At 37.2% G+C, this 288,358-nt stretch overlaps 2 protein-coding genes across 2 annotated transcripts; one reads left to right on the forward strand and one right to left on the reverse strand.

The window, feature by feature from the left end:
* The first annotated feature begins 2,380 nt into the window (after window positions 1-2,380).
* LOC118847132 (receptor tyrosine-protein kinase erbB-4-like) lies at window positions 2,381-120,977 on the forward strand. Its single transcript, XM_036755724.1, has 8 exons — window positions 2,381-2,578; window positions 58,023-58,178; window positions 60,127-60,202; window positions 68,637-68,783; window positions 70,918-71,015; window positions 72,523-72,693; window positions 108,930-109,227; window positions 112,409-120,977. The coding sequence occupies exons 1-8, from the start codon at window positions 2,381-2,383 to the stop codon at window positions 112,852-112,854; spliced, it is 1,590 nt and encodes a 529-aa protein (XP_036611619.1). The 3' UTR covers window positions 112,855-120,977.
* A 34,841-nt stretch (window positions 120,978-155,818) lies between these two features.
* Window positions 155,819-177,501, reverse strand: LOC118847133 (perilipin-3-like). The gene is made up of 3 exons (XM_036755725.1): window positions 177,443-177,501; window positions 170,390-171,143; window positions 155,819-155,839 (listed from the first exon to the last, which is right to left on the reverse strand). Exons 1-3 carry the CDS (start codon window positions 177,499-177,501, stop codon window positions 155,819-155,821), a joined length of 834 nt encoding a protein of 277 aa, XP_036611620.1.
* Between the last annotated feature and the right edge of the window lie 110,857 nt (window positions 177,502-288,358).

Genomic DNA, 288,358 nt, shown 5'->3' on the forward strand with positions numbered 1-288,358 from the left:
CAGAGAGCAGGTTGCTAGCTACTTCTAAATGTGTGATATCACTTGAGAGTAGGTACAGGACCATTCATTTTTCATTCTTTTCAGACAAAGTGGGAGCTCTGGAATAAACCTTTCCTATTACTTTTGTTTCTAATTCCAATCCTGATTGGATTAGCATGGATAGGCATACCACAGTGATCCCTTCTGAATGAGGTGCAGTTTACTGAAAAATCTGAGTTACAGAGAATATTAAAAGCAATTCAGCCTATTATTTCAGGGGAAAATATTGAGAATCCTGACAGGAAAGAGAAGTCCTGATAGATATCTTAGAAAAATCTTTTTTATTTTAATAGAAGTCTTCAGTAAATGAGACATCTCATGCATTGAATACAAATGATCTCCCTAAAAATGGTAAATATGTTGACTTCCACTTTTAAATAAGCTTCATGTTTTCAATTCTTCTGTGAGTGTATAAAGAACAAACTAATGCAAAGTCTGAATTAGGTGAGTTCAAATCAGTGATATTTTTACCAGATGTTCTTCAGTTATGTTTTAATGAAACATATTTTGCCACTCTTTAAAAGGAGGGAAATAGACAGTAATGAATAAAATGAACCATGTGACACAGTGAGAAGGAAATAGTACTCTATTTGGGGTCAGAGGACCTGTGTTCAAATCCTGACTTGGGCACATAACCTGTGTAACCTTGGACAGATGATTGAACCATCTCTTCGCCTCAATTAACTAATCTCTAAAATGACGGCATTGGACTAGATACCTTCTAAGGACCTTTCAAGTTCTGCAACTATGCTCCTATGGTCTTTTTAAAAAATACATATAAGATCATAAAAAAAATAAAAAATGCATATGAAACAGGTGGATGTATCCTTTACAGATGAGAAAATTGATGCTCTTAAGTGAATACTGAAATAGTTCAATGAATTTTTTTATCTCATTTATGTGAATACTTCTACATATCAAGTGAGATAATATTTATAAAGCATTTAGCATGGTGCCTGACCTAGTAGGCACCAAATAATTGTTTCTTCCCTCCTCCCCATTTCATCCATTGATGATATTACATCTATTTCTATTTTTTTCCAAGTCCTCCCATCCTACATAGAACACAGAGCCCACCCAACGATGGCAAGTGGTACAGAGAGATTCTTTTTTTTTCCTTTCCTTTGACATGGTGGAGGATACTAGGGAAACATGAGAAAAGAACTCAAGATCTCTAATTCCCTGGACATTTGGCCAAAATCATGCTTGTGATATGGAATATATATGAGTTTCAGACGCAATTTTTCCTTATAATCTGCCTCAGGTTTTATAGCTGCGCAGTGGCCTTGTAATCAAGTATAATACGGTACCACAGAGCTCTAATAGATGCCTAGAAATAGGACTGGAGAGAAGCTCCCACCTTTGTACTAGACTTAAATTTCTGTGCTGCTGGTGTCACTAACAACGTCCTTTATTCTTTCCAAGAATATAGCAGCAGTCTCAGAAATGACAGTGTTAATTAAGAACTTGATTTTCAAATACAGTTCCCACTACCATTTATAGAGTCAGAATAAGTGCTTCTCTCCATTTGAATGTGAACTTTCTGATTGCTGTACTAAACCAAAAAAAAAATGAATGAAGCTTTCTCTAAAGAAATCACAAAGTGCCTCTGGGAGGGGTTAATTGTTCATTGGAAATGTTTTATACTATAACTAAATGCTTAAAATGCACTTGTGCTTTGCTCCTCATGATGTCTCCAAGTAGGTGATTGCTCTTTAGCTCCTTATGTTTTTTTTAATATATATGGGACCTTTAAACTTTATTCTTTCATGTCACCCTTTCCCCCATGCAAGTCTGTATGTTCCTTGCTGAGACACTGTGAGCAACATTTCTGTTCTCCTACACTACTTCTGCTCTTTAAAGGGGCTGTCCTGCCATTGCATTTCTTTACTGAAGCTCAAACCCGTGCCACTGTTAGTATAGCCCCGTATAATTCCATGATGGAAACTGGAGATTTGTAAATATTCCAATGGAACCCTACTTAGTAACACCAAATGTCGGGTTAGAAAATTATATTTGCTAATTTTCTAATTTAACAATACCTAGGTTTCCTAAACAACCTTGCAGCTAAGATCCATGGCTAGACTGGTCAACAGCCCCATAATATGACTCTCTTTACTCTTTCAATATAAATAGAGAAGCATGGAGTTGGGATTTTTTTAAGTCTTCATTGTTTCCATTGAAGCATTTGTAGAGGGAATTTTAGTCAGCTGTGCAATGTGTATGCTCACACTCACATACTAATATACTACGGATTACATGGTGGCTGACCTCCTAGTAATTCAATGCAGCCCTCCCAAACTGCTCTCCCTGTTTGGGGAAAGCAAGGCCACTGAAAAGGATGGTGAAGCATGACGGGCAGGCTGGCTGCTTGTTTCTTCCTTTGAGAGGGCTGAGGAGAGGAGTTTACCTTCCAGCTCTGTTTGGTCTCATTACATGCGGGATCAGGTCTGTGCCGTTCCAGTCCTCTGAACAGAAGCCTCAACCCAGCGCCTCTGGAGAGCTGTCAGCTGCCTCATCTCAGCTGGCCAGCTTGACAGTGAGTGCAGCTCAGACAGGAAGCCCACAACTCACTGCTTTTGCTTTGAGATTTTGTCTTTCATATGGGGGGAAAATATGTGTATATATTACATACACACACACACACACACACATATATATATATAATATATACATACACATTACATATATATATATTATATATACACATGCCTACACATTTAGTTCCTAGGATTTATTAAATATGAGCATGTTTGATCATATTTTATATATAGAGAGAATATATAGACATATATTGCTAGAGCTGAAGAGATATAAACAGATATTGATAGATATATAGATATAGATATGTGTTGTATTCTCTATATTTAAAGTATGAATAGAGATATATAAATATAGAGAGAGACATAGAAAGATGTAGATAAATATATAGATATAAATATATATGTGATCTTTGTTTCCTATATGTCTATCTCTCTATCTCTTTCTATTCCCTATATATTCATACTTCTATATTCTAGGAACTACATATAAATGGATATTTATATCTATCTATAAATAGAAGGAGGACGGGGGTGAGAGAGAGACAGAGAGACAGAGAAACAGAAGGAGACAGAGACAGAGACACAGAGAGAAAGAGACAGAGACAGAGAGAGAGAGGGACAGAGAGAGAGACAGAGAGACAGAGGGAGAGATAGAGAGAGAGAGAGAGAGAGAGAGAGAGAGAGAGAGAGAGAGAGAGAGAATTTTTGCCTAGAAAGAGAAAAGAAGAACTTTCCAGTTTGTTTTGCATTGTTATTCAGCAGCAGGGCCCAAATTATATAGGTGATAGAAAGTGTCTGAGGATAATAAAGAGGCACCAGTGTGCTATTCTTCTATTATTTAATATTGTCTGTGTAACTTTTAATCTTTTTGGTTTTCTTTTTAATAAAATCCATTTAATAAGTTCTTTTTAATAAAAGGATTCTTTTTGTTTTTATAAGAGGAATGTATCTCCTCCTCTTAAAGATTCACAGTGCTATTATCTTTCTTTTCTGCACATGTCCCTCACTCCCCTCCCCCGCCCCCTTTACCCTCCAACCCCTTTAGCCTTTGCTGAGAACCAGCCCAGAATGATTGTTGAAGCTCAAGTGAGTGTGTTAAGTCTTTATCCTGTTTTCCAAGACACCCTCTCTACCTAGCAACCAGACTCCTCCTCTCGATGACTTCCAGGTTTTCATATGGGTCTTCCACAAAGTGCTGTTTTCTGCCAAACTACCCTTATCATTTGAATGTATTCTTGTCTCTGCCTCATGCATCATGGTCCAAAAACCCCACCTGGATGGACATGCTCCATAATCTTGCTGTGCCTTTTTTTTCCCTCTTCATAAAAGCAAGCATTTGATCTTATCTCTTTTTTATACTTGAATATTTATTTTCTAATTATATGTAAAGATAGTTTTCAATATTTATTTTTGTGAGATTTTGAGTTCCAAACTTTCCTCTCTCTTTCTCTTCCCTCCCCTTCCCCAAGACAGCAAGCAATCTGATATAGGTTATACATGTACAATCATGTGATATATATATATATATATATATATATGTGTGTGTGTGTGTGTGTGTGTGTGTGTGTGCGTGTGTGTGTGTATACGTGTATATATATATATATATATATATATATATATATATATATATATATATATACACACATATACGTCCAATTAGTTATGTTGTGAAAGTAGAATCAGAACAAAAGGGAAAAACCAAAAGAAAGAAAAAAACAATGAAAAAGTGTGAAAATGGTTTGCTTTGATCTGTTTTCAGACTCCATAGTTCTTTCTCTAGATGTGGTTAGCATTTTCTATCACAAGTCTTTTAGAATTGTCTTGGATCATCGTATTGCTCAGAAAAGCTAAGTCTATCACAGCTGATCATCATACAATGTTGCTGTTACTGTGTATAATGTTTTCCTAATTCTGTTCTCTTTACTCAGCATCAGTTCATGTAAGTCTTTCCAAGTTTTTCTGACATCCACCTGCTCATCATTTCTTTTTTAAAATAAGTTTATTTATTTATTTTTAGTTTTCAACATTCACCTCCATAAGTTTTAAATTTTCTCTTCCTCCCCCCTCCCCAAGATGACATGCAGTCTAATAAAGGCTCTACACATATACATTCCTATTAAAGATATTTTCACATTAGTCATGTTATATATAAGAATTAGAATGAATGGGAGTAACCATGAGAAAGAAAAACAGAAAACAAAACAAAACAAAACAAAACAAAAAAGAAAATAGTCTTTCTTCTTTGATCTGCATTCAGATTCCGTATTTCTTTTTCTGGATGTGGATGGCATTTTCCACATTGGCATTTTGACATTTTGGCATTTTGGCATTGTTTTAGGTCCTTACATCACTGAGAAGAGCTAAGTGTATCAAAGTCAGTTATTGCACATTGTGGCTGCTGATGTGTATAATATTTTCCTGGTTCTGCTCACTTCACTCAGCATCAGTTCATAAAAGTCTTTTCAGGTTTTTCTGAAGTCCATCTGTTCATCATTTCTCATAGTACATTAGTATTCAGTTGCATTCATATACCACAACTTGTTCAGCCGTTCTCCAATTGATGGGCATCCCTTCAATTTCTAATTCTTTACTGCCACAAAAAAAGAACTGTTATAAATATTTTTATAAATATTTTGCTGTAATTCTTTTTGTGTGTGAGTCCTTTTCCCTCTTTTACAAATTCTTTGGGATAGAGATCTAGTAGTGGTATTGCTGGATAAACACTGGCTGTAAAATTTGTTGCCCAGCGCTCATCTTTCCTTCTAATCTTGGTTCATCTGTTTTACTTGCACAAAACTTTTTAATTTAATGTTAAATTATTCCTTCTGTATTTCGTAATGTTCTCTATCTCTTGTTTGGTCATAAATTCTTCCCTTCTCCATAGATCTGACAGGTAAACCATTCCTTTTTCTAATTTGCACATGGTATCACATTTTAAATCATGTACCCATTTTGACCTTATCTTGGTATAGGGTGATCCTACCTTTTTAAGAAGAACATATCCTGGCATTATTTTTCTTGCCAACTCTTTCTTCAAAAGTGCCCTGCTTTCAGAAAGTACCCAGGCCAGGATTTGTACTTGCTCACCATGTGTGTATTCTATATTACTAGATGCTCTTGTCTCCCTCTTTCTCCTTTTCCCTTCAGAGCTTTAAAAAAAGTCTGTTTTTAGCATGCCTGTAATCCTTTACATGAGGATTACTGCTTTTATTTTTAATATAGGCTCATGTTTATATGACACTTATCTTGCAATAAGCCTGTGAGGCATATTACATAAGTACTTTTACCCATATTATACAGAAGAAACTGAGCTCCATAAGAGCTAAATGACTTGCCTAGTCATGCAGCAATGAGTATAGTAGCCTGGACTTAAACTTGGGTCTTCTGACTTCAAAGAATATTCTTGACTTCTTGCCTTCCATATGTGACTCCCATGTCGCTATAAACAAACTCCTTTCACCAAATGCTATTCCACTATCATAGGATTCAGTGCTATTGTCTTTCTTCATTATGTCTCTGTCTCAATGTTTCCTATGGCATGTGCATATGCCCTCTTTATTGAGCCTATTAAACTCAGTGATAGAGGGAAATCTATGAAATAAACCCTTTAAGATCTTCTCATTTATAATTCATTATATACCCTTGTCCAAGGAACAATCCTCATCTAATTAAATTTGGGACAGAGAGACAAAAGAAGACAGAATATAATTTATTCCATAGGCATTTCACACAGAACAGTACTGTATTTATGTTAGAGTATAGGGATTTTATACATTGGAATATTCCAGATAATAAGTCTATATTTTAGTTTTATGTGAGCTAAATTACATAAACAAATTAATACAAATATCTCAGTGTTTTACTTGGTTCTTTTTCTTCTATTAACTACTCTAATTAATGGAACTCACTTGAGGAACCAAAAATTCTGGTGAGCTACAAATACAGAATGTTCTTTAAAAAACAAAATGCCTCAGTAGTTCGTCGGGTTCCACGTTCCAGTTAATTTTTTGTTGGAGATCGATTCCAATGACCACATAACCAAGTTAATTCAGCAAATACTAAGTGTGCAAAACAGAGTTCTTTAGAAAGACTTGGAGCCTATATTTGCCCTAAATTCTGCATGGCCTTGGATGAATCACCTTCTTTTTCTGGGCCACAATGTCCTCAAAAAAAAAAGGAAAGAAAGGAGAAGGGCATTCAATTACTAGTATGTGCTAGGTACTATGCTGATTGCTTTACAAATATTATCTCATTTGTTCTTCACCGTGATCTTGTGAAGTTGGTACTATTATTATCCCCATTTTACAGTTAAGGACCCTGAGGCAGACACAGATAGAAGGAATTGCCTGGGATCTTGTAACTAGTAAGCAGCCAAGGGCAGATTTGAACTCGTCTTCCCAGGCCCATTGCTCTGTCCACTGTGGGTACTGGTACTGGGCTAGGTGGTCCTTTTCTGATACTACATTCTATGATTTAATAAGTTATAAAATCCCTCTACAATCGTGTGCAGTTTGAGGAAAATCTTGAAAAATTCATTCAGATATCATTCTATCATTGGCAGAATTGTCTCCTTTAAAAAAATATGGCAGAATAAAAAAAAGATGAATACATGTTACTTACTTGTAGTACGGAGGCACCTCTTTAATCTCTCACTGAAAGACTTCTAGCCCATAGTGCTTGGAAAGCAAGGGCTATTGTCCTCCACAACAATACCAACTCAGGAGGATAGAGAGATTTCATGTAAAGGGTTTGTCAAATCTCTTTTAAGGGCTTCAGAGTTCTTTCCATCTCAAGTACTTTCTTTTCCCAGAGAATAATAAAATATCTCAATGACCACAATGGTTTCACCCTCTACCTTCTGACCTTTTTGCCAAATGCCAGGAAATAAAGCTTTCTAACAGGATCTGACTTGTACAAAACAGGGATCACACAAAAAAGAATCTGACCTTCGATTATCTGAACCTAGGTTTAGAACTGGATAAGCAACAACTTCAAATTATAGAAACAAAGTTTGTTCACCACAGCACAGTGACCCAACAGTCAAGTCTCTGACACCTTTGAACCATTTGCTGCCTTTTACAACTGGAAATCATAATAATCCCCTTCTTAGTGGTAACAACCCAGGGAACAATAAACAAAAAAGAGAGCTCACAGAAGTAATGGGATATTTACTCTGATTAACAATTCTGATAACAGATCAAATAGAATTTTTTTTTAATTTTCATAACCACTTTTTGTGGAAGGGGGGACATGGTGATTTTCATCATATGATCATATTCTAGGCTATTCTCCCATCCAAGATCTAGCATGTCTCCCAATAACACCAATCAATCCACCAAGCATTTACTAACTATATTTTATGTACTAGGCATCAGAGATGACCAAGATAAATTGAAGAAAACTTTCTGCCTTCAAGGAGCTTTACTTCAGCTAGGGAAATTGCAAAGTTCAGTACCTATATGATTAATTGGGCAAGAGGAGATTACTAACAACTGGTGGGATCAGGAAAGGTTTCTCATAGGATGTGGTATAAGAGCTGAGCCTTGAAGGAAGTTAGGGATGCTAAAAGAAAGAGGTAAGGAGGGAGTATATTCCAAGCGTCAGGTACCAGAAATTGAACTCTTCCACAGATTTAACAAAAGTAACCCATGTTTCATCAGTCAAAGTGGCAAAGATAGGAGGAAAGAAGTAGGGCTGACGTTATAAGTGTATGGGATGGATGGACACAGAGCTTGTGATTTTAAAGGTCTATACGTCCTTCAATTATTTTCTTTGTTGGACTGTCAAAAGTGAATACTGCTATGACACTGTCTGCAGAAATTCCTCCCTAGAAATGTGAATATATTCCCTGAGACTAAAAACACTGTAATTGGTCAGCATCCAATTTAACTTTGACAGTGGGTCCTACTATAATCAGATGATCTCTTGAAAAAAGAAAGGTAAATAGTATGCATGTATATATACATATATATATATATATATTTGTGTGTGTGTGTCTGTGTGTGTGTCTGTGTGTATTAGATAGTACATGTGTATATTGTATGTATATGTATATATTAGATAGTATGTAAATATATATTAGATAGTACGTATCATATGTATATATTAAATAGTATGTATGTATATGTATATTAGATAGTTTATATGTATATGTATATATTAGTATATATGCACAAGTATATGTATATATCAAATAGATAGTATATGTGTATATTAGATAGTATTTATTATATTAGATACACAATATATATAAGTATATATGTACATGTATGTATTAGATAGTATGTATAAAACTATATATAGTGTGTATACACACACACACACACACACACGCACACACACACACACACACACATATATATATATATATATATATATGTATAAATATGGAGAGAGACAGAGAGCTTTCAAGGTACAAAAAATAATAGTGTGGCCTAGTTCTTGCATTTAGCACAGTACTTAGTAGAGAGTTAGCACTTAGTAAATGCTCTAGCTACCATTTTACCTATCATCTATCTACCTTTTTATCTCTATGGCCTCCTTTAATGAACAGCAGCAATAGCAAAATATTTTGCCCTTGCTCAAGGGTGTGGAACCTGGGGCCTCAAGGCCACATGTGGCCCTCTAGGTCCTCAAGTGAAGTCTTGGACTGAATTTAAACTTACGGAATATTCTTGAGGCTGCAGGTTCCCCACCCCTGCCCTTGCTAATGCAGGCTTTTGAGTTCCTCATGGGGTCATTTTTGTTTCAGAACAATATGTTTACCATGGATGTTTCCAGACCTCTCTTCAGTTTAACTTAACCATTTCCGGAGAAGATTGACTTGTAGGGAAATGAATAAAACCTCTGCCATTTCAAAGTTTCTTTTGAGGCAATGACACAATTTTGACTTCAAGCATTCGGCAAAAGGTCCTAAATGTGCACTTCTCCAACATAGTCACTGACATAGCTCCTCCATGGCAACTGAAGCAAAATCTTATAATAAAATTCTCCTATTACTGATACCCAGAAGAGTGAATTCTGGTACCAACCTCTAAGTATCACATTGCATTCTCAAGCATGGCTGAATAAAATACATTGAATGGAACTAGGTTTTTACATAGCCTTCCTTCACTACTTGAATGCTGTCTATCAACTCTAAAACCACCCACAGAGTTATGGGTAACAAAAACCATAAAGGCAGAGTATAATAGTTAAGATGTTTCTCTGCCTCGTTTAAATTCCCAAAGTCTCTCTGAAAGCCATCCCTGCCTTGTTGATATTTTCAGTTAACCTCAGTTCCTTCATCTGCAAAATGGGCATAACCATTCTACACTGCACTGGGGACTGTCCTCTGTCTGGTTAAATTAATCAGTTAACCAACAAGTATTTACTAAATGCCTACTATGTGCCAGGCACAGTTCTAGGTGCTGAGGATAGAGATACAAACAGTGAAACAACCCATACTTACAAAGAGATTACATTTTTAATGGAGACTAGGATAGACAGACAGACAGACGTATGTGTGTGTGTGTGTATGTATATACATATGTGTGTATGTATACACTCATGCATATTTACATACATACTAGTTTAATACAAAGTAGTTTGGGAGGGTAGTTACTAGTCGTTGGGGGATCAGGAAAGGCTTTGTGCAGAAGTTGGCTCCTGAGCTGTATCTTAAGGTCTCTGGGACACAAAGGTAGCAGGGAGTGCATCCCAGAAAAAAAGCATGAAGACAAGAGATTGAGTGTCACTGGTGAGAGGCAGATTCCTCTATCTTTTCATTGTGCTACATTATAGACTGAGGCTCCCTTTGCTTTCTAAGTCCAAAGATGTCTCTATCTTTTGCCTGTCCTGTTCTTTCCCTCTTCCCACTTTTCTCATCCTCCACTTTTTTTCCCCCATTTTCTTAACGGTCTTTGCTGAGGACAATATAGCTTCACCTACTGCAATCAGCTTGTGTGCAGCCCAGGCTCTTTTCTGTGTTCTGTACTCTATTCACTCTTGTCTGGTGACTTCTTAAGCTCCCATGGAGTCAATTATCTTTATAAAGGTGACCCTCAATTCTTCATCTACTATTGCTTCATCTCCTGAGTTCTAGTTCTGCCACCTGCCTCCCTCATCCTCAGTGGTTGGTGCCGGCCCCTCAATCACTGCGTATTTATTCTATGAATGTATGTATGTAGAGATATGTGTGTGTGTGTATGTGCTTGTGTGTGCGTATCCCACTCCTCTGTCACCCTGGATGTCAAAGGTATCTCAAATGACACGTGTCCAAAACAGAATAGATCATACCTCTCTCTAAACTGTTCCTTTCTCCCAACTTCCCCATTTTGTCAAGATACCACCATTCTTCAATTGATTTTCAATGTCTCACAACTCCTTTCTTCTCCCCATACAATCAGTTGCCAAGACTCATGGATTTCTTCTTCTCAAACTCTGTCACATCTTCTCAAACTCTGTCACATCAAGCTTCCTCTCTTTGTGTATACAACAGCAATCTAATCTAGGAACTCCTGATCTATGGCAACAGACTTCTAACTGGTCTCCTTGCTTCTAGTCTCTCCCCTTTCTAATCTATCTTTCGCAGTTCTGCCAAATATTCCTAAGTCTCAGATCTGATCTTGTCTTTCCCCTGCTCCAGAAGATTAGTGGGTCACTGTTTCTCCTTTGGATGAAATGAAAACTATTGTTTGCCATTTTTTCTCTTACTCTAGCCTATCTTGCCAGGCTGGTATCCCTTCATTTCCCCTCATATATACTGTACTCTAGCCAAACTGACCTATTAGCTATTCCCTGTACTCATCTCTTAATGCTGTACCTTTTCCCAGGCTAACTCCATGTCTGGGATGACCTTCCTCTTTACCTTTGCCTCTTGGAACCTCTAACTCTGTTCTAGGCTCACTCATTTGCCACCTACTTCAGGCAAGGTGTTTCCTGATACCCCTAGTTGTTACTGCCTAGCCCTCAATCCCTGTGTATTTATTATGCGTGTGTGTGTATGTGAGTGTTTGTAGAAAGCACAGAAGTTGAAAGTTAAATGGTCAGTCAGGAAGCATTTGTTAAAAGCATTCCTAGTCTCAGGCAATGTGCTAGACAATACAAAACTAAATGTGCTAGGACACAAATGAAAGAAAACACACGTGTGTGTGTGTGTGTGTATGTGTGTGCATGTATGCATGTATCCTATATGTACTTCTCTATGAGCATATTGTATCCGTAGTCATAGATATGCCACTTGAGGGCAAGGACTGAGTTATTTTTCATTTGTATGCTTTTGCATATTTCATTTTGTATTCTCAAGCACAATGCCTCAAACCTAGAAGGTTTTTAATAGATGCTTCATGATTGATCACTCAGCATTAACCTACTATGCTTTCCCCCCCTCCCTGTTATGGACCTTACCTTTCCTGTGACTTTCATTTACATAATAAAACTAGTCAGATAATCACTGCATCATAACATAGTGGAAAATCTAAGTACTTTGTGTGTGATAGAATTTGCAGACGTATTGCCTGGAAAGGGGATGTTTTAGACCATTCATGCTAACGGTCTTTAATCCTGGTACATTCAATAGTATCTTCAGCCTTTTTTACCATAATCTTTTTTGTCTTCTTCAGTTATTCTTTAAATTGTAGCACATTTAATACTCTAGGTAATGTACAACCAACCCAAATTAACCATCTGGCTAGCACTCAATAAGGCTCATTTTCACTTAGGCTAATGAAGACTCAAGGAGAAGTCAAATGCATATGGCTAAGGGTGATCTAACATTTAAGAAATCACCTCTCTGCTTCCCCTCTCAGCCTTGTCAGAGGATTTGGTAGATCACCTTGGAGCACACATGTGAGCTGCGCAGCAGCATTAAATTAGTCCCTTTAATCCAATGAATACCTTTGTCCCAATGTAAGTGACCCAGTCCTGCTGAGATTTGAACCAGGAGCCCTTGGATCTAAAAGCTATATCTCTACAATTTAGAGATGAAGGAGAATTACCAATTACACAGATAAGTATTAGCCTTTTTAGCTTCCTTCTTAGACTTGCAATCATTAAGAAGCAGAGGACATCCCAGCATGTTGCTAAGTAGCATATTCAGCCCGAGCACTTTATTCCACAAAAGTTCCTATGTTAAAAGAAACTAAATTAGGCTCAATTATTCCCAAGACTAGCAGTGTGGTGACAGAGCACCTCCTTGCATCCCCAAGGAGAACTGGATGATTTCAGAGCCAGCTTAAAGTGGATAGGGCCTTGGATTCATTATGTTTTGTTCTAGAGAAAGAAAGGTTAAAAAATATACACCATTGGCTTAAGTAAAGAGAAAACAAAGCTCAGAGCTTTTTGTTTTCAATTTTAAAGCAGTAACTTGAACAGGAAAAAAAGAGACTGAACTTATCCAGCATTTAAATATTACATGTCAGTCGGTCAATAAACATTTATTAAGCACCTACTGTATATCAGGAACTGTGCTACGTGCTGGGAATACAAATATGTTTGGGGACTTTACCAAATGCTTAATGGTAAGGGGAAGGAGAAAGAAAGAGTGGGCTAGAAAATATTATTTTTCACTTTTTTAATCTTCATGGAAATTAACTCTCAGAGATGGACATATCCAAATATTTGAACTGCTTGAAAATAGTTGCAGGGCTGGTTGTGTAATCCACGATGCTGAGGAGGCTAAGGCTCATTGATCATTTGCATTCAAGAGTTCTGATCTACCATCTGCACCAATATGGTGAGCACTCAGGAGTAGGGAGCCACCCGGCCACCTAAGGAGGCACAAACCCACCTGGGTCAGAAGCAGAACATGGCAAAATTTCCAGCCTGAGTGAAATGAGAAGACTAAGTTTCCAAAATAGAAAAGAAGGAGGAGGGAGTGGAGAAGGAATAATATTTGAAGAAAACAATAGAAAACATCATCTCCATCATCATCTGACCTAGCTTTAGGATTTGTAAAATGCTTTACATAAACACTACGTCATTTGAGCTTCCTCCCAGACTTCATGGGTTAGGTACTACTGTCGCTTCCATTTTACTGATGAGAAAATTGAGGCTAAGAGAAGTTGAAGTGACTTTGTTCGATGTCACATAGCTACTAAGTGTCTGAGGAAGGATCCTAGCTCAGGTCTTACTTCAGGTCAAGAGGTCTATCCACTGTACCATCCAGTTGCAGATAGTCACTTCAACTTTGGTAGACCCAAGAGGATGTGTTATAGTTTTGTTGTTTTTGTTCACTCATTTCAGTTTTGTCTAACACTTTACAACCCCATTTGTGGTTTTCTTGGCAAAGATACTGGAGTGATTTGCCATTTCTTTCTCCAGTTTACTTTACAGGTGAGGAAACTGAGGCAAACAAGTGACTTGCTCAGGGTGACACAGCTAGTAAGTGTCTGAGGCCAGATTTGGACTCACAAAGATGAGTCTTCTTGACTCCAAGCCCAGCGTTCTATCCACTGTGCCACCTAGCTGTCCCAATTTAAATAGTTAATGATCACCAATTTGTTTAGTAGCTGGTCCAGTGTTTAGAACTGAAAAGGACGTTAGAACTCATGTAGTTCTTGGTCTAGATTTTATATAAAAGGAAGAAAAGGCCTGAAAGGTCAATATGAGTGCCAAGATTCCAAACCAAGTCTTGAGCTCAAAAGCCAGGGCTGCTTCCAGTCTACTAGTTATGCTTCTTAGACACTAATCATTTTCTACCAATTTTCTTTCCTGCCTTAACCTATCTTATTACATTTGTCATCTGCTGCATTTCCTTATATTTAGGATCATTACAGGTCTCCTACCTTCTTCTAAAACTCCCCAAATGCCTACTTGCATAACTTTTTATCAGCTTAAAAATATATGCTTTGATACTTAGATTATAAATCATACACACACACACATACCCATGCATATCCTTCCTAGTTATCAATTTATCTGCTCTTTGGATTCCTAGCTTACATAAAAATATACAAGCAAATAAAAACATATAATCTCTCCTAGATCATTTCTGCCCAGTTGTTTTCGCCTTTGTTCTAGGTTCTTTGGCTCCTTACCTCTATAGATGTACCTATTGCGGCTGCCTCCATATGTCTATGATCTCAGAGCTTTGATTCCTCATAGAATAATGGAAATAGAACTTGTGGGAGTCACAGGAGCTCGGTTCACATCCCATGGGAACGAGATAACACGTTCCAGTGAAATACCATGTACGCAGTGAGATAACCCATAAGACACTGCAGAAATTAAAATGTTTCATAAATACTGGTTCTAATTATTACTACCTGTCTGATATCAGGCAAATTAGTCTAGCCAAAAAACAACGGTAATCCTCCCCCACTTCAGCTGCCTCATTTGCAAAATGAGGAGCTTGAATGAGAGGGCCTACTTTCAGCACCAGACCTATGAATTTAGTTTTGAGTCTTTTGAGAGTTTAAAAATTATGCTTATTAATATACATTTCAATAGTGTCTCAGATTATTTTTGCCATCTAAAATGAACTAACACTGGCAGTTGGGTTTAGTTACTAAGTTTCTTCCTTCATTAAAATAATAATCATAGACTGCAGGCCTAGTGACCATAGGCAAATAACAACCACCACAACTGCAGTAATAACTGGAATTTATATAGTCCCTTAAGGTTAACAAATGCTTTACATTGAGTATCCTATTTTAGCCTTACAACATTCTTGAATAGAAGTCATGAAGGAGGACACACCCAGGCCATAGCACCAGAGTGGAGGAACAACTCACAACTCTATTTTTTAGGAATCTGGGATGATGTCACTAAGCCTGGACACACTGTGTTTATTGCTCCACTGGTCACTGCTGGTCTTATGGTGGGCATAGAGCCTTAGTCTTCCCTGGAGGCATAATAAGAATAACCACAACAATAAGAAAAATATGAATAAACAACTAAATTAAATGAATGGATGGATAAATAAGTGAGAGCTAGCATTTGCATAGCACCTATTATGTACTAGACTTTATAAATATTATCTCATTTGATCCTCAGAACAACCCTGAGAGGTAGGTGCTATCATTAACTCCATTTTATAGTTGAGAAAACTAAGGTTAGAGAGCTAGAGGAAGCCAATAGGTATTGCAGAGAATAGAGTGCTGGACCTGGAGAGAGGAAGAACTGAGTTCAAATCTAGCCTGAGACACTTACTAGATGTGTGACCCTGGGCAAGTCACATAACCTCTGTTTGCCTTAATCAACTGGAGAAGGAAATGGTAAACCACTCCAGTATCATTGTCTGGAAAATCCCATGGAAAGTACATTTCATGGGATCTCGAAGAGTAGAACATGACTGAACAACTACAACATATTTGGTGGGGTGGGGCGGCTTTTGTTCAGTCATTTTTCAGTTGTGTCCAACTCTTCATAACTCCATTTGAGTTTTTCTTGACAGAAATACTGGAATGGTTTACCCTCATAGAGTTTCTATTCTAACGTAGACCACACCTAAAAAAGGAAACTGGAAAAGGGATGAATGAGGGAGACAAAAGAACCTGACTAGAGGGCATGGTAGAGGAAGTCCAGGCTAGAGTCTGGCTGGTTGTTGTCCTTCCTTCTCCAAGAGGACCAAAATGACATGACCATGTTGGAGTCAAGGTACAGTGTGTCCAGCTGTGGCTGATTAGACCAATATGAGCTTGGAATGCTCTACCACAGGGGAGGCACAAACAGTCCATATTACCATTTGGAGGGAGATGTCTCTATATTTGTGCATTTCACATTTTTTTTGAGCTACTGCAAGTCAGCTTCGATCATAGAGCACAATGCCTTCTTTGATGCAGGTAGGTGCACGATGCGGGGCAGTCCTTTGCTAGCATCTCCCATGTCACACCATTGATTCCAAAATTCTTCAGAGAGAGAGAGAGATAGAGACAGAGACAGAGAGAGAAAGAGACAGAGAGAGAAAGACAGAAAGAGAGAGACAGAGACAGAGACAGAGAAAGACAGAGAAGAGTCTGGAGAAGTATGGAACTAGAAATCTTACATTAAAGAATCTTGTAAGATGATTTCCTGCAGTCCTCTCATTTATAGAAGGAAATAGCCCAGAGGAATTTCTGGATTTTCAGTGTCCTATATCTTACACAGAACTATGACTACAATCCAGGTCTCTTGTCTCTTCATCTAGAATTCCACTGCACTTATAATTCAGGAGTCCTTAAAAATTAGTAACAATCCTACTATTACTGCTGGTATTTGTAGTCTTCTTATTTTAAAAGTAAATATGTTTTCATTGCCCATTCTGATTTTTCTATTAAATTTTCCTCAAAATAATCACCCAAGCCTTCAATTAGAAATGAATGTACACATTTCCTAATACGGGATGCATTATTCATGGTCTGTCCCCTAAATTGTAAGTATACGTTAACACATACATAAAATATACATACATGCATTAAAAAATAAAAGTATTGTAGGTTTTTTTAAATATTTTGAACATTTCATTAAGAACATGCAAAATCATAGTTATCATGTACATTGAAAGTTAAGGTGCACAATAGTTGTCTTTATCAAAATGGGATTTTCTTAGAATTTCTGCATGACTTTTTATTTGAAATGCCTACTAAATAGTGAAAATGTCACATTAGATCATTGCTTTCTTGCTCATTTAAAAAACAATTTCTAGGAAGTAAGTAGGAAAGAAGGGAAAGAAGACATAGAAACCACAGGTGTCCTTTTGAGTCCAAAAGGCTTACGTTATAGGCGCTAACAGTTTCTAGTTGCCTTGAGTTTTTGAAAGAAAGGTTTTAATTCTACAACTTGGGCTTGGTGCAGGTAATCTCTAAAGTGGTTCTAGCTCTAAAAACTACAATTTCTAAAAAATAAACTTCATGGGATGATGAAAAAAGTAAAAGGGAGTAGAGAATTCTTAAGATACAAAAGATAATGAATTAATGGCAATGTACATAGAATAAAGAGATCTTTTGAAAATGTTTAAATTTGAATTAACTTTTTATGTAATAGACTATGCACTAAAAAATCTATCCCCTAAATACATATTATAAACCTGTAAAAGAGAGCTTATTTTGTCAGATTTTCCCAGGCCATAAATCAATTCCATCAGTTATTAAACAGTCAACAAACATTTAAATTTGCTCTGTACCAGGCATTTGCCAAGCACTGGGGATACAAAAAAAAAAAGCAAAAAACAGCCCCTGACCTCAAAAAGTTCGTAATCTAATGGGGGAGCCAATAAGCAAACTAAATATTCTTAGTGCCTGCAATTACTTCCTTTGTAGTCAAGGCTAGAAATCTTTCCCCATTCTGGTCTTTGTGTTCCAAACACTCTTCCATTTATCTGTCCTTCCTAAACTATGCTACTCACCCAGAAATTAACCCAGCAAGTCAGCAATGATCTGACTAGGGCCAAGTTCAATGGGATTCTCAGACATTTATTGTCTGGAAGTGATTCAAAGGGCTGTTGAGGTGCGGCAGGGGGAATCTCATGGTAACTACCCACCATAGTATCAACCTCAACAAGTTAAGAGGGTTTCTTAACTAAGCCCTCTAGCTTTCCCTCAACAGCCCTTTATGGGTTTGGGAGCTACATTTTCCTAAACATTTATTGAACTTATTTATATTTGAGAAGGTTAGGAAGAAAAGCAGGATCAGTTCCCTTATAGGCTTAATTTTAACTTCTCAGTTACGTTTCTTATACTTTAAGTGTGCTTCCTTAGCGACCTGAATCTCCCCGTGCCAACAAATATATTGTTGGAGAAATATTGTTGACACAAAGCCCCAGTTCCCTAAGCTCATATCCACAACAATGCTCTAAGTACTGGTATGCTTGACTTCGGGTATCTGTCTTTCTAAGATGACAGTTAAAAGTCACCATGTTGCTTTGAGACAGGATCGTAGTGAGAACATGAAAAAATCTGATTATTTCCTCTCATTTCTTGCATAATACTAAAGCTAGTGTCAGATATAGTGCAGAGGATGTGTGGATAATTTTTCCAGTATATAAATTGGCAATATAATCCTTCCATGCCTCCATTCCTCCAAACGCACAGTTTAATGAGTTTCTGTGACTCCTTCTTGTTAGCCAATTGTTATCCAGTGTTCTGATAATAAGTCTCTCCAAGCTGAACAGGTCTCCTGATGAGTCACTCAGACATGTCAATCTTTTGGTCCTTAAATAAAAATAGATATTCTTTTACTATACCAGTAATAGGCAACTAGGTGTTGCAGTGGATAGAGTAGCAGGCCTGAAGTCAAGAAGACTCATGTTCCTAAGTTCAAACGTGGCCTCAGGTACTTACTGGTTGTGTGACCCTGGGCAAGTCACTTAACTCTACCTCATTTTATTAAGCCGGAAAAGGAAATGGCAAACCACTCCAGTGGGCTCATGAAGAGTTGGGCAAGACCGAAATGACTCAATAACAACATCATTCCTATAAGAGAAGCCCTTTCTACCTTGGTAAGCTCTGCCAAAGCATTCACTCAGCCAGAATGGACTTCGAGACTCTTAGAGCTCCAGTAGGATCAAAGGTTTGGAGCTGGAAGGGACTCTTGAAATCAGTCCATCTAGGTCACCCATCTGAGGCCAAGATACATGAAATCATTTGCCAAAGGTCATATAAACAGTAAGTTGCTGAGCCAGAAATCAAACACGGCCCAGAATAATAGCTGGCATTTACATAGGGCTTTTAGTTTTTACAAAATGGTATCCTCAAAATAATCCCAGCAGGTAGGCATCCTCATTTTAAAGATGAAGAAATTGAGGCCCAGAGAGCTTAACCAGTTTGCCCAGTTGATAGAGTTATCAAAGGTTGGATTTGGGATTTGAACCCAATTCTTCTGCTACCAAGACCAGAACTTTTTCTACTATACTGTACCTTAACGGTGGGAAATCCAATAGGGAAGATTATAATGTATATTCTATTTCCTTGTGCATATTCCAGGCATTTGAATGATATGTAAGGGAGAAGGACTAGATCGATAATTTCATTTGTATAGGGAACTCGTAACCAGGAAATCTCCTCTGCCAATACAGTTTTGGGTAGTTATCTAGGGCACTAAGAATTTTTTTCTAAAATCAGTCAGGTAAGGGTGGGAGTTGGGTCTCAGATTTTCCTCACTTCAAGGTTATTGTGCTATCCACTATACCAGTGTTTCTCAGACTTTTTGGTGTCAGGATTTATTTGCACTCTTAAAAATTATCGAGGACTCCAAAGAAAACCATTTTGTTTTATATGGGTTATAGAGCTCTCAAAATTTATGACATTGGCAATTAAAACTAAAATTTTGAAAATATTTTGAAAATAGTTATTAATTTATTTAAAATAACAATAATACAACCATTACTTGTTATATAAATAATATATCATTTAATGAAAAATAACTATATCTTCCCAAACAAAAAAAAAAGATATTAGTGAGAAGTGTTTCACATATTGCTCAAATCACTCTAACATCTGGCTTAATAGAAGATAACTAGTTTCTCATACCTGTGTCTGTACTCAATCCTTTGCAATATGTTGTTTCAGTTGAAGTACGTGAAGTCTTATGCAGATTTATACTTGAATAAAAAGGGTTTTTTTTTTGATGCAATTGGAGTTAAGAGACACACAGCTAGTAAGTGTCTAAGCTGGATTTGAATGCAGGTCCTCTTGACTTCAAGGCCGGTGCTCTATCCTCTGCACCACCTAGCTGCCCTCCAAAAAAAAAAAGGATTTTTAATATGCATGGAACTTAGTATTATTATTAGAATAGTTTTGATCTCACAGACCCCTTGAAAGGGCCTCCAGGATCTCAGGAGTCCTGCAAAAAATACCCTGAGAATTGTTGTACTAAACCACACTCCTTTTCTTCCTCTCCCTTCTCTTCCTTCTCAATAGCAGTTTGAGTTTCTATGATATTTACCCCAAAATAAATATAAGTATGACAACGTGCTTCCTAGTTTCATTTCACATTGTCTCAATTATTTAAATGAAATCATGTGATAAAAATCTAATTGCTTCTGTAAACAGATGACCACATTCACTCATCCATCCCACCCAGATAGCTTCACCACTGGATGAACAATAATATTGAGCTAGAAGCCAACCCCTCAAAGAAGTTCTTTCAGAACAGGAACTTTTATAATATTTCATAACATCTGAGTCGTGCACAGGCCATGTGCTGCATACAATTCAAAGCAAATGTAATTTGTAAGTTAGTGATGCTAACAATGGATCTTTATAATGTAAAACAGAAGATTCTGTTTCTGTTGACTTGAATGTGGTATAAAGGCTAGCAAACACTTAAATCATTCACCTGACAAATGGATATTCAAATTTAGAACATACATTTTCAATCAATGTCCCAGAAAAAAAAAAGTAACCTATGTGCTTTAGACTGGCTAAAGCTTTGGAGTAACCTTCAAGAGCCACTTGTATTGGGTTCCATCAATATCACTATAGGAGATGCAGGAACATTTTAAAAGGGGGTGGATTGGTAGTGATTTTTTAAAAAGTCAGTGTTATCCCTGGGGGCGAGGGAGGAGAAAATTACATTTTACCATAAGAAAAAAATATGTCCATGTTTGCTTCCTAAATAATCTATAGCTACTCAGAAACTGGAAGCGCTCCATGCTGCAACTTTTATCAAAGGTTATATCCCCTCCCTTCCCTCTCTTCCTCTCTCCTTTTTTCTTCTCTTTCCTTCCTTCCTTCCTTCCTTCCTTCCTTCCTTCCTTCCTTCCTTCCTTCCTTCCTTCCTTCCTTCTTTCCTTCCTTCCTTCCTTCCTTTCTTCCTTCTTTCCTTCCTTCCTCCCTCCCTCCCTTCCTTTTTTCCTTCCTTCCTCCCTTCCTTTCTCCCATCAGCCTGAACAAAGAAGAAAATAAAGTGTTGTACATGCTAGTTTTATGATTGTAATTCTCAGGAGATATACTCCATCCCCCACTTACTAGGAACACATGTTCACTTTATGTGCAAGCATCTGAAATGAGCAGCTTTTGTAGGCATTTTTACTCTTATGCTGGAAAAACTTGGATTTTAGTCAGTTGGCCAAAGAAAGCAGCTCAGCGGTGCTGCCACCTACTGTCCAAAGCATTTGTGAGCACTATCAGGATTTCCCTTTTTTGTTTCCCCCCTCAACCTTGGATTTAAAGATTTGAATACTTGGTTTTATGCAGTCGAAATAACAACTTGATTGGATGGGCTATAGAAATAACTTCCCTGGCCAGCTGGTGGGAAATCGTTAGTACATGGCCACTGGGGAATTACAGCCTGATTGCAGGCTATAGTGGAAGGATTGCATTACAGAATTCTGAAGTTAGTGTTTAGGTGAAAGCTTTCTTTGGGGGTGTAAGTAGGGTGGGGAATGGGAGGGAACCTCCCCATGGAATTCTGTATTGACACCAAATAGCAATTTCAGGTATGCTGAGCTGTCAAGTCTATTGGTGACAGGATAGACACAAGAATTAAACAGACAGTACATTAAGAAGAGATACTAAAAGGGGAGTTAGAAGAATGTGACTGAGAATAGAGCATATTCTTTCTGGCTATAAACAGAGAAAGATCGATGGTTTGTGCAGAAAAAAATAGCACTTAGAATTAAAGAGAGAATCTTTCCCCCCCCCCAAGGAAATTCTTTTATAACTAGCCAGCAGATACTGAAAGCATTCCCCCATTTCCCATCCTGCCTGCCAACAAGTGACTTAAACAAGTGAGGAAAGCAGAGCATCTGCCTGGCCGAATCTGACAAGCCAAATGAGTGTTGGCCACAGTATCTGTTTGCCTAATAGGAAAAGTGATTACCTTCTCTTGGTATCCCAAGAAGGATAATGGAGCCCTCATGGGCCCTCCTAGCCAGACAGGAAACAGCATCAATTTCAATGATCCCAATTAAAACAGGAGGCAGGCGAGTGATAAATTCCAAATGAAACTAATAATCCCTTGACTGACATCCTTTGCTGACTTTCTCCTGTGTTATATGCTTTTAAATTCTTCTTCCTTGTTTTGAATCACACGGAGCTCCAAAGACATATTGAATACCTTGAAGGGAAAGGGCAAATACATTGGTTCTTAGAAGAATAATGTTAAAAGTCTCTTAATCACCAGAATTGGATACCTAATTTTCCAAATACTAGTTTTTAAAAAGTGCCCTCAGAGGTATAGAACATGAAGTGTGAACATACTTAGATTTAGGCTAAAATGGATTTTCAACTTTGTCATTTAAAATGTAACTACAGGATTCCAGCCTTTGAAGCCTCCTGAGCCTCCTTTCATAAGCTCACAGATATGCCTGTACCACAGTAAATGTTGTTCCAGAAAGGGAATTAAAGAAAGCCCTTTCCCAAATGAATGTGATAATTATTTTAAAATGAAGATATAGTAATGCAAGCAGAAGAGACTGGTTGTATGCACAAAATTCAAAAGCTTCTCTGAAATATCCCATCACAGCTGAAAATGAATCCAGGTTTGGTGAAGCAGAATCCAAGAGAAGCATTGTGAAAGATAGAGGGGTAGGGGTCAGAGCATTGACACAGTGTAAATATAGCCACTGCCAACCCCATCACCACCCCCATGAACCCCAAGAGCAGAGCTGTAACTATGGATACTTTTTATGCTTGGTGCAAATTCAGTTTATCATGTTCCCCCATCCCCATAATGAGGATTGTTCATCTCAAGTATAATAAGGAACTAATAGCTAGTTCTGTAAAGATTCGAAGAGTCACCGTGGTGTTGTGTTATGACTGACCCTCGAAAATAGGACTGGGAACGGGCAGCCAAACTGTGATCCAGCAATACCACTACTAGGTCTAAATCCCAAAGAGATCATAAAAAAGGGAAAAGGACCTACATGTGTAAAAATATTTATAGCAGCCATTTTTGTGGTGTCAACATATTGGAAATTGAGGTGATGCCCATCAATTGGGGAATGACTGAACAAGCTGTGGTATATGAATGTAATAGGATACCATTGTGCAATAAGAAATGATGAACAGGCAGATTTCAGAAAATCCTGAAAGACTTGTACAAACTAATGCCAAGTGAAATGAGCAGAATGAGGAAAACACTGTACACAGTATCACCAACATTCTGTGATGATCAACTACGGAGGACTCATCTTTTCTCAGCAATACAATTATCCAAGACAAGTACAAAGGACTCACAAAGGAAAATGCTTCCCATATCCAGATAAAGAACCGATGGACTCTGAATGCAGATTGAAGAAAATTTTTTTCACTTACTTTATTCTTTCTTGTGTTTTTATTTTCCTTTTGATCTATTTCTTCTTCCACGATGGTGATGAATATGGATGAATATGTTTTACATGGTAGTATATGTATGAACTATATCAAACTGCCTACTATTTTCAGAAGAGGGCTGGGGAGGAAGGGAGGGAGAAAAATTTGGAATTCAACATCTTATAAAAATGAATGCTAAGGGGCAGCTAGGTGGCACTGTGAGTAGAGCACCAGCCTTGGAGTCAGGAGGACCTGAGTTCAAATTCAGTCACAGAGACTTGACACATTGCTAGCTGTGTGACCTTGGGCAAGTCACTTAACCCCAGTTGCCCTGTCAAAAAACATAAAAACAAAAAAAAAGAAAGCTAAAACTTTTCTTGATATGTAATTGTGGGAAAATATAAAATACTATTTAAAGCAAAAAAAAAATAGGACTGGGGAAGCATCAGAATAGGGTGGCACTATAGGAAGACAGACCCCAGGATAAGAGGTGCATCATAATGGCACTGTGGGCTTCCCTCTAGTGCCAGGAGGAGGAACAAAGGTGTCTAGTTAGAGGATTCCCTACCCTCCCCCTCCCCAGATAACAGTGCTGTAGGGAAGAGTCCCTTTCAGCTCACACTAGTGACAGTTCTGCCAAGGAGTTTAACTAGGGTCTTTGTGAAAATTTAACCAGAGTTTATTAACCTATTTCTCAATGTATAGAGACAGTGTGGTCCAGTGGCTGGATTTTGAATCAGGAGACTTGGGTTCATTTTCCATCTGAAATTTGCTACCTCTGTGACCATGGGTAGGCCACTTCTCTCTGTGCCTTACTAGATTGATAGATAGATATAAATAGCTATAACTATAGATATGGCTAGATATACATATAAAGATAGCTTTTTATACATATCTATTTGGAAATCATCTATCTCTGTAAAATGAAAGAAGGTAGACTAAATGACTTCCAAGCACCTATTTACACTCTATGATTCTGATAATACATGCAGGGAATACTTAAAATAATGTGGGCACCTAGGTGGTGCAGTAGAGTGCTGGGCCTGGAGTCAGGAAAACTCATATTCCTGAGTTCAAATGTGACCTCTTAGCTGTGTGACCCTGGGCGAGTCACTTAATCCTGTTTGCCTCACTTTCCTCATCTGTAAAATGAACTGGAGAAGGAAATGGAAAACCACTTTATTATTTCTGCCAAGAAAACCTGAATGGAGTCACAAAGAGTTGGACACAATTGAAAAATGACTGAAAAACAAAATCTAACACAATGCTCTGGATATAGTAGACAGTTAATAAACGTCTGTTTAATGGAATTCAACAATCAGCCAAAATTGATATGAGCTTTTCAAAGTTCAATAGTGTTTCTAGTCAGTTTGCTCTAAGCAATGCTATTATATTGTGTGAAATGGGATGCACAGGTACATTAAGGCAGGTAAACAACTCTCTGGAAAACAGAGAATGAACAGATGGTTTAGTTGCCATAGACACATTTTTAATGTTGGCTGATAGAGAATAAAATGTTTCTGCTGTCTTGGGAGCCATGTCCATTTCTAGCCTATATCCAAGTGAATGTTATAATGCCAGTCATTTCTCCTGGTCTTCAATGCTGTGATGTTATGTCCTGGGTGTGCTTATGGGAAAGAGTCTGGATTCCTTTTTTGTCTTCAGTTCTGGCTGCTTATTTTTTGTGCAAAATTTGAGCAGTTTCACCTGGAAATTAAAAATCCTTGTAGGGAATAAATAGAAGAAAGGTGTGGGGGTGGGGAACCTGCCTCTATTCGCTTTATTTAATCAGAAACTAGCTTTAAAAAATTCCTTTCAGGTATTCTTTGGAATCATTAGCAAGGTATTAGGAGAATAGTGCAATAAAAAAGTTTTATACTTGGAAAAATGTTTTAAGAGCTCTAAATACACAGCAAAATTTAAGAAAAATGAATTTCTGATTCTAGAGACTAGGAAGAAAAAAACAATGCCTCAGTCTCAGTCACTGACAGAGCTTAAGACTTACCTGCCACTAAAAATATGATCATTTGAGCTGCATTATGGAAGAGTGAATAAAGTGCTTGCCCCCGAGTCAGCAGCAGCCTGGGTTTGAGTCCAGCTTTATAGCTATGTGACCCTGGGTAAGGTATTTAACTCCAATGTGACTGTATTTGCTCATCTATAAAATAGAGATAAGGATACAGTGTCTCTACTACTTAATTCATGGCATTCTTGTGATATTCAAGTGGTATAATATATGTAACACACTGTTTAAACATTTCATCTTTTTATTATCATTCCTAGTGAGTAATGGAGAGCAGTAGTGATTTCATGCCCCACGCTTTATGTTGAAAAATTGTCCTCTTGTCTTGTGGCCGAGCAATACTTTTTCCCTTTCCTGTCAGCCCAGCAGGAGACAGTTGAATTGTTTCTCTATTCACTTCTGGCAACATTGCCTGGCACCTTGAATGAACAGGTATACATGCCAATTAATATCCTTATTTGACAGTTAGCCACTGGGGAGCAGGACTACAGATCTTTTCCTGACAATTCAGGGTTCAGTAAATGGAGCTAAGAGATCAGTTACATGCATTTAATGTAGCTAATTCAGTGGGTGGGTGGGATAGGGAGTACTTAAATATGCTCAAAATTTTATCCTTGAAGAGATATAAAAATAGGAAAGTCAAGCAGAGATACACTTAATCCGTCTTTTGAGATTTCACATTTTTCAATCGACTAAAATGTCATGTTGAATGCAATGAGTTGACACTCAATTCCACTCCATTCAACTAAACATTGTTAAAGGACATTGGTTTGGGAATTGAATTCTTTTTTAAAGGAAACAGTTCCTGTCCTCATAAGGCTTGCAGTGCGAAGGGGGCCACAGCAAGTACACAGTTAAATGTAATAAATAGTAGGAAATCACGTGGTCTAGGAAATGATCAGACAAAATCTAGGAAAATTGAAGAAGGCAGAAGACACAAACAACTAGGAAGAGCAGGGAAGTCTTGAAAGAGAAAGTAGCAGCTGAGCAGAGCCTCAAAGGAAGAGAAAGTATCCTCAAAGGTTGAGAAGAGGAGAAAGGGAATTTCAGATGTGGAGGACTGGATGGCTCATCCAGTACAAGAAACAGCTGCCCAGTTTGGCTACAATATATGAAAGGGAATAACGTGAGATAAGAGTGGAAATGCAGGGGCCAGATTATGGAGTACATAATAAAGTATACATTATAGAGTACACATTAAAGTATGTAATAAATGACTGATAGAAAATTTTAACTTGTTTAATTTCCTCAGCGTATATCACTGTCTACCAATGTCATCTGTGGATACTATTGCTATCTTCTGTATATTCAAAAGCTAACATGACTCCAGGCCCCCAAAGAGCTCTCTGAGTACATTTGCCTATGCAGTTTTATGACCCAGACTGTATCAATATAGATAAGATAGGAATGTATTCCTAAAGATTTGATCACAGAGTTGGGCATCTACAATCATTTTGTTTCTAAGTATTAGCCAAGTGGCACAGTAGATAAAATGGGTAGTGTGCAGCTAGGTGGCACAGAGGATGGAGTGCAGGGCCCTGGAGTCAGAAAGACTAATCTTGCCGAGTTGAAATCTAGCCTCAGACACTTATTAGGTATGTGACTCTGGGCATGTCACCCTGTTTGCCTCAGTTTCCTCATTTGTGAAATGAGTTGAAGAAGGAAATGACAAACCACCAGCTCAGCCAAGAAAACCCCAAATGGGGTCACCAAGAGTTGGACACAACTGAAAATTAAAGTTTTCCTTTGCATATGCAAATTAACTTGAATAAAGGACACCAAAGACAAGAATTCTTAGAATTCAACCTTCAGGGTCACTCTAATAACAAGTTAGTTAAAAAAATGGCAAGAAATAAAGTAAATTTAAATATTTTATTTTTATTATTTATTTATATTATATTATTTATAGAAATACATTATATATTTTTAAAAATTTGTCATGTGATGTAGCAGATTGAGAGCAGTCTGGGTAGTTGAGATGACCTGAATTCAAGAGTTTCCTCTGACAGGTATTGGCCATATGATCTGGAAAAAGTCATTTTACCACTCTTTGCCCATGTGATTTTCTAAGTCTGATAGTTACTGATCTTCATTGTCTGAGGAGTTCCTTTGCTAGGAAGCCCACTCTAATCAAATATCTGGACAAAGAAAAAAAGAACATTAATTTTCATATATAACACTAGTTTCAGTGACAAGAGAGGAATTTTACCGTAAGGTAACTGTGTTATATTATGGCTGTTCATCTTTCATTCTTGAAGAGGACCGATGACATCATGACTGTGATGGTTTTACTTGTGTTTGAATTGTATCGTCATAGAGTCTTCAGCCTTGCTCTCCTTTGGAGTCACTGGAAGTCAGTGGCAAGATAAAAGTCAACATGACTCTTGGTGGCCCAGGATGTCTGTGTTATCCTAAGCTTTTTACTTGAGTATGCTGGTAATGTTTACCAGTAAACTTTCTGGGGAAAATATTTTTTTTCACATGACACGTTTTTAAGCTTAATCTGCATTATTAACATTTTCTCAATCACTTTCCAAGTGTAAGTGATCAGGAAAACAATAATTCAAGCAAGGATTTGTAGCATTTGCCAGTTTCCAAGAAGTAATTGCTCACACTGAAAATTTAACAATGGGCTGGTGGCTCCAGCTGGTTCAGTACACTCCGTTTGATTGCCTCCCACCTGGACTATGGCAATAGTATTTTAATTGATCTCCCTGATTCCATTTCCCTCCTTCCATAATCTACATGTACACAGCTGTTACAGTAACCTACTGAAAGCAAAGTTCTGGTCATGTAAGCCCATGTCAGCCCATCTTGGACTTAGACTTGGGCCCAATATGCTCAGGCACCTTCAGTGATCATTTGTTCCCTCTAGAAATGGGATTCTAGTCTTTTGACCCCTTGGGCAAGCAGTCTGGTGAACCCCATGAATTCCTGAGAATGTTTTTAAATGCATAAAATACATATTATTTTAAGTCAGTTGTTGAAATATAGCTTATATATGTATAGATTATATATATACATATGTGTATTTATCCACACATATCTATGTATACATATATATTATACATATATTTAGATGTGCATACATATATATGTATTAAAGTTCAAGGCCTTCAAGAACACCTGCTATTGAATAAAATGCAAAATCCTCAGCCTGACATTTCAGCCTCTACAATCTGCCTCCAGCTTGCTTTTCCAGGGTTATTTCACATCATTTCCCTTCATGCATTGTCTGTTCCATCCAAACTGTACTATTAGATGTTCCCTGGATGTGGCATTCCACCTCCTCCCTCCCAGTCTTTGAATATATTCTTTTATGTGCCAGGAATGGACTTAGTCCTTAGCGGCTATAAACACTTGGCTCAGGTGGCAGCTCCTCAGAAAATAAATCTGAAACCCTGTCTTCTATCCTAAAGCTGGAAGTCACAAGACTAAGTTCTTAATTCTTTCACACTCTCTCTAGCTCCACCCCTTACTTGGGTGAGGGGAACTGAATAATCAGATGTACTGGAGTTACTTTTGGAATTTTGTAAAGGTTCTTTCCTTCTGAAGACATTAGCCCACATTTAATTTTTATCCATAACGTAAACAAAGTATATATAGATAAAACTGACTATGTAGAGAAATAATTATGGAACAAAAAAATGTGAGTATCATCTATAAAGATCTGTCTGTCCTCCTCAATCAGTATCATGTGTTTTGTTCTAATTAGTGAAAATGTTTTCAAGTATAAAGTGATTCTTTTATAGACAAGATGATGTTGGGACAGATCAGACTGTGCTGTGTAGTAGCTATGCATGGGTGAGGGAGGTAGAAAAGGAGAGTGAAATTGACACATATAAATGTATACATATCCACATGTAAGTGTGTGTGTCTGTGTGTGTAGATAGATAGATAGATAGATCTGGTTATCCCATAGGATGTACATACATGAAACTGTCCCTGCGCTGACATTGTAGTCAAGGTAACCACACCATGCACAAGTATAATACAGAGTAGGCAGGGCAGGGATTGAGGGAGAGTCAGACAAAAATCAACTGCTAAAAGCTGACAAATGGGCAATCAGGAAGGGTACACAAAGGAGACAGCTCCTAAGCTGAGCTTTGAAGAGAAAAAGTAATTCCGAAAGGTTGGGATAAGTCAGAAAACATATTCCTGTATATTCTTTGGTCAAATTTGAACTCAAGTCTTTCTGATTCCAGGGAAAGCACTTATATCCACTGCCCCATCAGATGGCTCAGCCAGAAGTCTAGTTTGTTTGAAATATGAGGTACATGAAGGGAAGACATAAGATATAAAGTTAAGATGAAGAAAAAATGTAGAAAATCAGGTTTTTTTCATATTCTTGTTCAGAAGGCTTCCTTTAAGTAGCAGCGTTTATCCGTGTCTCCGAGAAACAGATGACAAACGGAGAATGGTGTGAAGGGAGAAGAATGGTATAGCATATTGAACAGTCGACTCAGCATTAAAGGACTGGTGTTCATGTCATAGCTCCATCATTTACTAGTTTGGGGCCTTTAGCAAATTCAACTTCCTCATGTGTAAAATGAGAGTAACGCTCACCCTATATTCCTCATACGATGGCACAAAATATCCTTTATAAATTGTAAAGATCAACTATTATTATTATTATTTGAGTCCGTTAGTGTTGGTTCAGATAAATCCCTTAGATCAAACTTCCTTTCTCTTCTGTTGCTAATGAATCTATCCAATTATTCTTATTTCTACCAAAACTCATTGCCAGCCACCAATGACACAAACCCTTGACTTAATTTTTAACTTTAAACACGAGTCAAACTTGAAGATTGACAATTACATAACATTGCCTATAACTGCATTCTAAGTGTGCATTTCTAAATTATTTCTACAGATTAAATGTGTCATGACTTTCCCCTCTTTTACATTTCAAGACGATTATCCCTAGAAATGCTGTGAATGAATGCCAATTCATCAAACTTATAGATTTTAGCTTAATCATCAAACAAAAGTACACACATATGTCTACTGTCTCCTGAATATACAATATACATTCAACTCAGATGCATATTCTAACGTATGATAAATGTTATTTAAGGGTTTACTGAATGTTAAGCAAAAACTCCTTTTTAAATTATATGAGTTATTTGTTTATGAATTAAATACGGCATTCTTCTTCATGCCTGGATTTCCTGTGTCCTTCTCCTTCCACGATCCAGGCATTGAAAATCCACAGTGCTGAGTTAACTTCTGAGGATATATACGTATCCTCAACATATATGACCTATTAGGGTAGTTTGGGAGAAATGAAAGATAGATAGATAGATAGATGGACAGACAGACAGACAGAGGTGGATTTGGAATCAACAACTCTTGAGTTCAACTGCTACCCCAAACACTTATTAATTCTGTGACCCTAAGCAAATCATTAAACTTTACTTGGCTTTGGTTCTCATCTGTAAAATGGGAACAATCATATCACCCACCTCCCAGGGTTTTTTGAGTACCAAATGAGACACTATATATAAAGTGTTTTACAAACTAATTGTGTTATTCAAACACTAAATATTATTTTTGCTGTTTTTAATAACTATTTCCATTCCTACTCCCAAGTTACTGAATGTTGATGGAGGAAGTCATGACTAAGTTCAGTACAAATTCATGTTATCTAACCTCAGCTGGGTTCTTTCTCCTCATGGCTATTTTTTCTTCATTTCTAATGATATATTACCCCCCCAAAGCAGCTTTTCCAAATCTTTCTCCCTAAACCCCCAATGCCAACCCAGCCCTGATCTCAGTAGGTGACTGCCCCTCCTATTTTAGTGACAAAATTGATGTCATCCATCATGAACTCCCTCATCTCTCTTACTCCACAACTGAAGAAAAATCTCTGCTTCTTGACCTATTCTTTCCTCCTTTGCCCCATTCTCAGAGGATTAAGTGACTATTCTTACCTAGGCTAACAACTCCACATTCACCCTTGATCCCGTATCCCTTCCCATATTTCTCAGAACACATTGATCATTTCTGCTCATCTTCAATCTATCCCTACCTTTTACCTTCCCCCAATATGGTCCATCTCTCCTGTCTTTGAAGAAAACAAAAAAACAGACAAAAACCCTTCATTTGACTCTGCCATACCCTCAAGCTAGGATCCTAAGATCTCTTCTCACTTTTATCACTAAATAGAAGAGTTTTTTCTATTACTATGTCTCATCCTCATTCCTTTCCCCCACTTCCCCTTTTTTCCTCTCCTCTATCTCCCTTTCTCTCCTCTCTCTTCCCTCCTTCCATGAAATCAGTTATTCTTTGCAGATGACCTCTCAATCAATCTATCTATCTAGACCTAATCTCTCTTCTGAACTTGAATGTCTTAATTTCACGTGTCTTTTGAATATGACCACCTGGGAGCTCCAAAGGCACTTCAATCTAGAATGTCCAAAACTGAATCATATTCATCCCTCTTTCAAATGTCCCTACTTCTGTTGATAGTACCACCACTTGTATACATTCATACAAACCATCCTCCATTTCTGGGATGTGCTTCCTCATCCTCCTTAGGATGCTTTTAGGATCCTCTTATGGCTTCAAGACTTAGGTCATGGTTCACACACTTTCTATATAGCCTTTCTTCTTCCCTCATATGGGAAGTATTTTGAATCTGTCTTCTGCCTCATGTGCTTTGTCATGGATTATGCCTTTATGCCATATTCTGCCTAATAAATGTAAATTCCTTGAAAAGAAAGACTGTTTCTGTCTTTATGTTTCCAGCATCTAATAGTGCTTTGAATATCATAGGCATTTAGTATAAATTGATTTGACTCATTGTATTGATTGAACAAGTATTATCTAGGAAATTAACCATAAAGGACCCTGAAGAATGCCATAGACATTCCCCATTCTTAGGTCAGGTCTACTGTCATCTTCTCAAGTTTGAAGGCAAGAACAGGTAGAAAATGGAATGTGATGTACCTAGCATGGTGCCTTGCTCATGGTAGCAATTAGGTCAGATATGCATTGACTAAATATTCTGACTACCAAATTTCTGATCCCAATGTCATATATAAGTAACTGTTTTATGAGAAAACCCGATGATATGGTGATAAAAGGGGGAAATGCAAACTCTGAAAAGTATCAATAAGTATATTAATTAATATACTTAATATCAATAAGTTATAATTATTATTTTAAACACCAATATAAAACTTTTAAGAGAGGCATAAAAAGAGAAACTTCACACTTAGCATTTTCTCGTTGATATTCTATTTCAGCATTGAAATTGACCCCTCTACCCCAAGAATATATTAGTGTATATTATTGTCTGATCAAGAAGCAGCGGGGCATAGTGGAGAGCTTATATCAGTCAAGAAGAGAAATTGAAGTTTCTTCTCTGACACACCACAACTTTGTAATAGTGGGAAAGTTGCTTAATATGTCAGTGACCCAAACAACTTTCTAAGACAATGAATTATATAACAATTGCTTCTTCAGTGGGACTTCCCTATGCTCATTAAATCACGTCTGGTTCAAATATCACAAGGATCTAAGGGTCCTTTCTGCTTCTCATGATATACTGTCCATAATGTCTGTTTGTCTTTTCCTTCTTCATAGCCAACAATATCTTTGAATCATTTTTTCTCCATGTGTTCTAATGCCAACTATTGCATTAGTAGCTCATTGGTGCTCAAGCATTTCTACTTTTGATCTATTTTTTTTGTTCTAACTTCATATACGTACACATATACATGTGGATACATGTATGCATACATATTCAATACACATACAATTATGTGTATATTTATATATGTGTACATGCATGTATTAATATATGTAATTTATATATAGGCATATATTTATATGTAATAAAAGAGGAACTACGATAGCTAATAGAAATGTCTTCATACAATGATGTAGAACTACCACATATGAAGGAAAGATCCTGAAAGATTCCTTCATTTCTCTTATCCAATTTGATCACAGAGTTTGTTCATCTGGCATCATTCTGTAGTGCTGACATGAAGTCAGGCATCCTAGGTTCCCGTATTTGCTTTTCCACTTCCATTTTTATGAGCTTGGATCTTATGCTGTAAAATGAAGGGGTTGGATGAAGTGATATATATCCAAAGTCACATCTAACTCTAAATCTATAATCACAATTAAAGGCCTTCCCAGATCTTCCATGTATAAAAGGGCACTCTAGAAACCATCTAATCTCTGAGGTTTCCAGAAAGTTGGCTCTTCTGCCTGAATCCTTATCAAGACACTAATATGTTTGCCCACAAGGCACTGACTTTAGGTGGATTGCTGACTGACTCCTTTATACCTCTCTGGGCTCTAATCCTAATTCTTTGGTCTGCTTTCTCCACTATAACCCAGGCAGCCTTTTCACCCAGGGAGAGCACCCAGAAAGCAACTGCCTCTTATTGGTCAGTTCTTTCTAGAATCTCCATTTTAAGAAGAGTGCCTAGCTAAGCTATGCTCACAGCTTCATTCTTTTTTGGGCTCTACTCCTGACTCTCTGGTCATCTTTACCAATCACAAAGGTACCTTCCCCTTTCTCCTTTTTCAGCTTCTTTCTATATACAGTTATCTCTTCCACATCTGAATTTCCCCATTGTGGGTTTCGATTTATTGCTGGTTGGCATAGGATGGGAATGTTGGGGGAGTTTTGCAGATGCCATAGATGACACGCGAAGGCCAGCAGATGATGCAGAAAAAGTCTAGAAACTCAGAAAGGCATAAAATATATGTATAGTATTGTAAGATATCAACATATTTTATCTTTTAATGCCATGATAATTCAGACTTCTTCTTTGGTATGCAAGGAGGGCCAATTCTTTTACACAGATTTTCCAGATAGAGAGGGAGGTGCAGTGCCTCCAACCGATGTGGGAGGGATAACTATATTGTCTTCCCTCATTAGAATGGAAATTCCTTGAGAGAAGGGGCTATCTTTCTTTTTGCTTGTATTTGTATTTGCAGTGCTTAGCACAGTGTCTGGCACATAGTAAACACTTTATAAATGCTTGTCGATTTGATAGTAATCAATCCATATTGGATTAAGTAAGAGTTCTTGCTAATTACTGAGAACTTATAGAGTTTAAAAAATATTTTCCCAAATGACTTTTTTTTTCTGGGTCATGGATACAGCTCTAATTCCCACCCCTCCCAAAATCTTCTTCCACAATAGCCCAAATCTTCCTTTTAATTATCTTATTTTCCTCACCAATAAACATGAAGGCCCTTATTAATTTCAAGCATTTTCTGCTAGAAAGATATATATATTTGTGTCTTTGCAATTGCTTGATAATAAGTGTAGGAAAAAGGTGTATGTGCTTCAGCTGCTGATGTCCTTTCCTCAGATTTTGCCTAGTAAATTAATTCAACTGGAATATAGATTCTGTAAGGATGATTTCTGAAGCCCAAGGTCAACTAGTATAGAATTATGTTGATCTTTTTTTCTGGCAGGTAAACATTAACAGTGGTTCAAATTCACGGCCAACATAGAGAATAACTTTCTAATAATTAGAACTAAGAAAATAGTAATGGCTGCTTCTTAAGATAATAAATTCTCTATCACTGGAAGATTTTAAGCAGTCACTGGATATGGTTCTGTTCTTTGGCAGGCAACTTACATAGGGAATTTCTGAATTGGGTAGGTGTTTAGACTGAGTCAGTGTTTTGAAATTCTATTTTCTTGTTTGTTTTAAATTTACATAGCAAATTATTTGCCTTGCAACTCTCTCAGGCTTTGTTTCTCTTCACAAAGATTCCTACATGTGTTTGCAAATTGACTGTAGACCTTAAGGGGGTGGGAAGGAAGCCCAGAGCTGTACTGGACCCAGTTCCATATTGTTTATTTTCCATGTAAATATGGCAAGATGATTCTTAAGTTTTCATTATGAGCATTTACTTCTCAGAATTTGACAAGCACTATCAATCAGGACTTGATTTCTTTGTCTTGTTGATTGCCTAGAATTAAGAAAATGATGTAGAAAATGTCAATTATGGAGGTGAAACAAAATTATGCCATAGTTACATTTTTTTCAGAGTGCTTATTGTTAGACATTTACCAACACACCTCATACGGACATACAAGCTGCTATGTTTGAGGACTTCATAGTACATCACCTTAAAACTTTTATAATTTTAAGATTCCATGATTCTACTGTTTAGTACATCTTTTCAAGTAGCCTATTGACTCTCCAGAGAAGCTCAGGTACTTTCCCCCCAAGAAATAAAAAAGGGCTTTTTTTTCCCCATTTCTAACCTAAAGTGGCCTGTTTTAAATTAAGATGAAATAAAAAAAATGCCCATTAGCTCTCCCATTCCCTCCTTGATCAAGTGCCCCTTTTCATATACATAGCGAGTGAGGTTTCCGACATGGTGGAGACTTCCATTTAAAATAGGCTACTGATTCCTTAGGTCAAAAAAGCTGGATTTTTATCTGTATAACTTTCCCTTAGCACTTTATTTTAAAGTTTGAGTAGCCTTGAGATTTCCGACACTGAGTTTCTCATTTGCATGAGAGAATAATATACAGAAGCAAGAAATAAGTTTCAGTTGAATATGGAAAAACTGACTGTGCTATAATTCTGAATAGACACTATTGAGCTGTCTTATGAAAATCCTGGCCTTGAACATAGCCTTCATGTGTTTCCAAACACTGGAAAGTAATGTGTATTTCAAAACATTCTTTCCCTCTCTGTGACTAAATCCAAAAGAAGAACAATTATGTATTAACAGAACTAATTTTTTTTTGCCAAAAATGTTATTTCTGCCAGAATATTACTGTAGGAAAAAAAAAGTCCTCAGTTTTAATTTCATAGCTTTGCATAAGATTGTGTTTACGGTGCCATTATCCACAAAAGCCTTCCATAGGGTATTTTTTCTTGTAATTAAAACAGTGGGAATTAATGACAGACTGGGGAAGCTTGCTGTTTTTGTAATAATGAATTGAACTACTTTGAGTGGGTAAAAAAATGTTAATACAGTGATTATTTCAGACTGAGCTAAGTCTTGTCATAGAAGATAAAAGCATTAAATTTGCATCAGGGTATTTTTTTATGGAACAGAATACAGTGAAACTGGATAAAGGTAGTCCCCCTTTGCCATACATTAATATAATTGTAGAGGAATATAAAAGTTTGGGCTTGAAATAGAGTGGGATTGACAGTAAAATCACCCCACTGCTCTTTGTAATGCAAAGCCATTGGCTTCATAAAATCCTACCATTCTCTACTTTTTTTTTTTCAGTTTTCAGTCCATTCTCTTTCATTGTTTTTCAGGGTTTTATTCTTTTTTTTTTTTGTCATCGGTGAGGGCAGATAGAGCCATTCATTGAAACTTTGCTTACCAGGAAAGTAAAACACTCCTCATATGTTTCTGAATTGTTTGGTCTAGAAGAACTAAACCTAGTGGGAGGAGTGAGCTTCTTGCCAACAACAGTGTAGAGAAATTATTAGGAAACCAAACTGTTAGGAAAATCATATGCTAGTATGCATAAAGAAAAATGTTCTTTTTCATGGTATAGTACAGTGACTTGCTCAGTATGTATTCTAACAGGATTTATACCTTTTATGTCTGAAACTTTTAGACCTGAACATTAAATTTGTAATCCTATGAAAATTTTAAAGATGGCATTCAAAAGAAAATTTATTTTAGGTTTAAAGGCAACAAGTTTAAAAAAATTTATACATACATATACATATGCACATGCATATATAGACATAGATGCACATACACATATGTGTGTATGATTGTGTGCATGTGTATGTATATGTGTATACATGCACAATATTTTTGTCCATTTTGTTCACATTTGGGAGTGTTATGAACTACGTAGACTACATGTTTGACACCTCTGGTGTAGTATATGATGATCTGGCCTTTAAGGTCTCTTTCTTGAGACTATGTCTTCTTATCTTGCCTAAGCTGGAAGTTCAGTGGTCACTCACAGACTCAGCCTTACTACTAATTGCACAAAAATATTTAAACTGTTCTCTCTCTCTCTCTCTCTCTCTCTCTCTCTCTCCCTCTCTCTCTCTCTCTCTCTCTCTCTCCATATATATATATATATATATATATATATATAGGTAACTATATGTATAGAGATATATGTATATGTGTGTATAGACGTATATGTATACATATAATTTGTGGGGGAAAAAAGTAGAAAAATGGGAGTTGGAATCAGAGGAGCTAGGTTCAAATCTCAGCTCTAACACTTACTTCCAATGGCCATCAAGTGAACAAGCATATATCTATCTATCTATCTATCTATCTATCTATCTATATATATATATATATATATATATATATATATATATATATATATGTATAAAACTTCCTGTGTACCAAGACACTGGGCTTAGTGCTGGGTATAAAAATACAAGCAAAAAGAAAGACTGTTCTAGCCCTTGAGAAGCTTTCTTGCTCATGAGTGAAGATAATGCATGAAGAGTCCTCAAAATTTTGAACTGAGGAGACTTGATGAGGTTCTCCTACTCTCACATTTAGTGGCACAATGCAAATGAGTGATTATGTGTTAAATCAGCCTGTTCACTGGGGTGGGACAGTGGAAAGAGAAGGTATACCCTGACCTTAAGTGGACAAATAAGGTTAATTAAGCAATGTTCTTCTTTGCTGACAGAGGCCGTATGCTGGCAAGGAGGCTGCGAACCTCTAAGTCTGCCTGCAGATTGGGTTGCTCTCCAACTTTCCCTTTTTGTTCCGGAAAAATTTCATTGCCGATGTGTGTTAGAGATGCCCCCTCACTTTGGAAGGGTGAGAGAGAAGGGTCTAGGGTGGTGATTGGTGGGGAACCAAGATGTTATCTAATACTCTGTTCCCAGATCTTTGCTTTGAGATTTCTGAGCATTGCAATTGGTCAAAGGGGCAAAGGAAGGAGACAGGGTTGTGAGAAGAGAATTTGACTCATCCCACAACTGACTTTGAGCCTATTCTCATAGACAGCAGAGCCTAGTCTTCATAACCTTGACTGAATTCAGAGAAATTCTTCCCTGTACATATGGTCAGGTGCTCCTACAAAGATGCTAAATTTGTCAATGGTCTGCTTTTCCAATTTGACTTAGAACTTCCCCAGAAGGACTTTAAGTATGCTAGCAGGGTACAGCACATAGTTTAACATTCCCTCAGGGTCTTTTGTTGTGAATTTTAGACACTGGGGTGTTTAAAAGATGTAAGCTCTACCCCCAGAAATGACCCAGTGGAAAATTACCTGGTGCTAATATAGGTACTAAAATAGAAGAGGTCCACACTAAGTCCAGCAAAAGTATGAGCCTTATGGGGTGGAGACCAACCACCAGGATGATTAAGGCGGGGGTGGAAGGGGTGTTGAATTGCCTCATTTAATCATTATTTATTTATTTAATATTTTTAGTTTTCAGCATTAATTTTCACAAGAGTTTGAATTACAAATTTTCTCCCCATTTCTACCCTCCCCGCACTCCAAGATGGCATATATTCTGATTACCCCATTCCCCAGTCAGCCCTCCCTTCAGTCACCCAACTCCTCCCCCATCCCCTTTTCTCTTACTTTCTTGTAGAGCAAGATAGATGTTTATGCTCCTTTGTCTGTATATCTTGTTTCCTAGTTGCACGTGAAAACTTTTTTTGAACATCTTCTTTTAAAACTTTGAGTTCCAAATTCTCTCCCCTCTTCCCTCCCCACTCACCCTCCCTAAGAAAGCAAGCGATTCAACATAGGCCACATGTGTATCATTATGCAAAACCCTTCCACAATACTCATGTTGTGAAAGACTAACTATATTTGACTCCTTCCTATCCTATCCCCCTTTATCCAATTTTCTCCCTTGGCCCTGTCCCTTTTCAAAAGTGTTTGCTTTTGATAACCTCCTCCTCCTATCTGCCCTCTCTTCTATCTCCTTCCTCCTTCTTTCCTGTGGGTTAAGATACCCAATTAAGTGTGTATGTTATTCCCTCCTCAAGTCAAATCCAACGAGAACAAGATTCACTCATTCCCCCTCACCTGCTCCCTCTTCCCTCCCCAAAGAACTGCTTTTTCTTGTCACTTTTGAACTGCCTAGTTTAAAAAAAATGAGCAGGTTAAAGATTTTGTGCTGATTAGTGCTAGGATAGGGCCTGTGAGTGACCACTGAACTTCCAGCTTAGACAAGATAAGAAGGCAGTCTCAAGAAGGAGAGTTTCAAGGCTAGATCACTATACCCTACACCAGAGGAGTAAAACATGCAGCCCATGTGGTTCACAACACTCCTGAGTGTGGAGGAATTAGATTAAAATGTAGTTGGGAAATATTTTTTAATTAAAATAAGCATAGGTAATATTACATTTTTAAACTGAGTCAATATGTTGCCAGTAGGGATCTTTATGTATGGATTAGAGGCTGCTATTTCTACTTGTCTGACATCATTGGACTATACTGTAATAAAAGAAATGAAATTATACCTAAAATATGTACATTTCATTAAGTTTATAGGTGACACTTTACTTCTCATACTCATTTTAATATTGTGCACCTTTAAAATTTGCCAACTGATGGTCCATATATGACTAAAACATTAGCATGAAAATAACTGGGTATCAGAAATATTTAATCAATATTCAAATAAAATTAACTAGTAAGCATTTATTAAGTTCCTACTATATGCCAAGCACTGTGCTAAATGTTGTGGATACAGAAAATAACAAAAGACAGTCACTGCCCTCAAGGAGCTCACAGTCTAATAGAAAAGACAACAAATAAATTCACATACACACATACACATAGGAAATAATGAACAGAGAGGGAAGACACTAGAATTAAGGGTTGGGAATCCCTTTGTTAATTATTTCCTATTCATGGCATTTTAGCTAGGACTTAAAGGAAGCCAGTAGGCAGAAATGAGGGTGATGAGAGAATTCCAGCTATGGGGGACAGCCAGAGAGAATGCCTGGAAGCTGAGAGATGAAGTGTCTTGTTCATGGAACATCCAGGAGGTCAGTGTAAGACTTGAAATGTGGAAAGAGGCTAGGTTATGAAGGGCCTCGAATGCCAAACAGGATTTTGTATTTTATCCTGGAGTTTACTGAGTAGTGGTGGGGGGGGGGGGGCGAGGCGGGGCGTGGTTCATGACTAGACCTTCCCTTCCCTGCATTCCTCTCCTGACTTAGACACCAGCTTCTTATGGGGAAAGATCCCCTGAATACTGAAGGCTTGTTTACAGATAATCCAGGGCCTGCTTTCTAAGTACATAAATCTCTTCCTGAAGTTTCATTCATGTGCCACCAAATACAGAACGAGGATGGATGGGTGGAAGTGGCAGGGAGATTTATTTTGGCTCAGCACAGGGAAGAATTACCTAGCAATTAAAACTGCTCCAGAGTGGTTCAAGCTGCACTAGAAAGTGGTAAATCAAATTCACTGGAGTTTATCAAAGGTGGCATAACTACTTGCAGTCAACCAGTTGGTATAATGGATAGAGCATTGGACGTGGGGTCAAAAAGAACTGGGTTCAAATCCTTCCTCAGATAATTACTAGCTGGGCGATTCCAGGCAAGTCACTTAACCATTCTCAGCCTCAGTTTCCTTATCTATAACATGGGAACAATGATAACAACTACCTCATAGGGTTATTGTGAGGCTCAAATGACCCAACATATATAGTGTTTTGCAAATGTTAAAAAAAAAAAAAACTTCTTATAAATGGTTTCTTGCATTCAGTGACAAGTTAGAGCAGACAAGTTTTGTGGTCTCTTACAACTCTAAAATTTTCTCATTCTAGATAACTAGACTTAGATAAATGTTGTCATTAGTCCCAGAGAGCAGGATAAGTATGGGTTTTTGTTACTTGACTTTTTTTTTTTTACTTATTTACATCATTGTAAGACAGGGTATATAATGTGCTAAAAGTTAAGCAGCAAGTACAGCAGAAATAGTCGAGCTGTCGATTTGGCCGCTGTTAGAAACATACTTACCTTGTCTAGGAATAAACAATACTCGTTGGGAAGCCAGGAACGTTTTAATTATAGTTTACATTTATTCCTCCTGAATAAATGGGTACGTCCCCTGAACAGAGTACAGGAGAAAGTACAAAGGACTCAGATGGACGTCAGTCCTTTTTTTGACCCTCATCTCTAATCTCCCGCCAGGCTCTTCATTGGCCAGATGCAAACCCCTGACTGCCTACGTCATGCCCTCCTCAAATGGCTCATTTCAGCATGCGTCTAACCTTTCACCTGACCGACCAGAGGCCTGGTTTCTGCTAAAGCTGGAGGGGTGGGATGAGGGGGAGGAAGAGGGATACTTTGAACTCTGTGGAAACAAAACTCCTCCTCCCGTTTGTCACAGCCACCATGCCTTGTCAGAGCTAGTGAGGCAGGGGTCTCAATTGGATATGGCCCCCTCAGTCCCTCTTATTCATACGTAAAGATTTAAGTAAAGAAGACTGGATGCCATGTCATCAAAAACTAGTGTTCTAGGAATTCCCCCCTTTTATCTGAAGATCCTTGTAAAAAGAAAACCAATGCTGTCAGATTAAAAAAAAGAAGATATAGACAAAAGCTGATCCTTATTGTTCGTAGACCAATAGCATGCAGACAAGCACGTTAATGTTAGGAAGGTTGTGTTTCAGCTCTGCTCTATTATAATAATGGTGGCAGAAATGCGGCGCTATTCCTATAGTGTTTGAATATATTTGCACAATACCTGGGCGCAGAGAAAGGCTGAGCTTGTATCTGTTAATCTAGAGGTTGGTGTATTAATAGGCTGCACACTTCATTGATTTTTAATTAATTTCTAAAGAGACACAGAGGATAACGACCACAGCCCACAGACATCTCTGTACTTATTGCAACCCACATCTCTATTGATCGCCTGCCTAAGGAGCAGAAGTAATCCATTTTAAATACACTTCTTGGAGAGAGTGGATGCACTACACAATATACACCTCCCATTGTAATTGTATTGGCAAGAGGTCAATGGGAGAAGAAAAAAAAAGGTGGCATGTTTAGTATTCTGCTGATCCTATGAGATGAGCTTTTTACTCACATTTTATTTTATACAGAAGCAATGACTTCATGTAAGTACTGTTTAACTGAAGAATGTTTTCCCCCCCAGTAGAGGTATTTTTTTTTCCTTAATTTTTAGTGCCACCCCTTACAAACATGGCTTACACAAAGGGCTTGCCAAGTGCTTAAATTTCTGAAGCATAATGTAAATGACAGGTTTAAAGCAAATAATGAAAAACAAAAACAAAAAGCAGAAGAAAGGAAAGGAAGATGTAGATGATGCCAGTCTCAGGGGTCACCAATGCATGTCCCCAGGGATGCCTCCTTATACTCTGACAGGCTCAGGAGTGTGACTGGACAGAATTTCTGTCCATTTCTTCTTTGGCAAAGTAAAGGGATAAGTTGAAATTTGTTCTCCCTATCGTGCCTCCATATTCAAGTAGAAATTGTGATTTTTTTCTAGAAATTCTTATAAATTTTCCTCACCAAGAAATCCTTCCTGGGGCAAATATAACTCCATGGCTACATTCATAATCATTTTGCATTTGGTAATTCCATCTTCTTCTTATTACCCGCCACATAGCTTTTCGGTAAAGAAAGCATTTTTAAAACTAAAGTGCTATAAATTATGACTTATTTGTTGATGTTATTATCATGTTTTCATCTTTTTCAATGGGATTCTGTTATTGTTTTTAAATTGGTATTGTCTCATTCTTCACATCATTTTTGATGAAGAACAAATACAAATGATCCTGGACCAAGATACTATCTTGTTACTATTCCTTCATATTTCCTGTTTTGTAGAATATTTCACAAGTGGATAAAATATTGCTTTTTGTAATTGAATAAAAGCAATTGAATATAAATTCACTGATAACAGCTTAGGGACAGCTGTGGTAACAGCAGGGTGATAGGAATGGTGTGTAACTTGTCTGGTTCCCACCTGGTTCTGATTTCTTTGACTAGGTCTCTGTATTTTGATAGCTTTTCATTCTGTGTAGTTTGGAAGTTACAAGTACTTAGTATGGAAACACATTAAAATTTCATCCTCAAATTTCCATGGATGACTATTATTCCTTGGTGATTGTGGCCAAATTTTCTCTGTGACTTGTGTTTTGGTTTTAGCATGGTTTATTTGTTGAATTCTCAGTGACAGTTTGGCTTTTGTAGAATCGTGAATTGTCATGTGTTCGTATAAGGAAGATAGCAAGTTTCTGATGTATAATTCTGGCAAATGTATCGTGTCTATGTAGGTTACAGGATCCAGCGATCATGGATTTAGAAATAAACTTGACATTAGAGGTTGTTGAAACCAATTCCCTTGTTTTACAGAAAAAGAAATTTGGCCCCAAGTGATTAAGTAACTAATCTAGGACCACACAACTAATAAGTATTCATTGCACAATTCACAAACAAGTCGTTCTATGTATAAGATCAGAGTTCTATCCACTATATTATGCTGCCCTTAGGTAATTCATAGATGCTAAATTGTGGCAACATGAATTGTATTGTACTATATCTACCATTTCCTTGAATAAATTACATCAACCAAACAATTTGGATCCCTCAAGAATAAACTTTCTCTAATTTTTGTTAGCAGTGACCTATTCCTAAATTGCTATCATAAACCACTTGCTACAGTAAACAAATCTGCATAACTACATCATTTTTAATGTTTTCTTTTCAACATATTGTTCAACAAATCCTTGGGGATGTTATCCATGTAGGGCCTTTTGATTCTTCTCTTGGATCTTAGCCATTTTATAGACTCCATCTGGAGGTAAATCACTTTTGTTTACATTCAACAAATTCAGTAACGTTTATCTATCGACAGCCTTTACTATTATTCAGTGAGGGAATGCCAGTTTGTTCCTAAAATATTTTTGTAAATGCTTAACTACTTATCGAGGTCTTTTAGTACATCTATCAACTCTCTTATATTTTGAATAGGAAATATTATTAGTGCCTTGGTCGAAGGGGCTTATATATTGTTAATAACATGGATTTTTTGTTAGAATAAAGTTACAGAAAGATATATTAAAATTAGTATTGCAGTGTTGACTGTTCTAAACAGTTTTACCATGAATATTATAATTTCTTTAATTATAACAATAGCTAGCATTTATATAGTACTTTAAGAGTTGCTAAGAACTTTATAAATATTATCTCATTTGAGCCTCACAACAGTCCTAGGAAGTAGGTTGTATCATTATTCTCTTTTTACAGATGAGGAAACCGAGGGAGAAGTAAATTGACTTGCAAAGTCACATAGCATCTGTCTCATGTCTTCCTAACTCCAGTTCCAGAACTCTATCCACTGCACCACCTAGCTGCCCCTTATTTTATAATTAGTATAATTATTATTATCAATATTAGAATATCTATAATATTATTAATATTAATATTGATATATATTGATAATATTTATAATATTGTTTTTGTTCTGAGAGGCAAAATAGTTAGAGTTAGCCTTAAAGCAAGGAAAATTTGTATTCAAGTCCCATCTCTAACACATAATAAGTGTGTGACCCTAGGTAAGTCACTTAAACTCTCAATGCTCTAGGCAACTATCTTAAGAATATAAGGTGCTGACTTGGTTTTGTAGTTTCTTCACCTGGGTATTCCCTTACACTAGGGAAATCACAGCTCTTAGCTCTAGTCTCTTATTGTTATAAATAATCCTCTGTGAAACCAGGGTGAATAAATTACTCTTTGAGAGTAAAGAAATTTTCCCTCTCACCAGAGCAAATCTAATCTCCCTTTAAGAACATGATGATATCTTGCTTCAACGATCTTTCTATGCTTGAAACCTTATGGCACTTCAACCCTATACTACAAACTTTGAGTCTGATTACACATGGTCTTATATTATTCTCTAAGTGTTTAAATGATTGATAGATATCTTGCCTTACACATCATATGATGAACTTCTCTGTACAGGAAAATTATATGTTTTGGGATCCTTTATAGCACCCAGTAATATTACACTTTACTTTTCAGGGTTCTTAGTTTTTGTTTTCTTTTTTGTGTTTTGAACATGACACATGATTTTATCCTTTGGGGGAACACTTAGTGTAGAAGCTCCCCGCATTTATGAAGATTGATAGCGCATCCATAATTCATGACTCTTGGGAGTGGGTGCAAGGAGATATGAAAGAGATGTCAAAATATCACTTGTCCGTATCCATATTCACACAAACTATAACGTATATGTGCATGTATACATATATGTGCGTATATGTGTGCTTGTATGTATGTGTATATATACATATATATGCATATATGTGTACACATGTATACCCACATATATACATATTGTGTAGGTGTGTATCTATCTATCTCAGGGCATAAAAATGAATCTTTCTGACTACAGAACCTGTCCTTTACATACGATGCAATAATGACTCTCTTTAAGGTTACCAGAGATTAAATCAGGGTATACAAATACCAACAATAAAATGAATCCTCTAGAAAACTTAAAATATTAATAGGGGCAATCAGGGGAGCCCCTTTCCCACTTCTGATCTCCTGATAAGTAATACCTACCAATAGACAACCAGCACCTGGACTTCTTGAACTCATGAAGTAGCCGCTGGGGCCAGGGACAGCCTTCTCACCATTGTTTTTTGGTTACCTACGCTCAGACAAAGAAACACAAAGCAGAAGAGACAGTTAAGGAGTTGCTACCAGAAAACTTTTGCTGCCATGTGTGTTTAGCTAAGTAGCTGTGGCTACTTAGCACCATAGGATGATAGTGCCAGAGTTGAAAGAGGTCTTAGAGGCTTTCTGGTCCAACTCCCTCCTTTTGCAGGTGAATACACTAAGGTCTGGAGAAAAATGCTCTAAGGAACTCAAGAAAGGGAAAGAAATCCCCATCCCACTTACTGGTACTAGCTATCAGAGTCCCCAAATATACATTCAAAAAATGGGGAAGAAAAAGAAGAGTAGAGACTTTGTCCCCTCCATTTAAAGACTACTGAGTGAGTGGCTCCTCCTGGACCAGTGGTCAATCCTCTTCAATATAGTCCCTCCTACCCATCACCCATCATGGGTATCAAAGTACCTAGCAGGAACTTTTAGGTCAAGCATGCCTTTAAGGGACTAGAATACACGTGTCACTAGAGAAATGCCTCATCAACCCTTTTATGATATCATTTGTACCATTAAGTAATTTGAAATATAAGAATAATTTAAGAACTATGTGCTACATATATTAAAATGCACTTAAATATATCCTCAGAGAAATAATAAAGTTAGATAATCCTCAGTTTTCTGAGCTGATAACTCAACAAATCCTTCACTGGCCACAGCAGCTTATAGTATCATAAGGTAGCAAAGTCACCTCTAAAATCAACCTCATTGCCAATCTAATCGAACATACACTCAGGGGTAAGCTTACCCAAAAACCCAAAAGGGCAATCCAGCCAAATTAAAGCAAACAGGGAAATCATTACATTGTCACACATTCTCGAACCAGAGTTTTTGCCTTTATTGCATGTGTTTGTCATCTCTGCCTTTTGGTATCCTTAGTTTCTTTCAGGGGCTAGCTCATATGCTACCTCTTGAAGGAAGCCTTCTTCCGTTCCCCAGATGACGGTGTTTTCTCCATCCAAATTTTCCTAGAGTACTCCTTTGTTTCTATCCTCTCTCACATTCTTGTTTGTGTAGTTTATGAGGCTTACTGATGTAAAGATCTTATCCTCCCACCCTCCAAAACCCTAACCCCAATAGACCTTTTCTTCCTTGGAGGAAAAGTCAACATTGTTTGTATCTTTATATGCTTAGCACCTAGCATTGGGATTTGCAACAAGTTTGGCAATAATAATTAAAATGTCCTCAACTGAATTGAAGAACTATGAAATGAATGATAAAGCTGTACTAGATTGTGAATCTAAAAGAAATCTTAATGAAGGATGGGTATTTCTACTGTAAAGTCCTTGTTTGGAGAGAATTAACTCTCATCCTTTGAGAATCTACTGCTATGAGAGTGGCCTATTATTTTAATATCCCAGATGAAATTAAGGAAGACAGTTATCAGTGAATACTAGAGCTCGTAGGGGTATAGAGTTCATTTGTTCCAATGCTCTCATTTTTCAGAAGGTAGGTTAAGTGGTTTGGCCAAAGTTGTGGAGGAAGTTAACAGAGGATACAAGAATAAATCCTAGATCTCTTGACTTACATTGTTCTTTTCATTCCATTGTACTGTCTCCCATGGAGAATCCACCACAAATGTTCACATGGACTATTTGTGCCCAACCTGTGGTAGAACATTCTGATCTCATATTGGTCTGATCAGCCACAGTTGGACACACTGTAACTTGACTCTAGTTTAATGATGTCATTTTGGTCCTCTTTGAGAATAAAAGACAATGACCAACTGTCTGCCATGGGAATTCTTATAAAGTTGTCTCAATTACAGGTGTTCTTTGGTTTTTCCATCTATTTGTTATTTGGAGGAAGCACTTATCTTCAACCCTACAATAAGTATGAGAGTTGATTTTTTTCTTTTCTCTTTTCTTTGCCCAGGAGGTATGTATATTGTAGGGGGAAAGGCAGAAATATAGGAGAGAATATCATTTGAAACCAGCTTTCCTGAAGCTGCTTGTTATTAAGAAAGCTTGTGGTTATTAGGATGAAAACAGGAAAATGTCCTCCTGCCAACTTTAGAGATTAATGTCTGTGAGAGCTGACTGCTGCTTGAAATTTCCTAGCTTCACATATCTGTTTGATGATACTGTCACATGGTCTGGATGTGGGAAGCATGATTTATTATCAGAATAAGTCAGGTCTCTCTTAATGTTGCTTTAGCTTCCCAGTACTGAGTGGATCAACTGTTTTCCCTTAACTTGAAAGATATTGGTGCATTTTATATTAGAGAATGAATAATCTTCCTAAGAATAAAAGAAAAGGGTCATTGAATTGACTTCCCATAAAGATGGAGGTTATATTTTTTTCTAAATTCAGAAAGATTATTATTAAAAAATTTGCACGAAACAATTCTAACAAGAGATTAAAACTTCCATTTCAACACTAATCCTGAGGTAGATTTCAGACAAACTTCTGAAAGTCAAGGAGCCAGATTACCTCAAGATAACTTATATTGATTTGCTCTGATAAACCTTTTAAGGGATGAAAATGTTAAATAAAATAAAATAGGCAAGACTTTCACAAAAACAATAAAAGGTATAATAAGATAACTGGTCAAGTCTGAACAGTTTTGGATAAAAACTATTGTATAACTATTCAATCATGAACTAGACAAAAGCCCCCAAAACACTGTTACCCAATAACTCCCCTCTGGTACTCAGTGACAAATGACTGATACCTTGCTTACAGAAATGCTTTCTGGGTGATAAAGTAAGGAAGCAGCACACACATTTTCCAGAAAGGAAACCTCAAGAGCCAGACCTACAGTCTACTATATTCTGACTGAACCTGGGTCCAAAGTTAAGTTTGTGCAAACGATGCCTTGCTTTTATTTTGTGCCCTTTGGCTTTATTGCTGTGTGGACGTGCCCTGTCGTACATCTACTATTGCAGCAATTCTGATATTTTAGGAGTCTGTTCTGCTGCATTGCGGTGCTTCCTGAAAACTCCAAGGCCTGCCTTTACTCCAGGGTATCAGGACACAGGTTCTTCTCTTCTGAATCCCAAGGTATTTTGATTTGCTAGTATCATATGATGGCTCATTTTATTTTATGACATTTTTCTGTCAGAAAATGATCGATTATAGTCTCAGGGCATTGGAGATGCCACTTCAGATCTGAAGAGATTGCTTCAAAATAATCAATAACCCCTGCCCGAATAAATACTTCATATAATCTTGACATTTCTTTCTCTCCTAGATATTGTTTCCAAGATCCTCATGTGTAAGAGACTGCTGATAATTTACATATTTATTGAATTCTTTTTAGATTTCTAAAAGGTAGCAAATGTAGTTTTTTTTTTAATTTACATTGTCCACTGCCCCATAATGCAGTCTCTACAGATGGACTTTTAGTAAGCATGGTATTTTTGATGGTGAATACTTTAAAATGTATTTTGCTTTCTTATCTCCATGTATCAGATTTGATTATATATCCCATCATCACCATCATCATCACCATCATCATCATCCATAAATGTTCCTTTACTATCCACTATCTCTGTGTTATACAAGTAACAGAAATAGGCTAATGAGTATGGGTACTTCATAGGGTAGATAAGATGCACATTATTACCAAATGGTGCCTACATATGTGGTGAGGGAAAGACTCAGCTTCATACAAAAGGAAATAATTTTTTCCTTTAACTCCGATATATTCCAAAAGGCTCGATAACTTTAAAAAAATCTTGATGAGAAAAATATGTTGTTGTTGTTAGTTTTGTGGAGTGTAGGTTCATTCCCATGATTCCAATGGTGAGAACTCCTGGAATCGATGCTCTCTCCAATGCTACAAACAGCAGGCCATCTCTAGCTTAGAGTTGTGGAGATTTGCTTAGGGAAATCCCTATGACACAGTTAATACAATGTGTGGCCAACCTGCCACTATAAAATGGCAGTTACACAGAAGAAATTTATTGTATAGTGTTTATATGTATTGTCATAAATATTTGGTGAGAACACCATTTCTTTACAAAATAGATTTTTTTGTTCTTTTTTGACATCACTCTTAAAAGGGTACAAACCTACATCAATTTCAGTAATGAATTTGTTCATCTCCACAATAAGCTTTTGCATTTGCGGTAATTGTTACCTTGTGGTCTAACTAAAGCTGTGTAGTCATGAGGACTTCCTAGATTAATGCAATGAATCAGTATTAGAATTAGCAGCCCAGGACTGGAGTCTGTCAGAGCACAGAGCCTGTGGCCGCTGGAGCAACTAGCCCGGAGGCCTCCAACCCCAGGCAAACGCAAGGGCACCAGACCAAACCAGCTGTGAACAACAGAGAAATACAGCCAGCACACATATCTGGGAGACTGCTGGGAGAATGAAACACCAGAGCAGAAACAGGCCCAAGGTGGAAGTACCGGCTGCAACCTGCCGGGATCAAGCCCCTGGCCTCTCAGCCCAGGACTGGAGACTGTTGAAGCACAGAGCCTGCAGCTGCAGAGGCAGCTAGCCTGGAGGCCTCCAACCCACAGTCTAAATGTTTGATACTCACCTTCTTGAACTCCTGGGAACCATGATGTGCAGGTAAAATGGCTTTTATCCCTCCCTTGAATAAACCGAGAGAATAATACCTCAGGAGAAACATAGAAGCCAGAAGGGGGCTTCAGTAGCAAGAGAAGTGGGGGAGACAGTCCTTCCTGTGGAGGTGAAAGGACACTAGTGCAGGAAGAGAGATGTCCCAACAGCCCTCACCTTAGCAGAACAATGAGAGTAACTGAACCCCAGTGGGTGGAGCTAACAAACGTCAATACCAGGAACCCAGACTAGGCTTTACACAGTCAGGGGAAGTGGCAGACACCAGCACAGACAAGAGCTGAGAGGACTCATCTATTGAGTAGTCCTGGGGAAGAGGAGACCCCCCCCCAGCAGCCAGATAACCCCTCTCCCACACCTCACGAAACCAGAGGCTGTAGAACATAAAGCCAGTGAGCAGACCCACAGATTCCAACACAAGAAACTTGGGACAAAGTCCCCCTGAGCCTCAGAAACAGAGATCCACTTTAGAAGCCCAGAGGAAAAAAAAACCATGAAAAAACACAATAGGAAGTCAAAGACAATTGATTCATATTATGGAGACAGGGAAGACCAAAATACCAATTCAGAAGAGGACAGCATGGATACTACACCCACATCTGAAACCTCGAAAAGGAAAGTGAACTGGTCTCCAGATCAAAACGCATTCCTGGAAGAACTCAAGGAGGACTTTAAAAACCAAATTAGGGAGGTAAAAGAAACAATAAAAAAATGGGAAAAAAATTCAGTGAGGAAAACAAATCTTTGAAAGGTAAAATCAGGGAATTGGTTAAGGAAAATCAGAATATAAATGGAGAAAATGTTTCATTGAAAAGTAAAATCAACCAAATAGAAAAGGAGATAGAGAAGATAAAGGAAGGAAACAAAACATTAAAAATTAGAATTGGGAAGTAGAAGCTAATGACTCTATGAGACATCAAGAATCAGTCAAACAAAATCTAAAGAATGAAACAATAGAAGAAAATGTGACATAGCTGATTGGAAAAACAACTTACCTGGAAAATAGTTCCAGGAGAGACAATCTAAAAATTATTGGTCTACCTGAAAGCTATGATGAAAAAAAGAACCTGGACAGTATCTTCCACGAAATCCTTAAGGAAAATTCCCCGGAGGTCCTAGACCCAGAGGGTAAAATTATCAGCAAAAGAATCCATCAATCACCCCCTGAAAAAGATTCCAAATTGAAAACTCCAAGAAATATTATACCCAAATTCCAGAACTACCAGGTCAAGGAGAAAATGCTGCAAGCAGCTAGAAAGAAGTAATTCAAATATCATGGAACTACAGTCAGGATCACACAGGATGTTTCAGCTTCTACCTTAAATGACAGGAGAAATTGGAATATGATATTCTGAAAGGCAAAGGAGCTTAGACTACAACCAAGGATCAAATACCCAGCAAAACTGAGCACAATTTTCCAGGCAAGGAGATGGACATTCAATGAAATAAGGGAATTCCAGACCTTCCTGATGAAAAGGCCAGTGCTCAATGGAAAATTCGATCTCCAAATACAAAACTCAAGAGAGACATAAAAAAGGTAAAAGGTGGGAAAAAACCCTAGTTAATCAATAAGGCCAATTAGTTACATCCTGATATAGAATTGTTTTGTTTTATATATGTTTTATATATGTGTATATACATATATGTATATATATGTCAATCTTCAGAATTGTATACTTAATTTGACAATTGAAAGGGATATTCTTAGACTTTGGGCATCAGTATAAAATAACAGATATAATGATAAAAATATAATTAAGAGGTATAAAGGGATGGTTCTGGGAGAAGAGGTACGGAAATAGTAGAAAAGGGTAAATTACATCACATGAAGAGGCACAAAAACATATTGCAGTAGAGGGAAAGAAGAGAGTGAGAAAAGCAGTATTTGAGCTTTACTCTCTTCGAATTTGGTTCAAGAAGGGAATAACATACCCTGATAAGTGTAGAAATCTAACTTGTCCTCCAGGCAGTAGGTGGGGAAAGAGGAAAAAAAGGAAGGGGGAGGTTGGTCAGAAGGGAGGGAAAAAGTAGCAAGGGGAAAATGGTAAGATAAGGGAGGGGAATCAAAAGGGAAGGTAAACTGAGGAAGGCAGTGATCAAAAGCAAAACTCTGTTGAGGAGTGGAAGGGGAAAGGGAGAAACAAAAGCATAAATGGGGGGGATAGGATGGAGGAAAAGACACAAATAGTAATCATAAATGTGAATGGGATGAACTCTCCCATAAAACGGAAGTGGATAGCAGAATAGATTAAAAACCATTACCCTACAATATGTTGTTTACAAGAAACACATTTGAAACAGGGGGATACATACAGGGTAAAGGTAAAAGGCAGGAGTAGAATATATTGTCCTTCAGCTAAGATAAAAAAAAAGCAGGGGTAGCAATCCTAATCTCAGACAAAGCAAAAGCAAAGATTAGGAGAGAAGCAGAAAATTGGGAGAAAATCTTTACAACTAATGTCTCTATAAAATATACAGGGAACTGAGCCAAATGTGTAGGAATACAAGTCATTCCCCAATTGAGAAATGGTCAAAGGATATGAACAGGCAGTTTTCAGAGGAAGAAATTAAAGATACCTATAAGCATATGAAAAAATGCTCAAAATCACTACTGAGTAAAGAAATGCAAATCAAAACAACTCTTAGGTACCTCATCTCTCCTGTCAGATTGGTTAAAATGACAAAACAGGAAGATGATAAATGCTGGAGAGGATGTGGGAAAATTGGAACACTATCACATTGTTGGTGGAGTTGTGAACTGATCCAGCCATTCTGGAGAGCAATTTGGAACTATGCCCAAAAGGCTATAAAAACGTTCATACCCTTTCACCCAGCAATACCACTTCTAGGGTTGTATCCCAAAGAGATCACACAAGTGGTGAAAGGACCTGTATGTACAAAAATATTTATAGCAGCTCTTTTTATAGTAGCAAATACTTGGAAATCAAGAGGATGCCCATCAATTGGGGAATGGCTGAACAAGTTGTGGTATATGAATGTAATGGAATACTATTGTGCCATAAGAAATGGGCAAGATACAGACTTCATAGTAACCTGGAAAAACCTTCATGATATAATGCTGAGTGAGCAGAACAGAACTAGGAGAACATTATACACAACCAAAGATGTATGGATTCTGTGATGAGTAACCTTGATAGACTTAGCTCTTCTCAGCAATACAAGGTTCAAAGCCAACTCCAAAGGACTTATGAGGGAGAGAGATATCTATATCCAGAGAAAGAACTATGGAGACTGAATGCAGATTGAGGCAAACTGCTCTCCTTTTTTTTTTCTTTTGTTTTTTTTTTGGTTTTATTTCTTCTTTCTCATGATTCATTCCATTGGTTGTCATTCTTCTTTACACCTTGACTATTGTGTAAATAAGTTCAATGTGAAGCTATATGTAGAAGATATATCAAATTCCATGCAGTCTTGGGGAGAGGGGGAAGAAAATCTGGAACTCAGGAACATGTGGAACTGAGTGTTGTAAACTAAGAATAAAAAATTCTTAATAAAAAAAGAATTAGCATTCTTCTGTTTCTATTATGAATTCCACTTGCAAACCTGTCACCTTCCTTCATTAAACTTAAGATGACTTCTTTTTGTTCACCTGCTTTTTTGTCACCACTATTTCTAATAATCTTATAACTCCTTAATAAAATAACATCTTGACTTAGAAGGGACTTGTATATTAGTGTATATAAGTGATAAATGGAATTCAAATGGTATTTTCTAGTGGGGAAAATGAAGCAACAATCCTAATAACATTATCGTAGAGGTATTACAAAGTCAGAGTCAACCCAAGTCTCTTATTTGCACTGTCTCAGATCAAGTCAGCAGATATCAGTTAATCAAGTTCTTATTTAGCTTCTACTGGGTCCCAGACACCATATGAGGTGCTTCAGAGACAAAGACAAAAAAATGAGGGTCTCTGCCCTCAAGGAACTTAAATTCATCGTGTACAAATCTCTAACGCATAGACCAGCAGTCTAATGGTTCCTGGTAACCCAGAGGATTTTAGGTAGAAGGTGGTGATGATAGAGTTTCATTTTCCAAACTAGTTTTGCCACAGAATACTTTTGACCTTGAAATATATTGATGAAACCTATGGATGCTGATTCAATGAAGAGATTGAGGAGGAATTGGTCTGATGTTATGGAATATCTCCAAGATAAATGGAAGTTAGAGAAATTTTGAAGCAAAATACATATAATGAAAACTACATTCATACTAAGAAATTGTTGTACATAAAATCTTATGCACATTATTTTAGAAGGGAAATATTAACATAAGAATATTCTTATAGAACATCTATTCATATCACAGGTCTATAGAACATCTATTCATAACAAGGTCCCTGGAAATATACATTGGGAGACAATGAAGTTAAAGTTTTTATTACTTACTTATTTAGGCATGCATTCTTTTTTAAATAAATATTTACTGATATTTTCTATTTCTTACATCATTATAACTATTCTAATCCTCCCTTCCCCACCCTCTTCCAGACAGCCATCCCATATGACAAATAGTATTTTTTTTAGAGAGGAAAAAATAATGGGCATACTTTCATGTTTTTTGGGGGGTATGGAAAATTATGTAGAAATTGGTAACAACGTTACTTGCAGCTACTATGGCTGTGTAAGGCCAAAAACACCAGCACACAGGAGGGCTGCTAGCACAAGTTCTTTGATCTGCTTTTCTAAGGAAAGCAACTTTAAGGGGTTAATAATCTAACTTTATTTAAAGATACATGTGTCATTCACTTAGTTCGGGGGGAAATCCAGCACCTTGAACTTCAGAGCAAATACAAACAGAAATTACAAAGAGAGAGGATGACACAAATCAACAGACAGGCTTCTGTCTGACCATAGCAATACATACATAGTTACCAGAGAGAAAGAGAGAAGCACCAACATCTGGGTTTTCAAAGCCAGGGGGCTCTTTAATGGCTACCCAGAGTCTCATCTGGCCAAATCACATGAACCCTCTTCCAATGAGTGAGCCCCAAGCAAAATGCTAACCTCAGAGTATATATACACTTCTTCAGGGTCAGAGGGCATCAAAACCATGCAACTCAAACCCATGTGACCTGGGCCTTCTTGTGACTTAAGCAGGTGATCAAAGACTCTCGATTCAATCAAAGACTCTTGATGGAAACAAAGGCATGACTCAAAGGCACTTGATTGTCTTAGTACTGAGAAGCATTCCAAAATAAAAAAACAGCAAAAAGTCCCACCCTGCTTGCCATTACAAGGTTGTCACCTGGTATCCTTTAGTTCTTTTTACTGTAAAGCAAATGCATATATGAATCAATAAAAATAAATCTTGTTGTTTATTATAGTATGTCAGATGGCTGAGGCTATGTCTACAGGATAAAATGGAAAGGATGCCAGGGTTTTTCAGATCATATTCAGAATTTAGAGTTAGTAATGCTAAAGTGACTTGCCCATGGCCACACAATTAGTATATGTTGAGGGCATGCCTCTCTAATAGAAGATTTAGTCATAAAAACCCTTACACTGCTGAATAAAGATGAAAATATACATTGTAATTCTTGTCAGTATTTAAGAAGTACTTTTTCTGATGGTTCCAAACAATTAGATTTTAATATTCCTGTCACTTTAAAAAGCACATATTTGGTTTTTATCCTCAAATGTAAATTATCTAACTTTGATGAAACTTAACATCAGAATGTTGTCCACAGCCCTGATAAAAAGGTGGAATAAAAAAAAATGTGGCTTTTCTTTTTTGCTCCAAAACCAGTTTTTGAAATTTGATAATATTTTACTTAAAATCATGAAGTTTCTTTTACTTGGAAGACTTAATGTTTCTTTAGCAGGTGGAAGGAACCATATATTTTTCAGATTCTCTACCTTCTAGGAATTTACTATTTTGAGAGGCCTAGAGAAAATAAGAAAAGCAGCACATAAATCCTCAAGTCTGTGTTGATTTCAGAAATTTAAGAGTATTTGTAGATGCCACCAATTCATGGGGTGTCACAGCTGCTGACTGATTGGATCGTGTTATGCAGTATCTCTTATCAGTGTTGTTTATCAGGCATTTATACTGGGTTTGAATTATGATGTCATCTAAAGCAATCTTCTGTTTTTTCCAATGGCTGGTGTGTGGTCCATAATTGCTTGACCTATGTGATTTATGTGTCTGTTTTCTACAGCTTTTGTTTTGATGTCAGAAATTGTTAATCCTTCAAAGTCCCATAGCTCTAATGTTGACTGCCAACAGCATTGATTTGCAATTGGCATGAGGGCATACTTCACCTATTCATATCTTTATAATAATTCTGTTACATATTGAGTGATGTCTGTTGCCACTGAAATCCACTGATACAGGGACTGGATTGCCTTTAATTATTCTCTCACCATTATATCATCCTCCACCTTTTTTCATAGCTAGTTGTACTTCTTTGAATTTTCCAGCTTATATGTGCTTTTAATCATCTTATTCACCAATGGGTTTTAAAGAATGACCTTATATGTTTTCAGAAATCAGTATATTAAAAGATACCTTGAGGGTAATTATAAAACGTGTAATTTCAACTGTAGATTTTCATAATGTCTACTAATGTCATAGAAGTTTCTTTATGAAATTATAGGCCTCTAACACCCTAAGTGGCCCATTCTTTTTAGCATAATTAATAAGCTTAAACTGTGGTGGTGATCTTGGTACTGTAAAACATCATGTAAACTTTTTATTTTGTTATTAAATGCAGGAGGTTAGTCTTCCAACTGGAAAAAATGATTAGGATGCTATAAGATGGTCAACTGGGGTGTTATCGGTTAAGACACCTGGATGATACATTAGTGAGGCTTCTTGGAAGAGTCTGTATAGGCTAAGAGAAATGAACAAACATTGATCCCCATATGTAGGCATCATATACTTCCCTATATGATATTAATGGAAAAAGTCAAGAAACATCTGAGGATTTATTTTTTTCCACAGCTTACTGAGAATTTTGAAAATAGCCAGCCTTCATGCTTAATTTGGGGGAGATCAAGTCCTTTTAAGAGAAGACAAAATCAATCTGTTATAGAGGAGAAAAGAAAACACTGAATATAACTAATGATTGTTTGGGATTGGCTGTTTTTACAGGGAATGATGTACCTGGAAGAGAGGCGCCTTGTTCATCGAGACCTAGCAGCTCGTAATGTCTTGGTGAAGTCACCAAATCATGTGAAGATCACTGACTTTGGTCTGGCCCGACTCTTAGAAGGGGATGAAAAGGAATATAATGCTGATGGAGGGAAGGTGAGTATTGATGTTTAAAAGCTAGACTAATAAATATGAAGTCTTTGAGTACCTTTCATTTGGGTGTTTTTCTTAGTAACAAAATAAAAATTAATTCTCTGTGATACTCTCTTGACTCTAGAGGCTTTTAAATCCTGCCCTCTATTTAGCTACTCTTTTTTAATGTTGTCTTTCCCCTTTGGGATGTAAGCTGCTTGAAGGCAGTTTCAGCTTTTCTCTTTGTTTATATTTGTATTCCCAGAAGCTGAGCACATGTATGGCCCCCTATAAATGCTTAATAAATGCTTGTTGACTTGTGGATAGGATTTTGAATTGGAAAGCAGATTAGCAATCTCCTCTCCAACCTTCTCATTTTATATATGGGTACACCGAGATCCAGAGAGGAGTAAAATCATATCTAAGGACACATAAGTGCTAAGAGCTAGAACTTAGATTACAATTTTGATTTTCTGACTGTAAATTCAAGGCTCTTTTCCCTGCGCCAGACTCAATTTATTTTTTAAAAATCATATAGATATATACAGGTGTTTTAAGGAAAACCAGTTATATATCCAACACATGCTACGTGTATATTTTTAAATTTATGCACTTTTTAAATTATACTTTCCCAGGAATTTTGTTGTTCAAGTAGCAGGCTGTAAAATTTTAAGCAAGTGATTTTTTTTCCATTAAAACTTCCTATAAATGTCTTTATAAATGCAAGATCCCTTTAAAGGTCAAATTAATACACTTCATAAACAGTGTCAATCTTACAACATTGTTTTACTTTTACCCTCTTCTGTTCTAGGCTAATGAGAATTAGCACAAAACAAATTGAATATTTATAGTTTGGATTTCAAGAGCTTGATACTTAGGAATGTTAAATCTTAAGATCACATAGCAAGATTGCACAGAAGGCCCCAGAAGTGCATAAATCATATATCTTTACTGCTCTTGAGTATATGCAGCTGTAAAGTTTGTCTAAAGTAAGATTCATTACAGCTTTAAATACCTAGGAACCTTTAAGTCTTTATCAAGCCACTTACGATTTAAACCTGCTTCCTTAACTGAGTGTCCTCTAGTCCATAAAGTGTGCTAAGTCCTTGCCTTTGGGGAAATTACCTTCCACATGGGTGCTGTTCCCTTTCCTTGAATGCTATGATTCTGTCAGAGAGTTACCTTGATGTCACCTTGGTGATTAGCCAACCACTTATGATTTTAAAGTTCTGTTTCGTTTTTAACTTCAAACTGCATAGTACAAGTGTTTATATTTGTCCCAGCGAACTTAATTATATTTGTTATGCAATTCTTCTGAACATATATAGAGACAATGCTTCTGACCCCCAGCAGGAAGGTGTATATTCTGACATGTTTTCCAAACAATGGTGCTGAATTCATGCTAGATATTCTATTCATTTACTCTTGTCCGGCTTCTCTTCTGAACAGTCAGTATTTTCCAAGATGGTTAAATGGGATAAGGGCTAAAGATAAGGCTACTGTTCTCTAACTTAAACTGGAGAAGAGATTAGAAAATAATCTAGCACATCCAGACCAGTTGGAGGGCAAGATAAAAGGTTTAGAGGCTATTAGGATCTCCAGAAGACTCCAGTACATAGCAATAGACAAAGTTTGATTAACTTTGCAAGCGTAAAAAAAGGTATTTGGATTCAGTGTTGTGAGTTTACCATACTGGATGGATGATATTAGCCTGAGATTATATTAACTGGTGCCTAATATATTTTGACTTTGTATTTCTTACAAAGCATAGGCTCTATATTCTCCTGGATGATATTACATTTTATTTTATTAAGTACCCTTCATCTATGCATTTGTTTTCTACCCTAGAAAATAAATAGAACTATGTAGATGGGAGTAGGTATGGACTAGTTAAAACAATCAGATTTAGAGAAGGAAAACAAGATTGCCTTTTTATGTAATTACAAAACTCTCATTTCTTCATTTCTTTTAGATGCCAATTAAATGGATGGCCCTGGAGTGCATCCACTATAGGAAATTCACCCATCAGAGTGACGTTTGGAGCTATGGTTAGTAAATTTCTGATTGTGATTTAAGGCTTTAGGGTTTTCAGCTTTTCCAAAGCCAAGTCATTTTATTGTGCTAGTGGTACATATTTATTAAGCCTCTTTTCCTAAAGGAGTTAAGCGTTTTCTCTTCCTTACTTTTTTAAAAAATAAATCTAAATGACATCTTTACCTGTCTTCTGTGTTATTTCCCTGCTCACTAAAATGTAATATTGCAGCCTCCCTGCTGAGCTGTCTGCTGTTAGCTCTAGTCTGGTAGCACTTTGACTGATCATTGTGACAGAGAGGGAAAAAGAAGCCTCCTTTAGTTTAGGCACAGATTCATGGAATCATATGGCTCAAGGCCATAATTTTCAACAGCTCTTTGAAAATCCAACTCTAAAAGCAATGAATGTCAAAAAACATTTTCTAGCTTATGGAAGTTTCTGTACTACAGTCAGATAAAAGGGAATTTGTCCTAACAGAACAAACATGGAAGAGAATGGGGGAGGGAATAAGGAGGGAGTTGGAAAGTGAGGGAAAGACACTACTCACTACAGACTTGGTTTTAATTTCACAAATAACTTTGGGAGCAATCAGAAAGGTCAGATGATGTGTAATCGGAACTGAAGCTTAATGGATTTTTAAAAACAGGACATTTATTTAATTATTCTTAACTATGATGTCAGAATGAACTGCTTAGCAAGCCAAGAATTTTTGCCACTAAAGTCATTTCAGGTGTGAGCAAGGATAGGGTTCCCCCTTCCATAGTGAAATCATGCTACCCAAGGCTAACACTTTACCATCAACAGTATGTTTACCATCAACAGCATGATGTCCACTTTACATTAGAGCATGTGGTTGAAAGCCGGATCCATCTGACTATTGCTATGGCTTGATATTTCATGCCCATCCTAACCCTTTGGGGACTACTGAAAATAACTATTGATAAGTAAACTGATTTGCCTTCCTCACTCAGACAAGGAGGGGGAAAAAGGAGGAATGTGTCAATGATATAACTTTAACTTTCTTTGATGTGTATAAGCCATTAAAAGTTATATCATCTTCATGCACCCCTAATTTTGCCATCTCAGTTTGAAAATACAAACTTCTGTTCATTTGTAATTTCTAAGAGTACTCCAGGAAATGCTTGACAAAATATGTTTGCTATATGGCAGTGAGAAAAATGAGGGAGAATACAGATCTATCACATGTGTGTATACATATATATGCATATATATGTATACACACACACATATATATATATATACATACATATATACACACATACACATGTAATATTTTACCTGTATCTCCCTGTATGTGAGGTGACAGCCTGCTAAATATTTTTATAAGGCTTCAAGCAAATTTTAAATGACCTTTAAAGGAAAAAAAAGGAGACAAGATGTAGGGAAAGCAGTCACATTTTTAATATTAAAGTTTGTCTTTTGGGAGAAATTCTGTTACTTGTGCTACATTATTTATCTTCATATTGAACTGGAAAATCCCGGGGGCAGGGGGAGAGAGGGAGAGGGAGAGGGAGAGGGAGAGGGAGATGGAGAGAGAGAGAGAGAGAGAGAGAGAGAGAGAGAGAGAGAGAGAGGTTAGTGTGTACTGTTTTGAAACACAGCACAAACTATTAAACCAAATCCATAAAATGCTTGAAGAAATATCATCAGTGATTGCTGGAGACTTCCAAGACAGAGAAAGTCACATATAACCTTGTTCAGCAATGCACATTGTGGAAAATTGCTGCTGGGAGCATCTTTATTTTCGTGAAAATAAATATGTATCCACCATGATGTGTCTATATCCTTAAATGATAAAAAAACAGTAGCGGTTTTATGCTTGTTTACAAGTTACTCGGTACATGACTCCCCTTTTACATAAGCCTCCTGTGTTTAACCTCATTTAACCTCATTGAGGCATTATAGGAATTTATCACTGGACATAGGTGGGACACTTCAAAATGTTCCTGTTCAGGGCCCTCACTTTATAGAATACTGAGGCCTATAAAGATTAGATGACTCACAGAAAGTCATATTGGAAGCAAATATCAAAAAACAAAACAGAACAAACAAGAAACAAAAACAAAAAACAACCTCACTTAACCTTCTGACCCGAGGCTGGTCATTTCTTTTTCGTCGTGCCACTTTTTCAACCTCAATTACCATGGTAATTGGTAATTGCATTTCATGTTTCTGCTATTTGCTCAGCATTGTTTGTTCAGATTCTCTGTATTCTTTCCCTTGCCAACAACATCCACTCCAGTGGCTTCAATTATCACCTCAATATAGATGATCTGAAAGTCTCTTTTGACTCTCCATTTTCTCCCAGAATTCCAGTTCCATATTTAAAACTTCCTGTTGGATGTTTCTACCTCAATATTCCGCATACCTCAAACTTAGCATACTTCAAACTGAATTTCTCATATGGTCACCCTTTCTATTTCCTTCTCTATTTCTGTTGATGGTACTGTAACCCTTTCAGTGTCCCAGACTAAAAAATTTAATGTCATTTTGAATCCCTTTTTCCCTTTTCATTGTCACCACAGAGTACCTTATATCTGTCTCTTCCTTTCCATCCATACTGTTGCCACTCTTGTTCAGGGCCTTATCATCTCTTACCTGTATTATTGTAATAATAATAATAATATTAATAATAACAATAATCCTACTCAGCCTTCTTGCCTCTAGTTTCTCCTCTCCAATGCATCCTTCACCTTTCTCCCCAAGTAATTTTCCTAAAATACAGTTCTGATCACGTCTTTCTCCTTTGCAAAATGTTTCTGACTCCCCATTGCCTGATGGTAACTATTAACTCTGTACACTAAAATTTAAGAAGCACTTTTAGTAGAGTACCTATAATTTCTTAAAAATTTAGAGCTAGACTAGGCCATGTGAGGAAATGTCAAACTGTGACATTCACACATTCTGGTAAAATTAAAGCATAAAGTTTCTTATTAACAGACAACCACCATAACAAACCAAGGAGATCTCAGCTCGAACAAATAAATGATTGCTGTTGGCAATGGAAATGTAAACTTGGCTCTAATTAATAGATCTGCTAATAGACATTTCCTGTTAATAGACTAAGCATTCTTCCCCCGCAACTTCCATTTCAGAATTTACCAGTCTTAATCCATTTGAAAAATATACATATATCTTATGAAAAACATTGTTAAATGTGTCCTTGTTTATACTGCAAATTTACATTTGTGAGGTGGAAGGTTTAAGAGTCATCTTATATGCATAGTAGTATATATGTTACAAGTTAAGTCTGGTCTGTAATTAATGTCGAGATCAACTAATTTTGACAGCAACTGCAGACTAATACTCACTGTGTATCTGCCTTTCCAGATGAAATCAATGTTTTGGTAGTTGAGGGAAGTAATTTTCCATTGGTTAGAGTTAGGTTTATGATAAGGATAAAGAAGATTTTTCTCTTCATTTATTAAATAGTCATTTTTAATCACCTACAATATGCAAACCGTAATGGTAGGTGATAAGGGAAATACAACAAATATAACTAAACCATTGCCCCTGTCTTCATATAGCTTATCATATTGTATCAGGGAGGATATAACACAAATATTATATTCCTGGCACAAAGTAATCATTTAATAAATGCTTGTTGGCTTTTTGAAAAAAAATTATATACTACATAATTATTATGAAGTAGTTATACAAGATCTATAGTTCAGAGTAGTATTTAACAGGAAAGCAGAATGCTATATGTTATTGATGGAAGGAAAGCTCATTTATAATTATGCAACCAACGAAAGCTTCATGATAGAGGAGGCATTTCAACTATCCAGAATTTTCTTCTTCTTCATCTCTAGATCTAGCTTCCTTCAAGTTCCAGCTTAAATCCTACCTTCTCCAAGAAGCCTTTTCTGATCTTCCTTAATTCTAGTGCCTTCTCTTTGTTGGTTATTCCCAATTTATCCTGCATATATCTTGTATTTACATAGTTGTTTACACGTTGTCTTCCCCATTAGACTGTGAAATCCTTGAGGGCAGAGACTGACTTTTGTATTTCTTTGTATCCCCACAGCTTAGCACAGTGCTTGGCACATGGTGGGCACTTAATAAAGGTATATTGACTGACTGACTAGACTTCTTTATCATATCTCAATGCTTAACTTCCTTATTCACACTTGTTCTGTTGGAACAACACATCTATTGATATATTCCTTTATTGATTTGTCAATGACACTTTATTCCCTAACCTACTTAACATTCTAGGGTAGGAACAATTCTGTCTATCTGTCTGTCTATCTGTCTATCTATCTATCTATCTATCTATCTATCTATCTATCTATCTATCTATCTATATCTATCTTCATCATTATCATCATCATCATTATCATCACAAACATTTATATACTGCTATGTGCCATGCATTGTGCTAAGTGTTTTATAGTTGTTATTTCATTTGATCCTTGTAACAATACTGGGAGATAGGTGCTATTTTTATCCACATTTTATAGATGAGAAAAAATGAGATAAAAAGTCACACAGCTAGTAAGTATCTGAGGCTGTATTTGAACTCAAGTCTTCCTGATTCCAGTCCTAGCGCTCAATTCTCTATGCCATTAACCCCATGATGATAGGATATTTCAGACCCTGAGCCATGTGCCAGAATGGACCGAGTGAGGGACTTAGATAAAGAACTCTTCATTTCACAAAATCACAAAAGCATAGAATTTGAGAATCAATCTCCCTTCCAACTCAGTGGCCATGTCACCAACCCTTTTGTGAAAGGAATACCGATTGCAGTATACCTTCCAAGAGACTATCCAGCCTTTGCTTAAAGACTTCTAAGGCATGAGAATCTGTCCTCTCTGGAGGAGGATATTCCATTTCAGGACAGCTTTGTTTGTTTTGTAGTAGATAATGAAACCTAAATTTACTCTACCACTTCTACTCACTGCTTTCAACTCTGCCCTTTGGTGCCAAATGGAACAAATCTACGCTATCTTCCCCGTGACAGTTCTTCAGATTCATGGAGTGGATGATCATATCCCACTGAGCCTTCTCTTCCTCAGGAAAAACATAATTAATTTTTTCAATGAATCGTCCTATGCCATCACTCAAGGTTCTTGATCATCTTGCTTGCCCTCTTTTGGACCTATATGGTCTATAGATTCTAATCTTTTTCCTTTTTTTGAAAATCAGGACAATAACTACCCTTTTCCAATCCTGTATATCCTATTCTCCACAATCCTTCAAATATCACAGACAGTGGCTCAGCAATCACATCTGCCAGTTCTTGGCAGACCTGAGTAGCAGTTCATCTGGGTCAGATGACTTAAATTCCGTAAGGGCAGCCTAGGTGGTCTCTTGCTATTGCCTTACTTACTATGGATATCAACCCCTTGTTGGTCTTCTTTTTTCTGTCATGTTTAATGTAAAGGTCATTCTCCTTTGCAGAATAAAGAGAAACAAATAAAAGTACAGTTGTGACTTCCCTGAGGTATCACTTATCATCCCATCCATCACAAGCCAAGGTCCTATCTTTTCTTTGATTCTCCCTTTCCTTCAAATACAGTTTAAAAAAAACAAAAATTTCCATAGTCCTTAGCTTCCCTAACCAAGTTTAGCTCACTCTGAGCTTTATCATTGCTTATACTACTTTTAAAGGAATATGCCATATATTTATGTTCATCTCTTATCACCTGCTATCCTGTGAATGTATGTGTATTGCTGCTGTTGTTGCATTCCCAGGGCATCCATATTGATGTCTTTAGATCCCACTTTTCATCCTCATTGGAACTTTTTCTCTTTGTATTTTCAGGTTTCATTTTTGAATATTTTTTTGTAATGCTCCTCAGCTAACTTCCCCAGAAAGCATTTGTCTCCATGGAATCCTAGCTACCTTGAATTTGAACCTTTTGAAATCTGTTTTCCCCAGATTAGGCTGCATGATTCAAATCTTGGCTCTGCCTCATAATAATTATATGGATGTCATTTCACCTCCCTGAGACTCCATTTCCTCGTCAGTAAATGGAAATAATAAGACCTACAGTATCTTACTCAAAGAGATTGTATAATATCAAATGAGATATTGTATATGAAAACACTGTAAGCTTTAATGTACTGTATAAACATGAGCTGTCATTTGTCTAGCCTGTACTTTCCCTCTTACCAACAAATCTTTTCATTTCTTTCCAATCCTCTAATTTTAAACCCCTACATAGTTTGTGATTTCCATCCTTAGCCTTCAGTGACAGTTAGTGTATAAAATGTCTATTCCAATGTAACACTGTAATATATACCATTCTTCCACTAACACTCTTACTCAATGCTTTCTCATAGTGGGAAAATGACTCTGAATTCTATAACATACATATGTGTAGATATAGAGATAGATATGCATATATACAGACATGTATCCTTGTATAGATTATATATAATATTTATATATGTATATATCAGGAGTGTGCAAACTTGGGCAAGTCCCATTAATTTAATCCCATAGATTTCATGTATGATCCCAATGACAGACTGCATGACTATTGTAAAAGGACAAACCCAACTAAGTTTGGAGAAGCTCGTCACCAGAGCGTTGATAACTAGGCCAAGCAACTGATGGAAAGCATTTATTAAGTTGGGGTTGTGGTTTCACTGTCTTTGAGTGAAAGTGGTACTCTGGTAAAATCCTAAGTCTTCCAATTAATGAAGTATAAATATGCACATTGAAAGTTGAAATTAAATCTTCTAAATACATCCTGAGGTCTTTCATAAATAGCCAAACATTAAACCAGGAAACAGAGAAGCAGAGTCCTGTTTTAGAATTCTCTCTCCTAATGGAAAGGCATCTTCATAGAGGCAAAAAGATTTTCTTTTGGGGGAAAGGAGGCCATGTAGTAAGACAAGACTCACAACAATGAGAGCAAACCCTATTTAGATTGCTGTCTTCTTGTCATGCTGTCTTTATATCACCAGCACCTCGCACAGTACCACCGGAAGCACTTGGGTATTTGGTGAATGCATTAATAAACCATCCATTAAAGGAAGGAGTGAATGAATAAACAGGGGAGACCCCACTTCCACTTAGATATTTTGGCACTGAAGTTTCTATCCTACATAGAGGAGCTTGCCTACCTTCTTTTCATTTGATATGACTACATGTAAAAGGTCAGGTGTTTATTTAACATTTAAAAAAAAGTTCCTGTAGCTTAGCATTTCAGTACTTATCCTTCAGTGGTACTGATTGTTGAAGATTATATGGCGAGCTTAACCCATCATTAGATTGACCATAAGATGATGATGTTTTCAATCATAGAAACTACCAGAAATTACCAAAGAATGTGTAGAAGGTTTGGAAGGTCCCTAAATTCTTTGCTTTTAGAGACGAGCCCCTTCCTACCTTTACAGCCTACTTATACTTACTTTACTGCTTCCATATAAGGTACAATGGAGACAGTGACTTGCTTGCTATTTCATGACATTTCACCTCTTATTTCTTGACTTTACACTGACTTTCCCCATGTCTATAATGTTTTCCCCCCTCACTAATGCCTTTTAGTTTTTCTGGTCCAATTCCCACCTTCTACCAAAGGTCTTTCCCAATCCCTCTAGCTGCAAGTGCCTTCTCTTCTGAGATTCCCTTCCATCTTCACTTCTTGAATCTATACAGTTATTTTCATGTTTCTCTCCCTCTAGAATCTAAACCTTAAGAGGGCAGGACTGTATGTAGCCTTCTTTGTGTGCTAGTGCTTAGCACAGTGCCTAGTACACAGTAGTGCCAAATAACTCTTTTGTATCTATCTGTCTATCTATCTATCTATCTATCTATCTATCTATCTATCTATCTATCTATGTTATCTTCCTCAATAGAATTTAGCTTCCTTGAGGGCAGAGCCTTTCATTTTTGTCTTTGTATCTATCTTTAGCATCTAACACAGGCACTTAATAAATGTTGGTTGGTTGATGTATAGATGGCCTCATATTCCTTCCACCTTAAAGTCCATGGTCCTATGATCCACATTTTCAACTTTATCATCACAAAACACTTTACCATCTTTGTGATCTCTCATTGGAGACCTCATGATGAGACATTTGGTTAGACTTCTCTAACCCTTCTTCCACTCCAAATCCTGTAACTTTCATTTCCCCCAATCCCTAGCACACCTTCTAAAACTACTCTCCATTCTCATTAGTCACTGATTTACTGAATTTAGATAAACCAATTTACAGAAATATCAATTCTTCACATCTTCTCTCTGAAAACTGAAATTATTTAATTCACCAAATCTGCTTCACAAAGACCTTCCTTGTGAGAATCAATGGAATGGTACTTACAGTAGCACTTTGAGCTCTTAAAAGGAAACAGGATGGTAAATTCTGCTTTCACACTGAGTAAAATATTCTTATATTGACCTGCTGTATTGTTGTTCAAAGCAAAGTGATTTCTGTTTGTTTAAATAAGAATTTGATCTCTTTTATTTTAGGGGTCACGATTTGGGAACTAATGACCTTTGGTGGAAAACCCTATGACGGAATCCCAACAAGAGAAATACCAGATTTATTAGAGAAAGGGGAACGCTTGCCTCAGCCTCCTATCTGCACCATTGATGTTTATATGGTCATGGTCAAATGTAAGGTTGCTAATTTCTCTTAACATGGGTTCAATCCATTTTAGTAAAGAAATGCATTAAAAATTCTTACAATGAATATTTTTTTAGAATACTCCATACTATGTAATCAAAATGTATGAATTTTGTATTTGAATAGTATGGATTTATCCGTAAGGGTCTGATTTAGCTCTTTTCCCCCTTATTATTAGTAATGGTACCACACTTCCATAGTATAGAAGCAAAATGATATGATTTTAACTGTTCTCATCATTCTTATCATCTCTATGACAAACAAGTTGAATGTAATAAGAAAATATAATTAAACCTGATTACGTGGATAGTTTTTTTTTATAAGCAAAAAACCAAAAACCTGTGTCTAAATAAATGCCTTACATATTTGCGAGAAGAAACCTTCAACATGGTATTAAATGAAAATGAAATTAAATGAAAATAAGCTTCACAGCTTTAGTAATGAAGAGGATTTGGGTGATTGACCCTTGTGAGAACAGAAAGGTTATGAATGTTTACTTCTGTTCAAATTGATAATTTGTTTACAACTGGACTTTCCACAGCTCTGACTCGTTTCTCCCTTTCCTTGTCATCTCCCTCCTAAGTACACATTGCAAATGTGTTTTCAAAGCCCAGACTTCTAATTTAAATAGAATTAGGAGAGTCTCAGGTGTTTTTGACTTAATTTAAGTGAGATTAACATACAGTCATCTCTCCGGTACGATCTGGGTCTTTCCCCTTTTTGATTTATATGGAGCTAACAAAGAAACAAACTGGTGAAGGTGAATAAGCATCTTATTAATAAGAGACTTTGGGCCTGGTTATGCCTAGATTTATATTCATGACATGTGTGATACAGTCTGACAGGGAGGAAGAACTAAAGAATTTGTTTTCCAGTGCAGGTCAACATGCCCTTTGCTACAAAGCATATTTCTATTTACTCAATATTCAACCAGGGAGAAACTGATCCCCTGTTTTGAAGTTAACTGCTTCTAGTTCAACTAGTAAGTGGAAGTCCCAGAAAATCTTGGCAATTCTTCAGCTTTGCAATGACAATATTCAATTTTGCATATGCATATACCTGAAGCCATAAAGGCAGGATTGAAAAAAAGTGAGCCACTGAGAAATGAAGAAGCAAGCATTACGGAATCAAATATTCCATTGTTCCATCAAAGACTAGAAAAGTCTGGCAAAGGGGAAGAAGAAAACAAGAAAGGATGGCACAAATTGTGAATTGCTTTCTTAACTAGTTTTGTGGAGAAGATGCACTAGGACCTGGTGACAAAATGATGCTCGAGTAGGTTAGTTTTTTGTCTAATACATAATCCTAGCCTTGCAGTTAAGGACTCAAAAAAAGTCACCAAAAAGTGTATTTAGGGGGAGGAGTGGGAGGAAGAAAACCTTGATGCTTTTACTCTGGTCATCTCATCAGCCAAATAGAGCCTGGGGAGATAAAACCCACTTTATCTGGACTTCCAGCTAAATAATAATATATACCTTGAAAATGGCTGATTTGATCTTTGTGCTAGAAAAGCCTAGCACTAAGATAAGCTAATGGCCCTTGAAGAACATAAAGTACTGATCACTTTGCATTTGCTTTTCCTGCTGGGGGACAAAAAGAAATAGAGGCAGTATGTTTCTTGTACTTCTTACCCTTTCTACCTTCTTTAATGCTGACAAAATTCTGCCTCTCCCCCTTCACTTCCTGAACTGGAAACAGGGAATCCGTTCCCAGCTTCTTTGTATCTGTACCCAGATACAAAATTGTACAGAAATTGAGATGCCTGGTCATTCCACTGATTCCTAACTTCAGCCAGGGTTATGTATTTCAGGAAGATTCAGACAAATTTTTCAGTAATGGGACAAAGGACGAAAAGAAAAAAGCCAGAGACAAGGTTACTTTTAAGTTGTGTTATTTCGGGAGTATATTATGGTTAGCACAGGTCAAATAATGAGTTCAGATGGGTTATTTCACCCCAGTTGACTCTTTTTTTTCCTGCAGATAGCTGTTAGGTTTGTTTACTGGAAACATGAAAAGTGTTTACCCTTTAGCTGTCAGAGTCCCCAGGATGCTGAAGTTTCCTTTTATTAGGAAATCATTTATCCATTGACTGCTTTCTCATCTCTCTTCTCTGTGCACTTCTAGGTTGGATGATTGATGCTGACAGCAGACCTAAATTCAAAGAACTGGCTGCTGAATTTTCCAGAATGGCTCGTGACCCTCAACGATACCTAGTCATTCAGGTGAGCAGATTTAAGAGAAGACCTTTTGGTTTGAATGCAAGAATACTTTATGCAGTTACCTCAACAAACCTCAAATTAAATATGAAATATGAAGAAAATCTCCATCACAGAAACATTTCGCTCCTGCCAAGATTTCATCCAGTTTTAACTAGAGAAATGGATGCTTATAGAAAAGAACTACTGTACAGAATGATTAGCATCACTTACAAGAATGTTACCTTAATTTTTAACTGCTTCTGGGATTGAACAACCAGATGATTTATCATATTCACAAATTATCTTTGCCCTTAGCCAAGCCTTCCTAGTATTCTCCTTATCTATAAGCCACGTACTATCTTTTATTTTATAAACTTTGGAAGCCCAGAAAAGAGACGGTTTTCTTTTTTCTTTTCCTTGAAAGTGATAACTCAAAATATTCACTATATTGAAGTACGATTTCCAGGAAAAAAAATTTCTTAGATTTCTACCCCCCACCTTTGGTTTTCTTTTCCGTTCCTTGTCAAGGAGATAACTTAAATAAAGTTAAATGAAATAGAATTAAATAAAAAAAATAAGGTGGAAAAGAACCTCAAGTATAAATAGCTTATTTATTCAACTCCAAAATGCTGATCAGGGAATTTTAAATCAGATAAATTATATTTATCTTTTAAGGGGGTGGGGCTTCTTTTTCCTCTTTTCATAACTATTATGGACATTTTAATATGTAATATTGATGGTACTTTCACACTTGAATATTAGGTCAATTAACTTAATAAGTAATTATAGTTGTTTCTCAGTAAGACAACGTACCTCAGTAACAACAGGTCTCAGGAAGACCATATTTCGTTATTAAGATACAGGGGATAGACAAAATAAGGGAGAGAAAGAGAAAAGGATAGTCTTAGAAATGTTCAGCTTTTTTTCCAAGGTAAAATTAAGGGGAAAAATGTCTCAAAAACTGAGATTCTAAATCAGAAATTATTAACTTTAAGAGAACATTGCCTAATGCCAGTAATGTCAGAAAATTATGGTGTGACTTATATATGTCATAATGTTGTAACCATTTTGTAAATTCATGTCCTAGAAAGTCTTTGAAACATTTTCCTATCAATTCTTCCAGGCATGGAGTCTATGCCAATTCTTTCTGGAAGCCTCCCCTAATCTTCCAACCAGAAGTAATTTTTTTAACGAATGTTCATAGCACTATTTTCGTAACTGTGTTATGGATTACGTGCTATCCATGGAACAATCCTTTATTTTTTCTAACTTGTTTTAACTCCCCCATTTAAGGATAGTAATGGTGTTTAATTAATTTTTTAACCTTCTTTGCCCTCTACCCCTCTACCCCCAAGAACCTTTCAGTATGTCTTGAGCACAATAAATACTTGAGGCATGTTTATTAAGTGAATGATTTTCTAATTACTGTATAGATATAAGCAAAAAGTCAGGTGCTCAAAATGAAAGGAAACAATGAAGATAACATGTCTTTTCTTTCTTTTCTTTCTTTTTTCATGGGTTACACATTTAGGGCGATGATCGTATGAAGCTTCCTAGTCCAAATGATAGCAAGTTCTTCCAGAATCTCCTGGATGAGGAGGACCTGGAAGATATGATGGATGCTGAGGAATACTTAGTGCCTCAAGCCTTCAACATCCCACCACCTATCTATACTTCCAGAGCAAGAATTGACTCTAATAGGGTAAGAAACAGTGACCAAACAACAAAAATTTCTAAATGCCCATAGTTGTTTTTGGAAAATGATGTAACATAATTGAATATAGCTGTGAATTTTCATCATGTAATCCAAAAACTATTCAAAGAGGTCAGCAAGAACTATAGATCAAAAGAAAAGAGGATAAAGGTAAGAAAGTGTTATTTAGCCAGGCTCATAATTCTGGAGGATATATTCTTGTTTGGACTTTGAATTTTCTTCAGGATGTCAAAAGATCACATATAAAATGCAAATTTTTATGAAAGAAAAAACTTAACTCTGAGGAAACGAGCCAGGATGAACTAACAAAAGGTAGGCTATTTATACAAGTATTTCTCAAATTATCAGAATGCTGTGTGGCTAAATATACATGAAAAAAATCTTCCAAGAAAAGGCTTTTTAAAAAAGAGAGATTATGATCCAGGCAAGGTGACACACACCAGTAATCCCTGCTGTTGGAGACACTGAGGCTGTCAGATTTCTTGAGTTGAGGATTTCTGACATGTATTGATTAGACCAGATGTTGCCACTAGGTCATTTGGCCATATGATGAGCCTCTAGGAGTGGGTACAACCTTAATCAAGTTGCATAAGGAGAGACAAACCAGCCCCAGAGAGAAAAGAAGCAGGTGAAAGCTCCCATTTCAGTAACTAATAGGACCAGATTTGTGAGGAGGTATTGTACTTCCAGCCTAGCAAGGTAGGGAGACATGGTTTCAAAAAAGGAAGTGAGAGAGACAGAGACACAGACATAGAGACAGACAAACAGAGAGAGATGGATGAAGAAATGGACCAAAATACACACAAGTTAGGGAGACACAAAGAGACTTTCAGTTTGTTCTGAAATCCTGGGGATGCAAGAGATTAGAATCATAGGTGGGGAATCTGCATCTGCGGGCTCGAGGCCACATGTGGCCTTCTAGGTCTTTGGGTGCAGCCTTTTGACTGAGTCCATGTTTTACAGAACAAATCCTTTTTCATTAAGGGGATTTGTTCTATGAAGTTTAGATTCAATCAAAGGACCACACTTGAGGATCTAAAGGGCCGCATGTGACCTTGGCTGAAGATTCCCCACCCCTGGAACAGATGGAAAGATTTCTAATCAAGGTTCAGCTCAGGAACATTTGAGAATAAGCAGTTATGTGAATTTAAATAATCACACTTTTCTGGAACTGTTGAATCCCTCCCCCAGTGTGCTTTCAATTCAGTAATAAAAGCTTTAGGGAGAAATTTTTTTAATCTTAATTGTTTCTCCCCACTGACTACTGTAATGCCCACTGCAAGTACCCAACATTATATTAAATGTGCCATCATCTATTGAATCTATAGATTTAACATAAACATCATGTTTCCTGTTTTCAGATGACTTTTCTCTTCCCTTATTCCCCAAAATATGGATGATATGAAATTGTGTCACAAAGGCCCTGCCACATTTTATTGGGTATAACAATTCTGTCCCTGTGACAAACAACTTCCCTTGTTCGGAAAGCTCAGGAGGCTTTTGACTTCCTTCTCATTCTCTCAGATAAAGTACTTTGTCTTCTTTCAGAATGGCAGGAAGTGCTTGTGTGGAATCTCTCAGAGAGAAGGCACCAGTTTCTTTACCATTGATGTTCAGAGAGCTGTCTTGCAAATTTCACATCATCCCACTTACATTTTTTTTTTACTCATTGTCTTTTTTTTTCTTGCTACCTACCTCCTGCCCTCCTACCTCCTTGTCACTGAGCTAGGAGACACCATTGGTAATTGCTAGTAGTTAAAAGAATGAAATGGAAGATAGAGACCAAGTATGTTTATTTTTGTCTTTAGACTCTCAGACTGAATTTCACTGACTGCCTAATCTCTTTAGGATTTAGCAACCCAGCATTTAGTAGGAGCTTTGAAGGCCCATTGCTAGGGTTCATATCATTTTTGCCAAAGAACTGGAAGAACCAATCAATGCTAAAAGCAATAACCACCACCACCACCACCCCCCCCACCATGTAACATATAGAGGAAATCCAGCAGGGTTAATTGGAAACACCAAAGGGAGTAACAAAAGAAGGGTATGAATTTAGTGGGGAGGAGTCAGAGGGGTCATAGCAGTGCCAGGTTCCTTGGCAGTTGGTGGGAATCATGCCCATGACATTCAGAACATAAGTGGCAAATTAAATATTTTTATTGAAATATTGTCATTTTGAGAAAATAGTTTTCTAGGACCAGGACACTGAGTTCTTTTTTTCTAGTTGTTATTGTTAAGAATACCTCTTAAATCAGCATTCCCCATTCTGTTTAACTCACTCTTCAATATATGGTACTTACAGTGAAATTTTAGCTTTATTAAGTATAAACAATGAGTCAAAGTGGAAATCCCGTAGGAAGACTTCTTTGGGCTACACTCATCATTCTTTATTCTGACTACTTTTTCAACTGATGATACTTTTAGATCTTGCTTTATTCCTTTCAGAGATTTTGCTTAAATGTCTACCAATTTACATAAATATAAAAAACAACTTAATCTCGCTATTGAAAACTATATTTTATCCTCCCATGCCTAGAGTTGTATTACTCTTATGTTGCAACTACTACTAATGTCCTTTAGTAAACATTCCTTATTCCAATGTTTCTCAGTTCTTGAATATTTTCCTTCTGCAAAGCTAACAGACACTAAATAATTTTACTCCCTCTTTTGGACATTTACTATAATCTAACTTAGGTAGTAAGAGAGAATTACCTATGTTTCTTCTGATGGAGTGTTCTATTGTGAGCCCCAAATTTTACTTCCATTTTTAATTCTGTTTCCCTTCATCCTACCATTTATCATTGCATACAATTGTCAAATGTGTTAGCCATTATCACTGCTAGATGTGCTTATACGATTACTACTTGGTAAGGAGGTTACTTCCTTTGACTACAGATTATGCTGCACTGAGAACTGTTACTGTAAGGTACATTTTCTTATCTGCTTGCTATTCCAGTATTCTCTGTAGTGCTAATAGTAATATAAATAAAAGATTCAAAGGAATGAGGCTACAAAATTAGTGTTCACAGTTATCTAAAATACTGATGATCGTACTGATTTTTCAAAAAAGTAAATGATGTTTATAAGTCAATTTTTACAAAACCTAATGCATGGTTCTTAAAGTTAGATCATTTGTTTAGAATGAATTTAATAAAGTATCTTATTTAGCAAAGATATTGCTTTACATATTGTTCTCAAAATAGGGCTCCTAAAATAATTGTTGGTACTCCTCTCTGTAGTTCATTTAAATATATGCTGGTTCCTTTTAAACAAAGTTATTTAAGTGACAGCTCCATACTTAGATTTACAATGTGTATGTGCATATCTCTATTTCTCTCTCCGTATATACACATGTGTGTATATACATAAACGTACATACTATATCTATCTATGTATGTATATATGTGTATGTATGTATATATGTGTGTATAAGTGTGTGTATGTGCATATATATATATACATATGCAAGTGCGTGTGTGCTTGTATTCATATTCATTTCACTAAATCAGTCTTGGCCTTCCCTTTGAGTGACCTGGATTTAGATTTGTTTGCTATAATGAATATTAATAGTAAATGTACTCATAATGAGTAAGAATATCAAATAAATTGATATGACTTAAGGCACTTTAGCTCCAATGATATTAAAAATTTAATTTAATGTTAAAACTTCAATATTGTTTTATAGAGCAAGACACAATTTCAATTGTTTCAGGATCTTTGCATCATTTGTGAAGATGAGTAGTTTGAAAGAACATATGCTCCACTGCATTCAAACATTTATCAACTATCTCAATTATCTGGGCTAATGGGGGGCAGAGGGATATGGACAATGGATAGCCATGCATTAAGGGAAGAAAGATTTAAAATATGTGTGTGTATGCACGTACGCATACATATTGTATATTGTGTATTAGTTGTATTAGGTGTACATACATGCATATTCTCAAACCTGCCTGTGTCTGTATACTCAGATGGGCTGAGAAAGATCATAGCAGATTTATGTGAGCTTCCCCCAACCTCAAATTTCTACATGGCTTCCCCTTGACGACACCAGTAATGGAGAGGTGAATGAGTACTGAAGTGTCGAGTGAACAATCATTTATTAGATGGATATTCTGTACCAGATTCTGTACTAAGAGCTATGGATATTAAAAAAAAGACAAAGACTGTCTCTGCATTCAAGGAACTCATATTCTAATGGTGGAGGCAACATGTAAATGACTATGTATACATGAGATATGTACAGAATCAGAAAAAGGTAATCTTAGAGTGAAGGTACCAGCTAGGAGTTTGGAGGGTGGCCGGGCCTCCTACAAAAGTGAGATTTGAGTTGAGACTTGAAGGAAACAAGGGGATCCAGGAAGTGAAGGTGCAGAGAATTCCAAGAGTGGGGGACAGGGAGTAAAAGGGCATGGAGTTGGGAGATGGTATGTTTTCATTCGAAGGAGAGCAAGTAGGCCAGTGTAGCTGGATTATGTTGTTGCTGCTGCTGTTCAGTCCTTCTTGATTCTTCTTGACCCCATCTGGGGTTTTCTTGGCAAAGCTACTGGAGTGGTTTGTCATTTCCTTCTTCAACTCATTTTACAGATGAGGGACTGAGACAAACAGAGTTAAGTGACTTGAATAGGGTCACACAGCTAGTAAGTGTCTGAGGCTGGATTTAAACTCATAAAGATGAGTTTTCCTGATTAGAAACCCAGTGCTCTATCCACTGTACCACTTAGTGGGATTATAAAGTAAATGAAAGGGAATAAAGAATAAGATGACTAGAAAGATGGGAAGGGGCCAGGTTGTGAAGGCCTTCAAAATCCAAAAAAAGGACTTTATAGTTGATACTAGAGTTAACAGGGACCCATAGAAATTTATTGAGTAGTGGGAATAGCATGGTCATATTTACATTTTAGGAAAATAACTGTGGTGGGCGAGTAGAGGATGAATTAAATGGGGGGAAGACCTGGAGAAGGAATGACACCAACGAGGCAGCTATTGGATTTGGTCATGAAGTCAGGGAAGCTAGATGGTGCAGTGGATAGAGTCAGGAAGACCTATCTTTGTGAGTTCAAATCCAGCCTCAGATACTTATTAGCTGTGTGGTCTTAGGCCTCATCTGTAAAAGGAGCTGGAGGAGGAAATGACAAACCACTCCAGTATTTTTGCCAAGAAAACGCCAAGTGGGGTCATGAAAGTTGGACGTGACTGAAATGCCTGAACAACAACAGTCATGAAGTTGTAAGAGTCTCTACCAGGCTGGTGGATCTGTGAGTGTAGGGAAAGGAAAATATCTATGTGAGATGTTTTGCAGCTGTAAAGAATAGGGCCTGAAAACAGACAGGATATATAGAGTGAATGTGAAAGAGAAGCTGAGGGTAAAGATACAAGATTTTGAGCCTGGGTGACCAGGAAGATGGTAGTACCTTCAATAGCACTAGGAAAATTGGGAAGAGAGGAATATTAAGAGGGAAAGATAATGACTTCTCATTTGGACATGTCAAGTTTGGGATATCTACATGACTTCCAATTCAAGATGTTCACTAAGCAATTGATAATATAAGACTAAAATTCGGGAGAGAGAGTAGACGGGATATTAAACTGAGAATCGTTTTCAAAGAGATGATAATTGAACCCATGGAAGCTGAAAAGATAGGTAACCAAGTAGGATAGTATAGAGGGAGAAGAGAAGAAGTCCTAAGACAGACCCTTGTTGGAGACTAACAGTTAGTGAGTATGATCTGGAGTATGATACAGAAAAGGAAACCAAAGAGTATCTGTAGGGGGAGAAGCAGAAGAGAGAGAAGAAAGGGGAGACTATCCAAGAGAAAAGGGTGATCAGTAGCATCAAGAGCAGCAATGTGATTTTGTTTTGTTTTGTCTTTGTATCTCCAGTACTTACCCCAGTGCCTGCTTTGTAGCAGGAGCTTAATAAATGTTTGTTGTCTGGATTTAAGGTTCTTTCTAGTTCTAAAGATCTGATCTGATCATATGAAGTTCCATAATTTTATTTCAATACTTAAGTTAACTTGGTTAATTTTAAGTTACATGGAAAAGAAAAATAAGAAATCATATTATCCCAATGTTCTTTGTGGGGTGGAATAGCACTTAGCTCAGTGACAGGGACATAACTGTTTGTTGACTTTTATTGACTGACTGACTAAAATAAGAGAGAGAGCATTGGACTAGGAGTCATGGGGTCTGGGTTCTAGTCCCAGCTCTGATAATAACTGGCTGAAATCTTTAGTAAGTTCCATTACCTCTCTTGGCCTAGGTACCCCTCATCTATAAGGAGGGAACTAGGTGATCTTTTAGGATCATTTTGGTTCTAAAATTCTATGATGCTCTTCTCTCTCCCAGGAGTAGCAATTTTCTTTGTATGCACATTAATTATATATATTTTTATTCTAAAGGTAACATCCTCTTTGGATGGTATTAAATAAATCTCTAGCACCACTATAAATTGCCTTTGCTCATCACTTACATTTCTTTGTATGGGAATTGAACACGGAAGAAAAGACATAGGAGACTTAAAAACACAAATTGCGGAAGCATCTTATAGCTAAATGAAATGGTAGGAGGATTTTGTGATGACATAACAAGGTTACTCTAGTTGCAATTTACTAAGAATCGATATCAATTCTTACAAAGACTGCAGCTTGATGATAAATGACTGTGGTGCTCAGGATATTGGTTTTACATTTCATCCAAAATATGTCACATCTTGCTGTATGATATCCTTGGCATTCCAATTGGGATTTTTCACTACCAATCCAGAAGAAAGAGTTCTCATTGAATTATTTCATAATACCCCTATGCACTTAGATATCCTGCAGAGTATATCATATAAAAACTAATTTTTCAAGCTCTAGTTTGGCAATTTGTTATAATCAGAGTTTAAGTAGATAAGGCCTTAGGCTAAGAATAAATAACATTTTTATTGACACTTCGAAGTTTAGTGTTTGGAATAAGTTCCTTGTGCTGCAAATTTAAGGGGATTAGGAAATATTCTCTTTAGAAAGAGTATGGTCTCCCATTGAATTTCTAAATTTTGGTCAATGATTCTATCCCCCAATAACCTGGGCTTCATCCATAGACCATCTTGGTCGTCTTTGACACTTACTGTTTTATTTTATTTTCATTGTAATTTTATTGATACAGTGAGAATTTTATATACAAGGCATAAATCTTTTTTTTTCAAAATTATTCTGTCTGCCACACTTCTTTCTCCATTCTCATTGCTACCAATTAAATCAAGACCCAGTTCATCATGCCTATATTACTGCAATAGCCCCGCACCTAATCTCCCAGTCTTCAGTAGCTTCCCCTAAGCCATCTGACATCATGTTCTGCTAGACTGATCTTTCTTAAAACACCGATTTCATCATTTCACTCATTTGTTCACAAATCAAGCACTATTTTCTGAGCATAGAAATAGGGATAGGGTTTGGATGTGTCATTTCAATGATATGGGGAAGTTCAAGTGAAGAAGCTCCTTCTCCCCATGCTACTCAGTATCTTCTTTAATCCCCTAAATCTTAGAGTGTTGCTTAAAAGACTGGGAAGATGATAAATGATTTGCCTACAGTCCATTGCTACTGAATGTCAGAGGCAGGACTTGAACCCAGGTCTTCCCAGCTTCATGGCCAGATCTCTGTTAACTGATCCACACTAGTCCTCTGAGCACACCATTCTTTTTTCCAACTCTGGATCTTTGCCTATGCTCTTTCCATCTCCACTTCCTCACCAAACTCTACCCATTCTTTGAGACCTCACTGAAAGACCCAAGACCCATTATTCCAACTCAGGTTGTCATCTCCTATCTCTGAATTCCTTTGTTGTTTACTGTCAATATGACTTAGTTTTGGAGTAGATGGGTGCTTTCATTGGTATAGGAAACTCCTTCTACCATGCGGAATGAGACATAGTCCCAGCAACCTGGGCCACAGAGGGGTTAAGTGCCTTCCTTCCTTAAGGGTTGAAAAGCCAGTAGGTGCCAGAGGCGAATCTTAAACCCATATCTTTCTGACTCCAAAGCTTGTCCTGTATCCACTCTGCCAAGCTTTCTCTCATCCTATATCAATCCTATAATTTCTTTCTCTTGGCTCTTTCCAAATTTCCTCAATTTATTGAACAGAAAAGCTGATTTTATATGCACTGAAGGTAACACATAGATTATGGGATCATAGTTGTAGAGTTAGGAGATTGTCTTTAAGAAATCCAATACCATAGTGGCTAGTCCTTTGAGATCTTCAGTTCCTTCCTGCCTGTCCTCGTCATCTCCTCAAACTGTTGTGGATCAGCTCCTTCTGTTCCTCTCATGGATGTTGGTAAACTCACATAATGTCCTTTTAGCAATAGTAACAATAGCTGGCATTTCTGCAGTGCTTTAAGTTTTGCAAAGTGTTTTACAAATGCTATCTAATTTCACCTCTACAACAACTCTGGGAGGTAAGGTCTATTATTATCCCTATTTTACAGATGAGTAAACTGAGGCACAGAAAAATTACCTGATACACTCAGGGTCACACAGCTAGTATGTGTCTGAAGAAGATTTTGTACTCAGGTGTTCCTAACATGAGGTCCTGAAATTTATTTGTTGTGGCACCTAGCTGCTTCATTTTACAAGGGCATCCCTCGTAGGATATATAAGTTTGTTGTCATCAAAAACTCTTATAGAATTTGCATCATTTATGCTAGGACGTTTCATTGTGGTTTCAGATGATGAGTTACTTCAGTATATTCTCCACTGTTCTTTACCCCTTAGACATTAAATTGGCCATGATGCCCAACACTAACCCTGGTTGATTTTTTTTTTCTCACTTCAGGTATTATCAGTTCCTGGAGCCCTGATCTTTAACAAAGAAACACTATTTTTCCTTATGTACATTGTATTTTTCTTTCTTTATATGATCACAGTACCAAATTGCATTTGTTCAGTCGTCCAAATTATTAGTAGGTACAGAGTCACCAAATGTGTTTGCCAGGTATTGATCTTCCTTGATTTTCCATGCCTTAGAATTTTTATCCACTAAATAGTTCTTTTTATGACCTACAGAATACCAAATTAGCTTCTTGGTACCATACTTTCTCCATTATTGGTTTTTGGAAACTTCACATATGTTTTATTGGCAGTGGTATCTGTCCCTATAATTACCTCTCTCTACCTCTGTGTCTCTGTCTCTGTGTTTCTGTCTCTCTGTCTCTCTCCCCTTCCTCTCTTTTCCTTTCCCTTTCTTATTCCATCTCAGCTTTCCATTACCCCTCAACTAGGTAAAAGTCTTCATCTCTTCTAATTAGGAATTTTGGTATATTGAAAGCTGCTAAAGGTAATGATGAATTATCCCTTGTATCAACTCAGAGTCCTCTTTGAATCTGATCTATAGTGGTTACAAATTAGGTTAAATTATTTCTCTGTTCCTTTAATAACACATAATTTTTAGGGTCCCTTAATTAACCTTTGTCTACTAACTTAAAAAGCTTGGAATTTGGAACTGAGGTAAGCGCTCTAATTTCATGATTATACAGTAGAGCTATGACTCAAATATGATTTTTCTCTCTAGTTTTCTTTTTATAAATAACGAAGTCATTTTTTTTCTTTCTGAATAAAAACCCTCCTTTTTTCTCCTACCGACAGCCTGTAAACACTACCCACTCCTGTGAAGGCAAACTCTAAATTTAAATCTAAACATTACACACACACACACACACACACACACACACACACACTGTGAGTGAGAGAGAGAGAGAGAGAGAGAGAGAGAGATACGTATTTGTATAGTGAAGTGATGTGTCAAAGTGGATAGAAAGCTGGCCAGGAAGACTGAGGTTCAAATACTGCTTATGACACACACTGTTGCTGTGACCCTTGGACCTTTTTTTTTTTCAGGGGGGAAGGCAGGGCAATTGGGGTTAAATGACTTGCCCAAGGTCACACAGCTAGTAAACGTGTCAAGTGTCTGAGGCCGGATTTGAACTCAGGTCCTCCTGACACTAGAGCCGGTGCTCTACTCGCTGCACCACCTAGCTGCTCCTCCTTGGACCTTTTTAATGCTCTGATCAGCTCTCTCAGCTCTCCCTCGACTATAAGCTACAGAGAAAGTGTTGGACTGAATTGACAGAGAGGGTTTATCCTGGGAGTTTCCCATTTCAGTGAAATCTCAAGTGCAGTGCCTATTCACTTCCATATCCATACTCGTGTAAATAATGCAAACATCTCTGGGATGTGGAGAAATAAGGATGACTTCCTGAGACAAGCAATTGCCAAAAAATAAGAAGCAAACTGAGGAAGAGCTTCAGCCAGCCGGGTGAGAAAAGCAATCAATACAAGAGAACTTAATTAGCATTGTCTCAGTAAAGCACTACTTCTCCCCTGCCAGCAGCACCGGTACACCCCACCTCCACCCCTTACATAACTGAAACTTAACATCACCAACTCTGTGTTCATTTTCATCAGATTTTGTCTACGTAAAAATGGCTAGGAATAAGACTTGCCCAGGGTTATACTTCCCCAGGGAAAGCCCTGACTATGTATATGCATGATCCATGTGAATATCTCGACATGATATTTAAATGCCATTGCAGTATTCACCAGTGAAACATTCTTTTGATGGACTCCCTAAGTGGATGAATACTTGTTTACTCTATAAGATTTTTTTTTCTTCTGCTTTGTTGTTGTTTTCTAAATTATTCATGAAGATCCTTGCTTTGATTTTAGGGCTAAAGGGATTTAGGGTCAATTGGTTTAAAACAGCTTCTACCATGGGAGGAGGCTGACTGCAGTAAGAAGCAAGAACCCTAGCAGCTCGTCTTTTTTGCTTCTTCTGTTTATGCTGCTGAAAGAGTGGCTGTAATCAAGAGTTAATAGCTTAAGAGGATCAAATGGAATTGAAGTAGCCAAAAGAGGAGAGGAAGGAGGTAGAGAGGCAATGTGGAAAATACCTGCATGTTTACATAGACTAGATTCTGAGATGTATGATGACAGACCCTGCCCAGAAGTCCTTCTAACTAGCAAAATTGTTGTGACTCTTCTTGAGTACCCTTCCACAAAGGGCAATGGAAGTGAAGCAACCGGTAGGAGTAGTGAAAGGAATGAAATTCTTCCCCGATAAATAGATAATATCCACAATATGCCTAATGGCCTTTCAGACCAGCTTCTGAAATGGGAACTTTTAGGTAGCTCTGATTTCTTTGATTTGTTCTGTAAAATATTGGGGCAGTTTAAGCTGGAAAATCTGCTTCCCTTGCCTCCCCAGACGATTCTTGCCTACAAAGCACCTTTTTTAATAAATGTCCTCTCCTGCCCAACCTCTCATCTCAGATTTTTCAGCAAGTACCATAGTCATATAATCTGTAATTCACCCACATCCTGGGCCATCCACAGCAGTTCTTCCCATAATAATTTAAGCCAGAGAACACATTGTGGCTTGAAGTCATAGGATGTGAGAGCTGAAAGGGACCTTAGAGGTTACCAAGTCTAAGGTTTTCCTTTTGCAGAAGAGGAGGCTGAGAGAAAGTAACTGGTAAGCTCCCTGAAGGCAGGAATTGACTTTTGTCTTTCTTTGTTTCCCTAGCACTTAATGCTCCCAAACAAAACGCTTCTTGGTCAGGTGTGGTGGCTCAGGCCTATAGGTCCTGCTATTATAGGAAGCCACGGGTTCAAAAGTTCTGAGATTCAGGAGGGCTAAAGTTTATGAGGGTGTCCACACTAAGTGTGCCACTAATATGGTAAGCAACCTGGAGGAGAAGGCTACCAGGGTGTCCAAAGAGTGGCAAAATGACCCACATTGGGAAAATGAGCAGGGTTAAGATTCCTCACCCAACATTAATAGGAATGGCTCATGAGTGGCTGCTGCATTTTCAGCCTGGGTAAGATAGGGAGACCCAGGTTTTAAAAAAATACTTGCTGAATTGTTTTGGCTGGGTTTTGAACCCAAGGCTTACGACTCTTAAATTCTCTTTGTTTTTTTCTTATATTATACCATATGCTTTCCTATTACATGAAGGTGCCTTTTTATGTTGCTGTCGTGTTTAAATGCTGGTGCAGAGCCTCCAGAAGTACAAAACAAACCGAAGACAAAGGATAGCCCTCAATGCGTCAATAAGCATTTTATAAGCACCTAATATGTATCGAGCTCAGTACTAGGCACTGCAGACACAAAAATAACAAAATATGTATTTTTATGATGAGTAATTTCATATAGTCACTCTTTTACATTTACACTCAAGGTTGAACACTGGGTTCTGTGGGAAAATAAAGCTCTGAAGTAAATGCTAAGCCACTTATTGCCTGTGGAACCTGAAGCTGAGGAAGAAGTCTTTTCTGTCACCTTCTCTGCTATCTCACTACATTCAGTAAAATTTTGGCTCTGCCAATAAATATAAAAAATAAGGTAATTGCTTTGGGAGAGGGACTTGTTTGATCTATAACAATTCTTTCTTTGGCTGCTTCACATTGCCACTCAGCTTGAACAATACATATTCTGGGACACTATTCAGATCCAGAAATCCTTGCTCAAAAAATCTTTAGTGCACATTAGTAACAGGACAACACGGAGACAATGCTCCCTGGAGAAATGCAGTCTTACTTGACTTATGGCAAGCCTAGCATTAAAGATCATTTCCATGATCTCAGTAAATTTATTTCACGTATTGTAGAATGACTTTGTGAGCATTGTAGGGATTGGGTACTCCTCCTCCCCTTACCGCTTGTTAAATAGCACTAATGAGGGAAATCAGAGGTATTAAAAGCAACAATGAGAAGGGAGGTAAATCACAGATGAGATTTAGATTTAGAATGCTAATGATTGTTTTATCCAAATCATTTGGATGGTTATTTTTTAGTGTTATTGCCACAAGACTCCCAGCTCTGCTATAAATCATTGGAAAAAATCTCATCACGAAGTCTATTCTTTACTGTAAGAGACCTAGAGAGCACAATTATGGGTTTCTTTACCCTTTATGTAATAGAATTGGGAGATTATCATCAACTTTCTATTCAGATTTTAGGAGGGTTTTTTAAAAAAAAATCCATCTTTGTCTGCCACAGCTCCCTGTTCAGACCAGCATGCTATGATGATTGCTCCTGTAAAGGCTTGAGAGAGATGTGCTCCATTTCATTCTCAATAAGGGTTGATGGCATTTTGAGAGGCTCAGAATATCCTTTGATTACTGTATGAAACAGAAAGGAGAAGATGGTTAGGGGTGGTGGGGGGTGGGCTGGCTCATCAACTTGCCTTTGTGCTTTTTTCTGCAGTTGAACATATCCTAATCACCAGCATCTTGTGTTTTTAGTCCTGTTCCCCCTCCCACCTGCCCAAATGAAGTCCCCACTTACAAGTGCAGAATTCTGACTTAACATTAGTGTACCCAGAAAAGCTAATTCCGATTCGAGTTTTCAGCCAAAAATTATCAATTGATCGTTGAAGGATCAGTATCTCAGTCTGCTCAAGTAAGTCCAGGAACAACTTAACTAGTGATAAATCCCCATGACTGCTGGGAGACACCATGTGCTGTGGTCATTCCTCTTGACTGGTGTGCTTTATGCATGGTGATGAAAAAGGATGTGATAAGTCAGACACAGGGCAAGAAATGGGAAATTTAATTTGCAGGTCCATTGAGTTTACTCTTCCCAGGTAGCATGTAGAGAAATTTAGCAACAGATAAGTCCTATTTTCTTTTATTTAATAAAAACTCATTTAGAGTTCTTCCATATAGGAAGAAATTTGAAATGGGATCAACTTCTAATTCAATTGTATTCTTATTCTGAACTTTTAAGTGAAAGTTTTCATGAAACACTAGAGTGTTGTCAGAATTTATAGAAATGACAGAGCCTAAGAAACATTTATATTTGTGTAGTTTGAATATGTTCATGATTATAATGGGCTTATGGGTAAATCCCGATGGAAAGAGCACTGGACTGGACCTGGATTCCAATGCCAGCTGTGGCCTTTAATATGTGACTTTGGGTAGGTCACTTGAACTCTCAGGGCTCAGTCTCCTTGTCAATAAAACAAAGGGTCTGGGTTACATGACTTCTGATATTCCTTCTGAGTATAAATCTTTGATTCTATGAATTCCAAGGGTAAAAGGAGTTCATGACATTATTTTTGCCAATTAGTCATTACATTAGGTCCAAAAGACACCTCAATAAAAATAAGCTTCTATAAATAATCCTTGAGCTAAGAATAAAACAGTAGAGAATTTTATATTATATTTTAGCTTCAGAAACTACATTTCATGCTGAATAATATTGGTTTTGTTCTTTAGTATTTTTCTAGTCACCCTGAGTTTGTCTATTTTGTCCATTACTGAAGGCTATAACCAGTTTCTCTGGGCAAATAACAATTTAAGTGTTAGATTCCTCAATTTAAGGCTCCTAAACTGATACTGATCCATTTTTCCCCTCCAAGAGGGAAAGTAAATTAGCAAACATTTTTAAAATGTGTGGACTGGTAAGCTTTTTGTACATGTCAAAAAGGTTAGAGGGAGGAAAAAAGGCATCTTCAAATCAAATGATTTGTAACCTGTGATACCATTAGGCTTCTCCTGCCTACATGAGTGACATTCTCATATACATCAAAGAAGAGTGAACTCCTAACATTTCCTCCACTATATTAGTATTACCTGTAATTGCTCTTAACTGAGGTTTCAGTTTCCTACCAACCGTATTTCTTCATTCATCTGAATGCAATGCTGCCAGATTTTTGAAAGAGAATATGACACCAGTTACAGAAAGAATCAAAGTGACCAGCTCCTTATGTATGGCATGGATAGGGTGATACAGGCTTGCTCATCAATTCTTGAAATGCCAGGACAAAGGGGCACCCTTTGAAACCTGAGTGAAGTAAGTTTAGGATAAATCAAAGGAAGTATGGCTTCATCAAAGAGGGAATATTGATGCTGAACTCAAAAATATTTGGACAAATTTGTGAAATCCATACATCTAAGAGAAGGTGGTATGGTGTACATATATGTTTGTGTGTGTGTATATATATATATATATACACACACATATATATGTAATTATATATGTATATATACATACATACATACACACACACACACACATATATATATATATATTGTATGTGTACATACATATACACACATATATTTAAAGCAGGAATACTTCACCATGCATGTGTTCTGACAGTCTGGTGAAGTCTGTGAACATTTCAGAATAATTTTTGTTGGCTACATCCATGATTGAAGGAAATGCTGAATTTCACTTAAAGGTTAGTGAAAAAAGGTGTGTGTGTGTGTGTGTGTTTTCCCCATCCAAGTTCACTAACCCCCCTAAAATGGTCCCCAGGTTAAGAATTAATCACAGAACTCCCATGGCATCTCTCCTGGGGTTCTACTGAAAACATAATACTGAGAGAGGTACATGAGTCAGAGACCACATGGTAATAATTCTCATGCTTACTATGTACCAGGCACAGTGCTAAACACCAAGAATACAAAAAAAATCTTTCCTTCAAGGAGCTTACATTCTGCTAGGGAAGGCAACATGCAAACCACCAGGTACCTACCAGATATCTATACGGGAGTGCTGAAAGGTATTTGGAAAGGGGAAACATAAGCATCTGGGGGAGGAGGGAGAGAGGGAGATGGGTAGAAGGTAGGATTTGAACTCAGTCTAGAAAGAAGTTAAGAAACTTAGGAGGCAGAGGTTAGGAGGCTGGGCATTCTAGGCATGGAAGTTAGCTCGTGCAAAGGCAAAGATCCTGTTCAGTTCGACAAGACTGTAAGTTGGCCAGCGTGTCTGTACTGTAGAGGTCTCTTTACCATAATAAAGTGAGAAAAGAGGAAATAACTTTAAATGGGAGAAAGAGGAGTTTATATTTGGTTCTCACGGTAATTGGGAATCACTGGATCTCAATGAGCAGTGGGTGGTGTTACATGGTCAAACCTATGCTTTAGAAAAATTACCTTGGCAGCCGAGTAGATGATGGATTGTAGTGGAGAGAATTGATCGATATAGGAGGCCCAGGTAGAAGACTATTGACCTGGTTGAGGTAAGGAGATGTTTGGAAATATGTTAGGGTTGTGGCTATATGAGTGGAAAGAAGGGGATGTATATGAAAGATTCTATGAAGGTAGAAGCAACAATATTTACCAACAGATTAAATATGTAGAGTGAAAGTAAGGAGGAGAGGGTGACACTGAGGTGATGAGAGGGATGGCAGTTGTCTTGTCAGTGATAAGCAAATTGGAAAGAGAGAAGAGTTTGGAGGAAAAGATCATAAATTCTCCTTCAGACGTGTTTGGCATGTATGCCTAAGGGACATTCAGTTCAAAAGGTCCAAGAAGCAGTTGGAGATGAATATCTGTTGCTCAGCAGTGACTCTAGAATGGGATATAGAGATATTTCTCAATAGGGATGATAACTGAATCCATGGATGTTGATGAGATCAGCAAGTGAGAATGTAGAGCAGAGAAAGGCCTTCAGGGACATACATGATAGGGATCCTGGAATATAGAGAGAGACTGAGATAGATCTGTCGGACATATCATATAACAACCAAGAGAGATCATATCATGAAAACATAGAAAGGGGAGGGTATCAAGGAGATGTAAGTGACATAAGGAAATAGTATCATTGGTAATCAATTCCCTGATTTTACAGAGGATAAATGGTGACCATTTGAGTACATGATTAAGATAATGTTATCCTGATAAAATATAGCATATTCTTTTCTCATTGATAATTAAATGTTTTAATAGGCCTATTTCCTTACTTTGTTATTTTGGGGGATCTGCCATTTGGGGGGGGGGGTGGGTATCTCCTCTCTTAACACTGATTAAGCTCCTTTTCAAAACTCATCATGTGTGACTCTTGTCCATAGTTTACCATTAATTCTCCAAAGCAGCTCTACCACATATATTGTTTATAGTAACTATTTGGGGGCACAAAGCAGACATTTTTATCTTTATAGTGGGCAATGGTAGGTAAGGGTTTTCAGAATATAGGGCATAAAACAAAGGCAAAAATAGTAGCACCGTTTTTCACTCTGAGATATACTGATATAGTAGAAGGGTTTCCCTGGAGTGAGACGGACCAGGGCTCAAATCCCACCATCAACCCACATATTAACTTTTCAATACTAAGTAAGTCACTTAACCTTTTAGCGATCCAAGCAACTGACTTAGAGTAGAATTTAAAGACAAATTGTGCCTACATCAGGAAATATCCCACAGAGATGGACCTGTTTTCTGTCTTCTCCTCTCCCTCAATAACATAAACTCTCATGCTGTTCCATAATTCAAATACTTTGGTTCCACAGCCAATCACTGCTAAAAATGTTTATTATGAATTTTTTTTAAACCATAAAGTGCTTCATGCCTCTATTCTTCAAAATGGTGACACACTGTTGACACTTCACAGAATAAGACTGGATGGTTTAAATTTCTCCTGCGTAACTATATGGCCTCTCAATGTGTCAACCTTTACCTGAAAAACTACCAATCATAGGGAGAGAGAAATTCAGCCTGCACACATGCTTAGCATGAGGCCTTCACTTGACAATGTCTGGGCACAGAATCCAATGGCATATCTCATTAGTTGACTCTATGTTGATACTTTCATGTGTTCAGTGGGAATGCTTCAAGAAAACAAACCCAATATGTTCTCTGTTGGGCATGTGAAACTTCAGGTTTATTACTTCACCAAATTCCCAACTGGCAGCACCCTAAGAGCACAAGACTAGTATGGATATTTTTTAATCTATTCATCCCTTCTCCTTTTAGCTCATTCACCTAATTAGGCCCAGTTAGCCTAGAGTCTGATCATTAGATATTTAACATGTTGGCTATACAACATAGAAGAATACCAATGTGTTCATCCTTTGAATTGTTTCAACACTAATAGGAAATGATTTTTTTTAATCTTCAAAAGGATTGTTATTTGAAAAAGAGAAAGGCCTTTAAACTAGAATATTAGATATGCAACTGTACCATCAAATGAACCTCATAGATTAATTTTTCCCCATTGTATTTTTAGAAATGGCATTAATAAGTCTTAAGAGTTGGCTTATGTAGGGTGATAAAAATAATAAAACCCAAAGAATATTCATCCCAAATTTGCATAACACCTGGCTACTATCCCCATCATTAAATATACGTCTAGATAAATGCTATTTCTACTATTATACAGGAAACCCCTGGATTATATATTTATTCATGGTCCTATCATTTAATACAATATTGAAAAGTTGCTATTGGCACAAGTATATACTGGAAGCATGTTTATTGGATATTCTAACTTGACGTGAAACCAATGTATTATATAACCTCCTGATTGTTTTTTTTTTTGTTTTTTTCTTTTATCCAACATCTTAAACCTTCAGTTCTTAGCCTTTAAGATAGAGACAAGACCTATGATTTTATTGATACAGAAAACCCCAGAGAAGGAACTGCCTCTACCAAGGCAGGTCAGCACCTTCTCAGTAATTTATAGCCATAGAAAGTTTTCTAGAGCAGTGGTATGAAACTCAAATAGAAAGGGGAGGAGGGAACACTAAATCATACATAAGAATACTTTCAGTTCTCATATCTACTTAGAAAATAATATTTACAACGTATGTTTTATTGTGTGCAGCTAAGTGCACAATGGATAGAGTGCTAGGCCTGGAGTCAGGAAGACTCATCTTGCTGAGGTCAAATCCTGCCTCAGACAGCTATGGGACCCTGGGCAAGTCACTGAACCCTGTTTGCCCCAGTCTCTTCATCTCTAAAATGAGCTGGAAAAGGCAATGTCAAACCACTCCAAAATCTTTGCCAAGAAAACCCCAAATGGGCTCACAAAGAGTGGGATACAAGTGAACAACAACAACAGCAAATGTTTTATTGTATTTATATTTATTTTGTTGAATATATTTAATTACATTTTGTTCTGGTTCTGAACCCCTGGGAAGTGTTGTTGTTCCCAACATGTGACCCACAAACCATGTTTTGGATAGTTCTGCCCTAGAAGATTGAAAAGCTGAGTCAAACGCTATGGACCCACACCCAGGATATGTAAGCATTCTGATTTGAACCTGGGTCTTTCTGGCTCTGAGGATTATTCTTTATCAACTATGTCACACAGCCTCTCATTTTTGGTGTTATGGAGACCATGATGCCTTGTATTTGTGCAGTGATTTCTGTTATCCCCAGTGCTCTCACGCACATTGACTCATTTGATATCTGTACCACCAGTTGCAGATTTGACTTTAAAGCTCCTAAGTTTGAACCTTGGTTTTGCTACTTGTTGTTTCTGTGTCCTAGGGAAAATTACTTCCATTCTTTGGACTTCAATTACCTTATCTGTAAAATAAGGGGGTTAGGCTAAGTGATTTATAATATCCCTTCCAGCTATAGAAATCCAGTTATTCCATGAACATTGTTTAGGTAGGTACAACAGACATTATTGTTTTATTTGGTATATGGGTCATGCAGGTAAAATAATTCGAAAAGAGAAGGAAATACAGTAATGTCTTCAAGAAATACTGAGTCTAAACTACATTAAGGTTTTGTGATACCTTGATATGTGCCAAAATAGAATGATTTGAATTTCATAGATGAGGAAACTGTATACCTTGAGGCTGGAATGAATAGTGGCAGAGCTTGGAATTAAAATCAAGGGATACTGACTCCTAGTTCCTTCCCTACTCAGTGGAAAAGTTGAAACTAAACCTGGAGTCAAGAATCTGAGTTCAAACCTGCCCTCAGAGCCTTACTAGATGGGTGACCCTGGGCAAGCCCCTGCATCCATGTCTACTTCAGCTTCCTCATGTGTAAAATGGGGATAATAATAGCACCTATCTCCCAGGGTTGTGAGGATAACATAAGATTCATAAAAGTCTTTGCAAGTGTAAATGTTAGAAATTGTAATTATTCCCATCATGCCACGCATCCTGCCTCAGCAAAATAGCACTCATTAACATCTTGAAAAGTAATGTAAGCCAATTGGAAAAAAAAATTATTTATTAGGTGCCCACTTTGTGTAAGCTCCCAAAGAATACAACAGCCCCTTTGAATCTAACCCATTATATATGCCATCACATATGGCACAGTTCAGGAATGTCCTAATGGTTCTTCAGAATGGGATTAAAATGTGTTTGCCCAGAAAACTTGACCTCTTCCTTTGTTGACCATTGGTGGTGGCTGGGAGAAGGAAGCATCAGAAATGTCATACTCATGTCTCTTAGAAGGTCCAGGATCAAGAAGAAACAGCAATCCCTTGCTCCTGTTCCCACTTTTCACTACTGCCTGTACTCCTATCATCATTACTCCCACTCCCATGAAAAATAAGAATGCCACTTTGTGGGCATCTGACTGCAGTTGGAACCTAGGTTTCCCAGCTCTGCCAAGTAAATATTTCCATAGGATACTTCTTTTTCCTGGAACTGAAAGTCCTAACAGTGCTTGCAGAATTCACTGAGAATACTCTGACAACAAGGTGTGGTGGAAATAACCTTGGGTCTGGAGTCAGATGACCTTGGGCCAAATACATTCACTATGTGTATTAAGCAAGGCTTCTTAAACCGTCTCCACTCATGACCCCTCCAGCACTTCTTAAACTATGGGGTCAACCCCATGGGGTAGGGGCCCACAGTTTTAGAAGCAATGAGAGAGCAAATGGTTTCATTTCCCTGGGCCTCGACTTCATCATCTTTAAAAAATGAGGGACGTGGATGAGATAATCTCAAAGGTCCCTTGCAGCAGTAACATTCTGGGAACCACATAGATATGGCCTTATCACCAGATGCCTACTTCATTTTCCTAATAACATTTTCCAAATTAGGTTAAAAAAAGAGTTTGGTAGTTCATACCTTTAGTCTTTGCTGCTGTAGAGACTCAGTAATGGTAGATCACTTACACTATAAGGTTCTGAGCTACAGTAGAGATAAAGTCATTTGGGCGTCTATATTTTAACTCCCACGTAAATACAGTGAGCTTCCAAGGGTAGAAAGCTACCATGTTTCCCAAGGAGGGGTGAACAGACTGGAAATGGAGTAGGTCAAAGCTCCTATCAAATTAGTAATGAGATTGGGCCTGTGAATGGCCATTGTACTTCCAGTCTCATTAAGAAAAAAAGGTGGAAGGAGAGGGAAATGTATTAGTAATAATAGTAGATTCACCAAGCTACTGTCAATTCAGCTGCCAGATTATGCAGACCTAATATCATTATTCTTCATGTTTTCTTATATTTTCTGTGAAAAAGTCAACCTTTTTAGAAAGTATAAGTGAATATAATCATATGCCAGCCAGTTTTACTCTGGTGGCCTTCAAGAATGAAAAGTAGATAGACAAGAATTAATAGCCATACAAATTTAGAAATTTCCAAGTGGTCTATAAATAGACACAAGGATTATTTGTACCATTGTTCTCCCACCTTTTTATATCCAGAAAAAAAATACGTTTTAGTGGGTCTTTAAAGGAACATGGGAGGGGGGAAAAGGTATTCGTTCCTTGGTCAATAGGCAGCTCTTGGGAAGAGTTGCCTTTTCTCTTGGGGTACTACCTTCAATCTGATATTCATTTTGGCTCAGATCAGTTGTAAATACCAGCCTGTTTCTGTGAAATGTAACTGGTGTTTGCTCTGGGCTGTTGGGACAGCCATGCATTGTTTGTTCTGTCAGTAGCTGGGCCGGAGTATCCACCGAACATTATTCAGATCAGCTCTCTCCAACCAGCTGTCCTAATTCCAGGTGGACTGGTGGAAATCTTTTTACTTGCCACAACAGCTGTGCAGCCTGGTAGCTTAAAAGGTAGTAGTTGGGCGAATTAACTATTGTTACAAAATCTCTTCCTCTCCAGTAAACAGCTTGTATAGATGAACTAGCACTGTTGAAAACATCACTTCAGTAAGCGCGGGAATAGACAAGATTATTCTGGAAGTCTTAATTATGTGACTTTAAATTATTTCCAAGATGTAGACAATTGGCATATAAAAAGTTTAAGAAAATGAATACGATCACCCAGATTTTAATAGTTAGAAAACAAATTGTTTCCCTCTCCCTTTCACTTTTCTCACCAATGTTATGCCACAGCCTTCCTCCAAAACTGATCTCCTGCCCATTGCTCCCTCTCACGTGTATAGCTCCCAACAGACTGAGCTAAATTTTCAAAGCTGTGTAAAAGCCCCAGGTAGAATAGTTATAGAAAAAGGAGGTATAATTTTTAAAAATTAATTTATTTTTAAATGATCAGAAATCTATTTTCTCTATTTACCTCTGAATTCCCAATTATGGGTGAGGGTTAGAGGGGTGGGGGAGGGAAAGAAAGAAAAACAGAACCTTTGTAATGAATATGCATAGTCAAGGAAGACCAATTTTTACATTACCCATGTCCAAAAATTAGACAAGTCTCAAACTGCATCCTAATCCCATTACCTCTCTTCTTACCCACTTTCCTCTAATTTGTTTATATCTCAGCTATTCATCATAGATCATCTGAAATAGTAATCAGCCATTGTGTTGATTAAATCTCATCCCTAAATCTTTCAAAGTTGTTCATCTTTACAATGTTGTTTGTAGCGTTACAATATTGTTGATGTCATACAAATTGTTCTCCTAGTTATGATCACTTCACTCTACATCAGTTCATACTAATTCTTCACAGGTTTCTCTGAAATTATCCCTTTCATTACTTATAACATGATAGTATTTCATTATATTCATGCACCATAACTAATGGACAACTGCTTTGTTTCCAATTCTTTGTCACCACCAAAAGAGCTGCTATAAATATTTTGTAAATACCTGTTTTTTTTTTCCTTTTTGATCTCTTTGACTAGTAACCTTTGTATTAGTATAGCTGAGTCAAAGGCTATGCAGAGTTTAGTAATTAATTTTTTGGAGGGGTGGCATATTTCCCAATTGTTTTCCAGAATAGCTTCACCAATAACGTCTTCATGTGCTTCCTTTCCCCCAGTCCCTACAACATTTCTCCACATGTGGCTTCCGGCAGATTACATTCCTGTTTTACTAGCAGTTTTTTTTTTTCCAAATACTGAGTTCTTATCACAGTACCTGGGGTCATGGAGATCTAGAACCGCTAGACCCTTTTCCTTTCTACTTTTTCCCTTATTTCTTTTGAGAGCGTTGACCTTTTGCTCTTCCAAATGAATATTAATATTATTTCCAACTCTAGAGAGTAATTTTTTAATATTGTGATTGGTCTGGCAATAAGTAAATTAATTTAGGTATCATTGTCATTTGTAATATATTGGCTTAGCCTAGCTATGATCAACTAATTTATTATTAAGATTATATTATTTGGCTATTATTTAGATTATTTAGATCCACTTTTATTTCCATAAAGCGTATATAGATGAATTCATATAGTTTCTGTGCATGTTTTAGCAGGTAGACTGCCAAGTTTCATATATAATTTGCAACAAGTTGAAATGGAATTTCTTTTTATCTCTGCCTACTGGGTTGTGTTAGTAATATAGAGAAATGTTGATGATTTGTGTAGATTTATTTTCTATCCTGCAACTGTAAACTACAAAGGTATTTTAAATAGGAGATAATTTCATTTAGTTGATCGAGCTGATATTTTGGAGCCAGGAAGACCTAGATTCAAGTCCTGCCAATGGCACAAATCATGTGACCACGTACAAGTACCTTAAACTCTCAGTATTTCAGGCAATTTTCTGACTCTAGGAGAATTATATCTCTGCACAAGTACAGAGAGTTTGCATCCTGGGAGTTCTATGAATAAATGAAATTATAAGTTCATACCAATAAATATAGAACATGCTAATTTACTAATGAGCAAAGTGACCCCAAAACTGTTAATTAAAAAATCTCCATGCAAAGTTTTTACCTGGTATATATCAACGGACACCACTTATTTGAAATTTGTAGTAGCCATTTGCATAGATGACAACCTAACAACTAGACATAGAGCAAATATGCGGACATATTTGTAAGTAGGAACTTTTCTTATAAGTGAATTATGCACAGCTCCTAAAACATTATTTAAATTATTAATCAATTTATCAAATGTGTTTTGCACAAGTGGTACAAAAATAAACTTTCCAATCCAGTTTTATCTCAAAATCTAAATGAATGGAATTTATATTAAAATTTCTGTATTTTACTCAGTTATAACAACTCATAAAAGCAGGTTCAACTTGGAAATGAGGATTTTAAAACTTTTAATCCATTTCCACAGTTCTTATAATTTGAGAGAAGTGGTAGCAACAAGAACATGCCTATAACACAAGAGCAATTTACAATCTAAGGGGGAGGGTAAGAAATATATAATCATATATGTGTATACATGTATGTTTGTGTGCATTGTATTATGTATGTATGTATGCATATAGAAACATATAAGCATACCTGTATGTATTTTTTAAAAAATTGAACATCTGATTTTATAGCTTTAAAGTTTACATATATTTGTGTGTGTGTGTGTGTGTGTGTGTGTGTGTGTGTGTGTGTGGGTATGTGTATGGGTGTGTGCGTGTGTTATGTGAAGGAAACTCTGAACCCTCTCATAGAAAGAAAGTAGGCAATGTTCTTAATGACAACTGATTTTTTTAGTCCAATTTGGTTCTAAAGCATTTCACCTGCATTATCTCACTTGCTCCACACAAACAGTCCTATAAAGTAGATTGTTCTGGCATTACTAATTCCTACTTCATAGCTGAAGAAACTGAGATTGAAGGAAGTAAGAAGTTTCCCAGGGTCAAGAAATCATAAATGTTAGTCAAGATTTAAACCCATGTTCTGGTTCCAAGTCTCCATCTTTTCCTTACTTCACTATGTTTTCTCTACAACAGCTAATTTGCGTGAAGGTTCTATGAAGAGATTCTAAATGCTTCCCCTGTGCTTCAAACAATTTAAATTTTTCTAATTCTGAATGTTTCTGAATATGTCCCTTGAACTTTCTAATTCCTCCCTCCCCGTTATCTGTAAAATGAAAGGATTGGATTAGATTATTTCTAGGATCTCTTCCAATTCTAAATTTCTATAATCTCCATAATTGCTTGGTATTTTAATGGTCCAAACCTTTGGAGCTGCCTCCAAGAGCATAAAAGTTAGGTGCCATGTATATCCCTGATTTGTTTAAAATAACATTTGTAGACTTTATCTTTGTGTCTTCAATCTAGCAGACAAGGAGGTATTTATTAAGCATCTACTGATGCTTCTGACTGTGCTCTACATTTAGGATACAAAGACAAAGAACAAAAGAGTTCCTACAGCTACTTTCCCTAGTGTCTGCCTGGGGAAATTAATAAATACTTGTTGGTTCATTAATGATAGACCAGTTTATGTAAATAATAGAAGATGAGCAAAGACTAGCCTTTGAAAATATTTGTCAGAGTGAATTTCCAATATGTTCTTAGAACTTCAAGGTCAAGAAATATACCTTAAGCTTTTCTTATTATTTTACATTGCACTTAGCACAGTCTTTGCCCATATCATGTGCTCAAAAATATTTATTGAAATATATTTGTAGAATCCATTGGGTTTGATTTAATGGCTTCTTTTCCACTTTAAAAATAAAAAAGGGTAGGTTAAATGCAGAATCATAGAACTCTAGGATTTTGGAAATGGAAAGGGCCTTCTACAGATACTATGCCCCAAAGAGAAAAGGTAGCTGGCTCAAAGTTCACTGATAGGATCTAGTCTTCTAACTCATAGTTTTCCTGTTATTTCCACAATTTGTTTCATTGAATCACTGAGATGGAAAGAACTTGAGAGATGATCTGGTCTAGTGCCCCTGCCTTCAGTCACATAATGTATTTTTCCAAGTCCATCCATGATCTTGCTACTAACCCAGGACAATGCTCAGTGTCCTACCTTAGTACATGGTCTACACAAAAATGCCAAATATGCAACCTAATATAATACCTTGAGTTGCTGATAAATAAATATCTGTTGACTGAGCATCAACCATGCTAGTTTAATCACTGCAAACATTGCTTTAATGGGCATAAATCAGGATGCCACAAAGACATCATACCAGAGCAGTCTAACATGGTTTAAGAGACAGATTTAGAGTCAAGTACACATGTGATTGAAACTAACCTCTGCCATTAAGCATGGACATGTTACCTAATTTCTTTGAGCCTCAATTTCCTCATCTGTAAAATGGGAATTATAATACTCAGGGTTGTTATGAAACTCCAATGAGATAATTTCCATAAAGTCCTTTGTAAGTGTCAGTGTGAATAATGCTTATCAATATGAAACCATTATCTATAATGCTGCATTGGACATTGGAAAATTTTACTTTGGAGCTCTGCAAGCATTTTTGAGTTTCATACCTAGCATAAAGTCTAGGTAGACAATAGGCCTTCAACTTCCTATTCATTTACACTAATGATAAAAACAGCGGCTTCTTCAGCTGTTCCTTATTCCTTGTTCCTGCATCAAAAATGGAAGTTCAAGACTGTTTTGAATGTTTTTTGGCTTAAACAGTTGCCATGTCCATTAAGAATTCCATCTATCTACTATAAAGTCACTCCATGGGGTTGAAATATCTTCATACAATAGTTGAAAGAAACCTGTACAGATCAAGAAAAAATTGGCAGCTGCCTCCACCTTAAACCCATCTAGAGAGTGTAGAGATGGCAACATGGGAGAAGATGGGAATCTCTTTGATTAATGATGCCAGAACGTGATATTCAAAAAGCATAACTAAGTTCCATCTGCTTATCCTTCATTAACTGCTGGTACTTTGTGGCTAAGTAAAAATATATTTTTTTCCCTTTTGTTTTGCTTTTGAGAAAGGGAATAGCCTCTTTCCCTTATAATGAAATGTCATTTGCAGAAAGCAGACATTTAAAGCACTGGGATTAAAAAGTCAGGGATTTAGAAATTGTCCTTAGAGTACCACATTAAAAATAGTATAGAAAGATGACTCCTTATAACTGGATTAAGATGCATTTTACATAAGCATCTTTTAAAGGCAAAAGAACTTATTGTTTCACTGATTATTTCAAAAGGATATGAGTCATTACTTGTGAATACAGAAATTTCCGTAGCCTTTAATGAAGAAAGGAGAGGAGTTTATTGAGTAGAGTCCTGTGTTAAGAACAAAATTCCTTTGTTCCTAGTTTTGTCATGTGAAAACTTTATCATCCAGTCATTTATAACCATCCTACTCCCAATTAACTGCTGAACTCCTGTACAGGAAGAGTAGTCAATGACTTAAGTGATGTGATTTCAGGGGCAATGAGAAGGCATGTCCCCCACTACCACCCCCATCCAAACATTCCCCTCATGACTCATGACTGAAAATTCCACTTCATAATCACTTGAAATGCAGGAGAAGTAACACAAAGTGCTATCATTCATTTATACATCAGTGTGAGTGTCAGATCCTTTCAGATCAGGTTTTCATAAGGAGTTAAGATAAAGAAACCAAGAGAGCATGGACAGCTGAAACAATGGGGAAAGTGCAAAGAATCAAAAGGGCGGGAATGACAAAGAAAAATCCTACTTACTTCAGAGTTTCCCCTAGAGCCAGTCTTGTGTCTATATCCATCTATAAAATAGGGTGCCTCTAATAATCTGGATTACAAAAGTGTGGTAAAGAGAAGCATATTTTCCATAAAAGTTCATTTTTCACAATTTCTGTTCGGCCTATAAAATCTTCTTTCTCGGCCCGGACAAATATCAACTAATATCGTCTCTTCATTTACCTCATCATCCTGTAAGTCAGAAGGGAGAGAAAATGGGAAAATTAAGTGACAGGGGAGATTAAGTCGCTTGCCCAAGTTTTATAAGCTGGTCAGTTGTGGCCCTCAGCATACTTATCTTAGACCAGTAATTTTTTTTTCTAGTAGACCATCTGGACAGCTCTTTTTGAAAGCATAATTTGTTTCCTTGCAAAGAGAAATTCCCACAAAATAAAAAAAAGACAATAAAAATATTTTTAGACTACTTTTCATTAGTTGTATCCTACTTCTTTTAGGCAGATTGACTGGCATATGGATTGATTGACTGCCATATTATTTTCCTGGTGGCACTATATAAAATACCTACTGTATTAAGGGTGATAGGGGATACATTAGTGTTGATTGGATAAAAATGTCTTCTAGAGCAAGATTTTATTTTTACTAATTGGAACAAGAAATTCATCAGGAATAGATAATTTAAAGGGGAAAAAAGTAATTATTTTTTTATTGTGTAATTTAATAAAACCGAAGGTAGATAGAGCCTACTGCTCTGCCCAAAAGTTTAGTTTGGGGAAACTGATATACAATGATAAAATATGAAAATTTTCCTAGGGCTGATTTCAATTGGTTATAAGAATAACACTTTCCTAAGACAGGGGAAAAAGTAAGTGGATTGGCACCAGAGGTGAATGATGAGGGGCTTGGAAAATATGCTAGGCTAGATTCTGCTGAAGGAGAGACTACTTAGAGTAAGGTGACATAGTGACCGATGACCATTATGTGAACAATGACATGGGTTTGTTTTGTCTGGCCACAGAGGGCAGGAGCTAAATTTACACATAGGTAAATTTTGACTGAAGGTAAGAAAATCTTAACAACTAGCATTGTTCCAGAGAAGAAGAGTAGGCCTAGGGAAAGTGGGAGTCAGCTCTCTTTCACTGAAGATGTGTAAGCAGGACTGGATCCACTTGATAGGGATATCATTGAAGGGATTTCTGTTCAAGATTCCCTTCCAACTCTGAGATTCTAAGAGGATGCTCTTCTGACAAAAGATAAAGGGAAACAATACTGTGCACCATAATGAACTTTTCTATTTATCAATGTAACATATGCGATATACTTTAAACAGTTTAATGCTACTAATATTATATTTTATGCATTTGCTATATTACCTGCCCTTCCTATAACTTCTGGCATCTAAGCCAAAGTTATGAATACAATGCCTCAGGGATAAGGACACAAAATTAAACTATTCTCCATCTGCCACCTTCACAAATCTCCCACCAGAAACTACCTATTTATCCCCTCTCAGTTCATAACCTCATAACCTATCTGTTTGCATTTCCATCCCGCTGACAGTAAATCTGGCTAGTTGAAGACATGAACCTAGTTCCACCTTCTACACACTGGCTAAAGCTAGGCTTTACTTAGCTTAGCTAGACTCTTGAAAGTAACATATCCTAAAAACAAAACTCTTCCTTCTGAGGGTGCTGGTTTCTTCCCTCAGAAGCTCAGGTTCACTCCAGTCCATTCTAACTGCTGTGTGGATTTAAATTTTGACTCACAGCTTTATGTGCAGCTGTAATCATTTCCAATATTAAGAGTTCAACTCCCCAAATGGGGGTGGGGGGAAAAGGGGGAGAAAGAGCTTGTTAAAAGCTAAAAACAGAAAAAAAAACAGAGGAAAAAAAGTAAAATCTGGCTTGGCGCTAAAGCACAAAAGTTATTTTCAAAGCCCATAAATTATGACATTGTGATTAACATGTAATTTAAATATATTTAAACAGCAATTATATCAAATTTCGAGCCTAGCTAATTGGCCTCACAGATGTTCCCTAGGAGTTGAGTTGCTCTTGCATGGGGAAATGAAAAAAAAAATGTTTTTTTTTTATCATAAAAGGCAATACATACATACATATATACACACTCTCACACACACATATATTATATACACATATATGTTCAACAATCCTAACAATGGCTGCTAAAAGGGTTTTACTTACTATTTGCATTTTAATATTGACATCAGGGAAAAGCAGAAAGGCCAAGGCACTATGAAGCTGTTGTTAATTTGGCAGGAGAACCTCATATGGATTTGGCAGGTTGCTGGCTGTAAGTTGTGTCAGGGTAGCGACATTAAGTGAATTCTAATGTGGCGCAACCTCTTGCAGCAGACAAAATCTAAAAGGTCCAGTTATTGCTAGGGCGATAGGATGAGAACTAATCAGGGTAATAGAAAAAGGTGGTGAACAAAACTGTTTTTTCTGGAGAGGAACAACAGGTGAGCCATCCCTTTAATCATTTTTCTTTGGTTATCTTACGACACATAAAAGGTCCACAGATGATTGATGCTCCCTCCACAGTGATTGTAGTTTAACAGCATTATTGGGCAACTCCACTTCGCTGGCAAGCCCAGAGGTGAAAAGAATATAGCAATCACGAGTACTTTGGTGAATTCCTCTAGCCTTAGACGACTCAGAAGTCACGTGGGTTTTGTTTTTCACTTGTTTTTTTAACCCTCTTTTCAAGTCTTCTTTCTAAACTGCAATAAAGTCATCCTGCTTTTATTTGTGTTTGCTGTTAAACAAATCATTATCGTCCTTCCTTGAGCTAGTGGTTGTCAATGCACATATGGCAGAACTAATGCAGAGTCTGGAGTCAAGGGAGCGCTAGGTTCTGTCCTGCCTCTGACACTTCCTAATATGTGACCCTGGGCGAAGCATTTAACCTCAGTTTGCCTCAGTATCTTCAGCTGTAAGATGGGGATAAGAACAGCACCTATTTTTAAGGGTTGTTGTAAGCATCAAATTATTTGTAAAGTGCTTAGTATAGTGCATTGTTTACAGCAGGCACTACATAAATGTTTATTCCTTCCCTTATCTTGTGGTCTCTATAATAATGAAAGTACAGTTCCGGCCTGTTTACATATATTATTTTCTTTTATTCGTATAACAACCCTGTGAAGAGAGGGCTAGCATTATTCTCATTTTACAGAAGAGGAAAACAGACTGAGAGAGGTCAGGTAATTTGTGCAGGGTCAAAAAGCTAGTAAGTATTTGAGGTGGGGTTCAAACTCAGGTCTTCCTGACTCCAAGTCCAGAGGTCTGTCGTCTATGCTACCCAATAAATGTCCAATTACTGGTGGTCAGCAGCACATTTTAATATCACACATCACATTTCTATGTCATTTCAAGTTTTATTAAGGACTTTATTTTAAAATAACATTGTGAGGTACACACTCCTGGCATCCCATAATTCCCATTTTTTCATATGGATTAAAATGAGGCCAAGAAAGGTAAAGCATAGTTATTTCCATTTTACACTTAAAGAAACTAAGGGAAGCTAAATGACTTGTCCAAGGTAACACCTCAAACAGGTAGGGCAAAACAGTCATATTAGCCAATCTGATAAGTGTGAGGCAGTACCTCAGAGTTCTGTTTTGTTTTTTAAAATTTTCATTGCTTTTGTCAATAGTGATTTAGATCTTCCCCTCCCCCCTCCCCCGCCCCCCCCTGCCCATAGGGCTATAGATAGCTTTGATTTCTTCATTTGAAAACTACCTGTTCACATTTTGGGACTACTTGTAAATTGGAGAATGATTTATATTCTTATAAATTTGACTCAGTTCTCTATATATTTGAGAGATGAGGCCTTTATCAGAGAAATTTGCTCTAAAAATGTTTCCACTGTTGCAGTTATTACCTGTGTATCTCCCTCCATCCCATATTCCCATTTATCCTTCTCTCTCCTTTCATCCTGTCCCTCCTCAAAAGTGTTTTGGTTCTGGCTACTCCTTCCTTAAATTCATTTTCCCTGCTATCAGACCCACCATGCCCCTTCTCATGTCCCCCTTCCCTACTATTTCCCTGTAAAGTAAGGTCTATTTCCATATTGAACTGTGTAGGTTATTCCCTCTTTGAGCCGATTCTGGTAAGAGTAAGGTTCCAGCATTTTCTGTCACACACTCGGCCCTATCTTCCCCTCCACTGCTTCTTTTATGTGAGATAACTAACCCCATTCAACCTCTCCCTTCCCCTTTCTCCTCCCATTGGATCACTTTCACACTCTTTAATTTTATTTCATACACATACACACACACACTTATATATCATCCCATCGTTGTCAACCCACACCCATGCCCTTTGTCTATGTAGATTCCTTCTAACTGCCCTAATGATGAGAAAGTTATTAGGAATTATAAGTATCATCTTCCCATGTAGGAATGAAATCAGTTTAACCTTATTATGTCCCTTATGCTTTCTCTATGCTTCTCTTGAGTCTTTCTCTTGAAAATCAAATGTTCCATTCAGCTCTGGTCTTTTCATTAGGAATGCTTTTCCCCTTGGAGATAAGATTCAGTTTTGCTGAGTAGGTGATTCTTTGTTGTAATCCCAGCGCTTTTGCCTTCTGAAATATCATATTCCAAGTCCTTCCATCCTTTAACGAAGAAGCTGCTGAATCTTGTGCTATCCTGACTGTGGCTCCAAAATATTTCATTTGTTTCTTTCTGGCTGCTTGCAATATTTTCTCCTTGACTTGGGAGTGCTAGAATTTGGCTTTAATATTCCTGGGAGTTTTCATTTCAGGATCTTTTTCAGGAGGTAATCGGTAGATTCTTTTCATTTCTTTTTTTACCCTCTAGGATATCAAAGTAGTTTTCCCTGACAATTTCTTGCAAGATCATGCCTAGGCTCTTTTTTTGATCATGGCTTTCAGGTAGTCCAATAATTCTTAAGTTATCTCTCCTTGATCTATTTTTCAGGTCAGTTGTTTTTAATGAGGTATTACACATTTTCTTCTATTTTTTTATTCTTTTAACTTTGGTTGATTGTTTTTTAATGCCTCTTGGAAGGATTAGCTTCCACTTGCCCAATTATAATTTTTAAGGAATCATTTTCTTCAATGTGGTTTTTGCGCCTCCTTTTCCCTTTGGCTAATTTTACTTTTTAAGACTTTTTTTTTTCAGGGAAGTTTTGTACATCTTTTCCCATTTGGCCAATTCTGATTTTTAAGGAGTTCTTGTCTTCAGTAGATTTTTGTGCCTCTTTTACCATTTGGCCCATTTTGTTTTTTAAGGTGATATTTTCTTTACTGTTTTTTGTGCCTTCCTTACCAAGTTGTTGACTCTTTTTTCATTAATTTCTTTCATCGCTGTCATTTCTTTTCCCAATTTTTTTCTCTACTTCTTATTTAATTTTTCAAATCTCTTTTGAACTCTGTCAGGAATTTGGGGCAGATGGGGCTGAGACCAATTCGCATTTTTCTTTGAGGCTTTGGATATAACTGTTTTGACTTCGTTGCCTTCTGAGTTCATGTTTTGGTCTTCCCTGTTACTACAATAACTTTCTATGGTTGCATTCTTTGTTGTTGTTGTTGTTTCCTCATTTTTTTCCAGCCTATCTCTTGACTTTCAATTTTATGTTAAAGTTGGGCTCTTCTTCTGGAGTAGAAGGGACACTGTTCCAAGCTCCAGATTTTTCATGCTGATTTTTTAAGAGCTAGTTCTGGGAGTCTGTTAGTTTTCAGTTCTTTTAAGGTGGTATGATCTAAGAAGAAGTATGATCACTGCTCTTCTGGCCTGTGCTCTGGTTTGTGAGCTACCACAAGCACTCTTCTCTGCCCTGAAATCATGACCAGGGCTCCTATACCCCTGTGGCCATAGACTTAGGTGTTCCAGTGCTCCTCCTCCTCATCCGGGGTCTGCAGTATGGAACCACACATGGGCAATGCAACAGAATCCTGAACCCAGTGCCAACAAAGGGTTCTCCTTCTGATCCCCTTACCATCTGTGGGTTGAGAGTTCTAGAAGCTGCTGCTGCTGATTTCATCGCCCCAGCTGATTCAGTTGTCCCCAAGGCCTGCTACTGGCTTGCTGGGGTATGACCTACACTGGACTGAGTTCCACTCCCACCTCAATGAGACAGACTTTTCCTGCTGAATTTCTAAGTTGTCTTGGGCGAGAAAATTGTTTCATCCCATCCTTTTGTTTGTTCTGCCATTTTCAAATCCATTTTGAGATGTTATTTTAAATTTGTTTGGAGGGGAAATTTGGGAGAGCTCAGGGAAATACCTGCCTTTACTCTGCCATCTTGAAGCTACAATCATCTTAATTGTGAATGAGTGAGTATTTACTTCCCATCTTTGGGTCTAGAAGAATGGAGCGCCTTGACAATGGGGATAATTTTGTTTGTCTTTGTGCTGCCCAGCACTATATCTTACATACTAATGATTTAACAAATGTTTGTTTAAGGTGAAAGTCCTCTTTCAAGGAATTTTCTTCCTGAATGAGAAAGGTGGCTAGATCAGTTGAGTTGATGCTCTAATTTGAGTTCCCTGAGAATAAGGAATATCGATGATTGGCAAGGACCTACATGACTCTCCATGCTGACTTGAGATGGAGGAAGCTAGGGAACCTCTGAGCTACCTTGGTGACTTTTGGATCTGTGAGAGTACTTAATTAGATAGGGAGGTAAGAGAAAATGTTTTGAAGTAAAGATAGAGTCCCTCTGGATTTTTACTTACATTAGGAGACTGTGTCAGAGGCTTCAAGGCAGCTTTCTTTCTATATCTTCTGCTGTTTTGGTCTAGTTAAGACTTGCTATATTATTTTTATCATACATTTAAATACACATTTTCTCTATCCCCTCCCCCCGACCCAGGACGCACTATTGTTCACACACACACATATAACAATAGAAGAGTAAATAGCATATCTATTTTTATAACTATGGCTGCTAGGTGGTGCCATGGATAAAGCACTGGGCTTGGAGTCAAGAGGACTTGAGCTTAAATCTGGCCTCAGATACTTACTAGATGTGTGAACCTGGGCAAGTCACTTAACCTCTGTTTCAGTTTCTTCAACTATAAAATAGGGACCCTGGAGAAGAAAATGTCGAACCACTCCAGTATGTTTGCTAAGAAAACCCAATAAAAATGGAGTCACAAAGAGTCAGATATAACTACATATGACTCAAGATTAATTTTATAACTATATAAAGTTAGGGTGCTGACCCATTAAGCTAGCTAAAAGATGAAGACTTGAAGAGGCATGAGTGACCCCAAACTATACTCCCACTTATTTTGGAACAGACTGGTTTCTTCTCAGGATAGCAATAGCTCACATATATAAAAGACTTTAGAATTTAAAGATTGTTTTCCCCACAACATTTTGTGAGGCAAACAGGACAAGGAAATTTATTCCCATGCAGATAAATGAGTACTTTTTTTTAGTGAACATAAGTGATTTGTCCTGGGTTACATAACTATTAAGTGACCAAGTTCAAGTTGGAACTCAGGTCCATGGTTCATTCTTCTACTTTATCACTGTGATTTTGTGCATGAGTCTTAATTTTTATTCTTTCTTCCCCACTGAGTTGTATAGAAAAGAAACCTTTCTTTCATCAGGATCAAGATTTGAATTGTTTTCTTCTATGTTCCTTTATATTCCCTTCCAGAACTGTTAGAAAAATTATTGTGATTAGATTTTTCATCTTTGGTACATATGAATTTCTGTATGGAATTTTCATTTTCTGGAATTAAATCCAAACATTGATTTTCCAAAGAAGCATCTTGTAGCCAGAGTAGGATGTGATTTCACCAGTTGTGCAAACTTCACTGTTGTGCATGAGTTCCCCATTGATTCATACAATTCATGTGGCTTTTGTTTTCCATTCATGTGACCTCTTATTATATCCGTCATTCCATTTTTCTTTCCTATTAGAGTGAATTTGGACACAGCCCTCCTCCTGCCTACACCCCCATGTCAGGAGTAAGTATTTCACAAACAACCTTCATCTTTTAGGCCTTTTGGTCTTTGAACGTACCATGTCTACTCTCCCCTTATCTTCCATAATTTTCCCAGTCCCTCTCCCAATCCTTTCATCCCTCCCCCTGCCAACAGTGAGTAAGATGCTACAGTCCATTATCTGGACATTTCAACAGATGCTTTTTATCCCAGACTGGAACTCAGTAGAAAACTTGGAGCTCAGGTATTTTAGATATCAGCAATAGCTTCTGATTTTTATTGAGAGGATTAGCTTGAGCTTATAAATTATGCTCTTGAATTAAGGAGCTAGCTTTAGCTCCAAATTTTCATGTCATGTTCTGGAAAGTAATAATATGACCATAGCCTTTTAGTATAGTACTAGAGACTGAAAGCCATGGTAGCCTCAGGGAAAGGCAGTGAACAGGGAAGCTTCAACTTTAGAGCACATCAGCATTCTTCTGTTTGTAATGACAATTGTCTATAGGCACTGACAACTCCATTTTCTGGAAAAGATTCTAACTTCATGCCACAAATAAGCTATTGTGGGAGAAGTACATATAGTGTGGTTCTTTTTTGTGCCAGGTCAGGCTTAAGTTGTGTTGAGAAAGCAAAATGGATAATGTATCATTACCAGGTATTTTATAAAGGATTCATCATTTAAGGAAAATTATATTTCAGGTGTTTTTAGTCTATATCTCATTTAAGGGAAAAAAGGCAACTGTTTTTTTTTTTTTTTTTTTTCTGAAAGAGCGTTGATAGGCCTTTACGATCTTACTGCTACTCTTGGTGTTTCTGCTGCTATCATCACCTCCTCTCAAAATGTCTTTTTTTTCCTTTTCACAGAACCAATTTGTGTATAGAGACGGGGGCTTTGCTACAGAACAAGGTGTATCTCTGCCATACAGGGCCACCAGCTGTATAATCCCCGAAGCCCCTGTTGTTCAAGGGGCCACAGCGGAGATTTTTGATGACACGTGTTGTAACGGCACTCTGCGCAAACAAGTGGCTCCTCTTGTCCAGGAGGACAGCAGCACCCAAAGATATAGTGCTGACCCCACGGTATTTGCAGCAGAACGGAGCCCACGAGGAGAAATGGATGAAGACGGGTATATGACTCCAATGCGTGACAAACCCAAACAAGGTAAATATATATATATATGTATATATGTAACTGGGATCTTTGGGAGAGAAAGTCATAGTTATATTGATTTCATTCTTAATCATAAATGTTGCCTGATGAGTTGTGGACAGAATCACTGAACAGGATATTCTTTATCCTGAAAAAGCGTTGTGATATATAAATTGGATGGTATCTCAACATTAGTATCTTGTTTGGCAGTTGACAAAGATTTGGCTAATATACTTTTGGTGACAGTGTAGAAGTACATTTTTTCATCATGATGAAAGCATTAGTTTGCAGATTGAAGTTGTAGGCATTTAGCAAAGCAAGAAATGGCCTTGTGTAAGTCACTTAACCCTTGGTGCTCCACAAAACTCTTTGATGCTAGGAATTTCAGAGGACACACTCATCTGGATGAGTAGAGAAAGTTCCTCAATTAGAGGCCCCTGTAGCAATGAAATCAAAGGTCCACTTAAAAGGGAAAAGAAACAAAGAATAACCAGACCTGTCAGACTTGAGTACACAAAATATGAGGAATTTTAATTCCTTAAATATAAATTTTAAAAATTTATATTCTAAACTCTATCCTAAGGAAATCCACCTCCACAATCCTTACAATCCTTAAAAGAATGGACAACATTTTCTTTTATGCCACAGCAATACTTTTTGTAGGGAGGCTAATCAAGACTTTTGAAATGTTTATTGTATGAAGTCTTTCCTTTTTGAAAATGGCAAGATTTGATCAGATGCTGCTAAATGTTGACACTTTGGGCTCCCTTAGTCAACTTTAACTGGATGACCTATTTTTCAAACACTTTTGACTTTGTACACAGAATCTTAGAAATATTGTTCTAGAACTAGAAGAGATCTCAGATTCCAATCTAGTCTAAGCCCTTCATTATACAGGTGAGGAAAATGAGGCCTATAAAGGTTAAGTGACTTGCTCGAGTCACATAGGTAGAAAATGGCAGAGCCAAGGGGATTCAAACTCAAGCCCTGTGACTCCAAGTTCAGTACTGTGTCCCACTGTGAAACATAATACATATATGTGGATATACGTAAATATCCACTTATACTGTAGCATCAAAGCTGAAAGCTCCAGAAGAGTCAAACATCTTGAGCTCGATAACAAAATTAATTAAAAGTTTTAAGATGATAAAAAGCCTACTAAAAAAGAGAATAATATAATATTAACTGAATTAATTTTATCTTTCCCTTTGCTAAGATTGAGACATGCAAACATTGCAACATGTAGTCAACAGAAATATAAATCACTTTTTTCAAAGGTAGTATAAAACTCTTCAAGCAGAGAACAATATGTGAAAACAGACTAGAATTGCATGGATATGATGCTTGTGGCTAGATGGATAGAGGCTACTCCAAACCCACTCCTAAAATTACCTCTACACCATGAGGGAACCCAGAATATCCTCAAGCTACATCATCATTGGCCCTTCTCCCCCGCCAAAAAAAAAAAAAAAACCAACAACCTGGGATCTACTTTAGCTGTAATAAAATATCATTTCAAGTTTCCAAATAATAAAAGACTCTTAGCATTAAATGTCTTATTTTCTTTGAAATAAAAGTTTTCAACCTACAATCTATTTTCTTTACCTTGTGGACAAAAAAATAATGTAGTATTTCAATTCATGTGGATTGGTCCTTTGAAGTATTCTTAAATTCTGCATAATTTAAAACCCAGATACCACATAGGTTAAGAGGTTGAGTGTATTTCAAGAGCCCCATCATGATTTTTCAAGTCCTACACTATGAAATAAACCAACTAAACTATCCAGTGATGGATTTAACATTTTCATGTATACACCTTCTAAATATTGGGTGAAAAAAATCTGATTTTTGAAAGCTTAACCAATTCTTTTTTAAAGACTCTCCAATATGCTACTAAAAGTGTATGGTAAATTTTCTTTCTGTCCATATTCTCTTCAAATGAATCACATGAAAAGATAAAATCATAGATTTTGAACTCAGACTGCCCTTAGAAGCTATCTAGGCCAATGATGGTATGTGAGATCCTGCCCAACTCAAAACCTTCTAATAACCAGAAATGTAGCCCTCATCCTTTGAGTTCGTAGTAGGTCTAAAAAAGGCATAAGGCATACTGCTTCTGGAAATATGCACATAAAGTACCTTTACTTCCTCTAATGTATATCTAGTGCCTGAGTTGTAATATATTCACTAACTCATGGTTCATAGCCAGTATTTAATTATTATTTCTAGACCTAACATGTATATTCTCCTGGTTATCTAGCCTTGTTTCCTTTCCCTATTTGACCTCTCACTTTTAGTGGAAAAGCTCTACTAGCGACAGCTACTACCAAATTGTCACAAGTAATACAGCAATACACAGTTATGTGGGCAGCTAGGTGGCACAATGGATAGACTGCTGAGTTGGAGTCAAGAAGATGTCTTCATGAATTCATATCTGGCTTCAGACACTTACTAGATGTGTGACCATGGGCAAGTCACTTAACCCTGCTTGTTTCAGTTTCCTTATCTATAAAGAGCTGGAAAAGGAAATGGCAATCCGCTCCAGTATCTTTGCCAAGAAAACCCCAACATGGAGTCATGGAGAGTCAGACATGACTGAACAACAAATACACTGTTATGGAGCAGGCACATTTTTTCTCTTCAGTGTTGACTCTGTTTGGATCAAAGCCATCACTTGTTTGTAAATCCTTATCTTGGAATGGGTGCTGAGCCATAGCTACTCTGGTTTTCCTGCCAGTTTTTAGTTGGATCCTGATTTCTCTACAATCTGTGTTCCCTCAACATTCCTGGAGAGGCTTCTGTTCACCCAACAAGTTTACACCAATTTAGACAATGGGACATTGAGAAAATGGACCAGAATTAAGAGGAAAGATTTAGTTCTGGAGGAATGTAGTGAAAAGTATAGTTAGTAGGAAGGGGTAGTACCCTCAGAGAGAGGAGGACTAATGCTAATCCTGGCCCTGCTGTTGACCTATCATTTCCTCACTATATACTCTCCCCTTTCCTTTTGTTGCCATGGTGATAGTAATCTGTAAATTAGTTATTGCATGAATTCATGAAAACAAAGCCAATAGCTTTGAGTTCCACAGAGAAAGGAACCAATTGTAATTAAAACGGATTTCATAGTAACCTTGATGTAATACAAGTATTAAATAGGACATAGAGGTTTACTCTGACTTTTTACCCATTTCAGATTACCTGAACCCTGTGGAAGAGAATCCTTTTGTTTCCCGGAGAAAGAATGGGGACCTTCAAGCTTTGGATAACCCTGAATATCATAACGCCTCCAATGGGCCTCCAAAAGCAGAGGATGAGTACGTGAATGAGCCACTGTACCTCAATACCTTTGCCAACACCTTGGGAAATGCAGACTACCTGAAGAACAATGGACTGCCTGGGCCGGAGAAAGCCAAGAAAGCTTTTGACAACCCTGATTACTGGAACCACAGCCTTCCTCCTCGGAGCACCCTTCAACACCCAGACTACCTGCAGGAGTACAGCACAAAATATTTTTACAAACAGAATGGACGGATCCGGCCTATTGTGGCAGAGAACCCTGAATACCTCTCTGAGTTCTCCCTGAAGCCAGGCACGGTGCTGCCTCCTCCACCCTACAGACACCGAAACACGGTGGTGTAGGCCTATCAGTGTCCCAGAAGTGGAGAGACATTCCCTCTCCAGTGTCCATGCCCCACCCCTTTTTGGTCCCCCCTCTCTTTCTCTTGTGGGCTTCCTCTACTTTCCAGGCCAGTCTTTTTCAAGATACCCAAACAGAAGCTGTTAAGGATGCACTGAGAGAATGAAAAGTCCTGTGCTATTCTAGTTTGGAACTTAGAATGAAGGAAAGAAAGAGAAAGACAGGAGGGACCACGCTGTTTTCGGTTTCTCCACATGGGGAGGTCAAGAGGACAGAACAGCCAGGGAAGGACCAGTAAATGTCACTTGGCAGTGTTGCCTGCTGTCAAAATAGTTCTTGATTTTTAAAACTCAAATGCTATAGAGAAAGTCACGTGGTGTCTGTTTCTATCAGCAGGAACTGATGAGCGCATATTCAGCATTCCTGGAAATCACAATATAGTTTCCATTAGGAAAAGGACAATTTTTTATATCACATATGATAGTATAATAATTGAGATTGAGAATCCAATTTCTGTAACAATTTCTATCCTGGCAACTGAAAATGGCTAACTTGGCTTTCATAACTATTTGAGTCTCCATCAAAGCTATAAGAAATAATTATGTGATTTCTTGTCTTTGGCCAATCCCTTCATCTTAGCCCCTCTCCCAATTTTTGGCCCTTTTTTTCTAATTACAGAGATTTTACATTGATGCTTCAGTGCATATCATTTACATTTTTATGTGTTGAAATAATTTAACAAAATTGTTTAAATAAGAATTCCTCTTAGGACTGCAAAAATGGCAAAACCTCAAATTTGCAATTTTTTGAGGTTAAAAAGGAGGCCAAGACATAAGATTTATACAACCAAAATCTTGTTTTCATGATTTATTGTAATAAACACGAGACCTACATACACAAAGTACATCTCCCAAACTTTCACTGCTCCCTCTAGTCCATTATTGATAATAGTTAAAAGGCAGTAGGCAACGCTGGGTCTAAGAGACAAACCAAGAGACAGTTCCATGTGGTTCATGAAAACTGCTGATATATTCAGGGGGTGGTCCACTGAATAATCTTTTAAACTGGAAGAAAAACACTGGATTGGGTGAGCTTACATACCTGGCAAAATGCTAGGGAATGTAGTTTGCACTTAAGCTACAATTTTATTTGTTCTCATTCTGAACTGTTCTGGATTTTGAAAGAAGCAATATGGAAGTGACCAGCAAATTCAAATTATTTAAATATGTTTTTTTAAAAGAATAATGATGAAGAAAGACTGTGGAAATGCCAAACCAAGTAAATTACATCTTTGGAACAATATCCAGGGATTGTGGGAGGGCCAAGCACATTGTCTACTTGTGACATCACAACGATGTTATGGAGAAAGGCCACCCAGTCCTCATGCTCCATATGAAGGAAATTGACATGAGCAAGACCTGAGCTGAAGTCCATGGAGTGTCTAGTATTAGGACTATAGTTGTTGAATTAGAAGTTAACTCTAGCACATAAGATGGTATAGTATGTAGAAGGTTTAAAAAAAACCAGACATGCATGGCTCAGAGGAATTGGGATTATAAAAGTATAAATGATCATGATGATTTTTTCCAAGCTTTGATTTTATTTTCTGACTCACTGATCTTTTTTTTTTTTTTACTTTTGCATAATGAGTTTTATTTAACCATTATGGTACCTCTGATTTTGAAAACCTTTCCATTGTATCATTGTGAATTTTAACACTAACTAGATGTGAGACGGTGATGGGCCTAGTGGCAGTAATAAGAGCTTCAGATGCACTAGAAATGTTCTTCTTTGGGGTGTGAGTAAAAAGAAAAATTCTACCTAAGATAGACTTAGAGATACATTCAAATCTAAAATTTAAGCAATTTCATTGAAAACGATCACTGACCTTATAGAGGGGGTTTGGGGAAACCCCAGAGTAAAGGCCATTTTTCTATATAGTTTGTATGAGTAAATTGCCTTAGAGTGGCCATTGAGTTTCTTTATTTGTACATATCTTATTAGACTCTTATCATTCAGGGACTGTTAACAGAGACTGAATTTTATTTTTGTCCTCTGTAATTTGGAAAGAGTACCTTGTGATTTCATTCAGAGAGCATGGGTAATCGAGATGCTGCTACCAATTATATTAAGTGTTACCATTGCATTATGAACTAGGCTAGAGTGATATGGAAACCCTGCATCAACTGGACTGCCTGGACATAAACTCAAGAGGACTCAGAGATAGTGCTATAACTTTGTCACCAAGAAATCATCTATAGTAATAAGGGGACTTTAGTACAAATTAGGGGACTTTAGCCATAAACCCCAGAAGGAGAACAGTCAGGAGTGGGAAGTCTTTCCAAGCCATGAAAAAGAGAAAGTGTCAAGGAAGGAATGTAAGTCCTTCCAGAACTGCACCAGCAACTAGAGTGGCTTCCTGGAGGGAAGGAGTAAAATGAGGGAATCCTTAATAATTCAGGGTTTATTAGGGACATATTAGTAGCCTTCAGGCCATTCATTCATTTGAATGGATCGCTTAAAGAGAGTCTTGACAATATGGGTTCTAGCACACTTTTTAAAAAAATAATTCTGTCTCCTGGTAGTCAGTAATACCAACATCTTTCTTATTTCCCCCCTTTTTAAAAAAAGTTGTATCACATTTATATAGTATCTACCACAATAGTACTCGGGTATCATGAAAAAATGGTGAAGAAAATGGTTACTTTGTGGGCAGTAAATGAGGGTTCTGTTGAAGTGTGATAGGTAAGTGGTTGCTGGGAAGTAAGAGTATCTCAATCCCACTGCACCATTAAAAAGATCTGACCCTTAATGGATCAGATAAGCAAGTAGAAGATGGATCAATAGTGTGTTATATAATCCAAATTGACCCAAATAATTCTACCTGATTATTCTCCTTTAATTATTCCAGCAATATTCATGTTATTTCCTAGAAATGAATCTGGATGTGATATACTAAGAAGAGAGTGAAAATATTTCATTGGTTTCCAAGATGGTGGCTTTTAGCTAGTAGAGCCAAAAAACAAACAAACAAAAAACAAAAACCCTGCAGTTGGGACCTACATTGCTCTCTAGGGGATCAGATTCCAGAGGATGGTTTTACTAATGGGAACTCTCAGATTTTCTTGTGTAAATTTGTGATATCTGAAAGTAAATTCCAAGTGAGTGAACTTTTCAAATCTACAGATCTTGTTTGTAGATAAACCTCTCTTAGGAAATCACATTTCCAGCAACAAAAAGCTTTGAAGATAAGTAGTTATTAACATGGTTAAGTAGTTCTTAGATGGCAAGATATAGTGAAGCTCACTGCCCCTAAACTGGGTTAGGCCCTAGTGCCTGCAGAAGCATCTCAAAAAGGTTATGTGTTCACACACATGAGTGTGTTTTCCCAATGGAGACAATTCTTTCCTAGACTTCTCAGTGGCATAAACAGGACTTGTGATTATGTGTCAGGTCAGAAATTGAGTCTTTTTCCCAGTAAGCTTCTTTGAAAGAGTAAATAATGTTGAATGGAAATTAGTCAAAAAGTTAAAAATGAAAGAGTTTAGTGTTTCATCTCATTCAATGTAAATACAAAAGGACTCAACATCAGTCATGACACAGATAGACTGCAAAGCATAACATAGAACTCAAAGAACCCACTCTTTTTAAAAATATCTTAAGGAGGGACAGTCAGAGAGGTGTGTGGTTACCTCTTTATTGTTGGAGTAAACCCAGGAAAAAAGACCTCAGGGCTCTGCTGCTAAATGAAGCTGGATCATCTCTCTTTTTTCTGGAATGTCAAGAGTGAACAAAACATTTTTTTTTCAAAAGCCCTACAGGAAAAGATGTAAATACAAGTTTGTTCTAGAGCTATCTAACTCTTCTTTCAAAACTTGAATTATTTATTCAGTGGTAATTGTTGTTCATTTAACTATTTTATTCAGTTATGTGGCATTAGAAGAAATGGTCATGAAAGCTCATTAGCAGGCCTGTTCTGGCACTGGAAGGGGAAAACATTTTCTCCAAGCACTGGACAAGCAAACCAAACGAAATAACTAACCACATAATACTTGATGACAAAAATAAGTTCAAAGGGAGAAATTCAGGGTTGGCTGAACACAAACAAATAACTGCCATCAATATCCCTGCTTTCTGGAAAGAGCATGAGAGCTATTTAAAGAGCTGAACCTATTGATAACTTGTCTTATGGAAGTTTTTTGTTGTTCTTTTTTAAGGTGGCATACTATAAGATATCTTTAAACAGTGAAAAAATATTTTTGATTTTTTAAACCTCCCTTTAGACCTTTCTCCATCTTTTTCATTTAATATTATGTAAAGCCAGTTAGGGAGCGAGGGAAGAGAGTATATCACCATCTCAAATAAAACTAACCTTTCATCACTAACCGAATGTCAGTTACAATAAAGTCTCACGCCTGGCATGTTAGGGGATGGAGAAGGTATGTGTGTACATGGGGTTTGGGGTATGTCACTTTAAACAAAATTTCACTCCCCCATTCCCTTTGGTTCTTCTTCCTAAGACCTATTAGTGAAATATGTACATTATTATTTGAGTAAAAACAGGGTATGATTGCACTCTCTCCTCAAAAATAAAAAGAAACAGAAATAGTCATCTATAATAGAGTACCCTCTGCATTTCAATTGGCTTGGATGCCAGGTACTGGACTGATAATTCACGGTTAGCATTATCAGAAATGTTTGTGTTCTTCAGTTTTCTGAAAGGGAAAGCTCCTGACAAAACCTCTTTGGGTATATATGAACATTGATGTACATCCAATGAAGAAGAACCCAGCACCCACGGGAGACCTACATGAGGAGGATGTTGAGCCAGTTGCTCAGGCAGAAATGACAGTGGACAGATGTTGATTAGCTGAAAGCATTATTTTAAAAAAGATGAATAGCAAAGAAACTGCGTCCTTAGTATGACTAATATTGCAATGGGGCCAGCTATTTCCTATCAGATTAACAATAAATGCAAGTCAATCAGTCCCAGAGATACCTCAGTAAGCCTACTCCCCTACAGTAGCAAACTTGACGTCTGTTATGTGTAGTCTCTCAGGCCAGAAACCCTTCTGTTTCTATGAGAAATTGTCTGTTAACACTGCCGGCTGTTGTATGTCTTTTAATTAAAAGAAAATATTTCATAAAACTGTAGAAGCTGCAGACAGCCTCATTTATTTTTATAGAGCAGTGATAAAAATAGTGTATCTTCCTCTCACATACATACATACATACACACATGCCACTCCTTGTCCCTGGCAAATGGTTATACTTTGGGCAGAACAAAATTTTCCCAAAGTCACAAGCTGAAAAAGACTCTAAGCCTCTATTTTATAGGGAAAAGTCAATTTTACCTCCACAGGCTTCCTCTGGAATTCACTTTTGCTAAAATTAACCTGGCAAGTAAATGGTCAACTAGCTAAAGATCACAGAAATTATTTCTACTAAGGAATCATTTGGTGTCCAGTTTTAAAGCTCCTTTTTCATTAAAAACGAAAACAAACAAAAAACCCACCTTTTCCTGATAGCCAGAGTTAGTGGAGCTGATGTATATTTTTATTCTCACAGGCCATTTCTTTATACCACTCTGTGACTCAGAGGAAAACATTTTCCCTTTCATCTTGTAACCTCTGCCCATTTTTTGCCCACTTTCTCACCAATCTACTCTGTGATTCCTTTCTTGATGCCATCCTTGAGCCCTGATGATTGATCCCTTATAAGCCATAGTGGGCCCTTAAGGTCCTGTACCTCACTTTGTGAAATACTGATCTAAGCTGTCCCCACAAATATAAGAATGAATTCTTCATTATGTAGCCAAGAGCTTTGGCCACGGTTTAGGGGTTTTGTTAGCTGTTGGGTTTTTTTGTTTTTGTTATTTTGTTGCTTTGTTTTTAGCATTTCACCAAAAATCTCACAAACTTACCCTATGTATCTACTATATTTAAGTTTTCCCAAAAGGATAGATTTCACGTACCATGTCTTCTGCATAGTATTGATGGATGAGAGGCCGGTCTTCAATGAATCCCGCAACCCTTGTAAACATACACACAACAAACAGTGTGTGATTCAGTTTTCCTATAAGAAAAAAAAGATAATTGGAGGTTTGATTTTTTTTTACCAACAATTAAACTTCATTTTCCAATCATTCTTTTTCAGTTCAGTTTTTTTTTCTTCTTCCAGGCCTCAAATTTTCAAGTGTTATCATATTTAACATCTTTTAAAACAGGGTCTAATGGAATAGCATATCTTCTGAAGAGAAAGATGAGGGGTGTACAGCATTGAAAGGCTAGTTTCTAGTTTCTAGTGCTTTTGCCATCCTGCTATATGATCAAAATTCATGTTCTGTGATAGGATATCATTTTTTCCCTACCTTTGTTCCTTCAAGGGCAGTTTCTCTTTTAATGCTCCAGTGAGCCTTATCCCAATAATCAAAAGTGGTTCTTTTTCTACAAAGTCATTCTAAAAAGGGTAACAAAACAGGGAAACATACTGGAAGCAACAGTCTAACATGTCTCAAACCATTTTGTCATGACTCTTATTTCCATTTCTAATGCACAGATATTTCTTCTTAACTTAGAATTCTTTTTTATGTTTCCTAAGACATAAACACAGTTTTCAGCTTTGATTTGCAATGTTTTCAATGAATAGGGTTTGCGTGTACTCCCTTTTTTCCTGAAGGGAGATTCACTTGCCCTGTAGCTTTCTGATCTCTCAGGGGCTTGAGGAAGGGAGTGAGGAAACACTACCCAAACCATAGCACTCTGAAGACTGACTGACACCTTTTGGGATAACCACAGTACCCAACTGGGAACATTATTTTCTAAGTGTAGATATGTAAGCTGTTCTTTTAAAGTAAGGTACTATGAAATATGTAGCATAAACTGGTACTGCTGTTAAATGGGTCGATTATTAAACTGAGCAGCTGTGTGTAGGCAGCTAACTTTGAATGTGCACCCACCAAAGGCTGGTGTGTCCACATCTTCACGCTGTGTGTACTAGTTGCCCAGTGTTTTTTGCATGTTACAGTTACATCCTTCAAAAACATTTTGGTAGGATTAGATCCCTATCCCTTACCTTGACTCCAAACAAGAGAATGATAGCAACCTGAAGGCCAATCCATAGCACAAACAAAATATCAAGTTAGTCTTTTCTTCCTTATATCCACCCCCATCCTCTCCTCAAAGCCTTTATAGTGAGATCCATTTAAGTAGTAAAGGTGAGACATTACCTAAAAGGCAGAGGCTGAGGGTATCCTCTCCATGTGTATTCATTTTCTAATGTTCTGAACTTGTCAACATAAAATAAGCCCTCACCCTTGTGAAGTATCTTCAAGGAACAGAGATGTAGCAACAGCACCTTTTTGGGTAAGAAATCCATATTTCATTTAAAGCCCTACATTCAAAGTTAGCTGCCTTTTTTTTTGAAATAAACAAAAAAATACTACTGTATGTTACTTTGAAAATGTGAATAGTATTTTTATAGCTTGTTAAAGACATGGCTAGTTGCATTTGTAAATAAGGGTAATGTTGCTTTTCTTTTCTTTTGTGGACATCTTTAATTGGAACATAATTGTCTTTAGGGTTGATTTGTATATAAGTAATTGGCTTGTGATTTTTTTCTTTTTGGTTGGGAGGTATCATTTTGACATTCTGTGTGATTCCGTGTTTAGCACTATTGTGGCGTGTTCAATTTCTGCATTTGCTTACACAATAGGATATGCCGATTGTGTGTGGTGTAATGTTCTTTTAACATTTTTTTTCTATTTCAGCTATGAAGGATTATGCACTTAACACGTACTAACTTTTTAATATTAGGTATATATTTTAGTATAATTTCCCCCTTTTCTTTTGTTTTTTTTTCTCAAAAAAATCACATTTCCCCTTTACCTTTTTTTCTGTTGTTTGAGAATGAGGGAGAAACAATATCATTAATTTGTGTGATTTAGGCTCTATTTCAGTTCTTTCTCAAGTTCCATCTTTTGGGTCTTGGGTAAGAGCTTTACTTGTTTAAGGCAATTGTAGAATGTGACCTGCTTTGCCTCATTCCACTCTGATCATCCCAGCTGAACAATTTGAAAACTGTTCTGCTTTTTTGTTACATGAATCTGTCAGAAATATATTTTTAATTTAATATAAATGAAATTCAATAAAATATGAAACAAATGTCACTTTGTGTGCTTGGAATTTCTAAGAGAGGAAGAAGCAGTTTGGGGAGGCAGAGGGCTCATTCTGGATTTGTGAATATGGGTTCATTTGTGTCCACTTCTGTGAATCCCTTTAATTATTCTCCTGACTCAAAAGAAATCCTTTGGTGGTTTGAAGTGTGATGCCCACCATATGTTTTTTACCTTTTATCACATATGCCCACTCATGTGTGCTCACCTACACTAGCCTGCTGCTAATTATTTTCTGTTAGTTTCTTTGGAGGAAAAAAATCTATATACAAAACACGATGTGGGTTGTAGCCTAATAGTGTTTGTTTAAAAAAAACCAGAAAAGTATAATTTATTTCTAGTATTTTTTATCTAGTCTGTTGATAACTAGATTTTACAAGAATGGTATCAGACTAACTTTAATGTATTACCCAGACTGTACTAGAGGTGAAGAGGAAAAGTGAGATGGCAATTAAGTGGGCATAGATATAAGAGAAGACAAAGAAAAATGACGATTTGGGCCCTCTTAAAAAGAAAAGGAATGCTATACTTCCTCATTACTGCTCACCCCCTACTTATCCCTCCCCCCTATCTTGGGAGAAGATTTAACCTTGATATTTCACTAATTGCTTTGGAGGGCATGTTAACACCTTAAACTCATAGTAAAGTTAGTAGCCATGCTCTCAACTATGGATCTTCAATGGCCATTTTACTATTTCAATTTTCAAAGACTCAGAATTTCAAAGCTGTAAGGGAACTAGGCTCTATTTTAGTTATTTCTTGAGTTCTGTCTTTTGGATCTTGGGTAAGAGCTTAACTTGTTGAAGACAATTGTAGAATGTGACCTGCTTTGCCTCATTCTACTCTGATCATTCCAGCTGAACAATTTGAAAACTACTCTGCTTTTTTGTTCCATGAATCTGTCAGAAACATCATTTAATTTACTAAGAATGAAATTCCATAAAATATGAATTTCATATCTTGGAAGATAAAACTGAAACTCAGAGAGGTAGTGTCCAGGCTGGAACCTCCATTTCCGGCGATTTGCCACTGATCAACATGCTTATCTTATAGATATTCTATAAAGGCACTTATTAAATACTTATCATGGCATTGTGCTAAACGCTAAATGCTGGGGACATAAAGAAATGTAAAAATATTGTCCCTCCCCTCAAGGAGCTTACTTTCTAACAGGGAAGACAAAATGCAAATACTTCACATACAAGATACACAGTCAGTTCTGCTATCATGTTTTTTTCAAAAATGTGAATTCGTTCTGACACAATTGATGTTAGGGAACATTTTGAGTATTACTCAAATTTCAAGTTTGCTTCTGCCTGATTTCTGTGAGAAACAAGGAGAAAGAAGAAAACTATACTACTTCACAATAACCCACAAGCTGCTATGCTTCCGAAGCCACAAGTAAACTCCAGGTCTTTATCTAGGGAAAGTTCAATATTTATCGCATATCTTCAGGTATAGTCAGGAGCTATGGACAGAGTAGAGTTGGTCCAAACCTACACTGCCATCACCATCATCACCACCACCACCACCCTTCTGTGATGGCTTCCAGTCCCAACTTATAGTGTTCCCGACTCAAACAGGACTTTGCCAGCCCTGCCCATGGGAATCTGGGCACAGGGAGAGAAGCAGCAGACATAGCCACTATTTATTTTAGTATTTATGTTTTTCTTAATCATTTGACACATATAAAATTGTGCTACCATTTTTGTTAGGTTCACATCTTTTTTATGTGTGTCACTAACAAAGTTTTAGGATGTTGTACTCTTAACTCCATTTTCCCCACAAGGCTGGTGTTTTTTATTACCCAGTGTTGGGTAGCTGTGGTGCTTTTTGGGAAAACTTATGTCACCTTATAGCAGAACTGATCAAATACATTGTAAATGAAAGAAAACATAATCTCAGAACAATAAGAGGTATGACAAAGGATGGCTCCTACCCAGGAAAGATTTGAGCTGAGTCTTGAAATAACCATGAAAGCCACTTTGACCACATTGGTCTTAATACTCTCTCTCTCTCTCTCTCTCTCTCTCTCTCTCTCTCTCTCTCTCTCTCTCTCTCTCTCTCTCCTCCCCCCTCCCCAACCCCTTCTCCCTCCTCTTCCCTCTACCCCTCCCCCTCTCTGCCTCTGCCTTCACCCTCCCCCTACCTGCTCCCTCTACCTCTCCCCCCCACCCCCTCTTTGCCTTCAGCATGAATTGGCAGGAGACACATAACCAAGAGGCGTGAATTGGCCCATAAAAGGCTGCCTCTAAGGGAGACTTTTTTCCTCCATGTATGTTCTTTGAAATCTTTATGCCCACTTAAAACTAGTGACTTTCCTACAACTACTTTATAGACCACCTTGTACCTTGAAGTGGTTTACCAACTGCATAGAAAATATGAATACCAACACAAAATAAGTAAAAATATGGTAATAATAGCTAAAAGGCTCTAGTGACTTGTTTTTAGAATGGTATCAGTTGTTCCTTTTATATGTTGGCTGAAGCTCCCAAAGACTTTTGTTTTTCCTTTCAAGCTTTTACTCCGCTAAATAGAGACCCCATCAAAGCTAAAGCCTCTCCTATACTACTATTTTGTAAACAAGTTGGTTAATTTCCTATTTTTATATGCTAAATAGGCACCAGAAACTGTATTCTGCTGAGATGCCCACAGTAAAGGGTATGACCCTAATCCAATATCAACACTTCAATTAAAGTAATGACAATAAGGGGGAAGGAGAAGGAGGCTCTGAGGATGTGAGGAAACAGAAGGTGAGAAGCTAAAGTGAAAATCAAATTTCAAGCTCTTTCAACTCTGTCCCAAGCAGTCTCCCAAAATCACTAAGATTCACAATATTTTCCACCTACAAGCACCACTTTTACACATTTCTTTAAAAAATCTACATTTTAAGACATGTTTCAACCTCGAGCCCCAAGATGCACATGGCAACACAGGTTACAATCATAAAACTGTATACCAAGCAGGTGTATAGTTAGTTAATTTTCTTCTCCTCCACAATCTTTCCAAGCTGCATGATAAACCATGGGGAGCAAAGCCACTAGACAACCATATGAAGATTAGAAACAGAAGACTGTCACCTAGATAGCAATTTTAAAGCTATAAACAGAACAATTCACCACAAGATAGCAATCAGAAGCCTGTAAACCAAATGGTGCACATGAGACATGTGAATATTGAAATACCTGCACTTGCAAATTACCTGGAGGTATTTAAAAGAAAAATACCCACCTTGCAAAAATATTTGACCTGCTTCTACTTACTAAAAAAAAATCTCAAGCATATGCTGCTATCTCCCTTGTAAAGAGTTTGATAAGATGGTATAATCCAAACTATAATTTCAGAATAGAAAAAGAGAGTTACTCACTTTCTAGCCCCGGGCCTCCTTATGTGGCACAATGTTTTCAGCATTTTGCACAGAACCCTCCACATAGTAGGCTCTCAGGAAATGGTGAATGAATGGAAATTTATATAGGGTGGCAGTTGAGTTATTCTAAAAAAAAGAGATGAACTTAGATTCAGGTGGCTTGAGATCAAAATCCCAATTCTGATCATTATTAAATTAACTGTGTGATTGCTACTTAATTTCTCTGGGCCTAGTTTGGTATTTCTTTTTTTTTTAACTTGGGCTAGTGCAGGGGGTAAGAATCACATTTTCAGAAGGACATTGATAAGCTTGAAATCACCTAGAAGAGGGCCTCTGAAAAGTTCAAAAATCTTCATCAAATTCCTGCCATATGAGATTAGGTTATATATTTAGTCTGTAGGAGAGATTCAAGTAGTTGATGAGCTGCAATGTGGAAGATGGATTTATTATGTATTATTTTGATTTTTCAATATTTTATTTTTATTTATTCTACATTCTTTTGATTGGTCCCAGAGATCAGAATTAGCTGCAACAAAGAGAATATTAAAGAGGCAAATGCAGATCTGAGAAGAGGGAGAAAAAAGAAATTAAAAAACAATTGCTTAATATTCAGAGCTAGCCCAAAGTGGAACGAGTTGCCTTAAATGTTAGAAAGTGAGTTTTCCCACCACTGGAGATCATCCGGCAATATGTGTTGACCACTTGGCAGGAATCTTGTAGAGGGAAGTATTTTTCAGGTAGAGGTTGGCATAGATGGCTGCTTCAACTGTCCCTTCAACTCTGAAATTCTGTGATTTTGTAATAGATTCTTAGTTGTCTTCAGATTTGTCATAATAAGGTAATACTTTTCCAAAATCACACTTATTTTCATCTGTGAGAAAGACTGTTTGATAGGTTTAGTACAAGAATACAAAAACCAATAAACCCTATTTGGAAGAAAAACAAAACAGACCAAAAAGATATCTAATCACCGTCCAGCTCAGTCACTGGAAAAAATTACTTGAAGACACAAGGTTTTCAAAACAGAGATGATTCCAAGGCTACATTTCCTCAAAATTAAATGTTCAAATAGGATCCCAAAGTTATTCCCTTAACAGCACCTTAGCATCTCTACCAAGGCATGTAAGTTAAATCTGCTAGAATATCATTCACTGCGAGAGAACATGGAAATGTCTGATCTTTCTGAACCCTAATTGAAGTATTTGCTGGTTCATTTTAGCATGATGGCTTCTGTCTACTTTGTGTTTCATTTCACTGTTACTGCCTGCTTATTCAGGAAACAAGAGATTCATGATGAGAGCAGCTTACAGGTATTAAAACAAGTCAATCTACAGGCAAATTGTCTTCTGTTTTATGACTGTTTGTTTCTTTTTTTAAAACTTGGCTTCCCTCCTACTACTTTCAGAGATGTGACATCTGTTGGCTATTTCCTAGAGTGCTGTGTCTTCTATTCGAACAACAATCTTTACATGAAGCATTCTGTTTACCTTTTTCCAGGATGCTATTTGGCTGGGGGCTCCAGACGGCCATCTTTCTGTTCAGAATTCCATGGACATTCTCCAGATAAGGATAGGTTTCTGATGGTCCATTCTGTTTCTAATTTTCCATTGCCATCTGCCTTTGCTGGTTACTGCAATTAACCATAATAATGAATGGTACTGTTAGGAGACAAGAAAACTTAAACTACTTCTTAGGCCAGAGGCAATGAGAAACTGGTCCCTGAAAACCTATTCCTTTGTTGGACATAAATGTAGCCTGTATCTTTTTTTTTTCAATCACCTTGATTTTAAGAAATCATTGTAGGCAAACATTCCTTTTATTTAGTTTTTAAACCATTTTGGCAAAACAAAACCAATGGATCTGTGATCATATCAATGAAATATTATTTTCAATAATGCTAGTCATAGCTCATGCATGTCTGCTAATCATTTACAATACTTATCCACTTATCTCCCACAAATTCACCATAGGGATTCAATGCAACATGTTGAGGGCCTTCCTCAAATTTTTTCAACTTTGCATGGATGGATACCAATGGAACACTTAAACTCTCGATTGGTTGTCCCTTCCTATTGCTATATGACAGGTCCATTTTTTTCCGGGTCCTACATTCTCTGAGGACAGCCTTTATACTGCTTATTGTGCATAATTCCTAACATATAATATGTTGGAATCCTTTTCATTCATCATGGGCTTCTCCATTGACTTCTAGGCGATCCTAAACTTGAACTCTGCATAAACTATTCCATGCCCTGCAGCCACACAACAGATATAGATAGATAGATAGATAGATAGATAGATAGATAGATAGAATGTATGCATGCATATATGCATGTACATTTATGTGCGTACACATGTGTATATTATATGTTTATGTATATATTTGCACATATGTGTATATATGTGCATATCTACATGTATATACATGCACGTACTTGCATTTTGTGTGTCTATTTTGCTAACATGTATATGAATATACATGTACGTGTGTGCACTGTGGGACATATATAAATACTATCTTTAGTGTGAGATATGCACATGTGAATATGTTCATATGTACATATATGTATGTATATTTGTGTGTATATACACACAGATTATATATAAATACTCTGCATAGTATTCCTATATGCAGACACATGTGTATATGTATTTTGTACATATATGTGCATACATGTATATGTGTGTGTATATATCTATTTCCATATATGTTTGTTGTTTGTTTCAGGAAGATCTGGGGTCACTAAAGAATTTTTCCACTTCCCAAAGGCAATCCAGCCCACTCTTCTATTCCTGTTTAAAAATAGTACTGGGTCAAAAAGGGAAGCCAACATATATCAGGTAGAATATTTTACTTAAAAAAAATACTAATAGAGCTTTACTTAGGTGCCAAGCGTTGTTTGTTGTTGTTGTTGCCTTTGTTGTTGTCTTGTGGAACAACCCATTTTCTGTTTGAAATGCTTGGGAGTTTCCTTACAAATGGTCAACATCTTTTCTTCCTTTATTTAAGGAATTATAGTCTGCTGAAATGTATATTTGCAAATATACATATATTTTTTTGCAAACTGTATGGAACGGGGTAAACAATAAGGAGAGATACATGAAAAATACTGTTTTACTACATAAATGCCATTAGAGTTCCACAATTATCAATACTTTAAGAGCCTATTTAGTGTTAGCCAACTTTCATCCCAGAATTGAGTAAACACTCATACAAGGCATTATGCACACCAAGCTAAGCTATGTAGCTGCCTCTCACTAGTGCTCACATTTTAAGACTGACAGCTCTGACTTGGAAAAGATATGGTTTTAACTTTTCACTACCAATTAGCACATAAGAGGAATACTTATCAAATTTTAGTCAACTGAAAGATGTATCAGCAAGGCAATTTACTCAATTACTCCCTGAAAGTTAATAGTTATTTATGAACATTATTATCATTCCTATGTGGAAAACTGAGGCATATAATCAAAGATCCCTATTAGTCCCTTCTATAGGTCATTCTGGTTAAGTAATTGTTTTATATATCATTAATACATATATTACGAGACTACATACCAAACATACTTAATGTAACATGCAACTGGAGTCAAGGTAGTAGGTTTAATTATATTAACACCTTATTAATATCACATTCAACATAAAATGTTGCTTTCCTATTTTAAAAAGTGAGCACTGTAGTCTGTTACAAAACTGAGTTTTGGATTTCCTTGAAATATTTGAGCAGAAACTTGGATATAGCTCTATCAGAGGGTAATTAATATAACATAGTGCTGGGGAAGAAAAGAAGGAAAAGAAAAATGTAGATCACGTAAGTGGATAACTTAGGAAATCAACAACAAAATATCCCACTTTAAAATCATCATAAAGGTAATTACGTTTATTGACATTATAAATCAAGGTTTATTAGTTCCGATCCAGTCAAATTTCAGTAGTCAGTGAGCATGATGTAATATCTTATTTTGTGTGACTCTTTTGGAGCATTATACTTTCAGCAATAGAAATATAATTGTCTAGAGTCTTTTAGGTAAACCAGTTGACTTCATGTCGGTTTTCCCAGAGATCTTCTGCTCCCCAATAACAACATACAACAGCAGAGAGAATGATGACCAGATACTCTCAAAGGCATTAGAGCTTTAATTTTCAAATGTGTCAAAATTTCTATTATGCACAAAATATAAATTTTTCCTCTGGTGGCAACAATTTTTATGGGCTAATTCAGAGATTGTATGGGTTGAAGAACTGTATAATGAAAAATATTGACAGATTGCTTTTGGGGCTGGAGGTAGGACAGAACAACTAAATACTCACATTGATCCAAAAGCCCTTGTTAAAGGTAGTAATAGCCCTGCTACTGGAACCAGGGATCAAGGAGCAGAGTTATCATCAGAAGCACAGCCATTTCCCACCTGGTCAAATATCTGGGACATTTTTCAGGAAAAGAAAGAAAAGGGGAAGAGAAGATAGACTTCAGTGGTATAACCCCATAAGATGAGATGAAGAAAAATTAATGTTGCTAGGAATGAGGATGATAGGTCATCTGGAACATATCAAAACTAATTGGAATAGATTAGTTCCAAATGAACTTTGAGACTTGAAGGTATTAATTTTACAACGTGTCAGAGTATGTGCTAGTTTTTTGCTTCTTTTTTTTAACTTCCTGAAAATGACTAAGGTTCCTTAAGTTTCCCTTCTGAGACCAAAAGCTCTAGCCTTAATAGGAAACTGGGATTGGCTGCCTTTCAGGCAGCCTGTGCATGGAGCACAAACCCATGAAATCAGCTACCTGAGAGACCCAAGGACATAACAGGTCACTGGTTTGAGGGCAGGAGGGCCAAGTTTGAGTACCAGCAATGTCACTATCTGTGGGACCTTAGAAAAGTCATTTCTTCTCTTAGGGGATCAGTTTTCTTTAAAATGAGAGGATTAAATGAGATAATCTCTAATATTTTATTGCAATACCCCCCTAAGGAGACTCCTGGCTTCCAAGCTCTGCTCTCTCTAACCAGCTCTCTACACAGCTGCCAAAAATGTCTTCCTAAATCATGCCTGTCTGTCTCACTCCTCTACTCAAGGAGCTTTACCGGCTTGTTGTTGACACTGAGATAAAACACAAACTATTAATCTGACATATAAAGCCCTCCACAGTCTGCCTCCAGACTGACTACCTTTACAATATGATAGAATAATACAACATAATAATCATTTATTAAGCATTTATGAAATGTCAGGCACTGTGCTAAACGGAGGGGATACAAATAAGAAAAAAGACAGTCTCCTGCTCTCAAGGACATTACAGTGTAATTGGGGGAAGGTAATATAGAAATGGTAGTTGAAAAGTAAGAAGGGGTGGGGGGAGTCGGAGCATATATAATGAAGATGGAGTCAAAACCAAGCAGAGAGCCTTGTGGGAAATAAAATGATGGCTGGACATTCTAAGCCTTCTACAAAGGGAGGCTTTGGAAAGAACTTTTTGTTCAACCTTCCAGCTTTCCAATCAGAGGAGTAGAGAAGCAATTGAGGGTACAGATGAGGTATTGAATACCAAAGGTGAAGAAATCATTATGATGATGAAATTTCTGGTGATGAGCTTATTCTGGGTAAAGTACAATATTGATGGAGTTGAAATCAAGTAGAGGTAGGAAGTGAAGAGGCTTAATTTATATTATTCTCCTTTATAAATTCTGTGTTCCAGCCAAAATGGCCTACTCATTGTTCCCTGAATACAATATTTAATCTCTTACTGCTGGGCCTTTGAATAGGTTTTCCCTATGCCTGAACGGCACTCCAGCCCATATCTCTTAGAATCCCTGGCAAGGCCTACATCATTTGCCATCTGATATACTTAGCTAATATTTTCAATTACATACTTATATTTACCTAGATTTATATCATCTAGTAGAATGAAAGCTCCTTGAGGACTGGGACATTTTTTTTTGGTGGGGGGAGATTCTTTATGTCTTTAGGAGATGGCACAGATGCTTACACGTAGCAGCAGGCACTTAATACAGCCTTGTTGACTCGGTTTGGATCTAAAGTTCCAGTTCTTACATTCTATGATTTAACTTCCATTTCTAAAATTCTCTGGTTCCTGATACCTGTGATATCAGAAGCAAAAAAGTAAGATCTTGGAGAATTTGTCCTTGTCTTTCCTCGATATGGATAATTCTAGAATATTTAAATTTGGATAGAGTGTATTTAAGAGAGAAGGGTAGGTGATGTAAACTCTCTAATATTAGGTGAATTTTTATTAATAATGTGGGTAGCATGTTCAGTCTGGGGCCTTGTACCTTAATCATGTTATAGAAAACCTGGAAACAGTCCAGAACAGAGGAACAGAAATGATTAATGGCTTGGAAATTAGGTCCTATGAGGAAAAGCTAAAGTAACTGGGTTTATGTAGCCTAGAGACAAAAGACTGAGGAGGGAATTAATAAGTCTTCCAGTATATGAAGGGATTCTGAGTGACAGTGAACAGCTGTTCATATCTTTCACAATTACTTCCCTCCCTCAATAATCAGAAAATTAAAAGAAACGAAGTAATCACTGGGGACCATTAGTGATATGGGTTATTTCTCCACATACTTGCTTCTCTGTAAGGGTGACCACACTTCTACTTTTTCCCCTGCAACTACTGCAACTCCTGAGTCGTCATTAAGCCTCACATTCAGTTATGTAGTTAAACCCAAATGGTACCTCAAAACACTTAACCTGTGTTTTCTTTCAGGAGGTGACCAGTGGATTCTCTTTCTACTTTTTCTACTGGGTCTAAGAGATTTAGTCAGTTTTCTTTTATAGTTTTTTTCTTTTTTTCTTTCCTTTTGTTTTCTTCCTTTCTCTCTTCCTTCTTTCCTTTTTTCTTCCCTTCTCTCTTTCTTTTCTTGATCCTTCATTTTTCTGTCTCCTTTCCTTCTTTTCTTCCTTCCTTCCTTCCTTCCTTCCTTCCTTCCTTCCTTCCTTCCTTCCTTCCTTCCATCCTTCCTTCCTTCCTTCATTCCTTCCTTCCTTCATTCCTTTGTTTTTCTTTCTTCCTTTCTTCTTTTCTTTCACATAGCTTTCAGGCAATACAATGATTCTTAAATTATCTCTCTTTGATCTGTTTTCCAGGTCAGTTGTTTTTACTATGACATATCTTACATTTTCTTCTATTTTTTGAATCTTTTAATTTTGTTTTGGTATTTCTTATTGCTTCACAGATTTATTAGCTCCTATTTGGTCCATTTTAATTTTCAGAGAGTTTGTTGTTTGGACATGGTCTTGTACCTGTTGTGCAAAGCTATTAATTCTCTTTTTCATTTTTTTCTTTAAAAGCTTTTATTTCTTTTGCATTTTTCCTCTACTGTTCACATTTCATTTATAAAAATATTTTAACTCTTTTTAAAACAAATTTTGCTCATCTCTTCCAGTAATTCCAGTTGAACTTCTGGCTAGGACAAGGTTTTCCTTTGAGGATTTGTTTGTGGATGTTTGGAGTAACTCTCTTCTTTTGGGGTTGTGACTAGAGTATCTTTTCCCCCATAATAGGTTTTGTAAATTTTTTGCTTGTTTATTCTTTCAATCCATTATCTTACTTTGAACTTTAGATTAGAGCCCATCTTTTCACACTTCTGGAGGGAATGTCTGGGCTGAGCTTATTTCTCCTAGAGTCTTGCTCTGTTTTCTTTGAATAGTATTGCCTTATGTAGGGATCTCAGCAACAGATCAGGCTAGAGGCTCATATGCTTTCAGTGCTCTCAAAGTGGTATGTTCATCAGCAAAAACTAACCACTTCCCTCTTGGTCTGAAATTTTCAAATTCCTATCTGTCTTTGTGTCTAGGCAATATATCTATGGCTTTCTCCTGGTTGGAGTACCAGTAACCTTCTGCTTAACTCAGTCACTACCAGCCCTCTGGAAAGTTCAGATGATACAGAGTGACAGAACTACAGGCTCTCCTTTTATCATCTAGCATTCTATTGTAGGCTTCAGGCTAAAATGGAACTAAGATTACCCCATTTGGCTACTGTGGTCAGAGCCACAGAGATGCCATTTGCTTCAGAATTTGCTCCTTGCTCAGTACCAAGCCTTTGATCATTTGTCATACTGGAATGCCCACCCTAGGCATGGGTGTCTTCCTCAGGCTGACATGGACATATGACCCAGAAATGAGGAGTAACCTATAGATCTTCCTGTGGGCAGCTTTCACTGTACCCTAAACAAGTTCAGGCACCTTTGCATTTTATCTGGGACTTTTTTGTGTCCTGGAGCACAGCATTTCCTTTCACTGGAATATTTTGTACAGCCTTTGCTGGCTAGACAACCAACCTTAGTTTCCAAAGACTTCTCTGTCCTCCTCTGCTGACCTGGGTTAGAAAAATAATTCACTCTTTTGTTTTGTTTTTCTTGGATTTCCCAATCAGGATTTACTCTGATACACTTTCTAAAATTGTGTGGAAGAGTTAGGTTAGCATTTAACTATACCTCTTCCTGCCACCTTAACTCTGCCCCAATTACCATTAATTTCAGTGGGACCAATATTTATGCATTTCTGACTCCCAAATTTATCATTCATTAATTATGTATATGTAAAGGAAACTTTAATATTAAAAAACGCAAATAAGAAAAACAACCAAAAAAGACAACAGTGAAAACAATACAAATGACATCAGTTCACCTAAGAATAAGCTGATAAGCAGAAGTTTATGGAAATTATGAATAAAGTCATTTAACCCTTTGTTTTCCTTGTTGGGGCATAATATAGGCAAGTAGCAATATAAGGATACTCTGAGGGGACAACTTAACCCAGCAACTTTACATCTGGGAACATGACAGAATGGAGGCTCTCCTATTAAGATGCTTAAACATTCAGGAGTTACCAGAAATGCAAACTGTCCTTTGTAAATGCAAAGAAATGGGTAGTAAGCTAAATGGTACATGACAAATGTTAAACCCTTTTTGAAGCCAACTTTCAAAACCCAAGTTGGCATATTTTGGGATATGACTACACACACATATATACATAAAGTTAAAGACATGTATATACATATATATATAATATACATACATATGTATACATAATGTGCATATATATTTGTATGTCAAAGCTCAAGAGTTTACACATGATAAGTGTAAATATATTTATATTTCCAGATCCAAATATGTATGTGCATTCTGGCTCTATATCACACACACACACACACACACACACACACACACACAAATATAGTGTGTGCAGTGAAAAGGGCATAAAATTTGGAGTCCAAAGGTCTGTGTTCCAATCTAGGCTCTGATACATACACACATACACACGTATACCTACACATATACATACACATATACATATACATATATGTATGCATATGCGTATCCCTCTGTGACACTGGATAAGAGAGAGAGAGATGAGAGATAGCATGGCTTAACAGATAAATAGATAGGAGTCAGAAAGACCTAGCTCTCAGTCTTTTCTCTGGCACATATTGGCTACGGGACCCTGAGCAAGTCATGTAACCTTGTCAACCTAGTGGCAACTTGTAAGACTCTAACTTGCAGAACAGTTGGCTCTCTGCATTTGTAGAGGGGGATTTCCCTACTGAGAATTGTCTATTCCAATGAAACCACAGACACACATCAACAGCAATAATGCATATGTAACTTTCATAGAATCATTAGTATAGAGCCTTAAGGGACCTCTGAGGCCATTTAGTCGAATGTACTCTACAGTTGAGAAAACCGAGACTGAGTGAGGCAAGGTGACTTGCCAAAAGTCACTCATAAAGAAAGGCAGCATTTGAACCTAGGTCCTCTGATGAGAGAACCATTGTTCTGAAAAAGCTGACTCTAGAAAAGTTGATGGTTTGTTAAAAGAATCCAATTAATGAATGTTCTGTGGTTTATATTTTGTGAACCATTGATTCACAAGAATGAACAGGAGAAATGTCAGTGTTACTAAGGTTAATTAATATGTAGAAGAGATAGTCAAAGGAGTAATAGGAAAAGCATCAACATTTTTAGACAAATTATCTTGGAAGAAGCCAATAAGAAACATTATGATGTGGGCAAATTGTTGAAAGCAACCTATGGACCCTCACCAGGAATAGTCAAATTTTTCTGTATTTTAGTCCTTTGGTGGGAGTCATTGGTTTTGTTTTTTTTTTTTTTTTAATACCACTTTTTTAGTGTAGCTAAGGAATATAATGACATATTGGCTATATTAGAAGAGGTCCAACCAAAGTATCCTAATCTCGGGTTTGAAAGGAACTTCAGAGGCCCTAAAGTTTTATGCTTAAAGAAAAATCCCACTTAGGTTCCCACCTGAAGACTTCTAGTTAGAACAAACCTCCTCAGGCTGCCTGTTCTACTTTAAGATAAATCAAATTATTAATAATTTTTTTCCTTACACTGAGTTGAAATCGGCATCTCTGTTGATGAGATGATTTAGGTTACCCACCTCCTGACAGAGAAGTGATAGATTCAAGATTCAGAATGACATATACACTTTTGGACATGGCCAACATAGGAATTTTTTTTTTGCTTGACTTGTGTTTTGTTTTATTTTGTTTGTTTTTTTCCTTGTTATCTTGGAGTGGTTGTAAGTAGTTCATGGGAGGGAAAGCAAATAAATGTTAACTGAAAAGTTTTATCAAATTTTAAAAAGCGGATTCTCTGAAATTTCCATCCACTACTCCTAGTTCTGCCCTTTAGAGTCAAGTAGAGCCAAGTCTAATGTCCAGAGGGATAATTAGGAATTCTTTTCCCCAAGGCAAATTCAGTTGATTAAAGGAGGGACCAATGAGAAAAAAGGTTATAGCCCCAATCTTCTTGCATTCTAGTTGCCCCCCCCATTCACTCTGAGGTCCAGCTTGAATGGCCTAATTGCTGTCTGTTTGTATGTATTGCTTTATTTCCCATCTACTGGCCTTTGCATTGGCTATATGCAATGTCCCCCAAACCAATTTAAATTTATTTTCTATATGTTCTGAATATAGAAAGAATGATAGATTTAGAGGTGGATGGGAACTCAGGAGCTATTGAGTCCAAGATCTTGATTTTATAGCTGAAGAAACTGGGGCACAGAAATAAAGTAACTTGCCTAGAAAATGTTTCAAGTGGAATTTGAACTCAGATGTTCTGACTCCAAGTCTATCCTGTTAGAACAGGAGACCCTCGTGAGCAGAGACTGCTATCACTTTAGTCTTCACATCACATCCCCTTTGCACAGCACAGCGTCTAGCAAATAACTTAATAACTGCTAATCAATTGTCAATCCCAGTTGAATGTAATGGTGACAGGAAACTGGAGCAGCTTAAAGTTTCCTCAGAACACCCCACAAAAAACAAGTTGGGGGCATGAATGGAATGGAAAATGGAACCTGGGAGAAGGTGGTGTAAGTCCAGGAGGCATGGAGACAATGGGTTAGAGGACTGCCCATGCCTCAGATGTCAACACCCTGGGGGTAAAATCTTGGTCACCCTATCTTAGTAATGGCTCAGTTAAGGTCTGTTTACAAAACATTGGTAACTAAAGCAATGTTATGGTTAACATACAAGCATAACCAGCAGTACTAGTGCTCAGAGAAAGTAGCATAAAAGAGGGGTAGAGTTGGGAAAAGTGCAGAGAGATCGAAAACCTCAGATCACAAAGTGCCAGAGAGGGAAGATGTTGTCACACTATCCCATGGTGCGAATGCAGAAACCGTAGGACACCAGGACATTTTGGAAGGTGGAGAAACTTCAAGGAGACAAACACATTCCTATCATAACTAATTTTTCTAGGTAACTAAAGGTCCTAAGCTTACTTGTTTTTTTGCCTCCTAAAAACAAACACAAAGCCAGACACCAAAGATACCCCAAAGGAACGTTCTACAAGTTTGTAATAACATTCCTTTTAAAGGAACTGGAGTTGAAGTTTAGATCTTGTCCAGGTCTGTGTGTTCTGGTCTACAAAGTCAAATTTTTGAAAGAATGTCTTTGATTCTTCCCTGTTACTACCCTTGCTCCTCCCCAGCTTCCAGAATCATAACTGCTTCTACATCAGTAGCTGGTACAATTTTTTTAAATCAAGTCTTCCTTCTTGCTCATTGAAAGCAAAGCTGAGTTCAATGACCCACAGAGAAAAGGAAGAGGCTCCTACTATGAAACATGCCAGTGACTCAGAAACTTCAGTCCGTCTGGTGGGTGCAATGAGTCCTCTCATGCAATATTTCCACAGTTCTTTGCCATGTTTGGGGGCAGGGAGATGTAGTTCACTTGTCCAGAACAGTAATCATTTATTTGGTCATTTGTTCATACAGGGATGGAGAACTTGCAGCCTGGAGGCCACAATTTCCTGTCCTTGGGTGCGGCCTTTTGACTGAGTCCAAGTTTTACAGAACAAATCCTTTTATTAAGGGTATTTATTCTATGAAGTTTGAATTTAGTCCAAGGGCCACTGTGACCTTGAGGCCACAGGCTTTCCATCCCTGGCGTTGGGGTTGCTACATTGCTAGGTATAATGGGGGCCACAAAGATAAACAAAATGTGGTTCCTGCCCTTGTTATAAAATTTCTTCTGTACCTAAATTAAGCTCACATTAACTTATCCAAAACATGAAACAAAGGCAATACTATTGCATTTTCTATATCATTTTTTACTAGAACTATAATTTCATAGGGAGTTCTCTAGAAGGAACATTCTTTACCAATGCAGCTTGGCTTCCTCTCTACAGCTTTATAGAGAGTTAACTGGGGCCATGGGCATTGAAGTCACTTCCCCAGAGGTACATACCATTCATCAGAAGTGCAACTTGGACCCAAGTCTTCTTGACACCAAGGTCCATTTTCTACAACCTCCACAAAACCTATGAGACTTTAGGGAAATCACTTCACCGCTCCTGGCCTGTTTCCTCACATGTAACATTAGAGGGTTGAACCAGATGACCTCTGAAGTCCTTTCTAGCTCTATGTCCTATGATGCTATAAACCCTCTGACAGTGGTTCTACAAGTACTATCTTCAGAAGACAAGACCAAAGCCTAAGCCTCAGAGAAGTTAAGGAACTTACTGCTAAGCTGGAAAGTGTCAGCAGAAAAATAGGAAATCAGGGCTCCTGAGGTCAAGGCAAGACCTCCCATCAGATACAAATATCTATGAAATGTTGTGAGATACAGAATTGGAAACTACCTGTTAAGTCACTTGATTATTGTCATTCCACACACCACCTGATTATGGCTTGGGAATGCTTCCAGAACCATCAAGCGTAACCCAACCACGTAGGTGGGAAGCTCTTTGCAAGGCTTAAAGTGATATACAAAAGTGCCTTGCGATTACTGTTCCAGTTTCCCATTTTCATAAATAAATGGTTACTGATTGAAATAAATAGTGGAAATTTTGAAACAGGCAGCATCACACAGAGAAGTTCTTAACCCGAGCTTCATTAACTTAAAAATATGCATTTTCTGATAACTGTATTTCCATGTGATTGATTTTCTTTGTAATCCTATGTATTTTATGTCTTCAAAGACATTTTTGAGCTCAATACAAATAAGCAGTTCACATTTGAATAATGCAACCAATGGCTATATAGCACTTTAAAGTGCGCAAAGAACTATACAAATATCATGTCATTTTATTCTCACAACGACTCTGGGAGATAAGTACTATTATTATCCCCATTTTATACATTAGTAAAGTAAGTCAAACAGAGGTTAAGTGACTTGTCCAGGGTCATACAAAGTAGTAAGTATTTAAGTCTAGATTTGAACTCATATCTTCCTGACTCCAGGTCCTGTATCTATCCACTGTACCAGTTAGCAGTCTATTTAACCTCTATGGGCTACAATATCCTCATTTGCAAAAGGTAGAGCTTAGATTTCCTTCCACCCCGATAGTCCTAAAACTTTTGTTCAAATCCTACTTTTTCACTGACTTAAAGCCTGCTTTAATCACAAGATTTATCTTGCCAAGCCTCAGTTTCTTTATTTGTGGAATGAACATAATAATGCCTGCAGTAACTATTTTGCATAGCTCAAAGGTGACAATGTATGTAAAATGATTTAAAATTTAAAAAATAATATATAAATATTAGTTATTATTATGGCCTTTTATAGACTCCTTGGCCAAATTATAGCAAAATGGTGACTGTAATTTCTTATACTCAGTACAAAACCTCTGTGTAGGTGAAGGTCTGGGTCACTTTGTATTTTATGCAAGCTTGTTAGAACTGAGTGAATTTCCCTTCCTACTTTTCTCCTGGGGCAAAACTTCAGCAATAAAGACAAAAATTGTCCTGGGCAAATTTCATCTCAGTTTAATACAATGAGTTTTGGCAAATCAAATGCCCTCGGTCTAAATGCTCGAATACCCTGAATCAGATTCTCTCACCAAACGTAGAATCTGGACTCAGGTGAGCATTTTATATTTAGTGAGGAAAAGTAAAGGTCATTTAGCTCTTGGAGGCACATTTTAAAATATTCCAATCTCCCTAGATGCCAACTATTTGTTTCTTGAATGACCTCAATATTTTATATTCACTACCCTGGAAAGGTCATTTCATAGGAATATAATTCTCTTAACTGGAAATCTCCATGTTTTCAGTGTTTATTTGGAATATGTGATTTGTTAGCTTCCATGTAACATGGTTCAAAATAAATGTGTTTAGAAGCTTACATAAAATTCTGAGCACTTGACAAAATGAGCTAAATATTGGTGATGGCTTGCACCTACTGGTCAGCTCCATTCTGATGGGTATATTGTGCAGCCAGTTCTATGTAGCTCTGAAATAGCTGAGTATGATCTTCATTTATATTTCCCTTAATAATATATCCTTCTCCTTAACACCCCCAATCATGATAAAATGGGGAAACCAATTAGAATATGTAAAATCCAACTCATCTTTTGACCCAAAGTAGCTTCTTCTCTTGACTTCCTTCCCAGTAACTCATGCATAAAACCATGAGTCTTCTATGATACCTTCTTCTCTCTTGCCACTACTGTAGAAGTGTTTCCCAATCCCTTTTGTACCTATTTTCACTGCTTGACAGCTTACAGAGCTTGGATGAGGTGGGTTTCCACACCTCTATTCCTTGTAGAACCCTGGCATGGCTATCTGATCTACTGTTGAAACTAAAGACCTCTGGACCTTGTCATACACCTCTTCACCGCATGTTTAAGACATCTGAGCCTTTCCATCCTCCTGAACTCACTTTTAGGAGTTGTCTTCCCCAGTTAGAGCATGAGTTCCTTGAGAGCAGGGACTTGTTCAATCAGTCAACAAACATTTATTAAGTGCCTACTACGTGTCAGGCACTGTGCCAAGTGTTAGGGACACAAAGAAAGCAAAAGACAGTTCCTGATCTCAAAATGATCACACTCTAATTGGGAAGACAACATGCAAACAATTATATACAAACAAGCTATATATAGGAAAATTGGAAATAATCAACATAGGGAAGGCAGTAGAATTATGGGAAATAGGGAAAGTCTTCCTGGGGAAGGTGGGATTTTATCTGTATTTGACTTTTTATCTTTGAATGCTCAGCATTTGGTACATAGTAAACAATAAATGTTTGGGCTCAATTTTACCTCAGACAAAGCCACGCATACAGCCTCTGCCTCACTATCTCTTAGCATGGAATAGTGTATCTGCACACAGAGGCCCTGTTTTTTCCCATTATTATGTACTAGTGACTAGCTCCACAGTTCCATTTAACTACTGAAAATCATTTAGGTTTTACAAAGCAACATCAATGATAAAATTACAAACATTTTCCCCCAAACCCTTGAGAGCACACTTCCCCAATCCCACCCCAGTCCCACAGGCAAGTAGGCTCAAACTTGACTCAGTTTCTAGAGAGCATGTGTTCCACCAATTTCATATCTAGATATACCCTGACTTTTGGATGAGCCTTCTTCTTCTCTACCACTGGACAGACTTTTAGAAAGTCATCCCCAAAGGTCATTTCTTGCCCCTTGGGACATCAATGCTGAGAATGCTGCAAAATTTGCCACAGACTCAGATACCTGTAGGTTCCATCTTGTAACTTTCACAATATTCACATTCATCGTCTTCAAATAAATCCCTTTATCTAAAATGGAAAAGAATGAATGCCAAGGCAGGCAAAGAACCTAAGCTTTTATTCACAGGCCACATGTTGGTCTTGGGTGGGGAAGATCCAAATCCTTTCTTTTACGGAATTGCCTCTCACTGGAGTCCTCAATAAAGAGGCTCCACCAAGGATGCAGCTGAAGAGAAAATGGCCAAGGCTCTGGTAGGTAGTAACCCTTTCCAGATTCTCTTCCTGGACATCTTCAGCAATGCCATGTCTACTCTTTTCTCACTTCATTAGTGGACTCAATCCTGCAACCACTCTGGTGTTTAATAAGGAAGCTTTGACTTAATTTTGTGGGTTTTCGAGTTTCTACTTGTATGACATCTCCAACCATGCTATCACATGGACTGCTTCTCTTTTAAGCACCTCTTTCTGTATTATTTCCCTCCATTAGAATGTAAGAAGACAGGGAGCTTAGTATAGTAACTAGAATGTAATAATTAACAATAATAAATGCTATTATCTGTTTTTCTCTCCATCCAACCCAATTTATACCCAACTTCAACACAAGTGACCATATAACCTCTACCTGAAGATTTCTAATAAGAGGAATCCTCCCAAGGCATTTCACTCCAGTTTGAGATGATTTTTTTTTGGCTTGCTTTTAATTAGATCTGTGCTTTTGTTGATATAGGGAGCTACCAGAGTACACATCAGCACCTTTTCTGAAGATTATGGTTTGAGAGAGTTGCCTGGGCTAATAGAGTTAAAGTGAATTGCTCAGACTCATAGAGTTGGTATGCGTTAGAGACAGGACTTTAATCCAGATATTCCATTTTTCAAGGCCAGTCATCTGTCTACCACTTTCTAAAATTTTAATGATATCATTCCCTTACTCAGAGCCCTTGCCTAATGAATAAAGTTCCAATTCTTCAGCTTAACATTCAAGGCTCTCCCAGAATAGCCACCACCAAGCTTTCCACTCTTATTTCCATAATATTTGTATATTACCCCTACATTCTGGCTAAATTGGTCAACTCACTATTCTCTGAAGATATAATGCCTTACCTCTACAGTGCTTTGGCTCATGCTGTTACTTTTACCTGGAATGCCTTCTCCTGACATCCCAGTCTTTCAAAACTCTAGTCAGTATTTAAAGGATTATTCATATGTCTTATCCTCCTTGAAGCCTTATCTGAACACCCCAAACAGAAGTTATTTCTCCAACAGAAGTGAACTTTTATAGTTTTATTTTTGCCATTCCTATGATTCCTTCCTACTTCTCCACATTGCTTATCAGCATCTACCCTTCCCTCCCAGACTCTGAGCCCTCATCTCCTATTCTTTTAAAACTCTACTACCAAGCTTTAACACAGTAGGTGCTCAATCAATATTTGATAAATGGATGAGTAAAAGGAGTATAATATACTGACTTGATTGTCATCAAGGCAGGTTAATCTAGAAAAGGAAATCCTATTAGGTATAAATTAGGTACGAAATTACATTTTGTAATTTATCATGCTGATCCAATTTCTCTTCAGTTCTCAGAATTCAGTTATTTTCACAATTGACAATTATCAATTTCTCCCTTCAAATGTCAAGTAAAGGAAAATCACCAACTCTAGAGTCCATCAGTGTATCCCATCAACATTACTTAAAGTCAGATCTCTAAGAGGAAAGAAATCAGCAGGATTTTTGAAGTAGCTACTGTGTGGGATTACATGAAGTAATAAAATTACAAGTCAGTAATTAAGAACTGCCATGCCAATACTCCAAAATATATCTTAAAGCAATGCTGCCTCACCACCCAATGCTAAGCAAATCACATGTTATGTGGAAGGAAGAATCCCTGGGTTTGAAGCCTGGACCTGCTTATATCTCTGGGTCATCTTGGATAAGTCATGGATCCTCTGAGATCTCACTTTCTTCATCTATAAAATTAAAGGATTGTGCTGAAGGTTTTCTTAGGTCTCTTCCAGTTCTGAAATACTGTGATTCTGGGGAAATGTTTATATCAAGTGGGGCATGCATACAACCACAACAGAAATTAGTCCATAAACCATGTAGCTTTAGCATAAATTTAGAGCATTAGCATAAATTAAAGATAGGCTGAAACACCACAGTTCTCTTTGGGAAGAGGATTCCCAGTAGGGAAAACAAAAATAAGAAGAGAGAAAAAGAAGTTTGTAATTCTCAAAATAAAAGCACAAAAATTCTTTCAAAATTATAAGGAAAACAGAATTAATTTAAGAGGACTTTTCAAAAAGCATTATATCCTATAAAACCAAGTTTGTTTAACCTACTCCATGATGTCATCCATACTCATCTGATAAGAGCCTATTGAAATGTACCAGAGACAGGAAGAGATCAGAATCTACCAGGAAGTGGGCACCAAAGGACCAATTCAATCAATTTATCAAAAAGCATTTAATAAACACCTTAACATGTGCTGTGTACTATGCTAAGCAATGATACTACCAAGACAACCATGACACAGTTCCTACTCTCAAGGAGTTTACTTCATAGAAGGAGAGAAAATATATGCATATGTAAGTAGGCGTATATATATATATATATATATATATATATATATATATATATGTGTGTGTGTGTATGTATTTATGTACATATATACATATACAAGTAGATATATATGTGTGTATATATGTATATGTGTAAATCTATACTTTTACACACTCATACACATATATATGTATGGCTGGCATACAGTAAGTGCTGAATAAATGCTTATCGTCTGATGAACTGGCAGGTAAAATCCTCAAAAAAAACTGATGCCAGGACATTGGATAGATCCTCTATGGAGGATTCACAGAAAAGAATGGTCAAAAGAAGGCATGGATGGGCTGCAATTAGCATTAGTGAAAGGCATTCTCATACTGATGAAGTCATGGATCCATTGAAGTATCAAAGAACATAGATAATAACCATGCCTAGAGTCACTGAAGCACCATGCCACATATTTTAAACTTTGGTAAACAGGTTAAAAACATTTAAAATATCTTTTATATTTTAGGAAGTGATGGAACAAAGATAAAAAAAAACTACAAAGTCATTAGTCCCTTTCTCAAGGGGTTTATAATCTAACTGAAAGCACATGGTATGTATACAAACCAATCATGAGAATAGTAAAACAAACAAACAATAACAATAAAAAAACCTGAGAAAGGCAGTGTGGTTCACTGTGCAAAGAGCCCCCCCTCTTCCCCCCCAAAACCCACCTTGGTTTAAGTCCTACATCTAACACATACTGACTTGTGAACCTGGCCAAGTCACCTAATCTCTTAGTGCTCTAGGCATCCCCTTAAGACTAGAAGTGAAAGTGATTGCATTGGTAGAGAGAGTTTCCTCATCTGGAAATTACCCATACAATGAAATCACAAGTCTAGACCTTGTCCCTATTCCCACTTTATATATAGAACATTAAAGTTGGCAGAGAATATTAAATACCTTATTCCAATTGAGTTTCAGAACAACCCTGTTAGGAAAAAGATGAGAAAACTGAGGCGCAAAGAGGTTAGGTGGTATGTCCATGTTCGCAAGCTATTAAATTTCTTAGGGTTGAGGGAGGGTATGATACAAGGATAGATAGTACAATATACACAGAGACTTTTTGTACTAGTAAAGATCTGAATGGCGGAAGTGCCCATCGATAAAGAAAAGATCGAATAAATTGTTCAATCACTTAATTTGAATGGGATGTTACTATAGTGTTAGAAATAACAAATATGAAAAAATTTGAGAAATTTGGGAAGAATGCGATAAACTGATGAAGACTGAAATAAACAGAATGAGGGAAACGTTATGCACAATGACAACAATCATGAAAAAGAAAACAATGAAAGACTTCAGAACTCTCTCTGCTCATGCGCGGTAACAAATCCTGATTTCAGAAGACTAAGGGAGAAGTCCGTCTGTTGCTTCTTGGCAGAGAGGCATTGGCCAATGGATGTAAAATGAGAAAATCATTTTCAGACATAGGCAATTTGTTGAGTTGTTTTGCTTAAAAGCAAAAATAAAAATAAAAAATAAAAAGAATCTGAGAAAATAAATAATACTTATTATTAAATTTTCCACGGGTAAAGAAACTCCTCTAAGGTTAACTGACATTCATCGTCATGTTGCTAGCAAATTTGAAAGCCAAGATTCAAGTCTGTTCTCTAACTTTTCTACTAATACTCTTTCCATTACTATGACCTATTTATTGCCCTATAATTCTATCATCCAACAAATTATACAGTAGAATAGAAGCACCATGAGGTAAGGAATTGTGTCATTTAAAAAAAAGTTATTCCCAGTACCTAGCACAGAACCAGAAACATAATTAATAAAGGCTAGGAGCATAATTGTATAAACAGAGAAAACCTTGAGGGAAAGGACTTGTTGGTGTTTAATTATTTCGGTTGTGTCCAACTCTTCATGACCCCATTTAGGATTTTTTTGACAAACATACTGGAGGGGTTTTTCCTTTCCTCCTCCAGCTCATTTTACAGATGAGGAAACTGAGGCAAACAGGGTGAAATGACTTGGCTGGAGTCACACAGCTAGACAGTGTCTGAGGCCAAATTTGAATTCAGGTCTTCCTGATTCCAGGCCTGAGGCCACCTAGCTGCCCCCCAAAAGCACTTCAGAAATCAGCTAATCTATAACCAAAACAGTCCATTGACTTGCTCTAGCAAGTTTCAAAGTGATTGACTGAGACCTCTAGCTAGAAAGCAGGAAGGTGAGGAGCAGAGTTGAAGGGAATGAATGGGACAGTCATTTACATAGAATTAATTGATAATTGAAGCCACTGGATGAGGTAAAACTACCAGGTGTCTAGATCTATACTAATACGGGGAGTGCCTACACCAGGAACTTGCAATTAGAGGACCTAAATTCAAATTCAGACTGACACTTATTACAAGTATGAATTTGAGCAAGTCAATTAAGCTCAATGGACCTCAGTTTTGTCATCTATAAAATGAGAGTTGGACTTGATGACCTCTGTGGTCCTTTCCAGCTCTAAATTAACAAACGTGCCAGTCCATGACAAGTCAGCTACTGTTCTTTCTCCTATACCATTCAGAACCGCAGGCTGTCTCTCTTACCATTGACTCATTCTATATAGCAAGGTGAGACCGAATAAACTATGGATAGACATTTGTCTTTCACTGAACAGGAAGAGGGGTAAATGTTTCTCATCAGGGGGAGCCATGGGCCAAAGATGTCAAATAATGGAGCCCAAGGGATTGCCTTTAGGGTATGTTGAAAAGATGAGAAACTGAAAGGGATCTTATATTCCTTCCTTCCTTCTTCCCTACCTGAGGGTCTAGCTTGTTCAAAACTAGTTTTTTAATGCTCCAGAGGCCTAACCCTGAGACCTGGTCTAACCTGACTAGTTCCTGTGAGCTGAGAGACTAAGCAAGGGGCTGTGGGAAAGCTTCTAGCCCTTCACTTCAGCTTAATCACCAAAAGCTCTGGCCTCAGGAGTATTGCTTTGACACTTTCCACCAGGAAGAGGATTAAAATGCCCTTTAACCCTATGATTAAACAGTTACTCCTTTGAGTCTTTACCAACTCTTCTCAGCCTGGGATTTGTAGCCTGCCCTGGATATCTCAAGTCTCACATTTCCCTCACCTTATCTCTTACAGCAAATAGAACTTCAGGTGTTCAAAGAGGAAATAAAAAACAAATTCTAAAAATCTTAGGATTGAAGGGATTTCCTAATGTAAACTAACTCATTCTAATCTCTCCATATTTATAGAAAAAATATGTAGCTCTTCCCTGATTTGGTTAGTTGATATGTTTCCTAAAAACATATTGATAAGTCTCATCTTAAGGTTTCTTGTGGGGAATCTTTTTGCAAATCAAATCATTCCCAATTAATCTTTTTAAAACAATAATCCTGAATGTTCACATATCAGATTTGCCAACTGAATACACCTACTTTTGAAACCCACTTTTCAGTATTGGTCCTGCGTGGTTCCCTTGCAAGAAGCTATTAATGAAGGAGTCAACTCAATCCAAAACCATGGCTGGTGCTAGCTTAAATAGTTGCACAGCTAAGGGGAAAAGAGAACTTGAATATAGATATTTGGCTCCGAAACCATTTTTCTTTCCATTGGAATCTGGTGTTACTTGAGTTTGTTGTGAATCCTAAATGCTGGAATATTAGGTCAGCTATGGCCTAGGTGACTATTAAAGTCCCATCCTCAAGTGGCTTAGTCTCAGACTTAAGTGGCAGGAAGTCATCTTCCTGACTTCAAATCTGGCCTCAAACACTTATTAGCTGTGTGGCCCTGGGCAAGTCAATCCACCCCGTTTGCCTCAGTTTCCTCATCTGTTAAGTGAGCTGGAGAAGGAAATAAAAAACCACTACAATATCTTTACCAAAAAAACTCCATATGAGGTCACAAAGAGTTGAACACCCCTGAAATGACTGGTCAACAGCAAGGTTTCACACCATTCTAATCTATGGCTCCATTACAATGTTCAGAAAGGATATCTGAGTTGTGGAAAAGATGTAGCTAACGCAGAGAATACCAATACTTTAAATTCAGTTCCGGGGATCAGAGATTTAGAGCTGGAAAAGAACAAAGCGACCATTTATCCAAATTTTTCATTTCATAGATGGGGGAACTTGCCCAACATACTGCAAATATTAAGTACCAAAGCAAAGATTTAGACCTTATTTTTGTCTTCTGTTTTAATTCCAAACCTAGCATCTTTTCCAGTATACCATCATGTAATAATTCATTTATGTATATATATATATATATGTATGTATAGACATACATGCATACACACACACATATATATATAAATTCCTATGCCACATACAGAGAGTAAAAAGCTGATTCATAAACTTCTTTTCCTATCCCACCCTCAACTGAAGCAAAGCATGTACTACATAAAAGCTGGAGAACTTTGGGAGCTGAGATTGATGTCAAGTTTGGGAGGCTGTGGGATGACTGAGTCATAGGTTCACAAAAAAAAAGAAAATGTTACCAAACCTACTCTAAAAATTCAGCAGCCTCTGGTTAAAAAGTTCAAATACTATCAAGAGTCTCCAGTGAGTCTGCCCCTTATCTGATTCTCCTGGTTCTGGATTGCATTTTTTAAAAATCTCACATCATCTCCAGAATGGAAAAGAATGCTATTTTAGAAATTTCTCATTCATCTCAAATAATTAAAGATTTTTGTTATTGAGAAGGAATTACTTTCCTTTTTAGTACTTGCTCTAGGGAGGTAGACAACAGAGGCAGCTGGCTTCTTTTTGACCCTCTTGGGAATCTTTTGGAGAGGGTGTACAGGGTAATTTTAAAAATTATTTTTAATTTAAAAAGCCAATTTCCTCTGTCTTCTCTTAGTTCTTCCACCATTGGAAAAAAAAAACACTTTTGTAACAAACATACACAGTCAAGAACAGCCTCACTATTATTTGATATAGTTATGGAAATGCTAGCAATAGCAACGATATAACATTAAAAACATTAAAGAGATTAAAAACAAGTACGAAGGAGCTAAAATTATCTCTATTTGCTAATGACATAATGGCATACTTGGAAAGTCTGTGGTAAACATCAATATGTACTAATCAAGACAATTAATAGCTTCAGTAAAGTTGTAGGCCTCAAAATGAATTCTCAAAAATCAACCACGTTTCTATATAATAATAATGAAATCCCAAAGGTAAAAATTAAAAGAGCCATCCCATTTCAAATAACTTCAAAACCCACGAAGTAGCTGGAGATCAATCTACAGAAGCACACGAAAGACTTGTTCAGTTTTGATTATCAAGTGTTCTTTAAGGAACATCTTAAATATCTGGAGGAATATTCAATTCTTATGAGTGAACCATGCCAATATAATAAAAATGACAATACTGTAAAAGTTAATATATACTTTTAATGCTATACTAATAAAACTGTCAGAAGGATATTTTATAGAACTTGCTAAAATAATAACAAAATTCATTTGGAAGAAGAAAAAAAAACTACAATGGCAAGAGAAATGATGAAACGAGGAAGGAGGAATAGTCCTTCCAGACCTTAAACGATATTACAAAGCAGGAGTCATCAAAACTATCTGGTAGTGGTTAAAAAAACAGGAAGGTAGATCAATAGAAAATAATAGGAAAGGCAAAAATCAAAAACAAAAAAGAAATTGATAACCAAGTGTTCAACAAAACATAAAGTACTTAGGCAAAAATAAAACTCTATTTGATTGAAAACCTATTGGTGAAACTTGAAGCAGTCTGGCAAAAAAATAAGCTCAGACCAAGACTTTATGCTGTATTCTACAATACATGCTAAATCACTATATGACCTTAATGTTAAAGATCAGATGATTAAAAAAAAAAGAAAAGAAAAGCAGATTATGTACCTCTCACAACTACAAGTAGCAGGTATATTCTTAACCATGCAAGAGATTGAGACAATTATCTAAGACAAAATACATTTTTTTGCTTATGTGAAACTGAAATCTTCTACATAGACAAAATTGAAATACTTAGGATGAGAAGAGAAACTGTAAAATAGGAATATCTTGTTATCATTTTTTTCTTATAAAGGTTTGGTATCCAAGATATATAAAAATTAACATACACATAAAAGACACACACCAAATTAATAGCCATTCCTAAAAAACTAGGTGGACAAAAGATATGAACGTTTCTCAAAAGAATTGCAAAATATTTCTAGCCACATGAAAGAATGTTCCAAATCATTAATAATAAGAGCAATGCAAGAAAAATAATCCTAATTTTTACTTGATACCTTGCAAATTGACAATGATGATGAAATATAGCAGTAGTTACTGTTGGAAGATTTGGGAAAGAGAGATAAACTGGTGCATTGTTGGTGGAACTGTGAATTAATCATTTTGGAAAGCAATTTGAAATTATGCAGATGAAGTGACTAAAATATCCATACCCTCCGGTTTGGGGATTTCATTAGTGGGCTCATACTCTGAGGGGACCATTGATAAAGAAGAAAGTCTCCATATAAGCCAAAATATTTATAGCAGCACTTTTTGTAACAGCCAAGACTTGGAAACAAAGTACATACCCTTTAAATGTGGAATGGTTAAAGAAATCATGGCACATGAATGCAAAGGAATAATATTATTCTGTAAGATATAATGTAAGTGATGACTACGGAGATGAATGGAAAGATGTAGTCAATAAGCAGAGTCAATAAAATAATATATGCAAAGACTACAATAATGTAAATGGAAAGAAAAGTCTCATATGCAAAAACAAAAGTCAATGTTATAAAAATTATGAAGAACAAGACTCAAAAAAGAGAGAGAGATGAGAGGACACTCCAAGTCTACACTTTTTCAAGGTTGGAGATCCGCAAATTGTGCGTATTTTCAGACTTTTTCAATCTATTGATCGGTTGTATTGAATTTTTCCTCTCTTTTTCTTTTTTATCTTTAAAAATTTCTATTTGTTATTTGAGGTGGGAGAGGTAAGGATAATAAGGAAAACTATGGTAATGTAAAAAAACAAAATACATCATAACAACATTAGAAATATGTATAATCAAAGAAAAGAAATTCTCAAATTGGACATGTTAAATAAAATGTGTCATTCTACATCCTGAGTTCATTACCTCTCTGTCAGTAAGTAGAAATCATATTTCATCATTTGATCTCTGGAATAATTAGTCATTATGTTAATCAGAATTCTTGAGCTTTTCATTTTTTTTTGTTTTTACAATGTAAATTATTGCTTATTCTGTTTGCTTTACTCATCATCAGTTTATATAAGTTTCCCAGGTTTCTTTAAAACCATTCCTTTCATCATTCTTGTCAAAATAATATTATAAAAATTCATACATGATAATTTGTTTAGGTATTTCCCAATTGATGGGCAAGCCCTTAGTTTCTAGTTCTTTGTTACTAATACAAAGAACTGTTATAAATATTTTTGTACATATAAGACCTTTTCTTCTTTCTTTGACAACTTTGAGTTGTACTCTCAGTAGTTGTATTTCTGGGTCAAAGTTTATGTATTATTTAATAATTTTGGACATTGTTCCAAATTGCTTTCTTTAATGACTATACCAACTCACAGTTCCACCAATAATGTATTAATATGCTATTTTTTCCTATTATTTCTTTTAAATATTTATCAAATGGATAATTCTCATAAATTTGAATCAGTTTCTTATATATCTTGGAAATGAAATCCTTATAAGTGAAATCTGCTGCACAGACTTCCCCCCACCCCAGATACCTATTTCCCTTACAATTCTAGGACAATTTGTAAAATGAAGTCTGGTTTCTCAGAGGAAGATAGGAGATAAAAAAATAGAATGAAGGAGAGAGTAGGAGTACATCTCTGAACTCCAAGATTCAGCAAGTGGTATTGAGTGTAACTCATAGGGATCAGTGATGAGGCTTGGAAGAGGAGGCAAATACAATTAACTTACCATGAGACAACATTGAATGGGCAAAAGAGATTTATTTGAATGATCCAAAAAAGAAGGTGTTTCTAAAGATATTGAATAAATCTTTCACAAGGAGGATGGACCTGTGGGATCAAGGTATAAGTCACAGAGGTTGCAGAGGTCTATGACAAATGGAAAAGGTGAAACTTTAGCTGTATCTTGTTTTTGTCTCTGAGCTCAGATGTGAATATTCTCAGTAATCTTTAATTTGTAGCAGTCAGTCAGCCAATAATGCTTCATTAAGTCCTTACTATGTGTCAGGCACTGTGTTAGGCTCTGAGAATACAAATACAAGCAGGAAGAAATGCAGTCCCTGCCCTCAAAAACTTTTATTCTAGAATAGCTATCAAAATCCTACATAGCACATAAAAGGAGGCTGAAAAGAGGGAGGGGGAGGTGTCAAAGGTACCAGGAGCAACCAGTACTTCTACCAAGGGAGAAGAAGTCAGGAGTGCAGCCTGGAGAGGAATGAGACACACATCAGTGCCCTCTGCATATGGAGATTCAGGGAGAAGTCATCCAATCAGAGAGATTAGAGGTTATGTCCAATTTGTGAATTCTGGAGCTGAAGTCTTCAGGATGAAGAGTTGAGCAGAGTAGAAGAAAGCTGGAGTTAGTAAAGAATTTGTAAAAAAAAAAAAAGTTTTCCTAGCTTTTGAGCCTTGTGAACCCTGAACACTTGTAAGAAGAACTGGTTCAACATTTGTTTCTACTTCAATTAAACTTTTATTAATTAGCCAATAAGTACCTTTGAGTACTATCAATGGGTACCAAGTATACCAATATGATGGAGTATTTATAGGAATAAGTAAATTCAAGTTAATTTGAGGAAAGCAAGAACCAAAACACTTGGGGGAATCAGAAAAAGCTTCACATAGGGAATGATACGTGAGATGAGTCATGCAGGAAGCTAGAAATTCTAAGGGGAAAAAGTGAGAAAGGAGCATATTACACACATACTTTTGAAGAAATACTCAAGATTTCATAGTCCCTGAATTCCATCTGAGTGAGGAAAATATACCTAAGATCTTTGTGTCGGAAGAGAGGCAGGGATTATGAATGTTATCTCTTCTATCCTTTCAGGAATACTAAGGGAGATGCCCAAACCAACAATTTCTTATGTGGAATCTGTGTTCACATAGATATAAAGTTCTTTCAGGAGATTCAACTATGAGCAGTATGGATAAAACTAGTGTCTTCCCTCTGTCACTTTTCACATTAGAATGTGAGCTTCTTGAGAGCAGGTATTATCTTTTTTACTTTCGCTGTATCCCCAACAAATAGAGAAGTGATTAACACATACTATTCACTTAATAAATGTTTATTGACTATCAGGACTCGGAACCAGTAGGACCTGGGGTTAAATCCTGTGGCTATGCGGCACAGCGGAGTTGGGAAGACTGAATTTCAAATCTTTCCATAGACATTTCACAAGCTTTGTGACCTTTAATTTGTGTTTGCCTCAGATTCCTCAACTGTAAAATGGGGATCTCTTAGAGTTGTCATGAGAATTAAATGATATAATATTTGTAATGTGTTTGGCATAGTGCCAGGGCAGCGAGGTGGCACAGTGGAGAGAGGGCCAGGCTGGAGTCAGGAAGATTTGAGTTGAAATAGGGTCTCAGACACTTACTAACTGTCTGACCCCGGGCAAGTCACTTAATCCTATTTGCCTCACTTTCCTCATCTGTAAAATTAGCTGAAGAAGGAAATCACTCTAAACAACTCCAATATCTTTGCCAAGAAAACCCAAAATGGGGTCACCAAGAGTAGGGCACGACTGAAAAACAATTGAAAAAACACAACATATAATGATCTCTAGTCATGTTAACATGATTTTTACTGAGCCAGTCTCTAACCTGAGAATGCCTGGAGCCTCACAAAGCAGGTCTAGAGACAGGAGTGCCAGTGATCAAGCAGCTTAATTAATCAATTTCAGAGTGCGGAACATTCTCTTAGCAGAAGTAAAAGCACAGGTTATATACTTAAATCACAAGTGGGGAAACAGGGTGGGGGAGGTGGGTTACAAACAGTCATTGAGTGGTTTCCCACAAGAAACCCCCAAGTCCCACAATACAACAATTCTGGAGTCAACTCTTTGGGGAGTGTGACCACCCCACCTAAAGTACAGAACTAGAGCTCTGTGACGTGAACGGGTTCTACAATCTTTTTCACTTTACTTGAGGTCCAGCAATGGTGAGTGTCGTCAGAGTTTTGATTAATCAAAAACTGTATTGCGAGCTTGGATTCCCAAGCCAGAGAGTCAGCTCTTGATAAAACTAAACTATTAGTATATTCATTACACATACTATATTGATTAATATGAACATTATAAATTCCTTCTCAGTTATATATAGTTATAGAACTACAACTATGGTTGTAAATATAACTGCAACATACTTATATATAACAATAATAATATAATTATGTAACTATAATTGTAGCTATAATTATATGACTCATATATTATATATAACTATGTCATAGTTATATACTATGCACTCTTGAGCTGTATCCCAGATCTTAGTATGGGTTATTTTCTTTTTGGGAAGAGGGACTGAAATGTGATTTGGTAGGCTAAGGATCCCCACTGTGGGTTAAACAAAAGTTATAATTAATTTTCTATCCCTAAATCAAACAAGATTAAGGACTTTGAAACCAAAGCACATTACACAGTAGACTTCAACAAATTTAGTTTGGAGGCACTCTGGCTGGCCTTTCTTTTGTTTGTTTTGAACCTACCCTAATATAAGGCAGTGGCTAATAGTGCCTGTGGCTATCTACCAAAAGAACTCAACCTGCCCTCTGAAGAGGCTTTCTAGCCACTGAACTGTATTAGATGAGAGCAGAAAGAGGTCTGAAGAAATGATGCCTGACAAAGCATGGAGGCAAGATGCCCAATGCAGAAACAAAATACCTAGTGGAGATGATGTACTTATTAGAGAGGGGAAAATGTGATACCCAGAAGAGAGTGTTAGGAAAGAGCAGGATCACATGATCAGAGAACATCAGCTTGAGTGAGTTGCCTGAGACACACATATGCCACCTGTGTGTGTGTGTGTGTGTGTGTGTGTGTGTGCCTTCCATGCATGCTCTTTGGCTTTTTTTAAGTCTATGTGTGGGCACTTGCCCCATTACAATATGGCAACCCATTGTAGGTTGGGTATAACTTAATTTTTGTGGTAGGATGGGACTAGGAGAGAAACGAATATTTTTTGTTACTTTCTGTGATGATTTTTAAAATGGATTTTTAATCTAATATATCCTCTTGATGGTTGTTAAAGTTCAACACATTACTTAGGGCTCTGGTGAGCTATGATTTTGAATGGCTGCTGACCTATAAAATTCTTCAAATCTAGGCAGCTAAGTGGCACAGTGATGGACCTGGAGTGAGGAAGATCTGAATTCAAATTCAACGTCAGACACTTACAGTTCTGTTAGCTCAGACAAGTCAATTGCTCTCTGTCTGCCTCAAATTTACTTACCTGGAAAATGAGGCTAATAATCATACCATATTCCAGATTTCTTGTGAAGATAAAATCAGGTAATATTTGTGAAATGCTTCGCAAAACTTAAAATGCTATATAAATGTTGGCTGTTTTATTATTAATATTATTATTATTAATTATGTGGACCTACACTGTGAGAGAGCACTCCAAGTAGTGCCCTAAAAACAGAGTGTTCAAATGAAAGCCTTGAGGGAAAAGGCTTCAATGAAGTATCATGAATGTTCAGGACTATGCCCAAAGGGCTATGAAAGTATGCATATCCTTTGATCCAGCAATGCCACTACTAGGTCTGTATCCCAGAGAGATCATAAAAAAGGGAAAAGGACCCACATGCACAAAAAATATTTATAGCAGCTCCTTTTGTGGTGGCAAAGAATTGAAAATTGAGGAGATGGGCACCAAGTGGGGAATGGCTGAACAACTTGTGGCATATGAATGTAATGGAATACTATAAGAAATAATGAACAGGTAGATGTCAGAAAAAAACAAAACAAAACCAAACCTGGAAAGACTTACATAAACTGATGAGAAGTGAAGTGAGTAGAACCAGCAGAACACTGTACACAGTAGCAGCAATAGTGTGTGGTGAGCAGCTTTGATAGACTTAGCTCTTCTCAGTAATACAATGATCCAAGACAATTCCAAAACACTAGTGATGGAAAAGGCTAACCACATCCAGAGAAAGAACTACAGAATCTGAATGCAGATTGATCCATACTAATTTCACTTTTTTTGTTTTTTTTCTTTCTCATGATCTTTCCCTTTTGTTCTGATTCTTCTATTACAACATGACTAATGTGGATATATGTTTAACATGATTATACATGTGTAACCTATGTCAGATCACTTGCAGTCTTGGGGAGGGGGGAGGGAAGAGGAAGGACTAAAAATTTTGAACTCAAAAATATTACTAAATTGAACTCAAATTCTTACAAAAAATGTAGTAGAAGACTATCTTTACATGTAATTAGAAAAATATTATTAAGTAAAAAAAGGAATTTGAAAGAATTTGGATGCTTAAAAAAAAGAAATGTTCATGGATGACAGATCCTTGAATTGAAGGTTGAAAACATTGTTTAAAAAAAACACACCCCCAGCTGTGTAATAAAGGGACTTTAAGAAGTAGTAGGATGGAAAGAGCTACAGGTGATGAAGAGGAGTACCAGGGCAGTAGAAATTACATAAAAGGAGGTTAAAAGTAACAAAAAACTAGGAAAACTGGTAAGAAACTCTTTTTTAAAAGTACTTTTCTTTGAAAAGTACAGTCCTCACTCTCTACAAATAACTATACCAAGTATCTTTTTTATAAATTGCCTCAAGGAGCAGTGCTACATTTTCTCTCTGCTCAATTCAATAGGGAATCAAACTCCAGAAGCTAACTTTGGCCATTTAATTCATTGTAAATCAACGTTTCCATCAATGTGTCAGTGTTGCACAGGCAACACATAAAAAGATTTCCTAATCATTAGCATCCTCATTCTGTAAGGGAAGAAAAACATCTTTATTATTATTACCATGCAAAGGAAATCTATTAGAATTGGATTAGGAGCAACATCAACAGATAAACAATACCATTGCAACAAAGAATGGGTAAAACAATTCCCTACATATTGGAACCACCATAATTCTTTGCTCTGGCTTTATAAGCCAAATATGATATATACACGCAAGATCATATATTTTGGAAGCACGATGTCATGGAAAGAGCCTTGGCCTGGGAGTAAGAAAATGGGGATTCTACCATGGACTCTGCCATATCTAGGTATTATAATCATATCCCCTAACCAGCTGTGTGACATTAGACAGCTCATGCAATCTCCCTGGGCTTCAGTTTCCTCTGTAAAATATAAGGGTTAAACTCAGTGATGTTTTTCATAATCCTTCAAATTTTTGAGCTTTAATGTGAAAAGCTGAATCAAGTGGAAAACTACATGCCTTTATTCCAATAATATGAAAGTAGTTGGTAATTCCAAGAACTCTTCAGAAATGTCTGATGTGCAAAAGAGAGTCAAAATTGCCCCAGGAGAGCTATGATTAAGAGGAAGGGTAGACACAGTAAGGTAAAGCAAGTTGGTTGTACCAATGGTGGTCTCTCTTACTGTAAGGGGAAGCAAAGTGGGACTTCTTACTGTTTTTTTCTTTTGGAGTGCTTCTCAGCACTAAGGCAATCAAGTGCCTTTGACTGAGTCTTGCCTTTGTTTGTAGGAAGGCCCATACCCTTTTGCTAGTTAGGTCACAAGAGGTGTGAAGCCCTTTGACTCTGAAAAAGTGCCTATATACTCTGAGGTTAGCATTTTGTTTGGGGCTCACTCATTGGAAGAGTGTTGGTGTGGAGACCCTGGGTAGCCATTAAGGAGCTCCCTGGCTTTGAAAACCGAGATGTTGGTGCTTCTCTCTCTGGTAACTATGTATGTATAGCTTTGATCAAACAGCTAGAAGCTTGTCTGTTGATTTGTATTATTTGCTCTGTTTATATTTTCTCTGTTTGTATTCTCTCTGAAGTTCAGGGTGCTGACTTTTCCCCCTGAACTAAGCAAATGATAGATGTATGTTTAATTAAAGTGAGATCGTAAACCCCTTAAAGTTGCTTTCCTTAGAAAAGCAGATCAAATAACCTGTGCTAGCAGCCTTCTTGCCTGCTGTTGTTATTGGTCTTACACAGCCACAGTAGCGGCAAGCAGCATTGTTGTTACACTTACTGAGCTTTGCTATTTACTGATATATTTGTTTATGTTGTTCAGTCATTTGTCAGTCATATCTGACACTTTGTGATCCCATTTGGGGTTTTCTTAGCAAGGATACTGGAGTCATTTTTTGTGGTTCTCCTACTCATTTTACAGATGAGGAAACTACTAAGGAAACTACTAAGTATCTGAGGCCAGATTTGAACTCAGGAAGAAAAGTCTTCCTGACTCCAATCCTGGTACTCTATTCACTGTGATACCTAACTACCCCATCGATATTTTTAGTCTTCTTTTATTGACCACAGATGATATTCTCACTGTGGCTGGTATGGACCTCTTTCTCTTTCCTTAAGCTCTTAACTCCTCCACACTCTATCTTTCTGAGATGATAATTTTGCCTTCCACTTTGTTTAGTAAATCAGTGACATAAGATGTAAGTACCCTAATTTTCTGAATCTAAATCTATGATCCTGTGCTCTCCACTTGCATATTTATCAAATATATTCATATCTTGTCTTTTCATCTCTTCCTTTTTTAGTCTACAGGAATCACAGAATTCCATTGTTGGAAGAGACCCAACACATTTTTGAATCCAAGAGTAAGACATTAAATTCATCTATATTGAATTTTATCTTATTAGATTCAACCCAGCATTCTAGCTTGTCAGTTTCTTTTTGGATCCTGACCGTCATTTTAATAACCCTAAGAATCTAAGAAGCTTTGTTTCATCTGTAAATCTCCTTAACCTGCTATCCAAGGATCAAATGAAATAATATTTGTAAAGAGCTTAACACAGGCCTTGGCATATAGTAGGTGCTTAATAAAATGTATGTTCCATTGCCTTCCACTTCCCAAGTTAATCATAAGAATTTTTAAATATCATAGGGTCAAGCATCAATCCCAAAGTCACTCCACTGGAGCCCTCCTTCCAAGAAGATACTAAACTATTACTAAATATTTTGAGTTTGATCATTCAGCCAGCTTTTAATCTATCCAATTGTACCATGATCTAACCCACATTTATCCATTCATTCCACAAGAAAAGGATGAGATAGTTTATCAAAGTCTTTGCTATAATCGAGGTAAGCTTTATAACATTTCTCTGATTTACTAGACTAACAACCTCATAATTTTTTGTCATGCATATATTTGATGACATTTCTTAGTCCAATTCTTCTTCATAATTCCTTTGAATTGTGTTCCAATATCAGAATGTTGTAACCTGTTCAGTTCTACCATAGGCTTTTCCATTGCACTCTAAATGACATTTGTGGGTACTGTTCTCTGATTCACAGCTATACAACAACACCCATAGAATACTGCTATTAAAAGAATGAATCTTTGTTTCATGGAGAAGTTTGGGTTCATTAAAGGCACTTGTAATTCCCTGAAGTTAACCCAACCCATTTCTCCTCCAGTTTTGATTTTGGACCAAACCTTGTGTCCATTTGAAGTGTCTGTTGAAAATAGGATAAGTACCTAATAGATGTTAGTAGAATTGAATTAAAGTGAAGTGAATTGAATAGATTCTGCCTCCTTCCCCCTAGACACACACACACACACAGAACCAGGAATTCAAGCATTCCCCCCATCCTGCTGTCTAACATGTACAGTTGAATGTACTCCAGAACAAGCAGGACAGGAGATGAAAATCATTCATACATTATATTCAAAGAATATATTCATAGTCAATACATTCATGTTTCAAAATAAAAGCTCCTGAGCCACAGAGTTGGACCCACTGATTCAAACATAATTTAGATTAGCAATGAACCATAGGATATGCCAGTTGACACAAGCACTGAACCATTGGCAAGGTAGATGTCTATGACAATAAATGTGAATTCAGACCCTGTAGATATGGGGAACCGATTCGGGAAATTGGAAGTTTCATGTGCACATCCGAAATTGTGTGCCAGAAAGTATCACTCTCACTGTGGCAATGCTACTGTACTCCCAGCCCCAAGTGATGTTGTACTAAAGGAGGAATAAGGAGTATCTTTCCTGGACAGGATTTTAGAAAATAAAACCGGCCATATTTTGACAGTTTGTATCAGGCTATTTCTCTTTGCTCCCTTAGTAGCCAGAGTTTACCCCCATGCTTTTCCATGCCTAGAATGTCTGTTGGCTCCAAAGAGTATTTGCTGTATGAAGCTTAAAGTGGAGTCCTAATATGTGACAGTATTAACTGATTGAACCAAGTCAACTTGACAAGGTGAATTGACAGCTTTTCCACAGCAGAGCCAACATGGTGAGGTACAGGCAGGAACCCAGCTAAACTCTCCCAATATTCTCCACCAATCAATTTTAAAATACTCCTTAAACCAAATTTTGGAGTGACTGAGTCATCAAAAGGTAAGAGTGAGAAGTTTTTTGAGTCTAAGACAACTTAGGAGGTCAGCAGGAGAGGTCAGTGCCACTGGGTTGGGTACAGTGGTTGCAACAGTAGTGTCAATGGCTGGTCTTAGAGATGGCTGCAGCAGCAGCAGATTTGGGAGTTCTCAGCCAGAGATGGTAAGGGGATCAGACAACTGGTCAGAAAGTGATCACAGGAGACCCTTTGCAGGCACTGAGTACAGTTGGACCTGATTAGCAACTTTATTGCCCATAGAAGTTCTGAGTCACAGTTCCAGGGGACAGAGGAGCTTGTGTGGTTGGTCACAAGGGAGCAAGTTCTTTATGTTATAAAGACCAGAGCACAGACCAGGAGAGTGTTGACCATATCTCTGCCCAGATCACACTACCTTGGAAGTACTGAAAACTTGCAAACCACCCCCACCCAGAACTAGCTTGAAAAACACCAGCATGAAAAAGGCTGAAGCTCTGTACATTGCCATCCTAGCCTCAGTTGAGCAGAGCCTAACATTAACAAAAACAATTAAAGTCAAGAAATAGGCTAGAAAAATGATCAAACAACATTAAAAAAAGATCTTGAACCTAAAAAGATATGATGATGGCAAGGAAGACCAAGACATGAACTCATAAGAAAACAACAATGTGAAAACAGACACTAGCAAAGCCTCAAAATCAATATGCTAATTGGATCCAAATGCAATGAGAATTCCTGGAAGAGTTAAGGAAAGAGATAAGAGTGGTAGAAGAAAATTTGGGAAAAGAAATGAAAGTGATGGAAGAAAAAATATGCCAAGAGAATTAACAGATTGGTAAAAGTGGCACACACATAAAATATTGAAGAAAACAATACCTTAAAAACAGAATCGGCTTAATGGTAAAATAGGCACAAAAATTCATTGAAGACAAGAACTCCTTAACAAGCAGAATAGGCCAAATAGAAAAGGAGATCCACAAGTTCACTGAAGAAAATAATTCCTTCAAAATTAAAATTTTTCAAGTTGAGGCTTCCTAGCTGTGTGACCCTGAACAAGTCATTTAACCCCAAGTTGCCTCAGTTCCTCATTTGTAAAATGGGAACACATTAGAGAAGGAAATGGCCAAACATTCCAATATTTTTGCCAAGAAAACCTCCTGGACAAAATCCATGGGGTCGTAAAAAGTTGGAAATAGCTGAACAACTGAACAACAACAAAAAGTGGAAGTTTATAACTCCATTAGACATTGAAACAATTAAAACCAAAAAAAGAAAAAGGAAAAAAATAGAAGAATATTTGGAATATCTTATTGGAAAAATCACTGGCTTGGAAAATAGATCAAGGACAGATAATTTAAGAATTATAGGAATACCTGAATGTCATGATTAAAAAAAAAGCCTAGACATCATATTTCAAGAAATTATCAAGGAAAACTACCATGATATCCTAAAACGAGAGGGTAAAACAGAAATAATCCACCAGTAACCTCCTGAAAAGGATTGCAAAATGGAAACTCCCATAAATATTATAGCCAAATTCCAGGGCCCCCAGGTAAAAGAGAAAATATTGCAAGTAGCCAGAGAGAAATAATTCAGAGATCTAGTCAGGAGCCACAATCAGGAACATACAAAATTTGTTGGCTTCCACATTAAAGGAGCAGAAGGCTTGGAATATGATATTCCAGAAGGCAAATGAACTAGGACTACAACCAAGAATCACCTACTCAGCAAAATTGAATATAATCCTTCAGGGCAAAGGGGGATTCTTAATGGAATAGGAGACTTTTAAACATTCTTGATTACCAGAGTGGAATAGAAAATTCAACATTAAACACAAGCAAGGCTCCAGAGAAGCATAAAAAGATAAACTTGAAAGAGTAATCATAAGAGACTCCATAAAATTAAACTGTTTACATTCCTGCATGTATGAGAAGGTGATATTTGTAACTCCTAAGAGCTTTATCATTATTAGGGCACTTAGGAATTTATATAGATGGAGAGCATGTGTATGAGTCAATTATGTTGGGATAACCTAAAAAAAAAGATGGGGTGAGAAAGAGGGATGCACTGGGAAAGAGAGGAAGGGAGAGGCAAAACGGGAAATGTTTTTTTTTTCTTATAAAAGAGGCAAGGAAAAGCTTTTACAATGGAGAGTAAAATTGTGTGTATTACAGTACTTGAACTTCATTCTCATCAGAATTGGTCCAAAGTGTGAAGAACACACACACGTATGTGTATACATATACATACATGCATACATGCACTTGCATACATACACATAGATGTGTGTGCATGCATACACATGCCTACATATGCATACATACACATGCACACACTCATTTGTGTATAGAAATCTATCTTATCCAATAGGGAAACAACAGGAGGAAAAGGGAGAAAGAGACACAGGTAGGGGGATGAAAAAAGGAAGGGCAGATTAAGGGAGGTACTGGTGAGGGACAAAGCCAACTTTTGAGGAAGACCAGGATAAAAAGAGAGAACAAACTAGGATGGAGGCAAATATAGATTTAGTAAACGTAATTGTGAATGTGAATGGGATGAGTTCACCCATAAAACGTAAGTGGATACTAGAAAGGATTAGAAAATAGAATCCAACAATGTTGTTTACAAGAGACATTTGAAACAGAAAGACACACACAGAGTTAAAATATAGGGCTACAGATGAATCTTTCGTGCTTCAGTGGAAGTAAAAAAGGCAGGGGTAGCAATCATGATCTCAAACAAAGCAAAAGCCAAAATAAACCTAATTAAAAGAGATAATCAGAGAAACTGTATTTTGCTAAAAAAAAAAAAAAAACAAAGTACCATAGACAATGAAGTAATAAAAAAATTACAGCAAGTTTCTCTGATAAAGGCATCATATCTCAGATACATAGGGAACTGAGTCAAACATAAAAATAATTTCAATTGATAAATGGTCAAAGGATGTCAACAGGCAGTTTACAGATGAATAAAAATTATCTATAGTTATATGAAAAAATGCTGTAAATCACTTTTGATTAGAAAAATGCAAATTAAAACAACTCTGAAATATCACTTTACACCTATCAGCAATGACAAATGGTGGAGAGGATAAGGGAAAATGGGTCCACTAATACACTGTTGGTTGAGTTGTGAATTGGCCCAACCATTTTGGAGAACAATTTGGAACTATGACCAAAAGGTTATAAAACTGTTCATAACTTTCGAATCAGCAATACCATTGTTAGGTCTGTATCTCAAAGGGATCAAAGTAAAAGTAAAAGGACGTATATGCACAAAAATATTTATAGCAGCTCTTTTTTAATGGTAAAGAATTAGAAATTGAGAGGATGCTCATCACTTGGGAATGGCTGAACAAATTGTCACATATGGATGTGATGGAGTACTACTGTCGTATAAGAAAGGACAAAATAATGGGTTCAGAAAAAAATGGCGAGACTTATATGAACTGATGCAAAGTGAAGTGAGAACTGGATCATTGTGATAGTAATGACAATGTTGTAATGATGATCAACTGTAAAAGACTTAACTATCAGTATCAATAAAATATGTAATACAACATAAACACAATAATACAATATAAATAAAATGATACAAGACCATTCCAGAGAACTCATGATAAAAATGCTTTTCACCTCCAGAAAGAGAGCTAATGAACTCTGGGGGCAAATTGCAGTATACTTGTATTGCTTTATTTTTTCACTTTTTTTGCAATAAGGCTTATATGAACATGTTTTGCATAATTCCACATGTATGTTTGATATTATTTTACTTGCTTTCTCAGTGTATGGGGAAGCAAAGGGAAGGAGGAAGAGAATTTGGCACTGAAAATTTAAAAAAAACATTTAAAAATAGATAAATAGCAAAAGTTAAAAAAAAATTGCAGCTTTTCTTGTTTGGTTCTCTATGACAAGTCTGTCATATGGAGGTTCCATGACATTTCCATCATCTGTCATCCAATCATCTGATGGCTATAATTACCCCCTAGAGATACTGACTTGAGAGTCAAATTTATTTTAAATTTTCTTATAGGGTTTTTTCCAGCCCTGGCTTACTGGTTACACTTGTCTTTTTGCAATCAGACCAAGGATATGGAATGAGTCTGCACCCTCGCAATTTTCAAAGGTCTTTAATGATGATGTCTCAAATTCCTCTGACCATTTCCTTTTCTGCAGTAGCAACTAGGCATTACCATCATAAAACTTGTTCTCTATGATTCCACCTTTGGTTTGGAAGTGAGAATTTGTCTGGAATAAAAAGATATAGGAATCTCTTCCCTGGAAGGTTTGATCCTCTGAATACCTTTTGAAAACAGCTCAGAATCTGAATCTGAGGTAGGGGTTGGGGTAGCAGCAAGTGGAACAAAATGCAACAGGGAATGCCACCCAGGGGATCAAGTAGGGAATTTCTTTTCTTCAAGTGAAAGATATGCATAGCATGCCATGTACTTTTTCCTTAACCATCTCCAATATGAGGAGTAAGCCAAGGAAACAAAGCTCCTTGATGCATATGATCACAAGGGATAATACAGGGAGAAACCAATCAGGTAAAATCTGATTGTCACTCCAAGTGACTCCAAGTAAAGACTCAGGAATTCTTTTTGTCTCTTTCCACTCAGAGTCCTAATATAGAGTTGAGGGCAGGCATTGCATATGAAAAGGAAAAGAAAAATTAGTGAATATTTTTACTTCTACATCCCTCCTTTTAATAGACACTTTTAAGGCTGAGAAATATATAATATAATATTATATTATATTACATTACATTATATTATATTATATTATATTGTATCATATATCATATTAATTTCCTTTTTTAAAAAGGATTACAAAAGTAGAACTTTCCATTTTCAACTTCAACTCAAAACTCAAATAGTGTGATCTCATTGATGAGACTATTCCCTCCATTAATGTAGACTACAACCCATTCATAGCCACTGTCTGGTGCAATGCTTGTCCATAATCTCCTGTATATCCTTTGCATGTTACTGAATGAAGATATCACTTTTAGAGTACCAACAAATAAGTTACTCTGAATCCTCCCTTCACAAAACAGAAATCATGAAGTCATGAAGAGTCATGAAAATCAACACAGGAATTAAAATACAGCAGCAGTCTTACTTCTAAGCTAACCACTAGATCCAGGGCCTAATGTGGGACATATTAGGAACACATAGTATATACACCATTTTTTGTGTAAGTGGCCATTTTGAATGCCTCAATTTCTAAATCAAATAGATGTGACAATACCTGTGGTTCCTTTTTACCTTTTCCATCTGATCTCTTGGGGCAATGTTACTTTCCACTACCACGGTGAAAAGATCAATTACCTCAGGCAACAATTCCGCAACTTTTGGATGGACAGTACCACTTCTTACTGAGTTGTGCATGTCATGTGAATGACATGGGCATGCAAATGAATTGAGACAAGATTTTTAGAGCAGTTACAGCTTCTATGGAGAAGACAGAAAGCTGTACAGATCTTGATATAAGCTAATACAGAACTTGGTCTCTATATCTATGCATCAATCTTCAGGAAATAACTCGACAAACTAGAATCTTAGAATAGTTAAATTACTGTTCATACACCTTTGAAGGATGTGGATCACAACTCAGTAGTGCTTTCTTATTCTAGGAAATTCTTAGCTATGTCTGCCTCTAAGTCTTCTACTGAGCTCCCCACTAGAAGTGTCAAGGTTTTTTCTTTCTCAATTTTCTCAATATTGCATTGATAGGCATACACACACACACACACACACACACACACACACATTGGATATATATATATATATATATACATTGATGATCCCCTAGTCATTCCTTTCTTTGATGACATTGTTTGGATAACCTCTCTTTTTCCATGCGCTACTTGTAATATATTAGAGCTAATTCATGCCTACCAAGTGTCTTTCCCTTGCTTCTTGGGAGAACCTCAACTCAAATACTTTTGAGACTGTTGTATTCCATGACTCATAGCCATACAATACTACCAGTAGACTAATGTCATTAAAATGATGAGACTTTGAGAATAAAAGCCATTCCCCAATTGACAAATAGCAGTTTTCGGAAGAAGAAACCCAAGCTATAAATAGCCGTATTTTAAGAATGCTCTAAATTATTAATAATTAGAAAAATGAGCATTAAAACAATTTTGAGGTAATTCCACACACCTGTTGGATTAGCAAAATTGACAAGAAAGATAAATAACAACTGCTTGGAGGGGTTGTTAGAAAACATATATATTTACGTACTGTCAGAGCTATGAACTAATCTAACCATTCTGGAAAACACTTTAAAAATTTATTATTTATTTATTTTAACATACATTTAAAAACATTTTGAGTTCCAAATTCTGTCCCACCCTTTTCTCTTCCCCTACCTATTGTGAAGGCAATCAACATGCTATCAATTTTATATGCAAAATCATGCGAAACACATTTCCATGTTAACCGTGTTGCAAAATAAAATAAAAACAAACTGAAAAGTTAGTCTTCAATCTGCATTCAGACTCCATTAGTTATTTATCTGATGATGGGAAATTTTTTTTTAACCATATGTCTTTCAGAAGTGTCTTGGATCATTGTATTGATCAGAATAGCTAGGTCATTCCCAGTTGATCGTTGTACAATACTGCTGTTACTATATACATTGTTCTCCTGGTTCTGATCACTTCACTTTGCTTCAGTTCGTATAGTCCTTGCCATGTTTTTTTTTTTTTTCCTGAAATCTCCTGCCCTTGACATTTCTGTAAGGGCAAGCAAAGTGAGATTTTTTTTGTTGTCTTTTGTTTTGGAGTGCTTCTCAGAACTAACGCAATCAATTGCCTTTGATTGAGTCTTGCCTTTGTTTGTAGGAAGGCCCATACCCTTTTGCTAGTTAGGTCAGGAGACCTAACTAGCTACCTAAATGTAAAACCCTCGAGAGGTGTGAAACCCTCAAGGGTGTGAAGCACTCTGACTCTGAAGAAGTATATATATATATATATATACTCTAAGGTTAGCATTTTGTTTGGGGCTCACTCTTTGGAAGAGTGTTGGTGTGGAGACTCTGGGTAGCTGTTAAGGAGCCTCCTGGCTTTGAAAACCCAGATGTTGGTGATTCTTTCTCTAGTAACTATGTATGTACAGCTTTGGTCAGACAGCTAGAAGCCTGTCTGTTGATTTGTGTTATTTGCTCTGTTTATATTTTCTCTGCTTGTAATGTTTATTTGTATTTTCTCTGAAGTTCAGGGTGCTGGCTTTTCCCCCTGAACTAAGTGAATGATAAATGTATATTTGATTAAAGTGAGATTGTAAATCCCTTAAAGTTGCTTTCCTTAGAAAAGCAGACCAAAGAACTTGTGCTAGCAGCCCTCCTGTGTGCTAGTGTTATTGACCTTACATCTCCACAGCAGCTTCAAGCACCATTGGTGTTAAAATTTCTTATAGTACAATAGTTCTCCATCACATTCATATGCCACAATTTGTTCAGTCATTCCCAATTGATGAGCATCCCCTGAATTTCCAATTCTTTGCCACCACAGAAAGAACTGCTATAAAGATTCTTATACATATAAGTACTTTTCTTTTTGCTGTATCTCTTTGGGATACAGACCTAGGAATGGCATTGCTGGGTCAAAGGGTTTGCAAAGCCTTATAGACCTTTGAGCATAGTTCCAAATTGCTTTCCAAAATGGTTGTATCAGTTCCCAACTTTACCAATAATGCATGTATCTCATTTTTTCCATATTTCCCCTGACATTTGTCATTTTTTTCTTTTCTTTGGTCATATTTAGCCAGTCTGACAGGTGGAAGGTAGTACCTCAGAATAGTTGCAATTTGCATATTTCTAGCCAATAGGTATTTAAAGTATTTTTTTGTATGACTATACGTAGCTTTTACTTCTTTTTCTGAAAACTTCCTGTTGATAACTTTTGAGTATTCATCAGTTGGGGAATGACTTGTATTCTTCAAAATTTGACTCCATTTTCTATATATTTGAGAAATAAGGACTTTATTTTCCCCAGTTTCTTTTTAATTTTAGCTTCATTTGATTTTGTTTGTGAAAAACTTTTTAACTTACTGTAATAAAAAATTATTCATTTTACATCCCATGGTCCTCTCTCTATCTCTTGTTTTGTCATAAATCTTTCCTTTATCCATAGATCTGACAAGTAAAATTTCCCATCCTCCTCTAATTTGTTTATAATAAATGTCCTCTATGTCTAAATCATATGCCCATTTTGACCTTATCTCGGGTACGGCACGAGATGATGGTCTATACCTAGTTGCCAAATTGCTTTCCAGTTTTCTCAGCATTTTTTTTTGAACAGTGAACGTTTATCCTAAAAGCTTGTATCTTTGGGTTTACCAAAAAATAGATTACTATGGTCCTTTACTACTGTGGGGTTTTTTTGTTGATAAGATGATGAGGATGAGGATGATGATATTGTTGTTGTCTTTGTGAGCCCATTTGGGGTTTTCTTTGCAAAGTTACTGGAGTGGTTTGCAATTTCCTTCTTCAGCTCATTTTATAGATGAGGAACTGAGATAATAGGGTTAAGTGAGGTTACACAGCTAGTAATCTCCTAGGTTGTATTTGAACTCAGGTCCTACTGATTCCAGGGCTGACAATCTCCACTGCACCACCTAGATGCTCAGTTGCTATGAATATTGCATAATTATTTTATTCCTCTAATCTACCACACTATTTCTTAGTCAGTACCATATTGTTTTGATGATTATCATGTTGTAATAGAGTTTGAGATCTAGGTAACCTTCCTTCACATTTTTTCCCATTGATTCCCAGGATATTCTTGTCTTTTTGTTCTTCCAGATGAATTTTGTTATTTTTTCTAGGTCTATACATTTTTTTGGCAATTTGATTGGTATGGCACTGTATAAATTAATTAACTTGGGTAAAATTGTCATTTTTATTATATTAACCTTGACCTAGATATGATCAATGAATATTTCTCTAATTATTTAGACCTGACTTTATTTATATGAAAAGTGTTTTTAATTGTGTTTATATTGTTCCTGGGTTTATCTTGGCAGGTATTCTCACAATTATTTTATATTGCCTGTAATTATTTTAATTTTTTTTTAACTTCACCTGAAGCATAATAGATTCTGCTCCAGAACCTTATTTTTACTCTCTGTGTGTCTCTTTGTTTCAAACATCTTTCTTATAGTTTCTAATCCATTTGGCTTTCCTCCTGCATTTTATGTGTGAGTTCATCCCATTCACATTCACAGTAATGATTACTGTGTATTTCCCTCCATCCTATTTTTCCCTGTTTATACTTCTTACTCTCTCTCTTTACCCCATCTCTCTTCAAAAGTCTGTTTTGCTTCTGACCACTGCCTCCCTTAATCCTCCCACCATTCTAGCAGCCCCCCCCTTCTCTTATTCCTTTCCCTTCCTACCTTGTTTGTTGAGATAGATTTATATAGCTGAATGTGTATGTTATTACTCCTTTGAGCCAATTCCAATTAGAGTAAGGTTTAAGCCTGCCACCCTTTCCAATTTCCCCTTTACTACAAAGGCTCTTCCTGGTGTGCCTTGAGATAATTTTTCCCATTCTTCTTTTTCCTGCTCCCTTCTTCCATTTCATACCTCTTTCTCAACTCACATCTATGCCCTGTATCTATGTAGACTCCTTCTAACTGCACCCCTGTTATTCCTCTTCACCCTGGAACTGGGATCAGGTACTGTGCAAGGGCAATACAACAGGATCCTGCGCCCAGTGTCAGTCAAGGGCCCCCTGTAATCTCTTTCCAACCAGTTAGTTGATCCCCTTACTGAGAGCTCCTAAAGTTGCTGCTGCTGTCACTGCTGCTGCCATAGCCACTTCCAAGACCTATTGCTGGTATTGCAGTGGCAGTGTTGCTGGGCTAACCAGCACCCTGGCCAACCTCTTAAGTTGTCTTGGACTGGAAAAAAATGTCACACCTCAACATTTTGTTGGCTCTGACACTCTAGAATTTAATTTGAGGTGTTGTTTTAAAGTTTTGTGAAGGGGAATGTTGGAAGAGTTCAGCTAAGATGCTGCTTATTCTCTGCTATCTTTGGCTCTGCCCTTAGAAAACAATTTGGAACTATGTAATCTCTACATACCCTTTGACCCAATGATGCTGCTTCCAAGTTTGTACCTCAAGGAGATAAAAGAAAAAGGGAAAGGACCCAGTTGCACAAAAATATTTGTAGTAGCTGTTGTTACCCTGAGAAAAGAATTGAAAACTGCAAGTCCATCAGTTAGGAAATGACAAAGCTGTGATACACAAATGCAATGGAAAACTATTATGTAATGAGAAAGGAATGAGGGGAATGTAGCAGAATAACCCAGGAAAACCTGCATGAATTGATAAGAAGTGAAGGGGGCAGAACCAGAAGAGCAATTCATACAATAACAACACAATTGTATAGAAAAACAAATATGAAAGACTTAGAAACTCTGATCCACGAAATGACCAAATACAATTCCAGAAGGCTTGTAATGAAACTTGTTATCTACCTCAATATAAAGAGATGATAGACTCAGAGAGCAGATACGTGAATGGGTATGTATACATGTGTGTATGTATGGACATACGTACATATATGGTATGGCTAATGTGGGAATTAGTTTTCCTTGAAGATTCATAAGAAACTTTATTTTTCTTGATTTCTCAATTGGAGACAGATTTCAGAGGTGAAAATAAAAAGAAAATAATTAATATTATTATTGTTATTAATAGCAGTAGTGAAGATGAGCCCTTGTTTCACTAAAAAGCTTAGAGTCATTAAAAGCAGTGAATAATTTCCCAAAGTCAGTCCACGGTACTTGACTCCTGTTAAACTCTGTGCCCAATTGTAAAGTCTAAGATTGACTTTTTAAAAAATTTTCAATGTAACTTTATTTATATAATCTGAAATGTGTACAGAGTACAGTTATTAACTATAAATTAGCACAAGATTGTTTGCTAGGAATCTGAAAATATCAGCCTGATTCTATATCACAATTCAAGATGTTTTTTTCTTTAGGGAGTGCTATTACCTTTGGGAAGGGATATTCAGTGGGGCAAAGTGGTCCCACAATCCAATCTGAAGGAATATTACCTTCTAGGAAACAAAATGATTCTTCTATACTTCCCTGGGCTTGGGTCAGCCTAAACTGGCTCTGGATCAGATGATGCTTATCTAGATCTTCAAACTCATTACTTAGGGAGAAGGTGGTATGAAAGTCCTGCATGTCATAACAAGCCTGTTGGAGTTTGTCTTGTAGACTGCTTGGGAGACCTAAGACTTTAGGCATAAGGTCCATGAAGGCAGACTGTAATTTCAGGGCAATTCCTTGGGAAATGTTCAGAGCTTGGATTTCCAGGAGCTGTGTATCACCATCCACATTTTTGGACGGACTCCTACTCCACTTGATCCACAGCTCAAATAGGGCCTTATGGCAATTCTGCCCATCCTCAGAACCTTGCTTGCTTTGATAAGTCAACTCAATTGGTTCACAGAGATGGTACAAGAGTTTTCTGATGTTGTTCTTGGCACCTCTGATATTTTCCAATGCCTGCTTATATGCCTGGGGCTGGAGGTTGCTTGAGAGAAAACTTAGTGATGTGAAGTAACCTTTGTCTTTTGAAGACATGTTTCTAAAATAACCTCCATCTTCCTCTGAAGATTCTTGGATAATAGCCTCATTTGGTGAGATTGGGAGGTATTTTTCCATAGTCGCTTTTAATTCTTCTAGTGTTTGCTTCTCCTCTTGGATTTCGGACAACATTTTCTCTTCATCAATGAGCCAGCTTTATTGCTTGCTACTTTGACTGCAATCAATCTGGAATATAGGTGTTCTTCATCTACATTTTTTTCCTATTGGGATAAGAATTCCCATACTAATGAATTTTATTTAGGAGTCTTGGAAATGTTCTGGGTGTTAATACAATGCTCACAACGCCATTCATAAAGAGGATCATCTGGAGGACTTTGGTACCTAATAAAGCATCTCTGTCCTAGTTGAATCCTGAGCAGGATATTCTTCATGATAATATAAAATACCCTTGACAAACATTTGATCTATTTCATGTCTTAATATTAATAATCAGAGTATCATCAAAATTATTTCTGTTCTATATTTTGAGAAATATATGAATATAATAAACTATTTTAAGCCATCAAGCCTCATGATATGAAGAATATAGAGAAGAATGGGGTAACCTGTATGAAGTGATATAAAATTGATTAAGTAGAACCAGAAAAACAACATACACATTTCTTCTTGTTCAGTTCTTTTAGTTGTGTCTGACCCTTTGTGATACTAGAGTGGCTTTCTATTTCCTTCTCCAGTTCATTTTACAGATGAGGAAATTGAGACAAATAGGACTAAATGACTAAAGACTAAAGCTAAAAGACTCAGGTCTTCCTGACTCCAGGTCTGGAGCTTTATCTATTGACAATGTAAATAAAAATAACACCAACAAAAAGAAAAAAAGAATAATAAAAAAACAGAATGCTGCAAAATTATAATAACCAAGCTTGACCCCAAATCAAAGAAGATATTTTCATCAATTCTTTGAAGAGGTAGAAGACCAAGAGCATGAAACAATGAATGTCTCATCAGACTTCCTGTATGTTGGTTAGTTTTGCTGAACTTGTCCCTCCCGTGTAATTCTTCCTTATAAGGGAGGGGGAAACATATAGATATATTGGGAAGTAAAAGCAAATAATAGCAATTTTTAAAAATTTAAGACTGTTTTACAATTTTGATAAGTACAAGGAAGATACCTTTTTGGAGAGGAATGTTTGGCTCTAACAAATCAAATGCATAGTCAACAATATGTGCAGTGTGACCTTGCATTGCCTATAACTCTCAGTTATTTGTGTGACTATAACGATATAGTCGGCTACAAAATATCTGTGGCCTACCAAATCTCTTTGCATGTCCTCATCAAAGATGTTTTTGATGCCTGAACAGAACATAGCTAAGTCCCAATTAGTACAAATAATGCATACCCACAAATGGTCATACAATTGATATTTGTACTTTATATTTGCATCGGGAAAAACAGTTACCATATTTTGCATAATTATAACTTTTAATGGTGCAAGTTCAAAAACATGCATCCACTTTAGGGGATTCATCATTCACATTAATTGAGAACTGATTATATTCTCATTAAAAATAGTATGTATGTGAATGTATGTATTTACGTATATACACGAAAGCAGGTTTATAGGTCAACAAGCATCAGACGTGATTAAAACATATGGAATTATGAATATATGCTAATTATGAAAATAGTTGCAAACAGATTGGCCAGTTATCCAGATGAAGCATGAGAAAGCAGGGAATCAAAATTTTGGTCTTAGATGGGGAAATTTTAAATCTGCAGGAAGGAACTACCAAGAATCTCTAAGAAATCTAATTCTTCGTTTTGGTCTAACTATAATAATATAATATCTTAGTATATTATAACAAATATTGGAAATCCTTTACAGGATTTAGGACTGACTTTGGGCAGCCCAGAGTCACAGACTCTCATTTGGAAGGAACCTATTGGCTATTTAATCAAACTGTATCTGAATAACAATCTCACAAGAAGGAATCATACACTTACTGGCATGGGCAAAACCACTACTTTCAGAGGCAGATTATTCCATATCTTGAGATAACTCTAATTATGCAGAAGCCTTCCATTGTATCAGCCAAACTCTACTTCTCAATAACATTACCCCATCCCTCTTGGTTGTACCCTTGAAGGTCAAGAAGAACAACTTTATTCTTTCTGCATAACAACCCATCTAACACTTCAATATAGTTATTCTACCACCCCCACTCCAAGTCTTCTCTTCTCAGAATTAAACATTTTTATTTAATTCAACTACTTTTCTCATGCTATGATATCAAGGCTACTTACCAACACGACTTATCCTGGATGACCTGTAACTTATCAGTATTTTTCTTAAATGTGGTAGCTAGCACTGCACACAATCCTAAGGATGTGTACTGACCAGGGTAGAATATATTTGGGTTATTATTTCTCTTGGTATAGAACTTTAATGTTCCTTGAGATTGTTTTTTTTTTTTTTTTTTGTGGCTGCTGCACTATACCGACTTTCTCATACTGGGCTTGCAATACCTTAAGGCCTCCATATGATTTTTAGAACCATCAATCAACCATTCCATTAATCAAATAATATCTGTTGAAAGCCTAATATGAATCAGGTGCTGTGCTAGGTTCAGAGAATATAAAGATAAAAGTGAAAGAATCCATGCCCACAAGGAATTTATATTCTACCGGGGGAGACAAGGTATACACGTATAGATATAGACAAAATAAATAAAAGGAAATTGGAAGAAGCAGGGTGGGAAAACCATCTTTAGTGTTATAGATAGGGCTCCTCTGAGCAAACTAAATTCCAGATTGTCAAGTGTGGTAAGGACATTTAACTCTTGCCACACAGAGAAATCTCTGAGAGAGAGAGAGCTAGATAAGTGAAATTTCCCATCAAAATCGCATCATGCATATGTGCCAGCCTGGTTATCTTCATTCAAATATTCTCTAATATGTTTCTCATTTACAAGTTATGTAACCCTGCCAATCCACTCAGTTTTCTCACTTATAAATGAAATAATGTTTATAAAGTTTTTTGAAAACTTTAAAGTGCCATATAAATGTATCTATTATTATTAATATCCCTCATGAATGTGATTTTATTTATTTTTTTCAACAAACAATAATTTATTATTGTGAATAATTAAATTCTATTCCACTAAAATTGCAATTGTATATTTGTACCTCTGGTGCTCTTTAAATCCTCCAGAGAATATAATTCTGTTGGAGAGGAAAAATTTAACTTTGAAGTAAAAGCTATTTTTTGTTGTTGTTATATGAGATTTTTATTTTTCTTATTCTTAAATTTTTGAATTTTATCATTTTTGTTTAATATTTTAGTTTTCAACACTAATTTCCACAAGATTTTGAGTTACAAAATTTCTCCCCATTTCTACCCTTCCCCCATTCCAAGATGGCATATATTCTGATTGCCTCATTCCCCAGTCAGCCCTCCCCTCTTTTACCCCATTCTCCATCACCCCCTTTCCCCTTACTTTCTTCTAGGACAGGATAGATTTCTATGCCCCATTCCCTATATATCTTGTTTCCCACCTGCATGCAAAAACAACTTTTTTTTGAGCATCTGCTTTTAAAACTTTGAGTTCCAAATTCTCTCCCCTCTTCCCTTCCCACCCACCCTCCCTAGGAAGGCAAGCAATTCAACATAGATCACACATGTATCATTATGCAAAACACTTCCACAATACTCATGTTGTGAAAGGCTAACTATATTTCCTTCCATCCTATGTTGTCTCACTTTATTCAATTTTCTCCCTTGACCCTGTCCCTTTTCAAATGTGTTTGCTTTTGATTACCTCCTCCCCCTACCTGCCCTCCCTTCTATCATCCCCCTTTTTATACCCTTCTCCTTACTTTCCTGGGGAGTAAGATACCCAAATGAGTATGTATGTTATTCCCTCCTCAAGTCAAATCACTCATTCCCCCTCACCTGCCCCCTGTTCCCTTCCAACAGAACTGCTTTTTCTTGCCACTTTTATGTGAGATTTACTCCATTTACTCCATTCTATCTCTCCCTTTCTCCCTCTCTCAATATATTCCTCTCTCACCCCTTAAATTCATTTCATTTTTTAGATATCATCCCTTCATATTCAACTCACCCTGTGCCCTATATGTATGTATGTATATTCCCTTCAGCTACCCTAATACTGAGGTCTCCTGAATTACATGTCATCTTTCCATGTAGGAATGTAAATAAAACAGTTCAACTTTAGTAAGTCCCTTATGATTTCTCTTCCTTGTTTACCTTTTCATGCTTCTCTTGATTCTTGAATTTGATAGTCAAATTTTCTATTCAGCTCTGGTCTTTTCATTGAGAAAGCTTGAAAGTTCTCTATTTTATTGAAAATCCATATTTTTCCTTGGAGCATTATACTCAGGTTTGCTGGGTAGGTGATTCTTGGTTTTAATCCTAGCTCCATTGACCTTTGGAATAACATGTTCTAAGCCCTTAGATCCCTTAATGTAGAAGCTGCTAGGTCTTGTATTATCCTGATTGTGTTTCCATGATATTCAAATTGTTTCTTTCTGACTGCTTGCAGTATTTTCTCCCTGACCTGGGAACTCTGGAATTTGGTGGCAATATTCCTAGGAGTTTTTTTGATGGGATCTTTTTCAAGAGGCCATCAGTGGATTCTTTCAGTATCTATTTAACTCTCTGGCTCTAGAATATCAGGACAGTTTTCCTTGATAATTTCTTGAAAGATGATGTCTAGGCTCTTTTTTTGATCATGGCTTTCAGGTAGTGCAATAATTTTTAAATTATCTCTCCTGGATCTATTCTCCAGGTCAGTGGTCTTTCCAATGAGATATTTCACATTGTCTTTCAAGAATGCCTTTCAAGGCATTCTTCTCCCCATTGGCTTTTTGGAACTCTTTAGACATTTGGATTAGTCTGTTCTTTAAGGTGTTATTTTATTCAGTATTTTTTTGGGTCTCCTTTAGCAAGTCATTGACTTGTTTTTCATGGTTTTCTTGCATCACTCTCATTTCTCTTCCCAATTTTTCCTCTACTTCTCTTACTTGCTTTTCCAAATCCTTTTTCAGCTCTTCCATGGCCTGAGAGCAATTCATGTTTTTCTTGGAGGTTTTTGATGTAGGCTCTTTGACTTTGTTGACTTCTTCTGGTTGTGTGATTTGATCTTCTTTGTCACCACAAAAGGAATCTAGAGTTTGAGTTTGAGTCTGAGTTCATTTTCACTGTCTGTTCATGTTCCCAGCCAACTACTTGAACCTTGAGCTTTTTGTCAGGGTATGACTGCTTGTAGAGAGTACTTTGTCTCAAGTTTTAGGGTCCAAGCACTGCTGCTTTCAGAGCTACTTCTACTCCACTGTCACCCCAGGCTCTGTCACAGCAGTGCTCCTCCTCCCTCAAGAACTGCCAACCAGGACCACAATCCAGATCCAAGCAGGGCACAGCAAGAGAACCTGCCTCTGTGCCCACAAAGTGGTCCTTGCATTCCCACTCTGATCTGCTGCCAGATTCTTCCCATCGTGTGAGCCAGTGACTGGGGAAGCAGTTGATGCTGGGCCTCTGAAAACAGCCTCAGGAGCTTCCTGCTGCTGCCACCACCACCACTGCACCACCTCCTCCACCCCCAGGGATGGGGCCAGACTGCTCTGAACTCAATCCTGCAGTTTCCCCCTAACCTGCTCTTTGGTGTTTGTGGGTTAAGAAGTCTGGTAACTGCCATAGCCCTAAGGCCTGTTCCGGCAGGCTGACTGTAGGTCTGGTCTGTCCTGGCATGGCCCATGCTGGGCTGCCCTCGGCTCCCAGCACTGTGTGATAGACCCTTCCCAGCAACCATCAGGGCTCTCCTGGGCTGGAGACCTGTTTCCCTCTGCTATTTCATGGGTTCTGCAGCTCTAGAATTTGTTCAGTCATTTTTTACAGGTGTTTGGAGGGATCTGGGGGAGAGCTTAAGCAAGTCCCTGCTTTCCAGCTGCCATCTTGACTCCACCCTCTATGAGCTTATCTTATTAAAATATAACACGTATTTCTTTCCTCTTTGACACTCCTTTTGAATAGGTTATACCGTTTTGGTGCCATATTTCAGTCATGATATAACCAAATTTACATCCTTGCGTAATTACTTCGTTTTCGCCTTGCCTGTTAGCTATAGACTTTTGAAGTCATGACTTTTATTGCATAGCATGCATAGATCTTTAAAGTTATGAGTTTAATTGCAGGGCCCCCTTTCTTGGATTATTTCCCTGTGAATTACTGAGCATCTCTCTTCCTATTATTTTCATATTATCAATACTCTCAGTGATATGTAGCTTGGTAGACATACCAATAATTCACTGTATAAAGCCTTTAAAAATTTATTTATGAGAGTCTAGGCAGAAACGTATTTACCAGCCCTTGTTTGGTACTCTCAGTTGTTGGACCATGATTATAAGATTCTGAAAACTGCAGAAATCCAAAATGCATTTTCAGACTCTATCTTCTTAAGCAGCTGTTTACTTACAACATTTGGTTCTCTCTTCTGAAGCCAGCACCTTTGATTGGAAGTAGTGATGAAGCCATGCCCCTAAGTTCTTCAATCTTTTGCCCAGCTCTTCATAATTATTCAAAATGCTTTCTATGCTCCCCTTGTCACTTGTGCTGCTATTTGTGTGCTTTGTTTCTAGGTGAATCACCACAGGTGCATAGCATTCATTTTGTTTGTCTAATTTTGAAGATTCTTTTATCATCCTGAACATAGACATGGAAAGTAGCAGCTTCATAATGTTAAATAAATTAATGAATCTAAGTCATTCATTTTGAAGATGAGGACAAGGCATCTAGATAGATAGAGTAACTCACCCAAGATTACCCAAGCAATGAAGAGCAAATTGAGGTTGGCCCCCAGATCTTTGAGCTCGAGATGCCCTCTACTGTCTATCTTCACATTACCTCTTTTTTCTCCAGCAGCTTGCCCTCAAAATATGGAAAAAAATAATCACTTGACAGGAACGACTGATTTCAATTAACATTCATGCTTTTAGTAAATGAACTATGTCTTCTTGGGGAAATGGGAGTTTTTGTTGCCACCTTATTGTTCTAGATCAGGGGTGAGGAACCTGTGGCCTTGAGGCCACATATGGCCCTCTAGGTCCTCAAGTGCTGTTCTTTGAAATTCAGTCCAAGGGCCTCACTTGAGGACCTAGAGGGACATATGTGGCCTCAAGGCTGTAGGTTCCCCACTCCTATTCTAGATCCTTGAATCTCACTTTCTTTGAGGATGCCTAAATCTCCTATCTCAAACCCAGTATTAGTTATGTGTTCATATAAAAGGCAGCAACAATCTGAGTAGTGAAGAAAAATAATACTTTTTTTGCTCAGAAACTTAACTATAGTTAAACAACATAAAAATAGTTTTCTTTGTTTCCACAAGTCATAACTAGAAGCAATAAAATAGAAATCAATAAGCATGGAGTTAGAGACTCTCCATCAGTTCTACAGAATTTAAGCTTTTTTTTTTTTTTTTTTACTTGTAGTTTAGGAGATGCGAACTGAAATGTAAATCAATACAGCATACTCTCCATTGAATTATTGGCTATGGGGCTTTCTTGATAAAGGACTGAAGTAGATGAGGAAAAGAAGTCCAATTCTGCCAGTGACCCACAGTCAGGGCAGGCCACAGGCAAAATTGTTAAGTAGGTAGAGTTTGTCCTCCCTTCTTCCCTCAGGTCATTGCCTTCAGCTAGCCCTTCAGCAGATTGTAAACTAATCCTTTCTCAGGTCTCAGGGATAACTAAGGTGTTAATTTAAGACATTTCTAAATCTCTCCTCCCCACCTCCACTCCAGCCCCAATGCTCTTGGGGTAATTTACATTTTAAAATAATATATTTAAGACTGGGAAAAGTCTTCAATATCCAAAGGAATATTGTAATGTTGATATAAACATTGATTGGATGGTATTTTATTTTTACCAGACTGCCTGTCCATCAGCTCCCATCATATGCCAGATTGCATGAATTCCAATGACATGCAGATTGTCCATTGGTCATCTGTTGCTTTCACTATGTGACTTGACCATATCTTTTTTTCCAGTCATATATATTTTTGATAATACTTTTTAATAGAATTATTCCTTTATAATTATAATTCTATTATATATAATTATATAGTATTAAAATTATTGTATTATATATTCTAATTACATATTATAATATGTAATTATTATATAAAATCATGTATGAAATGTATATTATATAGTTATATAATTATATATACTAAATATACACATTTATAATTCTTTTTTTAATGTGCTACAATCTACTCACAACCACCATGCTCATCTTCTTCACCCTTTGGATATGTCTAATTTCAATTCCTAATAAACTGGAAGTTTTCTGTTTCTGATAGCCATACCACTGGTCATATGATATCATAGGAAGAATATTTGTGTTTTTAAAAAATGAAGTCTTATTTCTAGAAAAAAAAATCTGGCAACTAGAAGCCCTTTTCAATTTCCAGAAGTAATCTAGCTTGATCTCCTCCCCCTTTTAAAGTTGGGGACTGTTTTATTATCTATTTGCATATATAGAAGGTGAGTTTTTATTAGGATTTAGGTAGAAAAATTCAGAAAAAATAAAATATAAAACATTATTATGGTTGTGATAGATAATGTCAGGTAGATAAAGTAGCTCTGTGGGTTGTTCTTTCAACTACATGTTGAATCTCAACTATAGGCTTTAATTTTTTTTTTCATAGGCCTTTTTTAAAAATTCATTTTTCCCCCTTTGTGTTGCCAGGTGAAACCACATTCCTTCATGTGATCATGAATGTCATATATAGGAGTATTTGTAATATCCTGGGGTTTCCCAGAATCAGCATAGTGCCTTCTGCAATGGCAGGAGCATCTGAAAGACCTCATAATCTTTGGGGAATTCCTCTTCCACTTGGACCCTGTGCTAGATCTCCATCATGGTAGTGACAAATACTTCTAGTGAGTGTTATAGTTTTATGTCTTACTTGTTATTAGTAATCAAAGAGCTATGGGGAAAAAAAGCTATCTCTGTTGTTAGTTTCAAGGAATTCTATATAATTTTTACATTAATTTTGACATATGCAATTGAAGTACTCCCTTGAAAGAGAGCTTTTGAGATTGCATTTTGCCATTTCTAATCAGTTTGTTTGTTAGTGTACAATGAACAGTTAGCACAATGAGATCTCATATTTTCTATACCTTCTATGATAGTGCAATGGGAAAGATGTGGCCCACTATAGAACATCACTTGTCCTGAAAGTCTTCCTCTTCCCATACATCCTTATCAAGAATGTCCTCACCAAGTATGCAAGTTCTCACAAAAAAAAATTATGAAAGGAAGAGTATGGGATGGTAGTTAAAATGTAAGATCCTTATGAGCACAGATTATTTCATTATTGTATTTGTATCCCCGTGGCCTAGAAGAGCTTGTCTGACATATACTGGGATAATACATGCTTATTGGTTGATCGGTTAATGTTGCTTGTTGATTACTGATATTCTTACAGTCATTCCTTTATTTTATTTTTTGGCATAACAATATTTGAGATTTCCCCTCATTATCTTTCCTTCCTCCAAATATCTTGACAATCAATTCTTCAGGCAACTCAAATTGTGTTGCCTCTAGCACAGACCTCCTCTGGATATACTTAAACTAATTCTTTTGCTTTTCCCATCTTTGCTTTCCATAACCAAAAAGAACACCAAAGGGTCCCTCAGATAGTTGTCATACTCTCTCTCTTTTTTTCTCCCAGACTCACTGATTCCTTCTCAAAGAGCTGGTTCTCCAGACCTCCCTGATAGTTAGGATATAAGAGAACTGAATTCCTTTCAGGTTCCATGGCCATGTACCAAGTACGAAGGCCATGCAAATTACCCCAAAACTTCAATTAACCTCAATGGAAAGATCTCTTGTCCCTTTATATGCACTCAAACACACACACGTGCATGTATACATACATACATGCATATATACATACATGTATAAATACTTTTGCATATTACATGCAGTACATACAAATATCACCACAGCATAATTTGTATGTGAACACCATTTCTAAATAAGTAGATAGTAATAATCATACATGGCAGGTAAACACAAATTCTATATGTATATATGTGTGTATGTATATATGTATGTACACACATATGTGTGTATATATGTGACATATATATAATGTATGTCTCTATAAAGTAAGAACAATGAATAATAAAAACAGTATTCACACATACATAGAATTCCTCTCAGCTCTTCCATCTAGCTCTCTGTAGATATAGATTTTGGTTGGACCTGTGATTTGTATTGGTAAGTGACCAATAGATGCTTTTTGATTGATTGTGAGGGAAATCCCAGTGAAGAAACTCCTCTCTCAAGGCAAGGCAGGAACTGCATTTTATAGAGTTGCCTGGTGGCACTGAGAGGTTAAGTTAGTTGCTCAGAGTCAAACAAGCTATTATGTGTTGGAAGCAGACCTTGGACAGAGCTCTCTCTTCCCACAGTGCCACCTCTCTGCATAAGCAGATGTAAAGAGACCCTTCAAATTGTACCACATAAGAAAACCTCATAGTCTGCTTACATGTAAAGCCAGCCTTTATTAGGATTTAGGAAGAAACACTTGGGAAACTTTTTAAAAAATATAACATATTATTATAATTGCGATAGGTTATATTCCAATTCACATTAGAACAGAATTATCAAATCATAGGAATGTCAGAGCTGAAAGGGACCTTAGAGTGCATCCAATTTAAGCCCTTTCTATTAAAAATGGGAAACTAGGGAATTTTCACTCACATGTTAGCTAGGAAAGCCAATACAAACAGGAGCGATGAGAGACAGATTTTGCTCTTGGTGGATTTCTGGTTTTCATGGAAAATCCCTGGATGTTGTCATTTTTTCCCTCTCCTACTCCCCTTGACACTCTTCAGATTGTCACCTTATGGTTCCTATTCAGCCTAACCTTTAGAACACTTAGCAGCAGCTGCAGCTGAGCATACTTATCCTCTGAACCTCCATGTAATTTCCTGAAGATGAGCTCTCATCTGCAGGTGCTGAGGTCTCCCATGACTCTTTGTCACCTAGTCCTTTCTGACTGCTAATGAATGCAACCTGCCCTACCTTCTCCCCTTTTAACTCTGTGATGAATATGCCCTTACTCCAGCAATGAGACCTTTTTCTGGGATCCTGTCCCCTCGTAAATGCCATTCCTGCCTCGCAGAAGCCTACCTGGTGCTTAGCACAATGCCTGGCACACAGTAAATACCAATAAAGATTGATTGATTCATTACTCACCAGGCTTTCATTTTTGGCCTCAGAACTCTGCTTGCTAGACCCCAGAGACCAAACTACCTACCACTCCACCTTCAAGTTTTGAAAACATTGTTTAAATGTGCATGATTAGGGCTTTTTTTGTTTGTTTGTTTCTTTAATATGAAAACACTCCCAAAATAGTAGAAATAAAATGTGATTCTTTGAATTTTATTTTGGGCATACCAGCAGAAATCCAGTTATACAAATCTCAAATATGAATGCTTGTATTCATTTTAGCAAAGCTAATCATGGCTAGCCTTATGCATATGCTACACATAAAGGTTTTTTTTTTTTTAATTTGATATAATTTAAGTTCCACATACCCAAAGATATAGAGGGATACACTTATATCTCTATGTGTGTATTTATATGTGTATTTCATTGAGGAAGCTCTAAGGAGCTTCTTATAGGATCTCTAAGATGAAATAACTTACTCTAGTAAAACAGGTCAGCTCTAGCTCTTAGTGTCTCCTAGGAGAATAAGAAGACGAGCTGCCCAGGTTCATTCAACCACTATGAGCCAAAGGCACGAGTTGTACTGAGCAAGGTCTTCTTCATTCTGAGGGTGGCTCTCTATCCACTATACCACACTGTCTCTTTTATGTTGAAGATATTCTATACGTGTGATTTATAAAATTCTGAATGAGTATATGTAGGTGTGTTTATATACATGTGGGAATAACAATAGTACCCATCTCCAAGAATTATTGTGAGGAAAAAATGAAATTATCTTTGTAAAGTGCTTTGCAAAACTTAAATGTTATACAAATGCTAACTATAGTATTATTTACATATATATGTATGTGTGTATAGAATCATAGCTTTAGAGCTAGAAGGCATCTTAAAGGTCATGTCCAACCTACTAGTTTTATAGATGAGGAAAATGAGTCACTGAGAAGTTAAATGACTTACCTAGAGTCATACTGTTAGTAAGTATCTGAAGTTCTATTTGATCCCAGGTCTTCCTGACACCAAGTCCAAGTCCAGAATTTATTTTTTTTCTTCCTCTCCCTCTCCCACTCCTCATATGTGTATATACATATATAAAATTGTATGTATTTGGGGGGCAGAGCCAAGATGGCAGGAGGAAAGCAAGGACTTGCTTAAGCTCCCCCCCCACCAAAAGCCCTCCAAACACCTGTAAAAAATGGCTCTGAACAAATTCTATTGCTGCAGAACCCACAAAATAGCAGAGGGAAACAGATCTCCAGACCAGGAGAGCCTGCTTGGTCACTGGGAAGGGTCTATCGCATGGTACTGAGAGCTGAGGGCAGTCCAGTGTGAGCTGTGCTGGGACAGACCAGACCTGGAGTCACCCAGGTGGCAGAGGCTTTCGAGCCATGAAACAGCTGTGGCAGTTACCAGCCTTCTCAACCCACAAACCCCAAAGAGCAGGTTAGCGGGAAACTGCAGGATCAAGTTCAGAGCAGTCTGGCTGCCAGAACTGGGGGTAGAGGAGGTGGTGCAGTGGTGGTGGTAGCAGCAGCAGGAAGCTCCTGAGGTTGCCTCCACAGCACCAGTGTCAGGGGCTTCCCCAGTCCCTGGCTCACACGGTGGGAAGAATCTAGCAGCATATCAGAGTGGGAATGCAAGGAGTGCTTTGTGGACACAAAGGCAGATTCTCTTGCTGTGGCCTACTTGGATCTGAATTGTGGTCCTGTTTGGCAGTTCTTGAGGGAGGAGGAACACTGCTGTGACAGAACCTGGGGTGATGGTGGAATATAAGTAGCTCTGAAAATGGCAGTTCTTGGACCCGAAAGCTTGGGACAAAGTACTCTCTACTCTACAAACAGTCATATCCTGACAAAAAGCTCAAGGGTCAAGTAGTTGGCTGGGAACATGAACAAGCAGCAAAAATGAACTCAGACTCAAACTTAGACTCAAACTCAAACTCTAGATTCCTTTTTGGTGACAAAGATCAAATCATACAGCCAGAAGAAATCAACAAAGTCAAAGAGCCTACATCAAAAGCCTATAAGAAAGATATGAATTGGGCTCAGGCCATGGAAGAGCTCAAAAAGCATTTGGAAAAGCAAGTAAGAAAAGTAGAGGAAAAATTGGGAAGAGAAATGAGATTGATGCAAGAAAACCATGAAAAATAAGTCAATGACTTGCTAAAGGAGACCCAAAAAAATACTGAAGAAAATAACACCTTAAAGAATAGACTAACCCAAATGGCAAAAGAGCTCCAAAAAGCCAATGAGGAGAAGAATGCCTTGAAAGGCAGAATTAGCCAAATGGAAAAGGAGGTCCAAATGACCACTGAAGAAAATACTGCCTTAAAAATTAGATTGGAGCAAGTGGAAGCTAGTGACTTTATGAGAAATCAAGATATTATAAAACAGAATCAAAGGAATGAAAAAATAGAAGACAATATGAAATATCTCATTGGAAATACCACTGGCCTGAAGAATAGATCCAGGAAAGATAATTTAAAAATTATTGCACTACCTGAAAGCCATGGTCAACAAAAGAGCCGAGATATCATCTTCCAAGAAATTATCAAGGAAAACTGTCCTGATATTCTAGAGTCAGAGGATAAAATAGAAATTGAAAGAATCCACTGATTGCATCTTGAAAAAGGTCCCCCCCAAAATACTCCTAGGAATATTGTTGCCAAATTCCAGAGTTCCCAGGTCAAGGAGAAAATACTGCAAGCAGCCAGGAAGAAACAATTTGAATACCGTGGAAACACATTCAGGATAACACAAGGATAACACAATCAGGATAACACAATAATCCAAGGCAAAATATGGATTTTCAATAAAATAGAGGACTTTCAAGCTTTCTCAATGAAAAGACCAGAGCTGAATAGAAAATTTGACTTTCAAATACAAGAATCAAGAGAAGCATGCAAAGGTAAACAGGAAAGGGAAATCATAAGGGACTTACTAAAGTTGGACTGTTATGTTTACATTCCTACATGGAAAGATGATGTGTGTAATTCAGGAAACCTTTCTCAGTATTAGGGGAGTTGAAGGGAACATAGGCAGAGGGAACAGAGTGAGTTGAATATGAAGAGATGATATCTAAAAAAAATGAAATAAATTTAAGGGGTGAGAGAGGCATATATTGAGAGAGGGAGAAAGGGAGAGATAGAATGAGGTAAATTATTTCCCATAAAAGTGGCAAGAAAAAACAGTTCTATTGGAAGGGAAGAGGGGGCAGGTGAGGAGAAATGAGCAAATCTGACTCTCAGCAGATTCAACTTGAGGAGGGAATAACATACACACTCAATTGGGTATCTTACTCCACAGGAAAGTAAGTGGAAGGGTATGAAAAGGGAGGGGGGGATGATAGAAGGGAGGGCAGGTAGGGGGAGGAGGTAATCAAAAGCAAATACTTTTGAAAAGGGATAGGGCCAAGGGAGAAAATTGAATAAAGGGGGACAGAATAGGATGGAAGGAAATATAGTTAGCCTTTCACAACATGAGCATTGTGGAAGTGTTTTGCATAATGATACATGTGTGATCTATGTTGAATTGCTTGCCTTCCTAGGGAGGGTGGGTGGGAAGGGAAGAGAGGAGAGAATTTGGAACTCAAAGTTTTAAAAGCAGATGCTTAAAAAAATTTAAAAAAAAATTTCGCATGCAGCTATAAAACAAAATATATAGGGAATGGGACATAGAAATCTATCCTGTCCTACAAGAAAGTAAGGGGAAAGGGGATTGGGGAGCAGATGGGGTGAAAGAGGGGAGGGTTGACTGGGGAATGAGGCAATCAGAATATATGCCATTTTGGAATGGGGGGAGGGTAGAAATGGGGAGAAAATTTGTAACTCAAAATCTTATGGAAATCAATGTTGAAAACTAAAATATTAAATAAAATATATAAAGAAAAAATGTTTGTATTTACATATATACATATATAAGCATATGTTTATATTACAGTATCCAACTGCACAACTCTTGGAATAGCATGCCCTGTAAATAAATGGTATTGTTGTTAACTATATCATTATTTCATTATTGGTGTTGTTTCAATGCCAAGAGAAATGTTTCTTTTTCTCTTGTATTAATAACTAATTATTGAATTAGGACCAAGGTTTTCCCCTTTACTAATTCCTCATCCAGAAATCAAACAGTGTGGCAAATCTTTCTCAAAGACTTATCCAACCAGGATGGCTAAGATCTTATCAAAGACAGTAAAAGAAATTCTAAGCTCAGGGGGAATGGGTGGATTCCTTCTCATTGTGTTTTCTCAGATAGGTCTCAGATAATGTGAATTGTCCCTTTTGTCAGACAGGTGATATGGAAATTGACAAATCTCTTTGACTAAGACAGGTGATTCAAGTCACATACTCTAGATCCTCATTGGAATGTAAACTGCCTTTCAATATATTATTAATTCTCTCACTAATTGTTCACCAATCAGATTTGATAGCCACCCTCAGGAATACCCACTCTTCCCAGGGCATATAAACTGTGAGTCCATCACCAAGAGGAGTCTTTGGCATTGGAGAATGCCTCAGACCTCTTTTATTAATGACATGCTAGCCTTATTAATAAAATTACTAAATTGCCCAGCAACTGTCTCTTGAATTTTTTAAACATCACAATAGAAAAGGCCATACTACCTTCTCTTTAGGATACTGCATGCCTAGTAGTTACAGATTATTAGTTTCTTCTTATTTCTTTGTTTCTACTCTCTCCAGCTCCTTGTTGTATAACTGTGGATAAGACACTCATTAAATAGGATGATTATATTACTGACCTAACTCAGAAAATGTGTTGAGAAAATACTAAATTAACACGTTAAAAGTACTTCTTTGATACTTACCAAAGATCTGTGATTTCATTCTCCTTGCATTACTATATGATTTCAGGAATGATCATGGCCAAAAGACTGGTCAATAGTAATCAAAGGAGCTATTTCAGACTAATCTAAATTCAATAAAATAGGTTGGTGGTGGGTGGGAAGTTGGTATAAGAGTCATGCCAGAGCCAAAGGCTTCCTATGAGTGCTGTGTACTGTGTTACCAAAAGCTATAGTTTGGGGAGTTCTAGGACTCTCTCTTGGTTAGCAGAGAATCTATCGCATTTGGTATTTTGACCCAGAAATAGGAGTACTATTTGCAATCTACCTACAGAATGGGTTTCTTGGGATTTAGCACTTCCCAGGGTCGGCTAGTATTGGGGCATTTTCCATTATGACCTAGATTGTACTGATTTGCAGAATTTGGTGTAAAGGTCAGGACGGAGGAAGAAAGGGTAGCAAGCATCACAATAGTCACACCTGTTCTCCTGCCATTCATCACTTCAGATTTATGATATTCCAGTCACAAATCCCTTTTCAAATCTTTAATGCTCAACAACTGCATGAATTCAATGACCTCCCCACCCCTCACTGAATTTCTAGGATCTGGGATGCAGGAGACCACAAGTCTCACTCTCTGTTTTGTTTACTCATTCAGCTGTGACCAAGAGAATCCCTAAGAACCTATGGTGCTCCCCAATACTGTTATCAACTTGTTGTAAGATCACTGCCTATGTCCTACTCCAATTTTCCTCAGATTCAGGAGGTTTATTATGATGTACTTCTTTCTCATCAGTCAGTCAATAAGCACTTAGTAACCACCTAAGATGTGCCAGGCTCTGCATTAAATACACCTCAGAAGACTGAAGAGAGTGAAAACATATTCCAATCTAAAAGTGTTGAAGTTCAGAAGTGACTGAGATACCATGCACATAATACAGATTGCTTCTTAATTTTAATAATTTAATCAAATATTATTTCAGCATTAACTCAATACTCAGGCAATTTGTGAACAGCATGCTGGACCTAAAAGGAAATTGGAATGTTTTTAGTAAGACAGGGCACATAAGCCAAGAATAGCAGAGCCTGAGAGTAATAGGACTGATGCCCCTTATTATTTTTGAGAGCCAGGCTCACATACATACATACATACATAAGTGTATATATACACAAATTAATATTTACACACATATGTATGTGCTATTATGTCACATGTTATATGTACATATACATATATATATTATATCTATATCTTAGGTAGAATGATTGTAATTAATATTTTAATACTTCCATGATCTCAAAGATGTTGCATACTCCTTGCAGTAGTATAGAGTCCAATGCATATACATTTTTCTCATCCCAGGTTCTCTGATAAATCCTCCACTGGAGGTCCACTTGGAGGTAGTGATGGTGGTTGTGTTTTCTATCTTAACAACTGGATGGATACCAATGTAGGATGCTCATCTAGGCACCCTTTCCTTTTTGCTTTATTGTTCCCAAGTCAGAAAACATTGAGGGAAATAGATATAGAGCTGTCGACAGATTGTGATAAGGGAAGACTACCTCAGGAATCCCCGTACGAATGAAACTGGTGAGGGTGCTTTACAAATAACCATGTTTGAACTCAACTGTATGTGTTTCAACACTAAGTTGAACAGTTTTCCAACCATTCAAATCCTAGGAATCCTGAGGTGAAACACCTTCCTCTTCAATCTGTAAGCAATGGTTAAAATATGCTCAAAATTCAGGTGTATTCTCATAACACAAACCATCTATTCCATTCTCTCTTCTCTTGCTTAGGAGATGAAGACTGTGTGACTACGTGACTATTCCCTCCCACAAGATTTCTGTAGCAGCCAGTTTGGATTTTTTATTTGCCACAGGCAATTATCATCCCATTGTGTTTGACACTAGGACCCTTCATAGGAAGGGTGTTGTTTGAAGTCAACCTGTAGCTCAACATGGCTTGTGATGGGTATTATTCCCAACTCTGTGGGAGTTAGTCTTGACTGTAACATTGTGACCCACTACAGTTGACATTGTGTGAAATTATTGTATTTCATCCTTGGTTATATCTTTGTGTTCCATGAAGAATAGAGAAATGGATCTTTTGTACAATATAACATTTTCCTAAGGTATCTGGAAAAGTTCCAAGTAAAATTTTATTCACAGTTCTCTTAGACAATTTTTTTAGCAAAGATTTTACCACCTGTATTTTTTATTTTTTTCACATGGCAGGATATTTTAAACAAAAATTTGAACTGCTGCTAACATACAGTGAAGAAATACTGGTGCAGCTTTGTGTGTGCAAGTGCTAGAAACAGAGAGGAAATGACACTAGTTTATTCAAATGGTGAATGGGAAAATCAATGGGTAGAATTTTTGGAAATGCAATAGAATTTTAAAGGAAAAAAAAAGGGATGGCATAGGTTAGCTGAGCAATATAACAGATATAATGGCATATAGCAGCCCCTTGACCTGCTCTGAGGTCTCATTCTCATAAAACTCAATTCACAAATTCCATACAAGAGCAAAGATAAAAATAGCATCCAGTGCGGTGTTCTAGTTCCTTATATCCATCAATCTCAAAATGGAATTTTAAAATGTCAGAATGATTCGAAAATGCTGAGTAAACTATTGTATTGGGGATCCTTGAAGAGTTTGGCTATTGTTTCCTTTGATTAATTCAGTGTATTTCATTGAGTCTTCCTAGGTGCTAAGCCCTAGGCCCAAACCCCTATTAGGTGCTAAACCTATGTGGGTGTGAATTGGTAACTAAGGTGGGGCCCCAGGTGGGGCTAACTAAGGGAGGCCTGATTAGATCTTTGCTCCTAAGTTTACCCCAAACCCCTAATTACTAAATGCCAAGCCTATGTAGGTGTGAAGCTCCCAGGGCACTAAGGGTTGGTGCTCACTCCAGAGCCAATCATAGAAGCCTAAGTTCTAGTTGGTCAGATGATGTTTGATGACATCTGAAACTGTATAAAAAAAAGGGAAGACAGAGTCATTATTTACTTAGGGCTCTCTTGGTGGCATGCTGATGTTGAGACTCCGGGCAGCTGTAGTTAAGAGACCACTAGCTCGTAAACCCAGATGCTGGGACTTTGTTAAACTCTGGTAACTATGTATTGGGATTTGAAACAGACAAGGTCTGTCTGTCTATGTTTGTAATTTGTTTGTATTTTGCTTTGAAGTTCAGGGTGCTGGCTTTTTCCCCTGAACTAAGTGAATGGCATTTGTACGCTGGATTAAAGTAAGCTTGTCAACCCCTTAAAGTTGCTTTCCTTAGTAAAGGAGATCAAAAGAACCTGGGCTTTGGCAGCATGCTTGTTGTTGGGCTTGTGTTGGTCTTTCACCCCCACAACAACTGCTAGCCAGATTGTTGAAACAAATACTAGAGATACAAAAAGAGGCAAAAGACAGTCCTTCCCCTCACAGGGGTCACAATCTAATGAGAGAAAACATGAAGCTGATTTTTTTTTAAATGAACCAATTTAAAAGGGACTAATCTAGTTTAAAAAGAGGGATTGGAAAACCAAACCAAACTTCCCACTATCAAAAAAGGGAATGTTTTATAACATTATTAAATTAAGTCCGTCCCAAAAAGAACTATTGCCTTTCCTGACTGGACAGAGTTAAGCTTTTATTTCAAGACTTTGGTTCCCTGTCAGTAGACTTGCTAAAAGACAGATGGCCACAGATGTTTTGGTCTTGAATAGGGCACCAATAATACTTTATCTGCAATGCATAATATTTAGAATGAAAGAAGGGTGAACTGAGAAAAAAGGGAGAGGAAGTAATAGGAATGATGATAACAATATCAAGAACCTTTCATAGGCTGTCTCACTTACATTCTTAAAAAAAAGTGTCATTGATAGTTCTTTCTTATAGTAGAGTCATTTTTGGATTATACCACACACACATGTCTGAAACCTCCTTTAAAAAAAGAATATATGTCTGTGTATTTTAAATTAAGGAAAAAAAGGAAAAACTGTTTAATATTTTGAAAATAATAAAAAAAAAACAGTTGTCAAAACCACTAAGAATGACTGTATCTGTCAAAGCCCTCCACTAGCCCATCTTTTTTATCTCCTAGATTTAAGGCAAGAGTTCTTAGCCTTTGGAGACATCTGGGGAACTCTTCTTAGAATTTTTTTTTTAGTATTTGAAGGAAATGCTATACTTCAGTTAGAGGTTAGTGAAAATAGATAATATTTTTTCCATCTAATTTCTACCCCATTGTATCCATAAACCCCTGACCTGAAGTTCCTAGTGACCTCAGTGGTCACTAAGTCCAAGCCTCTCATTTTGCAGATGAGGACATTCTCAGGGAGGTTAAATCACTTGCTCAACATTATCCCATGTATTAGGAGGAGAGGTATTTGAACCCAGTTCCTTTGACTCTAGAGCGAACGTTCTTTCTTCTGTACCATTTTGCCACCCAGTAGACAGGCAAGTTTCATTCTCTGTCCTCCAAGGCCATTATTGGCTCTTCCATTGGCCAGGAGTTTGGCTCCCTCTTTGTCATCTTTTCATCTATGTTCCTGTAGTCATTGTTAACTCCTTTTTGAGAAATCTCCAGAGACTGATTAGTGTGTCCATTGCTGTCATTTTATGGGTAAGGAAATTGAAGGTAAGGGAGGTAAATGATTGGCTCAATGTCACATAAATAGGTAAGCTAGTATTTAAACTCAAGTCTTCTGATTCCAAATCTAGTGTTCTTTCCAAAACAGCATGCTACCTACTCAATTGTTTTTATTTAATAGATCATATGATCAGAGTTTGTATGCTTGTTTGCTTTGCATTGTATGAGACAAGAGATATCGCAAAAGTCAAACCTGCTAATTTTACAGATGATTAAACTAAGAAGTGGGAGTCTTACTTAATATGGTCACATAGATCTTTTCTGACAAAACTGGGAATTGAACCCAGGTATTTTGATGTGAAAGCAGCGAAAGCCAATCTGTGACTATTCATAAGATGTTCACATGAAAATAAATCGAGAAAAAATTCTTCCAAATGTAGCATTTGGAGGTGCCTCTCAACTCATTGGGGAGGTCCCCCAGCTGATGGGTACTATTAAATACATCTAACCTTGCCTGACCCTAGGGCAGCAAATTGCCTAAAGGTGATAGAAATCAGAGCTTCCCCCAGCCTTCTCTATGGACTTTCAGTTATGCAAAATATAACAGCTTCCAGAGGCTGTGCATCCCATGAGATACCCTCCCTGTTGACATCTCTTTAACCCTGCCCCCTTCTGCCACTTCTTGGGCCCTCCTGCACCCTGGTGCCGCAGGGTGGCCCCAGATTGCAATTCCTTTGCCTGGGCTAAAAGACCCTAGCTTTTGATGCTTAACAGTCTTCTTTATTTCAGGTTGACAGTACTCTGACTTAAAAATAACCCATAAGTCTGCACACCTTAGAACTATATAGTTGATGAAGGTCCACCAATTTGCTTAGACTTTCATAGACCATCATAGGAAGCAAATTCAAAACAAAAACGCTTAATGAAACAGTATAATAAGAAAAAAAGCAACAAAGCATTTCCCACAAAAATTTGGGGCACACTATCCCAGGAAATCACACAGTACTCATGGGAGGAGCAGACACATATAGCGAACACAACTAGAGAAGTGCATGTGTCAAGAACACGTGTGGTCAGACACATGTGTGAAAGGGTATACACATTTAGGGAACGCATGTGATTAAAACATGTCTGGATGAACATCTCATGCCTCTGCCACTATGGGGTGACTGTTATCTTTCAGTGGGGTCGTGATGCCACTCCCACCTTCACTGGTCTCAGTCCCTGATGAAAACTGACTCACTTGTCACTACTGGACACTGTTCTCCTGGATAGTGTCAGATGCATTCTCTTTTGGGCAGCTGGTCCTTCTAATACCTCCAGCTTCTGGCTGCCTTAGCTGAAATCTTAAGACAGGGTGCTCACATATTGTTGCTAACTAGTTCTTTTGAAAAAATTGGAAACCTTTGTCCTAGGACCAGCAAAAAATCCCTCCTGCTTTGTTACCTTAGAGTCTGGGCTTTGAAGCTCCCCTTTTCTGGAACAAGAAACTCTCAGCCCCAGGTTCTTTAGAACAAAAAGCAGGGTTATTCCAGCTAGCTACAGCCCTTAGGCTTCATCTTTTCTTCCTACTCTTCTTCCTGGTACAGTACTTGTTCCCCTGGAGGAGTCTCACATATGGCATCTGTTCAATAGATTTTTCAAAATTCTTTGCCTGTAGGCTATGCTACAAACCAGGCAACAGTTATTTGCTGGATAATTTGCAAATGGCTCTGGAGGTTTGGGGTTCCCCAGGTTTTAAACCCCAAGTCTCTCCCATTTGCTCATGTAGATGAAGGTGCAGAAAAAAGGTAATGAGGCAAGGTTAAGTCAGGGGGTTTAAAAACAGGCCTGTATTCGTGATCCCTTAATATGCAAACACAATGGGTCAACCTGCACTTATTAAGTGACTACTACGAGCTAAGTATTGCAGCTAATCCCAGTTAGAAAAGGGCTTTGAACACTTCATTAAGCAAATCAATAGTGATTCTGTATATAATAGCGATAGTGATAGGGACTGAATATGTAATTTCATTAGAATAGAAAACTCCCAGGTGAAGAAATTTCATCTACTAATGCAGGTTGGGGCAGCTAGGTGAAACAATAGATGCAGTGCTGGGCCTGATGTCTGGAAGACTCATCTTCCTGAGTTCAAATATGACCTCAGACACTTATTAGCTGTGAGACCTTGGGCAAGTCATTTAAACCTGTTTGCCTCAATTCCTCATCTGTGAAATGAAATGAAAAAGGAAATGGCGAACCACTCTAGTATCTCTGCCAAGAAAATCCCAAATGGGGTGTAACAGCAAACACCCTAGCATACTCAGGACAGCTTACTAGCACAGGTTCTTTGATCTAATTTTCTAGGAAAGACTGTTCAAAAGGTGGTTAGCAATCCTACTTTTAATTACATTCGCTAGTTCAGGGGAAAGGTCAGCACCCTGAATGTCAGAGAAAATACAAACAGAAAATACAAGCAGAGAAATTAGCACAAAGACCAACAGACAGTGCTCTGACTGCCTGACTCAAAGCAATATTGCTATGCACTTTACATACACCACTGGATAGAGAGAGTTTTTACATGTGAGCAACTGGGGGTCTGAACATATGGCTACTCCGAGTCTTAGAAATCAAAAGGTCCTTCTCATAAGTGAACCCCTAAAGCAAAGTACCAACTCAGAGTATAAATACATTTCTCAGAACTAGAAGGCATCACAACCCTCATGACTCAGTGCCTAAACAACTTAGTACCAAAAGGTGTGAAAGCCTTCCTACAAGCAAGCCTCCCCTAAGCAAGCTTCCCTTAATGGGCTCCCCATGAGCCCTATTAATGGGCAGGGAAGATCTTCATATCCCATTAACATTACATGGGGTTGCAAAGAATAAGACACAACTGAAAAAATTGAACAACAATAAAAACAACAAATGCAGATTTGCACCTTCTCTGCAATTTATATTCTTAGAGACTTACTTGTATCGCTGCATGGTTAAGTAACTTGCTTGGTATTATGCAGCTTTAGCATACTACCTGACATGTATTAAGTACTGAGGAAATGTTTTTAGAAGGCAGCCAGTTGTCACAGTGGATAGAGTGGAGGAAGTAGAAGTCAGGAAGACTCATCTTTCTCAGTTCAAATCTGGCCTCAGACACTTACTAGCCGTGTGACTCTGACCAAGTCACTTACCCCTGTTTGCCTCAGTTTCCTCATCTGTAAAGTGAGCTAGAGAAGGAAATGGCAAACTACTCCAGTATCTTTGCCAAGAAAATCCCAAATGAAATGACCGAACATCATCAAATGCTTATGGACTTACAGCTAGTGTGCATTGGGATTTAAATGCAGGTCTTTCCAGTTACTAGGCCAGCTCTCTAGCCTCTATTATGCTTTCTCTTGTACATTATATTACTAGGAATAGAATAATAGAAATAGAATAGAATAAAAGGAACAGAATTAGACAAGAATTACTACCTCACACACCCATGCTTAAGGAGTCTTCTTGAGGATGATAAAAATGCCAGTTCACAATGAGATGTATTTTAAAATGTGGAGGGATTAGAGCTCACTTGTATGGCGTGATGAAGCTCTGGTTTCAGAGGAGGAAGTCTCATGGGGAAATAAGAACCTACTCAGAGTATGTGATTGTCCAATGGCCTCTTGGGGATGTAGTAAAAAGAGACCTTCTAAGTCATTCCATCTGTTAGGTTAAATGGTTGGCATTGACTATGCTGATTTGGTAAATGGTGTCAAGAGTAAAAAATGATGGTCAAAATTAATATCTTAAAAAGCAAATGTTGTTAGATGCTTAATTACAAGTTGTGGGGAGATTGCAGACTATTGCAACCTCCTGTGATGACATTCACTCCTGGGTTATGAAAGGTCTATGGTAGATTTTGCTCTCACATGGTTTAGCACCAACCTAAAAAAAATTGTATTTAACTATTATTACAGTGAGAGGAGGCCATAATATGTGTTTCTGTCCATTACTTATTCTTGCATTTATTGGAAAAGGGGTGGAAGGGAATAAGCATCTATGAAGAGCCTACTCCGTTCTAGGCACTGTGCCAATCACAACAGATATTTCATTTGATCTTCATGATGACCCTGTGAGATAGTTATACTATTATCCCCACTTTATAGATGAGGAAACTGAAGCCAATAAACACGAGATGTGTGATCCTGGACAAGTCACTTAATCTCTGCCTGAGTTTCCACAACTGTATAACAAAATATAATATTTACCTCCCAGGTTCGAATGAGATAATATTTGTTAAGTTATTTTCACAGTGCCTGGAACATAGTACATGCTTAATAACTACTTATTCTGTCCTTCCTTCCTTTTCATCATCTTTTCTTACTTCGTTGCTTCCTTCTTTCTTTTTCTCCTTCCTCCCTTCATCAAGTATTGCCCTTGGCTTACCCAAAATGAATCATTTAGAAAGGTTTTACTGCTCTATGATAAGTGGTACATGTTGAAGAAAATGGATGGGAAAAGCTAATCACCTTTCCTGTGCCCATACAAACACTTCTGATATACCATAATATGTTAAAAAAGAAAGAACCTAAAGAAGTCCTCCATTACATTAGGGAGATGTCCTATAGAAATTTATGGAAGAAAATGAACAAGAATTGTACAGGATGAGAAAACACGAAAGGGTTGTGATTTCCCTTACCAGTGAGATCATGGATCCATTAAATTATTGAAGTATAAGTTGTTTAAGAACAACTTGGGGCAGCTAGGTGGTGCAGTGAGTGTGGCACCAGCCTTGGAGTCAGGAGGACCTGAGTTCAAATTCCTTCTCAAACACTTGACACACTTAACTAGCTGCGTGACCTTGGGCAAGTCACTTAACCCCAATTGCCCTGCCTTCCCTCCTAAAAAAAAAAGATACTATTCTTATTGGGTATTGTAAGTAGAAGTTGCTAATCATAAATAACAAAAGGTACAAATCTAGATTCTGTTCCCAAATGAAAAATAAATAATGTTTTGGATTGGATCTTCTTTACTTAAAAACTTCATTTTAAGACTGATACTGAATTACAGAAAACCAGGGCCATAGGAAAGCTTGGTGGTCTGCAAATAGGAATTGTGCCCAGTTGTTTCTCTCTGGTTTTTAGTCCTCCTGGTCATATGGCTTTATATTTGTAAGACTCAGTTTCCATGTCTATGAAATGAAGGTTGGAACAGGTAACCTCTAAGTTCCCTTCCACTGCTAACAATCTATGATTTTGTCTCCGAAAAAGTAGAATGTAAGCCACTGGAGGGTAGAGATTGTTCCCTACTTTGTTTTTGTAACCCCAAGAACATTTGGAGAGTAAGTGCTTAATAAATGCTGATTTAATTTTTTTTAAATTGTATCAGAGGATGTGGTGACATCCCATGGGTGATTTTGCCATGTGTCAATGTGCTCACATGCCAGAATTCTTAATCAATCACATACTCTTTTCCTTCTGCCAGTAATAATCTCCCCCTACCTCTCATCTTTCTTAATTTCCATCTATTGTTTTAATTCCAACTCAAATGCTGTACCCTACCTGGAATCATTTCCTGGCTACCTGCTCAAAAAGGAATGCCAGGGAAGAAGCTATAGAAACTGAATACCAAGCATCTCTCGTTGAGGTTTTCCTTATGAAAGTCTAGGCCTGACAGGCCTAGACCCCAGAACTTAATAGCTACTTGCTAAATCAAATAAAGCCATCGCTCCTCACTACAGACTCTATACAGTACTTTCTTGCACTATTCTGTAAAACAATTATCAAATTATATAGTGCATTACAGTTATCTCTATTTGTATCTTACAGCTTCTCTCCTACCTTTGCTACTTTCTAGGCTGATGAGTACCGGGAGCAAGAACCTCCCCTTGTCTACAGTTAGGTTTCTCTGCCCAAATTGAGAGCCGTTCTCTCTGCACAGAGCAAGTGCTCAATGGGTAATGGTTGAATGAATAACCATTCTTTTTGGTTCAAATCCCGCCACCCTTCCATCTTTTCTCTGTTTCCTAACTACTGGCATATTTTAGCCCCGGGCTCCTCTGAGACCCTTCAAGTACAATGTTTTATTTTGTGTGTGTAGTTTCTATGTCAATGGCTGGGAGGTAATCAGATTTTATAGAGCTTTAAAGGTCTTTTTCTTTTTTTTAAAGCAAAATCTATAATGATTCCCAGATGACTTTTGTAAATGGATTTGAAATCTTTGAAGACAAGCTCAACAACTTAGCGCATATAAACCAGCATCTATCCCCATCTCTATCCCTTAAGGGGCCAACCGGAAACTCCCTTGTCATTCTGTACCATCCCTGGGCTCTCAAACAGGGTAGTTGTGATTGTATCATTGTTGCTGGTTACCATTTAAAAGGACAAAACAAAAAAACAAACAAACAAACTTCACTGATGCAAAGGGAAGAAGCTATTGAAGGTGAGCAGTAGGCAACCCTCTTTGACATTTTTCCTTATTCCCTGAGAAGCCTATACCCTACCACATAATAATAATAACTGAAATTTTAATAGCATGGTTGGTGTAGCACTTTACACACATTATCTTATTTGATCTTCACAATATCCCTATGGTATAGTTACTACCTCCAGGGGTGGGGAGCTTGCAGCCTCAAGGCCACATGTGGCCTTCTAGGTCCTTGGGTAAGGCCTTTTGACGTAGTCCAAGTTTTACAGAACAAATACTTTTATTAAGGGAACTTGCTCTGTGAAGTTTGGATTCAGTCAAAGGGCTGTGCCTGAGGATTTATGGCCACGTGTGGCCTTGAGGCCCCAGGTTCCCCATCACTGATTGTTACACAGATGAGGAATCAGAAGCTCAAAAAGGGTAAGTGACCTCCTAGTAGCTACATTATTAGCAAGTGTGAGAGGCAGGATTCAAAACTAGGTTTTCCCTGACACTAAGTTCAGTGCTCTCTCCTAATAAAGATATCTGACATTTATATAGTGTTCTCAGGTGGTAAAGGGCTTTGCATATATCAGCTTATTTGATCCTTACAATAACCCTGTAAGGTAGAGGCTATTATCATATGCATTTTACAAACAAAGAAACTGAGGTTTATAGAGATTAAGCGATTTGTCCACACCTACATAGCCAATAAACACCAAAGATGAAATTCCAACCCAGATCATGCCAACTCCAAATCCATCATTCTTTCTCTTACACCATAGTCCCTGTCAAGGGTGCAAGCCTATTGGTGAGTAAAAAAAGAAAAAAGAAAGAAATCTTCAGGGAAAGGCGACAAGGTAGAAGACCGTGAGTCTGGTTATCAGAAGATAGTAGCCATTAGACTGTGAGGACTGTGAGGAATATCTTTTGACATTTTTTTTAACGTCCCCAGTGTTTAGCACGTCGCCTGATACATAATGGAGGATTATTGACTGACTAGTACGATTCCTAGTTCTGACACTGTCAGGCTGCTTTCAGTTTCTTCATCTCTGATTGTGGTAGCACTTACCTTACAAGATTGTGAGAAAAAAAATTTAAATCTTCAAGAGTTATATAGCGTATCCTCAAAGTCTTAGTACAATTTTACCTTAAAATTATAGAAGCTTAAAACTGTGCTAGGACTCTGGTAGTACCTTATATAAATAGAAGCTAATGTCATTCTGCTCCTCTTCTCAAGTGTTTTGTTTTGTTTGTAAACATCCATTACAATTTACTGGAACTAGCTATTCTCTTAGTTAAAAATAGATTTAAAAAAAGAAATATCCCAAGGTATATATAAAATTGTCATCATCACCATCCTCAATAGCTAGCAATAAGTAGTACTTTTAAGATTTGCAAAATGCTTTACATATATTATCTCATTTTCTCCTCACCACAGTCCTGGGACCTAGGTGCTATTATTCTCATTTTCAAAAAAAGAGACTTAAATCAAACAGGTTGAGTGACTTCTCTGTTGTTGTGCTCAGTCATGTCCAACTCTTTGTGACCCCATCTGGGGTTTTCATCACAGAGATACTTCAGTGGTTTTTCTCCAGCTCACTTTACAGATGAGCAAACTGAGGCAAACATGGTTAAGTGGCTTGCCCAGATTCACACAGCTACTAAGTGCCTGAGGCCAGATTTGAACTAATGAAGATGAGTCTTAGTGACTTCAGGCCCAGAACTTTATCCACTGCACCACCTAGCTGCCCCTTAAGTGATTTACTCAGGGTCAAATATCAGAATAAATGCTCATAATGTAATGCACCCAGCTAGTATAAACATAAAAAATATAGATTGAAATCACAGTTAGCTTTGGTTACAGATAGCTCCCCTTTGGACTTAAAAAAATATTAGGCACAAACTCTAACATGACAGACACTAGTATAAACTACTATCTTTTCATCTTTCTAGTGGAATGCCGAAGTGAATAGGAAGATTTTGCTCAAAAATTGTACTGATTAAAACACTCTCCAGGAAAGGGTATCAAACTCATATTACATAGTAAAAAAACCAGGGAAACTTAAAAAGAATCCCAGCATTTTGTCTCTGATCAAAACCGTGACAGTGTAGCCAGCTGAATGATTTAACAGAATAACAGGGTCAGAAGAGACCTCAAAAGCCATCCAGTACAAACTGTATGTGATAGAAAAATCCCTTCTACAAGATAGTTAACAAGTGGATATCCAACTTCAACTTAATGACCTGTAATGAGGGAGAACTTCCTGAACCAGCTTATTTTGGTACTATGCTACATGTTGGGTTGGGGCTGTGTGTGTGTGTGTGTGTGTGTGTGTGTGTGTGTGTGTGTGTGTTCCCTCCCTCCCTATCCTTCTCAAGCCAAAGAGGTATTAAATTCTCCCTCTACCCAAAGAAGAGCTCCTATCGAAAAACCATATAATTAAAATCTCCTATTACTACTACACTAGCAGGCAATTTAACTGGAACAAAATAAATAAGTTTATTGACTTACAGAATAAACCGCAAATTTTTGTCCTTCTTCTAAAACTTCTAACATACAATATTTTGCTTTTGATTATTTTTTACATGATTGAGTTCTGAAGATTTTGACATATTCTTTAATTCTTTGTTATGAAATCATACTTCCCACAGTAGATTTTAAGCATACCTTTGACAGTATATTTTTCCAAAGTCTAACCTTAATTAGGGCTATAGATTTTAAATGGGCTATAATTCAGGTGACTTCCCAGACTGCTGCAGCATATTTATATCCAGTTTTTGGATAGGCTTCTTAGCCTTTCATAATATATATGGCATGGTGCAAGGTTGTATTGTAGTATTCCATCTCTGTTTATGAATTTTTATTATTCTACAGGGTGTTCCTAAAGTCTGGACACATAGGCAAAAATGCATATTTTCAAGAAATGAAAGGAAAGAAATTTTCAACAACATTTTATTTAATTGGAACATCTTCAATATGATTTCCATCGTTTGTGATTGCAAGATTCATGTGAACTCGATGCAATAGCTCCACATTGCCGCCAATTTTAGCACATTCACTCTTTATGCGTTTATGTGTTCAGTCAAGTATGTTGCATCTGTGATTTTCATTGAGTACACCTCCTCCTTTTGCATACCCCAGAAAAAGAACAACTGAACAACACAGAGTCTTCAGTGAAACAGTTAATAAGATGCTAATGAGATTTCCTATGTGTCCAGACTTTAGGGACACCCTATAAAGCAATTTTGATTCTCACTATCTAAATATATTTTTCAGAGTTCATCTCTGGCCTTAGATACTTGACACTTACTAGCTGTGTGACCTTGGGCAAGTCACTTAAACCCAATTGCCTTACCTTCCTCCCTCCAAAAAAAATTACTCTTCTTCCACTTCCAAAGTTAATTTTTTTCAGAATAATTTCATTGAATAGGGTCACTTAACAAAGGTTTGTAAACTTATTCCTATCCCACACAAACAAAATTATTCTTACTGCCTTATGAGGCAATGCTATTAACAATCTCTCACCATCATCTTCCATGATATTTTACATATGTTTGTCTACCAAACCAGTTTTGCCCTGGGATTGGGAATCTCCCCAAGCATCAAGAATATCAAACGTTTTTCTGTCAACAGAGTTTTTAGGACATTTTAGACTCTTCATACCAGCATTTGATTTATATAATTTAAACTTCTTTGGGAAGTTATGAGAGTCTCTGTTAATGTCTGTCCTTTTATGTTTCTCCATTTTTTAGTATCAACAGCTTGTTGAAATAGGTCAATATGGAGTTGCTGCAAATATATATATATATATATATATATACACATATACATACACATATGTACACGTATGTGTATATATATGAATATGCATATACATATATGTAATTTGTCATTTGCATTCTTTTTTCTGTAATTTGTATGTGTTTGTGTTATATAAATAAAAAGATATAGCTAGATATTATCTGAGGTCTACCTACATCTGTGGAGAATAAGGGAAGGGGTACATGGGTACCACTTGAAGCCTAGATGGAATCAACTGTGAAAGACTTAATGACTCTGATCATTATAATGATCCAAGACTCATCTGAAGGACTCATGATGAAAGATGCTATATACCTCTAGAAAGACAAGTGATGAACTCTGAGTGCAAATTGAAGTATAATTTTATATGGAAATATGTTTTGTATTATTTCACGTGTATAACTGATATCTTATTGTTTGCCCTCTCAGTGGGTGGGATGGAGCTGGAATGAGGGAATTTGATACTCAAATTAAAAAAAAAGAATGTTAAAGATAAATAAATATTATATATAGTTGGGAGAAAATTCTAGCTAGAACATTAAGGCAAGAAAAAGAAATAGAAGGAATTAAAATAAGCAATGAGGAAACAAAACTATCACTCTGTGGAGATGATATGATAGTATACTTATAGAATCTTAGATAATCAACTAAAAAAAGTAGTTAAAACAATTAGCAACTTTAACAAAGTTGTAAGATGTAAAATAAACCCACAGAAATCATCATTATTTCTATATATTGCCAACAAAGTCCAGCAGCAAGAGATAGAAAGAGAAATTCTATTTAAAATAAAAGAAGACAATAGAAAATATTTGGGAGTCTACTTGCCAAGACAAACCTGGGAACTATAGGAACACAATTATAAAACACTTTTCACACTAATAAAGAGAGATATAAACAATTTGAAAAATGTTAAATGATCATGTGTAAGCCAAGCCAATATAATAAAAATGATAATTCTACCTAAATTAATTTAAAGTGTCATACACATCAAATTATCAAAAACAAATTTTGTACACCTAGAAAAAATATTAACAAAATTCATCTGGAAGAACATAAAGTCAAGAATATCAAGGAAATCAATTTTTAAAAATGTTAAGGAAAGTAACTTGCCACTATCAGATCTCAAATTTTATTACAAAGCAATAATCATTGAAACAATCTGATACTGGCTAAGAAATAGAATGGTAGATTAGAGGACTAGATTAGGTATACAATACACAGTAGTAAATGACTTCGTTAGTCTAGTGTTTGATAAACCCAAAGATCCAAGCTTTTAGGACAAGAACTCACTATTTGACAAAAATTGCTGGGAAAACTGGAAAGCAGTAAAGCAGAAACTGGGTATATAGCCCAGTATCTCATACTGTATATAAAGATAAGGTCAACATGGATACTTGATTTAGATTTAAAGAGTGATATCATTAGCAAATTAGGGGAGCATGGAAAAATTTAGTTGTCAGTTCTATGGATAATGGAAGAATTTATGAGCAAACAAGAAATAAAGAGGATCATAGCAAGTAAAATGGATAATTTTGATCACATTAAATAAAAAATGTTTTGCACTAACAAAACCAATACAGCTGAGATTAAAGGTGGGCAGGGAACTGGGGGAAAAATGTACAGTAAGTTTATGTGATAAAGGCCTTATATTTCAAATGTATAGACAACTGACTCAAATTTGTAAGAATATGCATCATCCCCCAATAGATAGCTGGCCAAAAGATAGCAGGAAGTTTTCAACAGAAATTAAAGCTATCAATATTATATGGAAAAAAAATAAATCACTACTGATTAGAGAGGTACAAATTAAAACAACTGAGTTACCACTTCACAACTATCAGATTGATTCATATGACAAAAAAAAGAAAATGGCAAATGTTGGCGTGGAGGGGATGTGAAAAAAAAAAAAAAACTGATACACTAATGCACTGTTGGTGTTGTGAACTTGTTCTACCATCCTGGAGAGCAATTTGGAACTATGCCCAGAGTGCTGTAAAACTGTGCATACCTTTGACACAGCAATACCACTACTAGGTCTCTATCCCAAAGAGATCAAAGAAGATGGAAAAGGACCTATGTGTACAAAAGTATGTACGGCAACTCTTTTTGAGGTGGAAAGGAATTGGAAATTGAAGGATGACCGTCAATTGAGGAATGGTTGAACAATGGTATATGATTGTGATGGAATACTACTGTCCTATAAGAAATGATAAGTAGGATGGTCTCAGAAAAACCTTGGGAAGATTTCTATGAATTGAAGCAAAGTGAAGTAAATAGAACCAGGAGAGCATTGTACATATTAATAGGAATATTACACAACGATCAACTGTGAAGGACTTAGCTATCCTGAACAATATAGGGACACAAGACAATTCTATGATGAAAAAAATGCTATCTACCTCCAGAGAAAGAACTGATGGAGTCTGAGGGCAAATTAAAGCATACTTTTTTTTCATTTTCCTAATTTTTCTTGCTTTTCTTTTTTGCAACATGGCTACCATGGAATTATGTTTTGTATGATTTCACACATGTAATTAATATCGCATTTCTTGCTGTCTCAGTGGGTGGGAGAGGGCTGGAAGGGAGAGAATGAATTCACAATTCAATATTTTTTATGAAAATAAATGTTAAAAATAAATAATGAGTTGTATAAATTAAAAAAAAACAAGATCAGATATATATAAGATGAGGAAGCTTGGTCAGGGAGGAACAAGATGTTGGCTTACAAGATTACATATTCAAGATTAATATTCAACAATGAGTTAACATTACAGCCAAAAAATTAATGAGATATGAGCCTGTCTTAATAGGTCTACTCAAGTCATGTTTTTGGTTCTTGGTTCTAAATTTTTAGACAAAAATTGATATGCTTGACAGCATACATAAGAACATGACTAAGATGATGACAAACCTGATGACTATGACTTAAAATCATCAGTAGGAGGACCTAGGAATGTTGAGGTTGAAAAAAAAAGATGACTTGTTAGCGACATTGTAATTACCTTCAAGTAGCTGAAGAAATGGTATATGGAAAACAGATTAAATATGTCCTGCTTGGACTCAGACAGCAGAACTAGGAGTAATACATAAGCGTTGCAAAGATACTAGGTTTAGTTCCTAAACTTAGGTTTAGGTTCCAAAAGGTGGAATAGGCCACTTCAGGTCATACTGGATTCCTTTTCTCTAGAGGTTATTAACTGAAGACTGCATTCCCATTTATTGAGGATGTTTTAAAACTATTCCAGCACAGGCTGGACTAATGGGATGCTCAAGTCCTTTCCAAATTTGAGGCCATTATGATTTGGAGGAACTAGTTGTCTTGGATGGTAAGGTACTGGTAAAAGAGCTGCCATTTTTTTTTTTTTTTACCATCAGATGAAAATTCAACTTTGTAGAGTATGCTTCAGCAGAATACTAATTGCAAGAGCTGACAAGAATCATGAATATTTTCAGATAGGGAGAGTGGGACACCAATTCTGAAACCCCGGGAATCTCAGAGGAACCTTTGGCACCCAGATGGATAGATTGGTTTCTTCATGAGAATTGGCAGGGGAGCATAGGGTTAGAAGAGTTTTTTTTTTCTTTCCAGAAACATAGTCATTAGGTCAAGAAGACTGGATCAATGGGTGGCTTTGAAGGGGAGTCCCTAACTCATCTGGCTATTGAATACAATGAATATTCATTGAATACTGTGTTCTAGATGAGAAAAACAGATTCTAGATAGCTCTCAAAGACAGCCCCAGCCAGCCAAATCCACAAAAACATGCATATCAAGGGCAAGACTGAGAAGAGGACATTTAAGCAACAAGAGGATAGGTAAAATTGACAGATATCTGGTAAAGTATACGTTATTTAAGGACCACAATTAAACTATGAAAATTTTTGTAAACTGGTAACTTTTTTGTCTGTTACTATTTTAGTTACTTTATTGTACATTTATGTTCTTCCCAAAGTAATTCCTCTTTTAAAACACCTAAGAGGTTCCTTAGTTGTTAGTAGAGAGGATGGAAAGGCTGGAGGAAAATAATTCCTTCGATGAATGATCTCTTCCCAAGGGATTTTAAGAGTAAGGAATCCCAGAGAGCTAGGAAGACTGGTGGGAATCTAAAATCTGAAGTGGACTCTAGGAAGCCAGAACCTGGATTTATTGGTGAGAAAAATTAATAAGGTTAACAGGTTGAAAGAGGCCTCTTGCTTTATGTTACTCTCACTTTTTTTTCTACCAAACATATATAGCTAAGATTATTTTCTGTCAAATATAACTACATTTGACAGATAGGAAAATAAATTTATTTGGTATCTGTATCAGCAAAGGCAGTCACCGATATTCAGTAAAAGCCATGTTCCCATGTAAAAGAGAGACCAAACAAATGCCCAAGAATGCTCTGGGGGATGAAAAATACTACAGCTGGAAAGTGCTTTTTAACTGATCCCTGAAGGATCAGCTGACCCTCCCCCTTCTAATATTGGCACATCTTTAATAATCAGTAGCAAGCATGGCCTGCTACTGGTGATCTATTCTGGCCACTTGTCCCTACTTCACAGGACATTTTAATATTGAATCACGTATTTTATTATCCTATACTTGATACTCTCAAAGGATTATGTGATATTGGATTCTCACTTGACACGTTGGGATATCACCCCCTATTTTCCTTCTGTCTGGGTTGGGGTGACTTTCTTTGCACTTGTGAATTTCTGCCTAGATCTGAGGATCTACATTTTGTTTGTATTCCTATGAAAACAAGGATCTCTTGGAAGGAGAATCATTGATTTGTATCTATCCTTCATCAGCTGGAACCAAAGTAACTGAAAGATCTCATCTGAATCAAATGGATTATGAGGGGTAACTAGTGATTATACAGTGTGGGTCCAACTAGACCAAGTTGACACATGCAGTAGAGAATGACTCAAAGGTACCCTTATCTCTGCCCTTGATGTACTCCACCTAGGGAAGATGGAGAAAGCATCATGTCTGAGAAATCAACCAAGAAGACAAAACAGACCATCACTTTATATGTTTTGTTTGAACTAATTGGTAAATTTGTTCAACCAAATGTTGGATTCAGTCAAAAAGTTAGTCAATATTCTTGTTTGATGGAACTGAACAGACTGCTCATTGAAAATAAAATGACAGCAGCTCCTACACACACAGCATGAATTTATATCAGAACAGTAAAGAATCTTAGTAAAAAGATCTCCACATAGCAAAAAAAAAAGCAACATGCTATAACATGAAAATGTTAGATATATTTCCATTTTAAATTATTTTATAAACCTTTGAGCAGTGAAGAAATGAAATGTAATGGAAATTAAATTTTTATATTTATTCAAAGCCAGATACAGAACAGTAATGACAGTCATAATCAATACAAGTTCTTCCATTGTGTTTACCTAATTCACTTCAACATGTTAATCTAGAGGGATTGCTCTCTATTAAGTATATCTCAGTCTCTATATTCAGTTGGCCCTAGGAATCTTTTGATTAGGAAAAAAATGTGTGTAATGGAGACTCAGGGGCATATCGGGAAATAAAGGATAGTCTATTAAACTGGTAATTTTATGCAGATAAAACTCAAGGCATCAAAGCACAAAAAAGAAGGTAAAACCAAACAAAAAACCAAGGTGTTTAGGGAGTGCACAGTCCCTTGTGACTCTTTCCTATAACAGTGGTGACTTTTTAACTTAATCAACAATTCCAGAACTGAAGAAAGAGACAGACACAAGGGCCAAGCAAGCAAAATGATTGTGGGGAAGAAAATGGCTGATGGTGCACCAGTTGCAAAACAAGCTTTGATATTTCCCTTCTGACACAGCGTCTGTTGTCTACCAGGGCAATCATATCCAACAGTAATTGTCTAACAATTGTTCCGCACTGAGAAAATAGTTCTGATTACAGACATTAACACGTTTAGGCATTAAACCTCCTCACTGTAATTACCCTTGAGCTTATTCTCACAAATGAATTAATATGCTGATCACTTGGACTAATATCACCAGCAAAAGGGTGATGAATTGCTTCCAAATCAGATAAAATCAAGCATGACATCATTTAATTAATTTCATGGAAGTGATGGGGGGCAAGGGGGTGGCAGAAAGAAAATGTCACCACTGGGGATTCTTCACTGAATGGAGTGTGACAGTGGGGCAAGAAGATAGGGAGAAATGGGTAATGGGCAGTGTCACCGAGGACCTTCAGTGAGATAACTAGTATGTATCGATTTCTTTGTCTATGGTGCTCTGAGATGGGATGGACTTTGCGTATAAGAGCTCAGTTGGATGGCATATTAATGGAATCCTGAACGTCAACTTGACAACAGAGTTAAAATGCAAGATGTGTGTGTTTTGACTTAATGACACAGCTCTAATGCTGAAAGTAATTTAGTGCTGCGAATGATTTACTTGAATAAAAACTTACATTTTAAAGACCTTTTCAGTTTACAAAGTTCTTTGCTCATAACTACCTAGGGCGGTAAGCAGTGGTGCAAAGCATTCTTATTCGCATTTTACAGATCAGGTCACTGCAACTTTCACAAATTAAATGACTTGCCCACGTCTACACAGTAAAGAAGAGTCAGAATTGGAACCCAGATCTTCTGATTCAAATGTCAGTGTTTTTTCCACTCCCCCCGCCCCCGGCCAAAAAATGAAGCAACCAGCCTCACCTGAGACCAAAAAGAAAAGGAGTTGAGTAGAGAATCTATGTGGGCACACAGTGAATAACTCTGCTACCCCTTCCCTATCCCTATTATATCCCACATTTAAAAGATGAAATGGCAAGATGTGAGAAAAACAAATGCTTCTGATTTACGTGGAGGAGATTTTTTTGCATCACACTGCCAGGACAATGATCCATCTCCCTGCAGAGAGGCTTGACAGTGTAGTCTCTAAGCAAAGGGAGACTTAGCAGACAGATTAACCAATCACTAAGTGGTTTATTCACATCAGAGTCTTTCTTTCCTTTCCTACACCTAACCCCTCCTTCCCAGCCAGGCCTCCAAATTATGCATTTCTTTGAAGGGAATTAAATCAGTAGTTGGGTATTATTTAAAAGGTTACACTCCACAAGAGTGTGTTGTTCCCTAGTTCTAATGCACTTAGAATTTTGGAACTAATTTAAGGTGTAGGGCAGAAACATGGATGTTAATTATCCTTTGTGCCCCAGGAGGAAGTGAACATCTTAGGAACTGGGAAAATCACTTGTATTTTCTCTTATTTTTAGAAAAAGAAAGCCAATCTAAAAAAAAACACACCAGTAAACCAGGAATCCAGTTATTGGGGTTTCTTTTAAATTCAGTTCAACAAACATTTATTAAATATTTACTTGGTGCTCAAAGTTGTGTTAATAAACTCTAGGGATGTGAAGGCTGACAAAATGGTCCCTCCAGAAACTTACCTCCTACTCAGGGGAAACAAAGTGTACAATTCTTTTCTTTGACCCATATCCACAATATTCTCTGTCATTTTCAGCCCAGGGCTAACAATGGAGCCAACAGGGTAGTGCTTTGCACATAGTTGATACTCAAAGGCTCCTTGGGTCACTGATAGGCTGCCTTTATGCAAAAAGTTTTGGTTTTGTTTTCTACAGAGTTGGAATTGACAAACTCAGAGCCCTTTAATAAAGTGATTTCTAACTCACATCTCCCAGTTTGCTTCAATTTGCTTCAACAGGCAGTGACGTTCTTGTAGGTGTCAGAAAATGCCATCCATGGTTTGCAGGGCAGAGCACAGGGACTCAGATTGGATATCATTTTAGTCCAAACCTTATGCTTCATTTCTGTATGCACAGTTTTAATATTCATATATTTGTATGCAGTCAGCCTTCAGAGCAAGCAAATGTCCTCTAACTGTAATTTCAGCCTGGTCAAGGTAACAGACCTTTTTCATTAAGTACTTCCAAATTTCCAATCTATCCATGAACGTGAAAAATCTGTGCTAATTAAGGCCTGTCATATAGGCCAATAGTGCAGAGAGAACTTGGGAGGCTTCTAAGATTTAAAGGGGTAGTCCCTATATTAACATGACTGGTATTTTCTGCACCATGATTCAAGCTGATATTTTATCCTGATTTTGTTAGTTGGTTTATGAGAAGCAACCAGCTACTGAAATGTTCCATTGGACTTCTGACCTGGAAAATGTTGGTCTATTTTTATACACAGGAAAAGGAAAACCCATTCAACAGAAAAAAGCCTGGCAATGAGGGAGTTCAATAGGTAACTTTCCACTTCCTTCTACACCCTCTCATGTCTCCTCTTAAAAATATCCTTGCATACTCTAGGGTTCTATTCGCAGCATTGTAGTGTTTCCTGAATCCAATAACAGAAGTGAAGTGTGAAAGCAAAAAAGGAGAAAATAACTTCAGTTCAGATATTGATGGAGGTCAATTGGTGGAGCAATAAGTGACCTAATTAGGAAACTAAGAAGGATACAGACTGGCGCAAGGCATACATGAACTTTCTCTGTAGTCTGCATAGCTGATCAAATGAAGGGTAAAAGGAATGTAGTCATGATGAAAGAAATGGGGGGAAAAAGGACTACAAAAGAAAATAATAAGAAAGTGGAAGAATTCTCATTCATTTCTTTTCAAGAAGACAAAAATGCATCTTCTGATCAAAAATTTCTTAGGTGATTTTATTTTATTGAAAGTCAACTTATTGGGATGTCGAATTGAAATTAGTTTTTGGTAGACAAGAGGTTTTGGTTTATCTTGAATCTATCTTGATTTATCTTGAATCACAGATTTAAAAAAAATACCTTCTTTGTACAAAGTACAACACGAGAAGACTGAAATTAACCTTTAGGAGACACAGAATCCTGAAACAAAATATCTATACATAGTCTATATTCAACCCCCGATCTATTGAGTTATGTTCCTAATAGTCATTTAATTCAATAATTCCATCACATACCCAATATGTGGTAGCCATAATATTAAATTTGAAAGGAAAACAAAAAGGGGAAGAGATGAAGCTAAAGCTAAAGCAGCTATTGGGCTGCTATAGCTTTAGAAATAACTATAATAGTTTCAATAGCCAAAGTATTTTCTCCAAGCATTATTTCATTGTATACAGAGGGAGACAGGACCGAGGGCATATTTATATAGCTCTTTAAGGTTTACAAAATGCTTTGTGTATATTATATCATTTAATCCTCACCACACCCCAATGAGGTAAATGCTATTATTATCCTCGTTATACAGATAAGGAAAATGAGGCCTAGAGGGTTCAAGTGACCTGCTTAAGGACACATAACTATAACTGATTGAGGCAGGATTCACATTCAGTTCTTCCTGACTCCAATACCAATGTCTTTCCCCTGAGATTTCCTCCCATTTAGACTGCATCAATTTTTTTAATGGGCACACTGTAGATGTTTGGACGTTGAACCTTCTAATAGAATCTTAGTTCTTTGAGGGCAAGGACTATGCTTTTGCCTTTTTTTTTCTTATTCCTAGCATTTATCTCAGTGCCTGGCATGTAGCTGGAGGTACAGGAGCTATTCACAGGCACAATCCTAAAACTGATCACACAGGAACTTTGACAGTCTCCACTTCTGATCTGGGTAGTTCACTCCTCCTCAGGTAATCTGGTAGTCTTGACTAGCTATATTATGCCAGATTTCATGAGGATACCCAGTCAACTTAGCTCACCACTTATCAGTACTCTTGAACTCAAGAGATCTGGCAGCTCCAGGCTCCCAGGTAGGGGGGTTATAGGGGTCATGTCTGATTCATCTAGTCCATTTGCACAGATTATAAAATTAAGGCTTATGTAGATGAAGCTTGTAAATGTCACATGTGGAACTTGGATTCAGGTCTTTTTAACCTTTATTAACTCCAAGTCTAGCACTCTGTCCACTATGACACCCTGCAGAATGCTAAAAAGTTATACTGGAATCAGAATGTGTTGGAACTTAATTATCAAATAATTAACCAATTAATTAATTGGTTAACAATATAATTAACCAAAATGACTCCAAGGTTTTGAACCCTGTCTTGAAGAATGATGATATATCAGTGGAAATAGATTAAGGGAATAGGCATTTGGGAGGAGGTGATAAGGTCAGTTTTGCACCAATGACCTATTGGGTACCTTGAACACATGTCAATGGGAACATTGCATATGGTGGTAGGTTCCCCTGACATACCCTCGACAACGACTTCATGCACAATGAATCAGGGAATGAATGAAATGAATGAAAATGCTTTTTCCATTTCTCCTGAGCACCATTGATTTGATTCCTCTTAGGGGAAAATGCACTGCTCATTCTGACGTCAGAAACATTTATCCCATCTTTGTAAGGAAAAATAAGACCAGGGACTGCTCCTCTTCCTATGTAAGATCCTAGCCTTAGCCATATGCTTTAAAGTGAAATATTCTATTGCAAGCTTCTTATTTTTTTAGAGGGGGAAAAAAGGGACAGAGAGAGCAAGTAACTTGCTTAAGGTACAAAGTAGTATGGCTGAGATTTGAAGGTCACTACAAATCTAAGGTTTTCCTTCGACTTTACCAAAGAACTGCAACTTCTTAGTGGAGTCAAGGCCCACAGGAACTGGAGCTCTACATAGGCAGGAGATACTTAAGCACCAATAATTTGTTAACAGTCTATTTTTGCACAACTTTTACATTCCATTAAATCCAGGTTAATCCAGGGCTGAGGATTTGGTTAACAAAATGAAGGGATCTGTAGGGGACTCTTTCCCACTATTTGTATTTGAGGATGAATGTGGATGGGGAGAAGAGAAGAATGATTTATGAATAAAAGACTACCTCAATTAGCCAATATAAACATATTCAGTATACTGAGCAATGACCCCCCACTCTCCAAAATCCGAATCTTACAAATCAGGTTGCTTCTAACCCAAGATTATTTAAATACTCAGCATCTTTAATTATCACAACTAACTCATAATCATAAAATATCAGATTTCTGCCCTTTCTCTGCTCTTCTTTCTTATATCAGTTCAAACAAGTCTTCCCAGATTTCATAAAATCTGTCCCTTCTGTCATTTCTTCTGGATCAATAATATTCAATTATATTCATAAATTATAATTTGTAAAGCAGATGATACCCACTTAGTTTCATGTTATTTCTTATAACAAAAAGTCCTGCTATATCTATCTATCTATCTATCTATCTATCTATCTATCTATCTCTGTCTGGCTGTCTATCTATACAGCATGTCTTTAATCTCTGAGATACACAGCTGTTTTTAAGATACTTTCCTCTTGGATTAGAAAAAAAGAAACTAAAGTACTTAGGTCAGCTGGGATGGTGAGAAAAGGGATTAAAATGCTGGCCTTTTGCTATTTATTGTATTTCTTTGTGAACTGGAGACTTTCTAATATTTATAGATCAATTGGCAATTTAAGCAAATAAAAAGACAAGTGTAAAGCATAAGCTTATCATCCTGGTTTATGTTAATTCCAAGAGGACTATGACCCTCTAGATCCTCTAAAAAGTAGTTGATAACAAGAAAAGCCTTCTACATGTTAAAAATATGTCAACAAGCTCACTTGCTGAATTTTCTTTCCAAGTGTCTGTGTTGAGATTAGGAAATCTTATATATTCTTTCAGGGGGAAAAAAAAAGAATTCAGCTTAGAAACACTCCTGCCAGCAAAGCAGGTCACCACTACTAATTCATAGTGTTATAAAATGTCACTGTTAATGGGAAAAGAATGACCCAAAATATTGGCTATCCCAATGTTTATAGTTGATTTTACTTTTTTATTATCATTTATTTATTTAATATTTTCAGTTTTTAGCATTGATTTTCACAAAAGTTTGAATTACAAATTTTCTCCCCATTTCTACCCTCCCCCCCACTCCAAGATGGCATATATTCTCATTGCCCTGTTCCCCAGTCAGCCCTCCCTTCTGTCACCCCACTCCCCTCATCCCCTTTCCCCTTACTTTCTTGTAGGGCAAGATAGATTTCTATGCCCCATTGCCTGTATATCTTATTTCCTAGTTGCATTCAAAAACTTTTTTTTTGAACATCTGCTTTTAAAACTTTGAGTTCCAAGTTCTCTCCCCTCTTCCCTCCCCAACCACTCGGCCTAAGAAGGCAAGCAATTCAACATAGGCCACATGCATATCATTATGCAAAACCCTTCTACAATTCTCATGTTGTGAAAGACTAATTATCTTTTGCTCCTTCCTATCCTATCCCCCTTTATTCAATTTTCTCCCTTGACCCTGTCCCTTTTCAAAAGTGTTTGCTTTTGATTACCATCTCCCCCTATCTGCCCTCCCTTCTATCATCCACCATTTTTATCTCTTTCCTCCTTCTTTCCTGTGGGGTAAGATGCCCAATTGAATGTGTATGTTATTCCCTCCTCAGGTCAAATCCGATGACAGCAAGATTCACTCATTGCCCCTCACCTGCCCCCTCTACCCTTTCTACAGAACTGTTTTTCCTTGCCACTTTTATGCAAGATAATTTACCCCATTCTCTCTCTCCCTTTCTCCCTCTCTCAATATATTCCTCCCTCATCCTTTAATTTTATTTTTTTTAGATATCATCCTTTCATATTCAACTCACCCTATGCCCTCTTTCTATATATATATATATATATATATATATATATATATATATATATATATATATATATATATACACACACACACACACACACACATATATATGTATATGTGTATATGTGTGTGTGTGTATATATGTGTGTGTGTGTGTGTGTGTGTGTGTGTGTATTCCCTTCAGATACCCTAATACTGAGGTTTCATGAATTATACACATCATCTTTCCATGTAGGAATGTAAACATAAGAGTTCAACTTTAGTAAGTCCCTTGTGATTTCTCTTTCTTGTTTACCTTTTCATTCTTCTCTTGATTCTTGTGTTTGAAAGTCAAATTTTCTATTCAGCTCTGGTCTTTTCAGTGAGAAAGCTTGAAAGTCCTCTATTTGATTGAAAATCCATATTTTGCCTTGGAGCATGATACTCAGGTTTGCTGGGTGGGTGATTCTTGGTTTTAATCCTAGCTCCATTGACCTCCGGAATATCATATTCCAAGGCCTTCGATCACTTAATGTAGAAGTTGCCTAGATCTTGTATTATCCTGGTTGTGTTTCCACAATACTCAAATAGTTTCTTTCTGGCTGCTTGCAGTATTTTCTCCTTGATCTGGGAGCTCTGGAATTTGCCAATAATATTCCTTGGAGTTCTCCTTTTGGGATCTTTTTCAGGAGGCAATTGGTGGATTCTTTCAATTTCTATTTTACCCTCTAGCTCTAGAATATCAGCGCAGTTCTCCTTGATAATTTCTTGGAAGATGATATCTAAGGCTCTTTTTTTGATCATGGCTTTCAGGTAGTCCAATAATTTTTAAATTATCTCTCTTGGATCTATTTTCCAGGTCAGTGTTTTTCCAACCAGATATTTCACATTGTCTTCCACTTTTTTTCATTCCTTTGGTTCTGTCACTAGCTTCCACCTGCTCCAATCTAATTTTTAAGGTAGTATTTTCTTCAGTGGTCTTTTGGACCTCCTTTTCCATTTGGCTATTTCTGCCTTTCAAGGCATTCTTCTCCTCATTGGCTTTTTGGAGCTCTTTTGCCATTTGAGTTAGTCTATTTTTTAAGGTTTTATTTTCTTCAGTATTTTTTGGGTCTCCTTTAGCAAGTCATTGACTTGTTTTTCATGGTTTTCTTGCATCATTCTCATTTCTCTTCTCAGTTTCCTCTACTTCTCTAACTTGCTTTTCCAAATCCTTTTTGAGCTCTTTCATGTCCTGAGACCAGTTCGTTTTTCTTGGAGGATTTTGATGTAGGCTCTTTGACTTTGTTGCCTTCTTCTGGCTGTATGTTTTGGTCTTCTTTGTCACCAAAGAAAGATTCAAAAATCTGAGTCTGCATCTGAGTCCATTTTTGCTGCCTGGCCATATTCCCAGCCAACTACCTGACCCTTGAGTTTTTGGTTGGGGTATAACTGCTTGTAGAGTATAGAGTACTTTGTCCCAAGCTTGAGGGGCTGCTCTGTTGTTTTCAGAACTATTTCTGTACAGCAAGCTCTACCACACCAGCACTCCTCCTCCTCCAAGAACTGCCAACCCAGACAGGATTCAGATCTAAGCAAGCTCTGTACTCCCCCTCTGATCCACCACTTAATTCCTTCCACCAGGTGGGCCTGGCGCCAGGAGCAACTGCAGCTGTAGTTCTGTAGTTGCATTTCCTTTGCTGCCCCTGGGGTGGTTGCCAAACTGCAAACTCCTTTCACTCTGTCCCCTGCAAGTTTTTCCCACTAACGTTCTCTGTTGTCTTGGTGTTTGTAGGTTGAGAAGTCTGGTAACTGCCACAACTTACTGATTCAGGGCACTAAGGCCTGTTCTGCCTGGCTCCTGGTCTTGTTGGTCCAGGCACAGCCCACACTGGGCTCTGCTCCCCTCTACTCCCAGCTCCAGCCAATAAATCCTACCCAGAGACCATCCAGGCTGTCCTGGGCTGGAACCCTGCTTTCCTCCATTATTCCGTGGGTTTTACAGTTCTAGAATTTGTTCTGAGCCATTTTTATTGGTGTTTGGAGGGTCCTTGGGGAGAGCCCTAGGCAAGTCCCTACTTTCCAGCCACCATCTTGGCTCCACCCATAAATTTTCAATATTAAAAAAAAAAACACCAAATTTTAGGGCTTTTGAAAAAACAAATAAGTTATAATAAAGTATGCCCAATAAGCAGAATTAAATATGTTTGTCAGTTGAGTATTTTTGTAAAATGAATACTTAAAATTTGTATTTAATTTAAACATTAACTAATATTCTAATATTCAAAGAATTAAAAAGACTTTATGAATTTATATACAGTTAGTGTTCTAAGTCCAGTATATGTTAAATTTAATATGTAAAAATTGCCTTTGGTTGTGTTCTATTCTGAACTTTGTTTTCTGCTCTCCTCTATGTGTGATTATAATAATTTATTAATAAAAAGATTTTTCTTTCCTTGAATCTCTATTACTACCTACTAGATCACTCCCACCCCTATTTAAACCCTCTCTTTTACCAAATAAGTGCAACCAAGAAAAACAATGCAACACATCGGTCCTGTCTAAAAATATATGTCTCATTCTACACTTCTAGTCAATTTTCTACCAAGAGGTAAGTGGTATATTGCATCCTTAATGTCATGACTGAAGTCGTGATTAATCATTGATCATAATTTTGTAGTACCTAAAGTTGATTCTCTTTATATTATTTTGGCCACCATTTAAATTGTTCCCCTACTTGTACTTACTTCCTTGTTTCCAATAAATCAGCAAGTATGTATTAGGTGCTTACTACATGCTAGAAGTTGTGTTAAGTTATAGTAATAGAAATGTATAAGCAAAATAGTCCTAGTCTTTCCAGGTTTCTTTGAATTTGTTATATTCATAATTGAGTATGTTGTAACAGTGTTCCATTATATTCACATACCAGAATTTGTTCAGCCTTCTCTAGTTGATAGGAAGCCATTTTATGTATGATTCTTTTCTACAACCAAAGAGCCGCTTTAAATATTTTTGTATACATGGGCCTTTTCCCTGACTATTATAACTTTGAGGTATATACGTAGTAGCTGGTTTTGCTAGATCAAAATATCACAGTTTAGTGACTTTTGGGGTACAGTTCCCAGTTGGTTCCAGAATGGCTAAACTGATTGACCTCTTCACTGAAAGTGTGTTGGTACGCTTTTCTTCCTAAAACTCCTCCAACAGTTGCTACTTTCATCTTTCATCATCTTTAACAATCTGATAAATGCAAGGTGGCACCTCAGTCTTTAATATGAATTTTGTTTTTTATTAGTGATTTGGAGCAAATCATCAGTGACTTGGAGAATATGGTTGTTGATGACTTTCCTTCATTTGAAAACTGCCTGGTGATACATGCTGACCACTTATCTGAGGAGGAATGGCTTTTATTTTCAGTTCTTTAAAAGACATATGATACTATAAGTATAAGAAAATGACAATTTACTTGTCTAGGGAATAGATCTGCTCAAAGTTCTAAGAGAAACAGTCACTCTGGCTCAAAGTTCTGAGAATTTTTTTTAATCTTACTTATGAGAAGTCACAGTGTGGTGGGATGATATGGACACCAGAACTGTTCTATGACTATGCGACAAATGCAATTTATCTTGTAGAAAGAAGACTGGAATTTATTTGCCAACCATAACAAAGGTGGCGTCATTTTCAAGGAGGACTCAGAACCTCAATCCAGAAGAATAAGAAAGAGAAGGTACACGAAGGACAGATTTCAGGTCTTTATTACTTAAGTTTGAAATGGGAAGCAATGGGCACTGTAGTTGCTATTGAGTAGTAAGTCTAGTTATGCAGATGAACAGTTTGGAAGGCCAAATTAAGAGAAGTTGTCTAGCAGATCAACTAGTTTTGCTGAGATATTATGACCTATGAGGTCCTACTCTAGCATGGTGTGAATAAATTTGCCTTAGCAATCTAAATAACAAAGAAGTTATTTTCATAAAGGAACTTTTATGAAGGGCAGCTAGGTAGCACAGTGAATAGAGCACCAGCCCTGGAATCAGGAGGACCTGAGTTCAAATCCAGACTCAGACACTTGACACACTTATTGCGTGACCTTGGGCAAGTCACTTAACCTCAATTGCCCTGCCTTCCCCCCTACAAAAAAAAAAGGGAGCTTTTATGGATAGTTTCGGAGAGAGAAGGACAAAGAAGTATACTGTGACTTGTGCACTTCACCAAGTACATGGGATATCCTAACTCACTTTTTCCCCTGCCAGTTTTAGTGAGACATAATTTTATGTATGGATAGTGATACATTTTTTTTTCATGTTTTTGCTTTAATATATGAGTATCTGGGGTACAATAATTTCTTTTGCCTTATTACTAGGTTAGTGATTATGTTTAAGACCTAAACATATAATTATTGGGTGACAGATTTTATGTAAATGGAAACACATTGGTGGAGGCTCAAGAGTGAAAATTAGATTGTATATTCCCCACAACAGATAATTCCTATGACTCTGAGAGAGGTTAGTGTAACCGCAAGGTAGTGGTCCTGTTTTGGAAACCAAGATCTGACAGTACAAAGACAACTTAGACTCAGCAGGACAGTCTAGAGAGTACCCTCATGCCCTGTAGGTGGGGTATGAGGTGTTAAAGTTTGCATGGCCACCATAAGCACATGTTACATTTTATCATTTGGGGTAAATTAAGAGAACTGAAATCAAAAAAGATATTTCATCTCCTTTTGGTTGGGGAATGTCAGTTTTGTCAACATCATTTCATTCAACAGCCATTCACTGTTTGCCTCCTTTATGTAAAGCCCTAATTCTATGGATAATCTAAAAGACAGTTCTGATCTCTCAAAACTTACAGTAGGAGATAAGAAATGTGTATAAATCATGTATATGTTTTCATTTACTTGACAGTATAGGCTATGTGCAAATCGGAGTCAACAATTCAGAGGAAGGAGATCGTTTTTGGAGTGGGTCACTGAGGAACACACTATGGAAATTACTATTTCCAGGGAGCCTTCAAGGATGGAATGGCCCTTCAGAAAACAAGATATCCTTTACTATTTTCATAATAAAAGGACTAGGCAATATAATATAATAGAAAGAGTATTGAAGATGAATCAGAAGACCTTGAGTCTAGGCCTGGCTCCGCCGCTCATTACATGGGTGACCTTAGTCTAGGCCTGGCTCTGTCGCTCATTACATAGGCGACCTTAGGCAAACCATTTAATTTTTCTGAGACCTAATTTTTTTCTCTATAAAATGAGGATAATAATAATTACATTCTATAACTCAGAGATCTGTTTTGAGGGATAATGAAATGATGTTGGAAGTACCTTATCATCAACATTTTTTATGTGATGCTATTTACATATAAGCTATTATTTTTAAAAGTAATCCCTTTGCAGCAATTTATAATTCTGTTCAAATTTTAGAAAGTGGTAACCATGTGTTACATAACATATTATAATGCTAACTTACTATCCATAAATCTAGTCATTTAACTTTAATTCCCATTTTACACATTTCTCCAATCACTCAGTAGTTCTATGTCCTATTATATCTATTTATTTTTTATTTGCAGGGGGGAAGGCAGAGCAATTGGAGTTAAGTGACTTGCCCAAGGTCATACAGCTAGTGGGTCAAGTGTTTGAGGCTGAATTTGAACTCAGGTCCTCCTGATGCCAGGGCCGGTGCTATACTCACTGCCCCACCTAGCTGCCCCTACCCTATTATATCTAGATTGTATAGTTATATTAATAAATCACATATCTAGAACTGGAAGGTTCCTTAAAGATCATACAGTTCAATCTCATTTTATAGATAAATAAACTGAGGTATGTAGATGCCTAGTCCAAGATTATATAGATAGAAAATAGCAAAATCAGGATTAAAAGTTAAATACTTTGATTTTAAATATAGAGACCATACCACTATACCACACTGCCTCTTCCATGACTGGGCTAATTTAAACCAGAATATAAGTATATTTTCATTGAAAGATCTGATTCAGGAGACTCTATTTCTTCCAGGCATTCAAAAGAAAGTGAAGCTTCTCAGAAGCTTCAGTGACTCCATATACAGAATGAGCGAGCATGCTTTGGGCGGTACACAGGATGATGTTTTCTTGTGATTCTAATATCCAACACATCCCTTGGGGGAGAGGTCCTCATCCATATCAAAAGGGTACACTACTAATCCAAGGTAGACAGAATAAGAACTGCTACTTTGGGCAATTTAATTTGTTCAGTCAAAGCAAAGAATCTCTTCTAACTTACTGCATAAGGACCAATTCCCAAGAATGGAAGAATCATGGAATTTGGTAGTCATAAGGGACTTCAGTAGCTATCTAGTCTAACTTGGACCCCAAAACACAACTGACAAGTAGTCACTTAGCTCTTCTGTGGGTTTTGCCGTTCCAGAATTGGTTCAGAGCCATTTTTTATGGGTTTTTGGAGAGACTTGGTAGGGAGCTCACACTAGTCCCTGCTTACCAGCCGCCATCTTGGTACCATCTTACCACCCCCCCCCCCCCACTTAGCTCTTCTTAGAAGACCTTCAGTGAGGGAGAATTTACCAGCCCCTGAGGTAGGTCATTCTACTTTTAGATAATCTTAATGGTTAGGAAGTTTTATCTTATGCCAATCCTAAATCGTATTTTTCAATTCCTGCCAAGGAAGTAGCACGGGCTTTAAATTATTTTTTAAAACACAGTGAGAAGCTAAGAATGGTCGCACAAGCCTGTGGTCCTTAACAACAGGAAAGATGAGACTGGTGGATCACTAGAGCATAGGAGTTCTGAGCTGCAGCTGGACTACTTTGATCAGGTGCTCATGCTAAGTCTAACACCTCCCTGGAGTGAGGAGTCACTAGAATGCATAAGGTGGATCAAATTGTCATGGTATAGAAAAAGAGAGTTGGTCAAGGAGTTTGTGACCATCAGTGGTGGGATCAGGTCTGTGAACAGCCCCTGAACTTTAGGGAAACCCAGTATTAAAAAAAAATAAAAATGGAGATGGTATGCAGACAGTAGATTACAATATGCTTTAATCTCTTTCAGATCATCCTCCAATACAATGTTTATCTTTGGACATGGCATATCCCTCTCTAAGGTGTGTACACTGAAGGACATACAGTCAATGGAGTTGTAAGAATGAGAGTGGGATGAGCTGAAGATTTTCTTTTATATTAAGAAAAATAAAAACAGTTCTTTTATTTTTTAAAGATTTATTTGTAGATAGAAGAACAATTTCACTACTTTAGGGCAGATGCCATAATAGTAATAATTGTTATTATTCATCCTTCATTTTCTAAGAGAGCTAATGACATAATAGGATGGTGTCTTGACTTGCCCATGAATTGGATTTAAGTGAGGCAGAATTGCACTGTCATTGCCCTCACTTTTTCTTCCAGAGTCATCAAAGCCCAGTGAGAAGACAAAAGTTAAGGCAACCAAAGATGCTCTGAGATGTGGTGGTGACCTTGGCATCTCCAATGTCTGACCAAACTCTAAGCCCTCCACGATGCATGCTTCAGACACTTTCATGGCCATTGGAACAAATTGTTTTCATCTGCATATTCCATTGGGGAAGTGCTTGCTTGCAGTAAACATGCCCTTAACTCACTGACACATTTGAGGTCTGTTGGTTACCCTCAACATGGTTTAGCTCATCTACCAAGATGCTACTACCAGGGTGTGGTTGCTATGCATGCTACAGCTTCTTGCAGCCACAGATCGAGAGAAAAGTAGAGTCCAAAGTTAAATGAGCAGTCCTGAAAAGGGCTCCACAAGCTTTCATCCGAGAGGTGCTAGTCCTCCCTGAACACTTTATAGAGCCCAATATTAATAGTACAATGGCAGAGAAGGTAGAACTAATTAATCCATTTCTATACTTATCCTCAGAAATAATTATTTTTGAAAAAAAAAAACAACAAAATAATCACTGTTTTTTTACTGACTAGCTGACAGGGATGGGGACCCTGTGGCCTCAATGCCACATGCGGCCCTCTACGTCCTCAAGTGTGGCTCTTTGACTGAATCCAAACTTCACAGAACAAATCCCCTTAATAAAAGGATTTGTTCCATAAAACTTGGACTCAGTTAAAAGGCCACACCCAAGGACCTAGAAGGTCACATGTGGCCTTGAGCCTGCAGGTTCCCCACCCCTGCCACTAGCACACTTCTCAGGACCATGGGATCATAGAATTATAAATCTAACTGTCTGGGTCCCAGTACTTCACCGAGTACAATCCCTTCATTTTACAGATGAGAAAATTGAGACCTAAAGAAGTTATCCCCTGTTCTACAAGAACATCATGGACTTTGCTGAATGCTTAAAGCACTCACTATTCTAATTAGATTCCAGCACAATTTATTGCATATAGCATGTACTTAAGAAGTCTTTGTTGGATGACTTCACTGGCAAGGTTAAGCTTCCCTGATCCATCTAGAGTCAAAGTCCTTGTTTTAGATACAGGTACAGGGCTGAGGTTTGCAAATAGAACTTTCTGGCCCAGAAAACTCTCCCTTTCAGCTTCAATCTGTTCTGCTCTGATATGAGCCACCTCTATCATCTCTCCTAGATTTGATGGCTCCAGTGTCTCCTAAACCTTCTTTCAGCCTTGTTACCATGCTTCATTCAATAGACATGCATTCACTTATACATATTCTTGTGAACTTTGGATCTTTTGATCTTGGCAAAATTATAGATCAGCAGATTAAATCTAACAGTTTACATTCACAAAGGTCCTTCCATGAAAAGAATAGTACATAGTTACTGAGCACACAGAATTAAACTATACATTAATTACTCTAGGGAAATTTTGACTCAGAGACAAATATGCAAATCATTTTTCATTAGCATGTGGAAATAATGAGCTTGCATGGTGAAAATACTTTAATGGATCTTAACTGTCACTCACAAAGCACAGTATCTACATGTATACAAAGGAAATGGATAGGACTATAACATAAAAACACACCTAGAGAGAAAAGCTGGGGAGATTCAAACTTTGCATGAAATATAGTGTTCTGGGAAAGTAAGACTGAGCATGTTTGCTTTGTGATGATTGCTTTTCTGGGGGCCCTCTGCATCGCTCTTGGTCAGTTCATATTAAAATTCCTTGCTAGGCAGAGAAGAGAGAAAAGTAAAGATGGCAGGATTCTATAAGATCTTGAACCACTTATCTGCCAAGAAATAATAACCTCATCTCTCACCTTCTGAGAGAGACGGACAGACGCACGCATGAACGCACACAGACACACACCCAAAAGGAGAGAGAGAGAGAGAGAGAGAGAGAGAGAGAGAGAGAGAGAGACAGAGAGACAGAGAGACAGAGACAGAGACAGAGACAGAGAGAGAGGAATGGAGGGGGAGGGAGGGGAAGGGAAAGAGAGGGAGAGAGAGCAAGCTAGCACACAGGGGATGAGGTGATTATAGAATGCCTTATTTTACCCTAACAATGAACCTGAACAGGGTGCTAACCTTAAGCCCATCCCTCCACTGGAGCAACTTTGCTAACCCATTACTTTGTAATATCTACCTATTGTTTTGAGGTATCTAGCTAGGATAATGGTCATGTGAACCTTCTCTTTCTTACTCCCTTTGTAACTCTCAATTCATGCAGCACCACCATTGTTTTGGCTTCAATATGCCTCTACCTAGCAAACAGTGTCAACATAGCTCTTATAGGGTAACGATAAATACCACGATGATGATGATGATGATGCATAAAAGATGATAATAATAGTAAAAATAATAAGCGTAATGCCAGACATTTGTACTGCTTTCATATCCATGAAACATGTTATATGTATTATCTCATTTTGGGCTTCAAAGTACTGTTGTGAGTTAAGTAATCAAACATAAGGGGCCATAGAAAGTATTTGATCCAGCTTCCTCAATGTAGTTTGTAACAAGGAAAAAGAGGCCCAGGTTAAAGGTAACTTTGAAGACAGCTCGGTGTGAACTGAGTATTAGACTTGTGACCAAGAAAACTTGAGTTAAAATTGTATCTCAAATATTTGTTAGCTGTGTGAACCTGGGTAAGCCATGTAAGTTGCTTACCTCCCCCCTCCACCCCAACCCTGTCTCTTCATCTATAAAATGGAGATAATAGAGCCTATTCATGTTATTGTAAAGATCAAATGAGAAAATATATGGAAAGCACTTTGCAAATTTTAAGGCATTCTGCAAATATTAGCTATTATTATAACTCATTCTCATTTTTTTCAATGGGGTTCAGAGAGAAATGTACTGGGAATAAGTTGCTATATCGATACTACTCTTTCATATTAAGTACTCTACACACTAGGGAAAGGTGAATAAACTAACTGCTTTTTGTTTTCAATAAATGCATTACAGTGAACTGTATCCACTGTGGGCTCCATGAAATCAGGGTTGGCACAAGTCTACTAGCAGAAACAGCAACAGGGCAATGAGTTTTTGTTTCCTTGGCCAAATTTCTATGCTCTGAAGATAATAGGAATAACAGGACGTGTTTTCCTCATTGTTGTTTATTAAAGGCAAGGGAAGAAAAAAGAATTTGGGAAGGGAACAGCTGGTTAAGGTGATATTGTCTGAGAATGGGTTTGGATTTCTAGGTTGTGATTTACAATAGAGGGTTGACAGATTCCTAGTCAGAGACAGAGTAAACTTAACAAAAACTGAAAAAAAAAACTATTTGCCAGGCGTCTTGGAAATCTAACAAAAAGGACTTTGAAAAACAAAAAGGAAGGGGAAGGGGGAACATTGCTTATTTTTATCCCCATTAGATGTTATAGAGAGTAGCCCAAAGAAGGAAGAATAGTAGCTAAGATACCCAGACATTCACAGTAGACAAATATCCATTAAAGGAGCCTGTAGAAAACCTGTGGGCTTAAGTGTTTTAACCAAGTACTTACTTACAAATAAGAGGAGCCAGAGGTCCTAAAGCAAGGGGACAGATTTTTTCATATAGGTTTCCCTGAGACTTGGTAGGAAGAAACCATGACTGTCCTAAAGTTCTAAGGTATTGTTGTTCATCCTTCATTTTCAAAGAGGACTGATGCCATCACAGGATGATATCTTGATTTGCTAATGAATTGGATTAAAGTGAGGCAGAGTTGCACAAAATCCTCAATCTCATTCTCTCCAGTCCAGAATTCCAGTGGGAAAACAAAAGTCAAGATGACTGGAAATGGCCCCGGGATGCAGTAAATGCCGCTGGAGTCTTTGGTGTCTGACCAAGCTCCAAGCCCTCCACAGAGCCTGCTTCAGCTACTTTCATGGCCATTAGAACAAATTGTTCTCATCCACCTATTCCACTGGGGGAAGTCTTCACATGCATGGGGTAGACATCCCTCTAACTCACTGATGGGTTTGAGGCCTATTGGTTACCCTCAATCTAGTTTAGCCTGTCTTCTGAGTTAGTTTTACCAGGATGTGAATGCTGCACATACTAAGACTGCTTGGAGCCACAGGCGACCACCAAAGATGGATGAACAGTCCTGAAAAGGGCTCATCAAGCCCTCACACAAGAAATGGTAGTCCTCCCTAAACATTTTATTCAAAAGAAACTTGATAGGTAAAAGGATAGAGACAGCATTGTATTAAAAGAAGACATACTCAGATAAGGAAATTTAAGAACCAGATTGGGAGTGGAGGGAAAGCATGTAACATAAGGAAAATAGATCACAAGCTTGGCATAGAGGAATGATACAGTGATGGAGGTCTTCAATTATGTAGACATCTGGAAAAGCAGAGAAGCTTATAACATCTTGACTTGCCTTGTTGATAATTTAATCCTCCATAACGTAGAGTGACTAGAAAAAGTAAATTTTGTTTTGGATCTGATCCTTCAATATAGAGGAACTGACTACTGCTAGTGGGAGTGGAAAGGATGGGAAATTTGGGTGGAAGTAACTGCTCCATCCTAGGATTTGTGATAGAAGAGATGAAATCTGAGAACAGTTTGATAGGAGCACTAGATTTAGGGAAAGCAGATTGCAAAGGATCAGAGGAAAGAGGTAGATTCATGTGGATGAAAAAGCTTCAGACTAAGTCAGCTCAGAACAGATGAGAGATGCCAAAGAAGGAAATTCTGAAGAAACAAATGAAACCAACTTCAATAGGGAGGGAAAATGGGATTTGCTAGAAGAGACTAGCATGGAATCGCAGGGAAGTCACCAATTGATTTAATTAAAAAAAATAAATGTACAAAAAGTGGAAACGAGGCTGGGTAACAGAAGACAAGTGCAAGAGCATGATCATAGTCCTGTAAAAATAGTGCCAAGAGTACTGCAGCTTAGAATGAGTTGATTCTGGCGAGGAAAGCTAATGAACACCAAAGGGTTGATTTCTGTGTTTGTTTAGTTTTTAAGCTATATTAGGGGAAAGGGGAGGATGAAGGAAAAGGTGTTTGTTTATAGGGGATGGGATGATGACAACTAATAACAGAAAAAAGTAATTATGACTAGCCCTCATGTTATTTCTGTTTCCACTACAAGGAAGAATGACCTTTACCATGAAAATGACAGCACAATAATTTGTAACTAATGGAGGGAGTTGAAACCCAAGATAACTAAGGTGATAGTGAGCAAGTATTTAGCTGCTTTTGATGAATTCAAATCACCTAAGAAGAACTTAGAAGACAATGGAAAATAAGAGGTACTACATGATTAAAGAGGGCCAAATATGGGCTATATATATATATATATACATACATATATACATATGTACATATATACATATGTACATATATACATATGTACATATATGTACATATATACATATATGTACATATATGTACGTATATATGTACATGTATACATATGTACATATATATGTTAAAGAAAGGAAAGGAATAGTATCTCTAGAGTATAAGCAAATGATTATTATTGTTATAGAGACTGGTGAACATCTAGAAAGAGAAGTGGTGATTATAAAGAGCCATCATAGCTTCATCACTAAGAAGTCATATTAGGTTAACTTCACTTCCTTTTTTGACAGGATTACTAAATGAGGTTGAGGGGGATATTGTGGAAATATTTCAGCAATGATTTTGACAAAAGACTTCATATTATTCTCATGAATATGATGGACAGATATCAATTAGATGATAATAAATCAGGTGGATTCAGAAAAAACCTCTCATTGGTTCTAATTCTTATCTACAACATGACTAATGTGAAAATATGTATAATATGAATGTATATGTAGAGCCTATATCAGATTGCATGCCATCATGGGGAGGGGAAAAGGGGAGAAAATTTAGAAAGCAAAATCTTATGGAAGTGAATATTGAAAACTAAAAATGAAATAAGTAAATAATTTTTAAAAAAGAGATCTAAATTAAAAAAAAACACTTCTAAAAAAAGGAGTTGTTGTTAATAATTTAATGTGAACACATGACAGGTGCCCTCTAGTGCTTGGCCTTGTATTATTGTCGATGGATGAAGAAATAAACTTTTTATTATTTTATTATAACATATTATTATTTATTTTTCCCTTCTTACCAGTCTTTGTCATTTCAGACAATCAATAAGCCTTTATTAAATGCCTACAATGTGCCAGGAACTGTGCTAAGTGCCCAGAATACAAAGAAAGGGTTGTATAAAGACAATCTCTGCTCTCAAAGGGCTAGCATTCTGCAAATAACTATATAAATATAAGATATAAATAGTAAAAATGTAAGGTAATCTCAAAAAGAAACTATCAAATCTAAATTGGCCTCTTAATAACTTCTATCCACTGATGTTCATTTTGCCCTCTGGAATCGACTAGAGCTAGTCAATCAGTCAGTCAACAAACATTTATTAGCTACTTACTATAAGCTAGGCACTATATTTAGAGCTGGGAATACAAATACATATGGAAAAAAAAAAACAATCTCTGAAATATAGTCAAAGAGCCTATGTTTTGATATGGTAAGACAACAAAGGAAGCTAAAAAGGGGAGGGGCAAGGGAGAAGGAAAGTATCCAGGATGGAGCCAAGGTAGTCTCTCCAGCAGTCTGGAGAGAAATTAATCCGCTTAATGGAAATAATCTTCCTCATCCTCCCTTAAGGGCGTTAGGGTGAAATGAAAATGATCATCAGAAGGGAAAAAAATACTTGTAATAAAAAAATACCCTTTGTGCCTTTATCTATTGATAAGAGTATAGCTATTGCCAAGACCTATTGCCAAGACAATCATATTGACATTGAACCACTGATAACTATTCTTTGAGTCCTGTTACTTCCTTCTTAGTTAGTTCTGATAATTCATCATTCAGATACTCTACCCAAATGAATAATCTTGTAGAATACTATCAAAACAATTTGTTTTGTCATAGACAAAATATATCTGCATGCAAAAGTGGCATAGACAACCCCTACCACTAGTATGAGATGAGGGTGACTGGAACTGAAGATAGGAGTTGAGATAAGTTGGGTTAATAATAATTGTTTTCAAGTATTTAAAACACTGTCATGCTTTAAGAGAGACTAGACTTATTTTATGGCCAGGGACATAATTAAGACCATTGTATGGAATATAAATTGAATGTAAGTGACTTGAGGGCAGGGAATACCTTGCTTTTGTTTTTGCATCCACAGTGGCTGACATATGATAGGTGCTTAATAAATGCTTTTTGTTTGGTTGAAGTAATAAGAGATAGTGTTTCAGCTCAATATAATGAATATCTTACTTAAAAAAAAAAAAACCCAACAACCTAGAACCATTAATGTTTTTTTTTTCTAGTAAGGTAATGTTGACACATGAGGGATGCCTGTCAGGTAAAGTACTGAGGGGCTGATGGGGTACAGGCACTGGGTACCAGCTAGAACTCTCCTTGAATCTTCCCATTTGATGTGGCATTCTCCTGAGGCTATAAGCCTTTCATTATCACTATGCCCAATTCTCTGTTACTCTTAACCTGGCCTAGCCTTCCATTGTCCATTATCTCTGGGTTGCCATCTGCTACTTCCCACCCTTGATCCTATCAAAATCCCATTCTCTTGTTTCCTGGCATCCTACCTCTAGTCACCCCAGCCTACTGGCCCATCCCACCAAAATCCTTCCTAGACCCCCTCTTCCTTGACTACTTGGTAAACCCTAGATCCCTCCCACAGTCTTTCTGTATATAAGATCCATCTCTACCTCCATTAAGGTGCTAAGTTCAATCTGGCCCATTCACACAAGCCTTACAAATGTCCAGATTCCTTAAGAGTCTGATATAATACCCAATATGGTGGATCTTAAAAAAACTTTACTTTTCTTTGGCTGAAAGAAGGCTTGAGTTGAATTCATTTGGGCAGGATCCATGTGCCACTATTTCAGGGTCCCAACACCCCTGAACCTCAACAGGGCTGGATGGCCAACTTTCCAAAATGTTTGGCCATTCCCTGATTTAATACATATAATTAATTCTATGTTGTGAAAAAAGCACTGTATGGGAGTGATGGCATGCTTGGACTCCAGGTCCAAAATCACATCCATTTCCAAAATCAGATCTTTCCCTAGCTTCAAAACATTGGGCCTAGCAGTTTCAAGCAAAGAAGGGCAGCATGCCCTAGCAAAATATTTATCTCTCATCCCAACATGGTAGCCAGCTGCATCTATACAATTTATTAGTTTGACTCCCTGTGTACATGCTAAACTGGTTGTGTACTGGGTCATAAAGATATTTACTACTTACTGACCTATCACCTGTATCCTAGACCTAGACATATGTATACTCCCTTACATTTATCTTGTCTAACAAGATATTGATGGAGGCAGCCTGGATATTTCCAGTCAGCCCTGACTGTTACTTGATTTAGTGACATTTCAGGCCTAAAACCACACCTCCATGTAGCTCCCTCCTTGGGCTATTTCCCAGTGAACTCTGGGTAAGATACCTGTGCAGTAGATACAAAAGTGCATGTTCCTTTAAGAATTGACCAAACCTTAACCACTCCCTAATCCCACCCCAAATCACCTAATTAACATATTTGGCATATGTTTCACCCCAAAATATCCTATATAAACTATACCTGCACCCCTGTAAGGTTGCAGGTTCCCTAAGAACTCTTGACCACTGAAAAGCATAATAAATCTTTGCCACTTTGACTTAAAAAATACTTGAGACCACGAATTCATTCCAGCCAGTGCTGACCCTCTCTAGTACATGGGTTCTTCAGGGGTACTCCCCCTCAACTACCCTGCCTGGGAACTTCAGTCTTGGGGTTCCTGGACTTCATCTCCCAACCTTCAACAAGAGTGGAGGGAAACAAGAAGCAAGACTATAAAATAAGACTCAGTCCTTGCTCATGGGATCTTACAGTCTGTCTTAGAGAGGGTAGGTGGATTGAGCTAAGTGACATTTACATTCCTCCTTGAGGTTCTATGAAATCATGCTCAATTCTTAAATGAACATTAAATAGCCTGTGATTTTGGAAGCAAAGTGGATACCCATTGATTGGGGAAGATTAGAAAGTGGAGTGGTATATGAATCTAAGGAATATTATTATACCATTTGAAATAATGACTATAAGAAATTCAGAAGGACAATGGGAAGATTTGTATGAATTGATACAGAGTGAAATAAACAGAACCAAGAAAGCAATAGAGGCAGCTATAAGAGTGTAAATCCATAGAATATGAAAATGAGGCTGAAATGCTGTGTAATTGTAATAAACAATCTGGGTCCTTGGAGAATAGGCAAGGAAATGTACTTCTGTTCTTTTACTTAAAGAGGTGGGGCACTGTGAATGCTGAATATTTCATACTCAATTATCTCCAGTGGCTACCCCTTACTTCCAAGATCAACTACAAAAGGGCTTTTAAGTCCCCTTGCCACTTGGGCCCTTTCTACTTCTTCAGACTCTTACACTTCATTCCCCTCTAGAATTTCAAAGATTCAACAAACACTGGCTTTATTTTTGCCATTTCTTTCACAGAGCACTGACAATTAGCTGTACCTGGAATGTTCTCCCTTTTCACCTCTACCCCCTGACTTTCTTCAACACTAAGCTCAAATCTCATTTTTTTTTTGCAAGAGGCTTTCCCAGCCTCCCCAACTACTTGTGCCTTCCCTCTGGGATTACCCACATTTATGCTGCATATATGTTGTATATATAGTCATCGTCTTCCTGCAGCTTTCCTCATTAGAATGTGAGTACTTTGAGGGCCAGATCTGTTTTGTTGCCTTTCTTTGTATCACCTAGTCTTTAGGGTAGTTCCCCATGCTTAGGAAACAGGCAATAAATGCTTGATTGTTATATGGGGTCAGATTAGGCCACTGTGACAATTGTTTTTACTTAAATACTTTCCTCTGGTACGAGGGCAGTCTCATGAGGTGAGGGTTCTGTGAGTCTTGAGGAGAATAGTGGGTATATCCAGAAATGATGTTTTGTAAAAACAAAAGGCCTTAAAATAAAAACAGAGTTTTCTGTATATGAGAAAGAAAAAAAAATACCAAGTTCCTTTGATCAAAATAAGCAGCAAATCAAGAGAGGTTCATCTTTTTTGTATACTGTATGCTATACATTGGCCAGTTCTATTTGTCAATAGCTGACCTTCCCCAAACATATGTCCAGAAGAACATTCTGAAAAAACAACATATGTAACTCATTTACATTCTGAGCATTATTAACAGATCCAAGCTTTTTAACAAGGTAGTGTATATTTTCTGGAAACTGATTAAAGCTGGTTTATTTTATATTGCTATAACTCAAATATGTACCATATGGTGTGGGGACCAAAACACACACACACACACACACACAACAAACAAACAAAAACAAAAACAAACCACTGACCTGGCATTATGTAGACAGAATCCATTCATGAGAACTATACTATAATACTATTTATCATCACTTACAAAAAAATGGCCCATAACTCTAAAGATTCACAGCCTCAAGTGAGTTATGAAGGTCACTTTTATCACATCCAGAAAAAGTAACTGGTATGTCAACTACTTTTTTGTATTTTGTTGTCCCTTCCTTTTCTGTTTTCCTTCCCTTTTCTTTGTTTCACAGTCCTGATTCTAATACTATCAGCATTATCTGTTCTGATTTTCTGACTTCATACCCTTCACCTGGCCTTAGGCAGCCTGACGGCTCTTCACTGCCTAGGGCAGGGATCAAGGCCACGTGGGACTCTCTAGTTCCTCAAGTCCAGCCCTTTGACTGAATCCTAACTTCACAATCCTCTTAGTAAAAGAATTTGCTTTGTAAAACTTGGACTCAGTCAAAAGGCCACACCCAAAGACCTAGAAAGCCATACTGGCCTCAAGGCAGCAGATTCCCCACCCTTGCCTTAGGGCTTGTCATATTGGTGCTGAACATAGTGCAGAAAATAATTGGTTTTTAGCCCTATTTCAGCTCACAATTCCCAAACTCAAGGGATCCACCAGACTCATACTCTGTAGCAGCAGGTACTACTGGTATTCCCCACCATACCTGGAGTCCTTAAAAGAGGATGAAGCAGAAGCTTCCATTTAGATTTGGACAAGGAGAAAATGGATTAGTATGATAGAGCACCAACTTCTGGCAGTTGGTAAGCATTTATTAAATTGTCTATCTCTATCTATCTATCTATCCACCTACCTACCTACCTACCTACCTCATGATTATCCAAATACAAAAAGGAAGGTGACAAATTATATATTATATATATTGAAGGAAAAAAATTGCTTTTAAATTATTTCTTTTTTTCTTCATTATTTCTTTTTAAAAGTCCTTGAAGTCACCTCCATCTACAAAGGATTACCATTAACATTCCACATCTACCTTTAACATGTGAAGGGAGGTTCTTTTTATTTTTTTTTTTTTAGCACTTTTCACAGCTGAAGAGCAATTTTAAGTCATTCTATTTGAGGGCACTGTTCTTACCAGAGAACCAAAAAGGAAAAAAAAAAAGCCCTACGTTGGAAAATTAATTTTCTTTTGTAAAAAGCAATCATGTTCTGTGAAAAGTTGGGAGGAATTACTGTGACTCCACTGAGTAATAAAAAGCCCTAAATCTTGAGTATAATACACCCATTGCTCTCCTAGGGTTTACCTCATTTCTATGCCAATCAAGGTTGTATAACTTTATTTTTTTTTTTTTAGTTGTTTAGACTCTCCACAGCATCAAAACCAGCTGAATTATTTTTCTGTTTAGGGATCTTCATTTGTGCAGTCTCAAGAATCATTTTTTCCCAAAGTATCCATCTGGCACTAGAAAAAATCTTCTACCCTCTTGATTCTTTTCTAGGTAAAATTAAAGCTAATTTCTTTGGGGTACAACACAAATAATACATTTTCCAGAGAAGAAAAGGAAAAGAAGATAATTGTTATCAATATCATCGTCTGTATTCCTTGGATGACTGATGCATCACTTGGAGCATTTTCGCTTTTACATTTTCTAAATTATTGCCAAGAAGTGATTCTGCATAAACCTCAAATTACACATATATTCAGGAAAGATTGTGTCTGATATTCTTTCTTGTTTCACACATTAGGAAAAAGACATTTGCAAAGTTGCCACTCGACCCTCTGCAGCCTAGTTATAGTCTGGGGATAGAGTTGTCATTCTTTTGGCAATTTAATGCTATTCACTTCCCTTAGAACATAAAACATTTAGCATTAAATAAGTTTTTAAAGACAAAAATGAAAAGAAGAGTGCCTTCATTGGATGTATGTATTTGACTATTCAAAGATAAACAACAAATGAATCAAAACATCATTAGGTCTTCTGAAAGTGAGTTTTACACATTTTTTTTAAAAAGCTTACAAATAGTGCTTCATACAGTGGTAAGATTTTCAAATCTAGAACATTTTCTATTTTTGTTTTAGAGAAAGATGGGGTTTTCTTGTATTTTCTAATTACTACTTTTTTTTACTACTTAAAAAAATTTCATGTCTCAACCAATGACGTTGCTGTCTTGCTACTGAAAGACAGCTACCATTGTGGTATTAATGTGGTAGAAGATCTTCCCCATTCACTTAATAGGCCTCAGGTGGACCTAGGTGGGAATGTTTGATTATATCTTTGCTTGTATGTAGGCCTAAAGCCCCTATTTACTAAGAGCTAAATGGATATGAAGCCCTCAGGACCCTAAGGTGAGTTGCTAAGACCAGAGCTAATGGTACATGCACTGAGTTCCAGTCAATCATGAATTCAGCCAATCAGAGACTTGAGTTCTAGCCAATCAGATGCCAGCCAGGACTGTATAAAAGGAAAGCCCAGAGTGTGAGAGAAGCAGAATTGAAGGGGATCATAACTGAGAGCAGCAGGACTGAGAGCAGCAGAATTGAGGGGAAGACATTGAGGCAGCAGACATCAAGAGGGCACTGAAGAGCAGACATTGAGAAAACTAGTGTCAGCAAAGCTGCAGAAGAGAGTCCTGAGTAGAGAGTTAGGATTCCTGAGTGATTGTTTACAGGAAGACCCTAGCAGGGGGGAAGGTTACAGGATGACTTGGTTCCTTGCTATAATACTGTGTTATAATTTCTTTGTTATTACATTGAGGGGGGTGTACTGATTTTGGAATATAATTGCTAGTATATTGAATTGGGGGTATTGGTTCTTGGATTTGATCCTCTTGGGTCTAAATAAATGTTATACTTCCTCTCCCTTCTATATAGAGAGTTTTTCATACTTTGCAATTCTGAACCATTCAGGCATGTTCATGGTTATCCTTGAGGTCATGAATCTTGCCTTACTGATAGAACCATCTATATGCTTTAGGAGACAATTGAATGAGTTTTAACAGTAGCTAACATTAATATGATGCTTCTAAGGGCTTTACATACATCAGCTCATTTGACACTTGCAGCAACTCCATGATATTGTCCCCATTTTACAGATGAGGAAATTGGGGCTTAGAAAGATACATGACTTATTCATGGTCAGACAGCAAGGTTTGGAGATGGGATAGGAAACTTGTTCTCTCTTACTTTGAAGTCATGCTGTCTCTTAAGCTATAATGGTCAGAAACTTCATAATCAGGTAGTCATGTGACAGTACTAACAAGGTGAGGTGGAGTGGTGTGTCTATGAATGTTTATGTATGTCTGTATTTCTATGGCAAGTAGTTATAATGAAATGATTTCAGGTGTCAACCACAACTTATCCTTTACTAGAGAATGACTGTAGGGGAGAATCTCTCAACATTTCCAGAGAAAGTCTTGAGGGAAAGATTAGAAAATCACAATGGTCAGAGAGTCAACACAGAAGAGAAAACCTATAAAAATGACAAATGTGGAAAATTATTATCCGTCGCTCATTCGATAATGCTCACCAGAGACTCCATATAGTAGAGATTCTATACATGTGATAAAAGTAACTAGGGAGGCCAACTGGGAAGAGAATACAATCAATATTCTGTAGAATATATTTTGTATCTCAAAAGTTCTATTTATCACCCCATCTTTAATCTCTCCTTATAGAGGGAGTTTTATGCAGTTTTTTGGGAACCTGCGGCTTTGTGGCCACGTGTGGTCCTCTAGGTCCTCCAGTTTGACTGAATCTAAACTTAACAGAACAAATTCTTATAGCCTGTAGGCCCTGGGGATGTGGTTAGAATCCACTCAGATTCTTCTCTCCTATGACTATATCCAGGACCCTGAAATATAATTCAACATATTTTAGTTATCTAAAGCTTCACAATCACTTCTCATGTCTCCTTAACCCCACTTTCATTATAGGTGGTTAGGGAATGAGAACAATGAATCACTCTCACAGGACTCTGCCTTTATCCTTCTGAGATTGTACCTTTCTTAGAAATAATATTTACCTTTATATTGGGCTTTAAGGTTTGCTAAGTGGCAGCCTTGAAGGAACTCTGTGAGCCAGTTCCTGTAGGTTGTGTAAGCACTATCCTACAGGCTCCAAGAGGTGCCATAGTTTTTCCCAAATCACCCAATTGGTAGGTATTGGAGCCTGTCAACCTGGTTTTCTCTTGACCCTAACTTTATCCCTCTTTTCACTACATGATACAACTTCTCCCTACCAGATGGTCCCAGCCAGTATTTGAGGTTTCCACAAATAGGCTGGTCTTTAGATAACAAACAAGAGATTACTGGACAGTCAATTAAATGCCTTTTGAGCTTGCTAAGACCTTTCTGCCTCTAAATAACCTTTAAAAAGCAACTTCTCATCATGATGAGGTATCATAGTGGAATTTTTGTGGATAGACAGCAAAATAATTTTAAAAAATATTTAACTCAGATGTGTTTCTTTAGTAATATTGCATTCTCTTAGTACACGCATAGGAATAGAGATAGGAACCACATCTTGGACTTCATTGGTATAAAAAAAATTACAGGTATGGAAACTCTACTAATGTAAGTTTGTACCTTCTCTGTACCTTATAGAGTGTTGCCCAGGGCACTGAGAGGTTGACTTGACCAGTGTCACACAGCCAATATGTGTCAGAGGCAGGGCATGAGCCTTGGTCTTCCTAGCTCTGAAGCCAGCTTGCTAACCACTATACCATTTTACCTCTTTAATTTATATATGAACTAAAAAAAATAAAACAAATAAAATGAAAACTCAACAACTATGGAATATAGCAAAATTATTTCCACTGTTTTTTTTTTATTTGAGAAAAAAAAACCTAGAAAAAAATTGCAAAAAAATCTAATACTATTTAAGATAAACCATTAAAAAGGTGCCATAGTTGCAAGCCTTACTATGGAAGTAAAATAATGCCCATCCCATCAATCCTATGACTTAGTGATTTTTTTTAATATTTAATTTATTTTCAGTTTTCAATATTCACTTTCACAAGTTTTTATTTAGATTATTTTTTTTATTTATTTAATATTTTTAGTTTTCATCATTGATTTTCACAAGAGTTTGAATTACAAATTTTCTCCCCATTTCTACCCTCCCCCCACTCCAAGATGGCATATATTCTGGTTGCCCCATTCCTCAGCCAGCCCTCCCTTCTGTCACCCCGCTACCTCTCATCCCCTTTTTCCTTACTTTCTTGTAGGGTAAGATAAATGTTTATGCCCCATTGTCTGTATATCTTATTTCCTAGTTGCATGCAAAAACTTTTTTTTTTTTGAACACCTGTTTTTTAAAATTTTGAGCTCCAAATTCTCTCCTCTCTTCCTTCCCCACTAACCCTCCATAAGAAGGCAAGCAATTCAATATGGGCCACATGTGTATCATTATGTAAAACCCTTCCACAATACTCATGTTGTAAAAGACTAACTATATTTTGCTCCTTCCTATCCTATCCCCCTTTATTTAATTTTCTCCCTCGACCCTGTCCCTTTTCAAAAGTGTTTGCTTTTGATTACCTCCTCCCCCATCTGCCCTCCCTTCTATCATCCACACTTTTTTATCTCCTTCCTCCTTCTTTCCTGTGGGGTAAGATACCCAATTGAGTGTGTATGGTCAAATCTGATGACAGCAAGATTCACTCATTCCCCCTCACCTGCCCCCTCTACCCTTCCAACAGAACTGCTTTTTCTTGCCACTTTTATGTGAGATAATTTACCCCATTCTCTCTCTCCCTTTCTCCCTCTCTCAATATGTTCCTCTCTCATCCCTTAATTTAATTTAATTTTTTTAGATATCATCCCTTCATATTCAACTCACCCTGTGACCTCTGTCTCTCTCTATATATATATTCCCTGCAACTACCCTAATACTGAGGTCTCATGATTTATACACATCATCTTTCCATGTAGGAATGTAAACAAAACAGTTCAACTTTAGTAAGTCCCTTGTGATTTCTCTTTCTTGTTTACCTTTTCATGCTTCTCTTGATTCTTGTGTTTGAAAGTCAAATTTTCTATTCAGCTCTGGTCTTTTCACTGAGAAAGCTTGAAAGTCCTCTATTTTGTTGAAAATCCATATTTTGCCTTGGAGCATGATACTCAGTTTTTCTGGGTAGCTGATTCTTGGTTTCAATGCTAGCTCCATTGACCTCCAGAATATCATATGCCAAGCCCTTCAATCCCTTAATGTAGAAGCTGCTAGATCTTGTATTATCTTGATTGTGTTTCCACAATATTCAAATTGTTTCTTTCTGGCTGCTTGCAGTATTTTCTCCTTGATCTGGGAGCTCTGGAATTTGCCAATAATATTCCTAGGAGTTTCCTTTTGGGGATCTTTTTCAGGAGGCTATTGGTGGATTCTTTCAATTTCTATTTTACCCTCTGGCTCTAGACTATCAGGGCAGTTCTCCTTGATAATTTCTTGAAAGATGATATCTAGGCTCTTTTTTTGATCATGGCTTTCAGGTAGTCCAATAATTTTTAAATTATCTCTCCTGGATCTATTTTCCAGTTCAGTGGTTTTTCCAATGAGATATTTCACATTGTCTTACATTTTTTCATTTCCTTGGTTCTGTTTGATAGTATCTTGATTTCTTATAAAGTCACTAGCTTCCACTTGCTCTGATCTAATTTTTGAAGTTGTATTTTCTTCAGTGGTCTTTTGGACCTCCTTTTCCATTTGGCTAATTCTGCCTTTCAAGGCATTCTTCGGCTTTTTGGAGTTCTTTTGCCATTTGAGTTAGTCTATTTTTAAGGTGTTATTTTCTTCAATATTTTTTGGGGTCTCCTTTAGCAAGTCATCGACTTGTTTTTCATGGTTTTCTCGCATCACTCTCACTTCTCTTCCTAATTTTTCCTCTACTTCTCTAACTTGCTTTTCCAAGTCCTTTTTTGAGCTCTTCCATGGCCTGAGACCAGTTCATGTTTTTCTTGGAGGCTTTTGATGTAGGCTTTTTGCCTTTGTTAACTTCTTCTGGCTGTGTGTTTTGGTCTTCTTTGTCACCACAGATTCCTAAGTCTGAATCTGAATCTGAGTCCGTTTTTGCTTTTTGGCCATGTTCCCAGCCAACTTACTTGACCCTTGAGTTTTTTGATGGGATATGACTGCTTGTAGAGTATAGAGTACTTTGTCCCAAGCTTGAGGGGCTGCACTGCTGTTTTCAGAACTTTTTCTACACAGCAAGCTCTGCCATACCAGCTCTACTCCTCCCCCAAGAACCCCCAACCCGGACTGGACTCAGATCTAAGCTGGCTGTGCACTCCCACTCAGATCCACCACTTAATTCCTCCCAACCAGGTGAGCCTGGGGCCTCAAGCAACTGCAGCAGTAGTTCTGTAGCTGCAGCTTCTCTGCTGCCTCCAGACTGCGAACTCCTTTCACTCTGTCCCCTGTAGTTTTTCCTACTAACCTTCTCTGTTGTCTCTGGTGTTTGTGGGTTGAGAAGTTTGGTAACTGCCACAATGCACTGATTCAGGGCCCTAGGGCCTGTTCTACCTGGCTCCCTGTCTGGTTAGTCTGGGTGCAGTTCCGTTCCCAGCTCCGGGTGATAGACCTTACCCCGCGACCATCCAGGTTGTCCTGGGCTGGAGCCCTGCTTCCCTCTCCTATTTTGTGGGTTCTGCAGTTCTAGAATTTGTTCAGAGCCATTGTTTATAGGTGTTTGGAGGACCTGAGTGGGCTGTTCATGCAAGTCCCTACTTTCCAGCTGCCATCTTGGCTCTGCCTGACTTAGTGATTGTTAAACACCAAATGGCAACCAACAGGTACTTCTCAATAAACCTCAGCCGCAGTACTACAGCAACTACTTCTTTTTACCAAGGCTTGATCACTTTTGCAAAATTACCAACATTATGATTACCCAACTCAGTCAACAGAGGGTTGTTTTTTTTTTTCTTAATGTGGCATAAAGTATTGCTATCAATGATCAAAACAGTGATGTCCCAGTAAAAATAAAAATACAGTATGCATTATGATATTCTTAATTTTTATTGACTTCATTTCTTTAGCTATGATATTGGCAGTTTGTAATGTCTGCTAGTTAAGAATTTTTATGTCTAATAAAATTTAGGTGCTGCTAATGAGCCCTTTTAATTCTCTACTAATTTAGTCAAAAATTCTACCTAGCAATGATCTGCTAGAAAATTAGAACCCATCTTGCCATCTGTTCTGCTGCTACTGCTCTCTTGCTCACCCTATTAAATAGCCACCCAAAGAAATGACCCCCTAAGAGGATTCCTTTTTCCCTGGGAAGTTAATTTACTCAACTAGTATTCCAGCTTGATTAGAACATAAATATTCTATCGATGATTCCAAATATTTTACCAAGAAATTGGTGGGAAGTTAGAAAGCCAAGTGCTAATGTTACAATGAAATGTGAGGCTGTGGTTCAGGAAGTTGGTAAAAGGCAGAGATAAAGAGTATTACAGGGAGATAGACTTGCAGGTCCTGAACAGCAAAGAAGGCTAGATATTGGCCGAGGTTTGGGATTTGGGAAGCTGTGAGAAGCAAAACCCATGTTGTCACTCTTTCCTCCTTCGTCAATGGGCGAGTTAGGGGTTAGTGACTCAAGGAAAAACCTATTCTACGTTGGACGGTGGCAATAGGAAAATATGTTTTTATTTGTATATCTCCCTACCTATCTTGAAACCTGCTGAAGTGAAACAAAATGAGGATAGGAGATGAAGGGAGCTTTAGATACTCTGCCTGAAATTTTTCCTGTAGAACTTCACTCAAAGCAACAATTTTTTTTCCCTTCTTGTCAATTACCAGGACCACCTCAACTCTGGTTCCCAATTCCTTGAATCCATTTTGTTGTGAAAGGGCATTTGAGGGATTGCAACAAGTGGAAGGAGTTCAGAGATCACCTGTTAGGTCTAAAGCATATTTGAGATTTAGATTCATATGTGTAAACAAAACACACACACACATATGTGTATTTACATACATACATATGAGCATGCATGTAAACTTAAATTACATGTGGACGCTACTATGAATTTATATATACATACATATAATAACCTGCTTTCCCCCCATAAGTCTTCTTATGCCTCATTCAACTCCTAGATATTCTGAAATCCAATGATACAGACATCCTTGCCATTCTCCAAACAAGATACTTCATCTTCCCACTCTGGCCATTCTCACTGGCTGTCTCCCATGTCTGGATTTCTCTTTTTTCATCTCTGCCTCCAGGCTTCCTTCAAGTATCAGCTAAAATCTCATCCTTTACATAAAGCGTTTCTTGGATCTTCTTAATGCTAGTGCCTTCCCACTGTTAATTTCGTCCAATTTATCCTCTGTATGTCTTGTTTATGCACAGTTATTTAGATGTTCTTCCTTATTTAGACTGTCAGCTCCTTGAGGGCAGGGCCTATCTTTGCCTTTCTTTGTAACCTCCACACTGAGCACAGTGCCAGGCACATATACACGCTTAATGAATGTTTATTGACTGACTAACATATGTGTGTGTGTATGAGAGAGAATTATGTATATGTGTATATAACATATACAATAATACATTGATAGAACATGTATTATACAATACATAGAGACTATAGAGATAATATATTACATATATATACTCTTTCTCTACACACACACACACATATGTATGTGTGTATATATATATACATATACACACACACACACAACATATACACCCACATATACATACACACATGCATGTGTGTGTGGCAGGGGGAGAACCTACCAGTGATTTCATTTCTTCAGATAACTTCCACTGAGGAAACTCTTTCAACACATCAGGACCTGTTCTCCAGCTTGTAAATTTTGGCAATTGCTTAGAGCACTGGAGAAGTTGAGTGATTGCTTATAGTCACACAGCCAGTATGTTTTGAAGGCAGAACTTGAACCCAGTCCTTCTTACTACAAAGATAGCTCATCATCCACTACACCAAATATAAGGATGAAGGACCAGATAACTCTGGTCACTCTAAAGAACTCCTTGAGATAGGGAACTTCCTTTTTATCAATGTAGTTTGGACATCTTACAGTCTTACATAACTGCCTAGAGCAGTGAGAGATTAATGTCTTCCCCATGGTTATAGAGCCAATATATGACAGAGTCAGGATTTGAACCCAGGTCTGGATGGAAGGCTAACTCACTATCCACTAAGTAATGTTGGCTCACTCTATCTTTCTATCTATCTATCTATCTCTCTGTCTGTCTGTCTGTCTATCTATCTATGGGAGTGGAGATAGAAAGGAAATTATTTACATTGGTTAACTGGAATCTATCTGAAAGAAGTTTAAATCAAAGTAGAAACTTAGTGTGGAAGTTAAGATGACCTCTATCGTTATATACCATTACTAGATCATACTTATTATTAATGTATATTAATATTTGGAATGGAAGACTGATCAATGAAGATCTTGTCTTCTTGATCCTTCTTGACCTTCGTGCCTTCAGAATTGGGTACTTAAAAGTCCATCAACACTCATATGCCCTTGGAAGAGGGGGTGTTCCTAAGGGTGGCAATCAGTTCTGATTGGTTAACAATTAAGGAAAAGAATAAATATTGTAAGAGGTAGACCTAGTCTAGTGAGGGGCTTGGGGACTTGAGCACTGGCTCTTAGAACACCCCCAGCCTCAGGCAATCTGAAGAAAGTATCTTCCTCTACTTGGACTTGACTCAGTGAAACACAATGGGTAAGAATTCACTTTAGATTAAATTCTTTGTAAGGTTCTTTAGTTGGGTAGGGTAACAATTTCAAGTTTTTATCTCATTATCTACCCTGCCCTTCAGAGAACTATGCTTTAACTTAATTTCCAAGTGAGAAATCCCCAATATTAAGTCAGTTATTTAATAATCATTCTCCTCATACATGATAAAATAATCATTTTTAGTCCAGTTCCTACAGTCTTAGTTTCATTTCTTCAGTAGTTAGTGTCATCTATACTGAAATATTTCTAGCAGGTGGAATATTGGGTTTTTTGCTTTCTCGTGGTACCAAGCTTACGAAGAAGTGCCATTCACTCTGCTATCCTTCGAGTCAAGTTGATCTTAATGATTTCAAGTAGGGACTGGCTGCAAGCTTATCTTGCCTCATCTACTTCTTAGATTTATAGATACTTTTTAATCAAACTGAGTAAAATGCTGATTTCACCAGTGCTATGACTGGAATGCAGTTGGCTAGAATTTCCATGTTTTTGCTAGACTCTCATGGCTACTGTACACGTCTCAGCCTACAGAAGGTCTTTACATCATCCTGGTTGGCATTCCCTTTATCATCCTCCTCTCCCCTAAAATGTGTATAATGGATTGAACATTGAAGGGAATAATAATAAAAATAATTAACATCGGACATATAATTAATCTTGCTCTCTGGGATTTCATAGTATACTGTAATGATATATAATATGTACAGAAATAGGAACAGTATAAAGTAGAATGTGGTAGGTATACAGGAGAGATCTGAAAGATTCTAGGAAAACGTGTAGAGGGAGAGATCACTTTTAATTGTGAGAAACTACAGAAGCTTTCAAGGAGCAGGAGGGTCTTAAGCAGAGACTTGAAAAAATAATTTCCCCTAAAAACAGGATGGGTTCAAATCTCACCTCTAGTGATCCTTTATCTCTACGACCTTGGGCAAGTTACAACTTCTGTGAGCCTCACTTTTCTTATGTGAAAAATAGGTTTTGGATTAGATCAGTGGCTCCTATTTAGTAGTTTGCAAACCCCTTAGAGATTTGCAATGATGGTCCAAGGAATTTCTCCAAAGAAATTTAAGCAGTAAATTTTAACTGTGATCCATCTATCTATCTATCTATCTATCTATCTATCTATCTATCTATCTATCTATCTATCTATTGAAATAGATACAGATTTTTTTCTCTTTGACAAGTATGTACATGATTGGTGAATTATAGATGTGTCTCTGCAGTGATTTGCAGGACAGCTTAAAAAATTCTCTAGCCTTTTAGTGCCACATATTTGTGTGAGAAAGTAGTTTCATGTTTTTGTTGTTTTAAATCAGAATATAAAAATAAACTTGAGGTAGAACTAGATTCTTTTTAAAATTTTTTTATTATTTACAACTTTTAGTTTTTAACATTGATTTCCACAAGATTTTGAGTTACAAAGTTTCTCCCCATTTCTACCCTCCCCCACCCCAAGATGGCATATATTCTGATTGCCCTTTTCCCCAGTCTGCTCTCCCTTCTGTCATCCCACTCCCCCCATCTCCTTTCCCCTTACTTTCTTGTAGGGCAAGATAAATTTCTATACCCCATTGCCTGTATATCTTATTTCCCAGTTGCATGCAAAAACAACTTTTTTTTGAGCATTTGCTTTTAGAACTTTGAGTTCGAAATTCTCTCCCTTCTTCCCTCCCCACCCACCCTCCTGGAGAAGGCAAGCAATTCAACATAGGCCACACATGTATCATTATGTAAAACACTTCCATAATACTCATGTTGTGAAAGACTAACTACATTTCCCTCCATCCTATCCTGTCCTCCTTTATTCAGTTTTCTCACTTGACCCTGTCCTTTTTCAAAAGTGTTTGCTTTTGACTACCTCCTCCCCCGAACTGCCCTCCCTTCTGTCATCCCCCACCCCAACCTTAGTCCCTTCCCCACTACTTTGCTGTAGGGTAAGATACCCAATTGAGTGTGTGTAGAACCAAGTTAAAAACTCTGTTTACCTAATGTTGAGCTAAACATTGAAAATATTTTTTCAAGTTAAAAAATTAAACATGAAATTTAGGTATACATAGCATCCTCACATTGTGTTAAAATCCCCCAAGTTGTTATTTATTTCATTAAAATGTCATTATAATAAAAATTATAAAATAAAGAAATGTAATATGAAATCTTACGGATAACAGATATCATATAATTACTGTGTTACTTTTATTTGTATGGAATATCCTGCATAAAATATTCAGAATTATTAGGTTTTACAATTTATATTTAGAAATTTCACAATTATAAGTGGAATGAAATATTAAATACTGTATTTTATAATTATATTATGTAACAAATTTTAATTTGGAACTTTTGTAGTAAAAGTTATCATTAAATTTATTGCAAGCATTTAATAAAAACATCTAAGATAATATTTTGAGCAACATATTAAACTACCCTGGGGGTTCACACGATTTTTTGTTGTTATTGTTCTAATTAAAAGGGCTTCATTCAATAACAAAAAAAACCTGGGAACTATTAAACTATAAAAATTATACCAATAGTCCCTTTTCAGCTGTAAATCTGATGTTGTAGAGCTAGATTCAAATTTATCTGTCCCCCAACTCGTTGCTTTTTCTTCTAATCTTAACAGAGAGCAAGCCATGTCTTTAAATTTTACATTATGCTACTAACATTAACCATTATATTTCATAGGATCACAGATTTAGAGCTGAAAGATACCTTAGAGGTCTTCAAATCCAACCATGATCATTTTATAGATGAAGAAACTGAGGCACAGGGAAATTATTTGACTTAGGACAACAAAAGGAGTATTTGAAGTGGGATTTAAACATGTCTTCCTGACTCTGAGTCTAGTGTTCTCTACATTACACCATTCTACCTCAATTAAAGAGAAGTTTTATTGCCACTCTATGTTGTTATGTTCTTATAGATATTATGAATATTTTTCTTTTTGCTCTGCTTTCTGCACTTCGCATAACTTAATATAAGCACTCCCATGCTTCTCTGAATTCTTTGTATTTGTTATTACCTACGATGCAGAAATATTCAATTTATGCATCCTTATGTATGCTCAATAGTTGGGAGTACCTTTGTTTCCAGATCTTTCCCCCATAAGTAATGATTTTTTTTTGCAAATAGGTTTTTTTTTTCTGTCAATAACTTTTGATTCTTTAAAACAATAGTTCAAGGTATTTACAGCTTCATTTTAAAAACAAGCAATAAACAAATAAAGGGTCCCTTGCCCCATATTCATCTTTTGTCTAGCCTTAGCCACATGAAAACATTTAATTTCTTTACCATTTCAAGTTATTTGAATTTCTGATATTTGGTCTATGTGCCTGTCACCCTATTATCATTCCTTTTGAAGGAATGATTCAAATTTGCTCTTTTTACTAAGCATTCAATTTTTTTTATGTTTAGGCTCATTGTTATAGGATATGTTAATTTATTGTTCGAAAGAATTTCCTTTGCTCTTAAGAATGTTGTATTATATGTTTTCCTTCTTTCTTGAAGACATAGAAAAAATATGCAAAAATTTGATTGGTTTTCACTGGATTTAAAGGTTATTATTTTCCTTTGTAGACTGTAAAATGTTTTCTTTGCTATTGTAACTCTGATATTGACTAAGATTTCTTAGAATGAGTTAGTTAAACTTGGAGTTTCTTCCCACTGATATCCTGTTAAGTCTCATACTAGTTGACACCTGCTTCTAACATATGTGAACAGATTCTCTCTCTCTCTTTTTTAAGTACAACATTTAGATTTTCTTTTTCATGTCATTTTCCTAGAAGATATTTTGTATTTATATTATCTCTTTGCACCCTATCTTCTGATTCCATATCCTTGCTCTTGTATGTTCCAATAAGCTTTTTTTCCTATTATTTTTCCTTCTATTTATGCATTTTTGCATTTCAATTCTGACTTTTTTTTCTGACTATAGTCTGTCTTGGGTTAGATAGCTTCCCAGTTCCTTTCCAACTCTGATGTGTTCCTATCATCGCTCTTAAACATTCTCTATCATGCTTTCCTACTGTGGATCACAGATTTTTTTAATAGAAAAATATATGATTAACATATAATACTACTCCACCACCCTTTTCATTTATTTTTAATTTTATTTTCTAATCAAATTCTTCTTTGCATAAAGTCTTATTCTTTTTAAATCCATCTAGCCTAATTCCTTTCAAGCCAGGGTCATGTTTATATGGCTGGATGAGCTATTTAAGGATTATAAGGTACTTTTAAAAAATGAACACTATACTGTCAAATTTAGTGGCTACACTGTGATCCTGGAGATTCAGAGTGAGGTTGTTTTTTTTTTTTAGTTTTTGATGATCCTGTGGCTGTCCACCCATTGGAATCAAGGTGTCAGGGGCAGGTTTTTGCAGAACTTTTATCAGTGCTTTCCAGTGTACTGGGAAACTTCCAGTAGAATACTTAGCCAGCCTTTGAATTTGTGATCTGTCAGTATTACTAAATTTCTCACAAAAATCTTTTATTCTAGGAAAGCTTTCATAATGTATTAACACAACAGAATTGGAAAAATCACTGATATTAATTTGGACTACAGAAGTACATTCAACTAATACATTTGGCTCAAATTATAGTGAATAATTTATTAACAATAAACCTAGAACTATGGGTAATTCTTAAATAATTCTCTAAGAGCTTATTCCTTTAGTAATTGTCATGTCAATACATCTCCATTAGATTGATGATGGATTCACACAGTTCAGATGCTGATATTCAGCTAAGTGCCATATATAAGTAAATAAAGTTAAATGTTGAACTTTAGGGCCCCCTAGACAAACACCAAATGCCCAAAGTGTTACAATATTACTTATTCAAGAAATGTCTAGTGTGGCTCTCATGAGTGACTGACATCATTTACACACGAAAGTACAACAGGAAAAAAAATCAATCTTTCTGAGTAACTGCAGGGGATTTCATCTGATAGAAAATTGGAAAGAATGGAAAAGCAGAAGAATATGTAGCTCAGAATATAATCATTTAGGTTAGTTTAGAAGTCAAGAGGCATGATTGGTAGCTACTCTATTCCAGCACATTTACTAGGTTTTTTAAAACAGGGACCAAATACTGGTAGAAGTAGATAACTGTGATGATATGGAAGAAATATATTCTACTCCTTGTCTCACTCAGTTCCCCAGACCATCAAATTCTTCCATGCCTATGGATGCTCTGACTTCACATTTTCAGGTTTCAGAACTTAATCGCCCACCTTCTGTTTTAACTTGTCCAACAGAGCAAGGTTTCAATATCCCACTTCACCAGAAGGCACCAGTATGAGATATTCAGTATTCTGGACAGAAAATTCCTTTGAGTTGAAATCTTCAGGTTGAAAGGTATATTAATGCCCAAATCAATCAGTTCTGTAAGTTTAAATCCTATAATATGTTTTAAGTTTGCCCCCAGATGAGAAACCCCTGTGGTAATGAGGATTGAAAGAGTTTTTGCATTAATTTTCATAAAATTAGCATTAAATTTGTGCATATTCCTGTATGAATGTGGGCCAATCTTATAAAATTTAAGACTCAAAATTTACCTACCTTCCCCTCTTCCTGGTACTTGGTTTTGGCAGAGGTAGAATCCATAAAGTTGCCTCACATATATCAATACAGGCGACCCATGAATGATAAAGGTCACTTTTGCAGCCCCAGTAATACTCTGGTTTTTAACCTATTGGATTCAATATCTGGTGGTTGTGGCAGAGTTGAAATGGCTTCTGCTTGCCACCATTGTCATTCTGACATTTTGCTATCATCTACCTTAATTTCTGGAAATAGCAAAACTGAAAAGGAGGGGACTAGAGACAGATGGCAGGCATGCTTTGTAGGCAATGGACTCAAGAATAACAGTTGACATTTTTATAGAGATTTAAGCTTTGGAAAGTACTTTACATTATGTTTTTGTGCTTGATTCTTATAACAACCCTGTACAGAAGATGTACTTACTATTCCTATTTTGCACATGAAAAAACTGGAATTAAGCAAAATCATATGACTTGCCAAGAGTCACATCCAAGGCAGTGTCCAGACACAGGTCTTCCTGAGTGCTCTATCTACAATGATACATGGCATCATCCTAGCTCAGTCTAGCCTCAGGGATCATTGATAGAATAATTATACTTTCAAAAAATCTGGCCAGTTATTATCAAAAAAAAAAACAATTCCCCATTCCTTCCTTAGTCCTTCTCACATAACTCCTCGCAAATTGTCATGACTTTCAACCAAGTGAGGAGGCTAGAAAAAATTACCATGATTTTATGGTCATGTGGATTGCTTCCTTCCCCATTGCCATTTCTTGTTGTGGAGAACCCAGTGCTTGTTGAACTTAAATCAGGGTTACAGTGTAAAGCAGGAGAGGAAGAGGAAGGCAACTGATAAACTTGGAGACCATTTCATCTGACCAGTTTTCTCCCTTTGTATCATTGGTGTGATCCCACACCTCAGCATCATCAGGGAACAAAAAATATGGATACAAAAATTCAACCCAAACAAAACAAACTCATAAATGCAAATTATCTATATTAATCAACAATATGCATTCTATATTTTCATACAAATCAATCAACAAAAATTACATGTTGCAACAATTCCTGAATAATGCTCTGTAACTAATAACTATAATTTGAGGGGCTTAACAAAGTTATTAAAATGCATTTATAGTACTCAGCCCTGCTAAATTTCTCTCTCTCTCTCTCTCTCTCTCTCTCTCACACACACACACACACACACACACACACACACACACACACACACACACAGAGCCAGCAGCTCAGAAGTCATTCAAAGCAAAAGCAGCTTAAAAATAAGAAGTCTGCCATTTCCAGAGGCCAAGTCACCTCAGGAGTCAATCCAAGACCCTGACCACTTACACTCCTTTCTCTAAAATAGGAAGCAGTTTGATTCTTCAATATTTCAATGGCTCTCTGATAAAATGTGTATAGTTGTTCTTTCCAAGCACCATTCATTATATAGCTCATGCTTATCTTCCTATACTGAACCTTTTACCTCCATGTCATCTCAAATCAGTTCAACAATTATTAGAAATGCACTATATAGAAGATGGGGTATCAGGAGAACATATAGTGTACTCTCCCTCCTCACTCCTTCCCTACCTGCATCCCCCAAAACAAATTCCCCAAATAGATCTAGAAAATATGCCAGACTAAATCATGATCTAGGGAAAAAATATATACTGTATTATTCTTCCAGCCCATGTCAACATGGGGAGACAGAGAGAGAGTTCTGCAAACACTGGCACTGGGGTCTGGTCAGGATACTGGCCAAGTGGAATACCTCAGCACAGGGAGGGGCTGTGCACCAAAAAAAGAAGTTGGTCCAATGCCCATATCAGGCTACTGAAACTTGGTTCAAGGTGTGGGAATAGGTGGGAACTTGCATCAGTTCTGCAATACAGAACAGGGGTAGATGAAGACTGGACCTGCACCTTAGTGTGGCAGTAGAGGATGAGGATAAGGAGGAATTGCAGCACTACTCTGTGTGGCGAGCAAGGAGCAAGCTCAGAAATAAGCCACAGTTGCGTGGTTTGGGCCCCAAGAGGAGAACATTGTTTCCGTTCCAACTTCTGGTCCAGTCCGAAGCCTATAGAGGAATAACCAGCGCTCCTGCCCAGAGACCAAAGGGACCAACAGAAATCAAAATGAAGCTTGTGGTTCTGTCACTGAATCAGCACAGTATCCTAACCTGCTTACAGGGGCTGAATCCAGGAGCAGTCTAATGTGACTCAGACCCAAATTCGGGGCAAGAACCTAAAGAGCTCAGATCATGGTTACATTAATTAGACCATATAATAGCTCATGGGTCCCTAATCCATGCTGTCCCTAAGAGTCTGGAACAGGAGTGGGGGACCTGTGGACTTGAGGCTACTTGTGGCCCTCTAGGTCCTCAAGTGTGGCCTTTTAACTGAATCCAAACTTCACAGAACAAATCCCCTTAATGAAAGGATTTGTTCTGTAAAACTGGGACTCAGTCAAAAGGCCACACTCAAGGACCTAGAAGGCCCTATGTGGCCTAGAGGCCGGAGGTTCCATTCCCCCCCCACACACACACGCTAGTCTGGAATAATGCAATGTTTAATGCCCCAAGAAAGCAGCAACAGGACCAGCCTGGCCATTGCATCAAGTCTGAAGTCAGAAAGTAAACTTTTAGAATGATCAAATAAACAAAAGAAAGAAACCCAGTGCAAAAAGATATTGTGGTCAGAGGGATACTAAGGACAAAACTCCAGAAGAAGAGAATGACATTAAAATGTCTACAAGCCAACCCTCAAAATAAAACACAGCTTAAACAGAAATTAAACTTGAATTCCTGAAAGACATGAATCTGGAGTTTTGCTTTGTTGTATTTTATTTTTAAAAGAGTTAAAAATGTCCTTATAAATTCAATGAAAACATTAAAGAAATGGAAAACTGAGAGCTACAGAAGAAAGAATTGGAAAAGGAATTAAGAGCTTGACATCTGATGTACAAAACCTTGCCCAATCATCAAACTCCCTAAAAATTAGAAAGGACTGGAAAAAAGCCAATGATTCTATGAAACAAGAAATAGGGTTAAAACAAAATCCAAGACTGAAAAAAAGAATAAAATGTCAAGTATCTCGTAGCAAAAACAATTGACACCAAAAATAGATCAAGAAAGAAGAATATGTGAATCATCAGGCTACCTGGAAAGCTATGATGAAAAAAAAGAGCCTAGGTAACATGTACAAGACATCTTAAAAGGAAATTGCCCAGTTCTTTTAGAACCATAAGGCAAAGTAGAAATAGAAAGCATCTACCAGTCACCCTTTGAAAGAAATTTCAAAACAAAAACTTCCAGGAACATTATAGCCAGAATTCGCAGCTCCCAAGTATATCATTAAGGCAGAATTCGTGACTTCAAAGATAACCATGAATATGCCTGAATGGTCCAGAATTGCAGGATATAAGGAATTCTCTAAGTAGGAAGCAGAGGAGCTAAAGCATTTATTGAAACTCAAAAGTAGCAGACTCATGGACCAGTGGCCCCAATTCGACATCCTGGCAAGAGCCTTCCAAAACCAATATGCCCATCTCACAATAGTGACCAGGAGGCCACAGAAAAACATTATGGCAGCAAGCCAAGCCAAACTGGTGCTTCCCCCTGCCCAATGCCAGGGCCCTCCAGCAAGAAGACCACCCACTGTCCTCAAGCCCCTGCTCAGCACTCTCCAGTCTCCACGAAGGTCAGTCCTGCTTTTTTGTAGTGCCTGCCGCCATCGCCGCCACTTCCACCGCTTCCGCCTCAATCTCCAAGCTGTGTTCCAGCTAGCTGACTGCTTCCTCTCTCCTTCAGCTCTTAACTGCTCTCACCAACTGCCTCTTAGCTATGCTCCAACATTCAGCAAGCTCCTCCCACTACAGGCTTCCATTAGTTCCAGTCCTAGCCACTCCTCCCAGGACCCTGAGAGACCCGCCCCCGAAGCCCACTCAAATGGGCTGGAAAGATCTTCCCGTTCACTGATTGTCTTACACCAAGACAAAGAAAGAAATAATAAAAGCAGCCAGAAAGAAAAAATCTTCAAGCCTGAGGAACTTTGATCAGAATAATAACCAACCCCTATTCCAAGGGACCAATGATGAAGCATGCTGCCTACTACCTGTTAGAGAGGAGAAAAACTCAAAGAGTACAGAATGAGATGTGTGTGTGTGTGTGTGTGTGTGAGAGAGAGAGAGAGAGAGAGAGAGAGAGAGAGAGAGAGAGTGAGAGAGTGAGAGAGAGTGTTCATGGCCAATCAGGAAATTTGTTTTACTTGAATTTGAATATATATGTTTATAAAAGAGGTTCTGTTATTCTTTTATTCCTCATTACGTGTGTGTGGGGGGAAGATTTTTTGCTGATAGCAAAAAAAAAAATTTAAAAAAAGGACCTACTCTGTTCAAGATATGCCTAGAATTCTATCTCTTCTAGACATGTAGGGGGGAGGAAGGAGATAGAAAATAGATATGCCACAGAGCCTGTGAACCAGGTACTTATAATCAATGCAAGCATCATCTTCTGTGGAACTATTTTTCCGGTTCCCTACCCCCCACCCTCAGCTCCTGGAGCCATCCCCCCTAAGGTTCCCTTGTATCTACTTTGTACATTATTGATAACGATATACTATATGCATGTCATCTCCCCCATTAAAAGGTAAGCTTCTAAAGGGCATGAACTTTTTCACCTTCATCTTTGTATCCTGAGTGCTAATGCATCCTCCAAAGCAAATACTTAATAAATGCTTGTTGATTGTTTGATTAATAAACATTGGCTAATTACTCAAGTACACTAATAAGGGGGCAAGGCATGGCTGCCAATAATTACAACAAAGGGCAGAATGTGGTAACTGCAAAGAAAACTTACCGCAAAGTGCTATGAGAATTTTGAAAAGGAAATCAGAGAAAGCTGAAGGAGGAAGTGGTACTCAAGTTATGCGTTTAAGGAGGAGACAGTTTTCCAAAAGTTGAGTGGGAGGACTGAGTGTCTGCTATAGGTATGAAAGATAGCAATGACCAAATTATGGAGATGGGAGATGGCAAGATGAGATGATAATAGCTAGCATTAACATAGCAAGCTAAAGCTTGCAAAGCACAGTACATATGTTACCTCATTTGATCCTGACAACAACACTGTGAAGTAGGAGATATTTCTATACTCATTTTCCAGATGAGAAAACTGAGACATAGACAAGTTAAGTGTCTTGCCCAGAGTCAGCTTATAAGTAGCAGCATTTGAACTCAGATGTTGCTGATTCCAAGCTGAGCTCTATCCACTATCTGGATGCTTTTATGAAGGACAGTAAGTAGCCTAGCTGTCTGGAACCTAGAGTATGTGAGAAGGTGATAGGAAGGAAAAATAAAGTGGCAGATAATGGTATAGTCTACATTTTGTTCAGGAAGCAATTCAGATGCACTGAAAACCTTGACTGACCAGCTTTGAGTAAATCAACTAGGATTATTTCACTTGGTTATATCTTAGGACATAGACACACCCCCTCTGCCATCCTCATTCTTTCACTTATTTTCAAACTTTCCCTCTCTACTGGCTCACTTACTACTGCCTATGAACATACCTATGTCTTCCCTGTTTTGAAAAAAAAATCCACATTTGATCCTTCCATTCCACCTAACTATAGTCCTATTTCTCTTCTACCCTTTGTAGTTAAACTCCTCAGAAACAGCCTATAACAGGTGCCTCCACTTTCTCTCCTCTCGCTCTCTTCTTAACCCCTTACGATATGGCTTCTCACCTTATCATTCCACCAAAATTCTCTCCAAAGTTACTAACGAATTCTTACTTGCCAAATGCAGTGACCTTTTCCCAAACATCATTCTACTTGACCTCTCTGTAACCTTTGACATTGCTGATCACTCTCTCCTTGATACTCTCTTTCTCTGGGTTTTCAGGACACCACTCTCTCCTGGTTCTCTTCCTACCTTTCTGACCTCTCCTCAGTCTCCTTTGCTGGATCCTTATCTAGGTCATATCCTCTAATAGTAGGTGTTCCTCAGTGTTCTGTCCTGGGTGATCCTCTATTCTTTCTCTATTCTACCTCACTTGGTGATCTCATCACTTTTTTATGTTGATGATTCTCCAATCTACCTTTTCTCTTCAAATTTATTTGCTGACCTCCAGTCTCACATCTTCAACTGTTTTTCAGATATCTTGAACTGGATGTTGACTAACTAGATATCTTAGACTCAATATGTCCAAAACTGAACTCATTATCTTTGTCCCTAAACCCTCCCCCCTTTATTACTGTAGAGGACAGCACCACCTTCCCTATCCCCTAGGCTTGCAACCTAGGAATCATCCTGGACTCCTCACTATCTCTCATCCTCCCTCCCCATATCCAAGTGCAATGGCAAGTAAAGTGGGATTTTTTGTTGTCTTTTGTTTTGGAGTGCTTTTCAGCACTAAGGCAATCAAGTGCCTTTGAGTCTTGCCTTTGTTTCAATCAAAAGTCTTTGATTGAATCAGGAGTTTTTGATGACCTCCTTAAGTCATTGGAAGACCTAGGTCACATGGGTATGAGTTGTGATACCCTCTGACCCTGAGGAAGTGCATATATATTCTGAGGTTACAAGTCCCCCCCCCCCACTTTGAAAAACCCATATGTTGGTGCTTCTCTCTCTGGTAATTATGTATGTAATGTCTTTGATGGCTAGAAGCTTGTCTGTTGATTCATGTTATTTTGCTCTGTTTATGTAATTTCTGCTTGTAATTTCTGTTTGTGTTTTCTCTGAAGTTCAGGATGCTGACTTTTTCCCCTGAACTAAGTGAATGATATATATATAGGTTTAATTAAAGTGAGATTATTAACCCCTTAAAGTTGCTTTCCTTAGAAAAACAGATCAAAGAACTTATGCTAGCAGCCCTCCTGTGTGCTGGTGTTATTGGCCTTACACAGCCACAGTAGTGGCAAGTAACATTGTTATACCAAGCTGTTGCCAATTTTACCTTCACTATATCTCTGAAATAAAAGCCCTTCTGTCCTCTGACACTGCTGCCTCTCTAGTGTTGACCCACATCACTTCACACTTTGATTACTGCTATGGCCCGATGGTGGAGCTGTCTGTCTCAAGTCTCTCCCCATTCTAATCCATTCTCCATTCAGTCTCTGAAGAGATTTTTCCTTAAACAGAGAGGTCTGATCAAGCAATTCCTCTACTCAATAAACTCCAATGTCTTCCTATTGCTTCCAGGGGCAAATACAACATGTTATATTTGCATTCAAAGCCTATAACCTAGTGTGTCTTAGCTTTCCAGTCTTATTACACCTTACTCGCCTACGTGACATATATTCTTTGTTCCAATGACACTGGCCTCCTGACTGTTCCACAAACAAGACATTCCTTCCCTTAACTCTGGCTGTTGTCTCTGGCTGCTCCCCCCACCCCATGCCTGGAACCGCCCCCCCCCCAACTCTGACTACTGATCTCCATGGCTTCCTTTAAAATGGCTTCACAACAAAAACCACATCTTCTACAGGAAGCCTTATCTAACCCCTCATAAGTCCAGTGTCTTCTCTCATTTAATTATTTCCTTTCATCTCCTCTAGTAGATTGTAATCTCCTTGCAGGCAGGGACTGTTATTTGCCTCTGTGTATCCCTAGAAATTAGCACAGGGCATGTAGTAGGCACTTAATAAATGTTCACTGAATTGAATTGAAATACCCAGAGCAGACAAGTAACAACAATGATGTGTGGAGCCAGCTCTGAAGAAAGAGGAAAAAGCCTGGATTTAGAATCAAAATACCCAAGATTCAGTTTCAGCCCTGCCTCATAGTAGGTCATCTTAACATTTTTGTGTCTCACTTTCTTCATCTGTAGGATGGTGATAACTATACTTGTACTTCCTCCATCTAAGATTGTTGTGAAGGCTTTACTGATTTCTCCCAAATTATGTTGTGTTTCTTTTGTATACTTATATGTATGTCATTTCCTCTGATAGAATTTAAGCTCCCTGAGGGCAAAGATTGTTTTGTTTTGTATCCTCAGTACAAACACAGAACCTGGCATATAGTAGGCAGTTAAGAATTTTTTTTTAATTGACATTGGTTGCATGGATCAAATTGACTAATGTATACAAAGCACTGGATAATATTAAAAAACATCAGTATGATGCTGCCAGCCATTAGCACCATTGTCGTTGCTCTGGTGAAAAGCTAGAGCTATGACTAAAGGTCATCTCTTTATGTCATAACCTTCTCTCAACCAAGTCACTCTACTTGCCTTAAGGCACTAACTAGAAACCCTTACTCAATAGGTGAAGCTGGCTCAGGTACCAGGGCCATTGTACTTTATCCTGGAAAACAGAAATTGGATTAAAATAGGAAATGTCTCTAAACTTTTGAAAAAGAAAGTTCTTATTCCATCAGTTAGAAGTGTCAAGCCAATGGAAAAAATGACCCCTCAGGCTAGATTTTTGAAAGAACTACTGAAAAGACCAGTAAATACAAGCAATCTCTGAAATGTATATTACTGGCTAATGCCAAATCCTTACCTGACACCCAATCAGGCACAAAGAAAGTCAGCCTTGGAGATTAATTTTGAGTTACTGTGGAATTAAAATGCCCCTAAGAACACAATTTTCCTCTCAAACTATTGACATATTTCCATCAACAAACATTCCTGATTTTTGACCTAGTTTATTTAGAACAATACGTTACTGCAGAATGGAAAAGATATTTGGGGGGAAAATGTGCAAAAAATAGTAACATAATAAGATTAGCAATGGTATGTGAGCTAAGGGGCCTCTCTGTAAGCCTGTGACTAAGTTGGCTCTGGGCTGCATTCAACCATGACTGGCACAGCACTTATATCAGATTTTCACATCTTTTCAGAGGGAGACACAAATAAAATGTCTCTGTTATTTGAATAACACAAAATGGAGCATTTCCTCCCACAGATGAATAGTATTTTAAATGGTCTGCATCTCAGAGGTCTCTTTTATAATTCAAAGTAAAAAATGGAATGGGAATCACCTGTGGGAACTCCAAAAACTGTCGTCAGTTATCTAACCACTGAGAAGAAAAAAAGAAAACGCCTGACAACCAAGAAAAGATTCAAAGAGAAAAAGAACAAAAGCAACAGGTGGTAGGAATTCATTTTTTAACTGCTGGAAATCCTATGATGTCACAAGATATTTTACAATAACTAGTAGAAAATATTTTATTGCCATATGGAAAAATAACTGCAATATGAATGTCGTTGTCTTCTGCGAAAAAAGTATCTTTTCTAATTCTTCGTTTCAGGTCAAAATAAGTTGATAGCATGTTGTTAGATAAGTTAATAACCACAGGTCATGATTCTTTTGTTGTTGGTGTTATTTACATTTACATTGTTGAAACATAGTGCTATAAAATTATAATAATCAGGCTTGCTCCCGATGAATAAAGATGAGAAGATGCTTCTTTCCCTATTCCCTTTTTTTTGCAGAGGTATGGGATTATGAGTGTGGAAAAATTGGACTTTTTCAATGTGATGTTAGTTTTACTGAACTTTTAAAAAATTCTTTTTTTTCTCTGTAATAAGCAACGGATTTCTGGATACATTGAGAAATATGGGTTATATAAAATTAAGATGTCAAAAATTTAAAAATAATTACTCTTTTCTGTAGTTCTTTATTGCTTTGCTCACTACAACTCCAAAAGGCAAGTGATGCAAGTATTATGGCCTTCAATTTACAGATGAGGAAATGGCCTTAGAGAGACTAAGTCACTCGCTCAAGTTCACATGACTAATTAGAGTCATCACCAAGAATTAAACATACTAAATTGAAGATTAGTACTCTTTGGAACCATAGGGAAGTATTTTGTCATGTCCTGCATCGAAGCAACAGTAATGTTTTGATTGCCAATCTCTGAGCAAGAGATGGAAAGGGGGAGAACAGTGTAGCCTACTTCTGGTGCTCACAGCCAGTACTGAAGTATGGAATAGTATGGAAGCTCCTTTCATTTTGTTCATATCAAAACTACTTGACATCACCACACTCACTGTCTCTCTCTCTCTCTCTCTCTCTCTCTCTCTCTCCCCCTCTCCCTTTTCCCCAGTCTCTGATGAAGAGCTGGCCCTTCTGTTTGCCAAGGCCAATCCCTCTATACATTTATTTGATCTCATCCCTTCTCATCTTTCCAGCAGATGGCATTCTCAATCATGCACCTTCTTGGAAGTCATCCACTTCTCCTCATCAACTGGTTTCTTCTCAACTGCCTTCAAACATGGCCAAGTAATTTCCATCAAAAACAAACAAACAAACCAACCCAAAAATCCTTCACTAAAACCTCCCATCTCCTCAAACTAACATCTTATAACCCACCCCCCCACCACCATCTCTGTCACTTTCTTAGCCAAACTCTTGGAAAAGTTGCTTATACTTTCTATCTCTACTTTTTCTTATCTCACTCATTCCTGAGCCTTTTGAGTCTAGCTTAGGCTCTCATTATTCAACTGAAACATCTCTCTCCGAAGTTCCCAGTGATCTCTTCATTGCCAAATCTTAGGATCTTTTTTCAGTTCTAATTCTTCTCTATGTATCTGCTACATTTGACCAGACTGACCATTCTCTCTCCTCCTCAACCTCCTTTGTTTGTTCATATACCGTATCCTGCCCCTTCACTGTGGGTGTTAACCAGGGTTCTGTGCTAGGCCCTCCTTTCTCTCTGGGTAACTGTATCAGTTCTCATTGATTTGAATGTCATCTCTAGGCCTTATCTATATACCCAGATTCTTCAGCTTTAGCCCTGCATCATCAAATACCTATTAGATATTTCAAATATGATATCTAGAGCTATCAAAAGAACATCTATGTTCAAAACAAAACTTAATATCTTTTCCCCTAAACCCTTCCCTCTTCCAAACTTGACTATTTTTGTTGAAGGTACCACATCCTTCAAGTCTCCAAGATTCATTGCCTAAGCATTATTCTGGAGTTTTTACTCCACAAAACTCACCAATTCTTACCATTTCCAACTTTATAATATCTCTCACATCTGACTCCTTCTCTATACCCAAACGGCAACCACCTTAGTTTAGGGCCTCAATTCCTCTTGCTTATTTCACTTATATTATTGCAATAACCTTCTATTTGGTCTGTTTGCCTCAAACCTCACCCTGTTCTAGGCCATCCTCCACACTGCTACTAAAACTAATTTTCCTTAAAGATCTGGCCATGTGACACCTCTCCCTAACTCAGTCAATTCTAGTGGCTTCCTATTGCCTCTAGACTCAGATGCAAATTTCTCCCTATAAAACCCTGTATAACCTTGCCCTAAACTATCTTTCTTAGTAGACACTATTTCCCTCTGCTCACTGAGGTCCAGTTAAACTGAACCTCCCTCTCCTCTTTTTTCAGGACATTACATTTCCCATTTCCATGCAATGCATTGGCATATGCCCAGGATGTTGTCCCTTCTTACCCCCGCCTCATATAGTCCCTCTCTTCCTTCAAAATATAGTTAACATCTACATGAAACATGTTCTTATTCCTTCAACTGCTAGTGCCTTCCATTCCAACTAAATTATATTAGATTAATTTTTAAAAATATTATATTTATTAACTTTGTTTGTTGAATATTTTTTAATGTCTTTTGTCTCCCCTATTAGGATAATAAGTAAGGACTTTATCATTCTTTAGACTTGTATCCCCAGTACACAACGAGTATTAAATAAATAGTTGCAGGTTAATTGATTGCTTCTGTTATGAAACAAGGTAAGGGAATGTGAATATAAACACCAGAATCTATCATTTGACCATTGTAGGTACTCTCTATAGTGCTGCAAATCAGAAACTCTCTATAATTGATTAGATAGTCTTTTGAGAGATGTGTTCAGAAAATTCATAACCAATCTAGTGATGAGTTTCCCTTAACTAGACTGGTAGAAGATATGCTCTATTGGCAAAATTTTAAGGACGATAAAGATGCTTAATTTCCAATTTAAAAAAAATCACTGTCCTACAACCACATATTTTCTTACCATGGTTCCCTCCCATGGTGACCCTTACCATATCTCTAGTTAGTGAAGAAGTCTCCTCCAAGAAAGAAAAAGTGGCCTTGGTCATTGGTGCTGAGCTTTAGCTTACCCCAGTCTCAGGTATACTCAAAGTTTTTAATGACTATGACAAGTGTTTTTAATGAATGAGTGGTATGGAGGGTACTGAAGGGCCACCCTACTCCCACCTAATATTGCTACTTAGGGGTCTGTCTGAATTGCTTTCTTCTAGCAATATGTAGGCCAGGAAACAAATTAAACATTTTGGTCATATCTCCTGGGAGATTGTATAGTGCTATGTTCCAAGGCTTTGGCCACTCCTAGCATTTCATTTTCAATGATGTCCAAATACCATTAAAAGAAGAAAAAAAACCTTTTTTTAAAGACTGTGGAAATTTTCAGTAAAATGAAAACAAATTGCTATAAGTAAACCATTTGTCACAGTCTGATTACTTTGCAGCCACTCTGGGAACACCAATTTGTCATGCTAGATCAGGATAACCACAGCCTGACTGGAGGAAATGGCTTGCTGCCTTCAAGCTTTTGTACTTTCAACCACTGAGATCTGCTCTGCGGATTCCCCAGGTTCCACTCCAGCTGCATAACTGAAGAGGAAGGCTATAGTTTGGAGAACTAGGTTTCACCACCTAAAAATCATCTGGAGGGGAAAAAAATCAGTAAGCACTGATGAGTGGAGGTAGGAAGAAAATATGCATTTACATGCCATTTTTTAATTTTCAGGTTATTCTAATGAGAATGGGTTATAGAAATGATTGAAGGCAATAGAAAAGCATCATGGCGACTGATTTAATAGAGATCTCCAGGTATGTGAAATATAGCAGCATAGGAATAAGCCGAAAGAACCACAATCTTGGGCTGGAATCAGGGGTTTCACCACTTTATTTCCTGGATGATCTTAGAAATTAGCAGGATTTTAAACATATTCACATGGCTCTCATAATTTGAGTGTTCTCTCCAAAGACATAAATTGCAACTTATTGATGCCTACTCATCCTTTGTAATTATTTGCATATAGGAGGCGATGAATGAGAGAGGCAAAATGATATACTGCAAAGAACATTAGACTTGTAGTCAGTGGAAAACAGGATTCAATTTAACCTCCAACACTGGCAACATGACCATATGTATTTCATTTGATATCTTTGAGCATCAGTTTGCTCACTTGTAAAAAGGAGATGTTATTTATACTACTAAACTCATGAAATTGTTTTGAGGAGTGAATGAGATATTGTATAAAGTGCTATGTAATGGTAAGGTATTATTATTTTTCAATAAATGTTTTAGTTGATTGTTTTGATAGTAAATACTTTTTAGCCTTTTCTGCTGAACCAACAGTGAAGAATTCAGGGGGTTAGGAGGAAGGATTTTCTCAAAGGTAGAACCTTTAACATTGAGATTGGATACTGAAGTTGCAGAAGTCTTTAAAAATGAGGATAGATTCCCACCCATCTGAGACAATGTAAGTGTAATCTGGCCTAAAAGAGAAGGTATTCTCTCAAGGTCCCTTCTGAATTTGATTCCTTTTATTTTTCTTTCTCACATAATCATTGAATTAAACTTCATAGAACCAAGAAAAAAATGGTGGATAATATCAATCTATATCCAATTCTATCTATGGAGAGAAAGAGAGTTTCTGATCTACATTAGACTTGACTGTTGAAATCACAAATTCAGACACACATAATATATACACATATATGTATTAATGGTATGCTGAAATCAACTTGTATCAGCTTGGGAGAAAGAATGTTAAATTTTCAGTGTGAATATTTATACCTTGGAAATCAGCAAGTGCTGCAAATCAGGGTTTGATTTAATGTTTTATTGATTGTCTAGACTTAAGAAACTGATGAAGAAAATTTTAATAATGCAGATGAAACTTAAAAGTGTGTTATGCAAGAATTTTTTCGAGAGAGCCAGTTGTTAAACATTCACCAATACGTGCTCCCCTGTATGTACGTATACACGTGTATATACATACATGTATCTAGACCTGTGGGCACATCTGTGTGTTTATGTCTAGACCTGTGATTTCAACAGTTAAGTCCAACTCTGATTAGAAACTGTTCTGCAACTTAGTCTTAGATACCTAGGGGTACTGAGAGGTTATGTGATTTGTTCAGACGAACACAACAAGTATGAGTCAGAAGCTGGCCTTGAACCTTGGTCTTTCTGATTCCCAGGCCAACCTTTTATTCCCTAAGCCACAATGGCTGGCCAGAGATAAACTTCACCACATCAACAACATGACTGATTAAAATGAAAGCAGAACTCAAAAATTATGAAAATATTTAACCCAAAGATATCTGGATAATTCTAGATGTTTACATAATCTAGGATTCATTCTCTATCATCTTGATACAAGGCTAGAATGATAATCTTCAGAAGATTCAAAACATTAAATATTTTGATCCATTTATATCAATGCTCATCATAGAAATACCCATACTAATTGGTGTGTCTAATTAGGACATGCTGTGATAGCTAAAAATACTAGATTCTTTTCAGCAAATTAAGTTGGTAGTATAGAATTAGAAAGGTAGAGGTCAATACATTTTCTAATTAGACAGTGGGTTGGGAGTCATTTAGTCATAGAATTGTATAATTTTGTAGTTGGAAAGAATTGTAGAGAAAACCTAATCCAACTTTTCACTGAATGCATAAATAAATCTACTCTTTACAACAGAGTTCACTATGCATTTGCTTCAACATATTCTTTGGCAGGGAACATTGTCTCTTAAGACAAATGTGATGGCTGATCTCTCCTTCCTCTGTCTTCCTGCTCTCATTTTGCTTGCTGTTTCGATAGATAAAAGTAGGATCTCTTGATATTTTGATTCAGAACCCTAAGAATAGACTAGCTTGAAAATGAGTTTTCATACCAAGCTACCAACTCATTAGTAGTTCAATTTGCTTGGAATGAGACCTTAATTTTCTCTAGGTTCCAATAACACTAGGAAAGGAAATCCTCACTCCAGGTTAGATGGAAAACATCAAAACAAGCATGGACCCTCTGAAGTAGCCAACCATGTCCTAGATTAGGAAAGATTCAGTAGCAGCAATAGGGGCCAGACCCATATATGTTGTAATTCCTCAGTAGGCCAAATTTTGCAAAGATGTCTTACAATCAACTCACTCAGAGATGTATTCGGAAGGCACTCTCATTATGATAAGAACATCTAGAATAAATAATAATAGCCAGTATCAGGAGCAGAAGGCCAGGGAGACTTAAATAACATGCCCAAGGTCTACCTTTTTACTGAGATCTTATTGTTCCATTATGTTTTTTTTTTACTATGCCAAGCTGTCTCTCCTTAAGCAGATATCTTAAAATAATAGTAATTTCTTTTTAGAACTACAAGTCTACATTCATAAAAAATAAAATCTCTTAATCTTTTAGGAAAGGTACATATCTAATAAATATTAAAATGCAAGTTGTTCCAAAAAGCTCAGTGTAGTTTTAAGCTATAAGAACTTCAGAAATATAAATGCTGCAAATTTACAAAAAACAATACTTGAAAGGGTTAATTATTTAAATTTTAAATATTGATATGTTTCTTATTAAAATTCAATATGATCACCAACTTGTGCTCTATGTTGCTCTAGTCTATTTTTGAATTTTTTACAAAATTTCATCAGCTTCTGCTCAGTGACTGAAAGGATTGCATTTGTAATCTTAGACTTTAGATCATCTAAAGAATGAGGGTTTTATGCACATACAACAGTTTCATTGTGGCTACATGAGAAAAAGTTAAATGGAGATAGATCAGATGACCAAAGTGGCCAAGCAAGATGACCTTTTTTACCAATCCACCAGCATGAAGAAATTTCACCCAATAATTGTCCCAGATGCAGTGCATAATAACAAGTTGCCCTTGTTATCTTATTAAAATTAAAAATTAGAAATATATCATTTGAAATTCACAAAACTAAATAAGTATAAACAGATTTAAATAAACTTTCAAATGACTTTTTGGACTAGTTTTAGCATTTATACAACTGAAGTTATTAAAGCTTAAAACTGCACTAAGACATGAGAAACCATGTAGAAGCATTGTATAGGATGGTATTTTGAAGCACTTTGTCATTAATGAGGAAATTCACATACATCTATATCCAATGGGTTACTAGCCTATCAAGCTACCATCCAGTCCAAGGCTTAATTTAAGATTCAATGGTTGAATGGAAAGAACATTGGACTTGAAGTCAGTAACATAGATTCAACTCTTAGGTCTGCTATTTACCTATGTGGATAGACAAATTACAAATTATTTTGTAAGCTTCACTTTCCTTATATGTAAAATTAGAAAACTGAACTAGTTTACCTCTAAGTACCTACTTTGTTCAAGGATCTGGAGTAATTCAAGAAAAATAATCCCAGACCTCTAAGAGCTGACATTCCATAATAAAAATAAGAAAAAAGTTGGAATACATTACATATTTTTTGACCAAGAACAATAATGTTTCAGGCTTAGGTTACAAGTTTCTAGAAGGCTAGGCCCAGTTCTATGGAATTTTCTGAGTAGTCTTAGTCAATGACCAGGATACTTGGAGCCTTAAAGTCTTCTATTGACCATTTTTTTGTTATATCTACAAGACATTGGACTGGATGGAACCTTGGTCTAACAAGTCTGACTCTTCCTATTTTTTTTTAGTTTACCTGAGGAAATATAAAATCCCTTAAGCATTCTAGCTAAGTATCTTTGATTTTTTTTTACCAGCCTTGAAATGAATTTACCTCCAAAGAATAACTGTGTTAACAGTTACACAGTTGGCTGAAATGCCTAAATAAAAGCAAACAAAATACCTGACAATAAGAGAGATTCAATCTATCTGTTTTAAAATATATATATATATATATATATATATATATATATATATATATATATATATATATATATATATATATATATTATTGCAGTTCTTTGCGGGAAAAAAGTTAGTTCTTTATTTTTCCTTCAGGGAAAGAATATATTGAATTCTCCAAATTAATGAAACTGCCACATGGGATGGGAAAATGCAAAGAAAAAAGACTCACAGTGAAAAGATATAAGGAGTCTCCAATTGACACAAGACATTCTCCCAAATATATCAAAGTGACTGATTTTCAGACTCTCATTATTACTGGCATATAGTCAATATAGGGAGAGCTGTAACATTTTTTTTAAAGTGAACATCAACCTAAAACCCTTTAGAAAAAGACAACTAGAAAATCCAGGTTCAAATCTTAACTACCAATTTACCAAAAATCACTTGACTTCTTTGGGTCATAGTTTCCTTATCTGTAAAATGAAGGGATTGGATCAGAATATATCTAAAACATCTTCTAGCTCAAAATCTTTTTATCAAAATCAGTATGAATTTATATGTCTAATTAATCACCTAGTCCAATCATATAGAGAGATGAAGAAATAGGCAGAGTGGAGAAGATACATAGCAAGTAAAAAGCAGAACTATAGAACCTCAGAATTTCAGAGTTAGATGGGACCTCCGCAGCTACCTAGTTGAACTCACACCTAAAACAAAAATAGGATTGCATGGGCTGTTCAGGGAGGACTAGCACCTCTGGTGTGAGGGATGGCTGAGTCTTTTTCAGGACTACTCACCTACCTTTGGTGTCCACCTGTCACCCAGCTCTCACCTGGGCTTCCAAGAAGCTGTAGCATGCACAGGGGCCACACCCTGCATAACCATAACAGATGGGCAAACCAGATTAAGGGTAAACAACAGGTCTCAAACCCTTCAGTGAATTAGAGGGATGTCTACCCCAAGCATGTGAAGACTTCCCCTAAAGAAATGGCTGGATGAGCACAACATGTTCCAATGGCCATGAATACTGCTGAACAGACTAGGTGGAATGCTTACTAGAGCTTGGTCAGACATCAAAAATTTCAAGGTCATCCACTGCATCCTGGGCCATCACCAGTTGTCCTGGATTTTGTCCTACCACTGGATTTTGATGACTCTGGAAGAGAGAGTGAGACTGAGGACTTTGTGCAACTCTGTCCCATTTAAATCCAACTCATGGGCAAGTCAAGATATCACCTTTGATGTCATTGGACCGCTTTGAACCTGAGGGATGAGGAGCAGCTAGATGGTGTAGTAGATAGGGCACCAGGCCTGGAGTCGGGAAGACTTGAGTCCAAATCTGACCTTAGACACTCGACACTTATTAGCTATGTGACCCTGGGTAAGTCACTTAGCCCCATTGCCTCAGAAAGGAGGAAGGAAGGAAGGAAGGAAGGAAGGAAGGAAGGAAGGAAGGAAGGAAGGAAGGAAGGAAGGAAGGAAGGAGGGAAGGAAGGAAGGAAGAGAGAAAGAAAGAAAAGAAAGAAGGAAAGAAAGAAGGAAGGAAAGAAAATGAAGGGTGAACAACAAAACAAAAATGCCAGTGCATTATAGACAGTGACATATCTTCTGCTATGTACTTCTGGTAAGAGGAAGTATATTAACCCTCAAAAGTGCTGAACTCATTTTTTTTAATAGATTTTGTTGTTAGGAAATTTTTCCTGGCTTTAGCAACTTCTGCCTACGTCCAAAACCCAAATCACTCTGGCTCTCATTTATTGGCCAATGATAGGTCCCAGGCCAATCCTTAATTGGTCATTGTTTGGGCCTTGATTGGCTCACAGTGAATGTAAACAGCAATTGTTTCTGTTTTGGCCAGAAACCCTGAGGGTCTTCCCCTCTCAGATTGTTTGTTTGTTTGTTTTTGACTAGGTAAAAGAGGCCATTCTCCCCCTCATTTCTTACCTAGCCTTAATCACTGAATGCACCATTGCCTCAGTCAAACTGAGAAGGATCTTAACTTATAAAGGCCAAGGTCTCCCACTGTATCCAGGGCCACCTCCAGTTGTCCTGATCTATATCTTGACACTGGACCCAGATGGCTTCTTAGGAGAAAGTGAGTCTAATAGCTTTGCACAGACTTCCCTCATTTAAATCCTGTTCACTTGCATGCCTTGGCTTCTCCCCTCCTGGTCCTCTTCAAGAACAAAGGACAAAGAAGAACAACAAACAAGGATAACCACCTAAGGACTACAGATACTGTGTCCTTAACCTTTCTATCTCAGGACAAAACAAGTCTAATCTCTTGCCAAAGGGGCAGACTTTCAAGTATAAATTAACTTGTTGAATTCAACTGTAAAAAGTGTGTCCTTATTTATATTAAAGAGATTATATTGTTAGATTTATCCTGAAGTGTTGTGACCCTCAAATGAGATAATGGAATTAAATCAACTTTGTAAATCAAGAAGCTATATAAATGTTGGTTGTCATCATCATCATCATCATCATCATCATCATCATCATCATCATCACCATCGTCATCAGTATCAGCCTACAGGTACCAGGCCTCCAGTTGGCTGATGACTTCATTCCCTGAGCCTTCTACTACACTCCTATTAAGTTCAAGCAATGTTTGTAGAGCAAAAACAGGGGTGTGCTGCTAAATATTTAATAACCAGCCTTCTCTGGGTGGGAAATGTATGCACACTCACTTTTGAATTTAAGCTGCATTATTAACACTTTCTTAAGTCTAGACAATCAACAAAACAACAAATCAAGCTTTTAGGCTTGCCATTTCTAGGGTATAAATGGTCCGATGGAAAATTCAACAGTTTAACAAGGGGGTGAGAGCTTATTCTGCACTTGGCCCAATTTTCCAGCTTATCAACATATTTTTTTTGAGAACATGATTCCCTCAAGCAATGTGTTAGCTATCTCTATGTCTCCTGGCTGTCTGTCATATATAAATTTGGAACACCCTCTGGATATTCATGCCTTTGGTCAAGTTATTGCTTTTTTAAAATGCGAAACACCATAAGGTCAAACACAAATCTCTGGGACACTCCAGAGAAATGCAGGATCCAACAAGATTCATATGCATGTAATTATATTGCATTTAGTCCACATAGTTCCATATTTCCCATAAGACTGGTACACAACATAGCTTATCAAACATTCTGTTAAAATCTAGGTAAACTACATTTATGGCATTCCCCTGATAGACTAGTTTAGAAATCCTGTTAAAAAATAAAATAAAATAAAGGTCGACTGACATAATCTATTCTTGCTGAAGCCATAATGGTTCTTTTTGATAACATCTTCCTCTGACAAAAGTTCACTATCAGATTCAAGGATTTTCCCAGCAATCATAATTGAGCTCCTGGCTTAGGGTCTGCTGATTCCCTTCCCTTCCCTTCCCTTTACAAACTCTCTGGATGACATTTGCACTCTCCCAGTCCTATGGGCCTTTTCCTATTTCCCACAGTCTTTGAACATCACAGCAGTGGCTCACCTATCACATCTGGTAGTCCTTTCAGGACCTGGGCAGGGTAACTGGAATTTATCTAGGGCAGGCAAGTGCCTTCTTTATACTATCTCCTTATTTGTGAATCAACTTCTTTTCAGAAGAAGGGCAGAGCCCCTCTGCCTATCCCGTATGAGCGGACCCCTTTCTTGTTCCTCCTCTTTTCCCCACTATAATTAAAAAAAAACACTTATACACAGATACTGTGTCCTTAACTTTTCTCACAAGCCTCAACTCATTTTGAGCCTTAGTGTATCTGACACTCTTTATCTACTGCCTCTAAAAGATCAGACAACATAGAGAATAAATAAATTCTCAGAAAGCATATAGTATGGTTGCCATTTTGCTTAAAATGCATTAAAAGTCAACAACTTGTGTTGGAATACATAGAAGTGGTTCCTTCTAATAGAACTGAATGAAGCTCCTTGAGGGCAAATAATATTCCACCTTTGTCTATGTATCCTCAGCATCTTGCACGCTACCTGGAATAGAGAAGGTACTTAATATCTCCTAATTGATGAGTAGATTGGTTGACTGAGTTTCTTCTGCTAGCTAAGGTCAATTTCCCTGCCTTGTTTCTTCCCCTAAGCTGAAGAAGTTGGTCAAATTGGTGATTGTATGTGATCTTGGATAATTTGAGCCCTGTCTAAGGTTGGCAAACAAGAGAAAGCTCCCTGAAAATGCATCCCCATTTGAACCTGTACCATGTTTAGCTCTGCACAGTATTGATCAGTGTGCTTGCTGGGTTAGCAACAAAACCAAGGAAGCATCATTATTCAACAGAATTGTAAATGTAGCCAGCATTGCTCATTTAGTTGCTTTTCTCGGTTCCCCATTTTCACTTCTCTCCCCTGATGAATCACATTGGCCCAAATTGTTCTTTTAAATTAGACAAGACAGCAGGTGGGGTGCTGTTGTAAATCCTTTACTTCTGCTTCCCTGAACCACCACTCTTATGTGACAGCTTCCATACAGAAACAAAATGAACAGAAGTATTTTTTTTTACCCATCTACTCTGTTGAAAGCTGAATTTACAGTTTATAACTGTTAGGGAGACTTTAGGATTTTCTGTTCACAGTTAAAGCCTCATATCTCACTCATATCACTCCTCAAGATATTGTTGATGGTTTCAACTTTTAAAAGCATTTAGTCTAGAATCAGATACTTCTACTGGCCTGGAATTTGAAAACCTGGGACTACTTTCAGGTCACTCTCTGTAAGGCAACTGTTCACTCACCTCCACAGACAGGCTATTTGTGGTCAGGGTTATTTTAACTTACATGAAAAATCCAACTCCAATGCCTTACACACTGAGGAAGTGAACCATGATTCTTTGAAAACTATGCCAGAAGAACAGAAATGCTAGCAAGTGAAAACAAAGGGACTGGACTCCATGACCTCTATGGTCTCTTCTACCTCTAAATCCCCACTCCTAAGATCCTACCCAAGTGAAAAACCTTTGAGTAGATGACCCTGAAAGACTTGTCACTGGGCTAGTTGCAAGGGGAGGGTATTTTTAGTCTTCACAATCCTTTTTTTGGTTATTGTTTTAATGCTTTATTAATAAATTTTTTGTTTTTAAATTACAGTATTTCTAGATATATCTGCCCTACCTACCTAGGGAGCCTTTCCTTATGATGACGGAAAAGAGTGAAGTCAAACCACTGGTAGAGTTACTATATCAGTTAGTATACGAAACATTCTGAGTCCCCACCTTTAGTCTCCCCACTTCTAAAAAGGAAAGATGGGACATGGAGTCTCTTTTCTTCTCATCTGGGCCAATGATTCCTTATTAAAATCAAACACCATTCAGTTTTATTTTAGTGAGTTGTTTTGATTTGTTCAGTTTACTTCACTTTTTCTCATTGTGTATTCCTGGAGAATAAGGATTGCTTTATTCTTTGCATTTGTAGCCTCAGTGCCTGGAACATAGAAGATACTTCGAAATACTATTTTGATTCACTTTATATCGTTGTGCTGGTTCTTCTTCATTTACTCTGTATCGGTTCTACAAATCTTCTCATATTTCTCTGGATGCCTCATAGTCAGTTTCTTACAGGACAATAATATGATATCACATTCACATATGACAGTTGGATAAGCTATTGCCCTGTGTCTGGGCACCTGCTGTGTTTCCTATTTCATTTTGTTTTTCACTACCATAAAAGGGCTACAATTAATATTCTGTATATATGAAATCTTTCTATCGATCATAGACCTCTTAGGATATGTTCTCGAAAGTGGGATCTTTGGATCAAAGGATATGAACAGTTTAGAGATGTTTCTACATTATTTTTTATTCAATGAAACTTATCTCCAGAACTTGTGCTTTCCAGAATGTTAATACCAATTCATAATTATACGAGTAATATTATTGGATCACTGTACTTCTTGAAAAGTATTAGGTAATGAGAGGAGAGGGGAAGGTTGAATTATATTAGGAAGAGTCCCAAAATCAATGAAGTCAAAAAGGCTTGAAATATAGTGACAGACTGGATAGGCTGTCGGGTCTGGAGTAAAGAAGACCAGAATTCAAATCCAGCCTCAGAATCTTATTAGGTGTATGACCCTGGGAAAGTCACTTAACCTTTGCTTCAGTTTCTTCATCTGTAAAATGGGGAGTATAATGGCACCTAACCCCCACAATTGTTGTGAGGATCAAATGAGATGATATTTGTAAAGCACTTAGTGCAGTGCCTGGAACATTGTAGACTTTCTATAAATGTTCATTATAATTATAATTGTTATGATTATTCCCTTGTAGCACCATCATATAGTATAACATCACATCCCTGGAATGTTGGACTTGAAATTGAAAAAAGCCGAGTTCAAATCCCACTTTTAGTACTTACTAGCTATGTAGGCTTGGCTTGTCACTTAACTTGTCTGACTCAGTTTCCTTATCTGTAAAATAGGATTATATTGTTCTTATAGTGCCTTCCCGGTTTTAAAACTGTGGCCCTGAGATCCCTTAAATCAGAGATCTAAGTGCAGTTTTATCCTTAAACTTTTATCACAACTGTTCTTCTAATAAACTTTTTTTTTTGGTAAATAATCTTTCAAATAGAAAACCATACAATCTGTTAAATCTTAGAATGAGGCCTCATCAATGATGAACATTTTTGTCAAAGAATAAGATGAATATAGAAGCACAGAGTAATTAATTTTTCAGTGGTTTAGTCTAGAGTATTCTCTTTTTATTCAGTGTTCTAATTCTATTACAGGAAGGTGCCACTGTCCTATTTTCCCCCTTGCCCTTAAAAACATTAACAAAGAACAGGATGGCATTGTATGCCAGAAGAACAAAAACAAAAAACACCTGAGGGTCAACACAGTGTTGGTAATTCCACTACTTCCTGTCTGCCTACTGGTTTGAACTAGTTAAAAAAAGATTATTGGGCCTCAGGCTTACCGAGAATTAAACAAAAAGACACAATTTCCAACACTGTCCAAAACAAAGTCAGCCAGTACTTAAGTGATGCTCATTCAACTCACGTGCATCTTCTGTCTCTACCTCTGTGTCTTGTCTGGCTACAGGATTTAAAATGTGAGTTCGTAACAACCATTATTCATTTCAATATGTTGCTGCTTATTGTGCAGTATCCATATATAACTATTAAGTGTGATTAAAACAGAAATGCTCTAAATATAATGACCACATGCAATTTCATGTTTGTAATAGGTACTCTGTTTAGAAAATACATCCATAAATAATGTTCTTTATAGTTTCATTTTCAAAAAAGGTCAGTGAAATTCAAGTTTGTCCTCCTCATCCGACCACACCCCCAAAAACTTTCCCTCTCTAGAAACAAATCATCAATTTCTGGTCTAAAGCTAGAAGGAACTTCGGAGACCATTCTAAACTGAACCCTCCATTTTATGAGTGAGTAAAACTGATGCCAGAGGTTAAGGACCATGCCCAAGGGCACACAGGCGGTATTTTTCAGAGGTGGCATCTAAACCCAGGTCTTTTAATTCTAGATCCAATGTTCTTTCAGTTGAATGCTGCATTGGGGTTCAGGACAATAGCTGTGTAGTAGTAGATAATAGCTGTAGCCCTGTAGTGAAAACTAATCATCAACCTCTAATCCAAGCTAAATAATCTTAGTTATTTTAAGCTTTCCCATTTCTACTTTTGATAATTTTATTATCTAAACTCATTCTTAAGAAACTAACCTCCTTCAAAAATGGGTAAAATACTATAATATTTTGTATAATTCAACTTGTTTGTTCACCTGCAACATGGGGATGACAATAGCTCTCACTTTAAGGTTTATTATGAAGCTATTAGCTGTTATTATTATAATATGTGCTATAGTCAGTTTCAGCTGATAGAAGAAACCTATTTTGGAACTCATGCTGTCCTTCTTAATATGTTCCGGTGTGCTGTTTCCTCTTTTTAAAAAGGTAGCATGATGATAGGTGACTCATACTCTTGTAATCCAAATAACCCTGGTTTCTTCATTTTGTTTTGTTTTTGCTACAATCAGAAAGGGTAATTACTTGAAATCATACATATCCGTTCTTTGGCTGATGTATTCAATTCACAAATATTTTTTAAAAATCTATTACATGCAGGTGATTGTGTTAGGTACTATCAAGGGTACAAAGAGGAAAAAAATGATCCTCACCTCAGAATAATGATGAAAATGATAGTCTCATTTGACAATATATTGACAAAGAAGGTTTGAAAAAACATGGCTTTGTTTGTGGAAACTAAGGGATTTATGATGGCAATTCATAACCAGGTCATCACCAGCAGAAATTAGAGAAGGGTTAGCTCTAAGGATCCAGGATTTAGTGATCAATATAATTATGCAACAACAAAAAAAAATTGAAGAAACTCTGCAATGAATCACTGAAACCTTCAAAAATATAGCACCTACTAAATACCTATCAAGACATAACTTAGGTGCTGGACACCTAAATTCCCCAAATAGGTGATACCACCCCCTGGGGGGTGCTGGAATGATCCAGGGGGTTGGTAGTAGCCTCAGGTGTAAGTGGGAGGCATTAAATAAAACTAAGGGGGCATTGGAAGCATAAAGAAAGAAGAGAAGGAAATTTTGAAAAACTGTTTGTATATGTTATGTAACAGAGTTAAAGTCATAGTGATTACCTTATCTTCCAGATAAACACACAAAGTGAAAGTTATAACTGCTCAATGGTCAAGTGTGCCAACAGGTCTTAACAAGCAAGTGTTGGCAGGTGAGCATGTCACACATTGTTGGGAAGTCCAGCATTCGTCAGCAGGAATATGTGCATGTAATGACTTGTTTACAATAAAATGCTGTACAGTTACATGAAACAATATTGCATCATCAAAATTTCAATGAAGGAAAAAACACCCCAATTTACAATAAATTATTGAATTTAAGATGCAATAGATTTAAATAATAAGATGTAAATGTAAAAGAAATTCATATTTTTTAAATGATGCAAATTTCAAAAAAAATGTTAAAGGATTAAAGAAAGTAGATTTCCAGGGGGGGCACTGAGTAATTTTGTTTAAAAGAGGTGGTAGGCCAAATAAGTTTGGTAACCTCTGGAGTGAGAACCACCTTACATAAATTGACATATGACAAATCCCCACACTATAAACACAGACCTGAAAATGTCCTTGAAACCTCAATGAACAAACTGTACTAGAACCTACATATTACAATAATGCTGCCCATAATCTCTTGGACAAAACACTGATTCATAAAAAGAAGAGTAATGTTATAATTGTTGTGACCATACAAAATATTCAATCCCCAAACTTCATGGAATTAAAAGACTTTTAAGATATAGAGACCAAGCTAGCAGAATCAAAATCAAGTTAGAGGGAGATGAGGTATGCATCATTCCTTTCATGTTGACTGCTACTGAAGTTGGTTCAAATATGCTTTTAGTGAGTTTGAAAAAAAATGAGCTTATTCCTAATGCTTTGATTCAATTCTAAAAAAAAAATTATTTACCTGTATAATAATCTGCAGAATATTACGTATAAAATAACAATGGCAGAATAGTGACTTGTCTTGAACTATTTCTATTTGAAATCCATTAAACAAGACAAGAATAATAATATTTCACTGACGTACCAAAACCATAACAATAATTTGTTGTTTTTGTTCAGTCATTTTTCAGCTGTGTCTGACTCTTCATGGCCCCATTTGAGGTTTTCTTGGCAAAGGTACTAGAGTGGTTTGTCGTTTCCTTCTCCAGCTCACTTTGTGGATGAGGAAACTGAGGCAAACAGAGTTAAGTGACTTGCCCAAGGTCACATAGGTAGTGTCTAAGGCCAGATTTAAACTCAAGAAAAACAGTCTTCCTAACTCCTGGCTCAGCAACCTATCCACTGGGCTGCCTAGCTGTCCTATAACAATAAATAATAACGATAATTCAATCCATCTCTGGAATAATGAAAGTGTTGTCCTAGGCAAGACACTTAGCCTCTCAGTATCCCAGGCAACTCTCTAAGACTTTTAAGTTGAAGATTAGGTCAGCATTGACATTGGTAGAGGGAGTTTCCATACTTGGAATTTCCTACACTAATAACATCCCCCCCACCAAAAAAAATCAGAAAACATTTATTAAGCACCTCCAGCTTTTACTTCATTGTGCTAAAAACAACTTCAATTTCCCTACCCTCAAGGAATCTAAATTTTAAGAATTTGAGGGGTGTAGGGCAATGTGGAAGAGATGGGAAGAAATATAATATTTACGTAGATAAGTAAATGCAAAGTTATTTCACAAAGCAGAGGACAGGAATTGCTGGTGGAATCAGGAGGTATTTTATTTTGGAGATCTATTCTCAGCTGAGGCTTTAACAGTAATAATAATGATAGCCTCCATATAGCTCTTCAAAATGAGCAAAACACTTCATATATATATATATAAAATTTCACTTGGTCCTCACAAAAACCTGGGAGGTAGGTACTATTATCATAATTCCCATTTTTCATAAATGAGGAAAATGAGGTCACACAGGTAGGAAGTATCTGAGGTCAGATTGGAATTCAGGTCTTTCTGACTCCAGGCTCAACACTCTATACACTTACTCCCCACAGGTGCCTTGAGGAAAGCTAGCTATTCTAAGAGGAACAACTGAGGAAGAGGTTGCATTCCAGAGATAGACAGTTGCTTCAAAGGCATCGAAGTAGGAGATAGCATGTAGAATTTGGGAGCCGTTTTCATTAGAACATAGGGGTGCAATAAATAATATTGTTTAATATAAGTAATGTTGAAATAAATAATAGAGCATATATTCTAGCATATCACTCACTGATTTTTCTAAGAAATACCCCATGTTGTACCAAACATACCATTAATGAACTTCACCATCTTTGTTTCTGACAAAGTTTCACATTACTGTGGGACTGAGGGAGGTCTGTCTTCTTTCTATTACTACTCTGACTGCCATGATGAAAATACAAATAAATCACACTTGGAAATGTCTGTTCTGATCAGCAAAGCTATAGTGTATAATAAACATACCTAGTGAATGTCATTGCAGTACATCCTTCCAGAGCTGGGCACATTGAGAAGCCATGTTTTTTTTTATCTTACATTTAATCTGTGCTCTTTAATGGAAAGAAATGGAAAGAAACTGGGGCTTTGTTGTTGTCATCATCATTATTAGTTGTTATTGCTTGTCCTTCATTCTTGAAGAGGACCATGACATCATGGAAGTGATGCCATGACGTGTAAGTGAATTGGATTTAAGTGAGGGAGAGCTGTGCAAAGTTACCAGCCTCATTTTTTCCTCCGGATCCATCTGGGTCCAGTGGCAAGATATAGATCAGGATGACTGGAGATGGCCCTGGATCATTATTAGTAGAAAAAAAGTAGCAAATGTTTGTTTTCTCATAAGAAACCAAACAAATATGATAATTTGGTTCCTTTTCTGAAAATGCAGAGAATGAGGCATTTGAAGTGAAGGATCGGATTCAGTAAGAGGCTTATAAGAGAATGTTTACCTTTCGTAGTATCAGAGAGGAAAACAGGGGAAGCCAAAAATGTACCTCCATAAGAAATGGCCACTAGGTTAAATGTAAGATGTTTATGAAGAGAGAAACTTAAAAAACTCCTCTGAATTTAATTAACTGGAAGACAGTGCAAACATAGACTTATTTTTTCCCCAATGCATTGGAGAGAAATGCCACTTATAGGTTCAAAGATGTCTTACCAAATTTTCAAAATTGACTTTCTCAGCAAAAAATGGTATTCATCTATAAGAGGGTCAGAGTTAAGGAACAGCAATTGTTCTGAAATAATTTCCTCAATTCCCAACAGATCAAAGATTGATGACAGCACAATCATCCAATCTGTAAAACATGGTCGATAAACTTCAGTGTGTGGAGGGGAAGTGGGGAGCAGGGTTAGGAGCAGGAAACCCTATCTGGAGTAATGTCATCATAAATAGAGTGAGCTGAGTTGCCCTGAGGCAACTTTCAATGCTCTCCCCACAACTTGACTACAGACTAATACCAAAACCTTGCTGTCCTATATGTACAGGGACAAAGAGGGCAGTTTACAGACTAGAATTTTTACTCATTATCACAGAAAACAGAATCATAAACTATTACACTTGAAAAGCACCTTAATGTTTGAGTCATCTAAAGCATAGGTGTCCCATATGCTATCTACCAACACTCCCATGCAGCCTAAACCATATTAAAATATAAGTAGGAAATATTTAACAAAATAAATAAAAATACATTGAAACATAAATAGTATTTATGTGTGGTTTTCAAAGTAAGTATGTGGACCACAGTGTTCTTTATGTATGGTTTAGTGACCCTCCCACTCCCCCACCCCTCCCAGTTTCTTTTTGAGTCTGATATTACTGTTCTAGTATAATCCTGTCCTGTTATAGATGAGGACCCTCATGAGCATCATCTGCTTTAAATGCAAGTGACTTGCATCTAAGTCCTCAATGCATATTAATTATGGCAAGAAAAACACCAAATTTCACATCTGAATTGCTTAATTATCAGGTTTCAGATTTAAAAGATTTTAGGATAACTTAGAAATTCAAAACAGGAAAGGCTCAATGCCTAAGACAGAACTGGCATAACTGTAATAAGAGTTCACTCAAGATTGATTCATTGACTGGTTTGTTTGATATTCCAGAAGTCCTTTGGTCTACTTTTTCCCACCTTATCCAGACTTATTCAGTGTATAGTTATTGAGTGCCTATAAAACACTATTTTTAAGTACTGTGGGGATACAATGAGATAATAAATATCCAACCTGCCACCACTGAGTTTAGAGTCTAGTAGGTAAAACAAGACTGTATACAGATCATATTGCTTTCCAAAAGGGGATCATGAACATTCAAAAGAGTTTTTAATTCACTCCTAAATATTTTGTAAAGTATTCCTCCTCAAACAAAGGGATTTTCTTGTGTCAGGCCTAACAGGCATGACAGTCATCTACACTTAAAAGAGAGAAATCTCTGATTAGCAATTCATTTAGACACTGGGAACTATATTTCTTTGATTTCCCTCTCAATCCTGAAGAATGGTAACAGTGGTGGTAGAGGTTGGGGGAAGAAGACTTTGAGCTATTGACAGAAGCTATAAAAGAAATCAAATAAAATGAAATATTGCTACCTAAAGATGGAATGATTTTCTTAGTGAATAGTATTTCTCATCTTTATTTGGATCCTTCAACTGAGTAAGTCCTCAGAATATAATGATGTTTATTTTAAAATAGCTTCTCATTAAGTTTAGTCAGTTGTTTGGTATTGCTACTGTAGTTAAATTTGCTTTCAGACACTAAATTATAAAAATGGCTTGAAGGCAGCTTTCTTCCCATGGCAAACTCCTTGCTAATCTTCCTTTGCTATAGTAGGTAAGATAATTTTATTCTTTGTGTGGAGAAAATAATCAACACTAAGTAGGAGGTGGTAAGTTTAACATGGCAGTTCTACTCATTACATGCCCATGACTGACCTTGTTCCAGCTGAAAGCCGTGGCTGCATATCTGGACCCAGGACATCCCTTGAGTATGGGTATGGAAAATTGGGGTGATCACCCTATTTCTTGGCTTTTGGGGGAGGCTTCCACAGGAGCTATATCTCTGCCAGGTAGAACCAAAAAGAGACAGAGACATAAGTAGTAGCGGTGTGACATAGCAGATAGAGATCCAGCTTCAGAATCAGGAACTCCTGTATACGTCGTAGCTATGTACCGACTGTGTAACACTGGGAAAGCCACTTAACCTCACACTTCCACAGGCCAATTTATAAGACTAAGAAGATTGAGAATGTGTTCCATGTAACTAGAGAGCTAGCTCTAGAAAGCCAGGAAGATCTGGGTTCAAGTCCCACTTTGGATAAAACTAGAACTGGTTGTGTGACATGAAGGAAGTCAAAGAACATTTCAGTGCTCTAAGCAAATTTCTAAGACTGTAAGTTACAGAGATGGTGCCAACTTGCAATGGTAGAGGGAGTTTCCTCATCTGGGAGTTACCAGAGTTCTGACCAATGAAATCAGAGGTACAGATCTCAACCACACATTTATACACACACACACACACACACACACACACACGTATATATACATTTGCATATATACACAGAGACATTTACATAATAGTAAAAATCATCTTGTGTGCCTTGCAATAATCAAAGATGCCTCACCCATTTTGGCTGAGGGTAAGCTAGGTTGTGCAGTGGATAGAGTGCCAGGCCTGGAGTCAAGAAGACTCACTTTTCTGAATTAAAATCTGGCCTCAAACACTTACTAGCTGTGTGACCCTGGTGTGTGAGGTAGTGATATATGTATATACATATATATATATATATATATATATATATATATATATATATATGTGTGTGTGTGTGTGTGTGTGTGTGTGTGTATATATATGTATGTATATGTATATGTATGTATGTATGTATGTATTTATATCTAAAATGTTTGAGAATCAATATTTAGAGAAAAGGGAAATGGGATAAATTTGAGTCTGTGGGAATCTGATTATTTAGCCTTTAGGAATGTCTTTCTCCCCCTTCTTCTTTAGATTTATAGATGTCACCTCAGCTGTGAATGGAATACAAGATTGTGAAAGCTTCCCTATGAATAACTCATGCAAGGAAATATTCAAATAGAGATAGTACAAATTTAGTTAGGATGTGAACCTCACCAGGCCTAAGTTTCATTTTCCTGTAAATCATACGATTTCGGGGAAACCAGATGATATTCCCCTCTCCCCCTCCCCTAGCCTACTTACAAATGGCCATCTTAGCATTAAAGTTTCCCTATAAGGTAATTCTGTAGTTTCTGTGCTTGTATTGGGTAAAAACTTATTCCTGATTAGATTGTGAGGCCACTCGTCTCCGCAAATAGGGACGGGGGCCCAGCCTCTGGGGTGGGATTTCTTAGAATTGTTTGTACTAGGGTATATATCTCCCTGCTTGCCTTCCCCACTTTGCCTCTCTTCACTGCTATCTCCACCCTGGTAGTGAGAGATGCCCAATTCTCGAGACTTAATCAAATAAAGCTTCTGGTTTTTTTTCTACCTTGAGAAACCGAGACATCTCTGTTTTTTTTTTTACTTGAGCCAGTGGTCTTTTGTCCCATACACTAGGTAAGTCACTTAACCCTATGTGCCTCAATTTCCTCATCTATAAAATGAGCTGGAGAAGGAAATAGCAAATCATTTCAATATCTTTGCCAAGAAAACCCCTGAAGCGGTCACAAAGAGTCAGACATGACTGAACAACAACAATTTATCCATTACCTTAGAGCATTATTTTGAGGAAAGAATTTTATAAACCTTTAAGTGCTAGGGAGGTAAATTATTACTGCAGAAATTAATTGTTTATTTTTATATTAATTAACTATTTTACTTTCCCCCAATTACATGTAAAAGCATTTTTCAATATTCATTTAAAAATTGAGTTCCAAATTCTCTCCCTTCCTCCCTCCCCACCCACCTCATTGAGAAGGCAAGAAATTTGATATAGGTCATACATTTGTAATCATGTAAAACATATTTTCATATTAGTCATATTGTAAAAGAAAACAGACCAAAGTAAAAACCTAAGAAAGATAAAGTACTATATTCAGACTCCATAAATTCTTTCTCTGGGGGTGAATAGCATTTTTCATGATAAGTCCTTCAGAGTTGTCTTGAATGATTGTATTGCTGAGAATAGCTGCCCTTCACAGTTGATGATCTTACAACATTGCTGTTACTGTGCACAATGTTCTCCTGGTTCTACTTATTTCACTTTGCATCAGTTCATGTAAGTCTCTCCAGGCTTTTCTGAGAGCATCTAGGTCATCGTTTCTTACATAACAATAGTATATCATCACAACAATATACCACAAACTTTTCAGCCATTCCTCAAATTGATGGGCATCCCCTCAACTTCTAATTCTTTGCTACCACAAAAAGAGCTGCTATAAATATTTGGGCATAGTTCCAAATTGCTGTCCATAATAGTTGATTCAGTTCACAACTCCACCAACAATTCATCAGTGTCTCAATTTTCCCACATCTCCTCCACTGTTATCATTCTCCTTTTCTGTCCTATTAGTCAATCTAATAGGTGTGAGGTAGTACCTCAGTATTGTTTTAGTTTGCAGTTATCCAATCAATAATGATTTAGGGCATTTTTATGACTATTGATAGCTTTGATTACTTCATCTGAAAACTAACTGTTCATATTTTTGTTCAATTGGGGAATGACTTATTTTTATAAATTCAACTCATTTCTCTATATATTTGAGAGATGAGGCTTTTATCAGGGAAACTTGCTTTAAAAAATTTTCATGATTTTGATTACTAACTCTATTTCCTTCCATTCTATCCCCTCCCCCCGCTCCACTTATTCTATTCTCTCTATCCTTTCACCCTGTCCCTCCTCAAAAGTGTTTTGCTTCTGACTATTGCCAGCCCCAATCCACCCTCTCTTCTATGAGCACCCTACCTTCTCTAATTTCCTTCCCCCCTCCTACTTTCCTGTAGGGTAAGATACATTTCTATTCTCAATTGAGTATGTATGTTATTCCCTCTTTGAGCCAGTTGTGATGAGAGTAAGGTTCAATCATTCCCTGCCAATTCTCCCATCTTCCCCTCCACTGTAATAGCTCTTTCTTGGCTCTTTTATATGAGACAATTTACCCCATTCTATCTCTCCCTTTCCTCTTAATCAAGTACATTCCTCTTTCTCACCCCTTAATTTTATTTTTGAAGATATTATCCCATCATATTCAACTTGCCCGTGTATACTCTGTCCATAAATATTCCTTCTAACTGCCCTAATTATGAGAAAGTCCTTATGAGTCACACATATTATCTTCCCATATAGGAATATGAACACTTTAACCCTATAAGTCTCTGATGATTTCCCTTTCCCACTTACCTTTTTATGCTTCTCTTGAGTCATATAATTGGAATCAAATTGTCCATTCAGCTCTGGTCTTTTCATCAGGAATGCTTGAAAGTCTTCTATTTCATTGAATTTCCATTTTTTCCCCTGAAGGATTATACTCAGTTATGCTGGGTAGGTCATTCTTGGTTATAATCATAGCTCTTTGGCCCTCCAGAATATCATACTTCAAGCCCTCCAATCCTCTAATGTAGAGGCTACTAAATCTTATGTTATCTCGACTGTGGCTCCATGATACTTGATACTTGAATTGTTTCTTTCTGACTGCTTGCAATATTTTCTCCTTAACTGGGGAGCTCAGGAATTTAAGTATAATATTCCTGGGAGTTTTCATTTTGGGATCTCTTTTAGGAGGTGATGGGGAGATTCTTTCAATTTCTATTTTACCCTCTGGTCCTAAAATGTTAGGGCAGTTTTCCTTGATAATTTCTTGAAAAATGATGTCTAGAATCTTTTTTTTTTATAATGGCTTTGAGGAAGTCCAATAATTTTTACATTATCTCTCCTGTATCTCTTTTCCACGTCAGTTGGTTTTCTAATAATATATTTCACATTGTCTCCTATTTTTTCATTCTTTTCATTTTGTTTTGTTGTTTTGTGATGTCTCACAGACTCATTACTTCACTTGCTCAATTATAATTTTTTTCATTTTTAATTTATTTATTAGCATATTTAGCTTTCAGCATTGGTTTTCACAAGAGTTTGAATTACAAATTTTCTCCCCATTTCTACCCTCCCCCCCACTCCAAGATGGCATATATTCTGGTTGCCCTGTTCCCCAGTCAGCCCTCCTCTCTATCACCCCACTCCCCTCCCATCCCCCTTTCCCTTCCTTTCTTGTAGGGCAAGATAAATTTCTATGCCACATTGCCTGTGTATCTTATTTTCTAGTTGCATGCAAAAACTTTTTTTTTGTTTTTGAATATTTGTTTTTAAAACTTTGAGTTCCAAATTCTCTCCCCTCTCCCCTTCCCACCCACCCTCCCGAAGAAGTCAAGCAATTCAACATAGGCCACATGTGTATCATTATGTATAACCCTTCCACAATACTCATATTGTGAAAGACTAACTATATTTTGCTCCTTCCCAACCCATCCCGCTTTATTGAATTTTCTCCCTTGACCCTGTCCCCTTTTGAAAGTGTTTGTTTTTGATTACCTCCACCCCCATCTCCCTCCCCTCCATCATCCCCCCCCCTTTTTTAAATCTTCCTCCCTCTTCTTTCCTGTGGGGTAAGATACCCAATTGGGTATGTATGGTATTCCCTCCTCAGGCCAAATCTGATGAGAGCAAGGTTCACCCATTCCCCCCTCACCTGTCCTCTCCCCTCCTCCCACAGAACTGCTTCTTCTTGCTACCTTTATGTGAGATAATCCACCCCATTCTATCTCTCCCTATCTCCCTCTCTCAGTATGTTCCTCTCTCATCTCTTAATTTGATTTTATTTCTTTTAGATATCTTCCCTTCATCTTCAACTCACCCTGTGTCTGCTCTCTCTTTTTTCTATATACATATGTATATATATACATATATATATACACACATAGATATATACATACATACACATTCACTTATGTATATATATACATAAACATTATATATATGTGTATATATACATATATACATATATATATATATGCATATTCCCTTCAGCTACCCTAATACCGAGGTCTCATGAATCATACATGTCATCTTTCCATGTAGAAATGTAAACAAAACAGTTCAACTTTAGTAAGTTCCTTGCAGTTTCTGTTTCTTGATTACCCTTTCATACTTCTCTTGATTCTTGTGTTTGAAAGTCAAATTTTCTATTCAGTTCGGGTCTTTTCACTGAGAAAGCTGGAAAATCTTCTATTTTATTGGAAATCCATATTTTCACTTGGAGCATGACACTCAGTTTTGCTGGGTAGGTGATTCTAGGTTTTAATCCTAGCTCCATTGACCTCCGGAATTTCGTATTCCAAGCCCTTCTATCTCTTAATGTAGAAGCTGCCAGATCTTGGGTTATTCTGATTGGGTTTCGACAATACTCAACTTGTTTCTTTCTGGCTGCTTGCAGTATATTCTCCTTGATCTGGGAGCTCTGGAATTTGGCGACAATATTCCTAGGAGATTTCTTTTTGGGATCTATTTGAGGAGGCGATCGATGGATTCTTTCAATTTCTATTTTGCCCTGTGGCTCTAGAACATCAGGGCAGTTCTCCTTGAGAATTTCTTGAAAGATGATATCTAGGCTCTTTTTTTGATCATGGCTTTCAGGTATATCAATAATTTTTAAATTATCTCTCCTGGATCTATTTTCCAGGTCAGTGGTTTTTCCAATGAGATATTTGACATTGTCTTCCATTTTTTCATACCTTTGGTTCTGTTTTATAATATCTTGATTTCTCATAAAGTCACTAGCTTCCACTTGCTCCAATCTAATTTTTGAAGTAGTATTTTCTTCAGTGGTCTTTTGGACCTCCTTTTCCATTTGACTAATTCTGCCTTTCAAGGCATTCTTCTCCTCATTGGCTTTTTGGAGCTCTTTTGCCATTTGAGTTAGTCTATTTTTAGGGTGTTTTTTTCTTCAGTGTATTTTTCAGTATTTTTTTGGGTCTACTTTAGCAAGTCATTGACTTGTTTTTCATGGTTTTCTTGCATCCTTCTCATTTCTCTTCCCAATTTTTCCTCTACTTCTCTAACTTGCTTTTCCAAATCCTTTTTGAGCTCTTCCATGGCCTGGGACCAGTTCATGTTTTTCTTGGAGGTTTCTATTGTAGGCTCTTAGACTTTGTTAACTTCTTCTGTCTGTATGTTTTGGTCTTATTTGTCACCAAAGAAAGAATGCAAAGTCTGAGACTGAATCTGGGTGTGTTTTCGCTGCCTGGCCATATTCTCAACCAACTAACTTGACCCTTGAGTTTTTCAGCGGGTTATGACTGCTTGTGGACTAAAGAGTTCTATGTTCCACGTTTGGGGGGGATGTGCCAGCCACACCAGCACTGCTCCTTCCCAAAGAACCCCCAACCCGGACTGGGCTTAAATCTTCCACAGGCTGTGCACTCCTGCTCTGATCTGCCACTTAATTCCTCCCACCCGATGGGCCTGGGGCTGGAAGCAACAGAAGCTCTAGCTGCCCCACCTCCGCTGCCCCTAGGGTTGGAAGCCGAACCATGAACTCCTTCCACTCCCACAGCTTTTCCCACTAACCTTCTCCACAGTCTTTGGTGTTTGTGGGTTGAGAAGTCTGGTAACTGCCGCAGCTCCCTGATTCAGGGCACTAGGGCCCGCTCCGCCCGGCTCCTGGTCTGGTTGGTCCATGCTGCTTACGCTGGGTTCTGCTCCGCTCTGCTCCCAGCTCCCAGCTCCGTGTGGGATAGACCTCACCCAGAGACCATCCAGGCTGTCCTGGGCTGGAGCCCTGCTTCCCTCTGCTGTTTTATGGGTTCTGCAGTTCTAGAATTTGTTCAGAGCCATTTTTTATAGGTTTTTGGAGGGACGTGGTAGGGAGCTCATGCTGGTCCCTGCTTTCCAGCCACCATCTTGGCTCCGGCCCACCTCAATTATAATTTTTAAGGAATTATTATCTTTGCTCATTTGGCCAATTCTGTCTTTGAGGAATTCTCTTTAGTGATTTTTTTTTGTATATCTGTTTTTTCCATTTGGCCAATTCTGCTTTCCAAGGCAATCTTCTCTTCACTGGATTTTTGTACCACTTTTACCATTTGAGGTATTCTGTTTTTTTTAAGGTGTCATTCTTTTCAATAATTTTTTTGTGTCTCCTTTATCAAGCTATTAACTTTTTTTCATGATTTTCTTGTATCACTGTTATTTCTCTTTCCACTTTTTTCTCTACCTCTCTTACTTGATTTTTAAAATCCATTTTGAGCCCTTCCATGGCCTGAGCCCAATTCATATTTTTCTTGGAGCCTTTGGATGTAGGAGTTTTGACTTGGCTGTCTTCTGAGTGTATGTTTTGATCTTCCTTGTCACCATAGTAACATTATGTGGTCAGATTTTTTTTCTATTGTTTGTTCATTTTCCCAGCCTATTCCATGATTTTTATCTCTTTGCTAAAGTGGGGCTCTGCTTCCTGGGTGGAAGGTGCATTGTTCCAACCCCCAGGGGTTTTATGTAGCTATTTCCAGAGATACTTCTAGGGACCTATAAGTTTTCAGTTTTTCCAAGGTATTACGGTCTAAGCAGAGGTTTTTGCTACTGTCCTGGCCTGTGCTGTGGTTTGTGAGGGACCACAAGCACTCTTTTCTGCCCTGGAACTGTGAGGATGATCCTGCTCCACAGTGGCTACAAGCTGTGGTATGCTCGTGTTCCTCCTCACCCTGGGACTACCACCCAGGACTGTGTCTGGGCAGATCTGAATATGGGCAAAGCAACAGAGTTCTGCCTCAGTGCAAGCAAATAGACCCTGTAATCTCCTTCTGACCAGTTGTTCAACCCATTTACCATCTGTGAGCTGAGGGTCCCAGAAGCAGTGGCTGCAGCTGCTGATTCCTTTGCTCCCAAGGCCTGCTCCTGGTTTGTTGGGGCCTGGTCTATACTAGTGCAGCCTGCACTGGACTGTGCTCCACTCTCACCCAGGTGTGACATACCTTTCCTGACAAATTTTTAAGTTATCTTGCAATTGAAAATTGTTTCACCCCATCCTTTTGTACCCAATCTGCTACTCCAGGATTTGTTTTAGGGCATTATTTAAATGTCTTTGGAGGAGGGTGGATGAGAGCTGCCTTCTCTTCTCCATCTTGGCTGCTGACTGAAATTTGTTGTTTAAAAAAGGAAGTCTAATAATACAAATGAATGGAGTTTTAGTGATGGAACTTCAGTGATGCAAATAGGGAAGAAATTCAGGGGCAGCAGGTCTTTTGGCCTCCTACTCAAACAATCTGGCCAAATATGTTCCTATTATGTACAGCTAACTTACAAGAATACATGGAGGTTCCATTAAGAAGTACTATGACTCCATATCTATCATAATCACTCTTTGAAAAATATTAAAAAATAGTACACTTAAGATTTATTCCCTGAAGACAGAAGTGATTTCCCCTCATCTGATCTCATAAAACTTAGTACTCTTCTTGTGAAAATTTTCTGATTTCTTCTATATTTATCTCTATTTTTCCCTTCTAGATTATAAGTTCCTTGTAACATATCACAATGTTTTATGGAAGGTTAGCAACTCACCTAGGTCCTAGTACACTGCAGTTGGCCATAGGAAGTACCAATATAGATGCATTTTAAAAAATGGATGAAAGAATCTGTACATGTAGCCCATGAGGCAAAGAGGAAGAAATTACAATTAGCCTTGTATTCGGCCTTAAGAAAAGAATGGTGACCTAAAGGATAAAACCACTGGATTTCAAATCAGGTGATATAGATTCAAATTCTGCCACAGACCCTTCCTGGCTATGTGACCATGGGCAAGTTGCATAATCTCTCTAAGCCAGTTTTCTCATCCTTAAAATAGGGATAAGAATAGTAACGGTATCATAGGGTTGTTCTGAGGATCAGAAGGGATAATGTTATGTAAAGGGATTTGAATACTTTAAAGTTACATTTTGATGTGAACTAATATTATTTTAGAAAGAAATATAAGATCCTGAGGGACAATCTATCTGAACCAATGTCAAAAACTATTTAAGAATGCGCTAGGTGGCTCAGTGGATAGAGAGTTGGGACTGAAGTCAGGAAGATCTGAATTCAAACTTAGCCTTCAGACTCTTACTGGCTATGTGACCCTGGGCAAGTTCTCTTAACCCTGTTTACCTCAGTTTCCTTATCTGTAAAATGAACTGGAAAAGAAAATGGCAAACCACTCCAGTATCTTTGCCAACAGAACTCCAAATGAGGTCACAAAGTGTCAGACACAACTGAAACAATTGACCAAGGACAAGTTAACCTTAACTGCAAGATATGCCCTTTCTGTTATGAATATACCATTTCTACTTCTACAGCATCTCTCCCATTCACCCACAAGACTACCACCTTCATTCAGGTTATCATTATCTCCCACCTGGACTATTTTACGTTTCCTATTGAGTCTCCTTGCCTCGATTCTCTTCCCAATCCAATCCCTTCTCCTCAGAACTGCCAAAATACAAATCTGAGCTTTTCATTTTCTCATTCTATAAAATCTAGTGGCTCCCCCTCACCTTTAGGATAAAAAATAAGCTCCTATGTTTGGTATGTAAAGTCCTTCACAACCTGATCCATCTAATCTGTATAGTCTTATTATATAATATAAGCCTTTATGCACACTGCACTCTAACCAAACTAGTCTTCTAACTGTTCCTCACACGTGACATTCTACATCCCATCTTGACACCTTTGCGGTGATTATCACCCATCACTGGGATGTCACTCATCTCCTCCGGCCCCTAGAAGCCCTAGCTTTCATAAAGGCTCAGCTCAAGTTTTTTTTTTCCTAAATAAAACCTTTTTTTTTAAATTCTCCCTGAGCTGCCAGT

Source organism: Trichosurus vulpecula, chromosome 4 (genome assembly GCF_011100635.1).
Source record: "Trichosurus vulpecula isolate mTriVul1 chromosome 4, mTriVul1.pri, whole genome shotgun sequence".
Lineage (NCBI taxonomy): Eukaryota > Metazoa > Chordata > Mammalia > Diprotodontia > Phalangeridae > Trichosurus > Trichosurus vulpecula.

Excerpts from the sequence above, each read along its gene's own strand:
- LOC118847132 (XM_036755724.1), top strand. The coding sequence starts at position 2,381 with ATGGTGAAGCATGACGGGCAGGCTGGCTGCTTGTTTCTTCCTTTGAGA. Across the intron at positions 68,784-70,917 it reads TTATATGGTCATGGTCAAAT|GTTGGATGATTGATGCTGAC; the intron begins GTAAGGTTGCTA and ends GTGCACTTCTAG. Across the intron at positions 72,694-108,929 it reads CAAGAATTGACTCTAATAGG|AACCAATTTGTGTATAGAGA; the intron begins GTAAGAAACAGT and ends TCCTTTTCACAG.
- LOC118847133 (XM_036755725.1), bottom strand. The coding sequence starts at position 177,501 with ATGGCTTCATCACTACTTCCAATCAAAGGTGCTGGCTTCAGAAGAGAG. Across the intron at positions 171,144-177,442 it reads AGAAGAGAGAACCAAATGTT|CTGGCTCATTGATGAAGAGA; the intron begins GTAAGTAAACAG and ends CAAGCAATAAAG. Across the intron at positions 155,840-170,389 it reads CTGAATATCCCTTCCCAAAG|AATGAGGATGCTAATGATTA; the intron begins GTAATAGCACTC and ends CTTCCCTTACAG.